The sequence below is a fragment of the Lasioglossum baleicum genome, chromosome 16, assembly GCF_051020765.1.
Source record: "Lasioglossum baleicum chromosome 16, iyLasBale1, whole genome shotgun sequence".
NCBI classification, from domain to species: domain Eukaryota; kingdom Metazoa; phylum Arthropoda; class Insecta; order Hymenoptera; family Halictidae; genus Lasioglossum; species Lasioglossum baleicum.
Window position 1 is genome coordinate 980,901 of NC_134944.1, and position 213,265 is coordinate 1,194,165.

General features: G+C 38.3%; 22 protein-coding genes and 1 long non-coding RNA gene across 51 annotated transcripts; 12 read left to right on the forward strand and 11 right to left on the reverse strand.

The window, feature by feature from the left end:
- Nucleotides 1-14,177: 14,177 nt before the first annotated feature.
- Nucleotides 14,178-16,267, forward strand: Atpsyngamma (ATP synthase, gamma subunit). The gene is made up of 3 exons (XM_076440445.1): nucleotides 14,178-14,338; nucleotides 15,069-15,607; nucleotides 15,673-16,267. The coding sequence occupies exons 2-3, from the start codon at nucleotides 15,087-15,089 to the stop codon at nucleotides 16,037-16,039; spliced, it is 888 nt and encodes a 295-aa protein (XP_076296560.1). The 5' UTR covers nucleotides 14,178-14,338; nucleotides 15,069-15,086; the 3' UTR covers nucleotides 16,040-16,267.
- A 10,519-nt stretch (nucleotides 16,268-26,786) lies between these two features.
- On the forward strand, nucleotides 26,787-29,643 carry LOC143216717 (gamma-interferon-inducible lysosomal thiol reductase). Of its 2 annotated transcripts, none has more exons than XM_076440017.1 (4): nucleotides 26,787-27,275; nucleotides 28,000-28,193; nucleotides 28,252-28,572; nucleotides 28,631-29,643. In XM_076440017.1, the coding sequence occupies exons 1-4, from the start codon at nucleotides 27,164-27,166 to the stop codon at nucleotides 28,718-28,720; spliced, it is 717 nt and encodes a 238-aa protein (XP_076296132.1). In that variant the 5' UTR covers nucleotides 26,787-27,163; the 3' UTR covers nucleotides 28,721-29,643. The 2 variants fall into 2 exon arrangements, with proteins under 2 accessions (XP_076296132.1, XP_076296133.1); XM_076440018.1 differs by lacking the exon at nucleotides 26,787-27,275 and adding an exon at nucleotides 27,287-27,867.
- Nucleotides 29,538-34,859, reverse strand: LOC143216718 (calmodulin). The gene is made up of 4 exons (XM_076440019.1): nucleotides 34,426-34,859; nucleotides 31,492-31,666; nucleotides 31,130-31,372; nucleotides 29,538-31,041 (listed from the first exon to the last, which is right to left on the reverse strand). Exons 1-4 carry the CDS (start codon nucleotides 34,426-34,428, stop codon nucleotides 31,013-31,015), a joined length of 450 nt encoding a protein of 149 aa, XP_076296134.1. The 5' UTR covers nucleotides 34,429-34,859; the 3' UTR covers nucleotides 29,538-31,012.
- An 8,459-nt stretch (nucleotides 34,860-43,318) lies between these two features.
- Nucleotides 43,319-49,310, reverse strand: Ttc7 (tetratricopeptide repeat domain 7). The gene is given in 14 exon segments (XM_076440003.1): nucleotides 43,319-44,042; nucleotides 44,400-44,491; nucleotides 44,770-44,874; nucleotides 44,937-45,175; nucleotides 45,353-45,792; nucleotides 46,304-46,482; nucleotides 46,550-46,738; nucleotides 46,800-47,038; nucleotides 47,266-47,402; nucleotides 47,464-47,609; nucleotides 47,611-47,840; nucleotides 48,076-48,244; nucleotides 48,382-48,533; nucleotides 48,992-49,310. Coding segments are annotated over 14 exon segments (2,574 nt in total). The 5' UTR covers nucleotides 49,116-49,310; the 3' UTR covers nucleotides 43,319-43,909.
- Nucleotides 49,311-50,146: 836 nt separating this feature from the next.
- LOC143216711 (uncharacterized) lies at nucleotides 50,147-62,856 on the forward strand. 5 transcript variants are annotated; one of them, XM_076440006.1, is made up of 9 exons: nucleotides 50,147-50,655; nucleotides 51,240-51,859; nucleotides 52,624-52,865; nucleotides 53,398-54,243; nucleotides 54,339-54,693; nucleotides 54,759-55,164; nucleotides 55,228-55,499; nucleotides 55,992-56,176; nucleotides 58,666-62,856. In XM_076440006.1, the coding sequence occupies exons 2-9, from the start codon at nucleotides 51,758-51,760 to the stop codon at nucleotides 58,727-58,729; spliced, it is 2,472 nt and encodes an 823-aa protein (XP_076296121.1). In that variant the 5' UTR covers nucleotides 50,147-50,655; nucleotides 51,240-51,757; the 3' UTR covers nucleotides 58,730-62,856. The 5 variants fall into 5 exon arrangements, with proteins under 5 accessions (XP_076296121.1, XP_076296123.1, XP_076296122.1 ...); XM_076440008.1 differs by having other exon boundaries at nucleotides 51,285-51,859; XM_076440007.1 differs by having other exon boundaries at nucleotides 50,147-50,645.
- LOC143216713 (uncharacterized) lies at nucleotides 62,291-64,343 on the reverse strand. Its single transcript, XM_076440013.1, has 2 exons — nucleotides 63,400-64,343; nucleotides 62,291-62,855 (listed from the first exon to the last, which is right to left on the reverse strand). Exons 1-2 carry the CDS (start codon nucleotides 63,409-63,411, stop codon nucleotides 62,565-62,567), a joined length of 303 nt encoding a protein of 100 aa, XP_076296128.1. The 5' UTR covers nucleotides 63,412-64,343; the 3' UTR covers nucleotides 62,291-62,564.
- Nucleotides 64,344-64,477: 134 nt separating this feature from the next.
- On the reverse strand, nucleotides 64,478-68,845 carry Papi (tudor and KH domain containing protein papi). 2 transcript variants are annotated; one of them, XM_076440011.1, is made up of 9 exons: nucleotides 68,517-68,845; nucleotides 68,269-68,400; nucleotides 67,670-68,057; nucleotides 67,175-67,387; nucleotides 66,834-66,997; nucleotides 66,465-66,688; nucleotides 66,113-66,290; nucleotides 65,791-66,039; nucleotides 64,478-65,715 (listed from the first exon to the last, which is right to left on the reverse strand). In XM_076440011.1, the coding sequence occupies exons 1-9, from the start codon at nucleotides 68,667-68,669 to the stop codon at nucleotides 65,485-65,487; spliced, it is 1,932 nt and encodes a 643-aa protein (XP_076296126.1). In that variant the 5' UTR covers nucleotides 68,670-68,845; the 3' UTR covers nucleotides 64,478-65,484. The 2 variants fall into 2 exon arrangements, with proteins under 2 accessions (XP_076296126.1, XP_076296127.1); XM_076440012.1 differs by having other exon boundaries at nucleotides 68,269-68,657.
- Nucleotides 68,846-91,259: 22,414 nt separating this feature from the next.
- Nucleotides 91,260-93,262, forward strand: LOC143216939 (THAP domain-containing protein 1-like). The gene has a single exon (XM_076440517.1). It carries the CDS (start codon nucleotides 91,958-91,960, stop codon nucleotides 92,456-92,458), a length of 501 nt encoding a protein of 166 aa, XP_076296632.1. The 5' UTR covers nucleotides 91,260-91,957; the 3' UTR covers nucleotides 92,459-93,262.
- Nucleotides 93,263-94,809: 1,547 nt separating this feature from the next.
- Jagn (jagunal) lies at nucleotides 94,810-96,381 on the reverse strand. Of its 4 annotated transcripts, none has more exons than XM_076441592.1 (5): nucleotides 96,078-96,381; nucleotides 95,846-95,980; nucleotides 95,599-95,740; nucleotides 95,324-95,539; nucleotides 94,810-95,156 (listed from the first exon to the last, which is right to left on the reverse strand). In XM_076441592.1, exons 2-5 carry the CDS (start codon nucleotides 95,935-95,937, stop codon nucleotides 95,028-95,030), a joined length of 579 nt encoding a protein of 192 aa, XP_076297707.1. In that variant the 5' UTR covers nucleotides 95,938-95,980; nucleotides 96,078-96,381; the 3' UTR covers nucleotides 94,810-95,027. The 4 variants fall into 4 exon arrangements, with proteins under 4 accessions (XP_076297707.1, XP_076297708.1, XP_076297709.1 ...); XM_076441593.1 differs by having other exon boundaries at nucleotides 96,056-96,381; XM_076441594.1 differs by having other exon boundaries at nucleotides 96,052-96,381.
- A 1,271-nt stretch (nucleotides 96,382-97,652) lies between these two features.
- Nucleotides 97,653-101,027, reverse strand: LOC143217383 (uncharacterized). 2 transcript variants are annotated; one of them, XR_013010794.1, is made up of 5 exons: nucleotides 100,669-101,027; nucleotides 99,980-100,100; nucleotides 99,504-99,665; nucleotides 98,541-98,758; nucleotides 97,653-98,288 (listed from the first exon to the last, which is right to left on the reverse strand). It is a non-coding gene; the product is annotated as an uncharacterized LOC143217383 (long non-coding RNA). The 2 variants fall into 2 exon arrangements; XR_013010793.1 differs by lacking the exon at nucleotides 100,669-101,027 and having other exon boundaries at nucleotides 99,980-100,662.
- Glg1 (Golgi apparatus protein 1) lies at nucleotides 101,007-106,909 on the forward strand. Of its 2 annotated transcripts, XM_076441588.1 has the most exons (13): nucleotides 101,010-101,598; nucleotides 101,767-102,744; nucleotides 102,890-102,991; nucleotides 103,057-103,341; nucleotides 103,396-103,565; nucleotides 103,629-103,746; nucleotides 103,807-104,003; nucleotides 104,079-104,298; nucleotides 104,354-104,680; nucleotides 104,744-104,923; nucleotides 105,027-105,255; nucleotides 105,328-105,434; nucleotides 105,742-106,909. In XM_076441588.1, the coding sequence occupies exons 1-13, from the start codon at nucleotides 101,299-101,301 to the stop codon at nucleotides 105,907-105,909; spliced, it is 3,381 nt and encodes a 1,126-aa protein (XP_076297703.1). In that variant the 5' UTR covers nucleotides 101,010-101,298; the 3' UTR covers nucleotides 105,910-106,909. The 2 variants fall into 2 exon arrangements, with proteins under 2 accessions (XP_076297702.1, XP_076297703.1); XM_076441587.1 differs by having other exon boundaries at nucleotides 101,007-101,598; nucleotides 103,057-103,565.
- Nucleotides 106,910-108,096: 1,187 nt separating this feature from the next.
- On the forward strand, nucleotides 108,097-116,258 carry Hzg (CTD small phosphatase herzog). The gene is made up of 4 exons (XM_076441590.1): nucleotides 108,097-108,978; nucleotides 110,527-110,963; nucleotides 111,130-111,315; nucleotides 111,800-116,258. Exons 1-4 carry the CDS (start codon nucleotides 108,909-108,911, stop codon nucleotides 111,986-111,988), a joined length of 882 nt encoding a protein of 293 aa, XP_076297705.1. The 5' UTR covers nucleotides 108,097-108,908; the 3' UTR covers nucleotides 111,989-116,258.
- A 704-nt stretch (nucleotides 116,259-116,962) lies between these two features.
- LOC143217379 (KICSTOR complex protein kaptin) lies at nucleotides 116,963-119,716 on the reverse strand. Its single transcript, XM_076441589.1, has 8 exons — nucleotides 119,545-119,716; nucleotides 119,220-119,480; nucleotides 118,771-119,036; nucleotides 118,546-118,712; nucleotides 118,294-118,466; nucleotides 118,158-118,230; nucleotides 117,423-117,714; nucleotides 116,963-117,356 (listed from the first exon to the last, which is right to left on the reverse strand). The coding sequence occupies exons 2-8, from the start codon at nucleotides 119,422-119,424 to the stop codon at nucleotides 117,285-117,287; spliced, it is 1,248 nt and encodes a 415-aa protein (XP_076297704.1). The 5' UTR covers nucleotides 119,425-119,480; nucleotides 119,545-119,716; the 3' UTR covers nucleotides 116,963-117,284.
- A 769-nt stretch (nucleotides 119,717-120,485) lies between these two features.
- On the forward strand, nucleotides 120,486-132,689 carry LOC143216761 (BTB/POZ domain-containing protein 3-like). Of its 9 annotated transcripts, XM_076440127.1 has the most exons (12): nucleotides 120,486-120,761; nucleotides 120,835-120,894; nucleotides 121,159-121,349; nucleotides 121,491-121,675; nucleotides 121,779-121,967; nucleotides 122,214-122,462; nucleotides 127,768-128,049; nucleotides 128,309-128,456; nucleotides 128,515-128,731; nucleotides 129,945-130,131; nucleotides 130,193-130,371; nucleotides 130,760-132,689. In XM_076440127.1, the coding sequence occupies exons 1-12, from the start codon at nucleotides 120,708-120,710 to the stop codon at nucleotides 131,222-131,224; spliced, it is 2,406 nt and encodes an 801-aa protein (XP_076296242.1). In that variant the 5' UTR covers nucleotides 120,486-120,707; the 3' UTR covers nucleotides 131,225-132,689. The 9 variants fall into 9 exon arrangements, with proteins under 9 accessions (XP_076296242.1, XP_076296246.1, XP_076296251.1 ...); XM_076440131.1 differs by lacking the exon at nucleotides 130,760-132,689 and having other exon boundaries at nucleotides 130,215-130,365; XM_076440129.1 differs by lacking the exons at nucleotides 120,486-120,761; nucleotides 120,835-120,894 and adding an exon at nucleotides 120,901-121,089.
- Brf (Brf RNA polymerase III subunit) lies at nucleotides 122,722-134,599 on the reverse strand. The gene is made up of 15 exons (XM_076440137.1): nucleotides 134,330-134,599; nucleotides 133,845-134,058; nucleotides 133,504-133,588; nucleotides 133,285-133,421; nucleotides 133,102-133,206; nucleotides 125,055-125,204; nucleotides 124,844-124,937; nucleotides 124,650-124,782; nucleotides 124,482-124,578; nucleotides 124,096-124,251; nucleotides 123,815-123,894; nucleotides 123,505-123,742; nucleotides 123,261-123,429; nucleotides 123,034-123,197; nucleotides 122,722-122,961 (listed from the first exon to the last, which is right to left on the reverse strand). Exons 2-15 carry the CDS (start codon nucleotides 134,056-134,058, stop codon nucleotides 122,822-122,824), a joined length of 1,962 nt encoding a protein of 653 aa, XP_076296252.1. The 5' UTR covers nucleotides 134,330-134,599; the 3' UTR covers nucleotides 122,722-122,821.
- An 8,979-nt stretch (nucleotides 134,600-143,578) lies between these two features.
- On the forward strand, nucleotides 143,579-147,348 carry LOC143216770 (tubulin gamma-2 chain). The gene is made up of 9 exons (XM_076440152.1): nucleotides 143,579-143,868; nucleotides 144,266-144,468; nucleotides 144,544-144,690; nucleotides 144,764-144,900; nucleotides 144,968-145,162; nucleotides 145,350-145,461; nucleotides 145,524-145,655; nucleotides 145,712-145,894; nucleotides 145,960-147,348. Exons 1-9 carry the CDS (start codon nucleotides 143,820-143,822, stop codon nucleotides 146,161-146,163), a joined length of 1,362 nt encoding a protein of 453 aa, XP_076296267.1. The 5' UTR covers nucleotides 143,579-143,819; the 3' UTR covers nucleotides 146,164-147,348.
- Trmt61 (tRNA methyltransferase 61) lies at nucleotides 146,320-149,270 on the reverse strand. Of its 2 annotated transcripts, none has more exons than XM_076440154.1 (5): nucleotides 148,317-149,270; nucleotides 147,751-148,215; nucleotides 147,350-147,622; nucleotides 147,095-147,264; nucleotides 146,320-146,576 (listed from the first exon to the last, which is right to left on the reverse strand). In XM_076440154.1, the coding sequence occupies exons 2-5, from the start codon at nucleotides 148,103-148,105 to the stop codon at nucleotides 146,403-146,405; spliced, it is 972 nt and encodes a 323-aa protein (XP_076296269.1). In that variant the 5' UTR covers nucleotides 148,106-148,215; nucleotides 148,317-149,270; the 3' UTR covers nucleotides 146,320-146,402. The 2 variants fall into 2 exon arrangements, with proteins under 2 accessions (XP_076296269.1, XP_076296268.1); XM_076440153.1 differs by having other exon boundaries at nucleotides 147,751-148,175; nucleotides 148,317-149,269.
- A 35-nt stretch (nucleotides 149,271-149,305) lies between these two features.
- Nucleotides 149,306-157,290, forward strand: LOC143216772 (uncharacterized). The gene is made up of 2 exons (XM_076440155.1): nucleotides 149,306-154,169; nucleotides 154,368-157,290. Exon 1 carries the CDS (start codon nucleotides 152,629-152,631, stop codon nucleotides 152,953-152,955), a length of 327 nt encoding a protein of 108 aa, XP_076296270.1. The 5' UTR covers nucleotides 149,306-152,628; the 3' UTR covers nucleotides 152,956-154,169; nucleotides 154,368-157,290.
- A 7,216-nt stretch (nucleotides 157,291-164,506) lies between these two features.
- Nucleotides 164,507-168,974, forward strand: LOC143216789 (uncharacterized). Its single transcript, XM_076440187.1, has 4 exons — nucleotides 164,507-165,621; nucleotides 165,995-166,217; nucleotides 166,282-166,593; nucleotides 166,676-168,974. Exons 1-3 carry the CDS (start codon nucleotides 165,514-165,516, stop codon nucleotides 166,353-166,355), a joined length of 405 nt encoding a protein of 134 aa, XP_076296302.1. The 5' UTR covers nucleotides 164,507-165,513; the 3' UTR covers nucleotides 166,356-166,593; nucleotides 166,676-168,974.
- A 13,629-nt stretch (nucleotides 168,975-182,603) lies between these two features.
- On the reverse strand, nucleotides 182,604-184,694 carry Pgap3 (Per1-like protein PGAP3). The gene is made up of 7 exons (XM_076440186.1): nucleotides 184,308-184,694; nucleotides 183,955-184,097; nucleotides 183,720-183,872; nucleotides 183,526-183,650; nucleotides 183,275-183,408; nucleotides 182,989-183,193; nucleotides 182,604-182,913 (listed from the first exon to the last, which is right to left on the reverse strand). Exons 1-7 carry the CDS (start codon nucleotides 184,447-184,449, stop codon nucleotides 182,835-182,837), a joined length of 981 nt encoding a protein of 326 aa, XP_076296301.1. The 5' UTR covers nucleotides 184,450-184,694; the 3' UTR covers nucleotides 182,604-182,834.
- An 8,135-nt stretch (nucleotides 184,695-192,829) lies between these two features.
- Nucleotides 192,830-195,419, forward strand: Arfrp1 (ADP-ribosylation factor related protein 1). The gene is made up of 6 exons (XM_076440046.1): nucleotides 192,830-193,039; nucleotides 193,093-193,263; nucleotides 193,461-193,542; nucleotides 193,621-193,792; nucleotides 193,953-195,039; nucleotides 195,113-195,419. Exons 1-5 carry the CDS (start codon nucleotides 192,947-192,949, stop codon nucleotides 194,050-194,052), a joined length of 618 nt encoding a protein of 205 aa, XP_076296161.1. The 5' UTR covers nucleotides 192,830-192,946; the 3' UTR covers nucleotides 194,053-195,039; nucleotides 195,113-195,419.
- An 886-nt stretch (nucleotides 195,420-196,305) lies between these two features.
- Nucleotides 196,306-209,737, forward strand: Ap-1gamma (adaptor protein complex 1, gamma subunit). Of its 9 annotated transcripts, XM_076440043.1 has the most exons (17): nucleotides 196,306-196,534; nucleotides 196,722-196,843; nucleotides 197,858-197,967; nucleotides 198,221-198,282; nucleotides 198,502-198,694; nucleotides 198,757-198,903; nucleotides 199,417-199,732; nucleotides 200,588-200,605; nucleotides 201,543-201,953; nucleotides 202,286-202,516; nucleotides 202,624-202,845; nucleotides 202,922-203,049; nucleotides 203,126-203,372; nucleotides 203,574-203,868; nucleotides 203,940-204,100; nucleotides 204,162-204,254; nucleotides 204,793-209,737. In XM_076440043.1, the coding sequence occupies exons 3-17, from the start codon at nucleotides 197,948-197,950 to the stop codon at nucleotides 204,892-204,894; spliced, it is 2,646 nt and encodes an 881-aa protein (XP_076296158.1). In that variant the 5' UTR covers nucleotides 196,306-196,534; nucleotides 196,722-196,843; nucleotides 197,858-197,947; the 3' UTR covers nucleotides 204,895-209,737. The 9 variants fall into 9 exon arrangements, with proteins under 9 accessions (XP_076296158.1, XP_076296155.1, XP_076296156.1 ...); XM_076440040.1 differs by having other exon boundaries at nucleotides 196,306-197,138; XM_076440041.1 differs by having other exon boundaries at nucleotides 196,306-196,843.
- Nucleotides 207,968-209,699, reverse strand: Csn5 (COP9 signalosome subunit 5). The gene is made up of 4 exons (XM_076440045.1): nucleotides 209,548-209,699; nucleotides 209,243-209,477; nucleotides 208,893-209,087; nucleotides 207,968-208,530 (listed from the first exon to the last, which is right to left on the reverse strand). The coding sequence occupies exons 1-4, from the start codon at nucleotides 209,697-209,699 to the stop codon at nucleotides 208,060-208,062; spliced, it is 1,053 nt and encodes a 350-aa protein (XP_076296160.1). The 3' UTR covers nucleotides 207,968-208,059.
- Nucleotides 209,738-213,265: the final 3,528 nt, after the last annotated feature.

Sequence of the window (213,265 nt, forward strand, 5' to 3'; positions counted from 1 at the left end):
GCAGATTTCAATGCATTTTCTGTCTCTAATAGACTTTTTTGGCTTATGAGATGAGAAAGGCGCGCTGCGTTGAACCTTCCTCTTTCGAATGAGCCCTCACACAGCCCACAATTTGTTCTAATAGGGTCAATCAACGTCTGGGCGCAGATCCATGTTTCGACCCATTTTTCTAGTAGGATTCTAGTTATTTGCTAGATATTTGCTATTTACTAGAATCTTACTAGAAAAATGGGTCGAAACATGGATCTGCGCCCAGACGTTGATTGACCCTATTAGAACAAATTGTGGGCTGTGTGAGGGCTCATTCGAAAGAGGAAGGTTCAACGCAGCGCGCCTTTCTCATCTCATAAGCCAAAAAAGTCTATTAGAGACAGAAAATGCATTGAAATCTGCGGGATTTTTTCCTAGATTTTTTCTCTACTTTGGGCCATCATATTATTAGATATAAACATAATCTCGTTAACCTCGTGAGAAAAGCGCGCTGCGTTGAACCTTCCTCTTTCGAATGAGCCCTCACACAGCCCACAATTTGTTCTAATAAGGTCAATCAACGTCTGGAGGCAAACCCATATTTTCGACCCAAAATCTAGTAAGATTCTAGTTCCTTTCTAGTTACAAATCGAGGGTAGACTAGCCCCTTATGGGGGTAGTATACCCTCGATTTGTAACTAGAAAATTACTAGAATTTTACTAGAAAAATGGCTCGAAACGTGGGTTTGCGCGAATCGGTTGTTTGTCCTTATTTGAGCTAATTGTGGGCTGGGTGAGGGCTCATTCGAAAGAGGAAGGTTCATCACACACGGGTCTGGTCATGATTTTAACGAGATTATGTTTATATCTAATAATATGAGTGTCCAAAGTAGAGTAAAAATCTAGGAAAAAAACCAGCAGATTTCAATGCATTTTTCTGTCTCCAAAAGACTTTTTGACTTATATTATGACCAGACCCGTGTGTGATGAACCATTCTCTTTAGAATGAGCCCTCAGCCAGCCCAAACTTTGCTCAAATAAGGACAAAAACCGACAGCGCGCAGACCCACTTTTTCGATCGAAAATCTGGTAAGATTCTAGTTATTTGCTAGATATTTGCTATTTACTAGGATCTCACTAGATTTTGGGTCCGAAAAAGTGGGTCTGCGCGCTGTCGGTTTTTGTCCTTATTTGAGCAAAGTTTGGGCTGTGTGAGGGCTCATTCTAAAGAGGAAGGTTCAACGCGCTGCGCCCTGGTCATCTCATAAGTCATAAAGTCTTTTGGAGACAGAAAAATGCATTGAAATCTGCTGGTTTTTTTTCCTAGATTTTTTCTCTACTTTGGACACTAATATTATTAGTTATAAACATAATCTCGTTAACCTCGTAACCAGGGCGCAGTGTGTTTAACCTTCCTCTTTAGGATAAGCCCTCCCTCAGCCCAAAATTTTCTGAAATAAGGACGAAAACCGACAGCGCGCAAACCCATGTTTCGAGCCATTTTTCTAGTAAGATTCTAGTTCCTTTCTAGTTACAAATCGAGGGTAGACTACTCTACCCTCGATTTGTAACTAGAAAATACCTAGAATCTTACTAGATTTTGGGTCGAAAATATGGGTTTGCGGCCAGACGTTGATTGACCTTATTAGAACAAATTGTGGGCTGTGTGAGGGCTCATTCGAAAGAGGAAGGTTAGACGCAGCGCGCTTTTCTCACGAGGTTAACGAGATTATGTTTATATCTAATAATATGATGGCCCAAAGTAGAGAAAAAATCTAGGAAAAAATCCCGCAGATTTCAATGCATTTTCTGTCTCTAATAGACTTTTTTGGCTTATGAGATGAGAAAGGCGCGCTGCGTTGAACCTTCCTCTTTCGAATGAGCCCTCACACAGCCCACAATTTGTTCTAATAGGGTCAATCAACGTCTGGGCGCAGATCCATGTTTCGACCCATTTTTCTAGTAAGATTCTAGTAAATAGCAAATATCTAGCAAATAACTAGAATCCTACTAGAAAAATGGGTCGAAACATGGATCTGCGCCCAGACGTTGATTGACCCTATTAGAACAAATTGTGGGCTGTGTGAGGGCTCATTCGAAAGAGGAAGGTTCAACGCAGCGCGCCTTTCTCATCTCATAAGCCAAAAAAGTCTATTAGAGACAGAAAATGCATTGAAATCTGCGGGATTTTTTCCTAGATTTTTTCTCTACTTTGGGCCATCATATTATTAGATATAAACATAATCTCGTTAACCTCGTGAGAAAAGCGCGCTGCGTCTAACCTTCCTCTTTCGAATGAGCCCTCACACAGCCCACAATTTGTTCTAATAAGGTCAATCAACGTCTGGGCGCAAACCCATATTTTCGACCCAAAATCTAGTAAGATTCTAGGTATTTTCTAGTTACAAATCGAGGGTAGACTACCCCCTTATGGGGGTAGTCCACCCTGGATTTGTAACTAGAAAATACCTAGAATATTACTAGAAAAATGGCTCGAAACATGGGTTTGCTGGTTTTCAGTTAGTGTCCTTATTTGAGCAAATTTTGGGCTGGGTGAGGGCTCATTCGAAAGAGGAAGGTTCACCGCAGGGGGCTCTGGTCATGAGGTTAACGAGAATATGTTTATATCTAATAATATTAGTGTCCAAAGTAGAGTAAACATCTAGGAAAAAAAACCAGCAGATTTCAATGCATTTTTCTGTCTCCAAAAGTCTTTTTGGCTGATGGGATGACCAGAGCCCCCTGCGGTGAACCTTCCTCTTTCGAATGAGCCCTCACCCAGCCCAAAATTTGCTCAAATGAGGACACTAACTGAAAACCAGGAAACCCATGTTTTCGACCTAAAATCTAGTAAGATCCTAGTAAATAGCAAATATCTAGCAAATAACTAGAATCTTACTAGAAAAATGGCTCGAAACATGGGTTTGCTGGTTTTCAGTTAGTGTCCTCATTTGAGCAAATTTTGGGCTGGGTGAGGGCTCATTCGAAAGAGGAAGGTTCACCGCAGGGGGCTCTGGTCATCCCATCAGCCAAAAAGACTTTTGGAGACAGAAAAATGCATTGAAATCTGCTGGTTTTTTTTCCTAGATGTTTACTCTACTTTGGACACTAATATTATTAGATATAAACATATTCTCGTTAATCTCATGACCAGAGCCCCCTGCGGTGAACCTTCCTCTTTCGAATGAGCCCTCACCCAGCCCAAAATTTGCTCAAATAAGGACACTAACTGAAAACCAGCAAACCCATGTTTCGAGCCATTTTTCTAGTAATATTCTAGGTATTTTCTAGTTACAAATCCAGGGTGGACTACCCCCTTATGGGGGTAGTCTACCCTCGATTTGTAACTAGAAAGGAACTAGAATCTTACTAGAAAAATGGCTCGAAACATGGGTTAGCGCGCTGTCGGTTTTCGTCCTTATTTGAGCAAAGTTTGGGCTGAGTGAGGGCTTATTCTAAAGAGGAAGGTTAAACACACTGCGCTCTGGTTACGAGGTTAACGAGATTATGTTTATAACTAATAATATGAGGGCCGAAAGTAGAGAAAAAGTCTAGGAAAATAACCAGCAGATTTCAATGCATTTTTCTGTCTCCAAAAGACTTTATGACTTATGAGATAACCAGAGCGCAGCGCGTTGAACCTTCCTCTTTAGAATGAGCCCTCACCCAGCCCAAACTTTGCTCAAATAAGGACAAAAACCGACAGCGCGCAGACCCAGGTTTCGGACCCAAAATCTAGTAAGATCCTAGTTATTTGCTAGATATTTGCTATTTACTAGGATCTTACTAGATTTTGGGTCCGAAACCTGGGTCTGCGCGCTGTCGGTTTTTGTCCTTATTTGAGCAAAGTTTGGGCTGGGTGAGGGCTCATTCTAAAGAGGAAGGTTCAACGCGCTGCGCTCTGGTTATCTCATAAGTCATAAAGTCTTTTGGAGACAGAAAAATGCATTGAAATCTGCTGGTTATTTTCCTAGACTTTTTCTCTACTTTCGGCCCTCATATTATTAGTTATAAACATAATCTCGTTAACCTCGTAACCAGAGCGCAGTGTGTTTAACCTTCCTCTTTAGAATAAGCCCTCACTCAGCCCAAACTTTGCTCAAATAAGGACGAAAACCGACAGCGCGCAAACCCATGTTTCGAGCCATTTTTCTAGTAAGATTCTAGTTCCTTTCTAGTTACAAATCGAGGGTAGACTACCCCCTTAAGGGGGTAGTCTACCCTCGATTTGTAACTAGAAAATAACTAGAATCTTACTAGATTTTGGGTCGAAAATATGGGTTTGCTGGTTTTCAGTTAGTGTCCTTATTTGAGCAAATTTTGGGCTGGGTGAGGGCTCATTCGAAAGAGGAAGGTTCACCGCAGGGGGCTCTGGTCATGAGGTTGACGAGAATATGTTTATATCTAATAATATTAGTGTCCAAAGTAGAGTAAACATCTAGGAAAAAAAACCAGCAGATTTCAATGCATTTTTCTGTCTCCAAAAGTCTTTTTGGCTGATGGGATGACCAGAGCCCCCTGCGGTGAACCTTCCTCTTTCGAATGAGCCCTCACCCAGCCCAAAATTTGCTCAAATAAGGACACTAACTGAAAACCAGCAAACCCATGTTTTCGACCCAAAATCTAGTAAGATTCTAGTTATTTGCTAGATATTTGCTATTTACTAGGATCTTACTAGATTTTGGGTCGAAAACATGGGTTTCCTGGTTTTCAGTTAGTGTCCTCATTTGAGCAAATTTTGGGCTGGGTGAGGGCTCATTCGAAAGAGGAAGGTTCACCGCAGGGGGCTCTGGTCATCCCATCAGCCAAAAAGACTTTTGGAGACAGAAAAATGCATTGACATCTGCTGGTTTTTTTTCCTAGATGTTTACTCTACTTTGGACACTAATATTATTAGATATAAACATATTCTCGTCAACCTCATGACCAGAGCCCCCTGCGGTGAACCTTCCTCTTTCGAATGAGCCCTCACCCAGCCCAAAATTTGCTCAAATAAGGACACTAACTGAAAACCAGCAAACCCATATTTTCGACCCAAAATCTAGTAAGATTCTAGTTATTTTCTAGTTACAAATCGAGGGTAGACTACCCCCTTATGGGGCTATTTTTGGGCTGGCTGAGGGCTCATTCTAGAGAGGATGGTTCATCACACACGGGTCTGGTCATAATATAAGTCAAAAAGTCTTTTGGAGACAGAAAAATGCATTGAAATCTGCTGGTTTTTTTCCTAGATTTTTACTCTACTTTGGACACTCATATTATTAGATATAAACATAATCTCGTTAAAATCATGACCAGACCCGTGTGTGATGAACCTTCCTCTTTCGAATGAGCCCTCACCCAGCCCACAATTAGCTCAAATAAGGACAAACAACCGATCCGCGCAGACCCATGTTTCGGACCCAAAATCTAGTAAGATTCTAGTAATTTTCTAGTTCCAAATCGAGGGTAGACTACCCCCTTATGGGGCTAGTCTACCCTCGATTTGTAACTAGAAAATTACTAGAATCTTACTAGATTTTGGGTCGAAAATATGGGTTTGCGGCCAGACGTTGATTGACCTTATTAGAACAAATTGTGGGCTGTGTGAGGGCTCATTCGAAAGAAGAAGGTTCAACGCAGCGCGCTTTTCTCACGAGGTTAACGAGATTATGTTTATATCTAATAATATGATGGCCCAAAGTCGAGAAAAAATCTAGGAAAAAATCCCGCAGATTTCAATGCATTTTCTGTCTCTAATAGACTTTTTTGGCTTATGAGATGAGAAAGGCGCGCTGCGTTGAACCTTCCTCTTTCGAATGAGCCCTCACACAGCCCACAATTTGTTCTAATAAGGTCAATCAACGTCTGGAGGCAAACCCATATTTTCGACCCAAAATCTAGTAAGATTCTAGTTCCTTTCTAGTTACAAATCGAGGGTAGACTACCCCCTTATGGCAATACCGTATCAGAGAGTATATGAGAGTGCTCACGCCCGGGTTTTGGCCGTGCCGCTTTTGTCTCCACATCATGTTTAGCCTGGAACAGCTCCTACATCATCTTTAGCATGGAACAGAACCTACATCATCTTTAGCAAGAAACAGAACCCACTTTACTGTTAGCACATCTGACGACATCTGTGTCGCTCGAATATTTCTCTTACGCCCTCTAGGATATATTCTGACTGGAGTGAGAAACAGGAGGCCACCAGAGGCCACCACAGAAGACACTGTATCGTGTTAGCAACGCGCCCGCGCGCTACACTCACCAGCGTACCTTTACTATATCCGTGTGCGCTGCTTGTGCGCTTACCAGCCTACCCTGATAACCAGACCTGCCGAGGGATAATCCTACCTAGAGCTAAGAATTGGCCCGTTCCGAGCTGCGCTATTGTTCGAGTTGCTCAAGGTGGGATTAACTCGATTTTTGCCTGGGATTCTCCGCGCGTATTAGTAGCTATTTTTGCCGTCTAATAGCGGAGGGCAATAGCAGAAGGCAAATTGAAGGCAAATTGAAGGCAGCCGGCCGGCCGAAGCTGAATTTGTTTAAGAGGGCAGTACCGTCGAGTCGTACTGATGTGATGATGTGATTGGCGAATATAATAACAGATCTGGGCGACGCTGGCTCGAAAAACACATGTTGCTCCAAGTTGCAGCAATTTGCAGCCTGCAACTCATCCTTTGTCGGAGTGGATGACGTGGGGACTGGAACTGTCTTACTGAGTGTAATTGAGTGTTACTGAGCAAGAGAAGGTGAGAAGCAAAGAGGATTAGTCAGAATTAGTCCTCTTCAGTCCTCTTTGGTGAGAAGCAGCAACAGCAACATGTATTTTTCGAGCCAGCGTCGCCCAGGTCTGTGCAGGTCTGTATAATAAGACAATCCTCTTTTCAACCATTTTCAACCAAGAAGAAATGCGGTGAGAGCAGCACTGTACTCGAGCGATTCACGGGAGGAGTTACGAAGAAAAGCTGATCTTCCAGAACCTGTTTATCAGATTTGTCCTGCAAATCATCTTCTGTGTTCGCGCAAGTCAAGGTTTGTAAAAATTTGACTAATAGTTGACTAATAAAGAAAAATAATCAAACTAAATGAAAAAATATAATATTTATTATTTCCTACTTCATTCATTTATTATCCCTTCTGATATTGAGTAGTCTGAATTTAAAATTATTAATATTTAAACATTAAAATAAGTGTATAGTAGTCATACAAAAAATATAAATTTTCTTTTCCGTCGAACGACACTTTTTTTCCATAAACACATTTCAATAAATTTCGAAATGTAATGAATTGAAATTGAACTGTAGAGAAAATGGTATGGCAATGCAATTTTTATAGTTTCCATCTCTTGCAATCTATGCAGACAATTTTTATTTCGCATAAAGATCCGCAGTCTAAGAAAAATAACATAAATATGAGAATAAGTAAAATTTGCATGTGCATCTGTGCGTAGTGGGGAGCTGCCGCGCCTGCGCACGACCGTATGCGTTATTCCGAACGACACGCTGATCGTATCGATTGGTGTCGATCGATCTTCTTCCTCGTGCGCTCGATTACTTCGCTGCTGACATCTGCCACATCAGTGCGAACTACCCTCACCGACGATGCGGCCCTGTAAAACGATATTAGCCAATCAGATCAGTAGACGCGACGGTACTGCCCTCTTAAACAAATTCAGCTTCGGCCGGCTGGCTGCCTTCAATTTGCCTTCTGCTATTGCCCTCCGCTATTAGACGGCAAAAATAGCTACTAATACGCGCGGAGAATCCCAGGCAAAAATCGAGTTAATCCCACCTTGAGCAACTCGAACAATAGCGCAGCTCGGAACGGGCCAATTCTTAGCTCTAGGTAGGATTATCCCTCGGCAGGCCTGGTTATCAGGGAACTAAATAGTAATTAGTCGATAGTTGAATTTAGTCGATAATGCCCATCACTATGCCAGGCACAATCTATTTTTAGCACTTGCCATCGAGCCGTCGAGCGTATGAATCGCAATCTGGAGCTAGCATTCGAGTCCCCGTGCAGCGGGGATTTTTTTTAAATTTTTATTTTTCATTACTTTTTTAATTACATTTTTTAACCTTCCAAAAAATTAAAAATGTAAAAACTATGTTCAAAATATGTATTCATTTTAAATAGAAACGTTTTGTTACTGTCATAATTGCATTAATAAAAATTGGTATATGATCGAGAACAGGTTGATGGTATTTATTTGGACTGATTGGAGAATACGAAAATGCAGGAAGTATTTTTTAGTTTATAAATCAATTTGTAGATTTATTAGTTGTCAAACAAATAATAAAATAAATTGTATAATATATATAAATTGATTTTATACTAGCATACACAAGTTTATTTATTAAAAAATACAGTCATAACTATAATTATAATAGAATTTCATAAAATGTATATTGAGGTTATTGCAAACTCATCTTTTTTCGCAATGATGCTCTAATTTCATTGCTTCTCTCGAATGTCCATTTCCTTCCGAGACAGTGGCGTTTTTATGTGTAAATAAAAAATGTTGATATAATTATATCAATTTTAAAATATATCATAATTAAACTACAATTATTCTAATAACGTGGAATGTAGTACATATTAAGTTTTAGTTACCCGGATTTTCTTCTTCGACGTTAAGCACTCTTTACTGCTTCTCGTAATTTACGTATATGCAACATTAGGGTGGACCTTATTTTTCGACCATGAAATTTTTTTGGTCCCGTAAACCAGAATTGTGACAAATGTTGAGAAAATGGTCTGGAAAAATTTTGGGGCCGTTTGGATCATGGGAAAATGAGTTTTTAATGGAAAATGAGAATTTTTTAAATCATGACATAAATAGACGTTATGATATATCGTTGAATTTGTCTTTTTTCTCTTTAAGAATCCATATATAGCATAAACAGTTGTTGATAGAAAAAACATCCGTGACCTTGAAAACTTTAAATAATGACTTTGAAAAATTTTTTTTTCTTTGATACTATATATCCACCTCCTTATATATGTATATACTAAAAATTTTGTTTGAAGAGTTTTTTCATATATGTATACATAACTGACAGAGATATTATATATAAATAAATTCATTAATACGCTCCAATCTACAAAAGAACAAGAAAGCGAGTTAATAAAAACGTGGTAAAAATAGTTCTAATATCGGAAAAAGAAGTTATTATGAATAATAAGTAGTCTGACTGAAACATGGACTGAAGGTGGTCAATGATACCGCTGAACGGGGCGTTAAACTAATGGAGGATCATAATAAAATTTTATCTAGAAACAAAGAGGAGAAATAATATATGTATACTATACCAGGGGTCGGCAAGCTTTTGAGTCGGAAGAGTCAAAAATTACAATTTACGAAATTTCAAAGTTTTTAAAGAGCCACAAAATTTTTTCTTGCCAACAATAAATAGTACTCGCATAAATAAAGTTTTTTGATAAAAAAAAACTAATCTATTTATTCATACGAAAAAATATCTATTTATTCATATATAAGTAGTGTTTTTCACAACAAATTAGATAATATATATGTATATTGTATATATGTATGATACATACATAACTTTGAGAAGATAATTCGCTTGTAACTCTTTTACTTGAAACAACAAACTGTACGTCACAGCCAAAGCACTGGTGAAGACGCCAAATTGTCTTGCGTCGAAAGCGAATTAAAACCTACATAGAAACATCCGACGACGGCGTCATTCGAGAGCTTCCGACGGACTGACGACAGTGACGACGCGTGTCACGGGGGAGGGGTGCGGTGAAAAGCGAGTACAAGTGGCTGAGAGATAGAATCGGTGCCTAATCCTCGTTAATCGATTCAGAACAATTTTTAAATGTTTTTTTTATAAAATAAATAATATTTGCGTATGGAACTAAAGAGCCGCAGCTTTACATCCAAAGAGCCGCATGTGGCTCGCGAGCCGCAGGTTGCCGGCCCCCGTACTATACAAACTGTGATGGAAAGCAGTATCCTGACGCCACAAAGCAGAATTTGTCAAAGGATTTGTAAATATTTTTTAATATAGCGAGAAACACCTGATCAATCCCTACATGATTAATTGCATTTTTAAGAGGCATTGAAGACTGCTTGTTAACTGGGAGTTATTAAATTTTTCATTTTCCTCAGAGTCAGTAAGTTCTTTATTTTTTTCAAAGTCATTAAGTTTTCCATTTTTCTTGGAGTTATTAAATTTTTCATTTTCCTCAGTGCCGTCAAGTTTTTTCATAGAGTCATTGAAGTTTCCATTTTTCTTGGAGTTATTAAATTTTTCATTTTCCTCAGCGTCATTAAGTTCTTTATTTTTCTCGGAGTCATTAAGTTTATCATTTTTCTTGGAGTCATTGAAAAGTCCCTCTTTGTCGTTTACGCGCTGTCGTAAAAAAAGTTCTGGTATGTTGCTAGTCTAAAAATATGATCAATGCTACTTTTCAGTTTCTCAAATAAATCTGCATTTGTCGAATTTTTGCGTGTTTTTCAGTTTGTGTAATTAACATTTTGAACCAAAAAATCGGGAAAAAATCTCAATTATCAATTTCAATTAAATGCAATTATATGATTAAATTAATGCAAGTAAATGGGAAAAATTGACCGAAAATTGAATGGCGCAACGGCTGTTTAAATTATTCGGAGGACTACCTCGTCCGGCTGGACCCTTCATTCCAAATTGTAATATTCCAATATTTCAGTATCATTTTTAATATTGTTCAAGTACTATTTAAAACTATTAATAAGTTTTAACAACAAAATATTTTAAATGGAAAACTAAATTTTGACAAATAAGATACGATTATAGCAAGCTTGCTATAAATGTCGAAAACTCGAGTCTGGCCAGAGACATTCAATTTTCAGGAAACACTATTCTATGATGACGAACGGAGAAAAGGTAAGTGAAGCTCGAGGGTTTCGGTCGCCGTGGAGTGGAGAGAAACTTTGTAACATGATACGGGTCGGGTCGGGTATATCGGTGTAAAATAACAGAATATTTTTTAAGAATTATTATTTTATATTAAAACGTTTGTAGCTCATTGCAACGTCGACCGATTTTGACGAAATTTTCAGAATATGTTTAATTGACACAGATTTACAAAACGTATTTTTTAAATTTTCAATGTCGGCCCATATAAAGATGTTGTAAAATGCAATTTTTAGTAAGTAAGTAAATACGTATTTATTTATTTATTTCAGCCTCGTGGCCCAGAAATTGGACTTGGATTATAATTCTTTCCTTTTTTTCTCTATACTCCTAACCCATTCTACAATTTCTCCCACTCTTTTCTCCTGTACTATCTTTTCTATACCTATGTTAATTCTTTCTACCCCTTCACAGTCTTCTGCCAGGTGTTTTAGTTTCCCCAAGTGTCTCTCATTTTTTCTACAATTCCGATCAGTTGCTATTTTTGAAAAAATTATTTTCACATCCTGTACTAAACTAATTGTTCTAGCTTCCCAAAAAGTTCAAATCGTATAGTACAATATTAAAAAAGTTATCATTTTTAGAGCGTCCGAAAATTTTTGCGAGTCACAGTATGTACATATATCGCGCACAGAACACAATTCTTCTTTCTATTAAATCGCATTTCTTAGGTCAAACAATTGCGTTTTGTAATGTATAATAACATGTAATAATAAAGTAAAATGTAATAACGTTAAAAATTACTTAATATACACCCGCGGTAAAATCAATAAGTATAACTTTCCTCCTCACAGCAGAAACGTCGAGAAAAGTTTGACAATGATGTCCCACAATAAAAAAATCTGAAAAAAATTGACGACACTGCCTGCTGTAGTACTTTTATCAAGGAACCAAACAGTAAAAAGCATGTTTTCATATTTTCTAGAAATCTGCATTTTTCCGATTTTTGGGGGGTTTTTCATTGTTTACGACCACAGTTTGCAACCAAAAAATCTGAAAAAATTCTATAAAATGCGTCTTAGGATCCAAAATATGTAACATTTTTTTTAGAATTTTAGAACGTATTTGAGACCGGAAAATTGCGCTCGACTGTGCAACAGGCCTAACGGTTCTGGAGAACCGATTACACTGTCCAACACCAAATTTGTTTTCAATATACTGTTGGGTCCTTGTTATAGAGTTTTTTGCGCTGATTCCGAATCTGTCCTTAATTTTTCTCCTATACGCACAGTTTTTGAAAAACATGGCTTTGAAAAAAAAACATATTTTTCAACTTTAAACAAATATTGTGGTTATTATAAAAGATATTGAATTGTTCTTTACAGCAAAAGATTCTGTAGACTTTCCCGAATACAGTGATATCCAATATTAATACATTATGATTGTTTAAACATGTTTAAACAATGATTAAAGACGAAGAGACACTACTTTTGCACCAATTTTTGAGGATATTTTTCAATTTATCTCAAAAAATTAGGGTCCAGCGGAAAATCGAACTATACCACGCGATAGAGCAGACTTTTATCTTGAGAAACCACCCTTTCAAGTTTGTAACGTCGACGTTTTTTTCGAACCACAAAACAAAATAACTTCGCCCGACATGAGCCACCAGTGGCGCGGCGAGGCGGCCTTCGTCGCCGATTTTCAATTGTTACTTCCAACAATTGCGTCCGTTGCCGGTTGCGGCCCGCGCGTATTCTTCTGTTTTCACTTTTGGCCCACTGCAGTCCGCGGGGGTGCTCATCTCACTGGTTTAAATAAATAAATTTATATATTTTTCTATTTGTGAATTATATTATTCTAATAATTTATTGTGAAAATAATTATTTAAATAAATAAAAACAAATAACAAATTTGTATAGATTATAAAAATCTATTTATTTTAACAATAAATTATTGAAATAACAATTCAAATAATGAATATGGAAACAAATTATAAAAATTTATTTATTTAAACAATTATTTTAACAATAAATTATTATTGAGAAATAACAATTCAAATAATTAATATAGAAACAAATTATAAAAATTTATTTATTTAAACAATTATTTTAACAATAAATTATTATTGAAATAACAATTCAAATAATTACTATAGAAACAAATTATAAAAATTTATTTATTTATAAATTGTTTAAATAATAAATATTAGGTCGAACACAATATAGAATACAGAATGACAGAGAACCGAAATCCGGAACCGAAATCCTGAACCGAAATACATAATATCGGTTCTCCAAAATCGTAACCGTAACCGATATAAGCCAGAACTGCCAGCCAGTACCGATATTCTCGTAACAGTCATAAGTGTTATAACATAACATCATTTCGGTTCTTAATAACTATTTCAATCAGAACCGAAAAATAACAGTTTAAACAGTTATTTTCATAACCGTTCCAATCCCTGTCTGTAGCGTAGATTTACCACTATTTTAATATACTATACGATTTGAACTTTTTTTGGAAACTAGAGCAATTAGTTTACTGCAGGATGTGAAAAGAAGTTTATTAAAAAATTGCAATTGATCAGAATTATAGAAAAAATACTAAAAGTTGCGTTTTACAACTTTTTAATGTGGGTCTATCTATACTTAAAATTTAAAAAATACGTTTTATAGATTTGTGTCAATTAAAACATATTCTGAAAATTTCAGGGTAACCCTAAAGTTATTCTTCTAAATTTTCGTAGAAAAAATTGGTTTTCACTTTGGTTTAATTAATAATAACTGTGCCTAAAAATATGAAAAAATTGGAGACAGTATTGATGACAGTAAGTACTTCATCACATTAAATTAATTTCCAAGATGGTCGCTTTTAAGCTTCGATATAAAATCTGTGTTTCTTCGAAATCTTCCGGCTTTTTTATTTTTTACAACTAGAGTTTGCAACAAAAGCTCGGGAAAAATTAAAATACTTCTATGAATATAATTTATATTATTAGAGATTTATATATTAGTTACATATTTTATATAAAACAATATGAATTGTATGTCATAATCCTGGCCAATGATGATGTAGGATCTGATCCAGTCTAAAGATGATGTAGGATCTGATCTAGGCTAAAGATGATGTAGGATCTGATCTAGGCTAAAGATGATGTAGGATCTGATCCAGGCTAAAGATGATGTAGGATCTGATCCAGGCTAAAGATGATGTAGGATCTGATCCAAGCTAAAGATGATGTAGGATCTTGTCCATGCTAAAGATGATGTAGGAGCTGATCCAGGCTAAGTACTAGACTAGGGGGCAGCACTATATGGGCACGGCCAAAACCCGGGCGTGAGCACTCTCATATTCTCTCTGACCGTATCCATAGTCATAGTATATATATCAGTGACGAAGACTCACGAAGACTGTTCACGTTCTCTGCGTTCACTTATATGAGGGACTTCATGTCCTGTGATCTTTTGTCTCGCATTTAATTCGGCCTCTCGAATTTTTCTCTTATTGTTCTAAGTTGTGCGGTGAGTTGAATTCATCACGATAACAATGCATATATATCGAATGTTCGAAATAAATAACCATAACGCGTATCACAACGAATACAGAGAAGCGATAGTATGCATAACTGGTATCCATTGTGATTATATAAATGAAATAATATTGCATCGACTTCAAGGAATCACTTGCGTTCCTTAATTCTTAAATATCGGTAAACTTTTCATATTTTTATTTTCTATCCTTTCGTCTTATTCGATCAACTACAGTAACAACAATAACGAAAAATTATTATTACATATACATGTGACGTTCACGAATTCATAGAAAATCATAGAAAGTTAAGTTAAACGTATTCTATATTGTTTATATATTTATTATATTCATCTATAATTTGTGTTTCTTTCATTTTTCAAAACTCCAACCATTCGGTAAGTTATGTTACGTTTCGCACTTCGTCGGACGTTCCATAGAACTTTGTACCTTTAGCGTTTAAGATGTCTTCTCATACTGAAGTAATGCACCCATATCCAATGTAACGTAGATAGTAATACACCTTTCTTTCGCAGCGAGAGTAAATCGCAAGCTCACGAGAGAAATTGCGCTTCCGATAAACTTGTTAAACTATTCTATTTCTCGCTAGAACTCAGACGCTCCTCATATATATATAAATTCGTACTTATTTGAATGATTCTACGTTCGTAACATTAAAACCATGCGTAAAACATGATCTGACTGCTCCATATTAATTTGCAGGGCACCATCCCTTCCGAAATGTTCTCCAATCGTGTGACTCCGCTGGTGCGACTGGCTGCGCAGCAGCAGCAGCAGCGTGGCATGGCCACCCTAAAGATGATCTCCATGAGATTGAAATCTGTGAAGAACATCCAGAAGATCACGCAGTCAATGAAGATGGTGTCCGCCGCCAAGTACAGCAGAGCGGAGCGTGACTTGAAGCAAGCTCGTCCTCTTGGTGTCGGCACAAAGGCTTTCTACGAGCAAGCAGAGATTGCTGCGCCTGCAGACGAGCCTAAGAGACTTCTCATAGCAGTAACCAGCGATCGTGGTTTGTGCGGAGCTGTACACACCGGAGTGTCTCGTAACATTCGAGATACTTTGCTGGCGGATGCGAATGAGCGGGAGAATACTAAGATTGTTTGCATTGGGGAGAAGTCCAAGGCCATTCTTTCCCGTTTGTTCGCTAACAATATTCTGTTCGTTGCTTCTGAGGTTGGGCGCAAGCCTCCCACATTCAACGATGCTGCCAGGGTTGCCACTGAGATTATGAACAGCGAGTGCGTAAGATACTCAGATTTTTATCACAGTCTACTTGTTTTCTAACATGTATAATGTTCGTCAGGTACACGTTTGGCTCTGGACGCATCATCTACAACAAGTTCAAGACGGTGGTGTCATACTCCGTGGACCAACTGCCTCTCTTCGACAAGAACTCGGTCATCACAGCGCCTAAACTGTCTGTGTATGACTCCATCGACGAAGAAGTGGTCCAGAGTTACTTGGAATTCTCTCTGGCATCGTTGCTGTTTTATTCGATGAAGGAAGGCGCCTGCAGCGAACAGTCCAGCCGAATGACAGCTATGGATAATGCCAGTAAAAACGCAGGCGAGATGATAGACAAGTTAACTCTGACGTTCAATCGTACTCGACAAGCTGTGATCACCAGGGAGCTGATCGAAATTATTTCTGGTGCTGCTGCGTTGGAATAAAATCATTGTAAGAACTTTTTAATGAGAACGCAGAATAGTTGCGGCATGTAGATCGAATGAGGAGATTGTTACGTGGAGATTGTCTGTGCTGTTGTACGGGGAACAGGACTCGGATGTGTAAATTATAAACTTGAATGCGAAAGACGCCGTTTGAGCATCTTCAGAGTGCTGGATCTCTCAGCGTTCTAGAGGAAACTGCCAAGTGAAATAATAAATGATTCCGTTAAACTTTGGTAGTTGTTCTTGAAAGCTGTCAAATTGTCCCGAAATCTTAAATATGAACTTTCAGCTAAGCTTGGTTTAATTATTGCTACTATTTCGATCTATTATTTTGCTTAATAATAAGCATTCCATATGAATGGACCTTTAAATTGATTGTGTACCCTGTGAACAAAACCTGACCCTGATAACGTTACGCTTCGAGTTGCTCAAGGTGGGATTAACTCGATTTTTGCCTGGGATTCTCCGCGCGTATTAGTAGCTATTTCTGCCGTCTAATAGCGGAAGGCAATAGCCGAGGGAAAATCAGGGAAAATTGAAGGCAGCCGGCCGGCTGCTAGCTCCTGAATCTGCATGATCTGCATTTGTTTAAGAGGGCAGTACCGTCGCGTCGTACTGATGTGATGATGTGATTGGCGAATATACAGGGTGTCCCAAAACTCGTGAAAATCCCGAAAGGGGGTGGTTCCTGACACCATTCTAAGAGACATTTTCCTTCGCACCAAAGTCAACTGCGACTTTGTTTAGGAGTTATTAACGAAAAACACGGACCAATCAGAGCGCGCCCTGGCCCGGCGCGCCAAGCCGCGCCGGCAAGCGAGTGTCGCGGTACGCCGTATAAATAGTAATTAGTCGATAGTTGAATTTAGTCGATAATGCCCATCACTAGTACGCCATGACATCGCATCGAGACGGCGCGGCGGCCCAGGGCGCGCTCTGATTGGTCCGTGTTTTTCGTTAATAACTCCTAAACAAAGCCGCAGTTGACCGCCGTTGACGGTGCAAAGGAATACCCTCGATTTGTAACTAGAAAATAACTAGAATCTTACTAGATTTTGGGTCGAAAATATGGGTTTGCTGGTTTTCAGTTAGTGTCCTTATTTGAGCAAATTTTGGGCTGGGTGAGGGCTCATTCGAAAGAGGAAGGTTCACCGCAGGGGGCTCTGGTCATGAGGTTGACGAGAATATGTTTATATCTAATAATATTAGTGTCCAAAGTAGAGTAAACATCTAGGAAAAAAACCAGCAGATTTCAATGCATTTTTCTGTCTCCAAAAGTCTTTTTGGCTGATGGGATGACCAGAGCCCCCTGCGGTGAACCTTCCTCTTTCGAATGAGCCCTCACCCAGCCCAAAATTTGCTCAAATGAGGACACTAACTGAAAACCAGGAAACCCATTTTTTCGACCCAAAATCTAGTAAGATTCTAGTAAATAGCAAATATCTAGCAAATAACTAGAATCTTACTAGAAAGAATGGGTTCGGAACTAAACGTTGTTTGACCTTATACGAGCATATTTTGAGCTGTGTGAGGGCTCATTCGAAAGAGGAAGGTTCAACGCAGCGCGCTTTTCTCATCTCATAAGTCAAAAAAGTCTTTTCGAGACAGAAAATGCATTGAAATCTGCGGATTTTTTTCCTAGATTTTTTCTCGACTTTGGGCCATCATAAAAATCCCGCAGATTTCAATGCATTTTCTGTCTCTAATAGACTTTTTTGGCTTATGAGATGAGAAAGGCGCGCTGCGTTGAACCTTCCTCTTTCGAATGAGCCCTCACACAGCCCACAATTTGTTCTAATAGGGTCAATCAACGTCTGGGCGCACATCCATGTTTCGACTCATTTTTCTAGTAAGATTCTAGTAAATAGCAAATATCTAGCAAATAACTAGAATCTTACTAGAAAAATGAGTCGAAACATGGATCTGCGCCCAGACGTTGATTGACCCTATTAGAACAAATTGTGGGCTGTGTGAGGGCTCATTCGAAAGAGGAAGCTTCAACGCAGCGCGCCTTTCTCATCTCATAAGTGAAAAAAGTCTATTAGAGACAGAAAATGCATTGAAATCTGCGGGATTTTTTCCTAGATTTTTTCTCTACTTTGGGCCATCATATTATTAGATATAAACATTATCTCGTTAACCTCGTGAGAAAAGCGCGCTGCGTCTAACCTTCCTCTTTCGAATGAGCCCTCACACAGCCCACAATTTGTTCTAATAGGGTCAATCAACGTCTGGGCGCAGATCCATGTTTCGACTCATTTTTCTAGTAAGATTCTAGTAAATAGCAAATATCTAGCAAATAACTAAGGGGCCCAAATAACTACCCTTAAGGGGCTAGTCTACCCTCGATTTGTAACTAGAAAATTACTAGAATCTTACTAGATTTTGGGTCGAAAATATGGGTTTCGTACTAAACGTTGTTTGACCTTATTAGAACAAATTGTGGGCTGTGTGAGGGCTCATTCGAAAGAGGAAGGTTAGACGCAGCGCGCTTTTCTCACGAGGTTAACGAGATTATGTTAATAACTAATAATATGATGGCCCAAAGTAGAGAAAAAATCTAGGAAAAAATCCCGCAGATTTCAATGCATTTTCTGTCTCTAATAGACTTTTTTGACTTATGAGATGAGAAAAGCGCGCTGCGTTGAACCTTCCTCTTTAGAATGAGCCCTCACCCAGCTCAAAATATGCTCGTATAAGGTCAAACAACGTTTAGTTCCGAACCCATTCTTTCTAGTAAGATTCTAGTTATTTGCTAGATATTTGCTATTTACTAGAATCTTACTAGATTTTGGGTCGAAAAAATGGGTTCGGAACTAAACGTTGTTTGACCCTATTAGAACAAATTGTGGGCTGTGTGAGGGCTCATTCGAAAGAGGAAGGTTCAACGCAGCGCGCTTTTCTCATCTCATAAGTCAAAAAAGTCTATTAGAGACAGAAAATGCATTGAAATCTGCGGGATTTTTTCCTAGATTTTTTCTCGACTTTGGGCCATCATATTATTAGTTATTAACATAATCTCGTTAACCTCGTGAGAAAAGCGCGCTGCGTCTATTCTTCCTCTTTCGAATGAGCCCTCACACAGCCCACAATTTGTTCTAATAAGGTCAAACAACGTTTAGTACGAAACCCATATTTTCGACCCAAAATCTAGTAAGATTCTAGTAATTTTCTAGTTACAAATCGAGGGTAGACTAGCCCCTTAAGGGGGTAGTCTACCCTCGATTTGTAACTAGAAAGGAACTAGAATCTTACTAGAAAAATGGCTCGAAACATGGGTTTGCGCGCTGTCGGTTTTCGTCCTTATTTGAGCAAAGTTTGGGCTGAGTGAGGGCTTATTCTAAAGAGGAAGGTTAAACACACTGCGCTCTGGTTACGAGGTTAACGAGATTATGTTTATAACTAATAATATGAGGGCCGAAAGTAGAGAAAAAGTCTAGGAAAATAACCAGCAGATTTCAATGCATTTTTCTGTCTCCAAAAGACTTTATGACTTATGAGATAACCAGAGCGCAGCGCGTTGAACCTTCCTCTTTAGAATGAGCCCTCACCCAGCCCAAACTTTGCTCAAATAAGGACAAAAACCTACAGCGCGCAGACCCAGGTTTCGGACCCAAAATCTAGTAAGATCCTAGTAAATAGCAAATATCTAGCAAATAACTAGAATCTTACCAGATTTTCGATCGAAAAAGTGGGTCTGCGCGCTGTCGGTTTTTGTCCTTATTTGAGCAAAGTTTGGACTGTGTGAGGGCTCATTCTAAAGAGGAAGGTTCAACGCGCTGCGCCCTGGTCATCTCATAAGTCATAAAGTCTTTTGGAGACAGAAAAATGCATTGAAATGTGCTGGTTTTTTTTCCTAGATTTTTTCTCTACTTTGGACACTAATATTATTAGTTATAAACATAATCTCGTTGACCTCGTAACCAGGGCGCAGTGTGTTTAACCTTCCTCTTTAGGATAAGCCCTCGCTCAGCCCAAAATTTTCTGAAATAAGGACGAAAACCGACAGCGCGCAAACCCATGTTTCGAGCCATTTTTCTAGTAAGATTCTAGTTCCTTTCTAGTTACAAATCGAGGGTGGACTACCCCCTTAAGGGGGTAGTATACCCTCGATTTGTAACTAGAAAATTACTAGAATCTTACTAGATTTTTGGTGGAAACATGGGTTTGCTGGTTTTCAGTTAGTGTCCTCATTTGAGCAAATTTTGGGCTGGGTGAGGGCTCATTCGAAAGAGGAAGGTTCACCGCATGGGGCTCTGGTCATCCCATCAGTCAAAAAGTCTTTTGGAGACAGAAAAATGCATTGAAATCTGCTGGTTTTTTTTCCTAGATTTTTACTCTACTTTGGACACTAATATTATTAGATATAAACATATTCTCGTTAACCTCATGACCAGAGCCCCCTGCGGTGAACCTTCCTCTTTCGAATGAGCCCTCACCCAGCCCAAAATTTGCTCAAATAAGGACACTAACTGAAAACCAGCAAACCCATATTTTCGACCCAAAATCTAGTAAGATTCTAGTTATTTGCTAGATATTTGCTATTTACTAGAATCTTACTAGATTTTGGGTCGAAAAAATGGGTTCGGAACTAAACGTTGTTTGACCTTATACGAGCATATTTTGAGCTGTGTGAGGGCTCATTCGAAAGAGGAAGGTTAGACGCAGCGCGCTTTTCTCACGAGGTTAACGAGATAATGTTTATATCTAATAATATGATGGCCCAAAGTAGAGAAAAAATCTAGGAAAAAATCCCGCAGATTTCAATGCATTTTCTGTCTCTAATAGACTTTTTTGGCTTATGAGATGAGAAAGGCGCGCTGCGTTGAACCTTCCTCTTTCGAATGAGCCCTCACACAGCCCACAATTTGTTCTAATAGGGTCAATCAACGTCTGGGCGCAGATCCATGTTTCGACCCATTTTTCTAGTAAGATTCTAGTTATTTGCTAGATATTTGCTATTTACTAGAATCTTACTAGATTTTAGGTCGAAAACATGGGTTTCCTGGTTTTCAGTTAGTGTCCTCATTTGAGCAAATTTTGGGCTGGGTGAGGGCTCATTCGAAAGAGGAAGGTTCACCGCAGGGGGCTCTGGTCATCCCATCAGCCAAAAAGACTTTTGGAGACAGAAAAATGCATTGAAATCTGCTGGTTTTTTTTCCTAGATGTTTACTCTACTTTGGACACTAATATTATTAGATATAAACATATTCTCGTTAACCTCATGACCAGAGCCCCCTGCGGTGAACCTTCCTCTTTCGAATGAGCCCTCACCCAGCCCAAAATTTGCTCAAATAAGGACACTAACTGAAAACCAGCAAACCCATGTTTCGAGCCATTTTTCTAGTAATATTCTAGGTATTTTCTAGTTACAAATCCAGGGTGGACTACCCCCTTAAGGGGGTAGTCCACCCTCGATTTGTAACTAGAAAGGAACTAGAATCTTACTAGAAAAATGGCTCGAAACATGGGTTTGCGCGCTGTCGGTTTTCGTCCTTATTTGAGCTAATTGTGGGCTGGATGAGGGCTTATTCTAAAGAGGAAGGTTAAACACACTGCGCCCTGGTTACGAGGTTAACGAGATTATGTTTATAACTAATAATATGAGGGCCCAAAGTAGAGGAAAAATCTAGGAAAAAAAACCAGCACATTTCAATGCATTTTTCTGTCTCCAAAAGACTTTATGACTTATGAGATGACCAGGGCGCAGCGCGTTGAACCTTCCTCTTTAGAATGAGCCCTCACACAGCCCAAACTTTGCTCAAATAAGGACAAAAACCGACAGCGCGCAGACCCACTTTTTCGATCGAAAATCTGGTAAGATTCTAGTTATTTGCTAGATATTTGCTATTTACTAGGATCTTACTAGATTTTGGGTCCGAAACCTGGGTCTGCGCGCTGTAGGTTTTTGTCCTTATTTGAGCAAAGTTTGGGCTGGGTGAGGGCTCATTCTAAAGAGGAAGGTTCAACGCGCTGCGCTCTGGTTATCTCATAAGTCATAAAGTCTTTTGGAGACAGAAAAATGCATTGAAATCTGCTGGTTATTTTCCTAGACTTTTTCTCTACTTTCGGCCCTCATATTATTAGTTATAAACATAATCTCGTTAACCTCGTAACCAGAGCGCAGTGTGTTTAACCTTCCTCTTTAGAATAAGCCCTCACTCAGCCCAAACTTTGCTCAAATAAGGACGAAAACCGACAGCGCGCAAACCCATGTTTCGAGCCATTTTTCTAGTAAGATTCTAGTTCCTTTCTAGTTACAAATCGAGGGTAGACTACCCCCTTAAGGGTAGTTATTTGGGCCCCTTAGTTATTTGCTAGATATTTGCTATTTACTAGAATCTTACTAGAAAAATGAGTCGATACATGGATCTGCGCCCAGACGTTGATTGACCCTATTAGAACAAATTGTGGGCTGTGTGAGGGCTCATTCGAAAGAGGAAGGTTAGACGCAGCGCGCTTTTCTCACGAGGTTAACGAGATAATGTTTATATCTAATAATATGATGGCCCAAAGTAGAGAAAAAATCTAGGAAAAAATCCCGCAGATTTCAATGCATTTTCTGTCTCTAATAGACTTTTTTCACTTATGAGATGAGAAAGGCGCGCTGCGTTGAAGCTTCCTCTTTCGAATGAGCCCTCACACAGCCCACAATTTGTTCTAATAAGGTCAAACAACGTTTAGTACGAAACCCATATTTTCGACCCAAAATCTAGTAAGATTCTAGTAATTTTCTAGTTACAAATCGAGGGTAGACTACCCCCTTAAGGGGGTAGTCTACCCTGGATTTGTAACTAGAAAATGCCTAGAATATTACTAGAAAAATGGCTCGAAACATGGGTTTGCTGGTTTTCAGTTAGTGTCCTTATTTGAGCAAATTTTGGGCTGGGTGAGGGCTCATTCGAAAGAGGAAGGTTCACCGCAGGGGGCTCTGGTGAGTGAGGGCTTATTCTAAAGAGGAAGGTTAAACACACTGCGCTCTGGTTACGAGGTTAACGAGATTATGTTTATAACTAATAATATGAGGGCCGAAAGTAGAGAAAAAGTCTAGGAAAATAACCAGCAGATTTCAATGCATTTTTCTGTCTCCAAAAGACTTTATGACTTATGAGATAACCAGAGCGCAGCGCGTTGAACCTTCCTCTTTAGAATGAGCCCTCACCCAGCCCAAACTTTGCTCAAATAAGGACAAAAACCTACAGCGCGCAGACCCAGGTTTCGGACCCAAAATCTAGTAAGATCCTAGTAAATAGCAAATATCTAGCAAATAACTAGAATCTTACCAGATTTTCGATCGAAAAAGTGGGTCTGCGCGCTGTCGGTTTTTGTCCTTATTTGAGCAAAGTTTGGACTGTGTGAGGGCTCATTCTAAAGAGGAAGGTTCAACGCGCTGCGCCCTGGTCATCTCATAAGTCATAAAGTCTTTTGGAGACAGAAAAATGCATTAAAATGTGCTGGTTTTTTTTCCTAGATTTTTTCTCTACTTTGGACACTAATATTATTAGTTATAAACATAATCTCGTTAACCTCGTAACCAGGGCGCAGTGTGTTTAACCTTCCTCTTTAGAATAAGCCCTCGCTCAGCCCAAAATTTTCTGAAATAAGGACGAAAACCGACAGCGCGCAAACCCATGTTTCGAGCCATTTTTCTAGTAATATTCTAGGTATTTTCTAGTTACAAATCGAGGGTAGACTACCCCCTTAAGGGGGTAGTCTACCCTCGATTTGTAACTAGAAAATTACTAGAATCTTACTAGATTTTGGGTCGAAAATATGGGTTTCGTACTAAACGTTGTTTGACCTTATTAGAACAAATTGTGGGCTGTGTGAGGGCTCATTCGAAAGAGGAAGGTTAGACGCAGCGCGCTTTTCTCACGAGGTTAACGAGATTATGTTAATAACTAATAATATGAGGGCCCAAAGTAGAGAAAAAATCTAGGAAAAAAATCCGCAGATTTCAATGCATTTTCTGTCTCTAAAAGACTTTATGACTTATGGGGGTAGTCTACCCTGGATTTGTAACTAGAAAATACCTAGAATATTACTAGAAAAATGGCTCGAAACATGGGTTTGCTGGTTTTCAGTTAGTGTCCTTATTTGAGCAAATTTTGGACTGGGTGAGGGCTCATTCGAAAGAGGAAGGTTCACCGCAGGGGGCTCTGGTCATGAGGTTAACGAGAATATGTTTATATCTAATAATATTAGTGTCCAAAGTAGAGTAAACATCTAGGAAAAAAAACCAGCAGATTTCAATGCATTTTTCTGTCTCCAAAAGTCTTTTTGGCTGATGGGATGACCAGAGCCCCCTGCGGTGAACCTTCCTCTTTCGAATGAGCCCTCACCCAGCCCAAAATTTGCTCAAATGAGGACACTAACTGAAAACCAGGAAACCCATGTTTTCGACCCAAAATCTAGTAAGATCCTAGTAAATAGCAAATATCTAGCAAATACCTAGAATATTACTAGAAAAATGGCTCGAAACATGGGTTTGCTGGTTTTCAGTTAGTGTCCTCATTTGAGCAAATTTTGGGCTGGGTGAGGGCTCATTCGAAAGAGGAAGGTTCACCGCAGGGGGCTCTGGTCATCCCATCAGCCAAAAAGACTTTTGGAGACAGAAAAATGCATTGAAATCTGCTGGTTTTTTTTCCTAGATGTTTACTCTACTTTGGACACTAATATTATTAGATATAAACATATTCTCGTTAACCTCATGACCAGAGCCCCCTGCGGTGAACCTTCCTCTTTCGAATGAGCCCTCACCCAGCCCAAAATTTGCTCAAATAAGGACACTAACTGAAAACCAGCAAACCCATGTTTCGAGCCATTTTTCTAGTAATATTCTAGGTATTTTCTAGTTACAAATCCAGGGTGGACTACCCCCTTATGAGATGACCAGGGCGCAGCGCGTTGAACCTTCCTCTTTAGAATGAGCCCTCACACAGCCCAAACTTTGCTCAAATAAGGACAAAAACCGACAGCGCGCAGACCCACTTTTTCGGACCCAAAATCTAGTAAGATCCTAGTAAATAGCAAATATCTAGCAAATAACTAGAATCTTACCAGATTTTCGATCGAAAAAGTGGGTCTGCGCGCTGTCGGTTTTTGTCCTTATTTGAGCAAAGTTTGGGCTGTGTGAGGGCTCATTCTAAAGAGGAAGGTTCAACGCGCTGCGCCCTGGTCATCTCATAAGTCATAAAGTCTTTTGGAGACAGAAAAATGCATTGAAATCTGCTGGTTATTTTCCTAGACTTTTTCTCTACTTTCGGCCCTCATATTATTAGTTATAAACATAATCTCGTTGACCTCGTAACCAGGGCGCAGTGTGTTTAACCTTCCTCTTTAGAATAAGCCCTCGCTCAGCCCAAACTTTGCTCAAATAAGGACGAAAACCGACAGCGCGCAAACCCATGTTTCGAGCCATTTTTCTAGTAAGATTCTAGTTCCTTTCTAGTTACAAATCGAGGGGGTAGTTAGTCTACCCTCGATTTGTAACTAGAAAATTACTAGAATCTTACTAGATTTTGGGTCGAAAATATGGGTTTCGTACTAAACGTTGTTTGACCTTATTAGAACAAATTGTGGGCTGTGTGAGGGCTCATTCGAAAGAGGAAGGTTAGACGCAGCGCGCTTTTCTCACGAGGTTAACGAGATTATGTTAATAATTAATAATATGAGGGCCCAAAGTAGAGAAAAAATCTAGGAAAAAAATCCGCAGATTTCAATGCATTTTCTGTCTCTAAAAGACTTTTTTGGCTTATGAGATGAGAAAAGCGCGCTGCGTTGAACCTTCCTCTTTAGAATGAGCCCTCACCCAGCTCAAAATATGCTCGTATAAGGTCAAACAACGTTTAGTTCCGAACCCATTTTTTCGACCCAAAATCTAGTAAGATTCTAGTAAATAGCAAATATCTAGCAAATAACTAGAATCTTACTAGAAAGAATGGGTTCGGAACTAAACGTTGTTTGACCTTATACGAGCATATTTTGAGCTGGGTGAGGGCTCATTCTAAAGAGGAAGGTTCAACGCAGCGCGCTTTTCTCATCTCATAAGTCAAAAAAGTCTTTTAGAGACAGAAAATGCATTGAAATCTGCGGATTTTTTTCCTAGATTTTTTCTCTACTTTGGGCCCTCATATTATTAGTTATTAACATAATCTCGTTAACCTCGTGAGAAAAGCGCGCTGCGTCTATTCTTCCTCTTTCGAATGAGCCCTCACACAGCCCACAATTTGTTCTAATAAGGTCAAACAACGTCTGGCCGCAAACCCATATTTTCGACCCAAAATCTAGTAAGATTCTAGTAATTTTCTAGTTACAAATCGAGGGTAGACTAGCCCCTACATGGTCAATCAGGAATGACAGTCTGATTGAACAGTCAGACCAAGTCGGACTGTCAATCCTGACCAATCCTGACTGATCCTTACTTCAATCACGATTGACAGACTGATTATCAGATTGACAGTATTGAATGTTGAAATTTTATAACCAATAACTAAGTCGCAATGTCTTTTAAAGAGAAAGCCTGTTAGTCTCCCCTCCACTTCCCGTGATTGAAGCTCGGATTTCCAAATATCTGGAAATCCGTCAGTCCATTTCATCAGTACATCAGTATTAATCTTTCACGATCAATCCGAATGTCAATCTTCGACAAAACTGTCATTCCGATTGACCGTGTAGGGTCCGCTTTAGAATGGTCTCAGGAACCACCCCCTTTCGGGATTTTCACGAGTTTTGGGACACCCTGTATATGCGCCATAGAGCCACCCCCTGTGAAAACGTGCCTTTGAGATAGAAATGTGACAACCCATCGGTTCTTCTAAATAACCATAACATTGTTGTGCATTGTTGGACATCGAAAGAATGATTAATTATGCGCAGAGTACAAACACCGACTCGATGTACAGATAATTTTATGTATTATGAAAACTATTCGGACAGTGATTGGTTGACTTCCTGAATGAAGTTTCTTCGTGTCATTACCAGTCATTACGCATTACGCAGAGTAGGTCATTTCGAACGATGCCAATGGATTTGCTTACTGGAATTGTATACTGGAAATTGTTATACCATAAATAACATACGCTCGTGGTAGTATCGTTGTCGTAAGCTTTTAGATCGCCAATAATGGGACTTGGTCTTCGATCGAAGATACCGCTGATTATTATATCAGTGTTCCTTCTGTGGCAATCGTCGAAAGTTTGGCTGACTTTTACTCAGGAAAGAACGAACAGAGAAGGTAAAAATGTAAATTCTACATTCTATACGTTCGCAAATATAAAAGCAGCTTGATTTTCAACATCTTTCAGAACCTCTTTCTTATGTTGCAATTAAACTACATAGCTTATCTTGTACAATGTTTTCAAGTAATGCTTCAAGTAATATTCTTTCTGAACACGTTTGGTTCAATGCTTTTCCGTTTATTCATTATTCGATCGAGAACTGTACCTAACCCAATTTCGGTTTATTAACACGTTTCAGGTCGTGTGGGGCGTACACGCATATACGCATATATATATATATAGAATAATATCTGTGTAATGTTGTATCTATAATACTATATCTATAATATTGTATCTACAATGTTATATCTATATTGTATGTATAATATTATATCTATAATATTATAAATACAATACATATAATATTAAATGTGTCTGTCAGAACAATCCCCTAAAATTAAATCAATTGCTTTGCTGTTAAACTTTACTCCCTTCTCTGAACAACTCTATGGTTCCTGGCACCACTACAAAATCTATACTACTCGCAATAGCATGTGCGATGTACACGCCATATGGCACGGAACGTGTTAAACTCCAAAAGAGAAACATGTAATTAACATTTTTAATACAACCTCGTCCAATATACTTTTCAACTCAACATAAAACCCAATGTTCCAATTGTCTTAACAAAAGTCAATCAACTTTCTTGATTTTGATGGATATTTGCCAAGTTATGTATAGCACAGCCTCAAGACGAGTCAGCGATAACAACAAGCCAAAAAGATGAATTCTCTCAACAAAGGGTTCATGTCGCAGTCTACTACGAGGCTCTGTGTCCAGATTCGCGTAATTTCTTCCTGAAACAATTGTTGCCTACGTACCGCAAGATCGCAGACATCATAGAAGTAGAACTGATACCTTACGGAAAAGCTACGGTAAGCTATTTTTATACAGAAATATATAATTCTCTTTTAAACGTAATCTCTCTGGCAGACGGTGAAAACAGAGGACGGTTACAAATTCATGTGCCAACACGGACCTACGGAATGCAATGCGAACATTATCCACGCGTGTTCCATAGACATTCTAAAGAACTCCTCCAGTCAATTAGAATACATATCGTGTATGATCCAGCGCAACTTACAGCCAGTTTACATTATGGAAACCTGTGCGCAGAAGATGAACATAGACTACCAGGAAATCTTCAAATGTTTTACCGGGGAGAGGGGCAAGGAACTTCTAGCTAAACACGGAGAGCGAACAAACTCCTTACAACCAAGAATTTCCTTCATACCAACTATAACCATCGACGGAGTAAGTTCAGACTATTCTAATCGTCTCTGTACGTACCTCATGCAACGTGTATTTACAGCGTTCGGACCAGCAGGCGAGGATACTGAAGAATCTGCTGCGGGAGGTGTGCCTACGCTTGAAAGTTACACCGGAGGCTTGTAAATTGTAGAAACACGATATATACGATATATATAATATTTTCTACAGAAACTTTGGTACGTTCAATACACAGGGAAAACCTCTAGACAGGGAATTATAAGAAGAATTACTCTGCTCCCATTAACCGATACGATCCTTCCGCTTTTAAAATCGAAACCGAACAATCCTCGAAGCCTTAAAACGAATCTATCAGAGTCTCCGGACGACTTGTAACACCTTGCTAGAGTCTCTGTCTGGCGGAATGTGAAGAACCAGTCAGCCATTTAATATATGGGAACAATTTATTAACTTAATATCAACACTTTATACAAACTGTAATTCGCTTCGTCGCGCACGGATAAGTGAAGGTATGCCTGTGATATGGCTATCTCTCGCATACAATAGAAACAACGAGTGTATACACAGAGAAAGAAAAAATAAATAATCTGTTGGTCGCGCGACGACGGAGCTTTCGTAAGTATCGCATTTTAAATATATTCTTTCTATTATATCTGTGGAGGAAGGACTCGAATAGAATTTCCAACTATTTGTAACGAATGCCTCGAGAAACGATCTTTTCTTTTTTTTAGTAAAAACAAGAACTACGGGGAAATCAGAGACGAATATAGAAAAATTAATATTAAATATTGGAATATATTCTTTCTAACTTAGACTTAAACACTAACTCTCTGTGAATGATCAATGAAACGAGTTCAGCGTTCAAAAATATGGGAATAGAAAAATTAAATCCGCGAGAATTTCCTAGAGAGAGAGAGAGAGAGAGATATGTTAGCGCGTCGAAAGAGGTCCGTTTTTTTTTTTTTGGTGAATGAAGGAAACGAATTGAGTAGTTGTGACCTAAAAATGAAGATACATTTATTTTGTCTTTTTTTTCTTGTTTATGATCAATGCAATCTAGGTCACCGGAAATACAAGTACTTCTCATTTTGTTCACTTCAATATTAAATAATAAAGGACTGTGGAGGAATATTTGTTTCTTTTTTTTTCTTCCGCTCTCATTTCTTTTTTCTTCTTTTCTCGTAAATTAGTTTTATATATATCTATACCGATATATATACGTGTACACGTGTACATGTATGATACACGCGTGCACACGTATATATACACGAATATACGAATATAATATATATTACATATATATTATGACTGAACCACCGAGCGCGACACACACACGCCACACACGCGTGTATGTTCTCACCGTTCGGTGTCTGCGTTCAATTACTCTTAGCTCTTAAGTAACATTATCGTACGAATCGCACAAAAATCACACCAGCTTCCTTCCGGTTCTAGTTTTCCCCCTCTTCGCGTGGAAGAGGGACGACTGGCACGCACCCCTGGGCGAAGGAAAATATAATGCACCGATCACTTGCGACTTCAAACGCCATTTTAATCCCTCATTCCCTATTTTTTCTCCGTTGTTCTCTTCTTCTGTTAAAATATCCCAACAAAAGTGGTGTCGACGTTGTAAACGCGCTCGCGTTGTTTTTTTTAAGGCTTTTCTTTTCTTTTGGAGACAAGATACAAACGAGAGATTAGAATGAAAAATTGGGTTACAGAACGCACTTGGTGAAATGTATGACTCTTCTCTGTGTGTGTGTGTATGTCTGTGTTTGTTTGTGTATCTGTGTACGCATAGGGCGTACAACGAGGTCGAGAAAAAGCATAGAGAACGAAGTTTTTTTATCACTAATGTCGAGATAATCTGAAAAGGTTCTTCGTTTTAAATCAATTCACTTTTCCTCTCTCTCTCCCCCCTTCGCTTAACGGCAGAATTTTCCGAGGAAAAAAGGCCAAAAAGAGAGGAAAGCAAGCGAACGTGTACTTATTTGTTATTTGACATATGCGCGCGCGTTCCGTATTTTTTCTTTTACACATATTATAATCTCTATCTAACGATTTTTCTTTTAATTATACTCTTCTCTTATACGGAAATAAATTTTTGTTTGTATATACGAGAGCATGCCGTGTTCGTGTGTAACTAAGTATTCTCAAAGATAATGAGTCTCTTTTAGTAGTAGAACTTCATTTTTTTTTAATCAAACAATTGCCCGTGTGTGTGTATATGTGTGTGTGTGTGTGTGTTACTTATCGTTAATGATGATTAACGCGTGTGTGTTGGACGTAGACTTTTTCGCATTTTTATAGACATCATTTTGCGTCCAGATACAAGGTTTTTTGCTCTTTTTGTTCACTTTCTGGTCGATTCGCGTGTATCGTTAACATGATTTTTTTGTTTTCTTGATTTATTTTAGTACGTCAACACCACTCCGAGTTGCAAGTTTTTCCATTACACAGCTTGTATTCACTTTGATGTCATCATTGTGACGAATTCTAGAGAGAAGGACAGAAATTATACACTGAGAATCTAACACGAAAAGGAACAAACACCAAAGGGGTAAGATATTCTTATTAGTACAACCTTCGTAATTCACTTGGCCATCGCCATCAATGTCAGCCTCCCGAATCATCTCGTCTACTTCCTCGTCGGTCAGTTTCTCCCCAAGATTTGTCATAACATGTCTGAGTTCCGCCGCAGATATGAATCCATTTCCATCCTTATCGAATACTCTGAAGGCCTCCCTGATTTCCTCCTCGCTGTCGGTGTCCTTCATTTTGCGAGCCATCATGGTCAAGAACTCCGGAAAGTCGATCGTGCCATTACCTACAATTTCCAGCTATGTTTAGTTTCTCCCGATACTTCTTTAATTAAACAGGTTAGTCAACGATAAAATGTTTCTCTCTATTGTTTTAACAAGGAAAGAGAAAGGAAGATTGAAATACCATCTGCGTCTACTTCGTTGATCATATCCTGAAGCTCGGCTTCTGTAGGATTTTGACCTAGCGATCTCATTACTGTACCCAACTCTTTGGTTGTGATGGTACCATCTCCGTCTTTGTCGAACAGTGAAAACGCTTCCTTGAACTCTGCGATCTGTTCTTCTGTGAGTTGATCGGCCTTGAAACAGAGAAATCGATCTTCAGTACGAACTCATCGAAATACAATTCTATCAGCCGAGTTGATTTCAGTGTACAATTATTCGCGTATCGACAAGTGTAACAATTAGACAACGGACTTGATGTGTTTATAACAAAAATGAATAGATTCAGTTTAAAACAGTGAGAACATTAGAAGACTTTCGAAATACTGTTACATTATTTCACACCAGTTTGTTGCGATTCAGGTGGAACATTTTTATTTTGCATTAAGATCCGCTGTCTAGTAATAATTTCAATATTGCTGGGTTTGTGTACATGTACAGAAAGTTGTGGAGATTGAATGTTCAATATTAAAAATGGTTTTACAGTGTCTGGGGTTTCTAGGAGACATTTCGCTATATAGGTCACCTATACATTTTAGATTGCAAGGGAGTGGGATGTGCCTTCTCATTTCTGGATAATGCGAAGATAGGGTTTCTTAGTAGTTAAACACGCTGGATAAAGGATCGATCTAGACCACTGCCTCCCTTAAAAGTCTTACTGTTACGTGTGCAAGATGTACTTTGTATTATTTGTCATAAAGTTGCACGTGTTGCAACTTTCGTGAAGCTATGACTGCTGCACACTGCCCAATAATGTGAATTACAGCTTGAAAATGTAAAAGTAGTACTTTTGAGAGCAACGGCGGTCTGGATTGATCTTTTGCAGGCATGTCGACAGTCCCAAAGACTGAAGGGAGACATAGATCCCTCTAGTTCAGGCGTGGGCAATTTTGCCTCAATTGAGGCAAAACTGTCCCCACCGTAGCGCCCACTGTCCACCACCAGCATCCGTCGTTACTATGTAGGAAGGACGCGTTTCGCTTGTCGCAAGCAGTGCGGAGGCCTCGTGCATCGGAGCCACGAGGAGCGCCACCGAAAGGAAGCTTAGTGGGGGAAGCAGGCGTTTGAGGGGCTCCACCCGTGCCCACGCCTGCTCTAGTTTGTTATTGCATTGGGAAATATTGACTCGAATGTTGAAAAGGGAAGTGCAAATTAATTAAGGGGGTGTTCTCGATAATGCAAAGATCAATCTAGACCACTGCCCCACTCCAAAGTCCTGTTTTTTTTTTACATTTACAAGGTGTAATTTGCGTTATTCGCTGTTGCAGCTTTAGGAGAATAGATACACACTGCCAAATAATGAAAATTACACAGAGAACGAAACTTCTATACATCCAAGTGCAATATTTCAATATCACCAAGTTCGCATATTGTATGTTGAATTACAATAATAATTCTGCAGAGTTTACGAAAATTGATTATTTGAAACTTTTCTGTATTGAACATAATCGCAGAAATTCTCATTATAAGTCATTATAATTAATATATTAACAAGTAAAGAATGGACATCCATAGAAATTTCGTAGAGGAACATTAACAAACTGTTGAAAGAAACAAAAGCATTAAAAATTGTTCTGCAGTGAAAACATTAGAAAATATTTTCAAAATACTGTTAATTATTTCCAACCAATTAACCATATTTATTAAGAAAATCGATTTCCATTTCACTGCAGTTTGTCGCGATTCAGGTAGAAAATTGTTATAAAGATCCGCAGTCTAATAATAATTTAAAGAAATGCAGGAACATTAAAATTATTCTACAGTGAAAAAACATTACAAGATGTTAAAAATACTGTTACATTATTTCCAACCAATTAACCATAATTATTAAGAAAATCAATTTCCATTTCACTCCAGTTTGTCTCGATTCAGGTAAATAGAAAATGTATATTTTACAGTGGTCGCAGCTTTTAGAAGGAGACTTTTCGCGATATAGGTCACCCATATACGCGGCAGGATCTTTAATATACATTTTCAGAAATATCTACGTATCAGAAAGTGAAAATCGAATAATATGTAATACATAATCCGATATTCTCACGCCTCGGCTGTTTATCGATTAACGGTAAAACGCGTGTCGCCGTGGTACGACGAAAATAAAAAGGAAATTCATGTAAACCCGCTTAACTAAAACTGAAATTTTAGGTTGGAAATTCATTTAAACTCGCTCGGGAAAAGCGATATTTTAGGTTATGCGGCGAGAGTGTGGCCTTAAAGCAGGGTGGCACCGCAACGATTCAACTAAAACTAGATAAATATAATTGCGAAAATCGGTGAGAAATTTCGTTCGTTGTGGATTCGCACGAAGGGAGCAGCACGATTGATCGAAAACTGGGAACTGGCGCAATGGTGAGAGACCGCGAAAATCAATAGCTCTAATGTAGTTCTACACGGTGTAACAGTTGACTGCGGTGAAAAATGACGTGGAATCTCTTCTGCATTCTCAAAAACGTTAATCGCACGATAAATATAAAACGGAAAGTAGGGCGATGTTTGCTTTCACCGTGCATATGTAACCAACGTATACATATCCGTAAAACCGAAAAGCATAGACAATAATCGAAAGAAAAAATAGGGCGTGTAGGAAAAATCTCGAGATTTTCAGTAGTTGGGGAAAAAACAAGTACGAAGAGAGGAGTTGGCGCAGGAGGAGGAGGAGGAGGAGGAAGAGGAGGAGTGGATCGATAGTCCGCGGTCCATGTCGGTGTACCGGCCATTGCGAATGTAATATTTTCATGGTTAAAGGTAGAATTTCCAAGAGGAAAATTCGCGATGTTGCACGTGCGGTAGTTACGGCGCGTCAAACGAGAAAGGGGGAGAGAGAGAGAAAGAAAGGATAGTACGCATAAAACGTCGTCGCGTGCGAGAGTTGTCGGTTTGTGTGAACGGTACTTACCATTTTGGCTCGTTCTTACGTTGTGTGGGCGCACGAAGACCTGAGAGATCGCACTGGACACACAGAGTATGGAAAAATATAGTTCTCACAATTGTTTTCCGCGAGACGAACGGAAGGTGGGCGGATGGAGAAAACTTAGTAAAGCACGGAATACGGACACACGGCCTCGGAGAAACGTACTCGGGACAGCAATGGAGTCCACCGTTCTCTCTCGGTGTACGAGCCTCTCTGCCACTTGCCTCGGTGCGGGTATCACTACGCTGCCGCTAACGGGCCGCGCGTCGGCGCTCTGTGATTGGTCGCCGGGTGGCTAAGGGGGAGTTCACGCGACGCGTCGTTTACCTACGCGGCCGACAGATAGTCCGGCCAAAAGCGGTGTTTCCCCTCTGCTTGAATATCCTGTAAAAAAACCGAACCGACAACTGTTTCTTTTTTAATTGGACAAATCGGGAAGAAGTAGGAACACGAGCCACGGAAAGACAACCCGGATTCCGCGCCAGGGGGAAACACACGATCTCGGGACGACCGTTGCAAATCCGTTTTACATGCGGGAGAGTGGGTGCGGTCGTGTTTACAGGACAAGTCCGGGCGAACTAACCGGCCCTGTGATTGGCCGACAAGCACCTGCAATGCGTCAGGCAGCCGTGCGGACTCTGCCGCCGCCGGCTACCGGGTCAAAGCCGGGCTTCCTTCCCTGCGAGAGATGGGCTCGAATGCAATGAGCAAGTTTTTCGGGCGCGTTTAGCCCTCCACCTTTCTCTCTCTCTGTCTCTCCCTCTCTCTTCTCTTTTTCTCTCTCTCTCTCTCTCTCTCTCTCTCTCTCTCTCTCTCTCTCTCTCTCTCTCTCTCTCTCTCTCTCTCTCTCTCTCTCTCTCTCTCTCTCTCTCTCTCTCTCTCTCTCTATCTATCTATCTATCTATCTATCTATCTATATATATATATATACATATATATATACGTATATGAGTGTTGTTCCCTCTCTCTTTTATTCTATTTTATCTTTGCCTCTCTTTCTCTATCACACTCTCTTTTCCGACGCTCCCCTCTCCTCTCTCTTCGATGCTTTATAGTAACGTTTGTACTTCTTCTTTCTTCTTTCTTCTCGCGAATCTTCGTTACGATCGTATGTGTATGTATGTTTTCGGATGCTACTACCGGTCACTAGGCAAGTTCAAGCAGAAATAATGGATGAAGATTTCTTCTCTCTGATAATGTGGTAAATATATATAAGTACATATTCTTTACCGATTTATTACGGCAAGGTTAGACAAACGCTGAAGTCTTGTTACTTCTCGGTGAAATAAGGATTCAGGTACTTTATTATTAGACTGCGGATCTTTTTATACATTTATATAGCTTGTGTGAACATTTTTAAATAACACTACAATATAAGATTCGACAGAGGTCAGTACGATTTTGATTTACATATTCCGGTTCTAAGAAGGACACTATGTACCATTGAAAATCTTTATTCGATTCCACTTTCTTAACCCTCGGACGACGGACCCTTTTCGCACTTTTACAATTGAGGTTCTTAAGATCATTCTCAGCTTTATTATACATTTTTTTAATAGGTACTTCTGGTAGATAGATTCGAGTGAATCATCGGAAATTGACTAATTAAATTACGATTTTAATCGTCGTTTTAGTCGTCGAAGGGTTGAGGTTCGTCAACGAAAATTGCAAATTGCGTAAACATCCGCCATTTTATTCGATTCTACTTTCTTAGAGTTCGTCAACAAAAATTGCAAATTGCATAGAAAGATCCGCAGTCTATTTATTATTATTAATAGATTACGAGCTTACGGAATTATTGGAAACGCAACCAATAAGAGAGGCATGGGGAAATAATGTATGGAGCTACTTGGTCTCCTTTTTCTGTATCGGTGTGAATTTGTACGCTGATCTCTATGCGAAATTTATTTTCTTCGTTACTTGTTCTCTACGCGTCTGTATCGTTTGTACATTTTGATGCAAACGAAATAAATGAATCGTCCTTGTTTAAAGATTGTTTCTGTGCTTTTGCTAATGAAATTTTACTCGACAATTTGTCAAAGTAGAATACAACAACAGAGTAAATTTTTAAAAACGTGTAGAGAGAGAGAGAGATATCAATACTTGTGTAATTATAATTAATAGACAGCGGATCTTTACGCGAAATACTTTTCTACCTGAATTCCAACGCGAACTGGGGTGAAATAGAAATTTATTTTCTTAATATGTTCGATAGATTGAAACTGACTGTTATATTTCTAATTTGTTTAAGAAAAAATCCGCTGTCTAATATAATTAAATACTAAGCCTGCTGGTCAAATGACCGGTTTCAGAATTTTTATTTTGCAATTATTGAAATGACAAGGGTGATAATACATATTTTTATTCGAGTGTATATTACGATAAAAACAGCACAGAATATAAATAAATTCACATCGGTCCCTTTCGATCGTCGGTAGGTTTAGTGTTAATAACATTGATTCTTTATTTTGCAATTATTGAAATTACAAAGCTGATTTCGCACAGAATATAAATAAATTTAATCTTGTTCTTTTTCCAATGCAATATACACATCTGTCTCTTTTGACATTTTGACGGTTTACTGTTAATAAGACTGATTAATAGACAAAATAAAAAATGTCTACATAAATTGCAAAAAGAAAGCAGGGGCCACTTAGAAAATTTTTTCTTCTTCTAATTATATTGGGTTGGCAAATAAGTTCGTTCAGTTTTTGTGATTTATTCCACTCTAAAAAACCGAACGAACTTATTTGCCAACCCAATATTATACACAGTGGAAATTAATATACTGGTGTCCTTAAATCACCGCTTTCAATTGTACGTATCTATTTCTCTCATCAACGCATAAAATCCGCAGTCTACTGATTAGGAGCAAACCACTATGCCTGCGACAGCGAGAACATCATAAAAACAAGAAGGCAAACAATAATAGTGTCGCGTAAGTACTCGAGCGTACCGATAATTAAATTGTAATCTCTTCCGCTCGATGTTTGATTTGGGACCGTTTTTTTCATCCGCATTTCAATGACAGCGGTTAGGCGGGAAACAGAGGGGCGTTCAGGACATGCGATAGCGGCTTTTCTCTCCCTTCCCTCTCTCTTTCTTTCCCGAGTCTCTACGTTCGTCCTCCGGACGATATTAGGTCACGATGAGTTAATGCTTACGGACTAGGGTAACTGTACCGATTACTGCGGCATCGTGCTTTATTTTCATATTATTTAGGAATAATATTAATAATGGATTTTAAAAGGAATAATAATATTCATCGTGAAACAATAACGCAACCATTTTACGGAATTTAGTGCAAACATTTGGAAATATTGAAAAATTACATCGACAACGTTTCGTACGTATTACTGAATTATTATTACATATTATACAATATTATACATATATACTGAAATTACTGAATTATTGAACAAACGGTATCAAATAAGATTTTTCTTTATCACATATTAAATGAATGGATATTTTATGTATTTTAAAACACGTTCTTTTAACAAACGTTTCAGTAATATTTATTATCTGTAGTCCGAAGCTGTTTTAAATTATACATTAGGTGAAAATTTCATCGCACAAAATAGACATTTTATCCTTTTTCCAGATTCGCTTAGAATCGTTTTTTTTTTTAAATTGTTGATTGAAAGATTATGCAAACTAGAAACGTTTCACCCGATTTGCAACAAACTGGAGTGAAATAGAAATGTATTTTCTTTCTGAACGTGCTTAATAATATAACAGCAACCAATGTTTTCATAAATGCACAAAATCCGCTGTCTAATAATAAAACAGTGATTTATCTAATGCATATATAAATGTACAAAAAAATGGTTGTTACATTTGATTCGTTCGATATAAAGTGATTGAATTCTATCCGGCGATTTTACCAGAAAGAAAATATTTAGGTAGCCTATTTCGCGTAGACCACCCCTTGCATTTACCCCAGAAGTGGCGGCGGTTTCAATGTCCTTTCATAGAATCGGTCGATATCTCCTTAAATAAAAATAATGCGCGTACGCGTTCGCACGACAAAAGAATATATGTACATAGCGTGCGTTTAAACGAATACGTGGTCGATGCACGCTATTGACATGAAAGATATTAATTTCGTATCTTGCAATTATCAGAATTTTACATTTTCAAACGGGATTTTCTTTTACATTGTCAAAGAGAATTTTCTTTTACGTTTTCTATGTTCATCGTTCGACAGCTCGTTGCGGATATCTTACAGAGGAATCCTCGGATCTCCGATCATTATCATTATCTACAATTACTTGATCTCTTCTAGTAAGCTGTTAGATAAGATAGGCGATTAAATTCCGGCAGAGAAAGATGATTGCTCTCCATAATTTTCATTTCGAGCAATCAATATCTTCTTAGTTGTTTCAAATAATTTTAGATGGCTCTCATTTGTTCTTTTCAAAAAATTCTGTGCAAAGTTTCAGCTCCATCGGATAAACAGTAGAATAATTGTTTTTCTTGTATATCTCCCAAACTATTTACCGCATTGAAAAATATGTTAAACAAAACTTGTAGATTTGGACAGGTTGCGTCTTTTATGTCGTATTACTTTTTCTCGTAAAACGAACAGTTTTCGACAAAAATTGAGAAAAGTCGGACCAAATGGATTATACATTAAAATAATTGATTGAGTGCTCATTAAATTTCTCGAATATTTTCTAAACTATTCAACGCATTGAAAAATATGTTAGACAAAACCTGTCCATCTTGCCATGCTGCATCTTTTATGCCTTATCACTTTTTCTCCTAAAACAAACGGTTTCCGAGAAATATTGAAAAATAAATGTAATTAGATCTACATATGTATCTGGAATTCCTACCCTTGCTACACCTTTGGCGAGCAATGGCGGTCGATCGCATCGAAATGCGTTCGGATTTTTAACCGGATTAATATCGAGAGAGATGTCTGCACGCCTGTACGCGGAAGACTTGGGGGTGGTAAAGAAGGGGAGGGGCGTCGATATTCGTAAACTACATTTGTATCTAATAGATAATTAACAGTTTTGCCGGTGGCCGTGACCGATATGTGGTAACAGCGTCGCACCCGGTGTCCGCGATATCAATAATAAGCGATGAGCATGCGTGCGGCAAAAAAAAAAGGACGTTCACGTTGTACGTGTGTAAATTAGAGATACATATACATATACAGTTAGGAGCATAACTGATCACACACTATTTAAATCAGAATAATTTTTTTATCAATGGACCAAACCACTACAATTTCTCTGTAAGGCTAGAAGAATTATTTTAGTAAATTACGTCTAATTAATATGTTGAAAAAATGCAATTGGTAGAAATTGTGTCAGAAAGAATAGTAAAAATTGATTTTTACAACTTTTTCAGCTGGGGCCGATAACGAAAATTTCAAAGATGCGTTTCGTAAACTCGTATAAATTATATTATTATATAATGCACGTTCTGAAAATTTAATTGGAATTGGTTTACGGATTCTAAACGATCGAAAGTGATACATACAAGTTGCAATTTTTCATGATTTTCGACCTACAACTGCTATTTCTGCTGCCTTTGTCTATTTTATTTCACTACTTGAAATGTTTTAGTTTACTTCACAATTTTACAATTTTACAACATTGCAACTCTGCAACTTTACAATTGTACAATTTTACAACATTGCAACTATGCAATTTTACAATTGTGAATTTGTATAATTGTGAAAGTCCAAACTTGTAAAGTTGTAAAGTTTTCAAATTCTAAAGTTCTAAAGTTGTAAAATTGTACAATTGTAAAATTGTGCAGTTGTAAAATTGTACAATCGTACAATTGTAAAGTTGTAAAATTGTACAATCGTACAATTGTAAAGTTGTAAAATTGTACAATCGTACAATTGTGCAGTTGTAAAATTGTACAATCGTACAATTGTAAAGTTGTAAAATTGTACAATCGTACAATTGTAAAGTTGTAAAATTGTACAATCGTACAATTGTAAAGTTGTAAAATTGTACAATCGTACAATTGTAAAGTTGTAAAATTGTACAATTGCAAAGTTGCAAAGTTGTAAAATTGTAAAGTTGTAAAATTGTACAATTGTAAAGTTGTAAAATTGTACAATCGTACAATTGTAAAGTTGTAAAATTGTACAATCGTACAATTGTAAAGTTGTAAAATTGTACAATTGCAAAGTTGCAAAATTTACGGTTTTGCCAGCAGCGGCGATATTTCTTTTTTTTTTTTTGAAAGTGTACCAAGGTCACCTTGAAATTTATCAAAGGGAACCGCGGGACAAAAGGAGCGCGCGTTGATGCGAATGCAGCATTCCTGCCGCAGAATCGTCCGGCGAAATATTCTCTATCAGAGAAAGAAGGAAATGCTTGCTATTCTACAACGTTTCCGCCAATTTTGACAACGACTCTGTACGCATCGAGTGTGTGCACAATACGTTTTATTCGACGACGCAACGCGAACGACGACAGCAGACTGCGGATCTTTACGCGTTTATGGATTATAAAAATGGTCAGAGAATGCTGGAGTATTGAATTCGACAGAATTTAGTACGATTTTTTAATTTATTTTCGAGCTACGAGCATTGCCAATGAAAAAAGAATTTTATTCGGTGCCATTTTCTTAAAATAAATATTTTCTTACGAGAATAAAATATATGGTTTTTGGGAGATAAGTTACACTTTATTTTAAGAATTTAAGAATTTTTGAACATTAAAAGTGTGTTTTCATAGAAATGTTTAATATTATTGTATATTTTAAAATTCTGCTTTTATAGAAAAGTTTAACATTAAGAGTTTCATTGATAAACATTCTAATTGGCTGGTAATTTTACTTTATTAATATTAACACTTTCATTGGATATTTGAAAATAGCACTTTTACAGAAAAGTGTAATATTATCGAGGGACAATATTGTCCAACATTCTACAATACTGCGCAATGTAAAACAATATAAATAAATGTAGAATCACGTGGAACAGAGTGTCTACCTTTTATGAAAAATATTAAAACATGAATTTCCTACGTATTTGAACCGCGAAAAAAAATATCCAACCGAATAACAATCATCAAAACAAGTAAATACCCTCGCGTGTTTCCCGATGACGTTTCGATTCCACGTTTTTTTCAATTTCATAATAGCGGAAAAAGGTAAGTCCAGCGGTTAGCTAGGTTCCGGTTAGAGCGGGCGCGAGAAAAGTAGGGGGAAAAAAGAAAGAAGTCGGACGATAATACTTGGTCGATTGTATTACGCATAGCCGTAAGCTCTGCAGATGCGTGATGCGCTAAACGTGACGCGGTACGACGACGTATTCCGCGGTCTCTCGAACCGGCCGCGAAAAAGACGATTTTTGGGCACCGTGGAAAAATCGATAACCTGTTTGGCCAGGCTTTGATAGGAGAACGTCGAAAGTATGGATTCGTGACGTAGGTCTCTGGAAAAGGGCCGTCTCCCCGCTTTTAAAGCAGGCTTTTCGAAAAAGTCTTCTTCCTCTCTCTGGTGGTGGTGTTGGCCAGGTTTCTCTTCGTAGCGAGCCTGCGCACCGATGTACGCGCAATGCGACACGCGATAGAGTAGGACAACCAGCGCTTTGCTAATCTCGTTAAAAAGAGACGGAACGGGGAGGTTGGTGGGGGAGGGAGGACGGAGAGCGCACAGCGGCGTTCACGATTAACGGTAAGGAAGGGAATTTAATGGGTGTCACGGCAAAGAATGTTAATTTTATACCCTTACGTTTATCGATGTACCGTCTAATTGGTGTTCGTTTAGCCAACGCCGCGGAATAGAAAACTGTATCTCATCTCCCCTGTTCGATTTAACAAACCATGTGTTATGGTAAAAATCGACTCTCGCGGTTTAATAACGGCCTCCACTTTCTTATCGGACGCTAAACGGAAATTCAGTTTTTTTTATTTTTATAGTTTGTTAAGCGAGAGATATCTGGATGATTCAATTGATGTATTTATCTGGTTTGTAAGGACACGTATCGTGTATATACGGGCGACGTTGCTACGAGATAGAGTCTATGATTGTTAGAGAATAAATACGTTAAACGTTTCTTGTGTTGAATTAATGCGTATATGAATAATTGATTTTTATTATATATAAAGAATTGTGTAGATATTCATTTTGTTATGTGTAGGACAGATAGTAATGATAATAATGATTATTTAATATAGGTTGAATATAAATTGAGGGAAACTTTAAGTTCAGATTGATTTTGTAAAAAATTAATAGGAATTTTTGTAGAAAAATTAATTTAAGCTTTAAACTGAGGGAATTTTCAAGTTTGAATTGATTTTTTTTTAAATTAATGGGAATTCTTATAATCACTACATTTTTATGGAAAAATTAATTCAAGTTTTGTATTCAGGGAAATTTAAAGTTTTTTTCAAGTTTTGAATTTAGGGAAATTTCAGGTTTAAATTGATTGAAAATTCTCATTTTAACTTAATTTTTATAGAAAAACTAATTTAAGTTTTAAATTGAGAGAAATTTACCAATATTTTAAAATATATTTACGTATTTTTTGATCGTTTCTTGCTCTAAGAAGAATAATTTTACATTCATACAAAAGGTAAGCGTAACTCGAATCGAACAAACGCGCGAGAGCGAACGTAATTAATGTTTATTCGAATAAAATTCTATTGCAATTCGACAACACAATTTTTCTGTTTCGGAAATATTCGATCGAATTGGAAACGCCAGCGGAATCACAGCAGAACGTTTATCGTTCAATCGATATCCAATATAAAAATATTTTTACCAAAATAAATTATAAAGATGTGCATACAGATATAAACGCACACGGGTCAATACGTTTGTTCACAGATCCTGCAGTAAAGGCCGTATATACCATCAAGCGATAATATCGAATGAATAAAAATTTATCAGCAAATTTACGTTATCGTTATATCATTTATTTGTATCGATTACGTCAATATACATTTTACAACTATATACATATAGGTACATCAACGGAAACAATAAAGGTTGCGTTTAATCCGCGTCGATGTCGATACAGCAGAAAATAGAATGGCATCTCCGACGCAAATTACTTTGTATAGAAATAGAAATATAGACTGCGGATGTTTATGCAATTTACAATTTTCCTAAACGAATTTTAAGACGAGAGAATCGAATAAAACATTATCTCGTAGCCCTTAGAACTCCGAAATAAATCGAACTCGTACTAAATTCAGTCGAATGTTATATACCAGCGTTTTTCGAAACATTTTCAGAAGCCGTAAACGCATAAAGATACCGCAGAAAATAACATTTCTCGTGACTCTTTTATTGGAACTTGTTATAGCGATCGCTTTTTTAAATTATTTGTACAATTGTAATATCTTTTAACGGGTCCGTTTGTCTTTACAATATTTCAACAGTGCAACGATAAAGATAAGCAGGTACTATTGCCACAAGAGCAGAGGAATGCCAATGTTTTGCAGAATAAACTGTGATCTCTTAAATAAATAACATTTGCGAATCATTCGAAAGTTACGGGTATGGAGAGGATCGGTAATATCGGATTTGTAGTTTCCACTTCGAGCGCCGTTGCCATGCAATCGCTCGCCGCTTCTACTTCTCCTAAAGACTCCAACACCTTCCCTAGATTGTACCTGCGAAAATAGAGAAACATTATTAAATAATTCTTCGAAACTATTCACCGCGTTGAAAAATGTGTTAGACAAAACCTGTAGATCCGGACAGGCTGCGTCTTTCATGTCTTATCACTTTTTTTTTTAAACAGTCGGTTTCCGAGAAAATTGAGAAAAACGACGCAGATCAAATGGATTAAACATTAAAATCATTCATAAGATCGTTTTTCTCGAATATCTTCTGAACTTCTGTTCTATCTATTAGTCGCTTCGAAAAGTATGATAGACAAAACCTGTAGATCCGGACAGGCTGCGTCTTTTATATCCTATCACTTTTTTCCGTACAACAAACGGTTTCCGAAAAAAGACGATGTTTACCATGTTTGATGAGAATTCGGATCAATCTTCGCTGCGTCTCTCAAAGTTTTCTCGGCCAGCCTTTGGCTTCCCAGATAATGGTAAATTAAGCCCTAGTAAGGTAAAAGACACTTTAGTATTTAATTCGCTGTCGTGCGAAGCAATATTAATAAAAAAGCAACTGTACTATTTAATAATTATGAGCGGACTGCGGATCTTTATGCGTTTTACATTCGAAAACTACTGGAACATGAAATCCCACAGAATCTAATACGATTTCGATTTATTTTAGATTTATAAAGGCTATCAAACCGTTTAAAATTTGCCTGGAAAAATGAGAGAAGCTGCATAAACATCCGCAGTCTAGTTATTAGAGTACGAGATACATTACTAAATGTTGTAAACTCTTTATATGTGACGGATTGATCGAGACTGCGTTCTGATAGCACTGTTTCGCCTCCATGTACTCTAATTTATACTCGTGAAGCAGTCCCCTCTGAAATTAGAACATCAAATCAATACTTATAAATTTACTTCGACTGCAACGAAGAAACTAACCGTGTACATGATGTGATGGCTCAGCGGAAAAATGTTGGTAGCTTCCTGCAACGAGAGTACAGCTCCATTGGGTTGATCTAAGACCAGATACACCTCGGTGAGCAACAGCCAGACCTGCAATTGCAACAACCATGCTCTTTGTGGCCCAGGTTTCGGGGTAAATGAACTAAGTGAAGACGCCACCTCGGAAAGAGCTTGTTCCACTCTCGACGCAGCTAGTGACTGTGCGTGCAGAGAACCTAAATCAAAATAAAAAACTGTGTTAGAACCTGCTCAATTCCCTAAAATCAGTGACGGGCAAAATTTAAACGAAATACAACATTCAAATATTTTGTTTTATGTATTTCAAATACTTTTTCTCGAAATTTTGCCCAGAGATCTGCCCAAAATCAACACAGAACAAATAACAAACATACTGGAATCTTTGTCAGACATTTCCGAAGCGTACAGCTGGAAAACGCTTCTGGTTTCGCTGCGTTTTTCGCTGTGCTGTTCGTTGCAGTTGACATTGGTCTGGTCCTCGTACAAATTCTTCCAAAGCAGAAGCATGTGTCTTATAGTGAACAGAGCTTGCTCCCCGCCGATGCTTCGTAGCTCCAGATGCGCCTTCACGTAGAGGAAGTTCAAATTGTCCGGATACTCCTCCAGCACGCTGTTGATCAAGTGTAAAGCCTCCGAGTACTGTTTGTGCGCGGATAATAACAGTACCAACAAATGCAGCGACGGAATGTGCTCCGCTCGGAGGTTCAACGCGATCTTCACGTGGATCATCGCGTCATTGATCTGTCTGTTGATCGCGTACTCGTGCGCCAAGTAGTACTCGGCCAGGTGGTCGTTTGGATCACATTGCTGCGCTCTGCGAAGACAATGGACAGTAATGTCCGACTGTAAGTCATTTAGTGACATAGATACGAGCACTATCTTTTTGTGGCTTCAAAGACCGCGCCGAACGCAGAAAAGGACAGCGAACCTCGAAAGCCCTCGGTCGCTGAGAAGCGTAAACGTAACTAATCCAATAACAAAACTTCTTTATTGTTTTATTCATTTTTGATGCGGCTTTCAGCAACTTATTTGTAAGTCGTATTTTTTATATGGGAATTCCTCTTGATTTTCAAAAGTTTAAAATTTCCCTCGATTTAAACTTGAAATTTCCCTCGATTTAAATGTAAAATTTCCCTCAATTTTTAAACTTGAAATCTGTGATAAATTTATGAGTTGTCATATGTTTAAAGTTTAACAAAGTTTAACTAGAATTTCGCAAATTAACGGAGCTACAGCCCGTTGGAGGATTTCTAAACGAAATTGAAATAACTTGCTGAGAGTCCCACAAACAAAATAACAAAAAACAAAGAAGTTCATGTACGTACTTCTGAAAACATTCTAACGCTGTCTTCGTGTGGTAAGTCTTGTCCAGTTTCACTATAGTGTTGGCGGAGAGAATACTGTGGCCTATTCCAATGTACAGATGGCACCTAGACTGCATGCCTTGGGAGCTTGCGGTTTCCCTTTGCAGCGCTTTCTGGCTCCACTCGATGCCTTCTTTTATCTGCAATATTCACTATTTAGTTTAATAAATTCACTACTAGTTTAATAATCCAAAGATGAATCGGTACCATGTTCAATTGCTCGTAGCACAGTCTAGCTGCCAGAAGGCAGGGCATCACTTTCTGCGGAGACAGCCTCGCTACCACCTTCAACACTCTGTACGCATGCATGTATCTGCCCATGCTGATCAGACACAGCGCACACTGCGTCCACACGTGGGCCTCTTCGTGAGAAAACTTCATCGCTCTCTCGAAAGACTGTTTACCATAAGAAACATTCAGTTTTTCACACATAAATCTCTTTTAAAAATTGTATTACCTCATACAGCAGCTCCACTTGACTCCACCGCATAACCACAACCGTAAGTAGATCGTACACCGCAGTGGCGTTCTCGAACGCATGTATCCTCGCATCCTTAAACTCCGGAGACTGGCTGAGCACAGCGTCTCTGACTGCCATCGCTTCGCTGATCAACAGCAACAAGATTGTCTCCTCGTACTCGTTCCTTGGAACGAACATGTTGGGGCTCTGATATCTCTTTGGCTTCCACGGAGACTCTAAAAGAACATTACAACATATTAGCCAAGATCGCAACCATGCTTTCGAGTAATCGTAGCATTTACAAGAAGAATAATTTAATTCTACGTTCTTCTATGCTCCCTTTTGTATTCCGTACAGGCATCGTTAAGTTTATAAGATCACCTATTGTTTCGGTACAATGTATCCGCAAGTAATCGTAGCATTTACAAGTAGAATTATCCTCCTCTTTGGCTCGTTTGATTACCTGTCGACTCGCTGTGCTCTTCTGGAGCTTTGTACTCCGCGCCACTGATCCCACGGATCAGCACCTCTGCTAGTTGCCTGGTCAGAGTCACTCGAAGACTTTGAGTTGCGGTGGACTCCATCGCAGACAAGATTTCCCTGTTCGATTTTGTAAATAAGTCATCGGATCTGTTTCAAGCATCGGAAACATTGTTTTTACCTGTAACGATTAATCGCGGCTTGAATGTTTCCGGTTTGAACATAAAGTACTGGCGCCCTTTGCAGCGCAGTCTCTAAAATTGGTCCAATATGCTTCGTAGTACCGTACGAAGAGTGAGAAGTGTATGTACCTGTGGAAGAAATTATATTCCAATGATGACTGATTGTTCGCGATGAGAAACTCGTTTATGTTACCTGTATTGTTACTGTTCATGGTAGATGTGCCGTTCTGATGTTGCATAGCGAATTTGTCTTGTTCTTGTAAATATACCAATGTCAAGTCCCCAGCTATTTCGTAACACTTGATGATCTGCTCCTGCCATTCCGCTATTTTGTATTTCGATTTCGAGTTTGGCGGTAGCCTCTCCAAACAGAGACCTGTGAAACGAGAATTAGCGTTAATGAGACAATAGTTTTTAAACTCTCAGCAACCCAATTTCAATTGAAATTCAACTACCAATCATTATGTCTAAATCTAAATTCAAATTAAACTTCCAATCATTCTATTTAAATCGAAATTCAACTCTCGCACAGTGAAACCTAAAAGTTCAAAATACTATTTATATAAATTCAGTAAACTACATAATTCAATAGAAATATATTTTATGCAAACCTTTAATCGCGTACGATTCCGCGATGATACGGAGGCTCCGACAAGGCAAATGTTTCTCAGTAAGTGTGTGTAGTTCAGCTTCCTTGTAATGGTTCAGTGCCTCCTCGTACATTCCCATTGCATAGTGCACTTTCCCAAGTAACAAATGTGCATCCAACACAACCAAAGCCTAAAATTAAAAATTTTTCTTTCAAGTCAAATATCTCGACATGTAATTTCTTCCTCGATATCATTTTTTCAATGTTGAGAACTGAATCAGCATTGCGTTTTATGATTTCTCATAGTCAGTTTAAGTAACATAGTCACCTGTTTATCTTTTTCGTTTGCTGCGAGCAGCAAAAACCTTCTAGTTTCCACTAACCCATTTCTAGCTTTTCCGATGTTGGCGTCTATGGGTAAAGTTTGCTCCAAAAAGCTTTCTAGCCTCCCTTCGCCGGACAGAAAGTTCGCTAGACATTCTGAAATTAAATGTATGTATATAATATATTTTAGAAAAATTAGGAAAATCGATATATTATGAAACAAAACTAGTTGAACGCGGAAAATCGATATATTATGAAACAAAATTAATTGAACGAGGTATATCGATACGAATGACAGTTATTAGCATTATTCAGAATTTTATGTAACAATGATAACATTGGAAAATCGATATATTATTAAACGAAATGAATAGAACGAGATACATCGAAACGAGCTGAAAATTGATTTCGAGCGACACTCGTTTCCTAAATAGCAATTATATTCGGCCTTTAGACCTATAGATTACAATCCCAGACATGACTTAACAAATCTCTGCTCGCAAATAGGTTACGAAACCCGTAAAAAGCGTCTGTAAATAGTGTAATACTATAAAAATCTGTCGAGACTATCCAACAGAGAAACAAGAAAATATGATTTTGGCTGAATTACTCACCGTTGCTTGGATATTGTACCTTGAGATGATCTGCTAGTTCTATAACCTTCTTCCAATTTCCCTCTTCGCGGTTTTTATCGATTTCGATTTCGATTCGAGGGGCGTGTGCTTTCTTACTTGTCATTCTAATTCACGTGGGAACACCAAGTGCTCGGTCCTTTCGTAATTATATCGCCGGAGTCTAATGTAATACATGTATATCGATCATCAGAGATGGACACGGTGTACAAATTGAACGACAATCTTGTTTGAGCACGTGCGGACTGGTGCGGACTATTTTGAAGGATAGCTGTCACGTCACGGATGCAGCGGCATCTAGAGCAGTGATCAGATATTGTCATAGACTATATATACTTATAGACCCGCCGATGACAATCATCAGTGAGGGTCAGTGAGGGTACATTCCGATTCACGCATGATGCGCATACACTGTATAGTGTAGTATAAGAGTCTCTATGCCATAGACATATAGAGATAGACTGCGCGGCCTGAACGAAGCGCTGAAGTCCACAATGGCGGCATGCGAGAGAGAGAGAGCATTAGCCGGGGTCCATAGCGCTCTCTTTCTAATTGATGTGTCGACACATCATATAGAAAGAGAGCGCTATGGACCCCGGCCATAGACATATAGAGATAGACTGCGCCGTCTTATGGGCGAGTTGAAGCCCACAATGGCGGCGCGCGGTACAAAGAGTGAGAGAGAGAGCATTAGCCGGGGTCCATAGCGCTCTCTTTCTATATGATGTGTCGACACATCAATTAGAAAGAGAGCGCTATGGACCCCGGCTAATGCTCTCTCTCTCTCGCACGCCGCCATTGTGGGCTTCAGCGCTTCGTTCAGGCCGCGCAGTCTATCTCTATATGTCTATGACCCCGGCTAATGCTCTCTCTCTCACTCTTTGTACCGCGCGCCGCCATTGTGGGCTTCAACTCGCCCATAAGACGGCGCAGTCTATCTCTATATGTCTATGCTCTATGCATACACTATACAGTGTATGCGCATCATGCGTGAATCGGAATGTACCCTGAGTCAGTGAGTGGTCAGTGAGTTTCCCCTCTAGTTCCATATTGTTCCATATGGAATATGGAATCTCACATTCCTGATTTATCGTGAGATGGAAACGCTCCTTGAACAGTTGGCAGACCTGCTAAACTATATATATGTATTTCCATCCCGTCGTCTGCATTAAAGGGCAAGTGACAGCTCGAGCTGTATTGTTGACATTCGTATGAAAATTTCGTGTCGTTCTTAAAACTAACTTCCCCAATAATCCCCGCTACAACATAAATAAACGTTTCCCGTAAAACACGTAAACCACACCAAACCGGACAATCCTCCCGAATCGTGTAAAGAGAATTCAGGATCAAAAAATGATAATCGGTAGTATACCGCGATATCCAGTTTAATACATTTCAAATACACATAGTGAATTACGTCTATGTACTCGACTGGCTCTCGTGAATCGATCAGTATCGTTCACGGCTCGCAACAATGATTCACGTTCTGTTCCTGTACGTGAAGTGATACGTTCGAAATAGTAAACGATCAAGTGCGTGTGCAACAGAGAATCAATCCGTATGGCGGTACGCGCAGTGTCGCTTTCTAATCAGAGACACCGATAATTAACGTCCTCGTAAATTCCGTGCTAAATATGTAAGAGTTTGTAAGTTCCGTGCTAAATAATTAATTATTCCCCGAAATTATAGGACCCCGATACACAATTATCGTTTAAATGCAAACGAAACAATTATATTTCAGTTCTAATTAATTATTGATTTATATATATTGGTCAGGCCTCCGTTCACACTTTTTAAAAATGAATTAAATTCAAACGAAACAACTACATTTTTATTGATTTACAGTGGTCAAGGCCTCTGCGTTCACATTTTTTTTAAATTAATCGATTTGAAATTGAAATTCAAGGTTTAAAATGATGGAAAAGTATTCACTTTTGGAAGGGGAAACGTGAATTTTATTTCTCGAAATACTGGGTAGCTCGTGCAATTTTTATTAATTTATAAAACGTTAGTTTCGACCGACACCTTTACTATATTTGATTATTTGAACATTTATTATTATTAGACTGCGGATCTTTATGCAAAATAAAAATTGTCTGAATCGATTGCAAGAAATAGAAACAAAGTTGAATGTTGTTTCTTCTTTCTTTCTTCTCTAATTTTGCTATAAACGCATAAAGGTCCGCAGTCTAATCATTATTTATTTGAATATTTGATTATTTTAAAATAGCTTGGAGTGAGAGACAGGAGAAATCATAATTGCATGTCGGTGCAGTTTCCAAAGATTTGAAGCGGTCCGGTTTGTCTGGACGTCCGAAGGAGAGCCGTGAGACGCCATCTTCATGATTTTCGGCGTGAATCGTCGACCAAGTGATACGTCGCTGACGTTTCCGGGCGTGTTTACATCGCGAGCGAGGGTGTCGGAAGCATTCGCATTGTGTTCGGTGCGCGGGAGGTGACGATGGGGTGAGAGAGAGGAGACCTGTCGATTGTTATCGAGGAATTAAAGATTCTGTGCAATGGTGGTCCATCGTCTGTGACGTTGTTCGACTGTGTTGATTAATCTGAGAAGATCGAAGTTGACCGGAGCTCGGAGAATCGATCGATATCTCGAGCGAAATGTGAAATGATCGATCGTAAATCGTAAACTGTAGCGACCGAGAACGGTACAAAGGGAAAAAGAAGTTTCGGCATGACCTGTGGCGGTGCTAAGGACTCGTTGGAACCATCGGGCGGGGAGGAGGAGGCATGGAAGCTGAAGCTGGTCGACAGTCTCACCATCAGGGGCTGCAGCTCACCCTGCCATCCCCGGGAATCCCCGGCCTTGACGTCGTGAGGGCCCTGCACCAGGTTCGATTCACTCTTTTGCGTTCATACGATATTGAATATAAGTCATCGGACACTTTCTTGTCTTCGACGAAATCGTCATTGAGGAACACTTACAGCTTGATTTTGTTTTATTTATTTTGATCAGATATGCGCATGCAGTTTGAGTAAATGTTGGGGTAAAGAGGTTGAGAAATTGTGGGACGGTTGTTCAACGAAATGGTAATTAAAGGATGCAAGCTCCCAGCTTGATTTTATTGTCATATGAAATATTGAAATATTACATATTGAAATATTACATATTGAAATATTACATATTGAAATATTACATATTGAAATATTACATATTGAAATATTGAAATATTAAGCTATTAAAATATTTAAATATTAAGCTATTAAAATATTTAAATATTAAGCTATTCAAATATTTAAATATTAAGCTATTGAAATATTGAAATATTAAGCTATTGAAATATTGAAATATTAAGCTATTAAAATATTGAAATATTAAGCTATTAAAATATTGAAATATTAAGCTATTGAACTATTAGGCTATCGAAATATTAAGCTAGTGAAATATTGAAATATTAAGCTATTAAAATATTGAAATATCAAACTATTGTAATATTGAGCTATTACAATATTGAAATATTAAGCTATTGAAATATTAGGCTATCGAAATATTGAAATATTAAGTTACTAAAATATTGAAAAAATGAAATATTGATTTGCATTTGTGGAATTGATTTGCACAAGGGTAAAATTGATTAGTCGTTTATTCTTTCCAGACTGTGATATCGCTTCGCTCTGCTCTGGACTCCTCGCGAGAAGAGCTGCGTCGTCTTAAGGAGAGCGTCGGTGATTTTTCTGGTGAGAGTTACGTTGATGTGATCGAGAGGCTCGCTCTTGAGAATCACGTCCTTAGGCGAAAGATCCTAAGCAGGAACAGTGAGTTTTCTAGCGATGCTGCCACAAGCCCGCCGCCCCAGGCCCGTCGTCCTTCACCGTTCGCAGTAGAGGACAACAAACAGTGAGTTTCACGCATTTACAACATTCAATTAATTATTCTAACGTTTCCTTCACTTGAGGCACGTTTTCCCATTATTTACTTGCACTGAAACTTCGCACAGATTTTTTATAAATTACTATTCCTTCACGCAATAGGTCCGCGGGTCGGCCGGGCGAGATAAACGACACGTCACTGACGTTTTTCTCAATTTCCTCGATAACCTTTCATTCTATGAGAAAAACTGATAGAACATAAAACACGCAGCTTGTACGGATCTACAGATTTCGTCTAACATACTTTTCGACGCGGTGAATAATTTAGGAGATATTCGCAAAAAGCAATTATTCTAACGTGTATCCGCTCGAACTGAAACTCTGCACAGATTTCATCAATTCTCTATAAAACCGTTTGTTCCACGAGAAAACGTGATAGGACACAAAAGACGCAGCCTGTACGGATCTACAGATTTCGTCTGACATACTTTTCGCCGCGTTGAATAGTTTAGGAGATGTACACTATAACACAATAACTGATTCTTCCCCTGCGCTACCAGTCTGCCGGAGGACAGGAGCGTACCTATGGACGCGTTGGGGGCCAGAGTGGCCAGCGAGGACCCGCCAGAGAAGAACGAAGGGTGCGAGGATCAGGAAGGACCGTCCTCCGATCGCGGGATGGCGAAGGACAACGTGGGAGTGGTTGATCAGGTTGAGACTCGAGTGTGCGAGGTCGTTACTGTTGCGGACGAGGCTGGTTCCGCGTCGATCGATAAACAATTGGAGGATCAAGACCCGACGGTGGTGCAGACCGACCGTTTGGAAGTGCCTGACAGGGATCCGGAGGATGTCAGCTTGAAGTCTGTCTCGGACGGCGATAACTCGGTGTTCAGCGACAACCCGGACACGCAGATGACGCAGCTGCAGCAGCAACAGACTCAGCCGCTCGACCAGCCGAAGGCCAACGACCAATCGGAGAACGAGTCCGAGGAGCTCGACGACATCGAGCTGATATTCACCACGGACGAAACTTGCCGCGACCTTGGCCTGCAGGAGGACCTCGTTTCCATCACGGAGACCGAGTCCTGGCAGCAGCCTGCCAACACCGGGCAACCTGTCCTCTTGAAGTACACTAAATCCGCCGAAGGAGAGTCGCTGGTCTGCAACGGAGAGAAAACCAGCTCCGTCGAGGAAGCCGTGTCCTCGCAGAGCTCCAGCATCGACCGCGAGGAGAGCGTCGATCGATTCGACGAAAGCTCCACCAATAGATTGAACAAAATGTGGTCCCAGTGCTCGGTACTCGTGGAGACTGACATCAGCAAGTGCGGCGTCGTAGAGGAACCCGAACATCCCGCCAGACACGCAGTCAGGAGGAACACTCTGGCTGCCCCTCCCACCGCTTACAGGTATGATCATGTCTTAGCAGTAGAATCTCTTAAAAACGTCTTCAACTGGACGTCGTTCGTCTACTAAAACAGAGACAATGATCGTGTGTTTGCAGACCGATTATCCATCGAGAAGCTCTGGCAGGCAGTCGTCGAAAGAGCGCCGCGGCGCCGTTGAGGCCGGTGATGGACAGGATCAGCGGTGCTAGACGGGAGTCCGGTGCTCAGACGGACATCTCCGCGCTGCCGGCTCATTGGCGTTCGGAGAGTTATCTCGCGCACAAAGTGGCTCACGCGTTCACCACGTTGCCGAGCAAGTTCGCCTTGCCGACCGGCGTCCCCGGAAGACTCCGACTCTCGGACAAGACTCGGGAGGCTAGGCGAGTGATGCTCTCGGACATCAGCTTCACCAGCATGGTGCCAGAGCTGTCCAGAAGCGCCGATCACCTCTGTCATGATCCGCATGTACAGGTAAAACGTCTGCGCGTGAAGTTAACGATTCAAAATCATAGCGCACGTTTCCGTTTCTCTTTCAGACCTGCTTCAACTCCCGTGGCTGCAGTCTCCGCACGCCGGATGTGCACCGCCGCGAGTCGCTAGGTTCTCCAGCGGGGTTCTGGCCTCGCTGCAACCCCGGCACGGGCCTTCCGAGTCCCTGCGACTGTCGCCTTTCCACCGATCTCTATTCCTCGAGGTACCGCGGATCCTTGAGCTCGATCCCATCGCCGGGATTAGAGGTCGTCAGCGGTCCGTCGCGGAGACACTCTTGGCGAGCAACCGCCGCATCCTTCGACACCTGGAGAGTCCCAGTGGCTACTTCCACGCCGAGACCCACTTGGTCCTCGATGCCCTCGTCGCCGACGCACGTGCATCCTCCGGCAACTTCCTCGAAGACTGCCAAAAACGTCCCCAAACGAACGCGATCCAAGGTTACCTTCCAAGGTAGGTTCTCTGAATAATTTTCTGAATAAGCGTGACTGAAATGTGTGTGTACTCGATCCGTAGAATGTCCGATGACGCGAGGGAGCTTGCCCAACTTGCGCTCAGACCTGGTCGGCGGCGATAACAGTGGCGACTCGACCGAATCGTTGATCGACGAGGCCGAAGATTATTTAAGACGAAGCATCGACTCGATGCTGACCGTGTCCAACAGCGGCATCAGCTCCGATTACTGGAGCAAGCAAACTGCCAGGCGGAGACGCGCGAGACGATACTCCGAGCCTGACCTCATCCGCGACTGGCATCCTCCTCAGGATGTCAGACCGTACCTGCCAAAGGTGAGTCTATTCTCCATTCTCAAATCTCTGCTTAACACCAACACGTCTTGCCGTATTTTAACGGGTTACGCTCGTCATGAAGGTTTTAAACAAAGTCTAACAAATATGACTGTTACGCCTTTCTTTTTAAATGAAATCAAATTGGGCCTAGCAGACTAAGATTGGTCCAGCGGGCCCACTCACAATTTTTATTGATATTACGTGGAAAAAAATGGTTTTAGGTTAGTTTTAGGTTGAAAGATAACCCCCTAAAATTTTAAGTCGCTAACCCTTAGTATAAGGTTGATATGAGGGTAAATACCCTTAACTTTATCATTTTCTTCTCGGTTGTTAAGTAAGATATTCAGATTTAAAAAAAAACGAAAATACTTTTTTTTCACCATCGTGATAAAATTATTAAGGGTAGAAAAAATCATTTAATTTTTTAGGGGTGGGAATTGCAAGCAATCCGTTAATTTCCAGTCTGAGAATCGCGTCGACGATTGATTTCAGATCCCGAGGGACATCAAGCTGGATCACCTCGTGAAGGTGATATCATCGGAAGGGAGGGTCCTGCAAGGACGAGTCAGATACGTGGGTCCCGTGCCAGGACACGAAGAGGCTCACGTCGGCGTAGAGTTACCCTACATGAACGGCACCTCCGACGGCACTTTTCACGGTCGAAGATTCTTCGATTGGTGAGTCACGTCAATTTCAAAAAGTTGCATATTCAAAATCGACAGCGTTCGAATATTAGTGGGAGTCACTGTACAGTTATTAACGTTTCGATTCTGGAGGAACACTGGGTACATATACATATACGTGTATCGAGTCGCCCTGGGAAATACGATGCAGATAACAGTTTGAAATGCTGTCGTCGTTCCACGCAGTATTATTCGCCGTATCTTGGCGTGGCTGGCGGGTCTGCGGTTATGAACTTGTCTTCCCCGTGCGTCAAGTCGAAGGCTTCCGTGAATCGAGCCTCTCTGTTTCGTCACAACAAAAACAAGGCCTTCTATCGAGCGAGCTGAGCAGTTCTCGTTAACACAATGCCGTTGCCGCGACTCTGCATCGCGACTGCAGTGAAAATAATAGCAGTGGAGCATTGTACATGCACGTACATGTACATATACAGCAACTCTATATTAATATGCCCAGACATTTTTAATAGGACTGAATAAATTAAAGCGATTGGTTTACTACAAGACGCGAGAACAAAACAATTTTAATTTTAGTTTCTCTCGAATATCTTCGAAGCTACTTACCGCGTCGAAAAACATGTTAGACGAAACCTGTAGACCTGGACAGGCCGCGTCGTTTATGTCCTATCAGTTTTCTTCGTAGAACAAACGGTTTTCAAGATAACTGAGAAAATGTCGGACCAAAATCCAAAACGATGCACTACTAAAATAATGAATTGTTTTTCTAGAATATCTTCTAAACTATTGACCGCGTTGGAAAATATGTTAGACGAAACCTGTAGACCTCGACAGGCCGCGTCGTTTTGGTCATATTGCTTTTTTTCGTAGAACAAACGGCTTTCGAGAAAATTGAGAAAAACGACGCAGTTCAAATGGATTAAACTTTAAAATCATTCATAAGATCGTTTTTCTCGAATATCTTCTAAACTATTAGTCGCTTCGAAAAGTATGTTGGACAAAACCTGTAGATCCGGACAGGCCTCTTCTTTTATGTCCTATCACTTTTTTTTGTACAACAAACGGTTTCCGAAAAAAGACGATGTTTACCATGTTTGATGAGAATTTGGATCAATCTTCGCTGCGTCCCTCAAAGTTTTTTCGGAAATTCGGTTCATTTCGGAGCAATTTCTCGAAGAATTTCTTTTCGCAACGTGTGGCAGGCTAGTTGCTCTAACTTCTCACAAAAGTAAAAATTGTACGGTTCAATATTTAAAAAGTTGTCGGTGTTTGCGTCCTGGCAGCGTTTCTTCCACGTCTCAATTAAATCGGCACCACGTTCCTCGGCTTTCCCGAATCCGACCGACGTATTTAATTTCGTAATTGCCTCGCGTTTTCGAGGTAATAGGCCGCGCGGCACAGGGCTGCGTGACAAAAGCAATTTCGCCCCGCGATAAACTCTCGTCTCGAACTCGCGCGTGCACCTGCATCTACTTGCATGGTGTGTGCGCCGCACCTACAGGCTGATTCAAACTAACTGTGCCACCTAAATTCCTTGGGAACTATCTGCTACATCACTCCGACATAAATCAAATTTTATTCGATCAAATTCCTTATTTTTCCCTTAATATACACTCTTTTTTGTTAGTAATGTTTGATAAATAGAAACTGTAAACAAAATATCTAAACACTATATTATACTATTATACTAACGAAGTACTAAACACTAACCACTACTATCAGGTCATTAAGTATGAAAATTGACAAATGAAACACTACACACATTTGTCAAGTTTCATACTTAATGACCCGATACGTTTCCACCGTTCTTGATAATTCAGGTGGCACGGTTTAACTGAATCAGCCTGTACATGCAGCGTGCAAGCCATTAGCTGTAATGTGGAGCTGCCTTTCGTGGAAGAATGCAAAGCTCCCTATGAACTCCGCTCGATAACACTATGTTACTTTCGAAGACCATTGTTTTACATTGTTTATAGTTTTACTCTTCCGAAGCTATTTGCTACCAGTTATTTATATAACAAACACTGATCTTATTTACAGGCGCTTTTATGAATGTGTAATTAAAGTGAAAAGGTTTCTGTACATTGAGAAAAATCGAAAAACCAGTTTTTCGCCCATTTTCCCTATTTATTGACAATTAAATATTCTGAAAAAAATCTGACACATTTCGGATACTAAGCCACATATTAGGTATCATTTTCAGATTTTTCCGTTGCAAACTATGGTAGTAAAAAATGAAAAACACGAAAAAAATCGAAAAAATGCAGATTTCATATAAAAGTAGGTCTCGTACCACTTCAGAATTAATTCAGCAATGAGATATTATCAAAAGTATTATGCTCAATTTTTTTCAGATTTTTGTGAGTGGTGCAACAATGTTGGAAAAAATAAAAACCACTTTTTTCGGGGTTTTTCCTAAGTTACACTTAAGTTGAAGAACATTGGAAATATTTGTATTCTGTCTTTATTTTCAATTTCAATTTTAAATATTATTGCTCAAAATAATGGTGCGACATTTTCTGTTTCAGCGATCCGGACCGAGCGATTTTCGTGCCGTTCAAGAAGGTGATCCTAGCGTGGTGCACCACCTGACCCGCACCGCCTAGCACCCTGACGACTCCTCAAATTCTGTTATCCCAGTACACGATGTGAACGGAAACAGAAAACAGCGCTGAGTGTGTAATGCAACGCGATCCTCTATGATTTCCACGGGTATGTGATTATTATACGATTCCTTTGCGAAACCATCCGACACTGAGCTGTATGTATTATAAGTTCTCGAACGACAGAGACTAGTGGGACTACAGTCTCCTCTAGAATGAATCTCGTGAATATTCGTTTCGATCTATCCAACCGTACTATGTATTCGCTTAAACGTTGCTTGGACGACTGATCTGACAGATCGAACGCAACTTGTGATAAATCTTCTATACGTTAAGTTGATCGATTTTTTACGTTCACGAAGGATGCTATTGGACATTCGGCTGCACTGCACCTTGGAGAACCCTGATCTATCCCTTTTTCTTGCGCGACCCTGTAGATTCACTCGGAATTTACTCGTTCGAAAGTTATCAGCGTTTAAACGCTGAAAATCAACTTCAAACGCTCGTAACTTTCGAACCAGTGAATCCCTAACATTGCAACTTGGATTCTCGGCATTTCCTCGCCGAAATCTACAAGATTACATTTAAAAAAGGTACAACTTTCTGGTTCGCTCAGCTTTAACACTCGTAACTTTCGAACCAGTGAATTCCTAACATTGAAACTTGCATTTTTCGACTTCTCTCGTCAGAATCTGCGAAAATACAAGATTTAAAAAAGGCAAAAATTCCTGGTTCCCCACAGTGCAGTTTCGCCCGAATTAAAAATGGATTTTTAGCAATTTTCGCGTGAAAATGAGGGGCTGGGGAAACAACTGAAGACTAAAAAAGCTTAGCCTGCTTTTTCAGCGGACGCTGGTGGGGGTCTTTTCCGAATTCAGACGAAACAACTCGAGCACTGACTCGAATTGTTGAACGTGCTGTAGAACAATTGCTGTACATAAACCTCGCGCATATACGCACTTGTTGCATAATATATTTTGATGGTAAAAGCCGCGCGCAAAAGTCGTCGTGACACGTTCCTTTGTGTAAAGAGAAGAAAAGGATACATATTATGCATGTATGTATATTTATTGTGAAACGGTGTTAAGCATTTAAGAGGCTATAGAGCAACCTGTACAATTTCAAACTGTGTATATCTTAATCGCTGTGACGAAACATATTTAAACGCGCGTCTCTGTGTTCGTGTCTTCGTGCAAACATGTAAACGGACATGGTTGCAGCTCGAGAATACGCAATGTAATACGCGTTCTAGCTGTTAGTGTTAATCAGTGTAGGTGTCTTCGTCTTAACAGGTCCTAGAGAGGCTGGAGAGTTCGACAGGTTAGGGAAGAACCGGAACGTTATGTTATATTTGCGAAGATTGTCGCGAGATTTCTGTGAAGTCCAGTTTAAGTTCGGTCGCACTTGGGAACACTATGTCGCGATCCTTTGCGAAGCTTCGTTCAAATCTGCGCCTTGGGAAACCGGAAATTCTTCCCTTTTTCTTGCGCAGTCCTGTATAAATCCAAGTTTCAAGGTTAGGAATTCACTGGTTCGAAAGTTGTCAGTATTTCAAGTAGGTTTCCAGCGGATTTTATGCATTTATGACTAAAATGGATGGATGTAATTTCTCTAATCTCGATTTCAGTGTCTTATAATCGACAAAGTAAATTTTTATTCCACATAAAGATCCGCAGTCTACTGATAACTATCGGACCAGTGAATCCTAACCTTAAAACTTGAATTTTCGTGCAAGAAAAAGGCGAAAATTCTGGTTCCCTAAGTTGCAGCGCAGTCCGGAATTCGTGTCGGAAAGCTTGAACCTCCGAACGTTAGAATTCTTGTAAGATCGCAGCTGTTTCGTTTAGAAATGATACAGAGGTGTGGATCCACCCGTAGGACGGACGACCATTACTTTTTATACACCCTGTACATGTATATGCGCGCGGAGGTGATGGACGCGAACGAGTGGCGCACAGTGTGTAAATTTGACCTAACTCCATTCAAAATCAAAGAACTTTCGATAGAAATGAGGTAGAGCGATGAATTTTTTTAAAATTAAAGCTGAAACTTTGCAGAATATGAAAAAAATAGGGAGATTACAGTATGAACGAATTTTCTCAAGGTTAAAAACCGTTCGTACCGTAATCTCGCTATTTTTCCCATATTCTGCAAAGTTTCAGCTTTAATTTAAAAAAAAATTCATCGCTCTACCTCATTTCTATCGAAAGTTCTTTGATTTTGAATCGAGTTAGGTCAAATTTACCCACTGTGTGGCAGTGTGTGGCGTTTCTAACGCCTTTCGAAGCAGATGATAACTAGACTCCGGATTTGATGCATTTCTAACAAAAATAAGCAAGCGCAATTTGAAACAGTGAAAATATTACAATAAAAGACTTTTTAAGAGTGTTAATATATTATTTTCACCGCATTAAAATTATTAATGAAGAATATAAATTTATATTTAGCTCCTGCATTTCGCAATTGATGCACAAATTTCTTACTTTGCATAATCCTCCGGAGTCTACTGATAACGATCGAACGTCTATTGTACTCGCTGATTAATATATATATATATAGGAACGAGAATGAAACACGGAGCGACCCGAAAATATTACTATGTGACCTGAAACGCTATCGAGAGAGTTCTAATCCTAAGTTAACAATAGATATCTTGTGTGCGGTCTTAGTAACGGCGATCACGAGCAATGAATTCAAGAGATATTTTTCGTGTCAGGAGCATGAATCCAGCGGCAACCATATTTGATATTCTCGACTAAACTATATTTTAAACTGGATGTAACTATGTTGCAGCAATAAATGGTTCTAAACGATGATACGTTCTCCTACATCCTGTACGTGGAGGATCGCTAATTTCTGCGAAGCGCTAACTTCAAACACAGCTGCCACAGGTAAAAAATTGTCGCAGCGAGTTCATGGGGTACTCAATCGAGTCGGCAGAATCTCTGCTTCAATCTGACGTTCGGATCATGTTATTACGATCATTTCTCGTCGAGATACAGCGAGTTAAAGGAAAAATGGAAATTGTGCATTTTTCAAGCATATTTTCAGAAACACCTGGCATATCGAAATGTTAATGAAATTGGAAAAACAAAAAGAGTGCCTTGAAGAGAAAGAAACGCTCTTTCTATTGCTTGTTTGCACAAGATTCTACGATAATTGTTTCCCTTTCTGGAGCCAGTTAAAGTTAAAAAGCCCATATTTACTTCAACGTTGAATAACTCGAATAAAAAAAATCGCATGATATTCAATAACCACACAATTTACACAGGAAAGATAGCCCTTCGCAATGATATTAACACGATGTATCAAAAAAATTTGTTGCTCCCCGTGTGATGTTCCAAAGTTGCATAAAATTTTTGTTAACCGTCAATGTTGTCTTCATCTCGCTATAACTTTGTGAAAAACGAACATAGCAACAATTTGAAACAGAGCATGTGAAACTAGAGGTTTCGGGCTTTCAAACCATTGTTCAACGATATCGATACGGCAATTTTTGATGGAGTTATGATCAGGTAAAGTGGGACCAATTTTAATTCTTTTGAGGAAGTGTAGGCAGAGAGAGAGAGAGAGAGAGAGAGAGAGAGAGAGAGAGAGAGAGTGTGAGAGAGAGAGTGTACTTCACTGCCTATTACTTGCGAGTGCAGCGATAGCAATCTCGTCGAGGTGAGCATCATTCCTATCGGCGCATTCGGTAATTGAAACCAGGAATCACGAATCACGGAATCTTTAAATGGAGATCGAATGTTCGGCACGCTCTTCCAATTGATTTACATCGGATTCGAGCGTGGTCTTTTCGCGTCCGCAATCAATTCCTCGAACCGTCAATGGTGCGCTGGGTAATCGGCGTACCAACTGAACGCCCCGTTCGAGCCGGTGTATCCGCCGAAATCCACGTAATCCAGAACAGGATTGTTAACGGACCTGTCCAGACGTGGACTCTCCGAGTCGTCCCGATGATTGCTGGGTATCGGCGCGTAACCCTCGGATTGCCGAGCGATCCTCGTCGTGGCCGGACTCAGCTCGATCACGTCAATCCCGTCCACAGGTATGGCGATGTAACGACGGCCCGCCGCAGCATCGTAGACGCCACACAAAAGAATCAATGTTACAGTCTGAAATAGCGTCACAGCAAGATTTAACGCATCGTTGCCGGCCAAGTCGGCCATTCAAGGGGACGAGACCCTTTCGCGCGAATCTTTACGTGCCAAAAGAACATACTGTGCAAAATTTCATCCCTGTATCTCGATCGGGAGGGTAGTTATGGCGTAAAATCGAAAAATCAGTTTTTCACCTGTTTTCCCTAGTTCACGATGTTTAGAAATTCCGAGAAAAATCTGACGCACGTCGAGCACCCAAATTCATACTCTCCAATCCGTTTCAGAGTTGCCAATTGAAAATCCTGCTCGTGAAAAATTAAAAACCTCGAAAAAATCGCTAAAATCAGTTTTTCACCTGTTATACCTAGTTAACGATGTTTAGAAATTCCGAGAAAAATCTGACACGCGTCGAGCACCTAAATACATACTCTCCAATAAGTTTCAGATTTGCCAATTGAAAATTCTGCTCGTGAAAAATTAAAAACCTCGAAAAAATCGCAAAAATGCAGATTTTAAACGTAGTGTGATACGTCGAAATGAGGAAAAAGACGAAATTTACCAAAGAATTCATGATCGAAGCACTCGCAACCACCGGTAGATCAGATACTCGTCAAACTGTGGAGCGTAAACCGTGTCTCCAACGTTTTATACGGTCTCGCTCGGCCGCAGCTTTCTCGTCGGCACTTTTTCCACTTAATAATTACTTTATTCCAGACCGATTGTCGTAGAACCGTCGCGACCGCGGCGATTGGCTACGCTCGTTCTCATTAATTTCCGTACTGTGTTTCGATCAAGAATTATTTGAATTTCTCAAGTGGAGGTCACTTCCAAAGGTCATACTATAGTAGGTCGCTGAACTCGTCTTTGAACCAGCAATAACCTTGATTTCCTGTCGAGAAAAAATAGTTTCCTCAATTTTATATGTTTCAATACGTAGCTGACTAAATACTGACTCGCTCTCGTTCGAAACATTTTTTTCTCAGACTCTCGGAAGTACCTGAAAAGTTAGATAACCATTCGTCGAGAGTGTCGGAAGTACAATTAATTTGTTCAGGTACTCACTGTTCCAGCGCAGCAGCTCTCTACATCGTCCCTTCCGCTTCCTCCGCATCTTCAGGGGCCTTGTTCTCGCTTTCTTGCGGTCGTTCGATCGGTTCCGGCTTTTACTCGTCGGCAAGAACCTCCGAAAAATCGTTCTGCTCGCGTCAAGTGAAAGGAAACGATGATTTAGGGTTCCGTTACAGGCTGACGGGCCAACAGTGGAGAGAGCGAACGATTTCGTTCTTCTAAATAAAAATCCAGTCTCCGTCCTCGCAGGTTTCTTCGCATATCGGCAAGCTGACAATTTCCACTTCCGATTAGGCTTGGCGAGAACCATCGACGCTAACGTTGCTCTCGTTAATAAAACGTTATTAATCACTTCCGAACGTAATAGAGCCTTTCGAATTTCGAAACGTTATTAATTACCTGTGAAAGTAACAAAGCCTTCTTCGTTTTTCGCAACATCACTTTTTGTTGCTCGTTTCTCGCCAGCCTGATCGCCTGGCGGCGAATGTCCTAGCGTTTACCAAACTAGTAAAAAGCTAGACTACGAACTACCGAAGCAGTTTAGCTCTAGTCTGTTGAGCAACAAGTCGTAGAACAGCATCGATCTTTTATTTTACAAAAAAATATACATCTCCACAGGTTCTTCCTGCGTTTCTTAAACTGTTAAATACTTGCGCCTATAACTAGTGCGGTGTTTACGACAAGCCTAACACGAAACCGTTTAAAATGCAACGTCTCGTTCGGTGTGGAGCATGTTCCTGCGCGCACATGTGTCCCATTTAAGTTTAAGTATGTATTCGTTAGGTATAAAAAAGATTTGTCCGTATAAAACACGCTTCAACGATTTTCAATACTCTATACAATCTATATACGTATTTCGTGATAGAAAAATAGGAGATTCCCGACCTGAGAAATGTTCGAACTACACATAACACCGTCGTATCATAAAATCGACTCTCGCACAGCTCTGAGAACACGTGTTCCTTCTAACGATAATAAACGGAACGAAGTAGTGAAAATAATGTATAAAATAAATCTTTCTGTCTTGTAACAATAAATAATAGAAACTCGTGTCCCACCAGCTTCCCAAGTTACCGTCAGATTGACTTCGAGAATCTTTACCGGGATACGTTAACATTATCGAAGCACGAGGAACTAAATATCGCTGTTACCAGTACTTGCGTTACTTCGTTAGAGCCACTACCGAGCTTTGCTCAACCTCGTAAGCGAAACAAGAGAAATATAAATCGAGAAAGTACTCGTGTCGACCGGAGGCAAGCTTATAAAGAACCAAAATGAAATTCTACGCGCGCGTAGCTGTTGGAAAGACCCTAATAACAGTTGCTACAAATGTTAACGGATTGTAACGGATTTTAAGAGAAGCGAAGCCTGCGTTCAATTCGATTGCGACGGAAAAATAAAACCTCTACGGCACTGTTCGCACGCCTCGAGACTTCTCTGTAATATTGGGATTGGTGTTTGGGAAACGAAGAATACGCGAGACGAAAAGATAAGGCACAATCTTGCAGACACCGGTCGAGTTGCTCTCTACTTCGACGAAGATACAGCGACTATCAGATATTTGGAGAAAGTAGATTCACCCCAGTTCTAGGTCGTTCAGGTCGTCGGAGAGATCGCTCTCGTAGCCAGCAGGGGCGATCCGGCCCACGTTCTTCAGCTTATAAGATGAATTGTGGGATTTACTGTACCGGTCTCCGCTGCTTCCGTTCCGCAAGTAGTCGCCACTGCCATTCTCTCGATGAGCTTCCTCCTTCTCGTTCCTCACCGGTGTCACGAGGTCGATTTCTTCGATCAGGACGATGGGCTTCTGTGAAACATTAAAGACACCCACTGGAACTTCGTTTCTTTGTTCTGAAATGAATGGAAACGAATCAACGCTCACCTTCGGCGTGGCCATAGATATTTCCTCCACTGACGTTTCGAGCTCCGTTGTGCAGTTCAACGTTTCTGACAGTATCTCGATACTCGAGTCAGCCATCTCCTGTGAAATTTTCGCTGGACTCCTCGTCGGAGTCTTCTTTTCTACGGACGCTGCTGACGAAGGACGTGACGTGGGGCGACTAGATAACAACAGAGGCTCCACCGCGTCCGCGAGACCCTCGTTTATCAGCTCCAAAGCGACGTTAATATCCTGTGGAAATTCCAAGAAACATCTTCAGTGAAACAATGAAAAGGGATTTTGTTCCTTCGCTGTCTCTAAATACCTTATCGTCGCTTCTGTCGAAAAGATCGAGACAGTAGACCGTCACTTCACGCTTGGAGCCTCCGTAGCTGCGAGTGCGATCCTTGTATCCCGCGATCTTAGCCACGAGCACGTTCCACTGAGCCAGCCAAGTCAGCTCCGCGAACTTGTCGCACGCCTGAATGCTCCATTCGCCCTCCCTATGTCGACAGAAAGTACAGCGGAACGATTATCATCAGCTTCTCCAACCAAAAAACGCATCGACGCGAAATAGTGTTGTATAAAGCTCGAGTCTTTGAAGCTCCAGAGCTCAGTCTTAAAGAGTTCTTATATAGAAATATAGTCTTTAAACGTCGCGAAGCGTTAAAGCTCACCTCGGTTTAACGTTATTCAAACAACACTCCATCGCCTGCGCGCGCAAGCTCACGAAGTCCATTCGGAGCTCCAGGACGTTGTCCAGCTCGATCACATCGTGGTCTCCGTAATCCATGAAGAAGACCTCGCACTCTCCATCACCGTGCGCAACCGAGATCACGTTAGCCCTGTACCACTGTTCGTCGTAATTGAACTTCGCTGCGCACACTTGTCCCGGCTTGATCTAAAACAGAACAATACCGATATACAATTTAGAAAGAACTGCTCGCGGAACATTACTATCTGTTTCAAAGTGTTACACGCATTTTAATCTTGTCGCCGACAGTATTTGTCGAAGCGAAGATTGCCGACGCAGCGTGTACACTTACATCTTTCAGTTTGTGTAATTTACGGTGGTCTTCGTTGTCATAATACGCCGTCATTTCAGATACTAACTTGTCCAGAGCCGTGGTTCCACGGCCAACAATTTGGACCCAAAACTTCGAGGGACTGTCCATTGCGGACACGTACACTTCCATCGTGCCGTCGGTGCCTGAAATCAATTTATACGATCTACAATTACGTGTACATACTATGCGAATCTACCTCCAAGTGCGACAACTAACTCTTGAACAAATTAGAAGTGCTCGAATCATACATTCGACACGCATTAAACTGCGAACACTTCTGTATTGATAATTCTAGGAATATTTGCAGTATCGCTGCGAACCTTGCAGCGACAGGGATTCGGTGGACTGCGAGGACTCGGTCGTTTGAACGGGCAGCTTCGACGCAGAGGTTTCCAATTTGGAACACGACTTCTTCCTCGCAGCATCCTCGTCCGCATTCTCCTCCCTAAACTCTCGAACCTTCTCCTCGATCTGCGACAAAACAGCAGCGATCTCCTCGGCAGTTCCTTTTATTATAATCCTCCTCTCGGCATCTACAGCAAATCAGTAAAACGCTGTCGTTAATATTGACTTGAAAAGAAAGTACATAGCGTTTTCAAATTAAGAATCAAAGATAAAATTAAGGTATTTATTCAATAACACGAGAAAAGTTACCTCGAGAATGGCAAATAGCAATAGAACAGAATGGAAAATATGTTATTGAATAAATATCTGAATTTCAGCTCTCAATTTTAATTTACAAACGCTATTAACTTTCGTTCCGACCCAATATTTTACAAAGATAGAATCACAAAGAGGTTCGATTTAATAATTACTTTGCGCGTAAGGAGCGTGGCCACCTTCTGCGATTACTTTTACGCGTGGATACGCCGGATACCTTCCCAGCACTCTGGCGCACACCTTGTATGGTACGTATGTCTCGTACGTTTCGATAATAGGCTGATTTGCGATTATGGATCTGATTACTTCCTGAGCCAGCTGCGTGTTCTCGTAAGGTCCTCTTATGATGCATATACGCATAGGGCATTCGAGGTTGTCTTCCTTGAAATTTATCTGCGTTCCTGTCTTGTTTTGCACATCCTTTATTACAGATCCGCCTCTTCCAATGATGGCAGGCACGAATTGCCTGGGTACCTCACACTCTATCGAAACTCTCTTTGGAATGTCTACGTGATTCCTCCTGGAAATCGACTCTTCTTCATCCTGTTGAGTCAAAGGATTAATCGAATTAAAATGCATAACTGTAACGGTACAAAAGTCTACGACGAAAGCTGAAATTTGGTATGCAGTATGTTTTTATCCCGGAGATCCTTCGGGATTAATTGCTAAAATCAAATTAATGGCGTACCTGCAGAAATGAATAATTTCAACGGGAATTAAGCTAAGTATATATATATAGTATGAAATAATTTACCTTCTTGTATAACAAGTATATCACAGCGATGCTGACGCTCGTTAGGGAAACGCCGAGCAAAATCGGCAGAGTGAATTGTTGCGGCGACCACTTCATTTTCACGCTTCGATTTAAATACGTGTGTCTAAAATTCTAAAACATGGAACATGCTTTCGCGTTGTTATCACTGGAATGTTTCATAACCTCGAATACGCGTTTTCTGTAAATCGCATATACTGCGGCGTACGAAAAGCACGATGAAATATTACGGTTTTCAGGAATCTTCGTTGAAATAGGTAGTTTCTTGCAAGTTTCTTGGTCCGCAAATATTGTGTTTGAGCGCAAATCGGAACTATATTCCTGCCAACTGTGTAACGTAACTTGCAAACAGCGACGAGATATTGCGCACTTTTCGCACGCATGCGCGACCTCGGTCATGCCGCCTAAATTCGCAATTTGAAAAATGAATGTACAATATGTGTATGTCAATGAAATATTAATAATAATTTATCAAAGATTCGTAGCCGCTTGTCCCGTCGTCTCGTCCTGGATTGTTTTATGGCAGTTTCCCACATTTCCCAGTACCGTGGAAGCGCACGACAGTGATGCCAGAATCGGGGACGCGAGGACGCTTCCCCTCCAGCACAGGTTCCCCCTCTCTGACGGACCGTCCTCGCCGTAGCTTCTGCTGCGCACGCGCTACACACGAACGTACTTCTACTCTGCCCGTGTGAGTGCATGCTCGATTGCACACGCGCTACACAAACAAGCGTACCTCTACCATGTCCGTGTGACTACCTGCTCGACCGAACGCGTCGGCGACGCGTTCCTTCGATTTTCACTTCACCAATTTTCATGTTGCCGAAGTGTCGGAAGCACGAGTCGGAAAGTCGGGATCTGGAGACGGCGCGCATTTGAATCCCGGGACGGCGCGGCGCGGCGCGGTGCACATTTTGCTATAACTTTTGATCTAAAAAAGATATCGAAGCGAAATTTGGACTAAATTTAAAAAAAAAAACCGGGTTTAATGGTTAATCCTAAAATATGTTTTGTATTTCTTAAAAAATTTTTCTCGTTGATTTTTAAAGTTAAGGTAGTCCAGAAGGCCCCCAACACAAATTGATTTTTAGTCGAACCATGCTCAATAAACAATTACGAAAAAATTTATAAATATTAATTAAAATTAAATAAAAATTAAAATATTATAAATTATGCAGACATGTTTAAAAAAATTGAAAATCTCGAAACATTCGAAGAAAATGCATATTTCGTATTGAACTTTTCGAGATACCAGTTTTATAAAAATTCATTAGTCCGATATTATTGAAACAATTGTCCTTAATTTTTCTCAGAATTTTTTATAAATTGTATCGTTGTTAAAAAATCAAAATCAATTTTTTCGATATTTCTTTGTTGATGTATTATGTAATACTGAATATTTTTATAATCAGAAACATAATGTACAGACTTGATAATGCAATATAAAATATTTTATTTACGTTATATTTCAATATACATATGTGCATCACTCCTAACAATTTTGGTAATCACATAATTATTGTAACGACATTTTACATATATCAGGTCGTTAAGTATGAAACTAGACAAATAAAACACAAATTTCAAACACATTTGTCAAGTTTCATACATCTCCGGTTACGAAAATCGATTTTAAATGGTCCCTGCCTTTCTGTAACATAACAAAAAAAAAATAATTAGTTAAAGTCATGATTGCAAAGTATAGAATAAAATATTAATGTATAACTTTATAGTATAGTTTATACTTATCTTTTCTTTGAAGTCATTCACTTGAATCTGCTAATATTGATTTTACGTTGTCCAGAAAGTCCACTCCAGCTGACACACACGCGATTTTGAATGGGCCTCTGCCTTTCTATAGCATAAAAAACACATAGTTAAAGTTATAATTATACAAAGTACACAATGAAATATTAATGTAATCATATACTTATCTTTTTTCTTTCAAGTCATTCTTGAATCTGCTAATATTGATTTTACGTTACCGCGATTTTAAATGGTCATCTGTCTTTCTACAACATAAAAAAAACACATAGTTAAAGTTATAAGTACAAAGTACTTACAGAATGAAATATTAATGTAACGATACACTTCGCTTTTCTTTGAAGTCATTCTTGAATCTGCTATTTCATTACCGCTGACACCCACGCGTTGCTATATTCAAAGAAAAAGTAGACCTAATTAAAATCGTAATTCTAATTGCAATCTTGTAGGACTCAATATAAATAGTAACGTATACTTACCTTTTTTCATCGATGAATATGGTCACTCACTAAAATAAATTCCTAATAAGATAAAAAAATGTTAAAAACCCATTAAAAAGTATTAAAAACGCGACAAAGAAACTGGAGGCTGTTTACTATAATAATAATAATAATAATAATAATAGTATTTTATTTCCCATTTCGGGGTACAAACGCGGACCTCCGCTCCGCTTACAAACTTCACCTTCCTTATCTCTTCATTCTTAACTTAAATTTACACTTAAACGCGAGAGAGAGAGAGAGAGCACACCGTTCACTCATTCCTCACACATTCTTCTTCACTCCTGAGAGGGAGATTTTCTTCGTTCAAGAGTAAGTTGCTTGAGAAGAATCCCCATGTCATTACAATGCCATGCGTGTGTCATTCTGCAGCACTGGCAGCAAGTGCTGCTTGTGCTACACTTCCAACGGAGTGTGACGAATTGCTTCGTGGCGTCCCTTCGTTTATACATAGCAGCCCTAAACGGACTGCTATTTATCGCCAATTTCAGGAGAGTTATGAGAACTGTCCTTTGAAAATTCTCAAATTATCGGACACACGCTGGCTTTCTAGGCATCTGACTGTGGTACAATTTTTAGAAACTTGGGACGTTTCAGTCAAATTTTTCAACGAGTACAGCTTTTCGGAAGGCTCGGCAGCTGCTAGGAGATTTTCTTCGCTCCTGAGCAGATATGACATCAAAGGATATTTCTTCTTTTTGGAAAATGTCCTTGATGCTATGAATAGTTTTAACGCCTCCTTCCAAAGTAGGAAAACGTTGGTGCAGGAGTTACAACCGTCTTCAGCAAGGTTGCTTCGATTTTTTTTGAAAAGGTTTTTAAAACCAGCGCTTTTAGATTGGCTTAGCGAGGTGAGGGCGATAGATTTCTCGTTGGAATCAAATCAAGTTCCACTAGATCAAGTGGAGTTTGGTTCCAGATGCCACGATTATTTGGAAGAGGCAGTTAGGGATGGAATGGCGGAAGTTGAGGTGTCCACCTTAAAGAAAAATTGCTTAAGGTTTTATGTGACCTTATGCAATGAACTGAGAAATCGTCTTCCTCATGACGATATTTTCCTCAGACAATTGACGGTCTTCAAATCGCCCGATTCCCTATTCAACAGCGACAGAGATTTAACTTTTCAAAATCTCGTAGCTGTCGCTAATAAATTAGGGAATTGGAGTGCCGTAGATCTACAAAAAGAGTGGGACTTTTTGTACTACGGCACTTTCCGGTCGCAGAGGGACCAATGGTCGAATCTGTCTTTTGACGATATGTGGGTAGACATTTGTAACCAAACAGACCCGAATCATGTTCTTCGTTTCCCCCTTTTAACTTCTCTAATAAACACGGTCAGATGTCTTCCGCACTCGAATGCCGAGGCCGAGCGAATTTTCTCTTTGCTTCCCGACATAAAATCTCGAAAAAGGAATAAAATAGGCGCTGGCCTATTAAATTCCATGTGTGTGGTGCGCACATCCTTGAAAGCTAGACAGGAGTCTAGTCGCACCATGTCTGTCGATGACAGACATTTGTCCCTTATGTCGGGAAAGCATTATATGAAAATTCATCGCCCTCGCAAAGTTATAAACAATTAACTTTGCACTCGTTTACGAACTAGTGAGGTCGTGTTTTCTTCGTTAATCGTTCGATAGTTTAGTTCATATAGTAAACAGCCTCCAGTATGGATGAAGAGAGTGGAAGAGATGAGAGAAAGGATGAGCAGCGGAACCGGGGGTCCAGAGTGTGTGAATGAGTGAAGAAGAATGTGTGAGGAATGAGTGAACGGTGTGCTCTCTCTCTCTCTCGCGTTTAAGTGTAAATTTAAGTTAAGAATGAAGAGATAAGGAAGGTGAAGTTTGTAAGCGGAACGGAGGTCCGCGTTTGTACCCCGAAATGGGAAATAAAATACTATTATTATTATTATTATTATTATTATAGTAAACAGCCTCCAGTTTCTTTGTCGCGTTTTTAATACTTTTTAATGGGTTTTTAACATTTTTTTATCTTATTAGGAATTTATTTTAGTGAGTGACCATATTCATCGATGAAAAAAGGTAAGTATACGTTACTATTTATATTGAGTCCTACAAGATTGCAATTAGAATTACGATTTTAATTAGGTCTACTTTTTCTTTGAATATAGCAACGCGTGGGTGTCAGCGGTAATGAAATAGCAGATTCAAGAATGACTTCAAAGAAAAGCGAAGTGTATCGTTACATTAATATTTCATTCTGTAAGTACTTTGTACTTATAACTTTAACTATGTGTTTTTTTTATGTTGTAGAAAGACAGATGACCATTTAAAATCGCGGTAACGTAAAATCAATATTAGCAGATTCAAGAATGACTTGAAAGAAAAAAGATAAGTATATGATTACATTAATATTTCATTGTGTACTTTGTATAATTATAACTTTAACTATGTGTTTTTTATGCTATAGAAAGGCAGAGGCCCATTCAAAATCGCGTGTGTGTCAGCTGGAGTGGACTTTCTGGACAACGTAAAATCAATATTAGCAGATTCAAGTGAATGACTTCAAAGAAAAGATAAGTATAAACTATACTATAAAGTTATACATTAATATTTTATTCTATACTTTGCAATCATGACTTTAACTAATTATTTTTTTTTGTTATGTTACAGAAAGGCAGGGACCATTTAAAATCGATTTTCGTAACCGGAGATGTATGAAACTTGACAAATGTGTTTGAAATTTGTGTTTTATTTGTCTAGTTTCATACTTAACGACCTGATATATGTAAAATGTCGTTACAATAATTATGTGATTACCAAAATTGTTAGGAGTGATGCACATATGTATATTGAAATATAACGTAAATAAAATATTTTATATTGCATTATCAAGTCTGTACATTATGTTTCTGATTATAAAAATATTCAGTATTACATAATACATCAACAAAGAAATATCGAAAAAATTGATTTTGATTTTTTAACAACGATACAATTTATAAAAAATTCTGAGAAAAATTAAGGACAATTGTTTCAATAATATCGGACTAATGAATTTTTATAAAACTGGTATCTCGAAAAGTTCAATACGAAATATGCATTTTCTTCGAATGTTTCGAGATTTTCAATTTTTTTAAACATGTCTGCATAATTTATAATATTTTAATTTTTATTTAATTTTAATTAATATTTATAAATTTTTTCGTAATTGTTTATTGAGCATGGTTCGACTAAAAATCAATTTGTGTTGGGGGCCTTCTGGACTACCTTAACTTTAAAAATCAACGAGAAAAATTTTTTAAGAAATACAAAACATATTTTAGGATTAACCATTAAACCCGGTTTTTTTTTTTAAATTTAGTCCAAATTTCGCTTCGATATCTTTTTTAGATCAAAAGTTATAGCAAAATGTGCACCGCGCCGCGCCGCGCCGTCCCGGGATTCAAATGCGCGCCGTCTCCAGATCCCGACTTTCCGACTCGTGCTTCCGAAACTTCGGCAACATGAAAATTGGTGAAGTGAAAATCGAAGGAACGCGTCGCCGACGCGTTCGGTCGAGCAGGTAGTCACACGGACATGGTAGAGGTACGCTTGTTTGTGTAGCGCGTGTGCAATCGAGCATGCACTCACACGGGCAGAGTAGAAGTACGTTCGTGTGTAGCGCGTGCGCAGCAGAAGCTACGGCGAGGACGGTCCGTCAGAGAGGGGGAACCTGTGCTGGAGGGGAAGCGTCCTCGCGTCCCCGATTCTGGCATCACTGGCGCACGATATCTCATCACTGACTGCAAACTGCTGCAAACCATGCCATATTATTGGTTATCACCAACGTAATAAATTGTTGGTGAAGCATTGTACCCAATTGTACCCGAGTAATATAAGGGGGTAGTATACCCTCGATTTGTAACTAGAAAATTACTAGAATCTTACTAGATTTTTGGTGGAAACATGGGTTTGCTGGTTTTCAGTTAGTGTCCTCATTTGAGCAAATTTTGGGCTGGGTGAGGGCTCATTCGAAAGAGGAAGGTTCACCGCAGGGGGCTCTGGTCATGAGGTTAACGAGAATATGTTTATATCTAATAATATTAGTGTCCAAAGTAGAGTAAAAATCTAGGAAAAAAAACCAGCAGATTTCAATGCATTTTTCTGTCTCCAAAAGACTTTTTGACTAATGGGATGACCAGAGCCCCATGCGGTGAACCTTCCTCTTTCGAATGAGCCCTCACCCAGCCCAAAATTTGCTCAAATAAGGACACTAACTGAAAACCAGCAAACCCATGTTTCGAGCCATTTTTCTAGTAAGATTCTAGTTATTTGCTAGATATTTGCTATTTACTAGGATCTTACTAGATTTTGGGTCGAAAACATGGGTTTGCTGGTTTTCAGTTAGTGTCCTTATTTGAGCAAATTTTGGGCTGTGTGAGGGCTCATTCGAAAGAGGAAGGTTCACCGCATGGGGCTCTGGTCATCCCATTAGTCAAAAAGTCTTTTGGAGACAGAAAAATGCATTGAAATCTGCTAGTTTTTTTCCTAGATTTTTACTCTACTTTGGACACTAATATTATTAGATATAAACATATTCTCGTTAACCTCATGACCAGAGCCCCCTGCGGTGAACCTTCCTCTTTCGAATGAGCCCTCACCCAGCCCAAAATTTGCTCAAATGAGGACACTAACTGAAAACCAGCAAACTCATGTTTCCACCAAAAATCTAGTAAGATTCTAGTAATTTTCTAGTTACAAATCGAGGGTAGACTAGCCCCTTAAGGGGGTAGTCTACCCTCGATTTGTAACTAGAAAGGAACTAGAATCTCACTAGAAAAATGGCTCGAAACATGGGTTTGCGCGAATCGGTTGTTTGTCCTTATTTGAGCTAATTGTGGGCTGGGTGAGGGCTCATTCGAAAGAGGAAGGTTCATCACACACGGGTCTGGTCATGATTTTAACGAGATTATGTTTATATCTAATAATATGAGTGTCCAAAGTAGAGTAAAAATCTAGGGAAAAAACCAGCAGATTTTAATGCATTTTTCTGTCTCCAAAAGACTTTTTGACTTATATTATGACCAGACCCGTGTGTGATGAACCATTCTCTTTAGAATGAGCCCTCAGCCAGCCCAAAATCTGCTCAAATAAGGACAAACAACCGATTCGCGCAGACCCACTTTTTCGATCGAAAATCTAGTAAGATTCTAGTTATTTGCTAGATATTTGCTATTTACTAGAATCTTACTAGATTTTCGATCGAAAAAGTGGGTCTGCGCGAATCGGTTGTTTGTCCTTATTTGAGCAGATTTTGGGCTGGGTGAGGGCTCATTCTAAAGAGGATGGTTCATCACACACGGGTCTGGTGATAATATAAGTCAAAAAGTCTTTTGGAGACAGAAAAATGCATTGAAATCTGCTGGTTTTTTTCCTAGATTTTTACTCTACTTTGGACACTCATATTATTAGATATAAACATAATCTCGTTAAAATCATGACCAGACCCGTGTGTGATGAACCTTCCTCTTTCGAATGAGCCCTCACCCAGCCCACAATTAGCTCAAATAAGGACAAACAACCGATTCGCGCAAACCCATGTTTCGAGCCATTTTTCTAGTGAGATTCTAGTTCCTTTCTAGTTACAAATCGAGGGTAGACTACCCCCTTAAGGGGGTAGTCTACCCTCGATTTGTAACTAGAAAATACCTAGAATATTACTAGAAAAATGGCTCGAAACATGGGTTTGCGCGCTGTCGGTTTTCGTCCTTATTTCAGAAAATTTTGGGCTGAGCGAGGGCTTATTCTAAAGAGGAAGGTTAAACACACTGCGCCCTGGTTACGAGGTTAACGAGATTATGTTTATAACTAATAATATTAGTGTCCAAAGTAGAGAAAAAATCTAGGAAAAAAAACCAGCACATTTTAATGCATTTTTCTGTCTCCAAAAGACTTTATGACTTATGAGATGACCAGGGCGCAGCGCGTTGAACCTTCCTCTTTAGAATGAGCCCTCACACAGTCCAAACTTTGCTCAAATAAGGACAAAAACCGACAGCGCGCAGACCCACTTTTTCGATCGAAAATCTGGTAAGATTCTAGTTATTTGCTAGATATTTGCTATTTACTAGGATCTTACTAGATTTTGGGTCCGAAACCTGGGTCTGCGCGCTGTAGGTTTTTGTCCTTATTTGAGCAAAGTTTGGGCTGGGTGAGGGCTCATTCTAAAGAGGAAGGTTCAACGCGCTGCGCTCTGGTCATCTCATAAGTCATAAAGTCTTTTGGAGACAGAAAAATGCATTGAAATCTGCTGGTTATTTTCCTAGACTTTTTCTCTACTTTCGGCCCTCATATTATTAGTTATAAACATAATCTCGTTAACCTCGTAACCAGAGCGCAGTGTGTTTAACCTTCCTCTTTAGAATAAGCCCTCACTCAGCCCAAACTTTGCTCAAATAAGGACGAAAACCGACAGCGCGCAAACCCATGTTTCGAGCCATTTTTCTAGTAAGATTCTAGTTCCTTTCTAGTTACAAATCGAGGGTAGACTAGCCCCTTAAGGGGGTAGTCCACCCTGGATTTGTAACTAGAAAATACCTAGAATATTACTAGAAAAATGGCTCGAAACATGGGTTTGCTGGTTTTCAGTTAGTGTCCTTATTTGAGCAAATTTTGGGCTGGGTGAGGGCTCATTCGAAAGAGGAAGGTTCACCGCAGGGGGCTCTGGTCATGAGGTTAACGAGAATATGTTTATATCTAATAATATTAGTGTCCAAAGTAGAGTAAACATCTAGGAAAAAAAACCAGCAGATTTCAATGCATTTTTCTGTCTCCAAAAGTCTTTTTGGCTGATGGGATGACCAGAGCCCCCTGCGGTGAACCTTCCTCTTTCGAATGAGCCCTCACCCAGCCCAAAATTTGCTCAAATGAGGACACTAACTGAAAACCAGCAAACCCATGTTTCGAGCCATTTTTCTAGTAATATTCTAGGTATTTGCTAGATATTTGCTATTTACTAGGATCTTACTAGATTTTGGGTCGAAAACATGGGTTTCCTGGTTTTCAGTTAGTGTCCTCATTTGAGCAAATTTTGGGCTGGGTGAGGGCTCATTCGAAAGAGGAAGGTTCACCGCAGGGGGCTCTGGTCATCCCATCAGCCAAAAAGACTTTTGGAGACAGAAAAATGCATTGAAATCTGCTGGTTTTTTTTCCTAGATGTTTACTCTACTTTGGACACTAATATTATTAGATATAAACATATTCTCGTTAACCTCATGACCAGAGCCCCCTGCGGTGAACCTTCCTCTTTCGAATGAGCCCTCACCCAGTCCAAAATTTGCTCAAATAAGGACACTAACTGAAAACCAGCAAACCCATGTTTCGAGCCATTTTTCTAGTAATATTCTAGGTATTTTCTAGTTACAAATCCAGGGTAGACTACCCCCTTAAGGGGGTAGTCTACCCTCGATTTGTAACTAGAAAGGAACTAGAATCTTACTAGAAAAATGGCTCGAAACATGGGTTTGCGCGCTGTCGGTTTTCGTCCTTATTTGAGCTAATTGTGGGCTGGATGAGGGCTTATTCTAAAGAGGAAGGTTAAACACACTGCGCCCTGGTTACGAGGTTAACGAGATTATGTTTATAACTAATAATATGAGGGCCCAAAGTAGAGAAAAAATCTAGGAAAAAAAACCAGCACATTTCAATGCATTTTTCTGTCTCCAAAAGACTTTATGACTTATGAGATGACCAGGGCGCAGCGCGTTGAACCTTCCTCTTTAGAATGAGCCCTCACACAGCCCAAACTTTGCTCAAATAAGGACAAAAACCGACAGCGCGCAGACCCACTTTTTCGGACCCAAAATCTAGTGAGATCCTAGTAAATAGCAAATATCTAGCAAATAACTAGAATCTTACCAGATTTTCGATCGAAAAAGTGGGTCTGCGCGCTGTCGGTTTTTGTCCTTATTTGAGCAAAGTTTGGGCTGTGTGAGGGCTCATTCTAAAGAGGAAGGTTCAACGCGCTGCGCCCTGGTTATCTCATAAGTCATAAAGTCTTTTGGAGACAGAAAAATGCATTGAAATCTGCTGGTTATTTTCCTAGACTTTTTCTCTACTTTCGGCCCTCATATTATTAGTTATAAACATAATCTCGTTAACCTCGTAACCAGAGCGCAGTGTGTTTAACCTTCCTCTTTAGAATAAGCCCTCACTCAGCCCAAACTTTGCTCAAATAAGGACGAAAACCGACAGCGCGCAAACCCATGTTTCGAGCCATTTTTCTAGTAAGATTCTAGTTCCTTTCTAGTTACAAATCGAGGGTAGACTACCCCCTTAAGGGGGTAGTCTACCCTCGATTTGTAACTAGAAAATTACTAGAATCTTACTAGATTTTGGGTCGAAAATATGGGTTTCGTACTAAACGTTGTTTGACCTTATTAGAACAAATTGTGGGCTGTGTGAGGGCTCATTCGAAAGAGGAAGGTTAGACGCAGCGCGCTTTTCTCACGAGGTTAACGAGATTATGTTAATAATTAATAATATGAGGGCCCAAAGTAGAGAAAAAATCTAGGAAAAAAATCCGCAGATTTCAATGCATTTTCTGTCTCTAAAAGACTTTTTTGGCTTATGAGATGAGAAAAGCGCGCTGCGTTGAACCTTCCTCTTTCGAATGAGCCCTCACACAGCTCAAAATATGCTCGTATAAGGTCAAACAACGTTTAGTTCCGAACCCATTTTTTCGACCCAAAATCTAGTAAGATTCTAGTAAATAGCAAATATCTAGCAAATAACTAGAATCTTACTAGAAAGAATGGGTTCGGAACTAAACGTTGTTTGACCTTATACGAGCATATTTTGAGCTGTGTGAGGGCTCATTCGAAAGAGGAAGGTTCAACGCAGCGCGCTTTTCTCATCTCATAAGCCAAAAAAGTCTTTTAGAGACAGAAAATGCATTGAAATCTGCGGATTTTTTTCCTAGATTTTTTCTCTACTTTGGGCCCTCATATTATTAATTATTAACATAATCTCGTTAACCTCGTGAGAAAAGCGCGCTGCGTCTAACCTTCCTCTTTCGAATGAGCCCTCACACAGCCCACAATTTGTTCTAATAAGGTCAAACAACGTTTAGTACGAAACCCATATTTTCGACCCAAAATCTAGTAAGATTCTAGTAATTTTCTAGTTACAAATCGAGGGTGGACTACCCCCTTAAGGGGGTAGTCTACCCTCGATTTGTAACTAGAAAGGAACTAGAATCTCACTAGAAAAATGGCTCGAAACATGGGTTTGCGCGAATCGGTTGTTTGTCCTTATTTGAGCTAATTGTGGGCTGGGTGAGGGCTCATTCGAAAGAGGAAGGTTCATCACACACGGGTCTGGTCATGATTTTAACGAGATTATGTTTATATCTAATAATATGAGTGTCCAAAGTAGAGTAAAAATCTAGGAAAAAAACCAGCAGATTTCAATGCATTTTTCTGTCTCCAAAAGACTTTTTGACTTATATTATCACCAGACCCGTGTGTGATGAACCATCCTCTTTAGAATGAGCCCTCACCCAGCCCAAAATCTGCTCAAATAAGGACAAACAACCGATTCGCGCAGACCCACTTTTTCGATCGAAAATCTAGTAAGATTCTAGTAAATAGCAAATATCTAGCAAATAACTAGAATCTTACTAGATTTTCGATCGAAAAAGTGGGTCTGCGCGAATCGGTTGTTTGTCCTTATTTGAGCAGATTTTGGGCTGGCTGAGGGCTCATTCTAAAGAGAATGGTTCATCACACACGGGTCTGGTCATAATATAAGTCAAAAAGTCTTTTGGAGACAGAAAAATGCATTAAAATCTGCTGGTTTTTTCCCTAGATTTTTACTCTACTTTGGACACTCATATTATTAGATATAAACATAATCTCGTTAAAATCATGACCAGACCCGTGTGTGATGAACCTTCCTCTTTCGAATGAGCCCTCACCCAGCCCACAATTAGCTCAAATAAGGACAAACAACCGATTCGCGCAAACCCATGTTTCGAGCCATTTTTCTAGTGAGATTCTAGTTCCTTTCTAGTTACAAATCGAGGGTAGACTACCCCCTTAAGGGGGTAGTCCACCCTGGATTTGTAACTAGAAAATACCTAGAATATTACTAGAAAAATGGCTCGAAACATGGGTTTGCTGGTTTTCAGTTAGTGTCCTTATTTGAGCAAATTTTGGGCTGGGTGAGGGCTCATTCGAAAGAGGAAGGTTCACCGCAGGGGGCTCTGGTCATGAGGTTAACGAGAATATGTTTATATCTAATAATATTAGTGTCCAAAGTAGAGTAAACATCTAGGAAAAAAAACCAGCAGATTTCAATGCATTTTTCTGTCTCCAAAAGTCTTTTTGGCTGATGGGATGACCAGAGCCCCCTGCGGTGAACCTTCCTCTTTCGAATGAGCCCTCACCCAGCCCAAAATTTGCTCAAATGAGGACACTAACTGAAAACCAGGAAACCCATGTTTCGAGCCATTTTTCTAGTAAGATTCTAGTTATTTGCTAGATATTTGCTATTTACTAGGATCTTACTAGATTTTAGGTCGAAAACATGGGTTTCCTGGTTTTCAGTTAGTGTCCTCATTTGAGCAAATTTTGGGCTGGGTGAGGGCTCATTCGAAAGAGGAAGGTTCACCGCAGGGGGCTCTGGTCATCCCATCAGCCAAAAAGACTTTTGGAGACAGAAAAATGCATTGAAATCTGCTGGTTTTTTTTCCTAGATGTTTACTCTACTTTGGACACTAATATTATTAGATATAAACATATTCTCGTTAACCTCATGACCAGAGCCCCCTGCGGTGAACCTTCCTCTTTCGAATGAGCCCTCACCCAGCCCAAAATTTGCTCAAATAAGGACACTAACTGAAAACCAGCAAACCCATGTTTCGAGCCATTTTTCTAGTAATATTCTAGGTATTTTCTAGTTACAAATCCAGGGTGGACTACCCCCTTAAGGGGCTAGTCTACCCTCGATTTGTAACTAGAAAATTACTAGAATCTTACTAGATTTTGGGTCGAAAATATGGGTTTCGTACTAAACGTTGTTTGACCTTATTAGAACAAATTGTGGGCTGTGTGAGGGCTCATTCGAAAGAGGAAGAATAGACGCAGCGCGCTTTTCTCACGAGGTTAACGAGATTATGTTAATAACTAATAATATGAGGGCCCAAAGTCGAGAAAAAATCTAGGAAAAAAATCCGCAGATTTCAATGCATTTTCTGTCTCTAATAGACTTTTTTGACTTATGAGATGAGAAAAGCGCGCTGCGTTGAACCTTCCTCTTTCGAATGAGCCCTCACCCAGCTCAAAATATGCTCGTATAAGGTCAAACAACGTTTAGTTCCGAACCCATTTTTTCGACCCAAAATCTAGTAAGATTCTAGTAAATAGCAAATATCTAGCAAATAACTAGAATCTTACTAGAAAGAATGGGTTCGGAACTAAACGTTGTTTGACCTTATACGAGCATATTTTGAGCTGGGTGAGGGCTCATTGGAAAGAGGAAGGTTCAACGCAGCGCGCTTTTCTCATCTCATAAGTCAAAAAAGTCTATTAGAGACAGAAAATGCATTGAAATCTGCGGATTTTTTTCCTAGATTTTTTCTCGACTTTGGGCCCTCATATTATTAATTATTAACATAATCTCGTTAACCTCGTGAGAAAAGCGCGCTGCGTCTAACCTTCCTCTTTCGAATGAGCCCTCACACAGCCCACAATTTGTTCTAATAAGGTCAAACAACGTTTAGTACGAAACCCATATTTTCGACCCAAAATCTAGTAAGATTCTAGTAATTTTCTAGTTACAAATCGAGGGTGGACTACCCCCTTAAGGGGGTAGTCTACCCTCGATTTGTAACTAGAAAGGAACTAGAATCTCACTAGAAAAATGGCTCGAAACATGGGTTTGCGCGAATCGGTTGTTTGTCCTTATTTGAGCTAATTGTGGGCTGGGTGAGGGCTCATTCGAAAGAGGAAGGTTCATCACACACGGGTCTGGTCATGATTTTAACGAGATTATGTTTATATCTAATAATATGAGTGTCCAAAGTAGAGTAAAAATCTAGGAAAAAAACCAGCAGATTTCAATGCATTTTTCTGTCTCCAAAAGACTTTTTGACTTATATTATCACCAGACCCGTGTGTGATGAACCATCCTCTTTAGAATGAGCCCTCACCCAGCCCAAAATCTGCTCAAATAAGGACAAACAACCGATTCGCGCAGACCCACTTTTTCGATCGAAAATCTAGTAAGATTCTAGTAAATAGCAAATATCTAGCAAATAACTAGAATCTTACTAGATTTTCGATCGAAAAAGTGGGTCTGCGCGAATCGGTTGTTTGTCCTTATTTGAGCAGATTTTGGGCTGGCTGAGGGCTCATTCTAAAGAGAATGGTTCATCACACACGGGTCTGGTCATAATATAAGTCAAAAAGTCTTTTGGAGACAGAAAAATGCATTAAAATCTGCTGGTTTTTTCCCTAGATTTTTACTCTACTTTGGACACTCATATTATTAGATATAAACATAATCTCGTTAAAATCATGACCAGACCCGTGTGTGATGAACCTTCCTCTTTCGAATGAGCCCTCACCCAGCCCACAATTAGCTCAAATAAGGACAAACAACCGATTCGCGCAAACCCATGTTTCGAGCCATTTTTCTAGTGAGATTCTAGTTCCTTTCTAGTTACAAATCGAGGGTAGACTACCCCCTTAAGGGGGTAGTCCACCCTGGATTTGTAACTAGAAAATACCTAGAATATTACTAGAAAAATGGCTCGAAACATGGGTTTGCTGGTTTTCAGTTAGTGTCCTTATTTGAGCAAATTTTGGGCTGGGTGAGGGCTCATTCGAAAGAGGAAGGTTCACCGCAGGGGGCTCTGGTCATGAGGTTAACGAGAATATGTTTATATCTAATAATATTAGTGTCCAAAGTAGAGTAAACATCTAGGAAAAAAAACCAGCAGATTTCAATGCATTTTTCTGTCTCCAAAAGTCTTTTTGGCTGATGGGATGACCAGAGCCCCCTGCGGTGAACCTTCCTCTTTCGAATGAGCCCTCACCCAGCCCAAAATTTGCTCAAATGAGGACACTAACTGAAAACCAGGAAACCCATGTTTCGAGCCATTTTTCTAGTAAGATTCTAGTTATTTGCTAGATATTTGCTATTTACTAGGATCTTACTAGATTTTAGGTCGAAAACATGGGTTTCCTGGTTTTCAGTTAGTGTCCTCATTTGAGCAAATTTTGGGCTGGGTGAGGGCTCATTCGAAAGAGGAAGGTTCACCGCAGGGGGCTCTGGTCATCCCATCAGCCAAAAAGACTTTTGGAGACAGAAAAATGCATTGAAATCTGCTGGTTTTTTTTCCTAGATGTTTACTCTACTTTGGACACTAATATTATTAGATATAAACATATTCTCGTTAACCTCATGACCAGAGCCCCCTGCGGTGAACCTTCCTCTTTCGAATGAGCCCTCACCCAGCCCAAAATTTGCTCAAATAAGGACACTAACTGAAAACCAGCAAACCCATGTTTCGAGCCATTTTTCTAGTAATATTCTAGGTATTTTCTAGTTACAAATCCAGGGTGGACTACCCCCTTAAGGGGCTAGTCTACCCTCGATTTGTAACTAGAAAATTACTAGAATCTTACTAGATTTTGGGTCGAAAATATGGGTTTCGTACTAAACGTTGTTTGACCTTATTAGAACAAATTGTGGGCTGTGTGAGGGCTCATTCGAAAGAGGAAGAATAGACGCAGCGCGCTTTTCTCACGAGGTTAACGAGATTATGTTAATAACTAATAATATGAGGGCCCAAAGTCGAGAAAAAATCTAGGAAAAAAATCCGCAGATTTCAATGCATTTTCTGTCTCTAATAGACTTTTTTGACTTATGAGATGAGAAAAGCGCGCTGCGTTGAACCTTCCTCTTTCGAATGAGCCCTCACCCAGCTCAAAATATGCTCGTATAAGGTCAAACAACGTTTAGTTCCGAACCCATTTTTTCGACCCAAAATCTAGTAAGATTCTAGTAAATAGCAAATATCTAGCAAATAACTAGAATCTTACTAGAAAGAATGGGTTCGGAACTAAACGTTGTTTGACCTTATACGAGCATATTTTGAGCTGGGTGAGGGCTCATTGGAAAGAGGAAGGTTCAACGCAGCGCGCTTTTCTCATCTCATAAGTCAAAAAAGTCTATTAGAGACAGAAAATGCATTGAAATCTGCGGATTTTTTTCCTAGATTTTTTCTCGACTTTGGGCCCTCATATTATTAATTATTAACATAATCTCGTTAACCTCGTGAGAAAAGCGCGCTGCGTCTATTCTTCCTCTTTCGAATGAGCCCTCACACAGCCCACAATTTGTTCTAATAAGGTCAAACAACGTTTAGTACGAAACCCATATTTTCGACCCAAAATCTAGTAAGATTCTAGTAATTTTCTAGTTACAAATCGAGGGTAGACTAGCCCCTTAAGGGGCTAGTCTACCCTCGATTTGTAACTAGAAAATACCTAGAATATTACTAGAAAAAGGGGTCGAAACATGGGTTTCGTACTAAACGTTGTTTGACCTTATTAGAACAAATTGTGGGCTGTGTGAGGGCTCATTCGAAAGAGGAAGGTTAGACGCAGCGCGCTTTTCTCACGAGGTTAACGAGATTATGTTAATAACTAATAATATGAGGGCCCAAAGTAGAGAAAAAATCTAGGAAAAAAACCCGCAGATTTCAATGCATTTTCTGTCTCTAAAAGACTTTTTTGACTTATGAGATGAGAAAAGCGCGCTGCGTTGAACCTTCCTCTTTAGAATGAGCCCTCACCCAGCTCAAAATATGCTCGTATAAGGTCAAACAACGTTTAGTTCCGAACCCATTCTTTCTAGTAAGATTCTAGTTATTTGCTAGATATTTGCTATTTACTAGAATCTTACTAGATTTTGGGTCGAAAAAATGGGTTCGGAACTAAACGTTGTTTGACCCTATTAGAACAAATTGTGGGCTGTGTGAGGGCTCATTCGAAAGAGGAAGGTTCAACGCAGCGCGCTTTTCTCATCTCATAAGTCAAAAAAGTCTATTAGAGACAGAAAATGCATTGAAATCTGCGGGATTTTTTCCTAGATTTTTTCTCTACTTTGGGCCATCATATTATTAGTTATTAACATAATCTCGTTAACCTCGTGAGAAAAGCGCGCTGCGTCTAACCTTCCTCTTTCGAATGAGCCCTCACACAGCCCACAATTTGTTCTAATAAGGTCAAACAACGTTTAGTACGAAACCCATATTTTCGACCCAAAATCTAGTAATATCCTAGGTATTTTCTAGTTACAAATCGAGGGTAGACTACCCCCTTGAGGGGGTAGTCCACCCTGGATTTGTAACTAGAAAATACCTAGAATATTACTAGAAAAATGGCTCGAAACATGGGTTTGCTGGTTTTCAGTTAGTGTCCTTATTTGAGCAAATTTTGGGCTGGGTGAGGGCTCATTCGAAAGAGGAAGGTTCACCGCAGGGGGCTCTGGTCATGAGGTTAACGAGAATATGTTTATATCTAATAATATTAGTGTCCAAAGTAGAGTAAACATCTAGGAAAAAAAACCAGCAGATTTCAATGCATTTTTCTGTCTCCAAAAGTCTTTTTGGCTGATGGGATGACCAGAGCCCCCTGCGGTGAACCTTCCTCTTTCGAATGAGCCCTCACCCAGCCCAAAATTTGCTCAAATGAGGACACTAACTGAAAACCAGCAAACCCATGTTTCGAGCCATTTTTCTAGTAAGATTCTAGTTATTTGCTAGATATTTGCTATTTACTAGGATCTTACTAGATTTTGGGTCGAAAACATGGGTTTCCTGGTTTTCAGTTAGTGTCCTCATTTGAGCAAATTTTGGGCTGGGTGAGGGCTCATTCGAAAGAGGAAGGTTCACCGCAGGGGGCTCTGGTCATCCCATCAGCCAAAAAGACTTTTGGAGACAGAAAAATGCATTGAAATCTGCTGGTTTTTTTTCCTAGATGTTTACTCTACTTTGGACACTAATATTATTAGATATAAACATATTCTCGTTAACCTCATGACCAGAGCCCCCTGCGGTGAACCTTCCTCTTTCGAATGAGCCCTCACCCAGCCCAAAATTTGCTCAAATAAGGACACTAACTGAAAACCAGCAAACCCATGTTTCGAGCCATTTTTCTAGTAATATTCTAGGTATTTTCTAGTTACAAATCCAGGGTGGACTACCCCCATAAGGGGGTAGTCTACCCTCGATTTGTAACTAGAAAATACCTAGAATCTTACTAGATTTTGGGTCGAAAATATGGGTTTGCGGCCAGACGTTGATTGACATTATTAGAACAAATTGTGGGCTGTGTGAGGGCTCATTCGAAAGAGGAAGGTTAGACGCAGCGCGCTTTTCTCACGAGGTTAACGAGATTACGTTTATATCTAATAATATGATGGCCCAAAGTCGAGAAAAAATCTAGGAAAAAATCCCGCAGATTTCAATGCATTTTCTGTCTCTAATGGACTTTTTTGGCTTATGAGATGAGAAAGGCGCGCTGCGTTGAACCTTCCTCTTTCGAATGAGCCCTCACACAGCCCACAATTTGTTCTAATAGGGTCAATCAACGTCTGGGCGCAGATCCATGTTTCGACCCATTTTTCTAGTAGGATTCTAGTTATTTGCTAGATATTTGCTATTTACTAGAATCTTACTAGAAAAATGGGTCGAAACATGGATCTGCGCCCAGACGTTGATTGACCCTATTAGAACAAATTGTGGGCTGTGTGAGGGCTCATTCGAAAGAGGAAGGTTCAACGCAGCGCGCCTTTCTCATCTCATAAGCCAAAAAAGTCTATTAGAGACAGAAAATGCATTGAAATCTGCGGGATTTTTTCCTAGATTTTTTCTCGACTTTGGGCCATCATATTATTAGTTATTAACATAATCTCGTTAACCTCGTGAGAAAAGCGCGCTGCATTGAACCTTCCTCTTTCGAATGAGCCCTCACACAGCCCACAATTTGTTCTAATAAGGTCAATCAACGTCTGGCCGCAAACCCATATTTTCGACCCAAAATCTAGTAAGATTCTAGGTATTTTCTAGTTACAAATCGAGGGTAGACTAGCCCCATAAGGGGCTAGTCTACCCTCGATTTGTAACTAGAAAATACCTAGAATCTTACTAGATTTTGGGTCGAAAATATGGGTTTCGTACTAAACGTTGTTTGACCTTATTAGAACAAATTGTGGGCTGTGTGAGGGCTCATTCGAAAGAGGAAGAATAGACGCAGCGCGCTTTTCTCACGAGGTTAACGAGATTATGTTAATAACTAATAATATGATGGCCCAAAGTCGAGAAAAAATCTAGGAAAAAATCCCGCAGATTTCAATGCATTTTCTGTCTCTAATAGACTTTTTTGACTTATGAGATGAGAAAAGCGCGCTGCGTTGAACCTTCCTCTTTCGAATGAGCCCTCACACAGCCCACAATTTGTTCTAATAGGGTCAAACAACGTTTAGTTCCGAACCCATTTTTTCGACCCAAAATCTAGTAAGATTCTAGTAAATAGCAAATATCTAGCAAATAACTAGAATCTTACTAGAAAGAATGGGTTCGGAACTAAACGTTGTTTGACCTTATACGAGCATATTTTGAGCTGGGTGAGGGCTCATTCTAAAGAGGAAGGTTCAACGCAGCGCGCTTTTCTCATCTCATAAGTCAAAAAAGTCTTTTAGAGACAGAAAATGCATTGAAATCTGCGGGTTTTTTTCCTAGATTTTTTCTCTACTTTGGGCCCTCATATTATTAGTTATTAACATAATCTCGTTAACCTCGTGAGAAAAGCGCGCTGCGTCTAACCTTCCTCTTTCGAATGAGCCCTCACACAGCCCACAATTTGTTCTAATAAGGTCAAACAACGTTTAGTACGAAACCCATGTTTCGACCCCTTTTTCTAGTAATATTCTAGGTATTTTCTAGTTACAAATCGAGGGAAACTAGCCCCATAAGGGGGTAGTCTACCCTCGATTTGTAACTAGAAAGGAACTAGAATCTTACTAGATTTTGGGTCGAAAATATGGGTTTGCGCGCTGTCGGTTTTCGTCCTTATTTCAGAAAATTTTGGGCTGAGCGAGGGCTTATTCTAAAGAGGAAGGTTAAACACACTGCGCCCTGGTTACGAGGTCAACGAGATTATGTTTATAACTAATAATATTAGTGTCCAAAGTAGAGAAAAAATCTAGGAAAAAAAACCAGCAGATTTCAATGCATTTTTCTGTCTCCAAAAGACTTTATGACTTATGAGATGACCAGGGCGCAGCGTGTTGAACCTTCCTCTTTAGAATGAGCCCTCACACAGCCCAAACTTTGCTCAAATAAGGACAAAAACCGACAGCGCGCAGACCCACTTTTTCGATCGAAAATCTAGTAAGATCCTAGTAAATAGCAAATATCTAGCAAATAACTAGAATCTTACCAGATTTTCGATCGAAAAAGTGGGTCTGCGCGCTGTCGGTTTTTGTCCTTATTTGAGCAAAGTTTGGGCTGTGTGAGGGCTCATTCTAAAGAGGAAGGTTCAACACGCTGCGCCCTGGTCATCTCATAAGTCATAAAGTCTTTTGGAGACAGAAAAATGCATTGAAATGTGCTGGTTTTTTTTCCTAGATTTTTTCTCTACTTTGGGCCCTCGTATTATTAGTTATAAACATAATCTCGTTAACCTCGTAACCAGAGCGCAGTGTGTTTAACCTTCCTCTTTAGAATAAGCCCTCACTCAGCCCAAACTTTGCTCAAATAAGGACGAAAACCGACAGCGCGCAAACCCATGTTTCGAGCCATTTTTCTAGTAAGATTCTAGTTCCTTTCTAGTTACAAATCGAGGGTAGACTACCCCCATAAGCCAGCTGCACGGCTTTTTAGCCCAAATTGAACATAGGATTCGATGCCAGCGCCGCCCAGCGGTAAACCGGTGTATTAAGGGAAATAGCGCAAGTTTCAAAAATGAAGTTTATAAAATTGAAATAATAGCACCGACGACTATTATCTCGTCGGTGATAATAGTATGTTATAACATCACAAGTTAATCGTAAACTATAACAAATTAACCAAAAGTGAAATTTGTGAAATAAATGTATAAATGTAATATAAAAGAAACTAAGAATGATTAATGAAGTGAAGAGTAAGTGCAAAATTGAATTAAAAATATTTGTGAACATGTTTGTTGTTTGCTTCATTGTTATAGTTAAGGGAAAAGTAAATGGGTGTGTATTTCTTACGTTGTAAGAGAAGCATTACATGAAATCAAACTCATAATAATATTGAAATACATTTATTACTTAACTTAACTTATATAAATATTTATATAAAACACTATATAATAATTTAATTACATACAATTATACAAAATTCATACAATGTTATTGTATTATGTAGAAATTGGATACTTAAACATGAGCGAACACACTAATTTTTCACCTTTCTCTTTCAATTTCTCTGCCTTTTCTTTTAGACTATTGAACGACTCGTCCGTAAAACCGGGTTCTGCATCTATACTGGTATACCAAGTTCTAAGAACGTCTTCATGCGGCAAAGCAAGATCAAATTTTTCTCGTATATAATAATAAGCTTTCGGAGAGTAAAAATGTACTGTCAACGCGAATGCACGCAAATTTGGAGGGTATTTCTCTCTGCTTACTTTGCCTTTCCTGTTTTTTATAATTCGATTGAATAATTGCAATGTAGTGTCCTCGAGAGCCGAAAGGTTGTAAAAAGCATTGTCAGGCAACAACTTCTTTTCCTTCAAGCATTTCACCACTTCTTTTAAGGAGTGTACCTTCAGTTGTAGGTGTTTAACTTTCCGCTTCAACAATTTGTTGCTCTTTTGGCTGGAACCTAGTCTTTGCTGGATGCTTCTTAATTTTTTCAGGGTACTCCTCGGGGTGTTCGCATAGTGGTGGTCATGACATACCTTTTCATAACTGTCTTCGTCAACTACGATGAAAAATATTGTCACAAAAATTGTTATATTACGGAAAAATTGTCAACTTTATCACTCGATTAATATATGTGATAAAACGAAGTATTGTAATTGAAACTTATTTGAACATACAACTCTCTCTGCTACTTGTAGAAGCGTCAATCAGTTCTGTACACATATCCGCTTGTGGGATTTCCTCAATTCTCGCAATAGATTCATTAATATCTGAAATCAAAGTACATACACTAATTTAATATAGATATATTACATATTAAATTACATTAATATATTATAAATTAATTAAGACACAGTTACTTACTTCCATGATTATTTTCTATTAAAATATTGCTACGTTCTCGAAACATTTCCTGGTGTGTCGAAATAGTTGGCAATGAATTCGCTTTTAAAATTTTCATTTTGTTATACACATTAAAACAGTTTGGAGAAAAATGGTCCGAACACAAGAAACTATTTTTTGTAGGCATCCAATTTTTCCGACCTATTATTTTGACCCACTGTTTACACAGTGCTGCATTTCGTGGAAATCTGTGTTTTATCATATGGGAATTAAAATTTAAAAAGTTAGTACTATTGAAAATTGAAAAGAAATTATATTATTTGTACAAACCTGTGCAATGTTGCCTTTTTTTGTTATTACTCAAATTTCCACAATATACGCATTTACCCATGGTTATCGACTGTAATGAAACGGAGTATAATCAAAATCACATAAATGCTAGGCTACTTGTAATGCTTTTTGTGTTCCATTATTTTCTGCTTTATAATATTAAATCTTAAAGATGGTAACATACCTAATAAGTTGTAGACAACACGAAATTCATAATAAACAATGAATAACGCTCGCCAAAGACGCCAGAAAACAGCAGTACAGCACGCCAGCACGCTCCGAAATAATAAAAGTGGCAAAGTATAGAGAATCACGGAGGTGAGGAGTACGGGGGATACAGTACATCGGTTTACCGCCAGGCGGCTTCAACCATAGATTTATAGAAGGTGTGCCTTTCAATTTGGGACTTGGAAAAAACTCGAATACCGTATCCATAGTATCACAGCCTACTCTAGTACTAGCCGTGCTGAAGGTAAAAATGGCAACAACGCGGGAGTCCGATTGATATATATATATATACCAATATACCTAACCCAACCCACTGAATCAGACTCTCAATCTCCCCTACCGGCCTCTCAGTTTCCCGCGTAGTTTTCAAATGTTCTCATCAGTGTGTAGTACACATCGTGCAATAATGGAGCTAAGTATTCTTTATTAACTTTTTAGCACATTTACTTAATACAATCTATTGTTCTTTCAATGCATTTCAATAACATTTTAATAGTATAGCATCTAAATTTGTACAAAATCATATACATACAGAGTTCTCCGAAAATTTGTTTTACATAGTTCTTTTCAAAAGTTTTATACCTTATTTATTAGTTAATAATGCCACGGCGTTGTTGTGTCCCCAATTGTAAGGGAAATTATGATACTACTCTTAAAGAAAATAATTATATTTCTATATTTAAATTCCCCAAAGATGAGCAATTGCGGAAAAAATGGATGGCTGCTATTCCCCATAAAAATTGGACACCGACAAAATATTCTGCAGTTTGTAGTCTGCATTTTGCAGAAACTGATATCCAAAGGTATCAGAATATTCCATCTCCTAACGGTGTACTGGAGAATGTTTTGTTCAGATGTCCAAGACTTATGGAAAATGCAATACCTTCCATTTTTTCCAATTCGCCATCAAAACGTGTGCTACCACAAAGAAAAGATCCTATAGAGCGCAGGGAAAGAATAATTGAAAACCATGAAGATTTAGTTAGAGAGTTTATTGATTCTGATCTAATTAGTGGTTTCTTAAATTTGATAAACAATTATAAAGAAAAGCTTGTAATTTCGAACCATTGGAGTATCAAAATAATGATGCGTATCATATGATGAAGCAATTCATGCCGAAAAAAAGATTAGATTAAAACGTATGTTTTCAAAATCGGCAAGTTCGTTTTCTTTTGCTGATATAAAAAATAAATTCCAAATTTGCAACGACGACGACGATGATAACGATCTTCGTGATGCTCCTGTTGATGTCAGCGGTTTTTCAGAAATTTTTGACACTGATTATTTATCCACTTGTATTGTTGATGATTCCATTAAGATTCATATATCCGGTTATGGGTCCCATTCTGTTGCAAAAAAATTAAATTGTGATATATGCAAATTATTAATTGTGGAGGATAAAGGAACAACTGTAAATAATGTATATTTTGATCATTTACAAAGGGGTGGTCTTTCGACTCCTACAGAAGATGTAATAAATGTTTTTACTCACATGTGTGCAATAATGGAGGCCATAATAAATGTTCCTAATTTGGAATCAGATTTTCTAATATCTGAAAATCATAAACATATTTTATGTAAATTAACATATATTAGTATACAATCAGATATATACCATTTAGCATTTTTAGATAGATGCATTTGTGGTAAAGATTATCACAGTATTTTGTTTAGATTATTATCAATTTTTTCAAATATTTTACTAAATGATTATGTTAAAACTATAAATAATAGTCAATTAGAAATGAATGCACATACCATTTCTAAACATCGTAAAATAAAAACTTTCACACACAATAGAACATAAATTTTCAATTATTTTTTTTTTAATTCAACTTTTTTTAAAGCATTAATTTTGATATATTTAACTTATTCTTTCTAATATGTGTTAATTAATGCATCAACAGAGTTTTTTATTTGTCTTAGTTTATTTATTTTCTTTTTATATTTTTTTATTATTAATAAGAATTTTTATTAATGTTAGTGTATACACACAGTAATACCCCTAGGGTGGTGAGGAAATTTACAACAATTATAAAATTATCCTTTATAAGACGATATTATAATAAATATAATATATTACCTGCACAACTTTTCTCTTCAGTAACGGTTTACCCAACCTTTTTGACGTATACACCAGTATACACGCAGTCACTTAACCTCTTCGACTTCGTCACAATAATTTCGTCTATTTCAGGCTTCTATTGACTTATATATTCCTTCATTCATTTTCAAATGTTGCATTTTAGTTCAAAGATGATTTCCCATTGCTTCATGCTTCTATTTTCTTAAAACCACTGGAAATATTTCACATATTATGTATCACAACACCAAACTATTCCGAGAGTCCACAAAATGTATACCGCATTTATAAATACTAATATGCTTTAATATCACTTCTACTTACCATAGTTAGAATATTTACACATTGTTTAAACATAATCAACAACGAACTATGTATTTTAACATAATTTTCTATGATAAAAGAGTTAATTATAATCCCAAGCACAAGACTCCCAGTATTGGAAATCGGACTCCCGATCTGTAAACAAAGCGGTGTTGCCACGTTGTTCAGCACGGCTAGTACTAGAGTAGGCTGTGATAGCCCAGCTAACCAGGCGTGCCTTGGGCAAACCGTGCCTAGGGCACAGATCGGCAAATCATTGTCCAATCTACGCTCGGAGGTGCTCAAGTCCCGATTGGCTTAATTTTGGACGACCTCCTGTGCGCGCATATGCCGAGCTAGTGTCATCCGTAGGACTAGGGTTTGGACATGGGCATGAGGTCGGCATCAGGTCGGCACGAATCGGCCGAATGTGCCTTTGTGGCAGCACTGTCGCACCGATGTAGCGCATGCCGAATATTACTTCGCCGCCATCTGCCACATTAGTGCGAGCTACGCTCGCTGACGGTGCTGCCCTGTAAAACGCGTTTTACAGGGCAGCACCGTCAGCGAGCGTAGCTCGCACTAATGTGGCAGATGGCGGCGAAGTAATATTCGGCATGCGCTACATCGGTGCGACAGTGCTGCCACAAAGGCACATTCGGCCGATTCGTGCCGACCTGATGCCGACCTCATGCCCATGTCCAAACCCTAGTCCTACGGATGACACTAGCTCGGCATATGCGCGCACAGGAGGTCGACCAAATTTAGATTTTTGGTTGGCTGGGAGTATATATATCAGTGGTCTTCGTACGATCACTATACGTTGACGTCGTAAGTCTATGAACGGCGATCGATAGGCCATCTACTGGTACGATTTTCTGTGACGCTAGAGAATTTTTAAGGGGCTAGTTATTTCAGTCTCAAGTGTTGCAAGATTTTTGAAATTCAAATTGAATTGAAATTCTTTAAAATTATACATACTGTGCGTGCAAAATTAAAATTCTTTCTTTATACCCAAACGATAAATGTTCTTAGAACTCTCTTCGTACAAGAAAACAATTCAACGTGCGTGACGGATTTCTGTATAATTGTATAATATACATATAGTATATCCTATAATATTATACACACTTGTTTACATACATGAACAGCAATGCTCTCGTTTCAATTTCCTTCGAAAAACCGTGTATATACGAATCTTTTCTTTATTACAAATAAAAATATGTACGATTAACAATATTCACAGATATGCTTCGATTATCTAGAAACGTGTTTTCGTCTCCGTTAATCGGTTTTCTTTGTTCCTCGCGTTTTCCAGGCTACCAACAGGTTCCACGAGAAGTACAGAGAGAACGAATGAACCTGAGAGGCCAACAGTATGAATGCGTACCACAGTAAACCGTACGGCAGCTCCTGAAACGTTCAATTTTCATCAATTTCAAAAATTCTCCGCATCGATCGCAAGAAACAGAAGCTAAATTGAATGTTACTTCTTCCTGTAATGATTTTAATAGCTGAAACTTTCAATTTCCCTACTCAACGTTCCTGTGAACGCATCAAGCTCCGCAGTATATTAATACCTGCCACAGGTGGATCTCCTCCGACTTGCCGAGAGTGAGATACTTCCAGACATCCTTGAAGTAATATACGACCGCGTACAAGAGCGGACCGTATCCTAGTAAAACGATGCCTATCATGTACTGTCGCAGTGTTTTAACTCTGTTTCTCTTGACGGCGGACAGAGCGAAGAAACTCAACAACAGACTGGAACACCATATATACTCCCAACACAGGGGCTGCAACAGAGAAGTTTGTTTTACACGTTCCCATAAGAAATCTGGTGAGGCATGTTTACCTGGGGCACTTGTAGCTCCTCGATCTCTAGTATAAATATGTCCAGATGATCTAGAATGTCGGCGGACAGTTTGGCAAGCATAACGAAGAAAAGAAGATAGTGAAAAAATATGCAATATTTCAGTCTTGATTTGTTTGTTGCGCTAAAACGAACAGTATTTGTGATTTGTCTTCGAAATTGATAGAAAACAGTTTTGAATGAGAAAGAGAAATAGAGAGATCGTGTTATGCGAGTTTCTATGAATTACCTGACTTGATAATGAATGGCAATTTTTAGTCTGTGATTGAAATCACTGCCGTCCGTGCCCAGAGCCTGGGACACCGTAACTTTCGATGCCATATTTTTTCAGTTGATCGTGAATAACACGTCGAAATTTACTTTCCTACGGGAGAAGATTTCGTGTAGACTATCTTGGAACAGTAATTTATGAGAAATTATTTGGTACTTCATTACCAACTATTTTTAAACTATTTTTAAACCTTTCAGAAGCCTCGTGGGTCACGGCTCTTCTCCCCTGTACAAATGTGTCACTTTTCATTAAGTCGAATTTCCATTTATCAGCAATCGAGACTTGTCGCTATTATTCATTTTCCTTTCGACTGGCTTTCAGATAATAGATTTGTGATTGTTGTACCCGGTTGTTTCATGGTTTAAAGCGAGTATGTGTGGATTTATCGGGTGGATTCATTTTAATCGAACTTATCGAGAAAAAGTAAATCAAAGTGATCAAAGTGATCGAGACTGTCGTTGTGGGTTAGTGGCGGAGAACTATCGATTGCCGATGTAGTCGATTGCTTTCGATAGGTGGTCTATCGACTCTGTCGATTACCGATGATTATATATCGACTCTATCACATTTACAATTACGTCGCAGTGTGGTTAGAGATGGCGTTCAAAATCACTAACGTTGATTTATCACAGTGATCGCAGAATCACGATCACGCTCGTGATTGTTTCATGATCACGACTGTGATTCTAACTTTTTTATCCCGAGTCATAGTACTTCGTCATCTTTGTGTTAAAAAATGGTATTATTTATGTAATTAGTAGAAAGGTATAGACAATTTCTTATTTAAATACCAATACCAGACAATATAATGATGTATGAATAATGATAATTCGTAGATCGTGATTATTTCACGATCACGACTGTGATCCTAACTTTTTTATCTCAAGTCATAGTAATTCTTCATCTTTGAGTTAAAATATTGTGTTATTTATGTAGTTAGTAGAAAGGTATAGACAATTTCTTATTTAAATACCGAATACGTTACTTAATAATGTATGAATATATATATATATGTATATATGTAACTTAATATTTATTCTCATCTCTATGTTATGTGACATACATTATGTATATAACGTACAATTATAGCAAATCGATCTTTTACAATATCTTTTTCCTCGCAAATAGTATGTAATGTACGTTTTTACATCATATTGAATATGTTTGAACTCGTTTCGCATCCAATAATTTTGAATAACAAAATTCTGTGAACATATATTAGTGATCTCTATATATGTCCTATAAGGTGGTAAATTAGTAAATGATGTATACATATATATAAACCATTAGCATACAAAATCTAAATCTTCCAGCTTCTAATTAAAACATTTTTCAAGTGTTCGGTTACTATTCTTAAAGAATCTCAGCTATTATATACAAAAAGTGATAGCAATTAATTGTATATAGTAATAATATATTTCTCAATCTATATACATACAGGATAACTTTGGATACAGTTCAATTTTATTAATCACTTAATCTTAAATTACATCATGCATATCAAATAATACATCAATTTCTTGAATCTGTATAAGAATCAAATTGTCGTTTAATACAAGAACCTGTAATTTCATGGTTGTATGTTTCTTTATTATATCCCCAATTTTTAGTTTCAGTTACACTATAATTATGTTAATTATTACTATGTAGTGCTATGAATAGATATTTAGAATATATAAAAGATATCATTTGTAAATATGTAACATATGTAACAAAATAAATAAAAAATACAACATGTATAAAGTATAGATTGACATTTTTACAATTATCAGCATATATAAAAATATAATATATTTATAAAATATAATATTATTAAAATATTCTATATTTATATACAATTCATTTTTAAAAAGTATATATAACTGAAAATGGATATGTATATAGTACATAGTAAGAGAGGTATCCTATAACGAGCTACCTTACAATGAATGAATAAATGTTATCACGAATAGCTTTTTTTCAATAAATCAAAACGCTTACAATAAACGCGATACATACTTCTCTTTACAATATTTTTATATATCTATATACTCTCGCGTAATATATAAAATCTAAGTCTAATAAATTAAATTTATAGTACATATATTTGTATGCTCTTATTTTAAATTAAAAATATAAGGATATAGAATACTGTAACGAACATAGTTCCAAAATGAATTAGTTTCTTATAAAATACTGCTATATCTTTTCTAACGAAGCGAGTCAACGCCACTTGAGATAAAATAAACAAGGGGTGAGATGTTATAGATTAGAGATCCTTTCCTCGTGCAGAGATTCATTTCATTCATTCTCGAGCTCTGAGAGACAGTATCTGCAGTACGATGTCTGTGCAAACCAGAGGATGTGATTTGTGGAATTTCTTCACACAAATAAACAATAGCGGATATGCTATTTGCAAAATCTGCAAGAAAAAATTGTCTTATAAGACAACCAGTACTAATTTAAAAAGACATTTGAAGGCAGTTCATCCCACCATCTCATTAACATGGAGACAAACAACAAATCAGGTATGCTAAACTATTCATAAGACACGGTAAATATTGTTACCTTCATTTTAACGCTACATATGTATGTGCATATTAATACATGTAAACTAAAATTAAAAAGATGTAAAAATGCTATAAAAATATCTATTTTTGTTTTCACATATTACCTTAATTATCTTAAATCTAGATACACTTTCCTGAGAGCTCTTTCATGTATAGCATCTATTGATTGCAAAATATATTTTCTAATGATTCCATTTCTTTCAGCCATTACAATCAACAGGTGATCTTCTATCGCAGTCACCGGAATCTAGAGACAACCCTGATGATCCACAAATTTGTCAACCTGGACCGAGCACTGCTTCCTCATTACCGCCTGCAACATCTGGACACATTATAAATTTAAACAGGCAACAACACATGACTTCATTTATATCAAAAAGACTGACTACAGCATATCGAAAACAAATAGATGAAAAATTGTTAGATTTGTTTGTACACAATTTACAACCGTTTAGAATAGTTGAAGAAAGAGGTTTTAAAGCATTTATAAAAATTTTAAATCCGAGTTATACATTTCCGGACAGAAAATTGATTTCAAAATCATTAATACCGCTGCGCTTTCAAGAATGCAAAAATATATGCATTGAAAAATTAAAAAAATCCATTCAAATCTGCATAACGACTGACACGTGGACGTCACAAAATGTAGACAGTTTTATGGCAGTAACCGCGCATTTTGTGCATAATTTTAAATTAGAATCAATACTTCTAGGTTGTACCCAAATTATTGGGTCCCATACTAGTGAAAACATTGCAAATAATTTGAAAATAACATGCAAGAATTGGGGAATTTTAAACAAAATTAATTTTGCCACGACTGATAATGCCTCAAACATGAAAAATGCAATAATGTATGTATCACTGCAATTGGACACATATTTCATGCTTTGCACATAATCTAAATTTAATAGTTAAATCTAGTTTAAATAATGACGCATTAAATTTATTACTGAACAATATTAGAACAATAGTTAAACATTTTAAAAAAAGCACCACAGCTGCAGAAAAATGAAAAAATTATCAAGTAACAGCAGGTAGAGATGCACATACATTAATACTTGACGTACCGACTAGATGGATCTCCACATATGCAATGATAGACAGATTGATTTTCCTGGAAGAACCAGTTAAAGTTACGATGGCCCTCCTTAACAGGAATTTACCACAAATTTCCAACGCGGAATGGGAAATATTACATGAACTTGCTGTAATTTTACAACCAATAGAATCTGCAACAAAAGTGATTAGTGGAGAAAAGTACACTACAGCTTCAATCATAATTCCAATTATTTCTGGATTACATAATATATGTATCAAATTAAAAGATAAAGATTTTTCAATGAACACACAATTAATATTACAGAACATTCAAACTAATATTGATAACAGATTCAGAGATATAAAAGACAACATAGTAATACAAACTATTACAAACAAGTACATTTTTAGACCCACGGTTTAAGAATGCATTTTTTTCTACACAACAAGTAGAAAAAATTAAAATAGATATAATAAACTTGTTAATAAATGATTCAAATATTACCATGCAACAGGAAAATGATGTAGCAGATCCAGAAGTACAAAGCATTTGTATAGAAAATGAATTATCAATATGGGCCATACTAGAAGAAAATGTAAACAAAAATAGTCCAGAAATGGTTTCGCTAGAAACAAAAATATTGTTTGAAATAGACCAGTATTTAAGGATCGAATTTTACAATAGATCTGGGGACCCATTAATTTGGTGGCAAGATCACCAACATCAATTCCCATTACTAAGGAAATTGATCGAAAGATTATTTTGTGTCGTCGCAACGTCAGTTCCATGCGAACGTATTTTTTCTAAAGCAGGATTAATATTAAACGAAAAAAGAAATCGACTAAAAGCCGAAAAATTATCAATGCTTTTGTTCTTAAATCATAACACATAAATAGTTTATTATTATTTAATATAGATACTTCGTTATACATATAGTTATAGTTTGTTATACATAGTTTATTATAGTTTGTTACGCATAGTTTATTATAGCTTGTTACACATAAGTAGATTTTTATTTTGCTTTTTAGGTTAAGTGTATTTTTATATATTCTTATATTACATATTGTTTATATAACACATAAATATATTTACTAATTTTTCATATTTTTGTTTCTATTTAAATTATACTACTTATTTATGTTAAGTTTTTATACATTTGTAAGTATATCTTTTATATATTATATACAACATACCACACAATATAAAATATTTCACAAGGCTTAAGTTTGAAAAAATTTTAAACTGAACTTTCTTTTATAATTCATAGGCATTAGTTATTACTAATTATTAATTTATTCAATATTCAATGTTTGCCTTTATGCGATATAACTTATATGTATTTTTGTATTTATTTTTTATTATGTAACATGTCCCGAGAATATAGACTTCTATATAGAGTGACCAAGAACAGTTATGTTCCTATGCTCTCCACCAATCAGTAGCGATCACGAAAAATCACGAATCACTGTGAAAAAACATCGTGATTTAGAACGAACGTGATCGAATCACAAGTGATTCGGAATGAGCAGTTCATCCCATCTCTAGTGGCAATACGAAGTACGAACACACGCATATCCATATGTATCCATTCGCAATCTCCCCTCTGTATCCGTGCAAAGTTCGCTTTTATCCAACAAGTCGCAAAAGTATTTACATTATTCATGCCGCTGACATCGCGCAAAGAGTAAGAAAAATTTTCAAATAAAAAAACTCAACGAAATAAAAAGAAGAACAGACGTCACTTTCAGTGAACGATTCCATAGAATCGTAATGTGTATATGGATGATCAGTTCTGATTGAAGAAATCCTGCTTGCCGAGGAGGATGGAATATATGACGAACTTGAAAAGCATTCTACTCGTGATTACGATACATTTGTCGGTGCTAAATTGTGCTCAATTATCAAGAACTTATATCAAAGATGCGTCCGAGAACAGCGGCGACGTTGTGCCGAGTATAACCTGGCTGTTCAGCAATTCAGTTGACAGCCTCGTCAGGGTTAAACGAACGAGTGTGCTCAATTATTTACCTCCCAAATGTCGGCAAAACTTGAGTCGGCTGTGCAACGATATAAATATAAATAACGACGAGTTAACTTTGCTAGAATGCATTCAAACCTTCAAGGTACGTACCCTTACCTGTTCAGTACAGTAAAAATACCGTTTTACTGGAAAACCGAATTTTTATACGATTTTTACGTTTTTATACGATTTTATACGAATTATTCGTTTAGTATATAAAATCGTAGATTTTATACGAGATGTTATATGAATTATGCTCTCTGTTCCCCAGCCAACCGAAGTATCCAGCATCGACGACGAATGTCGCCAAGCGATTTGGGCCTACATCTTGAACATCACCAACAACCTAAACATAGAACGCCTGGCAAAGAAAACTTGTGGCAAGGAGCTGGACGATCTGGACTGCTCAACATCCGACAACAAGCATGGAGCATATTTATCCTGTCTAATCGACAAACGCGAGAAAGTCAAGGACCCTGACTGCATCACGTACATTCAGAGACTAGAATGGATCGCATTCAGCGACTTCAGGATCATAACTCCGTTCTCCTCTGACTGCGAGAGCGACATAATCAAGTTCAACTGTGACAAGGTGCAACCGTATAGAGATATATCCCAAGGACAAGTGTTGGCTTGTCTGCAGGAGCACGTGAACGATCTGCAGTTGCAATGTAAACGACACATTCTGCACGTGTCCGAGATCCAAGCGGAGAACGTGGAGCTGGATCGCCAGTTGTACCTGGCCTGCGAGCAGGATCGCATAAAGTTCTGTCCGAATGTGAGACCGGGCAGCGGTCAGGTGTACAAATGTCTGATGCAGCACAAGACGGATAGATCTATGACTGGATTGTGCCAGGAGCAGCTGGCGAGGAGAGGAAAATTGATAGCGTCAGACTATCGAGTCAGCAAAGGGCTGGTGAAGGCTTGCAAAGAGGACATACGCAGCAATCGCTGCAGGAGATCCTCCGAAGACAAGAACATTAGGCTAGCGCAGATCCTTCTGTGTTTGGAGTCAGTGGTCAAGAATGGAACCAAGATTGACGCCACCTGCCAGGCTGAGATGTTCGACCACAGGAAGCTTCTGATGGAGGACTACAGGCTGTCTCCAGAGATAGTCGATGGTTGTGCCAGTGATATTACAATGTTTTGCAATGGTCTGGAAGTTGGTGGCACTACGATTCACTGTCTGATGGAGCACACCAGACCCAGAAGGAAGAAGTCCAGGGTGTTCAGCAAGTGCCAGAAAGCGGTATGAACTGTTTTCTATGGGAAACGGTTTCAAAAAAGTTATTAATTTAATTTGGAACTGTGCTTCAACTTAACCTTGAAGTTCTTTTTAAATGTCTTCAGTCCCTTCCAAGTTAAACCGATTAATCGTAATTTGTTGTTAACAGCTGGAAGAACTGATTATGGAAGCGGACGCCGGGGAGGACTGGAGGATCGACCCAATCCTGCGAGAGCAGTGCCAGCCCGTGGTTAACTTAGCTTGCAGAGATGTAAGGATCCCAGATTAAGTTGATGGACTCGAAACCGTCATGTTCGCAATCATGTTTGAATTTAGGTGCACGGAGGCGACGCCAGAGTGATATCCTGCCTGATGGAGCAGCTCGGTACCAACAGAATGACGGAAGCCTGCGAAACCGCTCTGGTTCAGATACAGTACTTTGTAGCTCGAGATTTCAAGTTGGATCCACAGTTGTACAGAACGTGTAAATTCGACGCAGCTCGTTTGTGCCACGCGAGGAACGCTTGGGCCAGCGACGGGAGGCAGATGGACCCGGAAAGAGGACCTCTGATCCTGCCGTGCTTGTACAGACACGCGTACCATCCTCAGAAGAACATGACGGTAAGTGAATTGTACGTACTTAGAAATTGGAATTTCAAGTGTTTGTTGTTGCAGCTGCGAACAGAGTGTCTGGAAGAGATCAGACGCATAATGAGGCAACGAGCTGTGAACGTAGACTTGCAGCCGGAGATCGAGGAGGTCTGCCTGAATGAGCTAGCGACGTATTGTTACGACAAGACTGCGAAGGGAGAAGAAATACTGTGCCTTCAGGATAATCTAGACAGGTAGCGTGTTGTATTTTAACTGCGTAACAAGTGGATCTTCTAATTTGTTCGTTTTACTCGCAGCTTGAGCAAGAACTGCAAGCTAGCGGTTGGCAATTTCACCGAGGAGCAAGCGGAACGCGTCGAGCTGAATCCGATAATCTCTGCAGCCTGCCAGCACATCATGGAACGCCACTGCGAGGTAGAATTTCTGTTAAATATGTAACAGTATCTTTTAAATAACAAATTTCATCGATAACAGGAAGTGTTGAAATATGGAAAAGACGAAGGGGACATGATGGAGTGTTTGATAGAGCACAAGAACGATCTGGACGTGCGCTCCGACAACAAGTGCAAAGCAGCAGTGGAGCACTTCCAGCTGATATCGTTGAAGAATTACCACTTCACGTACAAATTCAAGGAAGCCTGCAGACCCTCCGTGAAGAGATGGTGTCCGAAGTAAGTGATATTCAATATTCGATTTGATGATGAGACATTTATGAGACATGTACGCGTACTGGATGCTTCGCTCAGGTCTAAAACTAAAGCGGAGGTGATAGAGTGTTTGAGCGCAACGGTGCAGGGAGATATAATGAAGGACACGCAGCACCGCATACCTAAAGATTGCAGGCAGCAGTTGAGAGCGCAACTGTACCAGCAGAGAGAGAACATTCACTTCGATCCTGTCCTGCAATCGCAGTGCGCGGACGATGTGAAGCAGTACTGCTTCAACGTGGAGGCTGGCAACTCGCAGGTAATAAAGTTATGAATTTTATCTATCAGAATGATATATTAAAACATTGTCTTAGATTCTCGAGTGTCTGGCAGCGCACAAATCGAAATTATCCGACGCGTGTCACAAGCAGCTGTTTAAAGTGAGGAAACAGGAGTTCCAAGACAGCTCCAGCGACTTCGCTTTATTAAATACTTGTCGGATGATGGTGAGACAGTATTGCCACGATGTGAGTCGTTCGCAGACACTGGATTGTCTGAAGAGATACAGAGACGAGCCTACTTTCGACGAGAAGTGTAAGAACATAGTCATTCGACGAATGATCGAGCAGAACACAGATTACAGGTTCAACCCTGCGCTGCAAGCTTCGTGCTCCTCCGACATCAACAAGCACTGCAAAGAGGTGAGTTCTGTGAACAAGTGCGGTGTACATGAATTGTATTTTATTTGTTATTAATTGTTTCAGGTTCTGATACACGAACCGACCGATAAGGAGCTGGAGGGGAAGGTGATTAAGTGTTTGAAGATCAAGTTTCGAGAAGCGAAGCTCCAGACCAGGTGCAAACATCAGATAACAAGTATTCTGAGGGAGGCAGCTATGAATTATCACTTGAACCCATTGCTCGCTACGCTATGCGTGCACGAGGTACGTATTGTCAATGAAATTCTTCGCTAAAGAATGTACTAATTGTTTATTCGCAATGAAATTCTTTACTGCTGAAGTATGTATAATTGTTTATTTGTATTAGATCGAGACGATATGCAGAGCAGACGAGAACGAGCCCGGCGCGGTGGAGGAATGTTTGAAGATTGAGTTTAATTCTGGGAACAGAGACATGAAGGAGGAGTGTCGCCTTGAAATTGCTGCTCTGATAGAACAGAGACGGGCAGACATTAACGCGGATCCTTTATTGCAACGAGCATGTGCTATCGACGTTAGCAAATACTGCAGCGACGTTCCTCAAGGCGGAGGGAAACGTAAGTTGGACAATTAATAATTTAATTTAGAAATTGAATGGACTTTGTGTGAGATTATTATTACTTTTTTAGATATCATGTGTCTTCAAAATGTAATGGAGGACGCCAATAAATCGCTGCAACCCGACTGCTATAAAATGCTCATCACCAGAATAGAGATGTTCAGAAACGCGGTGAAGGTAAAACAATCAATTTAAAATGCTCGTATATTTGTTTTTCTCGAATATCTTCGAAACTATTGGCCACGTCGAAAAGTATGTTAGACAAAACCTGTAGATCCGGACAAGCTGCGTCTTTTATGTCGTATTACTTTCGAAAACCGTTTGTTTTACGAGAAAAACGATTTTACGAACATTAAATTAATGATTTTAGTGTTTAATCCATTTGAGGCAGGTTTTCCCGTTATAAATTCTTTTGGAATTTATAAAGTCGTAAATAAGAGCGACCCTAATGAACATAATAACAAGTTTATTCGTTCGTTTTCAGTTGGACAGGCCAAACTCGATAGGAGAACTATACTCGACCGTGAACCGGTCCCCAGCCAGAAAATATTTTATGATCGTTGCGTTGACAATGATCGGACTAATCTTCATCACGGGCTTGTTCTGTGGAAGAGTGACGAGACGAACGATAATCATGAAAAGCAAACGGTAAATTGAAACGTCCGTCCTCGTTTAGGAACAATATGAAAGAAAGTGCGCTCCCGAAGTAAACATTGGGATAGTGATCAATCCGTGACCTTGCTGGAAAATATCAAATCACGCGGAAAAGGAAATATAAAGTGTGGATCGGAAAATACGAAGCTTTTTATATGGTTTTTTAACGATAATTATACGGAACAGTAAATCTTATATACATACATACATACGTACGTACGCGTGTGTGTATAAATAATATAAACGCAGTTATGTCGATGAATTGTTTGATCTGTACTTCGTAGTATTATAAAAACTGTAAAAGTCGAGTGAGTGGAATGTGTATGATAAGCAGCAAGCGGTTCGCAGTTACGGTAGATTTTAATAAACAGATAATAGACAATATATGCGGTGTTGAAAAATATGCAGTGACTATTTTAGCGAGCTACGAGTCGAAATAAAGTTGAAATCAAGGAACATTTCTACGAAACCGCGAAATAGTTAACGTGATTCTTGATTTTTGGTTTATTTTAACTTATAAAAACCGCGCTCCAAAGTGTCCATCTTGTGTAACGAAACACCCTTGCATATGGAAGGGAAGGAAATTTGGAGAATTTTGGAAATCGCACAGTGAACTGTTTAGCGAGAGATATTATAGCGAAAAGAAACAACGGAATTTTCTGTGAATATTCTATAGATTTGTGATACGCAAAGAACGATAAATAAAAATGATCACACGTTTTATCGAAGGTAAAAAACATTATCTTGGGCACAAATTTACCTTGGTCTTCCACTTTAGAAACGTTAGAATGCGAACGTGTTTAGAGGATCCTTCTAGCAACGAACATTTCAAACGATTATGTAACATAAAATATGTATAATATTAAGCATTCCTTTGAGAAAGAAATATGCTCAATTTATAATAATTAACTTGGATTTGTCGTTTGAATACCGTATTATTTAATATCGTATTATATGTTAAGGCATAAGAATAAATATTGTGTTATCAAATACGAGAACAGTGACCACGCGAGGTAATCAATTCCTTTTTACCCATTGTTTAAAGGATATTATATATATCGTATTATATGTGTGAATGTTACGAGTATTGGTATTATAGTAGGAATAGTAGGATAAACAAATAAGGAAACTTTAAAAGATGAAGAAAAAGTTTTCAGCAACGAGGGGATTTGAACTCTGGTCGATCTGGTATCATTCCGGTACACGAGCGCTGAGCCAAAGAGGTGCTCGGTATCAGTGATGAGATATTGTGCGCTGTTTTCAGGCACGTATCTATACGTCCTAACTTTGTGGTAGGAAAGTACTGGAAGAGTTCAGAAGTTTGTATATTATATGTATGTGCTTATACATATTAAATTTTAATACAACACACGTATACAGTTATATTTCAAAATCAAATCATAACAAATCTTGCGAAATTAGCTGGGTGACTAAGGTACCCTATTTTAGTCGAACTTAGTACGTTACTGACGTTAAAATTTTCGCGCATGCGCAAGTTTCGCCAGGGACGTGTCTATAATGGGTCCATTCCGATTCACGCATGATGCGCATACATTGTATAGTGTAGTATAGGAGTCTCTATGCATACACTATACAGTGTATGCGCATCATGCGTGAATCGGAATGCACCCCTTGTCCTAAATTTACAAATTCACAACTTTGCAATTATTCACGATTTTCGGCCTTTAACTGCCATTTTTACCACTTTTCACCCTTTAGAATTCGTAAACCAGAACATATATATAATTTATACGAGTTTACAAAATACAACTTTGAAACTTTCATTATTGGCCCAGCTGAAAAAGTTGTAAAAATAAATTTTTACTATCGTTTTTCACAATTCCGATCAGAAGCATTTTTTCAACATATTTATTATAGGCATGATTTACTAAACTAATTTTTCTACAGAGATTTCTATCCTTACAGAGAAATGGTCGATCTGTCCATTGATGAAAAAGTTATTCTGATTGTGATCAGTTATGCTCCTAACTGTATATTGTAATGACGAGGTAGCGGAGCCTTGGTGCAGTTATATTAGCAAAAAGTAACGATATTTTATGCGGTGTGTTCAAAGTACCTGAAGGTACCGCATTTTATCGAGAATTTTACTTTACAGAGTTTAAATTCACCGCGCATGCGTGAGAAATCTTGCACAATATCTCACCACTGCCGGCGGAGGCGCGAGCGTCGCTGTGTTGGAAAAGGCAACGGAGCTTGTCGCCGTCTATCTGTCTATCTGCGTATCCCAGGAAAAATCTGTGCGAGACGGTTGGACGGTTCGTTGTTTGTGCGAAAAGCGAAGTTATCATTGTGACAAACGTGCGAGGATCTCGAAGGTGTTCATGTGCTGTGTGGAATCTGGTGGAATCGTTACGAAACGTTTCGGCTTTTATCGTCGAACGCTAACGTCGTCTGTCATCGTCGATCTCGACGAAGAAGCGAGCGAGACGACATAAATAGGTGTGGCGGTCGAAAGAGAGAGCTTGTACAACTTGGAATGAAGGCGTCTAGGTGTAGGACGGACTGTCCTCGATTACGAGCGAGCACACGGTGTGTCAAGTAACTTGATAACTTGATAAATAGTGTTACGCGTGCTATAAAATCTTTAACTCGTTCGAGGTAAATATTCTCTCTCTGTATACGCCTATGCGTTTCTGTTGGTCGAGTTGCGATCTTTGCAGCGGCGGAGGAGACAGTGGAGGTAGTGGTAGCAGCAGCGGTGGCGGCGGGAGAGAAAACAGTGGAGGCGGCTGGTGGTGGTGGTAGCGGCGGCGACGCGGAGGAGGGGGGGAGATTTCGTACGTCGCGTCGTCGTGACTGAGTGAGTAGGTGCGTGTGCGTGCTTGCCCGCGCGCGTATACGCTCTCATTCTCTCGGTACGTCCCGTGCGTGCGCGCGTGTGCGTGCGTGTACACATGTGTACGTGGATTCTGGCGCGCGCGCATCAACGGAATTCACGATCGGACACACTCGCACGGACTCTCAACAAATGTTTAAATGGACGCATCGTCCATTATCACCCAAGTGTCGCGGGATGACGAGCTAGGCCAGTTTAACAATGAGAAAGGTAGGTGGCCCCCGAAACAAGAACACACCCCGCCTCGCCGTTCTATATCCTTTTCCCTTTGCGTTTTTCTTCCAGATGCTGGATATGGAATCTACACCTGTTACGGGAGACCGCACCGCACTCCTCACCTCACCCGACTTCACCTCTCTCCCCCCCCTCACCCCCCTTGCCACCCCTATAATGCCACCGTTCCGACATCCACTCCCCCCTCCCGCTTCTACCTGGCCTCGCCTCTTCTTCCAATCCCCTCTTCCTCTTCTTCTCTCGACCAAGTTTCGTCTGTAATTTATTTTGTTCTGCTCTCTACCATACATTCGAACGATAGTCTAATGTTATCTAGCGCAAAATAAAGGCTCTCCGGACTCTTCTAGCTTCTCAATAAAACATCAGTCTAGACCACTGTCTCCCTCAAAGGTCCTGCCAGGTGTTATTTGTATTATTCTGCAGCCTATGGCTGTCCCAGCTTGGTAAAAATAGCTACACACTGCCGAATAATTCAACTTAGACCTCCTAAATTGTAAACGTAGGACTTTCGAGGGACACAGCGGTTTAGATTAATCTTTACAGTATTGGGAACACTCCCATAATTCATTCGCACCTCCCTTTCTAATATTCGAGTCAATATTTCCCACTGCAATCGCAAAATAAAGGGATCCATGTCTCCTTTCGGGTCTCTGGACTGTCAGTGTGCCCCAGTTAAGCCGGAGCATCTTTTAGTTTCTTGATAAAACATCAATCTAGACCGCTGTCTTCCTCAAAACTCCTACGAGGTATAATTTGCATTATTCACAAAGCTGGGACAACTACATGTTGCCGAATAATGCAAATTACACCTCCTAAATTGTAAACGTAGGACTTTCAAGGGACACAGCGGTCTAGATTAATCTTTGCAGTATTGAAAGCACCCCTTTAATTCATTTATACCTCCATTTTCAACGTTCAAGTCAATGTTTCCCACTGCAATTACAAAATAAAAGGATCAATGAACATTTGAGCGAAACTAGCGTTTCGAACATTAGATTGTCTTGCACTCGGCGAAAAAAAATGGAATCTCGTAAATACGTTATTCATACAGTACGAGAAACGAAACATATCTGTTATCCCATGCAAGGAACAATCGGATCCTTTATGAAACTGTTGCTTGTTCGCAGTATCATTAAATTCTCTAGCTCCTTTCTTTCGAGCTAACTTAGTCAATTCGTTTCTATAAAGTACGGTTTGTTCTAGTATAATACACACAGTTTTATAGAACATTTGTATGCCTGTGCGAATTGTTAAATTTCATCTATACAATATTTCTCATTGAATTGCAAAAGTTTGTACCCTATCTAAAATGTTCAGAGACATGTACAAACTGTTGCAATCATCTAATACAGACCTGGGTGACGCTGGCTCAAAAAACACATGTTGCTACTACTCTGGGACTGTCTTACCGAGCAAGAGAAGGAGAGAAACAGCAACATGTGTTTTTCGAGCCAGCATCACCCAGGTCTGATCTAATACAAGTGTATGTACACGCGGAATGACATCTGGTTTTCCTGCGTGCAGCCCAGTTACCACGAGAGAATGAAGCGGCCAGCAACGGTCCGGCCAGTGGCAAGAAGCCTCGAGGGCGTGGACTCCTACGATCTCTGCTCTGTTGCCTGGGCAGAGGACGCGGAAGCAGTTCGAAGAGTTCGAAGACAAGTTCGGTACAATGGGACGATCATGGTTATTCGCCGCCGCCGAGGACTGGATCCCAACGGTTTCTTCTCCCACCTGTCCGACATCAGGATATGCACAAGAAGTGCATGGTGATCGATTTGGACGAGACGCTAGTGCATAGTTCCTTCAAGCCGATCAACAATGCAGATTTCGTTGTTCCTGTAGAGATTGATGGGACGGTGCATCAAGTGTACGTTTTAAAGAGGCCTTACGTCGACGAGTTCTTGCAGAGAATGGGCGAGCTGTACGAGTGCGTGTTGTTCACAGCGAGTTTAGCCAAGGTACGTTTTACGGGTGCTACGAAGCACGCTACCATACAAAAGAAAGAAACACCCATCGATCTGATTTGTGGGTCTGTCGCACGTGTTGTCCATGTGCTTCTTTCTTTTGCACAGCGGTGTATCTTATCTTGGCTTCTAAGAGTTTTAAAAACGACAATGCTTACAGTACGCCGATCCGGTAGCAGATCTGCTCGACAGATGGGGAGTGTTCAGAGCAAGACTGTTTAGGGAATCTTGTGTTTTTCACAGAGGAAACTATGTTAAAGATTTAAACAAACTAGGACGGGATTTACAGCAAATCATCATCGTCGATAACAGCCCAGCCAGCTACATTTTCCATCCGGACAACGCGGTGAGATCTCCGACGAACCAGTGGTGAGATATTGTGCAGGACTTCTCGCGCGTACGCGTCCAAAATAGTAACGTAAACCAATTTCAATGAAATTTTCAGAACGTAAAACTCAATTTTTACTATTGTTTTTCACAATTCCGATTGAAAGCGTTTCTTCAACATATTTATTATATAGACGTGATTTACTAAACTTATTCTTCTAGTCTTGCAGAGAAATTGAAGTCGTTTGGTCCATTTAAAGTGTGTGTGATCAGTTATGCTCCTAACTGTATATTATAATGACGAGGTAGTGGAGTCTTGGGGCAGTTATATTAGCAAAAACGTAACGATATTTTACGGGGTGTTCAAGGTACCCCATTTTATCGAGAATTTCACTTTACCGAGGTTAAAATCGCCGCGCATGCGTGGGAAATCTTGCACAATATCTCACCGCTGCAGCGAACTATTAAAAACGTATGGGATTTTAACGTGGATCTATTTTCAGGTACCGGTGGCGTCGTGGTTCGACGACATGACGGACTCGGAGCTGTTAGACTTAATTCCATTTTTCGAGAAGCTCAGCAACGTGGAGAACATTTATACAGTCCTGTGCAATAGCAATCATCCTTATAATCAAATACCCGTTGTACAGAACAGTCCAAGCCCAGGATCAGGTTCGCTTGGTGCTTCCTAGCCCCACCTGAACTCTGGCCGAACAGCCAGCATCATCGCCGCTCAATGCACTCTGAGGAGAATCTTGACTGGGATAATCCACATCGCTTTCCTGTTATGTGGCAGCGGTCAATCAGGTATGACCACCGATATCAGATACAGAACATGAGAACCTACCCATCGAACAATCATCGTCCGACGCAGAAGCGAAAGTTCCGAGTCTCTTAAAGCTGCGATATACTACGCTGTTCAACGTTTGTGTACGGACAGTTTAACAATACAACTCTTCAAGGATCGAAAGCGACCGTACATTTTCTCCTTGAATCTTCGTTCGTAAGGAATACCTCAAGAAATGTTCATACGAAGCAACTACGTGTAAGAAATCCGAGCGTAGCGTTAAGCGGTGCGATCAGAATTCGAGTCGTTCGATGGGCCCCATCGTACTTCTTCTCGCCTTTCTATATTTCCAACGCTTTCGAAACTGTTTGAACGAACAAACAAAAGATTTTCATTTTTCCGTGTCTTTTCGTTCGTTCGTTCTCGAAATTCGAAAGTGTTTCGGCTTTGTTTCGAAGAGAATCCGAGAACATGATGCATATCATCCTCTCCCTCCAGGCAACCGCGGGCGAACAACAAAAGATTTCTGTGTGTTGATTCGGTGAAAACGTTACGAATTAGAATTTACATAAATGTATAATCTCGCTCGGATACTAGATAAGTTAGTCTTACTAACAGAGAGTAGTTTGTTGACTTTGTATCCTTAATTTTTCCGCATTATGTTTCTATATCCGATCGAAGTGTCGTTCGTTCACACTTGTTCGATTCACTTTCTGTATTATCGTTGCTAACATATAAATATTATAGTCTTCGTTAAGCGTACACGTGGCAAATGAAATTTTGTTGTACTAATGTTATGTAACAGTTTTAGTTTCTACTAATATACACACACACACACACAGAGAGAGAGAGAGAGAGAGAGAGAGAGAGAGAGAGAGAGAGAGAGAGACATATCTGAGAATATTATGTATCTACCCCTTATCGAGTGACGTAACAAAGAAACAAGTTTGCGGAAAGGATCATAATGTTAAACGGATCGAGTTTCATAAGTTCTCTCATCTGTATTACCGTTGATTCGATTATAGCATTGACGCATTTGTCGTTATGTCTTTTTTACATAATGTCGCTCGTTCGAATCGATCAATAGGATTACGGATACGTACACTTTTCTTTTCGAGAAACTTTCGAACGCGTCGAATCGTATTTGTTTTCTATTCGAAGCATAAACAAACACGTTGTAAAAGTTTTTAACCGTAGCTTGTTTTACTATTTATTACTGTCGAAAGATTCGTGCACGATGATTAAAAATATCGCATAATATTAAATGGCTTCCAGCTACACACGATCATCTTCGAGATCGGTTAACATTGTTATTGGGTTGGAAAGAAAGTTGGCGGCGTTTTCAAATTAGAATCAAAGATAAAATTAAAGTATTTATTCATATGTTTAGTCAATATAACAGGAGAAGTTACTTCGAAAATGGCAAAAAGTAATAGAACAGAATGGAAAACATGTAATATTGAATAAAAATATCTGAATTTTAGCTTTCAATTTCAATTCACAAACGCTACGAACTTTCGTTACGACCCAACACTTTCTCTCGAACATAATCGAATTGATTTCTCTAGGATTAAAGACGAGAGAGAGAGAGAGAGAGAGGGGGGAGAATCTTGTAAATATCGTTAAATTTCTGTTTAGGATTATGATTTTAGCATTGCATTTGCTGTGTCGATGTTGTTCTATTTAAGTATGCGTGTTTGAGAGGCAGGAAACGTTTGTACTTAGTAAATGTACCTCGCTACTATGTTTAATGGAGCTCTTAGAACATTCTTCGAAGAAAAGCCGCGAATCAATGCCCATCGGAACGACTCTGATAGAGAATGTGGAGAAACTTTCTCATCTTTCCTTCGTTAATCGCACCCTTTTCTCTCTGTTAGAGCGTGGAAGCAGTTTATCGAGCGTTACAGAGAATATGTTTCGCAGTCGGAGGATAATAGAGGGGAACGCGTTAATGTTGCTAACCGATGAAAAATCGTTTTCGCAACATTGGGTAATCGTGTCGTGCTTCCGTGATTAATTAACATTAACAATCCAGTGTATCGCTTTTATCGAATACAAGTCCGTTGGATGTTTTTACGAAAGTATTCAATGGTATTCGTTCTATATAATATATAAATACGTAGGTAGGTGCCGTAGGTATAGGTGTGGATACGTATTGCGTGTATATACACGTACGTTACTGTCCGCGTGAGTATGTGTATGTATACATAGAGATATGTATGTATCTACACGCGCGTTTCTTTTTCTGTCGTGTTTTTAATTGAATTATTTGTCCGAAGCATTTTTTTTTCGTTTTTGTTTTCATTACTTTTTAATTATGATTAGTTTATTATCATTGCTATTATTAATTATACAAGTTGTATTCGTGATCGCAGACTATTATATGAACGCGCGCCGGGGAAAATTGTTAGCGTGAAATTGAATAGAATATTATGTTACGTCGAATGTATTTTATATCGTATCGTTCATTTTAACGGGCGATCGATAGGCGGACGATAATTATAGGGATTGACTATAATTATAACTGTAAGGAACTGTATTATATATATATTGTAAACAGAATTTTTTTAAAACGACGCCACGCCAGTCGTTGCATCGTGGAATTGAGATATCTTCGAAACAGAGAGATCAGATTTCCTGAATTCTGAATGATTCTGATTGAAAGCAAACACTTCACCTACCGGAAGCCTATTAATAGGATTTTCAATAATTGTGCTGTACCAAAAGAAAGCACAGAAATTTTCTTTTAAATTGCAATCTTAAATGAAACTGTTAGATGACGTTATCGAGGGTGGCTTTTGTTCACAATGAAAATTGAGATATCTTCGGAACAGAGAAATCGGATTTCCTGAATTCTGAATGATTCTGATCGAAAGTTAAGAACGTATAGAGCGTTTTTTATCCAGCCAACGTACATTTTTATTCTCTCGTTTCGTAGCTCTGTTAAATTTGTTGCCCGCTAACAATTTTCTCGGCGCGGAGACGTTATTGTCGGATGCAGCTTCGCTGTGTGAGAAAGCAAATAAGAGAAACGCATGCATGCACACGTGTGTACGTGGGGTGAGAGCGTAGTATTTTTAACGAAACAAGAAAACCGAGTAAACAAAACGCGATATATATATATATCTTATATATAGTGGGAGGTAAAAAGCCGAGAACTGCAGATTTGAAATCGTGACTTTTTTCTAATGCGACCAGTTTGATATAAAAGAGGATGGGGGGGGGGAAACGAAGCAGGAATATATATACAGTAAATTCTCTCGTAACCGCCCAGTTGTCGCTGCCGTTGCGCTCTGGATGGATTAAATTATTGTATTATTAATTATAAATACGTTGTACAAAAGTTTGTCACAAAAATAACAAGAAAAGAGAATTACAAACGAAGAAGGGACGATTATATCGCTTAGAAATGATCGAGCATGCTTGTCAATCGTGTTCCGACTGTACAGAGATCTATTTCAATGGATGAGTTGCCCGTTGTGTGGTTTTGCAATTGGCTTTGGAAGCTCTTTGATATCGGCACGCTACGAGAAACTATATGTTGCATCGCGATCGATGAGAATCTATAATTTTGATAAGTCTCTCTGTAATGGAAAGTTCAGACGATGTAAATAGACTGTAATTAGCGAGGGATCTTTGTAAAGAGACGAGGTTTAACTGTACTAAATTCGCAGGAAGTAGAGCCTAGCGTTATTATCGAATCTAAAATTGAAACGGTGTAAATAGAATGCGGTTCGTAAAGAAGTTAGATTCAGCAGTGTCATCGCTGTTGTTAATTTTCTACCGAAATTCAGCTACAGTTTAGATATTCTATTTGGACTGAGAAGACTGTCATCGGTGTTATTCATTTTCTAGACTGAGCGGTTCGAAAATGGAGCGACAGTTTGATCAAGTTACGATCGAGAAGCATGCTCGATCATCGTGTTGGGTGGAGGGAGAAAGTAGGAAAAGAAATTGAACGGGAGTGGCGCGAGCGTGTACGTAAAGATTTCGAAGATAAAAAAAACATAATTAACGCATATTGCCTTGATTTGTAAATAAAAAACTTTATTACTTCCATTAATGGGAAAAAATCTCCGCGCGCGCGGACACCGAAACCGGGCCGCCGTATTTAGCCCACGCGGGCTCAGCCTCCGCGATTTCGTATCTTTTTTACTAAAAAGGCCAGGGCTGACTTTTTAACAGCGAGATATTTTGTACAGTAAACGAGAACATCAAATAGCAACGTGTAATAAATAAATAATAATAATAACAAACGGCGGAGGTGAGCCCTGTTGCGCGTCGTACCAGAAAATCAGCTATAAAAAAATATGTAACATCTTCCGCCCCTTCAACATGTCCAGTTTGCTCTGTGATTCTGTGTTTAATAAAAAAAAATACAAAAAAACTGTCATGCATTGTTCGGACACCCTGTATGAAACAGGAATCGCTAGATGCAGCCTCGATCCGATCTAGGATCTGGGCACAGCCTACTGCACTGCTGCCCAGTAAGCGAACATGTTCGATTTTGGACAGTAGGCTGTGCCAGCAGAACAACATACTTCTGCGTCCGAAATGTCCGAATAAGTATCGCTTTATCCAGGCAGAAGTAGAGCAGAACGAAGGCAGCTCGATCCTTCGTTTAAGAGGGCAGTACGGTCGCGAATTTAGTTGCCAACCTAATACAAATGTTTTACGCAGTGATGCCGAAATCGTGGTACTGTGGTACTAAGCCGTGGTACGAGACCCCCCCACTATGACCTACCGTTGCCCCTACTGGCCTTCTCCAACTCGCTCGCGCGCTACACTCACCAACGTACCTCTCCTAGGATATGAGAGGTACGTTGGTGAGTGTAGCGCGCGAGCGAGTTGGAGAAGGCCAGTAGGGGCAACGGTAGGTCATAGTGGGGGGGTCTCGTACCACGGCTTAGTACCACAGTACCACGATTTCGGCATCACTGGTTTTACGTCATAATTGGTCATAATTAGAAAATGAAAAAATGTAAGACCAGTCATTCTCTTAGGATAAATCGTAAGGTATCGTTTGGCAACGTTCCTTTATTATCAAGGATAAAAATAAATCCACTTTGATTCTCCGATTTTTGATATTACGCGCTACATATGTACATAAAGCCATGTACACACGATCGACATTAATCTCCGAAAGATCCAAAAGTTAGCTTCAACTTTCTCCATAAAACACTTTAAAAATTCTATATTCGTTATAACTCGTTTCCTGCGAGTATTTTCTGAAACCGTTTCCTCCATTTATCCTTCACATCCGCAATATTATGCTGAAATTACATATTCACGCTTGAACTGATTATTTCATCGATAGGATTTTAATTAGAGTAACAAACCTGCAATATATGCACTCCTCGCTGAGTAAGGACAATAATCTCCTTCATTCCATCATTTGTTATGTCCATGTAGCAAATAGAATGCACAGGTGCATCGAACAATTTTCTAACAATCAATTCCCAGGTGTTGTTTATGAAAGAAAATATTAATATCTCTTGACCGTAGGTGCCTAACAGTATCTCATTCTGACCGTCCATATTTATATCTGCAATGCAGGAGCATAGAATGCAATCAGACGTTTCGCTACCGTTTAACGTCACATCTTCGTCCATTCCATTATTCAGGACGTCCCTAATTGAAACGAGAGAGACATTATTTCGTTTATAATGCGAACTAGGGTGGCTCTTATTACAATATTATAATGAAACAACATTTCGATGTTTCTCTCAATTTTTTTCGAAAACCGTTTGTCTTACAAGCAATTTCAAGTTTTGAATTGAGGGAAATTTCAAGTTTAAATTAAGGAAAATTTCAAGATTAAATTGAGGGAAATTTCAAGTCTAAATTGAGGGAAATTTCAAGTTTAAATTAAGGAAAATTTCAAGATTAAATTGAGGGAAATTTCAAGTTTAAATTGAGGATGTTTTTTTTAACATATCTTTCGACGCGGTAAATAGTTTATATGTAAATAGAGCATTAAATTAATTATTAGTGCTGTAAAAGAAATTTTGATAAAAGTTTTTGACTAGAATAAATAAGAGCCACCGTAATGCGGACAGACAAGTGATACTCACATAAAGACAACCGCGTTGCAAGTATTCACGACGAGAACGTTCAGTTTCGTTTCTTCGTCGCTGCTAGATCGTTCTGTAAATTATAAATGTATTAATTCCCCGCGACAAGAATAACATTTCTCAATTGTTTATTTACCATTCGAGCCGAGAAAGCTCGGCTTGGCGATGCAGTTTCGTTGCGGAAATACGTATACGCTGGAGATGGGCGTGTCGTATCGTAATTTCCAGCTTCGACGGACTTTCAGTTCTAAAACATTAACGATAGCTACTTTCACCAAACCACATTCACAACCGATTACCGTCAGTCTCCTAAACGAATTTGAATAGCACCGTAATCCTTGAATCTGCACACTTGGACATGTACGAGAGAATTATTTGAGAATTATACCAGTTGTATCGGTCGTAGTAGTAGATATTAATCCACAAGGAGATTGCCTGAATGTCGTGCAGCTCTGGAAAGTATTTCTCAATGGAAGATTCGCTGTAACCATGGTTCAATTTGTCCTCTCTGATCATGTGGATCTTGTAATCGCTTCCCGAAAGCAACCAGACGACCTGGAATCTTAAGAGGATTATAATTGGGTACGATTAAGTAACGGAATGGAAATTTTACCTCATTCTGCGAGCTCTGCTGCGGAAGAATGGTGTGATATAAATGGTAAGGTGTGTACGCTAATTCTACCATTAAACAGTTCTGCGCTATGGCTTCGATGGAACTGCATTCGTCGCCTTCTCCGTCCGTAACACCTTCGGTGTAGATGTTTAAATATCTTTCGACGGAGGTGTCCGTGCTTACTTTGATTATCGTTATGCCTATCGCAAAGCCATCGCCTGTGTCGGATTTGTTGTAGGCGTCGATCGATATGATCTCTGCGCCGCCTGAAGAGAATTTAGTTTGTATAAATATTTGTTGTCTATGTCAATAATTGTTTATATTGAGAATTACAAATTATTGTTAAGTATTAAAGAAATACAAGTTATTATTAAGTATTAAATTAAATTACGAAAAAATAGAAATTATTACGATCTATGTAATAATTGTTCATATTGAGAATTACAAACTTGGAATGTACGTGAATAGTAACTCCTTAACCAACGGTCTTAAATGGAGATTAGGCATCATGTGATACTCGCAGGAATATATTTTTCTTTTCAGAGAAGCCACCAAGACTTTGTTTGAGCCGTTTGTCGAACATAATTTCGTCATCGAGTAAATATTTCCTTGCGATGTTAGAGGAAACCAATGTGCGTCTATTAAATTACACATGATCGTGTCCTTTGGTTTTATTTACATCTGCATACTATTCCGTTAAATAAATCTTTCTGAAATGTAAAAGATTATTTAATCAAGAATTTGTCGAAGTGTGTATCCGTTGCGAGAACGTACCCATGATTTCGGAGAGTGTTTATTTGTAAACGATCTTGAATGTTTTGACAGATGTTTTGAGGTTAGAAGTACGAAGGTTCGAGGTTAGATCATAGACTAATCACGAAGCGCTAAAGCCTACAATGGCGGCCGGGTGGATCTCTATCTCACTCGCACACCGATAGTTGGGCTGCATTCCGATTCACGCATGATGCGCATGGGTCGCATTCATGTGATGCGCGAGTTGATATCGTAATGCGCATGATGCGCGCTGAGAAACGGAACGTTTTTCCATGCATTTGATGCGAATGAATCAAACATGGCTGCCTCCATGAGTGAATATGTTTTTTTTTCAAAGCCATGTCTCTCAAAAACTGCGTATAGGAGAGAAATTGAGGACAGATTCGGAATCAGCGCAAGAAACTCTATAAGAAGGGCCCAACAGTATATCGAAAATAAATAATTATATGATTTGATATGATTTGAGCCTATAAGAATAAAAAGTAATGAAACTAACACTAAAGGTTCGCATGGCTCAGCGAGGAAACCAGTTCGAATCCCGCACAACTGCATAAACATTTCTAACTTTGTAATGAGGTTTTTTCGAAGACAAGTGGTATATTCTCTCAAACAGTGTATGAAAGTAGTAATATACATATAGATTCTAATTTTTTTAATAACTTTTTCTTAAATTTGAAGATTTTTTGTGCGTCTGAAAAAGGTGCATAAAAGATGCCTGAAAGACTCTTTACAAGACGCAGGGTCTGGTCATCAGAGAGGGGGTACCCAGTGATGCCAGAGCTGTGGTACTGTGGTACTAAACCATACCCCCACCATAGCCTACTATTGCCCCTCCGTCGTGTTCCAACGCGCCCGCGCGCTACACTCTCCAGCGTACCTCTACGGATACAGTAGAGTGATACGCTGGTGAGTGTAGCGCGCGGGCGCGTTGGAACACGACGGAGGGGCAATAGTAGGCTATGGTGGGGGTATGGTTTAGTACCACAGTACCACAGCTCTGGCATCACTGGGGGTACCTCATATCGGCGTGATTCCCCTCATCTGGCAGCACTGGCCAGCGCAGAGCGCAGCCACGCCACTGCCAGCCACTGCCGCCACTGTCCGCCACGTGAGTCGCAACGACATTTCTAAATGTAACCTCAAAACCACAACAAACATTAATCATGGAGGAAAGCCGAAAAACGCACGTTATGCTCGAAGAATACGGCATTCCAAACGTGAGGCTCTAAAACACATATTCCACATACTTATGTTTCTGTAAATGATTGATAATATTATATAATTTTTTAGGCTTCCGACTATACGAACTATGTACCGCAACAAGATTGGAATCTACAAAACTATAAGAAAGTAAAGTCTCCCGTTTGAAATATATTGAATAAATATAATAAATATATTAAATAGATCTTGAATAAATATATCTAATATATAAAGAGAGATTAACTGTATCTTCAAAGAAGAAACATTCATAAATCAATGTTTAATGTAACAAGCATCCTTATTCTAAAGAAACAACGCCACACAAGCGATAGAAGGATCGCAACGGTTAATAATATATTTATCGTATTACGCAATGTACCATTTAATGACTAATCTCCACCGTATTATTTCCAGGAGTTCAAGATACAGGTTGTTAGAGAGTCCGAAGACGAGCGGGAGTTAGAGTTCGACTTGATTGGTTACCCTGTTGGCTTTGCCAACGCGTTTCGCAGAGTTCTATTGAGTGAAGTGCCAACTATGGCCATAGAGAAAGTTTATATCGTAAACAACACTAGTCTAATTCAAGACGAAGTTCTTGCTCATAGGTAAACAATACATAAACAAGAGTTCGGTGAAAAGGAAGTAGAGTTTTTAACGTAGAAGCATTCGAAGCTCCAGAGACTCGATAAGTAAATTTTAAAAGAAAAAAGAACGATTATTATATACGAACACTTTTGATTTTAAAGATTGGGCCTTGTACCGCTCCAAGCGGATCCCAGATTATTCGAATATCCCTCCTCCACTGCTAAAGACGAGGACGAAGTCAGCGATCAAGATACGCTGAGGTACGAACTGAAGGTCTCCTGTACCTGGAACTCTCACGTCCCGAAAGATTCCAGAAGAACGACCGATATCTACAAAAACAGTAACGGTACGTCGTTTATGCACTTACACGTTGCTCTGTGAAACCTGAAAGACGCGTTATCCGCTAAGAAGCATTGAAACAATGTGTAAAGATTATCATTTTGTTTCAGTTTACAGCAGAGAGATCAAATGGGTTCCGATCGGACGCCAAGCAGACCTCCACCCGCAAGGGACGGAGCAGTTAGGCGTTTTGGAAAACGATATTTTAATATGCAAAATGCGACCCGGCCAGGAAATCCACGCCTTCATGCACGCGGTCAAGGGAATCGGGAAAGATCACGCGAAATTCTCTCCAGTAGGTGAGACGCAACGATCTGTTCAGTTGGCGAGAAAGTAATTTCGGTGTTTTAAGGTGAAATAGAGCCGAAGCAATGAACTGTAATAGATGATCTTTTGCCGAAGAGAATAAATAAGAAAATATTGTATTTTACTGATCAAAGTTCATCGCTTGAATAAAAAGAATTAGGTTTTACTTCGCCGCCAACCCAATACATGTAAAACTGTTTCGGATTGTGAATCATCGATGTTATCTTTTGTTGATTTAGCTACAGCATCGTACAGATTGCTGCCGGACATACAAATAGTGAAGCCGGTCAGAGGGGAAATGGCGGATCGTTTGAAAAGCTGCTTCAGTATCGGAGTTATAGAAGTGATCGAGCAAAAGCCGGGTGATCCAGACTCGCGAGAAGCTCGAGTGAAGAACGCTCGTTACGATAGTTGTTCTAGAAATGTGTTTCAACACGAAGACTTGAAATCCTGTGTACGCTTGAGCAGAGTACGGAACCACGTGATCTGTAAGTATGTTATATATACTTCATATATTCAATTATGGAAAGCATTGTTTTATCGTAGTCACCGTTGAGTCTGTGGGGACCCTATCGCCAGCTGTATTGTTCGTAGAAGGCGTGAAAATCCTCAAGGGAAAATGTAAAACATTTCTGGAAGAGCTGGAGAACATTGGCCAATAAACATCAACTATTTTACAACTGATACTCCCAATTTTCGTTCACTCGTTCCGCTTCGACAGAGTCAATCAAGTCCCATATACATCGATATTAACTAAATCTCTGGTTTTATTCGACATCTAACAGCGTTACAATAATAATAAATAATTTACTGATACATCTATGAATATATAGAAAATTAGAAATACTCAGTAGTCCTCCTCGTCGTATCCGTATCCATAGTCGTTCTCCTCCTCCGATCCGTGCTGCTCCAGCATCTGTCCGACTGTCATTTCTGTTGCGTCGACGTCAACTTCAGCATCTTCATCCATGTAATCGTCAGTTTCATCTAAATGGATTAGACAATTTTGTTATTTTAATATTTTCGAGCTTGAAGATTTAAATTATGCAAACTACAAACCCATGTCGCAAGCTTCCAGCTTTGAAGGTGCAGCCTCCGTTACGACTTTGGTTTCCACTTCGACAGGAGCATACGCATTTTCTTTCTTCGTGAGCACTTCCGGTGGTTTAATCGAGCGAGATCTTTTCCTCGGAGTCACAGGTTTGTCTTCTGACTTCGATGGACTGTGTAAGAATATTTTATATAAAACTCATCGGACAGTTCGTTACATATTAATGTATACTAACGTTTTACTGGAGCTCGAAGCGTTGTCCATTTCTTGCTTGGCATGAAGCTCCCCAGTCTTTTGTAACTCCTTGCCGGGTGTGTTCACCGTAACGTTTAAGCTTTTTAATACTTCGTAGTTGATTTTCGATGAGATCTTCTTCTCCTGTAGCATCTTCTCTATCGCTTCTCCTACGAGAACAGACAATTTTTTAATTGAAACTAAACGAACGTTAAGCTTCAATGATATAATGATCATATTGGTACCCGCGGTGTTGGCTGGCGCTTGACTTTTATTGCGCTTCGTGGTTCTCCGCCTCTTCTTCTCCGGCTTGCCCTCTTCCTTCTCTTTCTGTCGCCTTTCTTCTTTCTCTTTCTGCTGAGTCAAGTATTCGGAGTTCACTTTGTTCCATAAAGTATGCTTGAACTTCGCCTCCTTCTCCGACATGATGTAACTGTCCAGTTCCTCGTCGTCCAAATCAGCAATGTCGATTTCACTGGAAACCTAGAACAGCGTATGTAACACTTCGTTAGTAACTATGAACATGCTGGCTAACCGAAATTAGAATTTACTCACAGTATCGAACGCTGCATTCCCTTGGTCCTTTCTATCGTTCTCCCTTTCAGTTGTTGATATTATTGAGGCTATATTCGGTCCTGGACAAAATTCCACGGATTACAAACTTTCTGGTATAACTATTATATTTATTACTAGACTGCTGAGCTTTTAATTTGAAGCAGTGGACGAATCACGAAGATTTAAGGACATCAATGTGTTCGTTTCAGCTTAATAAGACAATTAAAAGAAGGAAGGAATCTTTTAGTTTGCATCAAGATCCGCAATCTGTTATTACTTACCCAGACCAACGATCAAACTGCTATTACTATTATTCATCTGAGAATCGTGCATTTCGCTGTCGGGATCGTCGACGTTATTCTCGACGTAGTTTTTAATCACATCTAGATTACTTTCCTGCACGAACCGTTCCGTGTCCTCTCTCTCTATCGACTCAGCTGGAAGCGCAGAAATGTTCATCCCATTAATAATATTCATTTGAAAGCTTGACCGAAACAAATGATAATTTATGGCTCATTTAAATTGAAATTTCATCGAATTTTGTACAATTTTTCTTCGGTTCAGATCTACAAAGGCTGTTCCCATTGAAAGTAGGATTCCATTTCGTTCCACTTTCTTAAAATTCATCTAGAAAAATTGATCGGGGATAACAGCTGGTGTCAATTACCGTTCTTCTGCTTCCTCGACCGTCCTACCTTACGCTGCTCCAAATGTTTATTGATCTCATCTTGCAGCTCGTCGATCTCTGTATCTATGTTCTCCAACTGCGAAGAGAAATAGAATATTTGTATCGAAATGTACAATCTCTGTACGAAAAGTTCTTGCACACGTATACCCTTTGCAATCGCTCCCTGTCTTTCTTCCGCGCAGCTTTGAAAGCCGGTGGATCCTGCTCCTCCTCCAGATCGACAGTCATAAACTCTTCTAGAGTCAACGCGCTGGACGGAGTGTCGCCAAACTCTATAAGCCTGAAAATGTGATAGCAACAACCGGATTAGAGTATGTTGCAAGCTTGTTGGAGAGATCTACCTTTTCCGCAGGGTGGTTTCGTGCACTTTTACGATCTTTATGATGTCCGCAGGCGACCTGTTGAACTCGTGTAGCCGGGCAGCCATCAGCAACGCTGTTTAAGTAAATAAACGAGGTTTATTTGACTTGATTTAGCTGTTGTTTCATTTCTATTGTCTTCAGTTTCAAACATAAAGGTTTTGAAGGTAAGAAGCTAGAAGAGTGTTCGTACCTGCACCGCAGAGACCAGACGGTTTACGTCCACTGTGAATACTGTCCCTCTTCATCCTCTGAACGACCCGTATAGCGGTCATAGACACTTCGTGGGTCTTTTCACCGAATTCCAGTTTGTTCGCGAATCTCATAATGTACAAACATGGATCTGTAACAAATAATACTTATTCTAGATAATACTGAACATCTCAGAGTTTAAAGGTATGAAACTATGTTCCGTAAGTTTAAAAGAGGAACACATTTTTCAGGAAAAATTTGTGGATGTTGGTACGATGTTTTTCTCAATTTTCTCGAGAACCGTTCGTTCTGCGATAAAAACTGATAGAATACAAAATACGCGGGCTGTCCGGATCTACAGGTTTCGTCTGACGTATTTTTTGATATGGTGAATAATTCGGAAAATATTCAATAAAAACGATTTTACGAGAATTAAATTGATTATTTTAACGTTTAATCCATTTAGTCCAAAGTTTTTCTCAATTTTCTCTAAAACAGTTTGCTTTATGAAAAAAAGTAATAGGACATAAAAGTCGCAGCCTGCCCAGATCTACAGGTTTTGTTTAACATATTTTTCAATGCGGAAAATAGTTTCGAAGATATTCGAATAAACGATTATTATCAGCATTTATCAATGATTAATCTGTAAATTTTGGTCGCGTACGAAAAGTATTCGAATCGTTCGCGGATCGACATGCGCATAAGACAGAGCTTTTGAATCATGCGCAGTATAGCGTTCGCTTCTCTGAGAGAGCACGAGTTGTCGTCTATCGACCGACGTGCGGAACTATTTAACCAGCGCCCGTCTGACATGGCGCCCATGTAACTGAAATCGAAAATCGTTTGGTGCCGCGCGATCGAGGGGAAAGAAATCGTTCGGCAAGGTTTAAGAAACGTGACGATGTCGATGTCTAAACTTTACTCGAAAAAATCAACGAAACCGATGAAACGCTTCCAGGATAACGTCACAGTCACGCAGACTGACCCATGGTATAACGGTGAGACATTTATTATACTGATATATAAATAAACATCCGATGTTCGGACGTCGTTAACAGCGATTAAGAACCCGCGGAAATACGAACCTTAATCGTTAGATTACTTCATTTTTGTAATATGTGCAAGTATGATTAGACATTTGTTAATGCTGTCTTATTGTGTTTATGTATTGTTATCGCAATGCAGTTGTTTATTCACTGAATTTATTTGGACTCGAGAAAGTAATTTAGATTTTACACGTTTATGTTAATATTTGCAATTAATTGTGGTGTGATATGTTAGGAAGTACAGTTTAAATTGACTGGAAGTTAATTTTGAGAGAGGAAAGAATTTGAATGTAAAGATAATTGAAAATGATGTGAAATTTTGATATAAAATTTCAATGAAAATGATGTGAAATTTTGATATAAAAATTCAATGAAAATAATGTTCAATTTTGACATAAAATTTCAATGACAGCGATGTTAAATTTCAATGAAAAGGATGTGAAATTTTGATATAAAATTTCAATGAAAACGATGTTAAATCTTGATATAAAAATTAGTAATGTTATTGGTAGAGAGTAGAGAGTCTGAAAGCAATGATTTGTAGAAACAATTCAGAACGATCATTTTCGAACAGAAACAAGTCTGAAAGTAGCAGAAAGAAATGGACCGCGCACGCATGTATTTATTTAGCAAACGCATCGTCACGTGTACACGAGACTAGCCGAACGAAAGCGGAAGAAGCCGAGCTCGGTATCGCATATCGCATCTAATCTTCGCGAGAGAGTGTTTTGCTTTGAAGATATTTGTATACGTGCATCGGTGCATGTGTACGTTTATGGTTGTCGAAAAATAAAGAGGGGGCCACAGCGAAGCTTCTTCATTGATACCGATCTCGACTATGTCATAACAGAAGGATTCTGTTCGAAAACAATAATCCAAACGAAGAAATAATGTACACAAACGGTAAAAAACTCTTGTTTAACAATCTCTTAAATTATCGAAGAGAAAAACAGATCTGTTGTTATCTGAAACCGATAATACAGATTACACGAAAAATATAAATAAATAAAGAGACTTGGAACGAGATCTTCATAGAAGAAATATTTACAGAAAACTTTTGATTGTTGCTCGAAATCGAATAATACATGCAATATTATATGCAATGTTAGTTTTTATAACCTCTTTGTTGCTACAGAAGAGAATTTAAATTAATGTATTTTTTCCTTCATTGATCGTTTCTTTGGACAGAAAATTATTAACACGATTATGTAATTGACTTTGTTTGCTGTAAAGCAATCTGCTTCTACAATTGCTATTACACAACGTACACATATGTTTCGCTTTTAATTTAGTTTAGAGGCGATAACAACAACAAATGTAGTTTGTACTTTCTCAGTTCGTTTCAACTTGTTTCCAGAATCACAAGGGTATGAATGCGTCTCTTCATTTCTCGACAATGCATGCAACAGGGTTTTCGAGTAGTCTGGAGATTGATCTAGGCTGTTGTTTCTCTCGAAAGTCCTATTTTTACGTGTACAAGGTGTAACTTGCATTATCTAGAAGCATAAAGCTGTTCTCACGAAGCTGCAACAACTCCAGAATAATGCAAATTAAGCGTGGTGAATGTAAAAATATGACTTCCGAGGAAGACAACAGCCTAAACTGATGTTCTATAGAAAAATCGTTACAAATATTTAGCTACTTCAAAGCAATTGCTGTGTGTTTCAGCGGCATTACCAATGCCCGTATCAGACTCTCCGCCTACAGTAAGCCCGCTCTCATCTTCCATTGTACTTCAGCGTGAGGGAACAATAAACCAACCACTCAGTGCTCCTGCGTCGCCTCTGTCTTCCCTATCGTCCCCCATAACACAGTTACACTTATCGTCACCTGAAGACTGTACGCTAGATCCTAACTGGCAAGCAACAAAACCAACTGTACGCGAACGGAATGCTGCCATGTTCAATAACCACTTGATGGCTGATATCATATTTATCGTTGGCAGTCCAGGTAATTGGAAGACAAACCACTCCGGGACAAAAAGATAGCATTGTCTATTTCTTTGTTAACAATTCTACTTCTTTAAATCAAAATAATGAAGCTTTGTTTCATTCTGTTCATACATGTTAAGAAATTCACACTGAAGATATTTGTATAAGAGAAAATTGAATCTCTAACGTCTAATAAACAGAAATTCCATTAATTTCAAAGTGCGCTATCACTTCGTCCCATAGTGTACAAGCTGTTTAACACTTTCTACTATCCACAGGTCAAACGCAGACTATACCAGCGCACAAGTACGTCTTGGCTACCGGAAGCTCTGTGTTCTACGCAATGTTCTATGGAGGATTAGCAGAAGACAAAAGCGACATAGAAGTGCCAGACGTAGAGCCAGCTGCCTTCCTCGCATTGCTAAGGTAAATAATCCTTCATCGAATTGAACAGCACAACACTTCTCCGATGATCTTTCCACAGGTATATGTACTGCGACGAAGTGCAATTGGAAGCAGACACAGTGCTGGCGACGCTCTACGTCGCCAAAAAGTACATAGTCCCTCACCTAGCCAGGGCGTGCGTTAATTACTTGGAGACAAGTCTAACAGCGAAGAACGCGTGTTTACTTTTAAGCCAGTCTCGCTTGTTCGAGGAGCCGGATCTCATGCAACGTTGCTGGGAAGTGATAGACGCTCAAGTAAGTTTCAACCAAAGAATGCTAAAGTCTTTCACGTTAGACGATTATTTGGACACGACCTTGAGGACCAAGTCGAGTCTGTCTACGAATCGCACCGTAAGCTTCCACTCTTGCGGAGATGTTTGTATGAACAGAACTCCGAGAGACTCTCGACACGAGTTCCCTTGTAAATCCAGTAACAGTGACTATATAGATCTAAAGAATAGCTTATCTGAAAACGATTGCTTCAATCATTGCAAGAAGCGATTGTCCTTCTCCTTGTTTCGAACTCGAAGCGAGCCTCATTTTGTAGATAATAAATTAGGGATCGAAGTGACGCAGAATATCACTTACGAAGAGCATTTAACGGAGGAGTACGGACACAGAAACGATTATTGTTTTCCGAGGATACCGCGCGATATCGATGTAGCGACCAGTTGAACAATAAACTGTTATTTTTCAAGTACAATTAGTTTCTATCACTGTACGTGTTAGATCCGTATGTTTTTCTTTTGAAATTGTTCCGTTGTGTGATACGTTCGTCTCTTTGTTTCTTCTGTTCTGCTGAAGGAAAAGCGACGAAAAAATTCACGAACGTTCTACATGATAAAACAGACGTCTGTGAATTATTTCAAAATTTTTCGTTGCAAAATCAATGTTTTAAAAAATCCGGAAGCCTAAAATCGAGATGAAAATAGTAACACTATGCGAGGGAAGACTGTATACCGATACATAATTAATTTCCAGAGAATTGTAATGGAATGGAATCGATTCTTTTAGAAATTTCAAAGTCAATTCTTTTCGCATTTTCAATGCATCCATGTAAAAAATAATTTTCTACCTTTAAACGATACCTATACAATAACAATAAAGGCTTTTCTATAGCAAATACAATATAATGTTCGAATTTCGAATTAATCAGAGTTTCGATTGAATCATTCAGATATAATTTACCATTATATTATTTTGTTTCAAAAAGATTTTTCGATCAGTATCGTAAATATTAATAATTAGACTGCGGATCTTTATGCACTTGTAGAAAAATTGAGTAGACGAAATTGAAAATTGTAGGAAAATTTAGAAAATTGAATATATATCATTTTTTCTCCTCTATTAAAATTATTAAGGGAAGAAGAAACATTCACAAAGATTATTTTTATTTAGCATAAAGACCCGTAGTCTGTTAATAATTCGATAATACAATACAGTTTACAAAAAGCTTAATGTTATTCAGGCAGAAATGGCTCTGAGATCCGATGGTTTCGTGGACATCGATATCCACACTCTGGAATCGGTGCTCTCTCGAGACACGCTGAACTGCAAAGAGATCCACATTTGGGACGCAGCTCTGCGTTGGGCCACTGCGGAGTGTGTCAGACAAGAATTAGAACCCTCCGCAGCGAATCAAAGAAGACTACTAGGTAAGCACCGTAACTCTCTCTTACACAAAACCAGCGTGACTATTCTCATTTCCTATTCTAGGATCTGCTCTGTATTTAATTAGACTCCCTGCGATGAATTTGGAAGAGTTCGCGAACAGCGCTGCGCAGACTGGAATCCTAACGCAACAGGAAACGATCGACGTCTTCCTGCATTTCACTGCTAGCAATAAACCGCAGCTCTGCTTTCCGATTAAACCTTGTCGAGGCTTGAAGACTCAGGTAAGGCTGATTCTAGATGAAATATCTTGCAGTCCATGTGAAATTACGGGCGGTTTAAGTCATCATTTTGCTGGTTTTGAATTTTTTTAGAAATGACAGGGCCTCGCTTAGGGATTTATCTCTCGGGAACCGTTTGTCCGATTGAGCTACATTTTTTTTTGTTTTGTTCGGAAAGGATTCGCCAGTTATAAAATAATTTTCTCAAGCTCCATAATTAAGTTTGCAATGTCAAGAAATATAAACGAATTCTTTTTTTACGATTTTTTCGATGAGGGGCCAGAGTGATTGAAATTTTGAAAAAGATGTTTTTGCCTCTATTGATAAAACTGACGAATTTCACATGAAATAATCCGTATCGACGATACTCTAACTATCTCTCTGTCCACAGGTGTGCCACAGGTTTCAGTCCTGCGCGTACAGATCGAACCAATGGCGTTACAGAGGCCGGTGCGACTCGATTCAGTTCAGCGTCGACAAAAGAATCTTTGTCGTCGGCTTCGGGCTGTACGGAAGCTCGTCCGGCGCCGCGGATTACAATATCAAGATCGAACTGAAGAGATTAGGTTGCATTTTGTCGGAGAACAGCACGAAGTTCTTCTCTGACGGGTCGAGCAATACTTTCCACGTGTATTTCGAGAACCCGATACAAATCGAACCGGAATGCTTCTACACGGCCAGCGTGATTCTAGACGGAGGAGAGCTGAGCTATTTCGGCCAGGAAGGTATGTCTGAAATCACGGTGGGCAACGTGAACTTTCAGTTTCAATGCAGCTCGGAAAGCACGAATGGCACCGGAGTGCAAGGAGGACAAATACCAGAGTTAATCTTCTACGGACCTCCTGTAGACGACTGACGGAAGCATGGTGCAGAGATTATGGTCTAATGTGATCTGCGAAAAACGCAACCTCGAGATTCTTCTCGGAACATATTTTCATCGAACGCTCTCTCTCTCTCTCTCTCTCTCTCTCTCTCTCTCTCTCTCTCTCTCTCTCTCTCTCTCTCTCTTCCGTTTTATGTATATAGATACACACAGCAGACGAGTAATGGGTTGACATTCTTTTTTGATTGTAGCTTATTTATATTATTATTTATTTCGGAAACTGTTTTTCACGCGAGATACTTTGGGAGAAAGTATATATTTTCACTCTAGGAGCGTGTATAAATGCGAGATGTACTTGTACAGGATCTGCTGTTGCTACTTTTCTAGCAAAAGTATCGATATCACTTCGAAAATTAAAGATTTCGACGCTGTTCTATTTCGTTTGATTTTTGTTCGGCGAAGAACGGCTTTTCCCAGTACGACTGGAATAGTTGAAGATCGTTTTGTAAATAAGCAAAGTATTGTGTAAGAACTTCCATTAGACGTTATAAAAGTGACACAGTGAGTATAAACCAATCCTGAAGATGTAAAAGCACCGATTAAGTAATCTCGGATAGTACGTTATTCATTTTAATCGCCAAATATTTCACATCTTTAGTCACTATTCGTTAAACTGACGTCTTCAAACAGTTTTAAGCGGGCGGTGTATATTGTCATTTCACCAGGTAGAATGTATATTCGTTAGCGTAGCTTCGTATTTTAGATTTCGGAATTTTTTAAAACTTTCCAATGAATCACACGATTCATTATAAATTCGTAGAAAGGATAAGCGCACACTTGTACGAACGAACTGAAAGTTACGTTTGATTTTATAACGAGGATTACGTTTCTCAGCAAGGCCATAGAGTTTGGCGCCAAAGTTTCTATCGATAGCGTTTAGAGAAGTACAATGAACTATGATACCAATAATAATAAAATGTACAAAAGAATGCCTTCCTACTACTAGTATGTCCAGTGAGAAGCACACTTTCTCATGACAGGTTCTCGAGACTCTGCGCTTTGCTAACGGAAAGATAATTTTAAAGTTGCTCGAAGGGAAATTTCATATACCATACAAATTCATATAATTAGTCGCTATAGATAAACAATAAATCTAGTTTTATGCCTTGAACTGTAATAATTGAAGAATTATATAGGATATTACGGTGAAATATTTAAACCGTAACCACACAAAAGCAATAAATAAGAATCTCGGTTTAGGAATAGCGATTCGACGTTATATTTTTATGCAGCAAGCTGTTCGATGATGTACATCGAAGACTTTAAAAATATGATATATCATAGATTATCATCGATTGATTAAAAGCACAAACGTTCATTTCATTTTGTACGTTCTCCGACTTTGAATTATAATATTGTAAAACTATGAATTGTAATGTTAGTAACGTATTTAATATAAAATTGATAACAACGTTTAATATACAACATGACTTACGAACCTCGTTGTGCTTCATTTTACCAAAAATACGCGACAGCAGTGATAATATTATTTGCAATGAAGATTACTTATTATTAATAAGTAATTAATCTTCACTTAAGCTCTCGAAGAATAAAATAAAATTTGTAATTTAAAATTCCCTTGTTCCTCTTGCAAATGGATTATTCTTAAAAATGTACTTGTAACACGTACTCTCAATTCTCACTATTGATTTTGCTGCGACATACATTATGAATTGAGAATAATCAAAGTGTAGCTAGTTCCACGGCTTTCATGATAGTAACATCTTAAAATTGACGTAATACCTCGTAAGATACTTAATAAACAATATTTCGAGCCACCACTCGAGTGTTAAGGGTAACGCAAAAGTTTAAACGAAGAGAAGCAAAGATCTAACATCCAAAGCACTCACCTGCCGATGGTATATTGATGCAGAGTGCTTGCGTGAACCGTAGATAGGTGCGTCCCAGTTCGTACACGCAGATTTGGAGAACATCGCTGATGTCGATGAGCATATCTAATTATTCGGTTAAGCGATTGTATTCCTTCTGCGTTCTAAATTAGCAAAATTCTAGTGAAAAGATCGAAAGGATACGTGCAGTGCCCTCGGTGCGACAGGTGATGTAAACGCAGGCTGCATGATTGTGAGCTTGCTTTCTTCCTCTGGTGAGATGCTGGTTCAACGCCATCTTGTAGAAGTTCATAGACGTGTCGATACAGTGCTGGTTCAACCTAGCAACAAAGAAAACATTTCTAAATCCATCCAAGACGCTTCTAATTCAGTTTCTGTATTACGGAGAGACGATCTATTTACCGCAGTTGCATACACAAATGAGTTATCCCTTTTCTGGCGTTTTGGAGAGTTATTCCCCTTGATTCCTTTCCGTTCACATGGTATGCTGCGCAAAATAAAAAGTTTATTCGGTACAATGATCAGTTTCTTTTCTTATAATTAGACTGCGGATCTCTATGCAAAATAAATAGAAACTAAACTGAGAATGTTATTTCTACTCCTAACGATTTTAATAAAGGAGAAATCATATATTGACATATTCAATTCTGAAAATTTCTCAACAATTTCTCATTTCATCCCCTCAATTCTCCTATAAATGCGTAAAGATCCCGCAGTCTACTTACAATTATGTGATTATGTACCTGCACCGAAGCCCGTAGCACCGCCAGTGCTGTCATTGGCGACAAACTGACCGAGCACCATCATATTCCCAGATGGGGTTTCTTTGAACGCAGTCTCGCTGACGATGAGCTGGTCCTCTAACACGAAACCACATTCTGTGCACACTGCATCTCCTCTGGACGGATCGGTCTCGATGTCCGTGGACCCACAGTTGCGACACTTGTTTCCAGACATCTGTTAAATTATGGTAGATTTGTAGATTGAATATATTGCTCAACGTTGCTTAAATCAAAGAGATTTTAAGCTGTTTAGAAGAAGTGGGAAATGTCAAGCTTGTTAATAAGGTTATAAATATAAGAAATAAATTAAAAATAAATTTGTATAAAACAGCGATAAATCGATGAAAATTGTAATGAATTATTTGATAGGTTATAAATTAGAAATAAATTTGCATATGGCAGTGACAAATTGATTGAAATTGTAATAAATAATTTGACGGAAATACCTTCGTGATGTTTATGTGTTTTGACGTTTATTTGAAAGTATAAACCACTGAGATTGTTATTGCGACTGTTTGTTAAATTAATACGTTTAACAATTATCGTATAGTAGTCAGCTGGTAGTTTAATATTGTGTTTTGCATTGTTATATGTAAAAACGATTGAAATGACGCTGTAACATTTATCGGAGAATATATTTCGGATAGGTTAGGTTCGATCTAAATACACATTGTAGCAAATATAACATTATGACATGTTGGTCTGTTGGTTAGGTGTAAGAGTATATATATATACACACACATATATACGTATATATATGTACATGTGGATGAACACACACACATGTATATGTGCAATACTAAAAATAAAATATTTATTTTTAATTTTTAAAAGGAGAAAGAACGACTCCTTTTTAAAATAAGTAAACACGAAAAAATTCGAATTGATTTAAATCATTTTTAAGATCTACATATCGACATGAAAGCTTCAAATTGTTGTAATCTGAATCTTTAAATATACCATATTTGAAAATTAAGAGAGAATTAAATGAAACATTAAAACATTTGAAAATTCGGAGTTTTGAATTTTAAATATTTACAATGAAGTTTCCCTGATAACCAGGCCTGCCGAGGGATAATCCTACCTAGAGCTAAGAATTGGCCCGTTCCGAGCTGCGCTATTGTTCGAGTTGCTCAAGGTGGGATTAACTCGATTTTTGCCTGGGATTCTCCGCGCGTATTAGTAGCTATTTTTGCCGTCTAATAGCGGAGGGCAATAGCAGAAGGCAAATTGAAGGCAAATTGAAGGCAAATTGAAGGCAGCCGGCCGGCCGAAGCTGAATTTGTTTAAGAGGGCAGTACCGTCGAGTCGTACTGATGTGATGATGTGATTGGCGAATATAATAACAGATCTGGGTGACGCTGGCTCGAAAAACACATGTTGCTCCAAGTTGCAGCCATTTGTAGCCTGCAACTCATCCTTTGTCGGAGTGGATGACGTGGGGACTGGAACTGTCTTACTGAGTGTAATTGAGTGTTACTGAGCAAGAGAAGGTGAGAAGCAAAGAGGATTAGTCAGAATTAGTCCTCTTCAGTCCTCTTTGGTGAGAAGCAGCAACAGCAACATGTATTTTTCGAGCCAGCGTCGCCCAGGTCTGTGCAGGTCTGTATAATAAGACAATCCTCTTTTCAACCATTTTCAACCAAGAAGAAATGCGGTGAGAGCAGCACTGTACTCGAGCGATTCACGGGAGGAGTTACGAAGAAAAGCTGATCTTCCAGAACCTGTTTATCAGATTTGTCCTGCAAATCATCTTCTGTGTTCGCGCAAGTCAAGGTTTGTAAAAATTTGACTAATAGTTGACTAATAAAGAAAAATAATCAAACTAAATGAAAAAATATAATATTTATTATTTCCTACTTCATTCATTTATTATCCCTTCTGATATTGAGTAGTCTGAATTTAAAATTATTAATATTTAAACATTAAAATAAGTGTATAGTAGTCATACAAAAAATATAAATTTTCTTTTCCGTCGAACGACACTTTTTTTCCATAAACACATTTCAATAAATTTCGAAATGTAATGAATTGAAATTGAACTGTAGAGAAAATGGTATGGCAATGCAATTTTTATAGTTTCCATCTCTTGCAATCTATGCAGACAATTTTTATTTCGCATAAAGATCCGCAGTCTAAGAAAAATAACATAAATATGAGAATAAGTAAAATTTGCATGTGCACAAAATGTGCATCTGTGCGTAGTGGGGAGCTGCCGCGCCTGCGCACGACCGTATGCGTTATTCCGAACGACACGCTGATCGTATCGATTGGTGTCGATCGATCTTCTTCCTCGTACGCTCGATTACTTCGCTGCTGACATCTGCCACATCAGTGCGAACTACCCTCACCGACGATGCGGCCCTGTAAAACGATATTAGCCAATCAGATCAGTAGACGCGACGGTACTGCCCTCTTAAACAAATTCAGCTTCGGCCGGCTGGCTGCCTTCAATTTGCCTTCTGCTATTGCCCTCCGCTATTAGACGGCAAAAATAGCTACTAATACGCGCGGAGAATCCCAGGCAAAAATCGAGAATTTGGTTATCAGGGTTGAATTCGAATTCGAGATGACAACGATATATATCGATGTTTTCATCGTCGATATATTGAAGATCGATATATACCCTGATAACCAAATTCTCGATTTTTGCCTGGGATTCTCCGCGCGTATTAGTAGCTATTTTTGCCGTCTAATAGCGGAGGGCAATAGCAGAAGGCAAATTGAAGGCAGCCGGCCGGCCGAAGCTGAATTTGTTTAAGAGGGCAGTACCGTCGCGTCTACTGATCTGATTGGCTAATATCGTTTTACAGGGCCGCATCGTCGGTGAGGGTAGTTCGCACTGATGTGGCAGATGTCAGCAGCGAAGTAATCGAGCGCACGAGGAAGAAGATCGATCGACACCAATCGATACGATCAGCGTGTCGTTCGGAATAACGCAAACGGTCGTGCGCAGGCGCGGCAGCTCCCCACTACGCACAGATGCACATTTTGTGCACATGCAAATTTTACTTATTCTCATATTTATGTTATTTTTCTTAGACTGCGGATCTTTATGCGAAATAAAAATTGTCTGCATAGATTGCAAGAGATGGAAACTATAAAAATTGCATTACCATACCATTTTCTCTACAGTTCAATTTCAATTCATTACATTTCGAAATTTATTGAAATGTGTTTATGGAAAAAAAGTGTCGTTCGACGGAAAAGAAAATTTATATTTTTTGTATGACTACTATACACTTATTTTAATGTTTAAATATTAATAATTTTAAATTCAGACTACTCAATATCAGAAGGGATAATAAATGAATGAAGTAGGAAATAATAAATATTATATTTTTTCATTTAGTTTGATTATTTTTCTTTATTAGTCAACTATTAGTCAAATTTTTACAAACCTTGACTTGCGCGAACACAGAAGATGATTTGCAGGACAAATCTGATAAACAGGTTCTGGAAGATCAGCTTTTCTTCGTAACTCCTCCCGTGAATCGCTCGAGTACAGTGCTGCTCTCACCGCATTTCTTCTTGGTTGAAAATGGTTGAAAAGAGGATTGTCTTATTATACAGACCTGCACAGACCTGGGCGACGCTGGCTCGAAAAATACATGTTGCTGTTGCTGCTTCTCACCAAAGAGGACTGAAGAGGACTAATCCCAACTAATCCTCTTTGCTTCTCACCTTCTCTTGCTCAGTAACACTCAATTACACTCAGTAAGACAGTTCCAGTCCCCACGTCATCCACTCCGACAAAGGAGTTGCAGGCTGCAACAGGCTGCAAATGGCTGCAACTTGCAGCAACATGTGTTTTTCGAGCCAGCGTCGCCCAGATCTGTTATACAGGGTGTCTCAAAATTAGGTCCGGAGCCGAAAATGGGAGGTTCCTGAGATCATTTCAAGCGACATTTTCCTTTGAAAAAATGTCGTCCGCAGCTTCGTTAACGAGTTATTAACGAAAAACACGGACCAATCAGAGCGCGAGCTAGACGCGTGCAGCCCGGCGCGCCGGCAGCCGAGTGTCGGTGGCACGCCGCGATGTCGTAACGAACAAAAGTTTCTCGATGATGTGAATCCTCACCAATTTCGATAAGCTTTGGATATGTTGTCAATGCCATGATTCTGAACAACATTTCCCTTCACAGTTTCTGTCGATCGGCTTTAGTTTACGACATTATTGTAAAAATTTGTAATTGTAAATCGATCGATGTACTATTTCCTATCCGATTTCGATAAGCTTTGGATATGTTGTCAATACCATGATTCTGAACAACATTTCCCTTTACAGTTTCTGTCGATCGGCTTTAGTTTACAATATTATTGTAAAAATTTGTAATTGTAAATCGATCGATGTACTATTTCCTATCCGATTTTGATAAGCTTTGGATATGTTGTCAATACCATGATTCTGAACAACATTTCCCTTCACAGTTTCTGTCGATCGGCTTTAGTTTACGACATTATTGTAAAAATTTGTAATTGTAAATCGATCGATGTACTATTTCCTATCCGATTTCGATAATCTTTGGATATGTTGTCAATACCAATGATTCTGAACAACATTTCCCTTTACAGTTTCTGTCGATCGGCTTTAGTTTACGATATTATTGTAAAAATTTGTAATTGTAAATCGATCGATGTACTATTTCCTATCCGATTTCGATAAGCTTTGGATATGTTGTCAATACCATGATTCTGAACAACATTTCCCTTTACAGTTTCTGTCGATCGGCTTTAGTTTACAATATTATTGTAAAAATTTGTAATTGTAAATCGATCGATGTACTATTTCCTATCCGATTTCGATAAGCTTTGGATATGTTGTCCATACCATGATTCTGAACAACATTTCCCTTCACAGTTTCTGTCGATCGGCTTTAGTTTACGACATTATTGTAAAAATTTGTAATTGTAAATCGATCGATGTACATACTATTTCCTCGCCGATGTCGATGAGCTTCATTTCAAAGGAAAAAGATATTTAAAACATCGAATTTATAACATATTTCAAAGTCATCGAAATCGGTGAGGACCCACATCATCGGCAACTTTACCCGAACGATAGAAGAAGCACAAACTTATTGAATTAAAAACTCACTTATTCAGCCGTAAATCCATTTGACTACCACATACAACCACCACACTTTTACATAATCTTCGAATCGGTGTTTTCGAGAATCATACGATTCTCGAAAAATCAATATCTCCTTGGGAACGATTTCATTTGTTTTAAACGACGCTTTCATCGAATACATTGTACGCTGGGAGAGCACAGTTTCGCGCGGCATCGCGAAGAGCATCGAACTCTTTCCGCGTCGGAGTAAGTAATTTCGTTCGATATCGATACGAGTTATAAAAGTGTGCTACGAGTTCAACAATTATGTAAAAGTGTGGTGGTTGTATGTGGTAGTCAAATGGATTTACGGCTGAATAAGTGAGTTTTTGATTCAATAAGTTTGTGCTTCTTCTATCGTTCGGGTAAAGTTGCCGATAATATGGGTCCTCACCGATTTCGATGACTTTGAAATATGTTATAAATTCGATGTTTTAAATATCTTTTTCCTTTGAAATGAAGCTCATCGACATCGGCGAGGAGATAGTATGTACATCGATCGATTTACAATTACAAATTTTTACAATAATATCGTAAACTAAAGCCGATCGACAAAAACCGTCAAGGGAAATGTTGTTCAGAATCATGGTCTTGACAACATATCCAAAGCTTATCGAAATCGGACAGGAAATAGTACATCGATCGATTTACAATTACAAATTTTTACAATAATATCGTAAACTAAAGCCGATCGGCAGAAACTGTAAAGGGAAATGTTGTTCAGAATCATGGTATTGACAACATATCCAAAAATTATCGAAATCGGATAGGAAATAGTACATCGATCGATTTACAATTACAAATTTTTACAAAAATATTGTAAACTAAAGCCGATCGACAGAAACTGTAAAGGGAAATGTTGTTCAGAATTATGGTATTGACAACATATCCAAAGATTATCGAAATCGGATAGGAAATAGTACATCGATCGATTTACAATTACAAATTTTTACAATAATGTCGTAAACTAAAGCCGTACGACAGAAACTGTAAAGGGAAATGTTGTTCAGAATCATGGTATTGACAACATATCCAAAGCTTATCGAAATTGGCGAGGATTCACATCATCGAGAAACTTTTGTTCGTTACGACATCGCGGCGTGCCACCGACACTCGGCTGCCGGCGCGCCGGGCTGCACGCGTCTAGCTCGCGCTCTGATTGGTCCGTGTTTTTCGTTAATAACTCGTTAACGAAGCCGCGGACGACATTTTTTCAAAGGAAAATGTCGCTTGAAATGATCTCAGGAACCTCCCATTTTCGGCTCCGGACCTAATTTTGAGACACCCTGTATATTCGCCAATCACATCATCACATCAGTACGACTCGACGGTACTGCCCTCTTAAACAAATTCAGCTTCGGCCGGCCGGCTGCCTTCAATTTGCCTTCAATTTGCCTTCTGCTATTGCCCTCCGCTATTAGACGGCAAAAATAGCTACTAATACGCGCGGAGAATCCCAGGCAAAAATCGAGTTAATCCCACCTTGAGCAACTCGAACAATAGCGCAGCTCGGAACGGGCCAATTCTTAGCTCTAGGTAGGATTATCCCTCGGCAGGCCTGGTTATCAGGGTACATGCACAAACCCTGCCCTCCCTGATAACCAAATTCTCGATTTTTGCCTGGGATTCTCCGCGCGTATTAGTAGCTATTTTTGCCGTCTAATAGCGGAGGGCAATAGCAGAAGGCAAATTGAAGGCAGCCAGCCGGCCGAAGCTGAATTTGTTTAAGAGGGCAGTACCGTCGCGTCTACTGATCTGATTGGCTAATATCGTTTTACAGGGCCGCATCGTCGGTGAGGGTAGTTCGCACTGATGTGGCAGATGTCAGCAGCGAAGTAATCGAGCGCACGAGGAAGAAGATCGATCGACACCAATCGATACGATCAGCGTGTCGTTCGGAATAACGCATACGGTCGTGCGCAGGCGCGGCAGCTCCCCACTACGCACAGATGCACATTTTGTGCATATGCAAATTTTACTTATTCTCATATTTATGTTATTTTTCTTAGACTGCGGATCTTTATGCGAAATAAAAATTGTCTGCATAGATTGCAAGAGATGGAAACTATAAAAATTGCATTGCCATACCATTTTCTCTACAGTTCAATTTCAATTCATTACATTTCGAAATTTATTGAAATGTGTTTATGGAAAAAAAGTGTCGTTCGACGGAAAAGAAAATTTATATTTTTTTTATGACTACTATACACTTATTTTAATGTTTAAATATTAATAATTTTAAATTCAGACTACTCAATATCAGAAGGGATAATAAATGAATGAAGTAGGAAATAATAAATATTATATTTTTTCATTTAGTTTGATTATTTTTCTTTATTAGTCAACTATTAGTCAAATTTTTACAAACCTTGACTTGCGCGAACACAGAAGATGATTTGCAGGACAAATCTGATAAACAGGTTCTGGATGATCAGCTTTTCTTCGTAACTCCTCCCGTGAATCGCTCGAGTACAGTGCTGCTCTCACCGCATTTCTTCTTGGTTGAAAATGGTTGAAAAGAGGATTGTCTTATTATACAGACCTGCACAGACCTGGGCGACGCTGGCTCGAAAAATACATGTTGCTGTTGCTGCTTCTCACCAAAGAGGACTGAAGAGGACTAATCCTGACTAATCCTCTTTGCTTCTCACCTTCTCTTGCTCAGTAACACTCAATTACACTCAGTAAGACATACAGTTCCAGTCCCCACGTCATCCACTCCGACAAAGGATGAGTTGCAGGCTACAAATGGCTGCAACTTGGAGCAACATGTGTTTTTCGAGCCAGCGTCACCCAGATCTGTTATTATATTCGCCAATCACATCATCACATCAGTACGACTCGACGGTACTGCCCTCTTAAACAAATTCAGCTTCGGCCGGCCGGCTGCCTTCAATTTGCCTTCAATTTGCCCCGGGGTCCATAGCGCTCTCTTTCTAATTGATGTGTCGACACCATGAAGTAAGAGTAAGGAGATCTATCTCGATAGCGTATAGAAGAAAAAAGTGGCGACAAAACTTGTTCCCGTATTGGGGAGGTACGCCAAATGGAATGGCATGGACAGAGAATGTCAGTGTCAAACGATGAAACGGAAAGGTTAGAAATACATGGTTATGTAATGACCGGTGAAGAACTAAATAAGGCTTTAGGCCAGGTTAGGTCCATAAGCTGGTAATTATGATACAAAACTTATTAAATACATTCTATCCTTACGAACTAGGTTAACAGTACAAAAATAATGATATAAAATACAATATTAATGGTAGTATTGGGTTAATAGAAAATACACAGTGGTAACAATAACATATATTATATACAATAGTATTAATAGAGGTTAAAATCTTACAGCTTTTAAAGTTTCTTTGGCAAAGTTATTGCACGTTAATTAATGCGTCGTCTAGTACTAATGAGTGATACGTTAAAATTATGTGCTTCTATGTATAGGATTCTAATGGCAAGCACTGACTTAAATAAAATTGACATTTATTTTGGTTAGGAAGTGGCTAATTGATTTAAGTGCACTTGTGTCTAGATCTTTCACAAATGAATCAATGTGATATGGACCTCTCCATCCTTATATTTCTAATTTCCTGTGAAAGGATTATCTTTCTTCTGTGTACTTTGGGCAGTCCTATAGGATATGGTTAAGATCTTGCTCTTCATGTCCTCACTAACATTTTTTTCTATAAGTAATACCTAATGTATTGAGCGATGAGGCGGGGTTGTAGTGATTTGTCCTATATCGACAAACCCATGATGTTGTGAAGCGTTATATATATAAATTACAAAATTCCATTCAAAAGAAATAAATTATATTCTATAAATAAACTACTTTTACATTAATTAAAGTTAATATAATTAAATATATTACAGAGAGAAGAACACACACTGTACCAGAGAATAATTTACATATCTATACGGACATATAGATATAATTTTGTATTCAACAAATTTGAAATCAATATGAATACATGTATGTATATTGCTGTAGGGAAAAAGAAGCAACAATATTAAAGGATGCTATAGTATGTAATATTTATACATAATATAAATAGTTGTAAAAGAAACAAATCCTATTATGTGTAAAAACTTGTTGTACTTTTAATTACATTATAAGAAAACTACTTTATTACAACTACTTTTAATTATATTATAAGATACTACCTCTTTATTTTACAAAAATAATCAGATTTTGAAAATCTTTTTAAAAAATTTATAACATTCTTTTTCTTCAAATTTTGCGTATTTGCACGTCCTGTCATAACATAACCATATATTTCTAACCTTTCCGTTTCATCGTTTGACACTGACATTCTCTGTTCATACCATTCCATTTGGCGTACCTCCCCAATACGGGAACAAGTTTTGTCGCCACTTCCAAACTGTACACTGTACAGATAGATCTCCTTACTCTTACTTCATGGTCGACACATCATATAGAAAGAGAGCGCTATGGACCCCGGCTAATGCTCTCTCTCTCACTCTTTGTACCGCGCGCCGCCATTGTGGGCTTCAACTCGCCCATAAGACGGCGCAGTCTATCTCTATATGTCTATGTTCACCACTAATTGACATATATATACGTACCATAATACCATTGAATACCATCCAGAAACGAAAACAATAGCAATAACTATTTATTTTCTAAACTAATGAAACCTTTACTGACGTGAAATATATTCATATACACCTTATAAATAAACGCTATCATCAGTTAAATTCATTCTAAAAAGATTGAAAGTCTCGAATGCGTCGATAAAAAGTGCAAAAATTTCAGAGAATCCATCCCGCGTAAAAAATTCTATCAAAATAACATAATCAAGATGCCTTGCGAAATGATTACTTTGCAGTTAGGCCAATGCGGCAACCAAAGTGAGTGCAGAAATTTTTCACATACATCTAGAATTTCGATATTTCGTACAAATCATCAATTATCAGTAGACTGCGGATCTTTATTCATTTAACGGCTTACAGAAATGTTAAAAAAAATGCTGTAGCATTAAATTCAACAGAATTTCGTACGATTTTTATTTATTTTCGATCTACAAATGTTATTACCAATGAAAATAATTCTTTCTTCAAATTTCTCTACAAAAATTGAAAATTCTATAAAAATCCTCAGCCTAATGAGTTTACACAATTCACAATTATTATATTTTGCAAATTCCATAGAGAACTGAACTTTCGACCAGCATATCGGAGATTTATATAAAATTAGTATATATATATGTATATATATATATTCGAATTGATTTCCAACATCTTTCAGTTGGATTTGAATTTTGGAAGAAACTATGTGCCGAGCACGGCATCAGTCCAGAGGGTATTTTAGAGGATTACGCTACCGAGGGAACCGACAGAAAGGATGTATTTTTCTATCAATCGGATGACGAGCATTATATACCGAGAGCAGTATTATTAGATCTAGAACCTAGAGTTATTCACACAATCATGAATTCCCCATATTCCAAGGTACAGTAAGCATCTGTAATAGCAAATATCATTTCTTTGAACAAATGTAATGTATCGATAAACATTATTTGCAAGTTGTACAACCCGGAGAACATTTACTTATCGAAACACGGAGGAGGCGCAGGAAATAACTGGGCATCAGGCTACCACCAAGGAGAGAAGCTTCAGGAAGAGATTTTCGATATTTTGGACAGAGAGGCTGATGGAAGCGACAGTTTAGAGGTACGTCTCTAAACTCTAATTGTACGAGCAACGTAAACTTTTTAAATGTTCCAACATTCTCTAAAACTTTCAGGGATTCGTTCTCTGTCACTCGATAGCAGGTGGTACGGGATCGGGCATGGGTTCGTTCATGCTGGAATCTCTGGCAGACAGATATCCAAAAAAGCTTATTGAAACCTACAGCGTGTTTCCAAACCAAGATGAAATAAGGTACATTTAAGATAAGAGAATCTCACCGTGGTAGATTGCAAAGTGAACGATGCTTTTTATTTTCTAGCGATGTGGTAGTGCAACCGTATAACTCTCTGCTAACGTTGAAGAGACTAACACAATGTGCTGATTGTGTTGTTGTTTTAGACAATACAGCGCTTAACAGAATAGCGTCAGATAGACTGCATATTCAGAACCCAAGCTTCACGCAGATCAACCAGCTGGTCTCTACGATAATGTCTGTCAGCACAACTACACTTCGGTACAGTAATTTATCTAAAAACTGGCCTTAGTCATTGAAAGAGAAATTTTTCAAGTTTAAATTAAGACAAATTTCAAGTTCTAAATTGAGGGGAATTTCTCCGAAGACTCACGGGTTTTTCGAAAAACCTCTACGGGCAGTTTTCGCTTTGTATTTTAAACTAAACGCTGTTTTATCGATACATCAGGTACCCTTCCTACATGAACAACGATCTGGTGGGCTTGATCGCTCCGCTGATTCCAACTCCACGGCTGCACTTTCTCATGACTGGTTACACTCCGCTCACCACGGACCAAGAAGTACGTAGCTGTTTCAATGAAACTCGTGTTCGCATCTTTATTTTTCATTTCCGAATGAACAGGGAGCATCGGTGAGGAAAACTTCAGTATTAGACGTCATGAGACGCTTGCTGCAGCCGAAGAACATGATGGTCTCCACAGCACTGGACCGGAACGCCTCTCATTGCTACATATCTATTTTAAATATCATACAGGCGAGTACCAGTCATTCGAACGAGTATCGTATACTTATTACAGACATTCTCCACAGGGCGAAGTGGATCCAACGCAAGTTCATAAGTCGCTGCAGAGAATAAGAGAGCGGAAGCTGGCGCAGTTCATACCTTGGGGTCCCGCTAGCATACAGGTGGCTCTGTCCAGGAAGTCTCCGTACATACAGAGCACTCATAGAGTGTCTGGCTTGATGTTAGCCAACCATACTAACATATCATCGGTAAGTCGTTTACCTAGGTGTAAGTGTAAACGTCCTATCTAAATTGAACGCGCGCTTCGTTTCAGTTGTTCGACCGTGCCTTACAGCAGTACGACAAACTGCGAAAGCGAGAAGCGTTTCTGGAGCAGTTCCGCAAAGAGAAAATGTTCGAGGATAATCTGGATGAGCTGGACAACTCCAGAGAAGTCGTAGAGTACTTGGTGAAGGAGTATCAGGCTGCTACGCGAGTCGATTACCTGTCTTGGAATCCCAACAAAGCGGAGACGTAGAGACTGAGTCTTTACGGAATTACGTGTACAAACAACGGAACAAGATCTGCGGATGATTCCTTCACTTTTAGTATACTGATCTGAGATCGTACATTCGACGTGGCATAAATAATGAGACGATAGGTAGACTGTGGATCTTCGAAGTAAAAATATTACTTTGTTACGTTAAATCTTTTCTAATAAATTACTGTATTTTTTTGTACATTTCTTGGTGAAAATGTAGATCCCCAGTCCACCAGTCAGTCTATAGATTCCAAACTGACTTCTGGCTTCCGCGCGTAAGATGGGGGCAGCATAGCGATTGTAATGAAGCCGGTATGACCAGGCAGGGAGTGTGCATGTGTTACGGTGAGAAGTTTCGTTTGATCGGGCCCTTCGCTTTTACGTTGTTGTGCCATATCTTCGCTTACGTGCTGAAACATAGTTGAAGAAGTTCGTGTTAGCGTTTCGAAACTCGTAATAATTTTAATATTTTTCTACAGAGTTTTTTGAATGGTAAAACGGGTAACGCTTTGTCCATTCGTTTGATACTGTTACATCGTATCCACAGTCTTCCCTCGCATAGTGTTACATAGAGGTCAACCAAATCATCTCAAGTTTAAGCTTCCACATTTTTTCGAGAATTGATCTCGCAATGGAACATTTTGAAATAATTCACAGACGTCTGAATTATTAGGTAGAACGTTCATGAATTATTTGGTATTTGTTTGTCGAGCAGAACAGAAGGAAACAAAGCATAATTCGTGCGTAGTCTAACCCAGATAGAGAGGTAGAAAATCGACGCCGCGACAGAAAATTTTGAAATAATTCACTATTGTTTGTTCCCCCTTGTAGAATGTTCGTGAATTTTTTCATAATTTTTTCTCTAACAGAACAGAAGAAATAAAGAGACGAAAGTGACACTATACAAAGGAAGACTGTATCGACCAACCTCGTGCTTCAAGCACTCTAAATCCAGTGTAGAGAGATTCTTGTACTGCACGCTCACTTCTCTTTGCAGACATTCGAACGTGTTCAGCTCGATAAACCCCTTGGTCAGTAATTTTAAGCAAGTACGCTGCACTTGTTCGATACAGGGAGAGAAGGAGCAGAGTTTTCCACCTGAAAATTAAACAATTGTTCGTGCGTTCCTTCTATGTAATAAATTACATTGATTACTATGAAAATAAATGAAACTATTCCATACCTGACTTTTTGAGAGCTTGCAGAGCATGATCGATGGCCAGCCAGGGATGCGGGAGGTCCAGAAATATCGCATCCACCTTGCTTTTCAATTCCTCTCCGAACCCTTCCTTGCACACGTCTCTATGCGTCACCGTTACAAACTCACCGAGTCCGTGCCTGTGAAATTCTGAGCGTGCAACGTTCACTCGTTGCTCGTGGAAGTCGAACGTGTACAGGTGTCCGTGGGGACGAACCGTGCGAGCCAATGCGTGTGAAAGAGAGCCGCTTCCTGTACCTATAAGAACAGACGAAACCAAAAGACACGTAACAAAAATTAAGACTAGTACAGTAAATTCGCATTTACTGTCAGGCATTTATACGTTTGAAAGCAAATGTAAAAGAATATAAGAATGTGTTCAAGACCTGTTTCGATGACCACGCTGCCTGGTATCAAGTTCATTAGATAGATGATGAGACTTATGTCGGGGCTGTATAAAATCTGTGTCCTATGGGGAACCGTTAACGTCCAGAGTTCCGGAGTTGGTTGAAGTACATATCCCCATCCACGCGATAGCTGCACCTTGGTGCCGTACCTTTGTCCAACCAGTGATATAACTTTAAGCGCTCCGTAAGTTGTTTGAAAAACATTGTCGACCATGTTACCCTTTTTATTCTGAATCTGTGATTTTATTTCTAGGGGATGCATGTTGGTCGGTCCTAAGTATAGAACTACTACGTCGCCTTCCTCTATAATGTTCTTGATTTTGTTAAAACTCATTTTGCTAAGAACGATGTATTTTCTGTGGTATTTAGAGAGAACAGTTTTGGCTTCTTTTCTCTTGTACGATCTATATTTGTCAAATTGGATTGGTTTGTAAATTTATATTGCTATAAGATTAGTTTAAATAATTGTCATTATTTATTTATTACGATGTATTTATTTATTTATTACGATAGGGTGTATATGAGAGAGATTGTATGATATTTACCATTTATTTATTGTAGTTATACTGTCACCTCGTTTCTTTCATGATCAATGTTTGTTATGACTTTTAGGTTATATTTACAAATGCCGCTGCAACGCAACCAGTGTCGCCAGAAAGTGACCGAACTCAGTGATGGTTGGTGATGGTGATGGTATCCAGTGCTGCCAGATGGTTGTGAGATCGCAACCAGGTACTCTCCTACTTTTCCCCTTCCACTATCCTATTCCATCGCTTTAGGATTGAGTGGGGCAAATGGGAGACACATTGCGCGTGCGCGATGGGGACGCAACGATGACAGATGAGATGACATGACATTTCGCAGGTTTTAGGTTATTGCCGCGTATCGTATCGTACTCGTGTACATATACGTACTTAATGAAATAAATCATATGGTTCGTTCTAAATAGACATTGTAAACATTCTTTATTATATAATAAATAAAATGAATTGTAACATGTGGGAGTTTCAGTCGTGAAGCGAAGTATGAATGCTTTCTTTTATATGTACAATTGAAAAAATTTTGAAATCTGTATGTATGTAGTACTGAGTTACATTCCAGTAAAATCAATAAATCATAATATATTTTAACACTGTTAACCCTCATACGCTTCTCAAAAATAGTTGCATAAAAGAGACTGGGATAATAAATTCACTCATTTTTCTTCTACACGATAAATTGACAAATTACGTTTTATTTGTAACGTTATATTTTAAAGAAATACAACTCACAACATAGACATAAAGGGATCAATAATTACATAGTATGTGAAATAAGTAAATGGGTGAATTTTACGCGGCAATAACCTAAAACCTGCGAAATGTCATGCCATTGTTGCGTCCCCATCGCGCACGCGCAACGTGTCTCCCATTTGCCTCACTCAATCCCCGTCGCACACGCGCAACGTGTCACATATTACTCTGGTCATCAGAGAGGGGGTACCTCATATCGGCGTGATTCCCCTCATCTGGCAGCACTGATGGTATCAGTGCTGCCAGATGGTTGTGAGATCGCAACCAGGTACTCTCCTACTTTTCCCCTTCCACTATCCTATTCCATCGCTTTAGGATTGAGTGGGGCAAATGGGAGACACGTTGCGCGTGCGCGACGGGGATTGAGTAGGGGCAAATGGGGGACACGTTGCGCGTGCGCGATGGGGACGGGGACGCACACACACGCAACGATGACAGATGAGATGATATGACATTTCGCAGGTTTTAGGTTATTGCCGCGTATCGTATCGAACTCATGTACATATACGTACTTAATGAAATTAATAATATGAATCGATCTAAATAGACATTGTAAAGATTCTTTATTATAAATAAAATGAATTGTGGGAGTTTCAGTCGTGAAGCGAAGTATGAAGTATGAATTTTCACACTGTGGATTTTGAAACTACCTTTTTCAATGCATATATTCGAAAGTTTGGTATTGGGATTATTGGGAAGGCGAAACGAATTGTAGAATTGAATACTGAATATAATAAATATATTATACATAATAATATACACCAGCTCGGTTGGTTGAGCGCGTTAGGTATTCAAGTGTAGACGTACTTGTACATGATAGTATACAATAAAATACAATATGATATAAATATACACATACACACACACACACACGTAATAATCAAACTAATATTCAACATGTATCACTCTCACTGCTGCTATTTTCGGTTTCGTCAGGGAGCAAGATCCCATCTAATTCGGAAGGTACTTCTTTGCTGTGGTACATGTCAGAATTAAAATATTCCAACACATTGTCCGGTACATTGTAGCTGCATGCATCAACGTTCTTTGACTTTAAATATAATTTAATTCTAGTTATAGCGGAAAGCATCTGCGTACCTAAGCAATTTCTTTTTAAATTTTTCATGTCCGTGATTATTGAAAAATACCTTTCCACATCTGCATTGGAATGCGGTAGTGATAGGCATATAAATGCTAGTTTTGCAAGTTCGCCATACATTAATTCACCTGAACAATCTTTTAAATTTCTTACGGTGCTCCAAAATGCTATAACATCTAATTTTTTAAACTGTTCTTTTTGTTCATATGTTGAACCCGCAGACAATGTGAACCATTGGTCAATTGCTATTTCAGCTGTCACTTTGGATGGAAAATGTTCTGCAATGATATCGATTTGACCTACGTGTTTACTGTGATCTAATGCTACGTTTGGATCTAAAAAATTCAATGCATTTACAAATTTGTCGTTAACCGGAAGTCTTTTGATGGACTCTTTGTACGCATTTTTATAAAATTGTTGAATATTTGTATAGAATTGTGTGACTTCCTGGGGCTGACTTTCTCTTAAAACATCTATCAATTTGGTTGCTGCTGCCCCAATATAAATTTCATTTAACGGCAATAATATCGTTGTATCTTCTACATTTAATTTGTCCAGATTATTATCCACCGAAAACTCCGGTTTAACGAACCCGTACGCTAATATTCCTATAAATGATTTGCATTCCTCGCTAATTCTGTGTATTAAAATTTCATTAGACTGAAACTAGACAAATAAAACACAAATTTCAAACACAATTGTCAAGTTTCATACATCTCCGGTTACGAAAATCGATTTTAAATGGTCCTCTGCCTTTCTACAACATAAAAAAACACATAGTCAAAGGTATAATTACAACCCTAGTAGCATTTACGGTTGGCCAACGGTGGCCAACGGTTGGGAGTTTGTTGGGGAATGGTGGGGCATGGTTAGTGGTTTTGCCAACAAATCCCCAACCTAGGGCCAACGAAGAAAAATTACGTCAGTTTGCCGACGAATACCCAACGTTGGGCCAACGACGAATAACCAACATAGGGCCAACGACGAATACCCAACATAAGGCCAACGAAGAAAAATTACCGTCAGTTTGCCGACGAATACCCAACGTTGGGCCAACGACGAATAACCAACATAGGGCCAACGACGAATACCCAACATAAGGCCAACGAAGAAAAATTACCGTCAGTTTGCCGACGAATACCCAACGTTGGGCCAACGACGAATACCCAACATAGGGCCAACGACGAATACCCAACATAGGACCAACGAAGAAAAATTACGTCAGTTTGCCGACGAATACCCAACGTTGGGCCAACGACGAATAACCAACATAGGGCCAACGACGAATACCCAACATAAGGCCAACGAAGAAAAATTACCGTCAGTTTGCCGACGAATACCCAACGTTGGGCCAACGACGAATAACCAACATAGGGCCAACGACGAATACCCAACATAAGGCCAACGAAGAAAAATTACCGTCAGTTTGCCGACGAATACCCAACGTTGTGCCAACGACGAATAACCAACATGGGCCAACGACGAATACCCAACATAAGGCCAACGAAGAAAAATTACCGTCAGTTTGCCGACGAATACCCAACGTTGGGCCAACGACGAATACCCAACATAGGGCCAACGACGAATAACCAACATAGGGCCAACGACGAATACCCAACATAAGGCCAACGAAGAAAAATTACCGTCAGTTTGCCGACGAATACCCAACGTTGGGCCAACGACGAATACCCAACATAGGGCCAACGACGAATACCCAACATAGGACCAACGAAGAAAAATTACGTCAGTTTGCCGACGAATACCCAACGTTGGGCCAACGACGAATAACCAACATAGGGCCAACGACGAATACCCAACATAAGGCCAACGAAGAAAAATTACCGTCAGTTTGCCGACGAATACCCAACGTTGGGCCAACGACGAATAACCAACATAGGGCCAACGAAGAAAAATTACGTCAGTTTGCCGACGAATACCCAACGTAGGGCCAACGACGAATAACCAACATAGGGCCAACGACGAATACCCAACATAAGGCCAACGAAGAAAAATTACCGTCAGTTTGCCGACGAATACCCAACGTTGGGCCAACGACGAATAACCAACATAGGGCCAACGACGAATACCCAACATAAGGCCAACGAAGAAAAATTACCGTCAGTTTGCCGACGAATACCCAACGTTGGGCCAACGACGAATACCCAACATAGGGCCAACGACGAATACCCAACATAGGACCAACGAAGAAAAATTACGTCAGTTTGCCGACGAATACCCAACGTTGGGCCAACGACGAATAACCAACATAGGGCCAACGACGAATACCCAACATAAGGCCAACGAAGAAAAATTACCGTCAGTTTGCCGACGAATACCCAACGTTGGGCCAACGACGAATAACCAACATAGGGCCAACGACGAATACCCAACATAAGGCCAACGAAGAAAAATTACCGTCAGTTTGCCGACGAATACCCAACGTTGTGCCAACGACGAATAACCAACATGGGCCAACGACGAATACCCAACATAAGGCCAACGAAGAAAAATTACCGTCAGTTTGCCGACGAATACCCAACGTTGGGCCAACGACGAATACCCAACATAGGGCCAACGACGAATACCCAACATAGGACCAACGAAGAAAAATTACGTCAGTTTGCCGACGAATACCCAACGTTGGGCCAACGACGAATAACCAACATAGGGCCAACGACGAATACCCAACATAAGGCCAACGAAGAAAAATTACCGTCAGTTTGCCGACGAATACCCAACGTTGGGCCAACGACGAATAACCAACATAGGGCCAACGACGAATACCCAACATAAGGCCAACGAAGAAAAATTACCGTCAGTTTGCCGACGAATACCCAACGTTGGGCCAACGACGAATAACCAACATGGGCCAACGACGAATACCCAACATAAGGCCAACGAAGAAAAATTACCGTCAGTTTGCCGACGAATACCCAACGTTGGGCCAACGACGAATACCCAACATAGGGCCAACGACGAATACCCAACATAGGACCAACGACGAATACCCAACATAAGGCCAACGAAGAAAAATTACCGTCAGTTTGCCGACGAATACCCAACGTTGGGCCAACGACGAATAACCAACATAGGGCCAACGACGAATACCCAACATAAGGCCAACGAAGAAAAATTACCGTCAGTTTGCCGACGAATACCCAACGTTGGGCCAACGACGAATACCCAACATAGGGCCAACGACGAATACCCAACATAGGACCAACGAAGAAAAATTACGTCAGTTTGCCGACGAATACCCAACGTTGGGCCAACGACGAATAACCAACATAGGGCCAACGACGAATACCCAACATAAGGCCAACGAAGAAAAATTACCGTCAGTTTGCCGACGAATACCCAACGTTGGGCCAACGACGAATAACCAACATAGGGCCAACGACGAATACCCAACATAAGGCCAACGAAGAAAAATTACCGTCAGTTTGCCGACGAATACCCAACGTTGGGCCAACGACGAATACCCAACATAGGACCAACGAAGAAAAATTACGTCAGTTTGCCGACGAATACCCAACGTAGGGCCAACGACGAATAACCAACATAGGGCCAACGACGAATACCCAACATAAGGCCAACGAAGAAAAATTACGTCAGTTTGCCGACGAATACCCAACGTTGGGCCAACGACGAATAACCAACATAAGGCCAATGAAGAAAAATTACGTCAGTTTGCCGACGAATACCCAACGTTGGGTCAACGACGAATACCCAACATAGGACCAACGACGAATACCCGTCGTTCAAGATATATGTAGCGTCGATCGTCATTTGGTATTTGTCGATTTTCACTATTTCATTCTTCTGTGCTGTGTCGAACTGTCGAAGTGGTCGTTCTTTGTGTCGCGTGTTTTACTTCATTTCATTAACAAAAAATTTTGATAATGTACAAAGTGGTGGAATTTAATTCAACACCATTAATTTAATTCAATTCAGCATCATCGTTCGGTAGAACAGCAGCCATATGGATGCAGCTACGCCAAATATTTGTAAGTATATTGTTAAATTAGTAATGAGTGGTTTAGTTTAACAATTATTTATACCTATACTTAATTATACGTGTTACCACGTATTGTAGATACTTTCTAAAGAATGTGTGTAATTTATGCATGCATTCAATTGCAATTAACAATTTTGTTTCCTTTTGCTTTTCTTGTTGTAAGATTAATTTCTATGTCATCTTTCAGATTTTACTGAGGCACAAGTGTTAGATTGATCATCAGCCATGCAGCTACGCCAATATCTATAACTGCGAAAAACAGTTGTATTTTAAGTACGTCGTTATCCGATTCTTGTTTCACCATCTTAAGCGGAACTGTTGTAATTATCAGAACTATTGAAGAGGTGTAATATGAATGTAATATCATATTACTAATGTGCAACGTGTTATGTATGTAATATGAATGTAATGTCATATTACTAATGTGCAATGTGTGTTATGTACGTAATATAATATGTAATGTAAGGAATCTTACTTTTATAATATGTAATATATGTATACATTTCGTACATATATATGTAAGAAATCCGTTATATGCTAGCGTGCATAATAAGTTAGTACTTATATATTAATATAATATGTGAGGCAAAAATTGTTACCTCACAAAATGACTGATTGTGAGATATAAAAATAAAATATTTTTATAATACACATATATATATGTATATAATTAATTGACCCTACAGAAAGAATCCTTTTGTTGGCTTTTCGTATTATAGTAATGTAGGCCCTACGTTGGGTATTACCGTTGGCCCTACGTTGGGTATTACCGTTGGCCCGACATTGGACGTGATCGTTGGCCCTACGTTGGGTATTACCGTTGGCCCGACATTGGACGTGATCGTTGGCCCTACGTTGGGTATTACCGTTGGCCCGACGCTGGCGCAACGTTGGCTGAACGTTGGCCCAACGTTGGCCCTGACTGTTGGCCCAACTGCAAAAAAGAGCGACATTTCTAACGGTTGCCCAACGCAAACCCCCAACGTAGGCCCAACGAAACGCCAACCGTAAATGCTACTAGGGATTGCAATCTTGTAGGACTCAATATAAATAGTAACGTATACTTATAAGTAAAAGGATATATCCTTTTTTATCGATGAATATGGTCTCTCACTAAAATAAATTCCTAATAAGATAAAAAAATGTTAAAAACCCATTAAAAAGTATTAAAAACGCGACAAAGAAACTGTAGGCTGTTTACTATAATAATAATAATAATAATAATAATAGTATTTTACTTCCCATCTCGGGGTACAAACACGGACCTCCGCTCGGCTTACAAACTTCACCTTCCTTATCGCTTCATTCTTAACTTAAACACGAGAGAGAGAGAGCACACCGTTCACTCATTCCTCACACATTCTTCTTCACTCAATCACACACTCTGGACCCCCGGTTCCGCTGCTCATCCTTTCTCTCATCTCTTCCACTCTCTTCATCCATACTGTTAGCTGTTTACTATATGAACTAAACTATCGAACGATTAACGAAGAAAACACGACCTCACTAGTTCGAAAACGAGTGCAAAGTTAATTGATTATAACTTTGCGAGGGCGATGAATTTTCATATAAATGCTTTCCCGACATAAGGGATAAATGTCTGTCATCGACAGACATGGTGCGACTAGACTCCTGTCTAGCTATCTAGCTTTCAAGGATGTGCGCACCACACACATGGAATTTAATAGGCCAGCGCCTATTTTATTCCTTTTTCGAGATTTTATGTCGGGAAGCAAAGAGAAAATTCGCTCGGCCTCGGCATTCGAGTGCGGAAGACATCTGACCGTGTTTATTAGAGAAGTTAAAAGGGGGAAACGAAGAACATGATTCGGGTCTGTTTGGTTACAGATGTCTACCCACATATCGTCAATAGACAGATTCGACCATTGGTCCCTCTGCGACCGGGAAGTGCCGTAGTACAAGAAGTCCCACTCTTTTTGTAGATCTGCGGCACTCCAATTCCCTAATTTATTAGCGACAGCTACGAGATTTTGAAAAGTTAAATCTCTGTCGCTGTTAAGTAGGGAATCGGGCGATTTGAAGACCGTCAATTGTGTGAGGAAAATATCGTCATGAGGAAGACGATTTCTCAATTCATTGCATAAGGTCACATAAAACCTTAAGCAATTTTTCTTTAAGGTGAACACCTCAACTTCCGCCATTCCATCCCTAACTGCCTCTTCCAAATAATCGTGGCATCTGGAACAAAGCTCCACTTGATCTAGTGGAACTTGATTTGATTCCAACGAGAAATCTATCGCCCTCACCTCGCTAAGCCAATCCAAAAGCGCTGGTTTTAAAATCAATATTAGCAGATTCAAGAGAATGACTTCAAAGAAAAGATAAATATAAACTATACTATAAAGTTATACATTAATATTTTATTCTATACTTTGCAATCATGACTTTAACTAATTTTTTTTTTGTTTGTTATGTTACAGAAAGGCAGGGACCATTTAAAATCGATTTTCGTAACCGGAGATGTATGAAACTTGACAAATGTGTTTGAAATTTGTGTTTTATTTGTCTAGTTTCATACTTAACGACCTGATATATGTAAAATGTCGTTACAATAATTGTGATTACCAAAATTGTTAGGAGTGATGCATATATGTATATTGAAATATAACGTAAATAAAATATTTTATATTGCATTATCAAGTCTGTACATTATTTTTCTGATTATAAAAATATTCAGTATTACATAATACATCAACAAAGAAGTATCGAAAAAATTGATTTTGATTTTTTAACAACGATACAATTTATAAAAAATTCTGAGAAAAATTAAGGACAATTGTTTCAATAATATCGGACTAATGAATTTTTATAAAACTGGTATCTCGAAAAGTTCAGTACGAAATATGCATTTTCTTCGAATGTTTCGAGATTTTCAATTTTTTTAAACATGTCTGCATAATCTGAAAAATCTGAAAAAAATCTCAATCATGTGTGCTATTAAGTGGAATATTTATAAATTTTTTCGTAATTATTTATTGAGCATGGTTCGACTAAAAATCAATTTGTGTTGGGGGCCTTCTGGACTACCTTAACTTTAAAAATCAACGAGAAAAATTTTTTAAGAAATACAAAACATACTTTAGGATGAACCATTAAACCCGGTTTTTTAAAAAAAAATTCAGTCCAAATTTCGCTTCGATATCTTTTTTAGATCAAAAGTTATAGCAAAATGTGCACCGCGCCGCGCCGCGCCGTCCCGGGATTCAAATGCGCGCCGTCTCCAGATCCCGACTTTCCGACTCGTGCTTCCGAAACTTCGGCAACATGAAAATTGGTGAAAATCGAAGGAACGCGTCGCCGACGCGTTCGGTCGAGCAGGTAGTCACACGGACATGGTAGAGGTACGCTTGTTGTGTAGCGCGCGTGCAATCGAGCATGCACTCACACGGGCAGAGTAGAAGTACGTTCGTGTGTAGCGCGTGCGCAGCAGAAGCTACGGCGAGGACGGTCCGTCAGAGAGGGGGAACCTGTGCTGGAGGGGAAGCGTCCTCGCGTCCCCGATTCTGGCATCACTGCTAAAACCTGCGAAATGTCAGTCGTTGTTGCGTCTCCATCATGGTCTCCATCGCGCACGCGCAACGTGTCACACATTACTCTGGTCATCAGAGAGGGGGTACCTTGTATTCCCCTCGAGTGACGGTTCGGTCACTTTCTGGCGACACTGGCTGTGCCCAGTGATGCCAGAATCGGGGACGCGAGGACGCTTCCCCTCCAGCACAGGTTCCCCCTCTCTGACGGACCGTCCTCGCCGTAGCTTCTGCTGCGCACGCGCTACACACGAACGTACTTCTACTCTGCCCGTGTGAGTGCATGCTCGATTGCACGCGCGCTACACACCAAGCGTACCTCTACCATGTCCGTGTGACTACCTGCTCGACCGAACGCGTCAGCGACGCGTTCCTTCGATTTTCACCAATTTTCATGTTGCCGAAGTTTCGGAAGCACGAGTCGGAAAGTCGGGATCTGGAGACGGCGCGCATTTGAATCCCGGGACGGCGCGGCGCGGCGCGGTGCAAATTTTGCTATAACTTTTGATCTAAAAAAGATATCGAAGCGAAATTTGGACTAAATTTTTTTTTTAAAAACCGGGTTTAATGGTTCATCCTAAAATATGTTTTGTATTTCTTAAAAAAATTTTCTCGTTGATTTTTAAGGTTAAGGTAGTCCAGAGGGCCTCCAACACAAATTGATTTTTAGTCGAACCATGCTCAATAAACAATTACGAAAAAATTTATAAATATTCCACTTAATAGCACACATGATTGAGATTTTTTTCACATTTTTCAGATTATGCAGACATGTTTAAAAAAATTGAAAATCTCGAAACATTCGAAGAAAATGCATATTTCGTATTGAACTTTTCGAGATACCAGTTTTATAAAAATTCATTAGTCCGATATTATTGAAACAATTGTCCTTAATTTTTCTCAGAATTTTTTATAAATTGTATCGTTGTTAAAAAATCAAAATTAATTTTTTCGATACTTCTTTGTTGATGTATTATGTAATACTGAATATTTTTATAATCAGAAAAATAATGTACAGACTTGATAATGCAATATAAAATATTTCATTTACGTTATATTTCAATATACATATGTGCATCACTCCTAACAATTTTGGTAATCACATAATTATTGTAACGACATTTTACATATATCAGGTCGTTAAGTATGAAACTAGACAAATAAAACACAAATTTCAAACACATTTGTCAAGTTTCATACATCTCCGGTTACGAAAATCGATTTTAAATGGTCCCTGCCTTTCTGTAACATAACAAAAAATTAGTTAAAGTCATGATTGCAAAGTATAGAATAAAATATTAATGTATAACTTTATAGTATAGTTTATACTTATCTTTTCTTTGAAGTCATTCTTGAATCTGCTAATATTGATTTTACGTTATCGCGATTTTAAATGGTCCTCTGTCTTTCTACAACATAAAAAAAAACACATAGTTAAAGTTATAAGTACAAAGTACTTACAGAATGAAATATTAATGTAACGATACACTTCTCTTTTCTTTGAAGTCATTCTTGAATCTGCTAATATTGATTTTACGTTACCGCGATTTTAAACGGTCCTCTGTCTTTCTACAACATAAAAAAAACACATAGCTAAAGTTATAAGTACAAAGTACTTACAGAATGAAATATTAATGTAACGATACACTTCGCTTTTGTTTGAAGTCATTCTTGAATCTGCTATTTCATTACCGCTGATACCCACGCGTTGCTATGTTCAAGGAAAAAGTAGACATAATTAAAATCGTAATTCTAATTGCAATCTTGTAGGACTCAATATAAATAGTAACGTATACTTATCTTTTTTTATCGATGAATATGGTCACTCACTAAAATAAATTCCTAATAAGATAAAAAAATGTTAAAAACCCATTAAAAAGTATTAAAAACGCGACAAAGAAACTGGAGGCTGTTTACTATAATAATAATAATAATAATAATAATAGTATTTTATTTCCCATTTCGGGGTACAAACGCGGACCTCCGCTCCGCTTAGAAACTTCACCTTCCTTATCTCTTCATTCTTGTAGAATGTAGACATCTGTAACCAAACAGACCCGAATCATGTTCTTCGTTTCCCCCTTTTAACTTCTCTAATAAACACGGTCAGATGTCTTCCGCACTCGAATGCCGAGGCCGAGCGAATTTTCTCTTTGCTTCCCGACATAAAATCTCGAAAAAGGAATAAAATAGGCGCTGGCCTATTAAATTCCATGTGTGTGGTGCGCACATCCTTGAAAGCTAGACAGGAGTCTAGTCGCACCATGTCTGTCGATGACAGACATTTATCCCTTATGTCGAGAAAGCATTTATATGAAAATTCATCGCCCTCGCAAAGTTATAAACAATTAACTTTGCACTCGTTTACGAACTAGTGAGGTCGTGTTTTCTTCGTTAATCGTTCGATAGTTTAGTTCATATAGTAAACAGCCTCCAGTATGGATGAAGAGAGTGGAAGAGATGAGAGAAAGGATGAGCAGCGGAACCGGGGGTCCAGAGTATGTGAATGAGTGAAGAAGAATGTGTGAAGAATGAGTGAACGGTGGGCTCTCTCTCTATCGCGTTTAAGTGTAAATTTAAGTTAAGAATGAAGAGATAAGCAAGGTGAAGTTTGTAAGCGGAGCGGAGGTCCGCGTTTGTACCCCGAAATGGGAAATTAAAATCTATTATTATTATTATTATTATTATTATAGTAAACAGCCTCCAGTTTCTTTGTCGCGTTTTTAATACTTTTTAATGGGTTTTTAACATTTTTTTATCTTATTAGGAATTTATTTTAGTGAGTGACCATATTCATCGATAAAAAAAGATAAGTATACGTTACTATTTATATTGAGTCCTACAAGATTGCAATTAGAATTACGATTTTAATTATGTCTACTTTTTCCTTGAATATAGCAACACGTGGGTATCAGCGGTAATGAAATAGCAGATTCAAGAATGACTTCAAACAAAAGCGAAGTGTACCGTTACATTAATATTTCATTCTGTAAGTACTTTGTGATTATAACTTTAACTATGTGTTTCTTTTTATGTTGTAGAAAGGCAGAGGACCATTTAAAATCGCGATAACGTAAAATCAATATTAGCAGATTCAAGAATGACTTGAAAGAAAAAAGATAAGTATAAACCATACTATAAAGTTATACATTAATATTTTATTCTATACTTTACAATCATGACTTTAACTAATTTTTTGTTATGTTACAGAAAGGCAGGGACCATTTAAAATCGATTTTCGTACCCGGAGATGTATGAAACTTGACAAATGTGTTTGAAATTTGTGTTTTATTTGTCTAGTTTCATACTTAACGACCTGATATATGTAAAATGTCGTTACAATAATTATGTGATTACCAAAATTGTTAGGAGTGATGCACATATGTATATTGAAATATAACGTAAATAAAATATTTTATATTGCATTATCAAGTCTGTACATTATTTTTCTGATTATAAAAATATTCAGTATTACATAATACATCAACAAAGAAGTATCGAAAAAATTGATTTTGATTTTTTAACGATACAATTTATAAAAAATTCTGAGAAAAATTAAGGACAATTGTTTCAATAATATCGGACTAATGAATTTTTATAAAACTGGTATCTCGAAAAGTTCAATACGAAATATGCATTTTCTTCGAATGTTTCGAGATTTTCAATTTTTTTAAACATGTCTGCATAATCTGAAAAATCTGAAAAAAATCTCAATCATGTGTGCTATTAAGTGGAATATTTATAAATTTTTTCGTAATTGTTTATTGAGCATGGTTCGACTAAAAATCAATTTGTGTTGGGGGCCCTCTGGACTACCTTAACTTTAAAAATCAACGAGAAAAATTTTTTAAGAAATACAAAACATATTTTAGGATGAACCATTAAACCCGGTTTTTAAAAAAAAAATTTAGTCCAAATTTCGCTTTGATATCTTTTTTAGATCAAAAGTTATAGCAAAATGTGCACCGCGCCGCGCCGCGCCGTCCCGGGATTCAAATGCGCGCCGTCTCCAGATCCCGACTTTCCGACTCGTGCTTCCGAAACTTCGGCAACATGAAAATTGGTGAAAATCGAAGGAACGCGTCGCCGACGCGTTCGGTCGAGCAGGTAGTCACACGGACATGGTAGAGGTACGCTTGGTGTGTAGCGCGCGTGCAATCGAGCATGCACTCACACGGGCAGAGTAGAAGTACGTTCGTGTGTAGCGCGTGCGCAGCAGAAGCTACGGCGAGGACGGTCCGTCAGAGAGGGGGAACCTGTGCTGGAGGGGAAGCGTCCTCGCGTCCCCGATTCTGGCATCACTGCCTTGTAGTGGTGGCAGGGACTGAAACGGTTCTGGAAATAACAGTTTCAAACTGTTATATATCGGTTCTGATCGAAACAGTTATGAAGAACCGAAATGATGTTATAACTGTTACGAGAATATTGGTTCTGGCTTATATCGGTTACGGTTACGGTTCTGAAGAACCGATATTATTTCGGTTCTGTAACTGTTATTTTTCGGTTCTGGATTTCGAATCTGGATTTCAGTTCCGCATTTCGGTTCTATCATTCTGTATTCTGTATTCTGTATTGTGTTCGGTCAGTTCGGTCTTATATATTTATTAGGTAAGTAGATATTTTTCGTTATTTACAATTTAAACAATCTTTAAATAAACATAATTTTTATAATTTATTCCTATATTCGTTATTTAAATTGTTATTTCAATAATTTATTGTTAAAATGATTGTTTAAACAAATTTTTGTATAATTTGTTTCCATATTCGTTATTTGAATTGTTATTTCAATAATTTATTGTTAAAATAATTGTTTACAAATTTTTATAATTTGTTTCTATATTCGTTACTTAAATTGTTATTCAATAATTTATTGTTAAAATAATTGTTTAAACAAATTTTTATATAATTTGTACAAATTTTTATAATTTGTTTCTATATTCGTTATCTGAATCTGAATTGTTATTTCAATAATTTATTGTTAAAATAATTGTTTAAACAAATTTTTATAATTTGTACAAATTTTTATAATTTGTTTCTACATTCGTTATTTGAATTGTAATTTCAATAATTTATTGTTAAAATAATAGTTTAAACAAATTGTTATAATTTGTACAAATTTTTATAATTTGTTTCTATATTCGTTACTTAAATTGTTATTTCAATAGATTATTGAAATTCAATAAATTATTGAAAATACAAATTATAAAAATTTGTTTAAACAATTATTTTAACAATAAATTATTGAAATAACAATTCAAATAACGAATATTGTTGCTGACTGTTCACAAATTTTATTTGGACAACCCTCAAGTACAATTATACTTATTCTAACGCTCCGCACGGTCAACTTACAATATTTATACTCCGCCCCACTCTTCCTCTCTTAGAAGTGGGGCAATTTTCGGCTGAGCCCCCTCTCTCCGGCCTCGCCTGGCTAACGGCCCCGGTTCGATCCTTACGATCTTACCGTGCTCGTGGACCTGGTTTCGGAGGGGGTGATCACAACCCCCTCACGGTCTACCGGGCCTAGGCTGTTGTCAATAACAACCTTACCCGTGGCACTTTCAGGGGTTTCCGACCATGTGGCGGTCCCCATACAATACGCGATGCCGGCGAGAGTGTTTTTATAACGTTTTGATTCGACACTATCAAGCGTACCTCCCTTTCTACACACTTTCACACATAACAACACTCTATACATTTACAGATTTATCATTATACCATTCCATATTTGAACGCAATTTACAATACCTCCGCATCGTACCATCGCTACTACAATCTTAACTTTATGCACGCTATTAGTTTATTTCGATATTTGTTCGACATACACATACGTAGTTCGCTTCTTACATTTTACACAGATATTTTGCACGAAGAGAGGACATTTTAACCGTAACCAAATTAATCTATTGATTCGCAACACACACACACACAACTTAAACCGAATTATACAATGAACATACAATGGATCCGTAACATCCTCCCCCTCGTACAAATTCAGGGATTTTGTACTTCATCTATACTTAGTAACTTAATAAGTTTATGCGTCGGCCGCGTAAAAATTCCCCATGGAGTATGTACTTTTACGACTCGTACTCCACCATCCGACCCAGGAAACACATCAGTAATAGTTCCCTTTTTCCACTCGTTGCGTGGTGCTAGCATATCGATTATTAATACAAGGTCTCCTTGTTTCAGCGGGTCCCTTTTTTCGGTCCATTTTGGTCGATTTATTATACACGGTAAATATTCGCGCAACCATCGTTTCCAAAATGCGTCCGCGAAATGTTGCGCTGTTCGTCATTGCTTTCTCAAACATGTATCGTGAGCTTCGTATCGACCCAACCTCAAGTTTCCTGACGAGGTGCCAATTAAAAAATGGTTTGGCGTGAGCGCCTCCTTATCCCTCGGATCTACGGAAACGTGCGTTAACGGTCGCGAGTTCACGGTATGTTCTATCTCAGTTAACAGTGTGTGTAAAGTTTCTTCCGTTGGCGCCTGTTCGTGTAAAATTACGTGCAACGCAGTTTTTACCGATCTAATTAAACGTTCCCATACTCCTCCCATGTGAGGGGCATCCGGGGGATTGAAGACCCATTTAATTTTCTTTGCTAACGCATATTCTTGTTGTTTTTCTTTGTCAATTTTGGCGATCGCTTCTTTGATTTCTCTACTCGCGCCCTTAAAATTGGTCCCATTATCACTGTAAATGGTAGCGGGGGTACCTCTACGGGCAGCTAGGCGCTGTAAGGCCATTATTGCAGAGCTTGCATTTAGGCTGCAGGCCAGTTCTATGTGTATGGCTCTCGTAGTTAGACATGTAAAGAGGACTCCCCAACGATTTTCTCTACGTCGACCAATTTTAACGAACATAGGACCGAAATAATTGATTCCACACTGACTGAAAGCACCGACGAGATACTATTAAAGACTGCCAGCCCCTGTGTTATTCCGCGGGACCGGTAAGTGGGCGCGAGTGGGCGCGGGGATAACGGGAAAGTTACAGTGATCTGATATACCACAGCGGTAAAAGTTCCACAATCGACGAGATATTCGTCAAGTTGAAGAAGAATGATATAGTAGAATGCTGACATTACCTACCCAACCAGCACACATCGTCTCATAGATGTCTGTTTCATGTCGTCGTCCCGTCTGAACGTCTATGTCCCAAAGATACGTCTTTTAGTCGCCAAAAAGATATCTTTATGGAGACGTTGTTTTCACAGCAGAGGGTGAACGTCTTTCAGCTGTCTCATTTCAGTCGTAAATGCAACGTCTCCATAAAGGATATCTTTTTGGCGACTGAGAGACATTTTCCGGAGACGTTGTTTTTCCTACGCCGCCGGTAAAGAGTGGGGTGGAGTAGGGGGATACAGCTTCTAAGGAAGAACTTTTTTCTGTGCACTTTTTCGAAAAAAGAGCTCTGCATGCTAATCCGCAATAATACAGAGAGTATTTCAACGCAAAGAGCATTTGGAAAAAGTGTACAGAAAAAAAGTTCTTCCATAAAAATGTACACTTTTGTTGTTTACAAAGTTCCAAGAGCCAAATCCAAAAAAGGGCTCTGTACGGGACCCCGCAATAATGCAGAGAATATTTCAACACAAAGAGCATAAAAAAATATTGCTTCTTCACGAAATGCGGCTTACCCGCGTGATCGAAAAAATCAAGCTGTTTCATATATTCTCTGTCAGTGTCTTTCCTGCGAGAAACATATCTGCTTCTCTGTCTTCGTAGTTCACCCCGAGTGGCGCTGTTGAAGTTACTATTTTTGGTCCGGCGCACATGGTCGACACCAGTCGACACCGGTCGACACCAGGTTTAGAGAAGTGTCTAATTGTATTAGTGTATTGTAATAGTGATAATTTATCCGACGAGTGTATATTTACAAAAGTAAGTACTTCCATTGCTGTTATTTGTTACCGTTAGTGTTTTTTGCTGATGCCCTTCCGCTATATTCGAAGTTTACTATGGGGTTGGCAAGAAAGTCAAAGAAAGTACTTTCGGTATTGTAAGGGGGTAGACTGCTTTTTCTAGGATTGCAAGGGTGCGGGATTGCAATTGATTGCAATCCTGGAAACGAGTCTACCGCCCTAATGTGTAAATAAGTGTGAAGTCAAAAAATGAACAAAAATTGGTCATATTTCCATTCCTTCATTCTATTTGCTATTTTTCTAAATATATTCTTTAATTAAATATATTTACGTCGTAATTACATATATGTTTAAATTAGTCTCTAAATTTTACCATACTTTTCAATTCTTAGAATATATACACACAAATGGAGACGCCTACAAATACATGGACCGTTGTCCAATTTTTGGCGGACGGAACGGTAGAAGCGGTGCCAAATAGTTGGCTGGAAGACGACAAATGTTATTGGCCACCGGTACACAAATCAAAATTGAGCAACGCAATCCAACAATGTGAACTGCCTCAACCTTCGTGGGAGCACTTCTCTGTAAAGATCTTCAAAAACAGTACCTTTGGTAAGTTAAAGTAGTTACACACCATACATGTATAATTAAAATAATAATTATATAATGCTTCTAGACGGCTACACGAAGGCTAGAAGAAAAGCAAAGGAGGCCGAAGAGACCAATGACTTGTTTAATAAATACACTTAAAATAGCTGACGTTTATCTTTCATTTTCATTAAATTAACAGAATGTGATATGCTACATAACAATTTTTTATTTTAGGCAGCAGAAGTGCACAATACGGGGGGCACAACAGCTACAACTTTGCCAGGAAAGTCTAGGTATCATTATGACTGACGTGCTGGCATGGCGGTCTGCTATAGCTGATTGGGCCGGAAGGGCAAAAAACCGTTTGCAAATTATCGAACGGCCAGCCTTGTTATATGTAATTATCACCCTTATTTTAATATTATTATTATAATGATTATTCATGTGCAAATTAATAAACAAAGATATTCTTATTCAAGGTGCAGCGGAGAAAGCCAAAGTGGACGGCAGCCGGAAGAAACATGAACAAAGCGAGTGTGACCAAGTGATTTTAATTTCAATATATCTGTGGTTATCAGGAAGAACGCCGCATGTCACATATACTTTCACTTTCGATCGCTAATACTTTGACATAGGAGGTTGGTTAAATTGCATTGTTGTCTGAGCCTTCCAAACGTGTTTCCATGACTTTTTTTCTGGTAAATATGTACAGTAGCGGACAAAAGTGTAAGACCGCTCTAAAGAAGACGATAACTTTTTTAATATTTTACTATACGATTTGAACTTTTTTGGGAAACTAGAGCAATTAGTTTACTAAAGGACGCGAAAAGAAATTTTTTCAAAAATTGCAATTGATCGGAATTGTTGAAAAAATACTAAAAGTTGATTGTTTATTTAAACATATCCTGAAAATTTCGTCAAAATCGGTCGACGTTGCAATGAGCTACAAACGTTTAAAGATGGTAAAAATTGCAGATTTTCGGCAATAAATCGTGAAAATCTGCAATTTCTACCATCTTTAAACGTTTGTAGCTCATTGCAACGTCGACCGATTTTTACGAAATTTTCAGGATATGTTTGATTGACACAGATCTACACAAAACGTGTTTTTTAAATTTTCAATATAGGCCCACATAAAATAATTAAAAAATCAACTTTTAGTATTTTTTCAACAATTCCGATCAATTGCAATTTTTGAAAAAATTTCTTTTCACATCCTTTAGTAAACTAATTGCTCTAGCTTCCCAAAAAAGTTCAAATCGTATAGTACAATATTAAAAAAGTTATCGTCTTCTTTAGAGCGGTCTTAAACGTTTGTCCGCTACTGTAAATCCTATACTCTAAAGTCTAAAGCTCAATGAATGCATAAACTCGAATTTTTGAAAGTGTGACATGCGGCGTTTTTCCTTACAACCACAGACATTATCAGTAATATTTTATTTTCACTTTTATATTTTATTTTAATTTTTATATTTTTTAATTTTAGTATACAGGGTGAGGCGCCAGAAACAGGCCCCCTGAATAAGCATTAATCAGATGTTAGTAGCTTTTTTGTAGATGGACGCGTAAAGGACATGTGAAGGTCAACTTAATTTTTTTAAATGGAATGAGGTATTTTTTAATACATCAATTATGCAGCTGGACATTCATTATAAAAAAGTACTAACCTATGTATGTCGAAAAATTAGTAGTTCAGGGGATATTTCAATTTAAATAACTCTAAAATACCATTACTGTCGTACTAAGACGTTAATGTTTACTTACTTATGTAACGTCTTAGTACGACAGTAATGGTATTTTAGAGTTATTTAAATTGAAATATCTCCTGAACTATTAACTTTTCGACATACATAGGTCCAGCTGCATCATTGATGTATTAAAAAATACCTCATTCCATTTAAAAAAATTAAGTTGACCTTCACATGTCCTTTACGCGTCCACCTGTAAAAAAATAATACACTACATAATGTACCCCTTCAGACCATGCAACTTCTGTATACAAAACTTTTTCGTGCAACGCATACTTTGGAAGTTATTATAGGTGTGCAAGTTGCGTGGACCACCCTGTATACTGATTCTGATGTTTCAACTGTATATTTTATTCAATTTTTATATTTTAATTTAAGTGTATTAATTTTAATGTTTTAAGTGCGTGATATTGTATTTTAATTTTAATACTTTATTTCTAATATATTAATTCTAATGTTTTAAGTGCGTGATATTTTATTCTGAATGTAGTATTTTATTTTACGCATACTTTGGAAGTTATTTATTGGTGTGCAAGTTGCGTGGACCACCCTGTATACTGATTCTGATGTTTCAACTGTATATTTTATTTCAATTTTTATATTTTAATTTAAGTGTATTAATTTTAATGTTTTAAGTGCGTGATATTGTATTTTAATTTTAATACTTTATTTCTAATATATTAATTCTAATGTTTTAAGTGCGTGATATTTTATTCTGAATGTAGTATTTTATTTTACGCATACTTTGGAAGTTATTTATTGGTGTGCAAGTTGCGTGGACCACCCTGTATACTGATTCTGATGTTTCAACTGTATATTTCATTTCAATTTTTATATTTTAATTTAAGTATATTAATTTTAATGTTTTAAGTGCGTGATATTGTATTTTAATTTTAATACTTTATTTCTAATATATATTAGAATTTAATATATTAATTTTAATGTTTTATATATATTATTTTATATATATTTTTATTTTATAAATAGTACATATATTATTATAATAAACTATTTGTTCGTTTACTTTAAACTATTATCGTAAATTGATTTTTCCCTCCCACTCCCTTTTCGCATAAATACGTCTCTCTAACAAGCTCAAGAGACTTCTGAAAGTCGCCTAAAAGATGCCCGACAGAGTCGTGGAACATGTCTCTACAATGCCTGAAACACGACTAACAGTCATTCTCAAGACCACTTTAAGACAGGCAACTTTGTAACAAACGACCTTCCGGAGCCCTTGTAGAGACTTTCCGGAGACATTCGCAGACATCTTTCAGACATTTGAATGTCTAGCGGCAGACATCTTTCTGCTATCTTTGAGCTGTATCTGTGCTGGTTGGGTATTCTGTAATTGCCTTATAATACTAATATACAATGTTATTTAGAGGCAGTATTTCGTACGAAGATATCTAAAAAAATAATTCTATTTGACTCTATACGAATATTTCTTGCACCATATATGACGCTATTTAAAAAGTGCGTGTAACATTATTTTATTTCATTCTGAACTGAACCACTTCCTGAAACATGATTCATTTATGAGTACATTGTGCGACGAGACTATAAGAGCTAGCAGACGAAGTCGAAGTCGAAATCTTAAAAGAATAAGGACTCTCCGCGTCTCTTTTTTTCCCGACGCTGTCCTTCTTTGTGTCCGAAACTTGCGTCGCTCATTGCATAAGCAAATATCATCGGAATTATATAATTTTGGTATCATTTTCATAAAAAGAAACAAAATTCACCAAATATGTTAAGGAAAATCCTATAAAAAAATAATGATAAATAATTAAGCTTTGTTGTTTGATTAGTAGTCTCACACCGATATACCCGACCCGACCCGTATCATGTTACAATGTTTCACTCCACTCCACGGCGACCGAAGCCCCCGAGCTTCACTTCCCTTTTCTCCGTTCGTCATCATAGAATAGTGTTTCCTGAAAATTGAATGTCTCTGGCCAGACTCGAGTTTTCGACATTTATAGCAAGCTTGCTATAATCTTATCTTATATGCCAAAATTTAGTTTTCTATTTAAAATATTTTGTTGTTAAAACTCATTAATAGTTTTAAATAGTACTTGAATATATTTAAAATGATATTGGAATATTGGAATATTACAATTTGGAATGAAGGGCCTAGCCGGACGAGATAGTCCTTCGAATTATTTAAACAGCCGTTGTGCCATTCAATTTTTGGTCCATTTTCCCCATTTACTTGCATTAATTTAATCATATAATTGCATTTAATTGAAATTGATATTTGAGATTTTTTCCCGATTTTTTGGTTCAAAATGTTAATTACACAAAGTGAAAAACACGCAAAAATTCGACAAATGCAGGTTTTTTAGAGAAATTGAAAAATAGCATTGATCATATTTTTAGACTATCAACATATGTACCAGAACTTTTTTTACGACAGCTCGTAAACGACAAAGAGGGACTGAGGTACGAGGCAGCCGACACAGTTCAAAAGGCTGCACATAGGAAAGTTTTTTATTTTTCAATCTTTTTTACGGAATTACCAATGTATTTGTGAGATCCTTCTAATTAAAATGAGCCTAAATACGGCATAATTTGAGCCATATTTACTTATTTAAAGTGTGATAATAATTACCTAATATAGGTTATTATAATATAGGTCATTTAATATAATATATTTATAATTATAAATAATTTAGGGATGTGCGGGCCGCTCGATGTTCGGGTTCGAGTCGGGTCGGGTCGCAGAAAGTCCGGCGGCGGCCCTTCGATTCGACTTCGAATTCGTCGGGCGGGTACGAAAAGAATCGAACAAGTTCGGGCGGACGAGTTATTGCGTTATCCGAGATTCAAATACTCTGCGTTCTTATGACATAGATAATGGTAATAATGGTTTTCTTTCTTTACTTATAACGTGATTTTTAATATACTTGGTTTTTTTATAACTACATTAGGTATATTCGCCAAACGCGTGCCTGCTCTTTATTTGTATTAAAGCTTGAATAATGCACGTTTCATGTGAAAAACTTAAAAGACAATATTTCTAGCTTTTTAACGAATTTTCTCCGAATGAACTTAGATATGTATTGATAATATCATTAAAATGTCTTTACGGAAGTTATACAATACACCTAGAAGATTACAATATGGTAAAGTATGGCAATAACACTGTCCAACAAATTTCAACTTTTTAAAAGTAATTCGATTCCCACTATGCGATTCTTGTAGAGTTTTCCGCGCTGATTCCGAATCTGGTTTTAATTTTTTTCCTATACGTCCAGTTTTTGAGAAAATGGAGTTTAAAAAAAAGACATTTTTCAACTTTAAACAAATATTGCGATGTTATTATAAAAGATATTGAATTGTTCTTTACAGCAAACGATTCTGTAGATTTTCCCGAATACAGTGATATCCAATATTAATACATTATGATTGTTTAAACATGTTTAAACAATGATTAAAGACGGAGATGCACCACTTTTGCACCAATTTTTGCGAATATTTTCGAATTTATCTCAAAAAATAAGTGTCCAGCGAAAAATTGAACTATACCACGCGAAAGAGCAGACTTTTATCTTGAGAAACCCCCCTGTGAAGTTTGCATGGTCGACGTTTTCTTCGAACCAGAAAGCAAAATATCTTCGCCCGACATGAGTTGTCACCAGTGGCGCTCACCACCAGAACGGTCGTTCGCCGCGCCGTATCCCGTCGCTGCGCCGTATCCCGTCCCGAGCGCCACTGGCGGAAACTCGTGTCGCGCGAAGATATTTTGCTGTCTGGTTCGAAAAAAACGTCGACCATGCAAACTTCACAGGGGGGTTTCTCAAGATAAAAGTCTGCTCTTTCGCGTGGTATTGTTCAATTTTTCGCTGGACCCTTATTTTTTTAGATAAATTCGAAAATATCCGCAAAAATTGGTGCAAAAGTGGTGCATCTCCGTCTTTAATCATTGTTTAAACATGTTTAAACAATCATAATGTATTAATATTGGATATCACTGTATTCGGGAAAGTCTACAGAATCGTTTGCTGTAAAGAACAATTCAATATCTTTTATAATAACATCGCAATATTTGTTTAAAGTTGAAAAATGTCTTTTTTTTAAACTCCATTTTCTCAAAAACTGGACGTATAGGAAAAAAATTAAAACCAGATTCGGAATCAGCGCGGAAAACTCTACAAGAATCGCATAGTGGGAATCGAAATACTTTTTGGCTGTTGGACAGTGTAATTAAAAACGAAATATAAATATAAACATTATACGTATTATATTTCGTGTTTATATTTTATTCTGTATTATCTATAGGCTCTATATAATTAACTTCCCGATTTTATAGGGAAGTTATTGTAATGACCCCGAAAATCGAAAATCGATTTTTTAGCAGATCTTCACGTTTCATGGTCATTGCAGTCATTTTAGACTATTTTCAGCAAAATGTTCGCGCGCGTGTGTGTGTGTGTGTGTGTGTGTGTGTGTGTGTGTGTGTGTGCGCGCGCGCGCGCGTATGGCCGTTTCTATGTAATCAAATTTTTCGTTAACGTTTTTAGAAAAAGTAACAACGCGATCAGGATGATGAATGATGCAATCGATATGCCCCGCTGTAACGTAGAGCTGATTTTGGTCTATTTTGGTCAAGTAGTTTTTTAGTTTTTTTAGTTTTTTCGAAAGAAGTTCATTCAACAATGCAATTTATACGAGAGAACGGAAAGTTTCCACCAAAGAAACAAACGTAATTACACAAAAAAATTTTTTTCGCTTTCTTTAAAATTTAAAAAAAAAAAATTTTTTTAAATTTTTTTTGTACCTTACGATGATGTTTCCGCTTACAATAATCGAAAATTATCCCAATGCAAGAGTGAGTTAATCATCTCTACTCGCGAGAATACATTTTCAAAGAATATCGATGAAAGTACAAAAAAAAATTTATATTACAATCTTTAAAAAAACAATCAGTTCAAAACGAATTATTAACTGAGATTAAATTGAAAATTAATATAAACTATATGATAATTATTAATAACATTGATGTTGAAAACGGATTGATTAATGGAGCACACATGCGGAATATTAAAATTTATTACTTTTCAAGAAAATACTAAAATTCCGTCTATATTGTGGTTAGATTTTCAATTGGCCAGAGTAGGAGTGAAAGTAAGAACTCGTTATCGTGATTATATGAAAAATACACAAATATTGATCAAAATTTTACACCAATAATAAGAATATCGAATCAAGTAAATATGTAGAGTGAGGAAAAATATCACATCACACGTAGTCAATTTCCAGTGGTTCCTGCTGAAGCGATTACGATTCATAAAAGTCAGGGACAAACATACGAGAAAGTATGTTTGGATTTTAAAAAATCAGAAAGGCGAACTTTACAAATATTGTATGTAGCACTGAGCAGAGTTTCAAAATTGAGCGCAGTTTATATATTTTGGGACAATTTAAATTAACAGTATCGAAGAAAACCAAGATCACTACTGCAAACCCGGATAATGAGGAGTTGTATCGTTTACGAAAAACTAATTAAGACAATTTATTTTGCAACATTAGTATGCTATAACAAGGAACCAAGCGAGCAACGAGCATACGATGTTGGTTTAATGTGACGCCATATAGCAAACATTTTGATAAGTAGAAAACTATTGAATTTCCCTGAAAACGTATAATCTTCTTAAAACGTACACTTAATAATGGTAATAATATACTGCAACTAACGAATCGGGAAGTTCTTTGTGTGGCTCGTGGAGAGTCACACACCAAATAAAAAAAAAACATTAATAGCTATAGGTACTACTAGCCATGCGTACCACTAACCCTTTCGCAAGAGCAGTCCTATCCGCGAGCTCGCAAAGCGAGCGAGCAAAAACAACCCTACTCGCGAGCGAGCGAAGCGAGCGAGCAACAATAACCCTCTAGTTTTTTATTTTATATGATTTTATTTTAAGTTAATTTCTATTTTATTTTATATTGTATACTATATATTATCTTTTAAGAATTTGTGTAAGATTAATGATAGTTAAGTAGGTTACTTAACAGTTAATAAAAACATCACCCACTGAAAAGTTATCATAACTTATTACATACCACGTTGTAAATATTTTCTTATAATTTTTTCACGTGAAACGTGCATTATTTCAAATTTTAATACAAATAACGATCATGCACATGTCTGCCGAATATACCTAATGTACTTATATAAAAATCACATTATGTACAAGTTATGAAAGAAATACGTACCATTATTATTATTATCTATTTCATAAGAACGCACAGTTGATTCTCGGGTATCGCGATAACTCGTTCGCGCGATCTTGTTCTATTGTTTTAGAAGCCGCCCGACAAAGGTGAGTCATGAGTACACTGCGGATCTTTATGCAAAATAAAAAATGTTTGCATTGATTGCACGGCACATGAGCCAAATATAAATTGTATTCTTCTTTTAATTATCCTATTAAGCTGAAACTAATACGTTGATGTCCTTAAATATTTTTAACATGTCCACTGCTTTAAATTGAACGTGTACATTTTTGTCATACATGCATAAAATCCGCAGTCTAGTCATAAGCTTCCCGATGTGTCTGATGTATCGCGTACCCGACTCGAGCCCGATAGGCGAAAAACCAAAACAAGGTAATAAAAGTAGTGGTTTTTTCCCCCTCCCCAAGTTAGCACAGGGTCCTCGAGGTCGAAAACTGAGATTCGACACCCCAGAGTACCCCTAAATGACGTGTCAAAATTTCATTAAGTTCGGAATACTTTCCAGGTAGACGCCTTTTTTCGACCTGCCGACTGGACTATATGAAAAAACTTGACGACACTGAGGAAAATGAAAAATTGAATAACTCCAAGAAAAATGGAAAACTTAATGACTCCGAGAAAAATAAAGAACTTACTGACTCTGAGGAAAATGAAAACTTTAATAACTCTCAGTTAATAAGCTGTCTTCAATGCCTCTTAAAAATGCAATTAATCGCATGTAGGGATTGATCAGGTGTTTCTCTCTCTATATTAAAAAATATTTAAAAATCCTTTGACAAATCTGTTTTGTGGCGTCAGGATACTGCTGTCGATATTCCATCACAGTTTGTATAGTATATATTATTTCTCCACTTTGTTTCTATATAAAATTTTAATATGATCCTCCATTAGTTTAACGCCCCGTTCAGCGGTATCATTGACCACCTTCAGTCTATGTTTCAGTCAGTCTACTTATTATTCATAATAACTTCTTTTTCCGATATTTTAACTGTTTTTCTTTTGTAGATTGGAGCGTATTAATGAATTTAGTTCAGGTAGTAGAGAGACTTCCAGGATTGCAAGATATTCATTTACTCATTTCTCGATAATACAAACACGGGGTTTTTCACTAGTCAAAAACGCTAGATAAAACATCGATCTAGGGCGCTATCTGCCTCAAAAGTCCTATTTTTTCGATTACGAGGCGTAATTTTCATTATTCGGCAGCATGTAGCTATGAAAATAGCTATACATATGCGCAGTTGTATGCTTCCGAATAATGCAAATTACGCCCCTTAATATCTCTGTCAGTTATGTATGTATGAAAAATCTCTTCAAACAAAAGTTGTAGTATATAAGGAGGTGGATATAGTATCTGAGAAAAAAAAATTTTTCAAAGTCATTATTTCAAGTTTTCAAGGTCACGGATGTTTTTCTATCAACAACTGTTTATGCTATATATGGATTCTTAAAGAGAAAAAAGACAAATTCAACGATATATCATAACGTCTATTTATGTAAAGATTTAAAAAATTCAAAATTTTCAAATTTGCTGCGCCTCATTTTCGCATGATCCAATCGGCCCCAAAATTTTTCCAGATCATTTTCTCAACATTTGTTACAATTCTGGTTTACGGGACAAAAAAATTTCATGGTCGAAAAATAAGGTCCACCCTAATGTCCATATACGTAAATTACGAGAAGCAGTAAAGGGTGCTTAACGTCGAAGAAGAAAATCCTGGTAATTAAAACTTAATATGTACTACATTCTACGTTATTAGAATAATTGTAGTTTAATTATGATACATTTTATATCAACATTTTTTATTTACACTTAGAAACGCACTGTCTCGGAAGGAAATGGACATTCGAGAGAAGCAATAAAATTAGAGCATCATCGCGAAAAAAGATGAGTTTGCAATAACCTCAATATTTTATGAAATTCTATTATAATTATAGTTATGACTGTGTTTTTTTATTATAGGAAGACAGAAGATCAAATAAACTTGTGTATGCTAGTATAAAATCAATTTATATATATTATACAATTTATTTTATTATTTGTTTGACAACTAATAAATCTACAAATTGTTTCATAAACTAAAAAATACTTCCTGCATTTTCGTATTCTCCAATCAGTCCAAATAAATACCATCAACCTATTCTCGATCATATACCAATTTTTATTAATGCAATTATGACAGTAACAAAACGTTTCTATTTAAAATGAATACATATTTTGAACATAGTTTTAACATTTTTAATTTTTTGGAAGGTTAAAAAATGTAATTAAAAAAGTAATGAAAAATAAAAATAAAAAAAAAATCCTCGCTGCACGGGGACCCGAAGGCTAGCTCCAGATTGCGATTCATACGCTCGACGGCTCGACAGTCGAATTTCAGTTTCGTTTCCGTAAGCCGTAAAGCATGGCAACATGGCAAGTTCTAAAAATAGATTGTGGCTCGCACAAGCAGCGCACACGGATATAGTAAAGGTACGCTGGTGAGTGTAGCGCGCGGGCGCGTTGCTAACACGATACCAATACAGTGTCTTCTGCACCGACGAAATTCCGTCGTTGGCCTCCTGTTTCTCACTCCAGTCAGAATATATCCTAGAGGGCGTAAGAGAACACCGAAAAATTCGAGTCCCGCCAACTCCCGTAAGGCTGGCAGTCTTTAACAGTATCTCGTCGGTGCTGAAAGGTCTTTGTCTGTACGCCAACCGCCCCGTGGGTAAAGTAGACATGACCGGAGGTTGAGGTCTAGCACGATGTAAACGGCATGTTACACATCTATGCGCGACCGAACGCAAGATCTTCCTCAATCCGATTATATAAAAGATTTGACGAAGCTCATTAACAACTGTGTTATTGCTTGCGTGATAATAACGTCTATGATACTCTTTTACTAACATTTTAGTCGCGGTGTGCTTACCATCGAGTATAATCGGGTAATTATTAAATTCAACTTCGTGTATATTGACAGCCCGACCGCTTGCTCTTAGAATTCTGTCCTCATCTAAATACGGTTTTAAACTTGCTAATTTACTAGCTTTAGGAACGCCTTTACCTTTTTCAATAGCAGCTATTTCTTTTCCAAAATGCTCGGCCTGTATTACGCGAAACCAATACCGTTCTGCATTCGCGATATTGTCTACGGTCATCCCTGTTCGAGATTTTCCTCTCCACCGGTCCACTGCCGCTTGCACACGTCTAGCTATCACTAACAAACCTTGCCACCCCAAAATTCTTATTAACAACGGAAATTCGAACGATGGTTGTAAATCTACTGTATATACAAAGGTTTTACGTAACTCCATTTCATCTATTGTTTTCTTACTCACTTCATTGAGCGGTTTTTCTATTGGCCATTGAGTCTCCGGCTTTTGTAAATATTCGGGACCAACGTGCCAACGCGTAATTGCGCTAGGCGTGTTACTAGACCATCGCGTCGCGTGGTCTGCCGGGTTTTGACCCGACGGGACCCATCGCCATTCTGAACCTTCTGTTATTTCATCAATCTCTCCCAGTCTCTGCGCCACGAAGACTTGCCGAGTTCGCGGTTCCCCTTTTATCCACCTAATGACGGTGATTGAATCTGACCATAAATAACGTTGTTGAAACTTAATATCTAGTTCTTCGGTAATCGTTTTGGCTAATCTCGAACCGAGTAAAGCCGCCTGTAACTCTAAGCGGGGAACGGAAAGCGGTTTCAAAGGGGCAACTCTCGATTTCGCCATGATCAATCTTACGTTTGCCGGGCCATTTTCTATTTCTAATCTTATGTACGCCGCCGCGGCATACGCCTCTAAGCTCGCGTCACAAAAAACATGCAACTGAGCTTTGGAATGCACGTAGGAGGTTGGAATAAGGCAACGCGGAATACGGCTTTCGCATATATCATTTAACGTCTGTAGCCATGTCCGCCAATTCTCATTCTCTTCATCGCGCAACGGGTTATCCCATCCTATTCCATTACGCCAGACTTTTTGCATTAGTAGTTTCGATTTAGTAGTAAATGGAATTAGAAGGCCGAGGGGGTCAAAAATCGACATAATAATGCGCAAATATTCTCGTTTCGTCGGTTTTCTGAGTCCGCGAGTTACTTCTGTGGGAATTTTTTCCATGTCTACTTTAAAACATAGTTCATCTGTTTTCGTATCCCAATAGAGTCCTAGTACCTTTTCTCCCCCTCGTTCGCAGAGTCGCGTTTCTTCCCTATTACCGGATGACTCTACCCCAGATAAGGTCCGTGCTACGGTGTTATCATTACTCGTCCAGCCGTACATTTCAAAGTTCGCGCGAGCGTTAATTTTTATGACGTCTCGAGCGAGATTTATTGTCTCTTGCGTTGATTTTCTACTGATCAGGTAGTCGTCCATGTAACTATTTTTTATTATGCTTTTTGTCGCGTCGGGTTTCGAATAGCTATACTCTTCGGCATTACGATTTTTAATATACATCGCACTACTGGGCGATGATTTCGCCCCGAAAATCAAAGACGTCATCGCGTATACCTCGGGCTCTTTTGTACGATCGCTACCGCGCCATAAGAATCGTTGCGCGTCGCGGTCTTCTTTTCTAATTTTTACCCGTAAAAACATATCTTTGATATCCGCTTTGCACGCAACTGCGTATTGACAAAAACGTAATAACACGCCAGGTAATGGCTGCAATAAATCTGGGCTTGTTTCGAGTTGATCGTTTAGACAATAACCCGCGGTTTTAGTCTAAAAGTATTTGTGGTTGTACTTTTTCGTACGCTTCTAGATTAATATGTTCTGTCTCGCTGACTAGCTTCACGAGACAGTCTGGGAGAGATTGATGAGGAAGATTCAAATTCTGCACAGTTAACGCGTGATTGATATCATAGGAATCGAACGCTCCTTGCACAGTGACATTGATTTTTTCGCTACTCGATACCACTAATTCGCGATCGTTCACCCCTTTTAGCGCGAGATTTATTTTTGGTCCTTTCCCGCCTATTGACCGCGTCAATTTTTTATCGATTAATGTAATCGTCGAGCCCTCATCTAATAACGCGTACGTATCCCTCTTACTTGTCGGTCCAGAGACACGCACAGGTAATATTTTTAGGAATGTGCCTGTTGGTACATGTCAACTTTTCTCCGCGTTGACGGTTGTCGTCGCAGCGACTCCTACCTCCTCTGACGACCTCATCGTAGACCTTGTGGCTCTTTCTTCTAACCCTTCTGCCCGCGTTCCTGAGCTTCTTATATGCAGGAGTCTATGATGACGCGCACGGCAGATAGAACATCCTGCTCGTTTACAATCATTTCGCAAGTGACCGCGCCCCAGGCAATTAATACATAATCGCAATTTTCTTACTAATCGCCAACGAAGGTTTACCGGCTCCCGGAGGAATCGCGTGCAAGCAACAGATATATGGTTAAATCGTTGACAAAACGCGCAACTGTTCGAATCCCTATTCGTTCCCCTCTCTGCCGTGTTTTTGCGTACTTCGCTCGCGACCGCGTAAACCGTTCCCGACTTCGTACATCGCGATTTTCTTGTTGAAGTTCTAAGAGTCGACTCTGTATTTGCACTGGACGGCGCAAGATCAAGAATACCAACCGATGCTGCTAATTCAGCCTCTTTATAAATGAAATCGGTGATCTTCTCTAAAACCGTTTTTTCTGGGGGTGCTGTTGCTGCGTATCTATTGAACGCATACGTTAAGGCTGGTGGAAGTTTGCTCACGACGCTCTTTATTAGTTCGAAACTATGCAAGTGACCTATGGCTTCCAATGATTTGAAAGCCGCAACAGCACCCTTTAACTTAATAGCAAATTGCGTTAAGTTCATTTTTCCGGCGTCTAGGTAAGGTAGGTTTTTTATTTCCTTCGAGATTTTCTCAGCAACGACATTCTTGTTCCCGTATAGAAGGTCTAGAGTTTGCATAATCTCTATTGCCCCGCCATTTGTCGCGAGTAAACCACTTACGGCTTCACGCGCGTCGCCCTTCAATGCGTTGAACAATCGCGCAATATTTTCGCGTTCGCTAAAGTTTCCGAGTTGAGTCGTTAGTTCGTATGCTCCTTTAAAGTGGAGCCACTCTATCGGATCGCCAGAAAAGACCGGTAACGATTTCGCCGTAGTTAATCGATTAACGAAATGGGGGTTTCCTCCCCCCATTGAGGATTCTCTTACGGTCTGCAATGTTCTTTCAATGGCTTCCGATAAACGCGTCGCCGTATCTGTCGCGGCTTGTGTATTCGAAAAATCGGTTGATCTCACCAATCGTGGAGTGCTGTGATGATACGTGTGGATTCGTTGACTCTCGTTGTCCTCGACGTCTGCTGGTTCCACGGCGGCTCCTGGGGATGCTCCTCTTGTCCTCAGACTCGTTGACTCTGCATCCCTTTCGACTCCTTGCCGGTGTTGACGGCGTACCATCGATATCCCACTCGGTCCTGGCTCCGGGCTCTCTGGGTCCTGAGGCGAAGTCCTTGGATGGGATGATTCAGCAACTGTTATCTTTGTTTTACGTCCTCTCCTAACTGGTGGTTGAGACTCGTCCGTCTCCGCTGGACATCTCTTTCTCTTTTGAGGCATCTCCAATCAATGAAATGAGAAATCTTGTATCGTATGATTACCCGAAATGAGTCCCGGGTTTCGGCACCAATTTGTTGCTGACTGTTCACAAATTTTATTTGGACAACCCTCAAGTACAATTATACTTATTCTAACGCTCCGCACGGTCAACTTACAATATTTATACTCCGCCCCACTCTTCCTCTCTTAGAAGTGGGGCAATTTTCGGCTGAGCCCCCTCTCTCCGGCCTCGCCTGGCTAACGGCCCCGGTTCGATCCTTACGATCTTACCGTGCTCGTGGACCTGGTTTCGGAGGGGGTGATCACAACCCCCTCCCGGTCTACCGGGCCTAGGCTGTTGTCAATAACAACCTTACCCGTGGCACTTTCAGGGGTTTCCGACCATGTGGCGGTCCCCATACAATACGCGATGCCGGCGAGAGTGTTTTTATAACGTTTTGATTCGACACTATCAAGCGTACCTCCCTTTCTACACACTTTCACACATAACAACACTCTATACATTTACAGATTTATCATTATACCATTCCATATTTGAACGCAATTTACAATACCTCCGCATCGTACCATCGCTACTACAATCTTAACTTTATGCACGCTATTAGTTTATTTCAATATTTGTTCGACATACACATACGTAGTTCGCTTCTTACATTTTACACAGATATATTGCACGAAGAGAGGACATTTTAACCGTAACCAAATTAATCTATTGATTCGCAACACACACACACAACTTAAACCGAATTATACAATGAACATACAATGGATCCGTAACAAATATAGAAACAAATTATAAAAATTTGTACAAATTATACAAATTTATTTAAACAATTATTTTAACAATAAATTATTGAAATAACAATTCAAATAACGAATATAGAAACAAATTATAAAAATTTGTTTAAACAATTATTTTAACAATAAATTATTGAAATAACAATTCAAATAACGAATATAGAAACAAATTATAAAAATTTGTTTAAACAATTATTTTAACAATAAATTATTGAAATAACAATTTAAGTAACGAATATAGAAACAAATTATAAAAATTTGTTTAAACAATTATTTTAACAATAAATTATTGAAATAACAATTCAAATAACGAATATAGTTCAAATTATAAAAATTTGTTTAAACAATTATTTTAACAATAAATTATTGAAATAACAATTTAAGTAACGAATATAGAAACAAATTATAAAAATTTGTTTAGACAATTATTTTAACAATAAATTATTGAAATAACAATTCAAATAACGAATATAGTTCAAATTATAAAAATTTGTTTAGATTATAAAAATTTGTTTAAACAATTATTTTATCAATAAATGATTGAAATAACGAATATGGAAATAAATTATAAAAATTTATTTATTTAAAGATTGTTTAAATTATAAATAACGAAAAATATGTACTTACATAATAAATATATAAGACCGAACTGACGGAACACAACACAGAATACAGAATGATAGAACCGAAATCCGGAACCGAAATCCAGAATCAAAAAATAACAGTTACAGAACCGAAATAATATCGATTCTTCAGAACCGTAACCGTAACCGATATAAGCCAGAACCGATATTCTCGTAACAGTTATAACATCATTTCGGTTCTTCATAACTGTTTCGAGAACCGGAACCGATATCATAACAGTTTTCAGTCCCTGAGTGGTGGGGAACTATCGAGGTACTAACGATAGTTATCGATAGTTCTCACAATCGAGGTACTAATCGATAATTCTCACTATCGAGGTACTACTCGATAGTTCTCACTATCGAGGTACTAATCGATAGTTCTCACTATCGAAGTACTAATCGATAGTTCTCACAATCGAGGTACTATCAACGCACTATCGATGGTTATCAAATTTAATTTAATTAATTAATCAATTAGTTAATCAATTAGCGGATAAGAGAAAGACGGATTATTTCTTCGCGATCAGGATAAAAACATTTTCCAATATCTTTCACATAAAATACTCCTTACAAATGATCAGACTTTTATTCATTTCAATAATTTGTATTGTTAAATTTCTCTCGGAATGTGTATGTACACGTTTTAATTTACTATATGAACACTGCTACTAACTTATCGTATATGATGGTCAACGTCTAACGTCAATTTACTGTAGTACGTTCTCAGGTGAGAACAATCGGCAATCATAAATCTGAAAATTTCCGTTTATTAACGAAAATAACTAGTCTGAAAACCGTGTTAAACTTTCAGACCGTATAAGCCATACCTGTATAATAAAATGGTGAGAGGAGCTGTACTAGCGTGCCACAAAGAGTGAGCATCAAACACCCAAAAAATCGGTGGAAAATCCGCCACTTCTAGCACAGTTACCAGAACAGTCAATATATTAAACCAGCCTATCAAATGAACGTACGGCAACTTTTTACGGTTCCAACACCACCAGATCATCGTTAAAATAAATGTTAAGATACCTGGAAATTTTTCAAAGTACATATCGATTCAATGTCCAATTTAGTACGGTTCAAAAATAAAAATTAATAAAGTAAAATCACCTATGACGACGTTGAACTTCATATTGTAATCGTAATTAATATCTCCAGACCACAAATGCGACAAATGAGTGTACAAAGCACTGAGATATCCACATGTGATTACCGCGAACATTTTATTATTCTTGTACGTTACTCTGAAATCGAAATAGGCTGCTAAATGTTTGCTAATTATTAGCCGGCAGATCTTCTAAACCAACAGATTGTCTAAAATCTTCTAATGATTTTATAAATGCATAAAATCTTAAAATTACCTTAGCAACATGCAATACCATAACGTAAGAACCATAACGAATGCGCTGGAGTAGTCCATCACTTCTGTGAATGGTGTGTCCCTCGCGTGGAACACGAACGACCAGAACCAACCGTGGATGCACACCTGAATTTAAACATTTAATATGTAATCTCGTAAACTCGTAAATAAGAATGTAACAGACGTATCTCTTACCACGCTGAAATAAGTCCAGATGTAAAACATAGGATCGCTGGCTCTGGCTTTTCTCTTAAATTTCCAGTACATGCTAACGTGACCGTGTAAATTCAATATAGAAAAGACAACAGATGCTGGCTCCTGGCATCCAAGGAAACGGATAAAAGGCCACTGGAATAAAAAGAAGAAATTACACACACGAAACAAGAGAAACATATTTTTAGGATTTCATTCATTGGATACGGATATATACTTTCCCGTGGAACTGAGGAACTTTCAAACCGTGCGAGGTAAAATAACGAACCGTCTCCCAAGTACAACCGTACCTGCAATCCTCCTCGCAGGTCCAGAGCAACGATCTTAAAACTAGAGAGGGCTGTACTTTGAAATCGTTGTCTGTAAAACATTAATGTGAATGAGAACATGGTCGAAATAAATCGTGAAAGTGTTCGAAATCGTTGTCTGTGAAACCATGGTCGAAATAAATCGTGAAAGTGTTCGAAATCGTTGTCTGTGAAACCATGGTCGAAGTAAATCGTGGAAGAATGTATAACCAACGAAAATTAATGTAAAACGTTAATGTAATGTGTTAAAGAGAATGCGTACCGGCTTTACAATTATTGTCACGGCAGTTTGAGAGACATAAGCTGTAAAATTGAGACCTGTCTCCTGTCGAACCAATTACAGTTGTAATAAAATACGATTGTAATACTAGATTGAAAATCCATTTCAATTTTGTTTTCGACATGCCGAGCACTGCTGTCTACAGAAATATGTACTTTCAATTCAATTAGTTGCAGTGCGTCCAACGAAAATTCTAATCCTATTGATTCTAATCTGCAGCGCCATATTAAAAATATTTCCTATCTTTTTAAAAGTATCGTTCATTATCGAAAAAGGAGGCAAAATAACATCCTATTGGTTATGTTATTTTGGATATAATACAATCAAATACAATCACGGACCTAAGGGGGTAGTATACCCTCGATTTGTAACTAGAAAATACCTAGAATCTTACTAGAAAAATGGCTCGAAACATGGGTTTGCTGGTTTTCAGTTAGTGTCCTTATTTGAGCAAATTTTGGGCTGGGTGAGGGCTCATTCGAAAGAGGAAGGTTCACCGCAGGGGGCTCTGGTCATGAGGTTAACGAGAATATGTTTATATCTAATAATATTAGTGTCCAAAGTAGAGTAAAAATCTAGGAAAAAAAGCAGCAGATTTCAATCAATTTCAATGCATTTTTCTGTCTCCAAAAGACTTTTTGACCCATTTTTCTAGTAAGATTCTAGTTGTTTGCTAGATATTTGCTATTTACTAGAATCTTACTAGAAAAATGGGTCGAAACATGGATCTGCGCCCAGACGTTGATTGACCCTATTAGAACAAATTGTGGGCTGTGTGAGGGCTCATTCAGGCTGCCTTCAATTTGCCTTCGGCTATTGCCCTCCGCTATTAGACGGCAAAAATAGCTACTAATACGCGCGGAGAATACCAGCCAGAAATCTAGAATTTGGTTATCAGGGTACTGAGCGTAACCCTGGGGGGGTGTCCCACTGATCAGGTATATTCTCTATGCAGTTGCAGTGTATGCGCAGAGAGTATATGAGAGTGCTCACGCCCGGGTTTTGGCCGTGCCCATATAGTGCTGCCCCCTACTCTAGTACTTAGCCTGGATCAGCTCCTACATCATCTTTAGCATGGACAAGATCCTACATCATCTTTAGCATGGACAAGATCCTACATCATCTTTAGCATGGACAAGATCCTACATCATCTTTAGCATGGACAAGATCCTACATCATCTTTAGCCTGGATCAGATCCTACATCATCTTTAGCCTAGAACAGATCCTACATCATCTTTAGCCTGGATCAGATCCTACATCATCTTTAGACTGGATCAGATCGTACATCATCATTGGCCAGGATTAGGACATACAGTTTATATTGTTTTATATCAAATATGTAACTAATATACAAATCTCTAATAATATAAATTATATTCATAGAAGTATTTTAATTTTTCCCGAGCCTTTGTTGCAAACTCTAGTTTTAAAAAATAGAAAAGCCGGAAGATTTCGAAGAAACACAGATTTTATATCGATGTTTAAAAGCCACCATCTTGGAAATTAATTTAATGATGAAATACTTACTGTCATCAATATTGTCTCCAATTTTTTTCATATTTTTAGGCACAGTTATTATTAATTAAACCAAATTGAAAACCAATTCTTTCTACGAAAATTTAGAAGAATAACTTTAGGGTTACCCTGAAATTTTCAGAATATGTTTAATTGACACAAATCTATAAAACGTATTTTTTAAATTTTAATTATACAGGGTGATTCACGCAATTGTTACAAGTCATAACTCCGTTATTATTGCATTTACAAAAAAATGCCAAAGGAGAAAGATAAATGGTTCGAAGAGAACTACATCTGTAGGTCTTTAAATTTTTTTAGATGCAGCAGTGCATGTGCAATTAACAATTGCATCATTTCTTTAAATAGGAATGCATATTGTTTTTTACACAGATCGATTCTTCTGTTCATTCTACGTAAAAAATGATTAGGGTACACATGGCAAAAAATTATTAGATATCGAGATATTTTCAAAAAATGTCTTTATTGAAGAAGATGCTCAAACGCTTCTCCATTACATTCTAAACATTTCTTATAACGTATTTTTATTGTTTGCATAACTGCGTTTAAATTATCTGCAGTTATTGCTGAACATTCCACTATGATTCTTTCTCTCAGATTCTCTACAGAATCTATGGGGTTTGAATAAATTCTATCTTTCAAATAACCCCACAGAAAAAGTCAAGGGGACTTAAATCAGGTGCACGGGCTGGCCAACGTATTGATGTATAAACGCAGTTATGCAAACAATAAAAAAACGTTATAAGAAATGTTTAGAATGTAATGGAGAAGCGTTTGAGCATCTTCTTCAATAAAGACATTTTTTGAAAATATCTCGAGATCTAATAATTTTTTGCCGTGTGTACCCTAATCATTTTTTACGTAGGATGAACAGAAGAATCGATCTGTGTAAAAAACAATATGCATTTCTATTTAAAGAAATGATGCAATTGTTAATTGCACATGCACTGCTGCATCTAAAAAAAATCGAAAGGCCTACAGATGTAGTTCTCTTCGAACCATTTATCTTTCTCCTTTGGCATTTTTTTGTAAATGCAATAAAAACGGAGTTATGACTTGTAACAATTGCGTGAATCACCCTGTAGATAGACCCACATTAAAAAGTTGTAAAACGCAACTTTTAGTATTTTTTCTACAATTCTGATCAATTGCAATTTTTTAAAAAACTTCTTTTCACATCCTGCAGTAAACTAATTGCTCTAGTTTCCAAAAAAAGTTCAAATCGTATAGTATATTAAAATAGTGGTAAATCTACGCTACAGACAGGGATTGGAACGGTTATGAAAATAACTGTTTAAACTGTTATTTTTCGGTTCTGATTGAAATAGTTATTAAGAACCGAAATGATGTTATGTTATAACACTTATAACTGTTACGAGAATATCGGTACTGGCTGGCAGTTCTGGCTTATATCGGTTACGGTTACGATTTTGGAGAACCGATATTATGTATTTCGGTTCAGGATTTCGGTTCCGGATTTCGGTTCTCTGTCATTCTGTATTCTATATTGTGTTCGACCTAATATTTATTATTTAAACAATTTATAAATAAATAAATATTTATAATTTGTTTCTATATTTATTGTTTGAAATACCATTTCAATAATTTAAAACAATTATTTAAATAAATAAATTTTTATAATTTGTTTCTATAGTAATTATTTGAATTGTTATTTCAATAATAATTTATTGTTAAAATAATTGTTTAAATAAATAAATTTTTATAATTTGTTTCTATATTAATTATTTGAATTGTTATTTCTCAATAATAATTTATTGTTAAAATAATTTAAATAAATAAATTTTTATAATTTGTTTCCATATTCATTATTTGAATTGTTATTTCAATAATTTATTGTTAAAATAAATAGATTTTTATAATCTATACAAATTTGTTATTTGTTTTTATTTATTTAAACAATTATTTTCACAATAAATTATTAGAATAATATAATTCACAAATAGAAAAATATATAAATTTATTTATTTAAACCAGTGAGATGAGCAACCCCCGCGGACTGCAGTGGGCCAAAAGTGAAAACATAAGAATACAAGTAACAATTGAAAATCGACGACGAAGGCCGCCTCGCCGCGCCACTGGTGGCTCATGTCGGGCGAAGTTATTTTGTTTTCTGGTTCGAAAAAAACGTCGACGTTACAAACTTGAAAGGTTGGTTTCTCAAGATAAAAGTCTGCTCTATCGCGTGGTATAGTTCGATTTTCCGCTGGACCCTAATTTTTTGAGATAAATTGAAAAATATCCTCAAAAATTAGTGCAAAAGTAGTGTCTCTTCGTCTTCAATCATTGTTTAAACATGTTTAAACAATCATAATGTATTAATATTGGATATCACTGTATTCGGGAAAGTCTACAGAATCTTTTGCTGTAAAGAACAATTCAATATCTTTTATAATAACCACAATATTTGTTTAAAGTTGAAAAATATGTTCTTTTTTCAAAGCCATGTTTTTCAAAAACTGTGCGTATAGGAGAAAAATTAAGGACAGATTTGGAATCAGCGCAAAAAACTCTATAAGAAGGACCCAACAGTATATTGAAAACAAATTTGGTGTTGGACAGTGTAATCGGTTCTCCAGAACCGTTAGGCCTGTTGCACAGTCGAGCGCAATTTTCCGGTCTCAAATACGTTCTAAAATTCTAAAAAAAATGTTACATATTTTGGATCCTAAGACGCATTTTATAGAATTTTTTCAGATTTTTTGGTTGCAAACTGTGGTCGTAAATAATGAAAAACCCCCCAAAAATCGGAAAAATATAGATTTCTAGAAAATATGAAAACATGCTTTTTACTGTTTGGTTCCTCGATAAAGTACTACAGCAGGCAGTGTCGTCAATTTTTTTCAGATTTTTTTATTGTGGGACATCATTGTAAAAATTTTTTCGACGTTTCTGCTGTGAGGAGGAAAGTTATACTTATTGATTTTACCGCGGGTGTATATTAAGTAATTTTTAACGTTATTACATGTTATTATACATTACAAAACGCAATTGTTTGACCTAAGAAATGCGATTTAATAGAAAGAAGAATTGTGTTCTGTGCGCGATATATGTACATACTGTGACTCGCAAAAATTTTCGGACGCTCTAAAAATGATAACTTTTTTAATATTATACTATACGATTTGAACTTTTTGGGAAGCTAGAACAATTAGTTTAGTACAGGATGTGAAAATAATTTTTTCAAAAATAGTAACTGATCGGAATTGTAGAAAAAATGAGAGAAACTTGGGGAAACTAAAACACCTGGCAGAAGACTGTGAAGGGGTAGAAAGAATTAACATAGGTATAGAAAAGATAGTACAGGAGAAAAGAGTGGGAGAAATTGTAGAATGGGTTAGGAGTATAGAGAAAAAAAGGAAAGAATTAATCACAAGGGATAATCAAGAGAGAGGCAGGATTAGCGGGGAGACATTGGGATAGATCACATAGACAATAAGGTATTTGATGTGGCATGGGATATGGATGGATGGGTGGAGGAACGGATGAATGGATAAATAGAGGGATGATTGGCTTCGAGAATTATAATCCATGTCCAATTTCTGGGCCACGAGGCTGAAATAAATAAATAAATACGTATTTACTTACTTACAAAAAATTGCATTTTACAACATCTTTATATGGGCCGACATTGAAAATTTAAAAAATACGTTTTGTAAATCTGTGTCAATTAAACATATTCTGAAAATTTCGTCAAAATCGGTCGACGTTGCAATGAGCTACAAACGTTTTAATATAAAATAATAATTCTTAAAAAATATTCTGTTATTTTACACCGATATACCCGACCCGACCCGTATCATGTTACAATGTTTCACTCCACTCCACGGCGACCGAAACCCTCGAGCTTCACTTCCCTTTTCTCCGTTCGTCATCATAGAATAGTGTTTCCTGAAAATTGAATGTCTCTAGCCAGACTCGAGTTTTCGACATTTATAGCAAGCTTGCTATAATCGTATCTTATTTGTCAAAATTTAGTTTTCCATTTAAAATATTTTGTTGTTAAAACTCATCAATAGTTTTAAATAGTACTTGAACAATATTAAAAATGATACTGAAATATTGGAATATTACAATTTGGAATGAAGGGTCTAGCCGGACGAGGTAGTCCTCCGAATTATTTAAACAGCCGTTGCGCCATTCAATTTTCGGTCAATTTTTCCCATTTACTTGCATTAATTTAATCATATAATTGCATTTAATTGAAATTGATAATTGAGATTTTTTCCCGATTTTTTGGTTCAAAATGTTAATTACACAAACTGAAAAACACGCAAAAATTCGACAAATGCAGATTTATTTGAGAAACTGAAAAGTAGCATTGATCATATTTTTAGACTAGCAACATATCAGAACTTTTTTTACGACAGCGCGTAAACGACAAAGAGGGACTTTTCAATGACTCCAAGAAAAATGATAAACTTAATGACTCCGAGAAAAATAAAGAACTTAATGACGCTGAGGAAAATGAAAAATTTAATAACTCCAAGAAAAATGGAAACTTCAATGACTCTATGAAAAAACTTGACGGCACTGAGGAAAATGAAAAATTTAATAACTCCAAGAAAAATGGAAAACTTAATGACTTTGAAAAAAATAAAGAACTTACTGACTCTGAGGAAAATGAAAAATTTAATAATATCCCAGTTAACAAGCAGTCTTCAATGCCTCTTAAAAATGCAATTAATCATGTAGGGATTGATCAGGTGTTTCTCGCTATATTAAAAAATATTTACAAATCCTTTGACAAATTCTGCTTTGTGGCGTCAGGATACTGCTTTCGACATACCATCACAGTTTGTATAGTATACATATATTATTTCTCCTCTTTGTTTCTAGATAAAATTTTATTATGATCCTCCATTAGTTTAACGCCCCGTTCAGCGGTATCATTGACCACCTTCAGTCCATGTTTCAGTCAGACTACTTATTACTCATAACAACTTCTTTTTCCGATATTAGAACTATTTTTACCACGTTTTTATTAGCTCGCTTTCTTGTTCTTCTGTAGATTGGAGCGTATTAATGAATTTATTTATATATAATATCTCTGTCAGTTATGTATACATATATGAAAAAACTCTTCAAACAAAAGTTGTAGTATATAAGGAGGTGGATATAGTATCAAAGGAAAAAAATTTTTTCAAAGTCATTATTTAAAGTTTTCAAGGTCACGGATGTTTTTTCTATCAACAACTGTTTATGCTATATATGGATTCTTAAAGAGAAAAAAGACAAATTCAACGATATATCATAACGTCTATTTATGTCAAGATTTAAAAAATTCCCATTTTCCATTAAAAACTCATTTTCCCATTATTCAAACGGCCCCAAAATTTTTCCAGACCATTTTCTCAACATTTGTCACAATTCTGGTTTACGGGACCAAAAAAATTTCATGGTCGAAAAATAAGGTCCACCCTAATGTTGCATATACGTAAATTACGAGAAGCAGTAAAGAGTGCTTAACGTCGAAGAAGAAAATCCGGGTAACTAAAACTTAATATGTACTACATTCCACGTTATTAGAATAATTGTAGTTTAATTATGATACATTTTATATCAACATTTTTTATTTACACCTGCTAGAAACGCCACTGTCTCGGAAGGAAATGGACATTCGAGAGAAGCAATGAAATTAGAGCATCATTGCGAAAAAAGATGAGTTTGCAATAACCTCAATATACATTTTATGAAATTCTATTATAATTATAGTTATGACTGTATTTTTTAATAAATAAACTTGTGTATGCTAGTATAAAATCAATTTATATATATTATACAATTTATTTTATTATTTGTTTGACAACTAATAAATCTACAAATTGTTTCATAAACTATATAAAAAATACTTCCTGCATTTTCGTATTCTCCAATCAGTCCAAATAAATACCATCAACCTGTTCTCGATCATATACCAATTTTTATTAATGCAATTATGACAGTAACAAAACGTTTCTATTTAAAATGAATACATATTTTGAACATAGTTTTTACATTTTTAATTTTTTGGAAGGTTAAAAAATGTAATTAAAAAAGTAATGAAAAATAAAAATTAAAAAAAAATCCCCGCTGCACGGGGACTCGAATGCTAGCTCCAGATTGCGATTCATACGCTCGACGGCTCGACAGCCGAATTTCAGTTTCGCTTCCGCCGTAAAGCAATAGAACATGGCAACATGGCAAGTGCTAAAAATAGATTGTGGCTGGCATAAGCGCACAAGCAGCGCACACGGATATAGTAAAGGTACGTTGGTGAGTGTAGCGCGCGGGCGCGTTGCTAACACGATACAGTGTCTTCTGTGGTGGCCTCTGGTGGCCTCCTGTTCCTCACTCCAGTCAGAATATATCCTAGAGGGCGTAAGAGAAATATTCGAGCGACACAGATGTCGTCAGATGTGCTAACAGTAAAGTGGGTTCTGTTTCTTGCTAAAGATGATGTAGGTTCTGTTCCATGCTAAAGATGATGTAGGAGCTGTTCCAGGCTAAACATGATGTGGAGACAAAAGCGGCACGGCCAAAACCCGGGCGTGAGCACTCTCATATACTCTCTGGTATGCGCAGTGCTTCGATTGAACCCAACTTTTTTCGTACGATGGATGGCCGCTAGAGGCGCTGCGCGGAAAAACAGTAACGTATCTACTATTGGGTAGATGAAATGGGGTTCCTTGAACACCCCGCAGAATTTTAAAAAATTTATATGATTTGATTCTGAAAAATGAATGTATAACAAGTGTATTTGTGTATATTTTGTAACTCGTAGGACACGTCCTGGAGTCTTTTTGTCCGGTAAGATTATTTCGATATATTTCCGCCAATATAACTGCCTCAGGGCTCTGGTCGCTCTGCTACCCAATAGTAGATACGTTACTGTCTTTCCGCGCAGCGCCTCTAGCGGCCATCCATCGTACGAAAAAAGTTGGGTTCAATCGAAGCACTGTGTATGCGCATCATATATGTCTATGAACGGAACAGACTGGAACAGACCCGTTTACACCCGTTTACGAACGCCTATTAACATGTAAACAATGTGAAGCAGAAATTTCAAAATATTCAGACTTTTGAAATGTACACTCTCCTGCACGGGTTGTACAAGTATCTTGTGCAGAAAGACGAATATTTCATACTGATATTGGGCCTCGACAATGCTGGAAAAACGGTGAGACATCGCGAACTTTTAGGTTATCATAAGTTTGTCTTTTCACGTTTCAGACGTACTTGGAAGCAGCGAAAACAAAATTCACGAAAAACTACAAGGGTATGAATCCCAGCAAAATTACGACCACTGTCGGATTAAATATTGGAAAGATCGATATCGCTGGCGTGCGTTTTAATTTCTGGGATCTCGGCGGACAGGAAGAGCTTCGATCGTTATGGGACAAAGTAAACGAAAATCATTTATATTATATTAAAATATTCTTGTATAATTCTTTTTTCAGATGTATATATAATAATATATAATAATAATAAGATATATGTAATAATATATAACTTTTTTCAGATACAAAAATTTTACTTTCATATTCAAATTTCAAATTCAGATTCAAGTACCATCTTCAAATATGCTTTTGTGTTCGCAGTACTACGCGGAATCGCACGCAGTCATTTACATAGTGGACTCTTCAGACCGTGAGAAAGTGCCCGAGTCTAAAGAAACGTTTGGTAAAATAGAACGAACATATTTCCACGGTTTTAAGTCGAACGGTGCAGGAAGAAGTTAACAATTAAACTTGTTTGCAGATAGAGTTATATCGTCGGAGCATCTGATAGGCGTTCCTCTTTTAGTTCTAGCGAATAAGCAAGACGTTCCTGATTGTATGGGTGTTAGGGAAGTAAAGCCGATCTTTAATCAAAATGCGCATTTGATCGGTCGAAGGGATTGCATGGTGATGCCTGTGTCTGCTTTAAACGGGTGCGTAGATCATTAAATTACTGTTACGTATACTGTTGAAATTAATCTTGATTTATTAGATGCAATACAGCTGTGAGATAATTAATAAGTTTGTTATTTTATGAAATATACGAGGCTTTTTTATGATCATACTGCAAGTAACCATTTGTGTTGCATAAAGGGATGGCGTAGACGAAGGAATTCACTGGTTGGTGGACTGCGTCAAGAGAAACAACGATGTTCGACCACCGAGGAACCAGAACGACAATTGCCTGTCCTAATACTACATTCCTACTTTAGATTAACTCGTAAACAGTATTCTAACGTATAAATTCTATACATTTATATTAGAGAGAAGTACATTTCTACCAATAAATTCTCTTTTGTAATCAGTACTACCATTAACAGTACAATTATACACATATAAAATCTTCCTTCACATAATGTTACTATCTCGGATTTTTAAAAAGATCTTGCAACGAAAAATTCTGAAATAATTCACTGTTACATATGCTATTAAGTAGAACGTTTGTGAATCTTTTCGTGATTGTTTGTCGAGCAGTTCTCACTCTGCAGCTACTTCGAAGTAGTAAACATCTGTTTACGAGTTATTTGCTCGAGAAGAAATAACGAAAAAATTCATGAACATACTAACTGATAGCAAGCGTAATAGTGAATTATTTCAGAATTTTTCGTCGCAAAATCCATTTTTCAAAAATCCGCAAGCATAGAATTGCCAAGTCTCCGGTACCCCGAAGACTCACGGATTTTTCGAAAACACGGTTTCGCGACGAAAAATTCTGAAATAATTCACTGTTATCTATGCTATTAAGTTGAATGTTCATGAATTTTTTCGTAATTGTTTGTCGACTAGAACGGGAAAAATAAAGCATAATTCGTGCGTAGTCTAACCCAGATAGCGAGGTTGGGGATCCTATCGCAAATTTATGTTCCGGATATTTTTCAAAATCGACGCTGCAGCCGAAAATTCTGAAAAAATTCACAGACGTCTGCATTATTAGGTAGATCGTTTATGAATTTTTTTGTAATTTTTCACTGAGCGGAACAGAAGAAATAAAGGATAGTGCGAGGGAGAAGACTGTATCTCGTTCATATCGAGGACAATTTAATAAATGTCCCACTTGGATTGGTAATGTAACTTGCTCGTACCACTGCTATCAAGCCAGCGACTGAGATAAGAGATAATGCCAACACCTTGCCTCATGCTATGCTGATGATAAAAGGTCTACGAAACTGGTATAGTACAGGTGTGCGTGCTGGATGATATATGGATCATAATTTTAGCTAAGTTCCCGTGCAGAATTGCTTATATTTGTTTAGATTCTGTGCGTTATGTGGCCTTACTACGATTCGGACGATTGGAGCGTTCTTCCGCCGGAATTAAACAGAAGGTGATTATGCGAACATGTACAAGTATATTGTACATGTACATATATAACTATGTACAGGTATAACTACTCGAAACACAAGTACAAGTGATGGCAGGAGTTGCAAGCCGCGAAAGCATTTCTATTCTATTTCTATTGGAACGTATTAAATCGACCAATTATATATATATTTAAAATGCGACAATTATTACAAGCATTGTATTAATATTACTGGGTATATATATATTGATAATAATTGATTGACGCATTTATGATTAAGCATTGTTTTCCTTTACGTACCTACAATAAATATCGTGTGTTAATCTATGCTGATATATCTAAGTGAAAATTAGATAATGCGAGCGTGTAACGGTGAATGCACGCGCGGTACATGTATATATACTTTTATTATTTTTAAGAACAGTTGTGCAATGACACCGGTAAGAATGCGACCATCGCACAGTACAGATAAATATTCAGTACTTCTCTAATAGAAAATGAAATTGAACAATATAATTAATAACTTTGACAAGAAATGAACAATTTTGTTAGAAAAATAAAAGAATTTATTTTTTAGATTTTGCAGCATTAAATGAATTATGAACGAGTTGAGTGATACGTCGCTGACGGTTTTTTCAACTTTCTCCGAAAATCAGTTTGTTTTACGAGCAATTTCAAGTTTTGAATTGAGGGAAATTTCATGTTTAAATCAAGGGAAATTTCAAGTTTAACTTTAGATAAATTAAAAATTTAAATTAAGGGGAAAATTTCAGGTTTAAATTGAGGGAAATTTCAAGTTTAAATCGAGGGAAATTTCAAGTTTTTAATCGAGGAAAATTTCAAGTTTAAATTGAGGGAAATTTCAAGTTTGAATTGAAGGAAATTTCAAGTTTTGGATTTAGGGAAATTTCAAGTTCAAATTGAGGAAAATTTCAAAAATTGGGGGAAAGGTATTTTTCGACGCGGTAAATACAATATAGTTACCAAGATATTCGAAAAAACCATTTTATTATCATTAAATTCATCATTTCAATATTTAATCCATTTGCTCTTACGTTTTTCTCAATTTTCTCGAAATCCGTTTGTGTTACTCACAAAAATAATACGACATACAAGACACAGCCTGCCCAGGGCTACAAGTGTCTGACGTTTCTGTCCAGTCTAAAATGTACATCGTTGCGAAATCTCGCGGGCAAATAGAAAAACCGATATGAATTTCGCGATTTCGAAACGATCATCGTTGTCCGCTCCGCGGATCAAAAATAAGAGAGATACATTAACAGGTCGGACAAACCACAGTAAATAGTCCAACGTGAAAAATCAGTAGCGACGTGCGAGACAGTATTTATCTTGGACAACGTCAGTGACAATAGAGGTGGCCATCTTGTCTTTCGTATGCGCGAATACCAGCATCGAGAACATTGTTTAGCAGTTAAAACGAACGGGGAAAACGGTTTTAGCAATGTCTGCGGGTTTTTCCGGGATTGATTAGCGCCGAGAACAGTTCTCTTACGGTACGTATTTCGAGAAAACTGATAAAGAACCAACTTGTGTGTACACAGAGAGAACGAACGATACACCTGGGAAAGGACTTATGCGAAAGTGAGGGCGCACGATTCGCGCCCTGGGAGGCGAGGCATTTCTCGCCGTATTTGTCACACGACGACGAGTTGCGTGTAAAAAGGTGGGCGACAAGACACACGCACGGACTAGTTTTACACAATTTACTTCTTTTAAGTGTTCTCGTAAGAAAACGTCGCGCGAATCCTGGATACGAGAAAAAAACGAAGTCCTTCAACTCGGTACTGTTTGACAGATAGAGAAAACTAACCCTTGGTTCGAGCACTGAACACAGTGCGAGAGAATCTTTTATATAACCGGTTTTTACACGCTTTAACAATATGCTGGCGACTCGGGCGAACCTGCGACCCCGACGCGTTAATGTAACACGCGAACTCGACGTCGAATCACGAAACTAGGTAATATCCGCTGCACGGAGGTGACGAGTGATTAAGTCTACACAGACAAACCGGTTGTTTTCTCTGTGATGTGGATTATTGGATGATGTTTGTCACTAGTTTATGCTCTCCGTCTATGAACAGGGTCGTTTTTTTTATGCAGATCTATATTGTACACAGAGTTAAATTGTACACAGACTCAAAGTTCAATGCAGACACAATTCTACGCAATTATATGCATATTAAATCCTATGCAGACTCAATTCTCCATAGACTCGAAATTGTACGCAGACACAATTCTACAGATATAAATTATACATAGACTCAAAATTGTATGCAGGCTTAATTCTACACAGACCCAACTCACACGCAAACTCAATTCTACACAGTCTCAAATTCTGTACAGAGACTCAAATTATGCACAGACTCGATTCTACACAGACTGAAATTCTACGCAAACTCACATTCCACACAGACTCAAATTCTAAATATATGTGACAGTGTTACGAGGCAACTCGCATTCTACTTGAAAAAGTAAATGTACCATTATTAAACATAATGCTGCCGACCAAAATGCAAGTAATCTTTATTTCTAATTGCTCAGTACCACAGTTTACAGGGCGGAGATCATTAACACATTTCCATGTAACTTACAAAAGTAGTTTTAGGCGTTTAAGACTTTCCAGAATATAACTCTGTACCACATTTCCATAACAATGCCTGACGTTTCTCTCCAATAGGAAGCAAACGGTTCGTGTTCCATACTCAGCTTCGCATTATTAACATTACCGAAGCTCGTCGTACGCATTCGAAAACTACCCTGCGAAACCATGAATGCGTCGGAACATGGGTAATACTTCATTCTAAATATATAGACGTACAGCATAGTCCCCGACTTACATAGATTGTTCGCCAATAGTGTAAATCGAGGACTTACTGTATTAGATTCAATGATATTACTTAATAACATAAAAGATCAGATTAATTTCTACTTCGATAAAAAAGTGACAACTGAAATTGAGTCAGAGGTGTCATTGCACAATGAAAAAAATGGTATGTAAATGTTTTGCGTGTATAAAACAGCATGGGTGTGTACGTTGCAGGTTTAACCCAGCCTTTAACATGGCCTCCATAAAGCAAGCGTTTAACGAGGCGGTTGAAAGAGGTAAGCGCACCATTCGTATCTCGATTCCCTGCTTATGTATACACACGAAAACGTGCTGTTTCCAAGTAAAAGTCTGTTAAACGTTTCAGTTCTTAATTTCAAGAATTTTCCATCGCTACGGAGCTTCATTTTCAGTGCGATCACGATCCTTAGCTTGAGCTGCTTAACTCATTGAACCCCACTAACACTAAAATTGATAACATGTGTGTAATTTAAAAGTCTCAACAGTTAGAATGCCTGCTCCGACAAGGCTGAGGGATCTCATCAGACAGATCAGAGCTGCTCGCACCGCAGCGGAGGAAAGAACAGTGGTGAACAAAGAGTGCGCGTACATTCGCTCGACGTTTAGAGAAGAGGACAGCGTGTGGAGATGTCGAAACATCGCCAAGCTCTTGTACATTCACATGCTCGGGTATGATTCTATAATCTTCTCGGTAAACTAACTTTCTGTTTCTATATCGGATTGTTTTCTAGGTATCCGGCACATTTCGGTCAATTAGAATGTTTGAAGCTGATAGCGTCTCCCAGGTTCACGGACAAACGAATCGGTTATTTAGGAGCGATGTTGCTGCTAGACGAACGACAGGATGTTCACCTTCTAATCACGAATTGCTTGAAAAAGTAACGTCTTCATTAGGGAGGCTCTTATTTTCGAGCTTTTGAATTTCTTTCATGGCAGAGTTGTGAGAAATAACTGAAGAAACAATCTGGGCAGAGTTTCAGCTCGATCTGATAACGGGAACACGTGCCATAAATGGATTAAACACTAAAGTCATTAATTTAATGCTCGTAAAATCGTTTTTCCCGAAAACCGTCCTTTCTACAGAAAAAAGGGATAGGTCATAAAAGTCGCAGCCGGTCCAGATGTACAGGTTTCGTCTAACATACTTTTCGACGCGGCTAATAGTTTCGAAGATATTAGGCAAAAACGATTTTATGAGCACTAAATTAAGAGTTTCGAACATATATTCTAGGAAACCTTTTTGAATTATTTCTCACAACTCTGAGAGGGGTGCGGTAAAAGAAATTTCAATAGAAATTTTCGACAAGAGTAAATAAAAGCCAACCTAGTCTTCGTATTATCACTTGGATGATATTTCTCTGTGAATACTAATAACGATTTTCCCTTTGCAGTGATTTAAACAGCGCGACACAGTTTGTTAATGGTTTAGCGCTGTGCACTCTGGGTGCGATTGCATCTCCAGAAATGGCGAGAGATTTGGCAGCGGAAGTCGAAAGGCTGATGAAATCGCCGAACGCGTATCTTCGAAAGAAAGCAGCTCTCTGTGCGTTCAGAATCATCAGACGCGTGCCAGAACTAATGGAAATGTTCTTGCCTGCAACGCGCAGCTTGATCACGGAAAAGAACCACGGAGTTTTGATCACTGGCGTGACGCTAATCACGGAAATGTGCGAGAACAGCGTCGACACATTGAACCACTTCAAAAAGGTAAATTATACACGTTTTCGAGGCGATCGGCATCGATAAAACGAATAGTGGAACACTTAGATGTTTCGAAAGAGGATTATTTTCATTTCCCGATACAATTTCAGTTGTTCGACGTTGCCATTTCTAGTGTGTTTTAGTCGAATAGTTGCAGTTTAGATTTGTAGCGGCGTTAACGGAAACGAAAGCATTAAATACACATGTACATTAAGGTGGTTCTTATTTACGAGTATTTAAATTTCTTTTATTAAAGTTTCAGCGCCCACGGATAACGGGAAAACATGCCCCCAATTGGATTAAACATTAAAATCGTTTTTTTTTCGAATATATTTAAAACTTTTTACCACGTTGAAAAATATGTTAAACGAAATCTGCAGATCTGGACTGGCTGCGTCTTTTATGTTATATCACTTTTTTCGTAGAACGAACGGTTTTCGAGAAAATTGAAAAAAAACCCACAAGTGACACGTGGCTGACATTTTTCTCAACTTTCTCGAAAACCGTTTGTCTTACGAAAAAAGTAATAGGACACAAAAGACGCGACCCGTTCAGATCTACAGTTTTCATTTAACATATTTTTCGACGCGCTCAATAGTTTCGAAGATATTCGGGAAAAACGATTTTATCAGCACTAAATTCATTATTTTAATATTAATGTAAAAGAGATTTTGAGAAAAATGTTTGACAAGATTAAACAAGAGCCATCCTAATTATATATATAACGTAGCGTCGTATTTACCTGTGACTCCTTAAAAATTGAGAATCGAAAGCAACGATATGACAAAAAAGAAAAAGTATACTCTATTTTCTGTTCTCACGATAATATTCATAATATAAGTATGATTTTGTCTTCCTTAGGAATGCGGCCATCGAGAGGTAAAATGCACACAAGCATACTTTATATTTTTGCATGTTCGCTTACTCTATAAAACTTCGTTCTTTTCCTTTACGTAATATTTCTTTACTGTGATATGTACTAGGTCGTTTCGAAATCTTTTCGATGCTTCGTCGAAAATATAAGAGTACATGCATGTGTGTTACAAGAGCATATAGTTTCATATTCTTTTCGTAATTACTAGAAAGTGGATTTTGTCAAATGAATAAGTGCAATTTAAGACAGTAAAAATATCAGAAGAATTAAAAAATATACTATTATATTATTTGCAACCTATCAAACACATTAAGAAAGAAAATAAATCTTTATTTCTCTCCAGTTTGTTGCAATCCAAGTAGAAAATTTTAATTTTCTATAAAAATCCGCAGTCTAGTAATTACTTTCTAGGTGTACAGGAACTTGGAATTCAAATTCCACCGAAATACAATATTCTTACAATATAAAGAATTAATATTCGGACGCTCTAAAAAAACAATAACTTCTTTAATATTGGATTATACGATTCGAATTTTCCTGAGAAGTTAGAGCAATGTAAAGATTTAAATTGAAGGAAATTTCAAGTTTGAATTGAGGAAAATTTTCAATATAAAATTAATTTTTGATAATTACGAGGAGATCTTATATAAAAAATTTGATTTACACAAGTAAATATAATTGGAATTAAATCATATTTGGTATGAATTTTCATTAGAATTAGTATTTTCTCTGCGATTCCGACAACTTGCAATTTTTGTCTAACTTTGTTCTAACTTCTGAAGAAAGTTTAACTCGTGTTGTCGAATATTAAAAGAGTTATCGCCTTTTTAAGAGCGTCCTCGGCAGAATTTCAGCTGTGTTCGATCGTTTCTTTGATATATACTTTCAGATTTCCTCGTTTACCTTTTGCAAATCTTGTTTAACGTTCGATGATTTTTCCAGATCGTGCCAAATCTCGTAAGAATCCTGAAGAACCTGATTCTAGCGGGTTATTCGCCGGAGCACGACGTGTCCGGAGTATCGGACCCTTTTCTCCAAGTGAAAATACTGCGTCTTCTGCGAATTCTGGGCCGCAACGATATCGAAGCGTCGGAAGCAATGAACGACATTCTCGCTCAAGTCGCGACGAACACGGAGACCAGCAAGAACGTCGGCAACACGATTTTGTACGAAACTGTGTTGTCAATTATGGACATCAAATCGGAAAGCGGACTCCGAGTGTTGGCTGTGAACATTCTGGGCCGATTTCTATTGAACAACGACAAGAATATTCGATACGTTGCTCTGAACACGTTGCTGAAGACTGTTTACGTGGACACCAGCGCTGTGCAAAGGCATCGCTCGACGATTCTGGTAAAACAGTTGCTTCCAGTCCATTTCACGCGAAATCGATCACTTTTTTAATTAAACGACAAAGAGGGGCTGTGATGTCAAGGAATAATCTCGATTTTAGGCTTGCGGATCTTTTAAAAATTGATCTTGCAAACGGAAAATTCTGAAATAATTCACTGTTATGGAGGCTATTAAGTAGAACGTTCGTGAATTTTTTTGTAATTGTTTGTCGAGCAGAATAGAAGAAACAGATAAAAAAAGTCGGTCAAAAACTGATCGATTTCACGGAATCACCCTTTCGTGTTCCACAATTCGCAAGAATTACAATGTCACGTTCTATCTATTTCATACAGGAGTGCTTGAAAGATCCAGACGTGTCGATCAGAAGACGAGCAATGGAACTCAGCTTCGCATTAGTCAATTCTAACAACATCAGGAACATGATGAAGGAATTGTTGCTGTTTTTGGAACGCGCCGATCCGGAATTCAAGGCTCAGTGCAGCAGCAACATTGTGATGTCTGCGGAGAGGTTCGCTCCCAACAAGCGTTGGCATCTGGAGACGTTGTTCAAAGTTCTTGTCGCTGTATGTAATTTGCTACACGCTTCGGAACGATTTACGCTTTTCAAACAACAGAGTCGAAATTCTTTGAAGTATGTTGTTGAATCATTCATCTATTATTCATTTTCCAGGCTGGCAATTACGTCAGAGACGACGTGGTGGCTTGCACCATTCAGTTAATTTCTGAAACGCAGTCGCAACAGGGTTACGCAGTCAGTGCACTGTGGAAAGCGCTGGAAAAAGACACGGCTGATAAGCAACCGTTGGCTCAGGTTGCAACGTGGTGCATCGGAGAGTACGGAGACTTACTGTTGTACGGGCCACCTACGGAAGATGCAGAAACCCCAGTCAGTGTACGTACTCGGTCGTTCCCTCAATTTCAATCTTTAATCGGCTAGGCCCTTTTCATAACTTTGAAACTTCCACTAGTTAACGGAAGACGAAGTCATCGATGTCTACCAGAGATTACTATGGAGTCCGCAGAACACGGTTGTCACCAAACAGTACACCTTGCTGTCCCTCACGAAGCTCAGTACACGATTTCAGAAAGGAAATGAGTGAGTGACACGTTCTATTAAAATAATTCAATAGAATGAAATTGAATAGAAACAAAATAATTCGCCTATGTTGCAGGAAAATACGTCAGATAATCGACACGTTCGGAAGCAATCTGCACATCGAGTTGCAGCAGCGGGGCATCGAATTTTCACAGTTGTTCAGAAAGTACGATCATCTGCGCCCTGCGCTGCTCGAAAGGATGCCTCCGATGGAGACAGCCAGACCTCAAGCCAACGGTATCATTGGAATGGTAAACGGCGAACCGGAACCGGAAGAAGAGAAATCGATAGTTTTGGAAGCGAGCACACCACCGTCTGATTCGGTGAGTCCGCAACGAACACTTTGCGATGCTAAACAACTTCTAACCTCTGCGATTCAATAACTTGTTACGAAGCACTCCGAAAGAAAAGGAAAGAAGCTTTACGTCCCTTGAACTAACATTTGCTTCCGCTAGAAAACTTTCTCTGCGTCTCCGATAGCTTTCGAGCTTGAAATAAAGTAAAACAACTTTTGCACTTTCCAGAGTGCGCTGCTAGATCTGCTGGGAACCGCTGACGTTGGAGTCACTTCTACGCTGTCGAATAAAATAAGCCAGGCTGCGAGCACAACACCCATAGCGAACAACAACGATCTGTTGGACTTGCTCGGTAGCTTGGACATGACTGCGCCTACATCTACATCTGCATCCACACCTACGTCAACTCCAACGTCACAATCCACATCTACACTGCCACAAACGCCAACACAGATATTCAGTCCTACGAACACAAACAACTTCTTAGTGGATGGTTTGCTTAATTCGTCTTCGACTCAGAACGGTTCGTGCAGATGTCAATTGAAGAGTTAAGATCAGTTTTGTGCCATAGCTAACAGTGTTTGAACATTTTAGATACGCCTACTATGGTTGTCCTGGACAAAGCGGGTCTGAAGATCACTTTCAGATTAGAAAGACCGCCAGACATTGCGGATCTGTTAATTATAAATATGTCGGCAGTGAATTCTGGAGCCGTCGTGCTGACTGACTTTCTGTTTCAAGCGGCAGTTCCTAAGGTACGCAGTTCACGTTTTTATAATTAATCGTATCGTTATAATCGATCGCTCTCGTTCTCAGACATTCCAACTACAAATGTTGTCCCCGTCGAGCACGGTCATTCCCCAATCCGGGCAGGTCACGCAAGTATTGAAAGTTACGAATATCAACAAGGTTAGTATACGTCACGTTGGAATTGTTGCACGATAGATGTAGATTCGGTTACGCTGCGTCTTTTGTGTCCTATTACTTTTTTTCGTAGAACAAACGGTTTTCGAGAGAATTGAGAAAAACGTCAGCGACGTATCACTTAACTCGACCATGATTCGTTTAATGCTTATAAAATCGTTTTTCCCGAATATGTTCAAAACTATTTATCGCGTCGAAAAATATGTTAGACAAAACCTGTAGATCTGGACAGGCTGCGTCTTTTATGTCCTAGTACTTTTGTTCGTAGGACAATGTGTTTCCGAGAAAATTGAGAAGAATGTCAGCCACGTATCACTTGCGGGTCGGCCGAGCGAAATAAGCGACACGTCGCTGACGTTTTTCTCAATTTTCTCAAAAACCATTCGTTCCACGAAAAAAATTACATGATATGAAAGACGCGGCCCGTCCAGATCTACAGGTTTCGTTTAGCATATTTTTCGATGCGGTAAATAGTTTCGAAGATATAGAAAGATTCATGATTACGTTTGTTTGTTTCGATCAGGGTTCTCTGAGAATGAGATTACGTATCTCTTACACTGGATCGTCAGGGCCGGTCTTGGAACAGACGGAAGTGAATAATTTCCCCCCGTTGGCGTTACAGTGACAACATGAATCGAGGAAGACAATTGTACATATGCCTGTCTAAATAAGCGATTGAGTTTCGAAATAGACCGAGCTCGATTCCATTTCTTTATCGGGTAAACGAAAAGCGAATAATTCGATCGATAATGGATCATACACGGTACGAAATCGATAGGACGCAGACCTCTAATCAATTATTCAAGATTTTTTGTGTTTCTACAAGTATGTTTCATCTGCTCGGTAAATTCATTATTGTTCATTTTATACATCAAAATACTTTTCGAATTTTCGAGAACAACTGTTCGGTTATTTGCGGTATAAATACGTTCGTGAATGATTTGTATCGACGCTCGTTGGGCAGATGAAACGGTATTCATGAGAAAAATAGACGGTTAAGATGGTGCAAGCTGCCCTTACAGGTTTTTCAATGAATATTGAACCATTCGAAAGATGGTCAAGAAAAATACCTCTGAGGAAAATTTCATACACAAAATCTTTTCCTCAGAGTTGTTTTTCTTGGTCTTAAATTCTTTCGAATGATTCAATATTAATTGGAAAACCTTTAAAGGGCAGTTTTCACCATCGTAATCTTCTATTCCCTTTGATTAAGAAAGGAATGTAACATTTCTCTGTACCATGCTGCATGTACGAGAGAGAGGTGTAAATATTTTCTCTAATCGAATATAGAAACATAAAACAATAATTATAACTACATGCAACATTGTTGATTTTTTTATAATCTTCTGATTGATATAATGGTTTCTCGTCTTTTTAAGATAGTTTCAAGAGAAAAACAGGATATATAGTAGACATCGTCGAAGGTGTTTAACAACAAGCACTCGGAATCTTGCTGTAATAATCGATCTTTTCTACCTATATTTGTAAGTAACGAACGTGAATGCCTTGTAAATACAGAAATATAGGAACGATTAAAAATTCCCATCATGGAAAACTTGTAAAATCCGGTTCTTCACTTTATAATTCACATTTCCGTAACGCTTCTGTCGCTCAGATTTTGTTTAAACCGATGTTCCAACATTTTGTACGATATATAAACGCATGTACATGTACCGTGTATGTTTGTTACACTCCACGTTTATTGTTGTAACGTTTATACAGATTTTCAACGTATTCGGAGGGCTGATATTCAACAAAATTCTCGAAAGTGTCTCGCAGATCGAAATAAAACATAGTTTCGAAAAGTTCTGAACAGGCTGCGGACTTTAATGCAATTTTCAATTTTTCTGGACGACTTTTAAAAAAACTCGAATCAAATAAAATCCTATTCTCCGCGGTAGTAGCCTTTTTAGAAGTGAAAATTAATGAAAATCAAACTATATTCTGTCGTATTTTATATACTAGGATTTCTTCAAAATTCTCAGCAGCCATAATTGCATAAAGATCCGTAGTTTACTTATGAAGATTTTTCGAAATTTTTTCGTAAACGGTAAAGGTCTCGACGAACATCCATACAGAAAAGTATTTTTACATTCCTTTTTATCGTTAGAAGAATTATTGTATCGATGAGAAATATTGTTTTCAGAGATTCTCTGCGAAAAAGTCGAGGTACACGGTGGTTGTACTTAAAATTGTGTTTGTTATTATAGTTTTTTAAGTATAGAACGAACAGTTTCTCGCTACGTTTCTCTCCTGAATTTCTCTTAAGACCGTAAAACAACTAATGGTAACGTACCAGTAAGTATATATATTATATCGGTATAATTGTATGCATTTTAGCTCCGTCCCTTATACGTTGTGCGCTACGAATGCAAAGGTGTATTAACTAGGGTGGCTCTTATTTACTCTTGTCAACATTTCTTTTACGGCACCTCACAGGGTTGTTCCGAATAATTCAAACAAATTCTGTGCGAATTCCAATGCTCATAAGATCGTTTTTCTTGAATATTTCCTAAACTATTTACCGCATTGAAAAGTATGTTAGACGAAAATTGTAGATCTGAACGGGCCGCGTCTTTTATGTTCTATTACTTTTGTTCGTAGAACAAACAGTGTCTGTGAAAATTGAGAAAAACGTCAGCCACGTATCGCTTGCCAGTGACCCGTCGCCGACGATTCTCTCAATTTTTTCAAAAACCGTTTGTTCTACGGAAAAAAGTAATAGGTCATAAAAGATGCAGCCTGTCCAGATCTACAGATTTCGTTTAACATATTTTTCGATGCGATAAATAGTTTAATCAATTTGGGAACACGTTTCCCCGTATCTGTGGCCACTGAAACTTTGCACAGATTTTTCTCAATTATTTCTCACAACACTGGTGGTGGGGGAGGGATGCCATCAAAGAAATTAAAAAATCAAAAATAATAGTCACCCTAGTGTATAACTTTAGAACAGGTGGGTGCGTCTTTCTGAGTGGCCTTGTCCTAAGTCTGCGACACAGTGTCAGCCCTTCCGGTGGGATGCGCTCTGCCTACTTGTTCTCAATATTATTATTTCTAAATATAATAATTATATGTATATATTCATCGATGATATATATATATCAACTGCGAAAAGATATTCGATAACGATAAACACGTGTATATATACTTTCTAGAATCGAGGTGTGAAAAATAAAAGTGTATTTTTATTCCGATTAATCTTTGTAGACCGTTATTGTTCAAATTATCTCACTTCTATTGTCATTGATAACTCGACTGCGGATCTTCATACATTTAATGGCTTATAAAAATGTTGAAAAAATGCTAGAATATAAAATTCGATAGAATTCAGTAAAATTTTTATTTGTTTTCGATCTACAAAGACCATTAAAAAGGCCCATTAAAAATAGTCTTTAAAATTCCATAAATATCCGCAGTCTATCGATAACCGAGAAAAAGCATGTATAATCAATAGTCTGCGGATCTTTATGCATTTATAGAAAAATTGGTTCGGTGAAATATAAAACAGTAAAAGATTTAAAAACTTCAAGAATGTTGTACTGTTGCTCATAATATGAAATCAATTTTTATGTTATTCCTGCTGCCCACAATTAATGCAGAACATTTTTACTTTGCATAAAGATCCGTAGTCTAATATTATCAACAAACAACCTAAAAATACTTCTAAAATAAAAACCAGGAAAAACCGAGAGAGATCAGAGCCGCTTACGTGTATTTTTCGTTATTACAAACTTGCCGTACAATTAATTACAATCGCTCTTTCGAGAGAATATTTCTAAGTTACGAGCTAATTCATTTGTTGCTGCTCCTGAACGTCCGCAGCGTTTTTACAACCGACCTGATTGAACAATCTGTCCTTAATGATCTGCGCCATTAAACCGTGAATGATCTCGATTGTTGTTTTGCAACTGTCCCTCGTCGCTTTGATCAATTTCTCTACGGAACATCGATCATGTGGATCAGCTGTTCCGCCTAAGATGAATCCTCTTCCAAGCGCCACTTCTGATTGTTCTAATTTATCCGACAAATCAAATATCTGGCCTGTCGTGTAGTCTGCGTTCGTTAGAAGGCTGGAAGAACTCAACGTGTTCACCCAATATTTATTCCACAGGGAATCTAACAGACGCCTGTCCAACGACGATTTGAAATAGGACACTTCTAGCGAGTAGTATTGCTTGCAGTGGACACCAAAGTCCTCGATCTTGTTCAGTGGTATCGTTTGGTACTCCGATGGCTCTTCGTTCGCTGGTTTGTAGCCCTGTGAAAGAGAGGTTGTTCAATTTCTTATTGTTTTCGACTACATTTTTAACACTGGACCCACATCGTCTGTTGTTTCTGATTTGGTAGAATTAACTGAAGGAAATAAGTATTTTAATATGTCAACAATGTTGACTCAACATCTTCTGACGTGCCTATTTCTATAATGACATTAATGTACTGAATATCATTGATAATATTTACTCTAACAGAATTCTAGGAATGAAAACACGTGAATGTTCGACGTTTTTCCTAATCATAGCAGTTTAAATTAAAGGAAATTTGAAGTTTTGAATTGTGAGGGAAATTTCAAATTTAAATTGAGGGAAATTTCAAATTTTAAAGAAGAACATTGTACGCTACCTTCGGATAAGTTCGAAACGCGCCCAAGCAAACTTTGCCAGCAGATATTGTTCTCACGGGATCGATCACTATAGCGACAAATGGTTCTTGAAAGTTCTGATTGAGCATTTGAGTGGACACGTCGATGCCCGACAACCAGCAACCATAACCGGGGTGACTATGGTACCATCCGATTGCGTTCTCTTGCCTCCCAACCTGATGTAAACATTAAGAGAATGAATTGAATGCTGATAAAATCGTTTTTCTCGAATATCGTCGAAACTATCTACGAGTTTCGTTTAACATATTTTTGGATGCGGCAAATAGTTTCGAAAATATTCAAGAAATTTACAAATGCAACAAAATTATACCTGTTTGGCAGCTTCTACGTAAGCCGACATGTATTCGTAAGCTTGTGCTTGAGCGTTAACTCTGGTTTCGGTTCCTTCGACGGGTAACGCAAAGGAGTCCATAACGATCATCGTGTTCGCAGCTACTTTTCCTAGGAGAAGGCCCATCACTTCCAAAGTGCCTCCGGAACGAGCGTGCATAACCATTTTCAATAAAGCCAATGCTGAGATTTTGATATCTTTGAAGAAGTGAGGACTGTAAGGGGAAGAATATTTTAGAATGTGTGAAATATAACAGATAGAACATATTATGGAACGTATGTAACTCCTTTTCCCAGGGTTTCGCAGCTAGTATGTCTTGTTGCTCTTTCCGATCGTATCTGTAAATCTCGTCTACAGTGCTGATCATCTCGATGTTGTTCGACATCTCCCATGTTTTCTGCGCGATGTTGTTTTGCTCGGAAGAGGTGCTTGCCATTGTTGACAAACTTCTGCCGAATTCGAGACTCTCTTTGCTGCGTGAAATATTAAAGAAATATTAGAGAAATGCTCGTTATTAATATATCGCAATTTTAATTTTTTGTATAGGTTATTCTAATTGAAAATTCTAGTAAAATTATATTGTAAAATTATAGAATTATAACACGCGAGTTATAGGTTATTCTAGTTGAATTGTAGTAATCTAATATTGAAAAATTCTAGTATAGAATTATATTATAAAATTGTAAAAATATAATACCCGAGTTATAGGTTATTCAAGTTGAATTCTAGTAATGTAATATTGAAAATACGAGTTTAGTTATCGTTTATTTGGAAACGTAGATAGAAAAAAAGGAGAATTTTCGAAACCGTAACGAAACGTCAAACGATTATCTACAATCGTCGTTTAGACGATTTAAAATTCGGAATAGTGTGAATATAAAAGTGAATGTTGTGGCAAATTGTATATATTTGCACGTTCTTACCAAAAAAATGTATAATTCGTTGATTAATAATATTTAAAAATCATACTCCGATTAGAACTCTTGTTATTATATAGAGGACTGCGACATATTTGTTTTCGGTACGGTCACGGTTAATGTAGAAGAGTATAGAGCATCGACCGCAGTATATATTTGTAATATTCAATGATATTTACAATATTCACAATATTTCCAATATTCACAATATTTCTAATATTCACGATATTTAGAATATTCAAAGATATTTACAATATTCACGATATTCACAATAATTATAATATTCAAAGATCTTTTTACAATATTCACAATCTTTAAGCGGACCCTACACGGTAGTGATGGGCATTATCGACTAAATTCAACTATCGACTAATTACTATTTACCCTGATAACCAGGCCTGCCGAGGGATAATCCTACCTAGAGCAGAGAGTATATGAGAGTGCTCACGCCCGGGTTTTGGCCGTGCCGCTTTTGTCTCCACATCATGTTTAGCCTGGAACAGCTCCTACATCATCTTTAGCATGGAACAGAACCTACATCATCTTTAGCAAGAAACAGAACCCACTTTACTGTTAGCACATCTGACGACATCTGTGTCGCTCGAATATTTCTCTTACGCCCTCTAGGATATATTCTGACTGGAGTGAGGAACAGGAGGCCACCAGAGGCCACCACAGAAGACACTGTATCGTGTTAGCAACGCGCCCGCGCGCTACACTCACCAACGTACCTTTACTATATCCGTGTGCGCTGCTTGTGCGCTTATGCCAGCCACAATCTATTTTTAGCACTTGCCATGTTGCCATGTTCTATTGCTTTACGGCGGAAGCGAAACTGAAATTCGGCTGTCGAGCCGTCGAGCGTATGAATCGCAATCTGGAGCTAGCATTCGAGTCCCCGTGCAGCGGGGATTTTTTTTTAATTTTTATTTTTCATTACTTTTTTAATTACATTTTTTAACCTTCCAAAAAATTAAAAATGTAAAAACTATGTTCAAAATATGTATTCATTTTAAATAGAAACGTTTTGTTACTGTCATAATTGCATTAATAAAAATTGGTATATGATCGAGAACAGGTTGATGGTATTTATTTGGACTGATTGGAGAATACGAAAATGCAGGAAGTATTTTTTATATAGTTTATGAAACAATTTGTAGATTTATTAGTTGTCAAACAAATAATAAAATAAATTGTATAATATATATAAATTGATTTTATACTAGCATACACAAGTTTATTTATTAAAAAATACAATCATAACTATAATTATAATAGAATTTCATAAAATGTATATTGAGGTTATTGCAAACTCATCTTTTTTCGCAATGATGCTCTAATTTCATTGCTTCTCTCGAATGTCCATTTCCTTCCGAGACAGTGGCGTTTTTAGGTGTAAATAAAAAATGTTGATATAATTATATCAATTTTAAAATATATCATAATTAAACTACAATTATTCTAATAACGTGGAATGTAGTACATATTAAGTTTTAGTTACCCGGATTTTCTTCTTCGACGTTAAGCACTCTTTACTGCTTCTCGTAATTTACGTATATGCAACATTAAGGTGGACCTTATTTTTCGACCATGAAATTTTTTTGGTCCCGTAAACCAGAATTGTGACAAATGTTGAGAAAATGGTCTGGAAAAATTTTGGGGCCGTTTGGATCATGGGAAAATGAGTTTTTAATGGAAAATGAGAATTTTTTAAATCATGACATAAATAGACGTTATGATATATCGTTGAATTTGTCTTTTTTCTCTTTAAGAATCCATATATAGCATAAACAGTTGTTGATAGAAAAAACATCCGTGACCTTGAAAACTTTAAATAATGACTTTGAAAAAATTTTTTTTCTTTGATACTATATCCACCTCCTTATATACTACAACTTTTGTTTGAAGAGTTTTTTCATATATGTATACATAACTGACAGAGATATTATATATAAATAAATTCATTAATACGCTCCAATCTACAGAAGAACAAGAAAGCGAGCTAATAAAAACGTGGTAAAAATAGTTCTAATATCGGAAAAAGAAGTTGTTATGAGTAATAAGTAGTCTGACTGAAACATGGACTGAAGGTGGTCAATGATACCGCTGAACGGGGCGTTAAACTAATGGAGGATCATAATAAAATTTTATCTAGAAACAAAGAGGAGAAATAATATATGTATACTATACAAACTGTGATGGTATGTCGAAAGCAGTATCCTGACGCCACAAAGCAGAATTTGTCAAAGGATTTGTAAATATTTTTTAATATAGCGAGAAACACCTGATCAATCCCTACATGATTAATTGCATTTTTAAGAGGCATTGAAGACTGCTTGTTAACTGGGATATTATTAAATTTTTCATTTTCCTCAGAGTCAGTAAGTTCTTTATTTTTTTCAAAGTCATTAAGTTTTCCATTTTTCTTGGAGTTATTAAATTTTTCATTTTCCTCAGTGCCGTCAAGTTTTTTCATAGAGTCATTGAAGTTTCCATTTTTCTTGGAGTTATTAAATTTTTCATTTTCCTCAGCGTCATTAAGTTCTTTATTTTTCTCGGAGTCATTAAGTTTATCATTTTTCTTGGAGTCATTGAAAAGTCCCTCTTTGTCGTTTACGCGCTGTCGTAAAAAAAGTTCTGGTATGTTGCTAGTCTAAAAATATGATCAATGCTACTTTTCAGTTTCTCAAATAAATCTGCATTTGTCGAATTTTTGCGTGTTTTTCAGTTTGTGTAATTAACATTTTGAACCAAAAAATCGGGAAAAAATCTCAATTATCAATTTCAATTAAACGCAATTATATGATTAAATTAATGCAAGTAAATGGGAAAAATTGACCGAAAATTGAATGGCGCAACGGCTGTTTAAATAATTCGGAGGACTACCTCGTCCGGCTAGACCCTTCATTCCAAATTGTAATATTCCAATATTTCAGTATCATTTTTAATATTGTTCAAGTACTATTTAAAACTATTGATGAGTTTTAACAACAAAATATTTTAAATGGAAAACTAAATTTTGACAAATAAGATACGATTATAGCAAGCTTGCTATAAATGTCGAAAACTCGAGTCTGGCTAGAGA

Bases quoted from the DNA above. Each gene is read 5' to 3' on its own strand.
- Atpsyngamma (XM_076440445.1), top strand. From the start codon at position 15,087: ATGTTCTCCAATCGTGTGACTCCGCTGGTGCGACTGGCTGCGCAGCAG. The intron at 15,608-15,672 runs GTGCGTAAGATA...AATGTTCGTCAG, and splicing joins ACTGAGATTATGAACAGCGA to GTACACGTTTGGCTCTGGAC.
- LOC143216717 (XM_076440017.1), top strand. From the start codon at position 27,164: ATGGGACTTGGTCTTCGATCGAAGATACCGCTGATTATTATATCAGTG. The intron at 27,276-27,999 runs GTAAAAATGTAA...AGTTATGTATAG, and splicing joins GGAAAGAACGAACAGAGAAG to CACAGCCTCAAGACGAGTCA. The intron at 28,194-28,251 runs GTAAGCTATTTT...TCTCTCTGGCAG, and splicing joins TACCTTACGGAAAAGCTACG to ACGGTGAAAACAGAGGACGG.
- LOC143216718 (XM_076440019.1), bottom strand. The intron at 31,373-31,491 runs GTATTTCAATCT...TGGAAATTGTAG, and splicing joins CAACGAAGTAGACGCAGATG to GTAATGGCACGATCGACTTT. The intron at 31,042-31,129 runs GTTGTACTAATA...CCTTCTCTCTAG, and splicing joins TGGCCAAGTGAATTACGAAG to AATTCGTCACAATGATGACA.
- LOC143216711 (XM_076440006.1), top strand. From the start codon at position 51,758: ATGGAAGCTGAAGCTGGTCGACAGTCTCACCATCAGGGGCTGCAGCTC. The intron at 52,866-53,397 runs GTGAGTTTCACG...CTGCGCTACCAG, and splicing joins GCAGTAGAGGACAACAAACA to TCTGCCGGAGGACAGGAGCG. The intron at 54,694-54,758 runs GTAAAACGTCTG...TTTCTCTTTCAG, and splicing joins GTCATGATCCGCATGTACAG to ACCTGCTTCAACTCCCGTGG.
- Papi (XM_076440011.1), bottom strand. From the start codon at position 68,669: ATGCGTGCGAAAAGTGCGCAATATCTCGTCGCTGTTTGCAAGTTACGT. The intron at 68,401-68,516 runs GTAATATTTCAT...TCCATGTTTTAG, and splicing joins AACGAAGATTCCTGAAAACC to AATTTTAGACACACGTATTT. The intron at 66,291-66,464 runs GTGAGCTTTAAC...CTGTCGACATAG, and splicing joins TTGAATAACGTTAAACCGAG to GGAGGGCGAATGGAGCATTC.
- LOC143216939 (XM_076440517.1), top strand. From the start codon at position 91,958: ATGCCACGGCGTTGTTGTGTCCCCAATTGTAAGGGAAATTATGATACT.
- Jagn (XM_076441592.1), bottom strand. From the start codon at position 95,937: ATGGCATCGAAAGTTACGGTGTCCCAGGCTCTGGGCACGGACGGCAGT. The intron at 95,741-95,845 runs GTAATTCATAGA...TGTTCGTTTTAG, and splicing joins GCCATTCATTATCAAGTCAG to CGCAACAAACAAATCAAGAC. The intron at 95,157-95,323 runs GTATTAATATAC...TGAACGTTTCAG, and splicing joins AGGAGATCCACCTGTGGCAG to GAGCTGCCGTACGGTTTACT.
- Glg1 (XM_076441587.1), top strand. From the start codon at position 101,299: ATGGAATATATGACGAACTTGAAAAGCATTCTACTCGTGATTACGATA. The intron at 101,599-101,766 runs GTACGTACCCTT...TCTGTTCCCCAG, and splicing joins AATGCATTCAAACCTTCAAG to CCAACCGAAGTATCCAGCAT. The intron at 104,299-104,353 runs GTAATAAAGTTA...ACATTGTCTTAG, and splicing joins TGGAGGCTGGCAACTCGCAG to ATTCTCGAGTGTCTGGCAGC.
- Hzg (XM_076441590.1), top strand. From the start codon at position 108,909: ATGGACGCATCGTCCATTATCACCCAAGTGTCGCGGGATGACGAGCTA. The intron at 108,979-110,526 runs GTAGGTGGCCCC...TCCTGCGTGCAG, and splicing joins CCAGTTTAACAATGAGAAAG to CCCAGTTACCACGAGAGAAT. The intron at 110,964-111,129 runs GTACGTTTTACG...CAATGCTTACAG, and splicing joins TCACAGCGAGTTTAGCCAAG to TACGCCGATCCGGTAGCAGA.
- LOC143217379 (XM_076441589.1), bottom strand. From the start codon at position 119,424: ATGTGTAATTTAATAGACGCACATTGGTTTCCTCTAACATCGCAAGGA. The intron at 119,037-119,219 runs GTTTGTAATTCT...AATTCTCTTCAG, and splicing joins ACTATTCACGTACATTCCAA to GCGGCGCAGAGATCATATCG. The intron at 118,231-118,293 runs GTAAATAAACAA...TATAATTTACAG, and splicing joins GAGCTTTCTCGGCTCGAATG to AACGATCTAGCAGCGACGAA.
- LOC143216761 (XM_076440127.1), top strand. From the start codon at position 120,708: ATGGAGGAAAGCCGAAAAACGCACGTTATGCTCGAAGAATACGGCATT. The intron at 122,463-127,767 runs GTAAGTATGTTA...TGTGTGTTTCAG, and splicing joins AGTACGGAACCACGTGATCT to CGGCATTACCAATGCCCGTA. The intron at 130,372-130,759 runs GTAAGGCTGATT...CTCTGTCCACAG, and splicing joins GTCGAGGCTTGAAGACTCAG to GTGTGCCACAGGTTTCAGTC.
- Brf (XM_076440137.1), bottom strand. From the start codon at position 134,058: ATGTCTGGAAACAAGTGTCGCAACTGTGGGTCCACGGACATCGAGACC. The intron at 124,938-125,054 runs GTACGAACACTC...TTACTTAAACAG, and splicing joins GTCTGGTCTCTGCGGTGCAG to CGTTGCTGATGGCTGCCCGG. The intron at 122,962-123,033 runs GTTTGTAGTTTG...TAATCCATTTAG, and splicing joins GCTGGAAGCTTGCGACATGG to ATGAAACTGACGATTACATG.
- LOC143216770 (XM_076440152.1), top strand. From the start codon at position 143,820: ATGCCTTGCGAAATGATTACTTTGCAGTTAGGCCAATGCGGCAACCAA. The intron at 144,469-144,543 runs GTACAGTAAGCA...ATTATTTGCAAG, and splicing joins TGAATTCCCCATATTCCAAG to TTGTACAACCCGGAGAACAT. The intron at 145,895-145,959 runs GTAAGTCGTTTA...GCTTCGTTTCAG, and splicing joins ACCATACTAACATATCATCG to TTGTTCGACCGTGCCTTACA.
- Trmt61 (XM_076440154.1), bottom strand. From the start codon at position 148,105: ATGAGTTTTAACAAAATCAAGAACATTATAGAGGAAGGCGACGTAGTA. The intron at 147,265-147,349 runs GTATGGAATAGT...TTTAATTTTCAG, and splicing joins GCAAGCTCTCAAAAAGTCAG to GTGGAAAACTCTGCTCCTTC. The intron at 146,577-147,094 runs GTTGGTCGATAC...ACTATGTTTCAG, and splicing joins TAGAGTGCTTGAAGCACGAG to CACGTAAGCGAAGATATGGC.
- LOC143216772 (XM_076440155.1), top strand. From the start codon at position 152,629: ATGGGCCAACGACGAATACCCAACATAAGGCCAACGAAGAAAAATTAC.
- LOC143216789 (XM_076440187.1), top strand. From the start codon at position 165,514: ATGGTCGACACCAGTCGACACCGGTCGACACCAGGTTTAGAGAAGTGT. The intron at 165,622-165,994 runs GTAAGTACTTCC...TTCAATTCTTAG, and splicing joins ACGAGTGTATATTTACAAAA to AATATATACACACAAATGGA. The intron at 166,218-166,281 runs GTAAGTTAAAGT...TAATGCTTCTAG, and splicing joins CTTCAAAAACAGTACCTTTG to ACGGCTACACGAAGGCTAGA.
- Pgap3 (XM_076440186.1), bottom strand. From the start codon at position 184,449: ATGTCGAAAACAAAATTGAAATGGATTTTCAATCTAGTATTACAATCG. The intron at 183,194-183,274 runs GTGATTTTACTT...AAAAATTTCCAG, and splicing joins GAAGTTCAACGTCGTCATAG to GTATCTTAACATTTATTTTA. The intron at 182,914-182,988 runs GTATGGCTTATA...GGAAATTTTCAG, and splicing joins CTCACCATTTTATTATACAG to ATTTATGATTGCCGATTGTT.
- Arfrp1 (XM_076440046.1), top strand. From the start codon at position 192,947: ATGTACACTCTCCTGCACGGGTTGTACAAGTATCTTGTGCAGAAAGAC. The intron at 193,040-193,092 runs GTGAGACATCGC...TTCACGTTTCAG, and splicing joins TCGACAATGCTGGAAAAACG to ACGTACTTGGAAGCAGCGAA. The intron at 193,543-193,620 runs GTAAAATAGAAC...ACTTGTTTGCAG, and splicing joins CGAGTCTAAAGAAACGTTTG to ATAGAGTTATATCGTCGGAG.
- Ap-1gamma (XM_076440040.1), top strand. From the start codon at position 197,948: ATGAATGCGTCGGAACATGG. The intron at 198,695-198,756 runs GTATGATTCTAT...ATTGTTTTCTAG, and splicing joins TTGTACATTCACATGCTCGG to GTATCCGGCACATTTCGGTC. The intron at 204,255-204,792 runs GTTAGTATACGT...TGTTTCGATCAG, and splicing joins AAGTTACGAATATCAACAAG to GGTTCTCTGAGAATGAGATT.
- Csn5 (XM_076440045.1), bottom strand. From the start codon at position 209,699: ATGGCAAGCACCTCTTCCGAGCAAAACAACATCGCGCAGAAAACATGG. The intron at 209,088-209,242 runs GTATAATTTTGT...TGTTTACATCAG, and splicing joins ACGTAGAAGCTGCCAAACAG to GTTGGGAGGCAAGAGAACGC. The intron at 208,531-208,892 runs GTAGCGTACAAT...TCTCTTTCACAG, and splicing joins CGTTTCGAACTTATCCGAAG to GGCTACAAACCAGCGAACGA.